General features: G+C 50.6%; 33 protein-coding genes and 18 pseudogenes across 45 annotated transcripts; 38 read left to right on the top strand and 13 right to left on the bottom strand.

The window, feature by feature from the left end:
- Positions 1-53,980: 53,980 nt before the first annotated feature.
- Positions 53,981-54,340, bottom strand: LOC134051286 (feather beta keratin-like). The gene is made up of 2 exons (XM_062504962.1): positions 54,088-54,340; positions 53,981-54,021 (listed from the first exon to the last, which is right to left on the bottom strand). Exons 1-2 carry the CDS (start codon positions 54,338-54,340, stop codon positions 53,981-53,983), a joined length of 294 nt encoding a protein of 97 aa, XP_062360946.1.
- A 3,097-nt stretch (positions 54,341-57,437) lies between these two features.
- Positions 57,438-58,234, bottom strand: LOC134051266 (feather keratin B-4-like). The gene is made up of 2 exons (XM_062504938.1): positions 57,984-58,234; positions 57,438-57,820 (listed from the first exon to the last, which is right to left on the bottom strand). Exons 1-2 carry the CDS (start codon positions 58,099-58,101, stop codon positions 57,438-57,440), a joined length of 501 nt encoding a protein of 166 aa, XP_062360922.1. The 5' UTR covers positions 58,102-58,234.
- Positions 58,235-59,818: 1,584 nt separating this feature from the next.
- Positions 59,819-60,499, top strand: LOC134051262 (feather keratin B-4-like; annotated as a pseudogene).
- Positions 60,500-63,402: 2,903 nt separating this feature from the next.
- On the bottom strand, positions 63,403-64,037 carry LOC134051253 (feather beta keratin-like; annotated as a pseudogene).
- Positions 64,038-64,658: 621 nt separating this feature from the next.
- Positions 64,659-65,941, top strand: LOC134051237 (feather beta keratin-like; annotated as a pseudogene).
- A 2,955-nt stretch (positions 65,942-68,896) lies between these two features.
- On the top strand, positions 68,897-69,292 carry LOC134051246 (feather beta keratin-like). Its single transcript, XM_062504901.1, has one exon. It carries the CDS (start codon positions 68,918-68,920, stop codon positions 69,290-69,292), a length of 375 nt encoding a protein of 124 aa, XP_062360885.1. The 5' UTR covers positions 68,897-68,917.
- Positions 69,293-72,129: 2,837 nt separating this feature from the next.
- Positions 72,130-72,810, bottom strand: LOC134051233 (feather beta keratin-like; annotated as a pseudogene).
- A 1,893-nt stretch (positions 72,811-74,703) lies between these two features.
- LOC134051227 (feather beta keratin-like) lies at positions 74,704-75,411 on the top strand. Its single transcript, XM_062504864.1, has 2 exons — positions 74,704-74,824; positions 75,017-75,411. The coding sequence occupies exons 1-2, from the start codon at positions 74,704-74,706 to the stop codon at positions 75,409-75,411; spliced, it is 516 nt and encodes a 171-aa protein (XP_062360848.1).
- Positions 75,412-78,062: 2,651 nt separating this feature from the next.
- Positions 78,063-78,813, bottom strand: LOC134058010 (feather keratin B-4-like; annotated as a pseudogene).
- Positions 78,814-81,433: 2,620 nt separating this feature from the next.
- LOC134058003 (feather keratin B-4-like) lies at positions 81,434-82,247 on the bottom strand. The gene is made up of 3 exons (XM_062515057.1): positions 82,210-82,247; positions 81,984-82,052; positions 81,434-81,791 (listed from the first exon to the last, which is right to left on the bottom strand). Exons 1-3 carry the CDS (start codon positions 82,245-82,247, stop codon positions 81,434-81,436), a joined length of 465 nt encoding a protein of 154 aa, XP_062371041.1.
- Positions 82,248-83,906: 1,659 nt separating this feature from the next.
- LOC134051220 (feather beta keratin-like) lies at positions 83,907-84,579 on the top strand (annotated as a pseudogene).
- A 2,813-nt stretch (positions 84,580-87,392) lies between these two features.
- Positions 87,393-88,068, bottom strand: LOC134051215 (feather beta keratin-like). The gene is made up of 2 exons (XM_062504838.1): positions 87,948-88,068; positions 87,393-87,760 (listed from the first exon to the last, which is right to left on the bottom strand). The coding sequence occupies exons 1-2, from the start codon at positions 88,066-88,068 to the stop codon at positions 87,393-87,395; spliced, it is 489 nt and encodes a 162-aa protein (XP_062360822.1).
- Positions 88,069-90,733: 2,665 nt separating this feature from the next.
- LOC134051210 (feather beta keratin-like) lies at positions 90,734-91,434 on the top strand (annotated as a pseudogene).
- Positions 91,435-94,168: 2,734 nt separating this feature from the next.
- Positions 94,169-94,840, bottom strand: LOC134051203 (feather beta keratin-like). Its single transcript, XM_062504813.1, has 2 exons — positions 94,720-94,840; positions 94,169-94,527 (listed from the first exon to the last, which is right to left on the bottom strand). Exons 1-2 carry the CDS (start codon positions 94,838-94,840, stop codon positions 94,169-94,171), a joined length of 480 nt encoding a protein of 159 aa, XP_062360797.1.
- Positions 94,841-95,922: 1,082 nt separating this feature from the next.
- Positions 95,923-98,776, top strand: LOC134057992 (uncharacterized). Its single transcript, XM_062515045.1, has 6 exons — positions 95,923-96,009; positions 96,226-96,229; positions 96,307-96,411; positions 97,609-97,676; positions 98,050-98,194; positions 98,382-98,776. The coding sequence occupies exons 1-6, from the start codon at positions 95,923-95,925 to the stop codon at positions 98,774-98,776; spliced, it is 804 nt and encodes a 267-aa protein (XP_062371029.1).
- Positions 98,777-101,356: 2,580 nt separating this feature from the next.
- LOC134051197 (feather beta keratin-like) lies at positions 101,357-102,026 on the bottom strand (annotated as a pseudogene).
- A 1,406-nt stretch (positions 102,027-103,432) lies between these two features.
- On the top strand, positions 103,433-104,106 carry LOC134051188 (feather beta keratin-like). Its single transcript, XM_062504788.1, has 2 exons — positions 103,433-103,557; positions 103,725-104,106. The coding sequence occupies exons 1-2, from the start codon at positions 103,433-103,435 to the stop codon at positions 104,104-104,106; spliced, it is 507 nt and encodes a 168-aa protein (XP_062360772.1).
- A 2,580-nt stretch (positions 104,107-106,686) lies between these two features.
- On the bottom strand, positions 106,687-107,380 carry LOC134051180 (feather beta keratin-like). The gene is made up of 2 exons (XM_062504774.1): positions 107,286-107,380; positions 106,687-107,101 (listed from the first exon to the last, which is right to left on the bottom strand). Exons 1-2 carry the CDS (start codon positions 107,378-107,380, stop codon positions 106,687-106,689), a joined length of 510 nt encoding a protein of 169 aa, XP_062360758.1.
- Positions 107,381-108,945: 1,565 nt separating this feature from the next.
- Positions 108,946-109,617, top strand: LOC134051171 (feather beta keratin-like). The gene is made up of 2 exons (XM_062504762.1): positions 108,946-109,066; positions 109,259-109,617. The coding sequence occupies exons 1-2, from the start codon at positions 108,946-108,948 to the stop codon at positions 109,615-109,617; spliced, it is 480 nt and encodes a 159-aa protein (XP_062360746.1).
- Positions 109,618-112,350: 2,733 nt separating this feature from the next.
- Positions 112,351-112,956, top strand: LOC134057982 (feather beta keratin-like). The gene is made up of 2 exons (XM_062515034.1): positions 112,351-112,460; positions 112,617-112,956. The coding sequence occupies exons 1-2, from the start codon at positions 112,351-112,353 to the stop codon at positions 112,954-112,956; spliced, it is 450 nt and encodes a 149-aa protein (XP_062371018.1).
- A 2,262-nt stretch (positions 112,957-115,218) lies between these two features.
- LOC134051168 (feather beta keratin-like) lies at positions 115,219-115,566 on the top strand. Its single transcript, XM_062504749.1, has one exon. The coding sequence runs from the start codon at positions 115,240-115,242 to the stop codon at positions 115,564-115,566; it is 327 nt and encodes a 108-aa protein (XP_062360733.1). The 5' UTR covers positions 115,219-115,239.
- Positions 115,567-117,996: 2,430 nt separating this feature from the next.
- Positions 117,997-118,941, top strand: LOC134051159 (feather beta keratin-like; annotated as a pseudogene).
- A 2,266-nt stretch (positions 118,942-121,207) lies between these two features.
- On the top strand, positions 121,208-121,903 carry LOC134051148 (feather beta keratin-like). Of its 2 annotated transcripts, none has more exons than XM_062504721.1 (2): positions 121,208-121,328; positions 121,521-121,903. In XM_062504721.1, the coding sequence occupies exons 1-2, from the start codon at positions 121,208-121,210 to the stop codon at positions 121,901-121,903; spliced, it is 504 nt and encodes a 167-aa protein (XP_062360705.1). The 2 variants fall into 2 exon arrangements, with proteins under 2 accessions (XP_062360705.1, XP_062360715.1); XM_062504731.1 differs by having other exon boundaries at positions 121,256-121,305; positions 121,513-121,903.
- A 2,420-nt stretch (positions 121,904-124,323) lies between these two features.
- Positions 124,324-124,977, top strand: LOC134051142 (feather beta keratin-like; annotated as a pseudogene).
- Positions 124,978-127,987: 3,010 nt separating this feature from the next.
- On the top strand, positions 127,988-128,305 carry LOC134051134 (feather beta keratin-like). The gene has a single exon (XM_062504695.1). The coding sequence runs from the start codon at positions 127,988-127,990 to the stop codon at positions 128,303-128,305; it is 318 nt and encodes a 105-aa protein (XP_062360679.1).
- Positions 128,306-131,315: 3,010 nt separating this feature from the next.
- Positions 131,316-131,633, top strand: LOC134051126 (feather beta keratin-like). The gene has a single exon (XM_062504684.1). It carries the CDS (start codon positions 131,316-131,318, stop codon positions 131,631-131,633), a length of 318 nt encoding a protein of 105 aa, XP_062360668.1.
- Positions 131,634-134,643: 3,010 nt separating this feature from the next.
- On the top strand, positions 134,644-134,961 carry LOC134051118 (feather beta keratin-like). The gene has a single exon (XM_062504673.1). It carries the CDS (start codon positions 134,644-134,646, stop codon positions 134,959-134,961), a length of 318 nt encoding a protein of 105 aa, XP_062360657.1.
- Positions 134,962-137,971: 3,010 nt separating this feature from the next.
- On the top strand, positions 137,972-138,289 carry LOC134051108 (feather beta keratin-like). Its single transcript, XM_062504661.1, has one exon. It carries the CDS (start codon positions 137,972-137,974, stop codon positions 138,287-138,289), a length of 318 nt encoding a protein of 105 aa, XP_062360645.1.
- Positions 138,290-141,299: 3,010 nt separating this feature from the next.
- Positions 141,300-141,617, top strand: LOC134051103 (feather beta keratin-like). Its single transcript, XM_062504648.1, has one exon. It carries the CDS (start codon positions 141,300-141,302, stop codon positions 141,615-141,617), a length of 318 nt encoding a protein of 105 aa, XP_062360632.1.
- Positions 141,618-144,627: 3,010 nt separating this feature from the next.
- Positions 144,628-144,945, top strand: LOC134051097 (feather beta keratin-like). Its single transcript, XM_062504634.1, has one exon. It carries the CDS (start codon positions 144,628-144,630, stop codon positions 144,943-144,945), a length of 318 nt encoding a protein of 105 aa, XP_062360618.1.
- Positions 144,946-147,955: 3,010 nt separating this feature from the next.
- Positions 147,956-148,273, top strand: LOC134051092 (feather beta keratin-like). The gene has a single exon (XM_062504621.1). It carries the CDS (start codon positions 147,956-147,958, stop codon positions 148,271-148,273), a length of 318 nt encoding a protein of 105 aa, XP_062360605.1.
- A 3,010-nt stretch (positions 148,274-151,283) lies between these two features.
- LOC134051084 (feather beta keratin-like) lies at positions 151,284-151,601 on the top strand. The gene has a single exon (XM_062504609.1). The coding sequence runs from the start codon at positions 151,284-151,286 to the stop codon at positions 151,599-151,601; it is 318 nt and encodes a 105-aa protein (XP_062360593.1).
- A 3,010-nt stretch (positions 151,602-154,611) lies between these two features.
- Positions 154,612-154,929, top strand: LOC134051078 (feather beta keratin-like). The gene has a single exon (XM_062504597.1). The coding sequence runs from the start codon at positions 154,612-154,614 to the stop codon at positions 154,927-154,929; it is 318 nt and encodes a 105-aa protein (XP_062360581.1).
- Positions 154,930-157,649: 2,720 nt separating this feature from the next.
- On the top strand, positions 157,650-157,976 carry LOC134051070 (feather beta keratin-like). Its single transcript, XM_062504583.1, has one exon. The coding sequence runs from the start codon at positions 157,650-157,652 to the stop codon at positions 157,974-157,976; it is 327 nt and encodes a 108-aa protein (XP_062360567.1).
- A 2,776-nt stretch (positions 157,977-160,752) lies between these two features.
- On the top strand, positions 160,753-161,088 carry LOC134051061 (feather beta keratin-like). Its single transcript, XM_062504571.1, has one exon. It carries the CDS (start codon positions 160,774-160,776, stop codon positions 161,086-161,088), a length of 315 nt encoding a protein of 104 aa, XP_062360555.1. The 5' UTR covers positions 160,753-160,773.
- Positions 161,089-163,617: 2,529 nt separating this feature from the next.
- LOC134051051 (feather beta keratin-like) lies at positions 163,618-164,268 on the top strand (annotated as a pseudogene).
- Positions 164,269-166,797: 2,529 nt separating this feature from the next.
- LOC134051045 (feather beta keratin-like) lies at positions 166,798-167,448 on the top strand (annotated as a pseudogene).
- Positions 167,449-169,977: 2,529 nt separating this feature from the next.
- LOC134051036 (feather beta keratin-like) lies at positions 169,978-170,628 on the top strand (annotated as a pseudogene).
- Positions 170,629-173,156: 2,528 nt separating this feature from the next.
- LOC134051028 (feather beta keratin-like) lies at positions 173,157-173,807 on the top strand (annotated as a pseudogene).
- A 2,529-nt stretch (positions 173,808-176,336) lies between these two features.
- LOC134051019 (feather beta keratin-like) lies at positions 176,337-176,987 on the top strand (annotated as a pseudogene).
- Positions 176,988-179,515: 2,528 nt separating this feature from the next.
- On the top strand, positions 179,516-180,166 carry LOC134051010 (feather beta keratin-like; annotated as a pseudogene).
- A 2,528-nt stretch (positions 180,167-182,694) lies between these two features.
- Positions 182,695-183,345, top strand: LOC134051002 (feather beta keratin-like; annotated as a pseudogene).
- Positions 183,346-185,873: 2,528 nt separating this feature from the next.
- LOC134050997 (feather beta keratin-like) lies at positions 185,874-186,524 on the top strand (annotated as a pseudogene).
- Positions 186,525-189,053: 2,529 nt separating this feature from the next.
- Positions 189,054-189,698, top strand: LOC134057972 (feather beta keratin-like). The gene is made up of 2 exons (XM_062515022.1): positions 189,054-189,151; positions 189,359-189,698. The coding sequence occupies exons 1-2, from the start codon at positions 189,054-189,056 to the stop codon at positions 189,696-189,698; spliced, it is 438 nt and encodes a 145-aa protein (XP_062371006.1).
- Positions 189,699-195,101: 5,403 nt separating this feature from the next.
- Positions 195,102-198,718, top strand: GFUS (GDP-L-fucose synthase). Its single transcript, XM_062504469.1, has 10 exons — positions 195,102-195,241; positions 196,088-196,202; positions 196,408-196,536; positions 196,615-196,688; positions 196,879-197,012; positions 197,134-197,198; positions 197,372-197,438; positions 197,510-197,589; positions 197,720-197,819; positions 198,316-198,718. The coding sequence occupies exons 1-10, from the start codon at positions 195,102-195,104 to the stop codon at positions 198,369-198,371; spliced, it is 960 nt and encodes a 319-aa protein (XP_062360453.1). The 3' UTR covers positions 198,372-198,718.
- Positions 198,719-202,574: 3,856 nt separating this feature from the next.
- PYCR3 (pyrroline-5-carboxylate reductase 3) lies at positions 202,575-205,829 on the top strand. 3 transcript variants are annotated; one of them, XM_062504457.1, is made up of 6 exons: positions 202,575-202,660; positions 203,638-203,702; positions 203,963-204,142; positions 204,977-205,129; positions 205,218-205,310; positions 205,559-205,829. In XM_062504457.1, exons 1-6 carry the CDS (start codon positions 202,579-202,581, stop codon positions 205,739-205,741), a joined length of 756 nt encoding a protein of 251 aa, XP_062360441.1. In that variant the 5' UTR covers positions 202,575-202,578; the 3' UTR covers positions 205,742-205,829. The 3 variants fall into 3 exon arrangements, with proteins under 3 accessions (XP_062360441.1, XP_062360431.1, XP_062360422.1); XM_062504447.1 differs by having other exon boundaries at positions 204,917-205,129; XM_062504438.1 differs by lacking the exons at positions 204,977-205,129; positions 205,218-205,310; positions 205,559-205,829 and having other exon boundaries at positions 203,963-204,943.
- Positions 205,830-208,154: 2,325 nt separating this feature from the next.
- On the bottom strand, positions 208,155-209,921 carry TIGD5 (tigger transposable element derived 5). Its single transcript, XM_062515011.1, has one exon. It carries the CDS (start codon positions 209,919-209,921, stop codon positions 208,155-208,157), a length of 1,767 nt encoding a protein of 588 aa, XP_062370995.1.
- Positions 209,922-210,672: 751 nt separating this feature from the next.
- Positions 210,673-225,742, top strand: EEF1D (eukaryotic translation elongation factor 1 delta). 9 transcript variants are annotated; one of them, XM_062492339.1, is made up of 10 exons: positions 213,238-213,407; positions 214,915-216,071; positions 217,751-217,874; positions 219,605-219,676; positions 222,734-222,805; positions 223,927-224,023; positions 224,115-224,218; positions 224,513-224,749; positions 225,334-225,528; positions 225,642-225,742. In XM_062492339.1, exons 2-10 carry the CDS (start codon positions 214,915-214,917, stop codon positions 225,678-225,680), a joined length of 2,097 nt encoding a protein of 698 aa, XP_062348323.1. In that variant the 5' UTR covers positions 213,238-213,407; the 3' UTR covers positions 225,681-225,742. The 9 variants fall into 9 exon arrangements, with proteins under 9 accessions (XP_062348352.1, XP_062348361.1, XP_062348323.1 ...); XM_062492357.1 differs by lacking the exons at positions 213,238-213,407; positions 222,734-222,805 and having other exon boundaries at positions 214,557-215,601; positions 215,641-216,071; positions 219,608-219,676; XM_062492314.1 differs by lacking the exon at positions 213,238-213,407 and having other exon boundaries at positions 214,557-216,071; positions 222,737-222,805.
- An 8,748-nt stretch (positions 225,743-234,490) lies between these two features.
- NAPRT (nicotinate phosphoribosyltransferase) lies at positions 234,491-241,008 on the top strand. Its single transcript, XM_062492294.1, has 13 exons — positions 234,491-234,677; positions 235,662-235,789; positions 236,332-236,414; positions 236,887-237,017; positions 237,095-237,210; positions 237,827-238,020; positions 238,169-238,309; positions 238,461-238,545; positions 238,674-238,754; positions 239,610-239,712; positions 239,790-239,947; positions 240,133-240,240; positions 240,351-241,008. Exons 1-13 carry the CDS (start codon positions 234,491-234,493, stop codon positions 240,408-240,410), a joined length of 1,575 nt encoding a protein of 524 aa, XP_062348278.1. The 3' UTR covers positions 240,411-241,008.
- Positions 241,009-241,134: 126 nt separating this feature from the next.
- LOC134043659 (ubiquitin carboxyl-terminal hydrolase CYLD-like) lies at positions 241,135-253,210 on the bottom strand. Of its 2 annotated transcripts, XR_009933177.1 has the most exons (15): positions 251,024-253,210; positions 250,657-250,941; positions 250,381-250,450; positions 249,521-249,741; positions 248,808-248,961; positions 248,325-248,460; positions 247,587-247,697; positions 247,099-247,190; positions 246,311-246,377; positions 245,149-245,281; positions 244,816-244,924; positions 244,555-244,673; positions 243,714-243,933; positions 242,372-242,974; positions 241,135-241,696 (listed from the first exon to the last, which is right to left on the bottom strand). XR_009933177.1 is itself a non-coding variant. In XM_062492278.1 (14 exons), exons 1-14 carry the CDS (start codon positions 251,477-251,479, stop codon positions 242,790-242,792), a joined length of 2,358 nt encoding a protein of 785 aa, XP_062348262.1. In that variant the 5' UTR covers positions 251,480-253,210; the 3' UTR covers positions 241,137-242,789. The 2 variants fall into 2 exon arrangements, 1 of the variants encoding a protein (XP_062348262.1); XM_062492278.1 differs by having other exon boundaries at positions 241,137-242,974.
- A 1,949-nt stretch (positions 253,211-255,159) lies between these two features.
- On the bottom strand, positions 255,160-272,633 carry LOC134043655 (1-phosphatidylinositol 4,5-bisphosphate phosphodiesterase gamma-1-like). Its single transcript, XM_062492265.1, has 32 exons — positions 272,414-272,633; positions 266,548-266,697; positions 266,353-266,446; positions 266,192-266,239; positions 265,397-265,481; positions 265,186-265,266; positions 265,060-265,094; positions 264,602-264,674; positions 264,416-264,517; positions 264,215-264,333; positions 264,050-264,135; positions 263,742-263,862; positions 263,483-263,651; positions 263,165-263,284; positions 262,879-262,986; positions 262,596-262,783; positions 262,206-262,406; positions 261,965-262,084; positions 261,538-261,721; positions 261,190-261,267; positions 259,878-259,981; positions 259,577-259,673; positions 258,557-258,623; positions 258,110-258,273; positions 257,898-257,994; positions 257,569-257,793; positions 256,860-257,008; positions 256,544-256,658; positions 256,265-256,426; positions 255,576-255,664; positions 255,292-255,476; positions 255,160-255,211 (listed from the first exon to the last, which is right to left on the bottom strand). The coding sequence occupies exons 1-32, from the start codon at positions 272,631-272,633 to the stop codon at positions 255,160-255,162; spliced, it is 3,888 nt and encodes a 1,295-aa protein (XP_062348249.1).
- Positions 272,634-274,788: the final 2,155 nt, after the last annotated feature.

Raw genomic sequence — 274,788 nt, 5'->3', positions numbered from 1 at the left:
GATCCATCTGGGAGAGGCTCTCCCCCACTCCAAATTATCCAGTGGCTGGGATGACATTCCTGGAATGATCTGGAGGCACCATGTGGGCCGGAGCTTCGGCTCTGTACCAGAGCCATCCCCAGAGCCTGGTCCTGGATCCTCCTCATGGAATCCGGGAGAGATCCCAGCAATCCAGCTTTTCCATAACCTGGTTTTTGGGATCTCTGCTATCCAAAGTTATCCATATGTGGTTCTGTTATCTCCAGCAGGGAAAAAAGCAGGAAAAATCCATAGGGCTCCCAGATTGTCCAGCTCATGGAAGCTGGACCTGTCACACTCCTCCCGTGCTGTGGTCTTCATTCCCATTTTTTTCAAGGGTTTTGTAGGTAGGAATCCCATTTGGAGGATTTAGAGCTGTTCCTGTGCTGTCTCCAGCCTGGAGAAATTTGGCTTCTCCCCCACATTCCTCCTCCCTTCTCTGGTGGTGCCAGGTGAGCCAATGGGAAAATTGGGGAAACTCAGGAACAATGTCCAGTGAATGTGGGAGGTGGAATAAAGCCATTCCCTGTGTCCTGTCCCTCCATCCCTTGTCCCAAGTCCCTCTCCAGATCTCCTGGAGCCCTTTCAGGCACTGGAAGGTGCTCTGAGGTTTCCCTGGATCCTTCCTTTCTCCTGGTTGGACATTCCCAGCTCTTCCAGCCTCTCTCCAACACTTGGAACATCTCCACAGCCTCCTCTGGATCTGCTCCAACATCTCCACATCCTTCTACTGCTGGACGCCAGAGCTGGATGCAGAATTTCAGGTGGGATCTCACTTGAGCAGGTCAGAGAGGCAGAATTCCCCCCCTTTCCTGCTTCCCCGCTGTGGGATGAGCCCAGGAGATCAGGAATTTCTGGGATGTGAGTGCACACAGACAGGGCGTGTCCCATTTTTCACCCACTAACACCCAAAATTCCTTCTGCTTGAAATTGCTCTCCATCCCTTCATCCCCTAGCCTGGATCCAGGAAGGAAAGGAACTGCTCCTCCAGCACCAGGAGGACGTTTCCATATTCTGCTCCATCCTTGTTCCAGAGAGAGTTTGGGATCCTGAAATCCCTTTTTTCTTTTTTTTTTTCTTTTTTTTTTTTTTTACCAAATAGGAATTTTCCAGCTGTGCAGAGGCAACAACAGAATATTCCAGAGTTGAAGGGATCGTCTGGAGAGCAGCAGAAGGAGAGGCCCAGGTGTTCCACTCCCCTTAAACCTCCTGCATCCATCACATCCCAAAATCCAAGGAATTGGCTGCAGCCATCTTGGGGGTTCCTGGGAGCCACTCCCTCAATCCCAGCTGTTGATCCTATTCATGGAGATTTTGTGCCCATCCCATTCCATTAGCTCAATGGGGCCCATCAAACATTTAATGCTTAACAGCTCCAAGGATCTGAACCTTCTGGAGGACTCCGACTGGGAATAAGTGAGGAAACTCGCCATTAAATCCTGTTTTTCCAGGGTTTGGAAGTGGGCTGGGCACAATCAACAGCTCCATGCTGGTTCCAGAACTATATCCATGGCTCAGGGCTTTTGTTCCTGTTCCTCCTCCTCCTCCCCCAAAATTCCAGGAGAGCCATGCAGGAATCAAAGAGCCATGTTCGTTAATTCGGGATTAAACACAAAAGAAATGGGGAATAAAAAAGATCACAGAGGCTTCCAACCTCCTGGATTTTCCATTCATCCTGAGCTATTCCAGGCTCTGCCTGCTGCTGGGCACCCTCAGAGAAAAGCATTCCCAGAGTAAAATTCGATGGTTCCGTCGGTGCCGCCCCGAAAATTGCCGCAGTGGCTGCTCTGGGCCTGGAGTGGCAGCGGCTCCTCCTTCCCTGTGGCAGCTCCTGGAGTAATTCCTTGCTCCTGCTGGGAGCCCAAGAAAAGCTTTTTGGGTTTTTTCTTTTCGGGGGGGGGGGGGGTAATATCCACATTTTTTCCATAGAGGGATCGGCATCAGCTCGTGTAGAACTGCGTTGGTGGTAAGTGGAATAATATCCCAAAAAACCTCTCAAGTCTCAATTCCATGTTACAAAAGGAAAGAAAACACTTCTGGAATTTAAAAATTGAGGTTTGGACCCTAGAACCTGAGGGTTTGATCCCGAACTTGAGGGTTTGATCCCAAAATCTGAGGTTTCCATCCTAAATCTGAGATTTTGATCCTAAACCTGAGTTTTCAATCCCAAACCTGAGGTTTTAATCCCAAACTGGAGGTTTGGATGCTAAACCCGAGGTTTTGATCCTAAATCTTAAGATTTGATCCCAAACCTGAGGTTTTAATCCTAAACTTGAGGTTTGGATCCTAAACATAAGTTTTCAATCCCCAACCTGAGGTTTTAATCCCAAACTGGAGGTTTTGATCCCAAACTTGAAAATTTGATCCCAAACTTGAGGTTTTGATCCTAAACCTGAACTTTGATCCAGTAAAAAGGCCCCAAACCAACGTCACCATCTTCCTTGGTGGGCCCTGATTTGTTCCAGCAAGGCCCCTGATAAGCAGGGCCCTGTGGCAGGACTCGTTATCAGCTCTTAATTGATAACGACTTTTAATTACCTAAATCCGCTTAATAACTCATTTTCCTCAAACGAACCAGATTGATGGCTCCGATAGTGCCCATTCCGCTCGGATTCCTGGCTTTTCACCCACTTCTCCGGGATATCCCACAACTTCCAGCGGCAGGAACGTGCAGGAACACGCGGCACTCCTCCAATCTTCCAAAAACCCTTCCCAACATTCCCAGATTGACAACCAAATGGGAGGAGTGATCCTGAGGATTTTTTTTTTGTTTGTTTGTTTGCTTTTTTTGTTTTTTGTTTTGGCTCAGGAAAAGGAGCTGAACAAGCTGTGGATGAATTTCTGCTTCTTTTGTTTTTTTTCTGGGGATAGACAGAGTGGCTGCACTCCATCCTCAGATCCGTCTGGGAAATGCTCCGGTGTTTTTATCGGGATTTTGGCACACATGGAGTAGAGGTCGACCAGCTCCCCCTTCCCTCCATCTGACAGACAGTTTGGGCAGCTGCCAGAGCATCCATTCCTGCTTTTCCTGAGTCATTCCCAAGCTCCTCCTGCACATCCCTTCCCAGTTTTTCCTCAGGTTGCATCCCAGGGGATGCACACCCAAGATTGATCCGACATCAATCCACTTTTCCTCTGTCGTTGGAATGACAAGAAAACAAGCTGGAGAATCAAATTGGAAACTTCACAGATTGGTTAAATTCCCGTATTTTATCAGAAGAATCCCAAACATCAAGGGCTGTGCCATGTGAGTCAGCCTGGAATTCCCACCTGGAAGCTGGACCTAAAACGACTTTAAAAGTTCCTAAAGAGATCCTGCATCATCCTGAGTTGATTTTTCTGGATATCAGGCAGGGAATAAAGGATGTTAAGCAAGGAAAAATCCTGGACAAATAAAGAAATAGGAAAAAAGGAATTATGGAATGAAGACATGAGGAATTGCACAGTGGAGAAGGGAACTAGGCTGGCAGCTCCATTTCCTAAGGATTTTCCCAGCAAAAATCCTGAACTTTGACACTCTTGAGTCACAGATTTCTCCTGTGGCACCTTTCCCTGCAGGACTTTTCCAGGCTTTGGCAAAGAATGCCTAGAAAATGCACACCCCTTCCTTGTTTCCCCACATTTAATGGATACTTCCCAGATTTTTTTTTTTTCCCAGTCAGAACCATCATTTTCTGTAATATTTGTGAAATCTGCAGCCAGGAGGTGAAATTCATGGGATCATGGAACAGTTTGGACTGGAAGAGACCTTGGAAGACAGATGATCCCATCCCATCCCATCCTTTTCCATGGCAGCAACGCCTTCCACTATCCCAAGTTGCTCCAAGCTCCGTCCAACCTGGCCTTGGACAATTCCAGGGATGGGGCCGCCACAGCTTCCCTGGGAATTCCATTCCAGGGCCTCACCACCCTCACGGGGAAGAATTCCTTCTCAATACCTAAATTCCCTCTGCCAGTTTAAACCATTCTCTGTGTCCTGTCCCTCCATCCCTTTTCCAAAATCCTTTTCCAAGTCTCCTGGAGCCCCTTGAGTGGAACCCTCCCAGGGAACAATTCCCAAAGCCTTTGGATCATGGGAATTCACATCCCTGGTACACTTCCAGCTCTCCCAGTGCTGTTAAATTCCTAATTTTCTACAGCTCCATTAGGCAACCACATGCAAATCACTTCCCTTTTCACTCTGCTTTCCATGGTTCAGCATTCCAGGAAAAATCTGGGAATGTGCCGAAGACCGGAGCACTTCTGTGTCAAGCCCAGGCATGGAATAAATCCTCCCAAATTAATTCTAAGTGCCCAGGGAATGACACTCTGGGCACCTGAGCAACTCCAGGGTGTGTTTGGAATTAATTATCATAAATCCTGGATATTTATTAGTTGAGTCAGTCAGGGAAATGCTTGGAAAGCAGAGCGGGGGGAGGGAGGGGTGTGATCCTGATCCCATTTTACTCAATCCCGTTTCACCTGTGGCTGCAACAGGGATGGAAAACATTTTAGAGGAGGAAAGGGGGGAATTCTGCTCCTCTGCTGGAATTCCCACCTGGAATTCTATATCCAGCTCCAGGGTCTAGCAGCAGAAGGATGTGGAGATGTTGGAGCAGATCCAGAAGAGGCCATGGAGATGCTTCAAAGGTTGGAGAGAGGCTGGAAGAGCTGGGAATGTCCAACCAGGAGAAAGGAAGGATCCAGGGAAACCTCAGAGCTCCTTCCAGTGCTTGTTAAAGGGGATCCAGGAGAGCTGGAGAGGGACTTGGGATAAGGGAACGGCCTCCCAGTGGAAAAGTGGAGATTTAGGTGGGATATTGTGAAGAAATTCGTGGCTGTGAAGGTGGTGAAAAGAGCTGGGATGGAATTCCCAGAGAAGCTGTGGCTGTCCCTGGATCCCTGGAAGTGCCCAAAGCCAGGTTGTGCAGGACTTGGAGCCCAGATGGGAACACTGGGATCATTTATTCCTGTGGTCCCAAGGCTGATCCCGTGATCTCCCTCTACAGCGAGAACAGGCGGAATCCTTGGTGCAACTTCCAGGAACCAATTCCTGGGGATTTTTCCTCCTCATTACGGTCGTTAGTGCCACACTAATGACCTCAGAGCAGACCTATTAAGGGATTCCAAATATTTGAGGCTGTTCAACAGCTCTTCCCATTACCATATATTCCCGGATAATTTAATTGTGTCCGGACACAGCCCTGCTCCAGAGGATCCTGAGGGGTGGACAAGACAACCTCCAACAGTCCCTTCCAACCTCAGCAACTCCTCGATTCCATGGGATTCTGTGCTTTCCACCAATTCCTACAGCCCTGGAGGATCCCGGGGAACTTTTCCCTGTTGGAATGTGAAGCCAATTCATTACCAAACACTTCCAACAATCCCAGACCTTCCCAGCACTGGTGTCTCTCCATTTTTGCCACATCCCTTAGGACACGTCCAACCTCCTCTGCCCTAAACTTGGATAAGGCTGGAGATAGGCTGGAATTTCCACACAGAAAGCAGGATAAGACCAATGGGAATGACCATCCCCAGAGGTGTTTATGGAAATACCCTGGAATAGGAATGACCCATCTCCGGAGGTGTTCTTGGAAATAGCCTGGAATGGGAATGACCATCTCTGGAGGTGTTTATGGAAAGACTCTGGAATGGGAATCATCATCCCTGGAGATGGAACTAGGTACCGTGGTGGGGTTGGGTCACAACTGGACTCGATGATCCTAGAAGTCTTTTTCAACCTCCCTGATTCCACAATTCAATAAATAAACTCAAGTCCAAGTGGTCTAGGCTCCGAACCTGGTGGTCTAGGCTCTGAACCTGAAACCTGAGGTTTGGAACCCAAATCTTAGGTTTTGATCCTAAACCTGAGGTGTGGATCCCAAACCTGAGGTTTTGATCCTGAAATCTGAAGTTTTAACCCTAAACCCGAGGTTTTGATCCTAAACCTGAAGTTCTTACCCCAAATCTGAGGTTTCAATACCAAACCTGTGGTTTTCCTCCTGAAATCTTAGGAGTTCAAGGAGATGTTGGAGCCAAATTTGGATCTAGGATGGGGAAACAGGAAGTGGAGGGAGGACACGGTGGTGACACCAAGGACATCTTGTGTCCCCTGTCCCCTTCAATGGCTCCCCACTGGCTCTGTAGACAACACAGGAGGAAAAACTGGGATAATCAGATCCCTGAGGAAAACAGGGAGCAGCTGCCAGGGAAATTAGTATTTCTTAAAAAAAAAAGAAAAAACCCAAAACAAACCCAAAAACAGGATCTCAGGTGCCATGAGCCACAAACTCATCTCTTATTCTGACCTTTAGGAGAGCATAGGATTTGGGAAGTCCCTGGATTGGCTTTAAGGCAAGAACAGAAATATCTGCAGCTTTTCCTAGGAAAAGATTTCTTTCCTTTCAGAAGTTGCTAATGGAAAGCTCGGGAAAAAAGGGAATTCTATTCCCAGCCCAGCACAGAGAAGAATTCCTTCCCAATATTCCAAATATCCCTCTCCTCTGGCAGTGGGAAAGCATTCCCTGTGTCCTGTCCCTACATCCCTTGTTCCCAGTCCCTCTCCAGTTCTCCTGGAGCCCCTTTAGGCCCTGGAAGGAGCTCTGAGGTTTCCCCAGATCCTTCCCTTTTCCATGTGAACATTCACACCTTCCCAGCCTGTTTTCCTCTCCTTTATTTATATTTTCCAACCATCCAACACATTTTTTTTCCTCAGAAAAAGCCAAGGTTGTTGGGACAATCACCAGGGTCTTTCCATTTGCCCTTTTTAGGGCAAATCAGCTTTTATTAAGATTTTCTGTTTTCTTTTTCCTACAGTTGCCCCACTCCCACAAAACCTTGGATCTTTTGAGGTCCCAACCTGTCCCAGTCTATGATTTCTTTTCTGTAAATTATCCAACTTTAAAAAAAAATCACCTAAACTTGATCCTCTGCCCCCATTTTCCAAAATCCCACCCAAATCTCCCCTTTCGCAGTGGGAAGCCATTCCCGGTGCCCTGTCCCTCCACCCTTTGTCCAAAGTCTCCCTCCAGCTCTCCCAGCTACAAATCATCCCAAATTTGCCACTCCAATGAAATCAACAACCACAATTCCCGGGGGAACCACAGACCTAAATTCCTTTGGCAAACCCAGCTCCCACAGAAAGTCGCACCCAGCTCCTGAAATTTGATTTGTTTGGTTGTTTTTCCCTTTGTTTGTTTGTTTTTAAAGTAGGAGGATGGGGGATACCCTTCCCTTCCCAAGTCTCTGTGGTCTTTTCCATCTCCCAGGCCTGGCTCATCCAGCAGCTCCTGAACTCCCACTGGGAATTAGAGGCGGAGGCAGCATTTTCCTGGCTCCTCAACCTCCCCCGTGGGGCTAATTAATATTCCTTAAGCACCACACCCCTAATTACAACAGACAAAAAAGTGCTTTGGTCTCCGAAGTTCTCCCGACTCCGGATTTTCCCGGCGAATTTACATCCCGCAGAACACCCATTAACTCCACGTTTTTAATTACGGCATCAAAACCTTCTTGATTAGAGCACAAAAAAAAAGATGTCGACTCTCAAATTAAGAGCACAAAAAACCTCCCCCCTCAGCTCATTCCCCTGATCCCAGCTCACCAGGAAAACATTCCCAATCCCAAGCAAAGCATTCCAGATGGTGACACACACACCATGGAAGAGTTTGGAGACGGGATGAGAGTTCCCCTCATTAGCATAAATTAGGATAGAGCAGGATAATTTTTTTTCCGGGATAATTCCATACAGATCATGGCCCTTGACCGCATCCGCCGGGGTGGGAACAGAGCCTTCAGTGCTTCTCCGAACCCTTTTCTATCCTCACTCCGCATGGAAAAGGACTTGGATAAAGCTGTCCCCCTGCCAGGGAGTGTTTTGTTCCAAATAATCTTAACCATTCCCAAAATCCATCAGTCCTGGGTGTATTTGGGAGTTGACTGTCTGAGGGTTTAATGGGAAGAATTAAATACGAAGGAATATTTGACATTCTCCTGCCTCACTTTTAAGCACAAATTCCCCTGAACCGTGATCTGTATCAAAACACCAGGGGGAAAAAACCCAAAAACATGGAAAATGGATAACCAGCAACAAAAACAGCAGGAAAATTGCGCTCTGCAGGAATTTCAGGATGGAGGAGAGGCTCGGTCCAGGAGCTGACAAAAGTGCCCCACTTGCCCAGGAAAAGGGACTCCAGTGGATGTACCTCCTTCCGTCATTCCTGCTCTCCCTGAGGCCGATTCCAGCTTCAAAGAGGGAAGTTTGGGAATTGCAGCCTGCAGGGTGGCACCGAGGAGCTTTTGGGGCAGCACAAAGCTGGGGAAGACAGCTTTGAGTGGGGAAATTAGAGAGGAAATTCTTCCTTAGGAGAGTAGGAAAGGCCCTGGAATGGGATTCCCAGGGAATTCATCCCTGGAAGTGTCTAAGCCAGCTTGGATGAGGCTTGGAGCAACCAGGGATTTTGGAAGGTTGGAATTGGCATGGGGGTGGAATTTCATGAGCTTTAAACCCCCTTCCAACCCAAACCACTCAACAATTCCACCTTTTATTACACAAGTTTTCTCCCCCCAAACTGTCACCGAGCCAAGGGAAGCGGGAGAAAATCCCAAAACCTGCCAAAAACAATCGTGCCGAACCCTCTCCCCGGTGCCACCCAGCCCGACGCCCACCTCCTTGCATGGAGAGATCCCACCACTCCTTCATCTGCCATCTCCCACCATCCCTCGGGGCTCCTCAGGATACACCGAGGCCACCTTCTCCCTCTTCTCTCCGTTGATGTTGCATCCACCCCGAAGGATCCAATTTGGGGGGTGATTCCCAAATCCGAGAGCGAGCCTCCACAAGCCTTTCCCGAGGAGACGGAGTCTCCAGAGGGCCTGGCAGAGAGCCCTCCCCTCCGGAGCCGTGTGGGTGATGGCGCTGCCCTCCCCGATCCAGCCTCCCCCGGGATTTTGCAACAGAAAGGAACCACAGAAGAGTTTTTTTTCCAGTCTATTTCAGAAGAGTTTAATTATCTGGGAGATGGGAAACAAGAGGTTGCTCTTTTTTTTTTGGTGGTGTTGTTTGGGGTTTTCTTGTTTTGTTCCCAGTTTTCCCTCCCCGCCCTGCCCCCAAGAAGGTTTCTGATTTTCCCACTTCAGTGCTGCTCCAAGAACCTGAATTGGGTCATTACAACCAGGAGGGGACCCCATGAGTTATTCCCAAATCCTGATGTTTAAGACAAGACCAGCCTCGGATCCACCTTTCTTTAGGAAAAAAAATAATGTAAAAAAAAAAAAAAAAAACCCAAAAGTTTGACCTTGCTTTAGTTCTGAACTCGCAGTTGCAGCCAATGGCTTGGGAACATGATGGAGAAAAGGCTCCAAAAATAAAAAAAAAAATGGAAAAAAAAGACTTGACACGAGCAGAGGTTCCCCTGCCAAGCCACAAGGTGAACTCCAAGCAAGGTAAAATCCCGTTTTCTCCAGGAAAAAGCAGTTTGGAAAAGACCTGGAAAGTCTCAGAGCTGTGGAGAAATCAAGATCAAAGCTGAGATCCGAATCCTAAATATTTAATAGCTCAGGCAAGGAATCTAGAAATGACACTGTGTAATCCATTTTTAATGCTCAGAATTCTTCTTCCTGATGTTTCTTTTGCCTAAAAAATTTTTGGAGCGACAATTTATCCGGAGTGGTTTAATACAAAATTAAAATTATGGCAGGGGAGGGATTGCGAGTTTAAGGATTCTCTCTGCTGGAAGGAGCCGTGTCATAAATGAATTTTTTTCCTGAAAGAGGCTTTTTTTTTAATTCCTTCAAGGCAGAGAAATTCCAGGGAGTCAATACCGGCCTGGATTAGACATGAGATTTATGGATTTACACTTAAAAAAAAAGGGAAGATTCCATGGAGACAGAAGGAAAATGTGTTTGATGAGGATGGGGAGGTGCTGGAATGGAATTCCCAGGGAAGCTGTGGCTGGCCCTGGATCCCAGGAAGTGTCCAAGGCCAGGTTGGACGGGGCTTGGAGCAACCCTGGGTTAGTGGAAAGCATTGCTGCCCATGGAAAAGGGTGGAACTGGATTGGTTTTGAGGTCCATTCTGACCTAAATCATCCATGATTATCCATGCACAATTCCAGATGGTACTTCTGGAAGCAGCTATTTATTAATCCAGTTCTCCTGAGCCTTAAGTTTGCTCACAGAACCATAGAATGGTTTGGGTGGGAAGGAACCTTCAAGATCCTCTTGGTCCCAAGGGCAGGGACATCTTCTCCTATCCCAGGGTTGCTCCAAGCCCTGTCCAACCTGGCCTTGGACACTTCCAGGGATGGGGCAGCCACAGATTCTCTGGGAATTCCATTCCAGGGCCTCACCACCCTCACAGGAAAAAATTCCTTCCCAGTATCCCACCCAAATCTCCCCTTTCCCAGTGGGAAGTTATTCCCTGTGTCCTGACCCTCCATCCCTTGTCCCAAGTCCCTCTCCAGCTTTCCTGGAGTCCCTCCAGGCACTGGAAAGAGCTCCAAGGTTTCCCTGTATCCTTTCCTTCTCCAGGGTGGACATTCCTAACCTCATCTGACAGAGGTGGTGGCACCACACTGATATCCCATATCCTGGAGATTCCATGTCCAGACATTCCTTCCTTGCTGTATTTCTGGCAAAAAAAAAAAAAAAAATAAATCCAAGAGCAGAAGCACAACCATTCCAGCTTTTCCTCTGGGAACAGCTTGCGGTGGCGTTTTCCACAGCTTAAAATGCCTGGAGGGATCTCTGTCCCATTTTATGCAGGCCCAATTCCCCACTCTTTCCTTCTTTCAGGCAATGTCCCAATCATGCAGCTTTCTGCCCCATGGGAAAAACTCAGAAACGCACCACTTGTTTTCCTGGATTTCACCAATATTTATTTTAATCTGGCCCTGATTAACTGGAATGATTTTACTATCTCTGAAATTCCAGTCTTGGAGCAACACTTGCAATCACTTTTGTGCTTCCAGTTGTCTTCAACTCCTCAAAAAAACCTTGGAAAAAAGTCACTCTGAATAATGTCTCTGTTTCCCAAACCATCCAACTGGGAAAAGTCTGACCTACTTGGCAGGAGCATGGAGAGCCTGTGCTCTTCTCTTTGTTTTTTTTTTTTTAATTTTATTTCTTTTTAATGATTTAAGAGAATCCAAACGGGAGGCGCTGGAGAGGCGGGAATTCCGCAAAGTCATTAAGAGACCACCAGAGTGTTTGGAAGTCCCTTACCCGCATTTTTCCCCTGTAATCCAAATTCCCTCCATCGATTTGTCAAAACAGGGAACTTTACGCAGGGTTTTGACAGCTCCCAAACTGAGGTTTGGGGATGAAGAGAGGAATCCCGAGGAAGGGGCAACCGGCAGGAAAATCAGGATGGAAATTTATCAGGAAACACAAAAAATAGATGGGGAAAAATTAAAATGAGTGGCCTAAAATGAAAGGGGAAGGAAAATACCTGGAATTTGTTCCTTTTTGGTCCTTCATAAACTACTGAGAGGAACAAGGAGGAAAAAGACTGGGAAAGGATGGGGTGGAATGGAATGGCATTCCTTCTCGTCCTGGAGAAGTGAAGGGTCCAGGGAAACTTCAGAGCCCCTTCCAGTGCCTGAAGGGGCTCCAGGAGAGCTGGAGAGGAAATTTGGACAAGGAATGGAGGGACAGGACACAGGGAATTGTTTCCCAATGCCAGAGGGCAGGGATAGATGGGATTTTGGGAAGGAATTCTTCCCTTTGAGGGGCTGCAATGGAATTCCCAGAGAATCTGTGGCTGCCTCATCCCAGAAGTGTCCAAGGCCAGTTTGGAGCAATCTGGGATAGTGGAAGTTTGGGGGCTGAAATTCCATGATCCTTCACATCCCTTCCAATCCAAATTCCATGATTCCATGATCCTATCACATCCCTCTCTTCACCCACATGGAAAAGGGGGTAGTAATGACATAACCTCATCCTGGTTATCCATAAAAATGAGATGAGGGACAATCATTAATCCTAAAAAACTCTAATACCAAGCCACAGCTTTGGGCATGCAAATAGGTCATGGACACGATGTAGCAACTCAGAATTCCCAGTGGGAACAGAGGGGGTGGGATAAACAGGAATCTGCTCTTTTCCTGGGAGAATTTGGCTCCTTGCACTCAAATCCCCCTTGAGAAGCCAAATTCCTCCAGGAAATTCATCCTGCAGCACTCAGGAGCAAAAACCAGGGAGAGATTTGGATCCTGTGGATGGAGAGCTGGGATAAAAGGCGAGGAAATTGCCAAGTGCTGATCCTGCATCTCCCGGATTGTGGAATCTTTTTGGCATCTTGAGCTTCTGGGATGATGGACAGTCCTTCAAGATGAATAACTTGAAACAGCGGCAAAGAACGCAGCAAATTTAGCAGGTTTTTGTCTGACTCCAAGTCAGCTGTCTGCAGCTAATTGCAGGGAAGTCAGGGAATTTGGGATTTGTCAGCTGGATTGAAGATGGGAGAATGTTGCTTGGGAAAATGTCTTGATTAAACTCTGCAGAAACCCTGCAAAAATCCCACAAAAAGAACAGGATCTTTGTGGGGTTTTGGGGGAATCTGGCCCAGGATTTTCGTCCTGGCCTTGGACATTTCCGGGAATGGGGCAGTCACAGATTCTCTGGGAATTCTGTTCCAGTAGAATTCCCAGTCTCACAGAGAAGAACTCCTTCCCAATATCCCAAACTCTCTCTGCCAGTTTAAACCATCCCTCCTTGTCCTATCCTTCTATCCCTTGTCCCAAGTCCCTCTCCAGCTCTCCTGGAGCCCCTTTAGGCACTGGAAGGGGCTCTGAGCTTTCCCTGGAGCCTTCTCCAGGCTGGACATTCCCAGCTCTCCCAGCCTGGCTCCAGCCCTAGGATCAACTCCATGGCCTCCTCCGGATCTGCTCCAGCATCTCCACAACCTTCTGCTGTTGGACCCCAGAGCTGGATGCAGAATTCCAGGTGGGATCTCATCAGAATGGGTCAGAGGGGTAAAATTTCCCCCCTTTCCTGCTCATTCAGTGAGATCCAAACGGTTTACTGGATGACAGCAGAGATCAGCTGGACCTTCACCTCCCCAGGACTGGATCAAACTCCGGGAATCTCAAAGCTTGGAACTGCAGAGCTGGAATGGCAACAAATCACCCTGGAGTTGAATTTCCATCAACACTCAACGCCTCGAAGTTCAGGGTCACAGTGTCAACCCACTTAAGCATAGCCTAAAATAGTTAAGCAAGAGCTGAGTCTGCACCTGAATCCTCCTGACCTTCATCCCATCCCATTAATTTCATCCCATCCCATCCATTCATTTGTACCGCTTTGAGCGTTTCATACTTGACTGCCAGGGAAGATCATTTGCTGTGTGAACACTGCTATCAAATCCCAGGCACTAAGGACGGATTTGGGGCAGGGAGATTCCAGAAACTCCCCAGTGAGGAATGTGCAGTTTCTTCCCAGAGAAGCCCACCAGAAATCATGGATTAATAGGAAAACCAACAAAACTGGGAAAAACAGGCAAACGTTTTGATGAGAGCAATGCAGGGAATGCAGAGATTCCCCCCCTTGGCAAACCTCAACTGGTGAAACGAGTTTTCCCAGTCCAACTCAGACTTGGTGGATCAAGGAAAGGGTTGGAATTGCTTCCTAAGCTTTTCTGTAATGATTTTAATGAAGGCAATAAAAATTCAGTTCAAAGACCCAACAAATATTTTTTGAAAACGAGGATTTTTCCTCAAAAGTCTGGAAATATTTTCTGCAAACCAAGCCTGTGAGTTTTCCTGATAGGTCTTGATAAATAAGTTTCCTGATAAATCCTTCTGGTGACTAAATGAGAGAGATGGAGAGGGAATTGACTTTGGAAAAGTGATAGGGCACAGGGAATGGCTTCCTCCAACAAGAAGGCAGGGATAGGTGGGATATTGGGAAGGAATTCTTCCCTGGGAGGGTGGTGAATCCCTAAATCCACATCCCTGAAAAGGATTTTGTCTGGGAACCACTTCACATCCTGTTGGAATTCAACTGCTTTAAAAAAAAAAAAAATGCTGTAACATTTACAGAGCAGAACTGGAATCAGGAGAGGTCAGAAAGTGCTTGGCCACCCAAGGGGAGATAATTTTAAATTTCCGTGACGTTACTTCAGGCCCTGGTGGCTGCTGAGCATTCCCCACAGAAGTTCAGAGGGAAAGCGGCATCTGCGGATGGCATCGCCCCCGAGGAAAACAAGCTTTTATCAACACCCACAACAGCGTCAGCGAGTGGATCTCAAGTTTTTTATTATGCAAAAAATGCATCATTCCCTGATTCCACAGGGGTTGTGCTCTCCATGGCGGAGCTTTATCCTTTCCCTGAATTTTATTTCCAGGTTAGCATTGGGAATTAAGCATATACCACAGGATAAGTGGGAAGAAGCAGAAGGATAAAGGGTTGAAAGAAATCTGGATTTGGGGGAACCCAGAGAAGCTGTGGCTATGCTACCCCTGCAAGTGTCCAAGGCCAGGTTGGACAGGGGTTTGGAGCAACCTGGGATAGTGGAAAATGTCCCTGCCTGTGGAATGGGAGTGGGATGAGATGGTCTTGAAGATCCCTTTTCAACCCAAACCTTTCCATGGCTTTTTTCTCCCTGGATTTCTGCATCTTAAGATGATTACCTTGGATGATTTAAAGAGGGGAAAAAACAGCACCAGCTTCCCATCCAGTTTTGTTTCGCAGTATTATTTAACACCGTCTCCTATGGAATAACTACAAACATCAAATTTAGAGGTGAGACAATTCCCCTCCCAATTAAAAATCCAGGAAGCAACTCAGACCCTCAGCCAGACAACGAAGCAGGAGATTTCCCAAAGACAGGACTTTTATTGGCCAAACTGGGGTCTCTTGGCTTCAGAGAGAGACGTTGACAACTAGAAAAGCAGGAAGATCTCCTTAATGGCTCTTCCAACCACAAGTTGTGGCGTCCCCTGGGTCCTGATGCTATCAGGGCTTCAAATATCCACGGGAGGGTTGTGTTATCCTGGTTTAATTCCCTGGCTTTGGTCTGGCTGGGCAATTACAGGAATTTTGCAAACACTTAATCCTTAAATGAACTCGACTCTGGGTTTAGCTTCCCGCAGAGCCCGGCGGGCGCCTCTCAAAGAGGTGATCCTTGGAGGAGCCGGTTGGATCCCATCATGCCGGGATGGAGCCAAAAGCACTCCAGGAAAAATAAACAACCTGATGCCATCAGGCCTCTGCCTGCTTAACACAATCCAAAGGCTGAGAGAATGAATGGAAGCATTGGGGTGAAACTTCACCCCCTGTGCAGGCAGTGATTATCCAAAGCTGCCAGACAGGATCCAGGTCCTGCTTCCAGCCTTCCCAAAGACACAGGGAGGGATAAAACAGCCCCATTCCATTTTCAAGAGGCTCAGGAGTTCTGAGGGCACAAACATGGCCACTTCCACTAGGCCATGCCCTTGTTTGGATGTGATAGATCCCTGGAAAGAAAGATAAACCTAGCTTTGGCTGGGAATTAATCTGCCTTGATAAGAATCAGTGTGCCAAACAGGATCCAGGACCAGCTTCCGAAAGAGTCAGGGAGGGATAAAACAGCCCCATCCCATTTTCAAGAGGCTCGGGAGTTCTGAGGACACAAACACAGCTACTTCTGCTAGGCCACGGCCTTGTTTAGATGTGATAAATCCCTGGAAAGAAAGAAAAACCCAGCTTTGGCTGGAAACTAATCTGCTTTGATAAGAATCAGCGTGGGAACTGGAAGCTCCAGTAACAACCAGTCAAAGTCTATTTATACAAGACATCCCTGCCAGGGATCCATAGGAGAACTGACACTGGGAAGTCTGCGGGGGGAAAAAAAGAAAAATCTCTGTTAATGCGCTTGTTTCAGCAAATGAAGATCTGGGGAAAAGTAGTTTCAGCAGTTTCACGAAGCTCTGTCTAGAAACTGTTGTCTCACCGGATGTTTTTATCATGGAATTATGGATTTTGGATGGTAGGAATTGTGATGGTGAGGCCAATATCCAATTATTTGGAAACGGGATGAGTTTTGCGGCCAAATCCAGGTCTCGCTCTGGGCGTCCATCCAAGGCTTTACCACGAGCTTGGGTGAACTCCAGGTGTTTTTTCATTTCCACACCCATACAGCCATGGAATCCACCCTTCCATCCCCCTTTAGTACGGAATTCTGACTGATTAGGCCTTTCCAATTAAAAGAACATTAATTCCTTCAGGTAAATTTAGAGAAGAATCACAGACAACATGATAACTACAACTAATTAATAATTTAGTTTCATTTACCCCCACTTTTTTGGGACCCTTTTTATCCAAATCCCAAGTTCTTCAGAGCAACTCCTCTATGACATCCGAGATGTGAGTGCTGAGCTCCACACCTGGAATTCCGCATCCAGTTAACACCAGCTTCCTTCCACTGCAGCTCTTTTAATGTTATGAATAAAAATCCGGGTAATTCCTGAGGCAGACAATGATATTCCAGCTTTACCGCCCACAGCTCCAGGACGATGTCATTAGGAATCCACAACACCGCCTGCCTTTTAGCCGATTATTTTATTGTTGGAGCCATATTCCTGCTCAGAGCTCAGCACGCAACAAAAAATACTCAGATGGGTTTTTCAGAGATAATTTTTTGCAGAAGCAAATCACCTCAAATTAAGATACGAAACAACATAAGGCTGAGTCACCCACTGAAGCCAGGCTGGGAAAGCTGGGAATGTCCAGCCTGGAGAAGGGAAGGATCCAGGGAGACCTCAGAGCCCCTTCCAGTGCATAAAGGGGCTCCAGGAGAGCTGGAGAAGGACTTGGGACAAAGGCATGGAAGGACAGGACACAGGGAATGGCTTCCCTCTGCCAGAGGAGAGGGATATATAAAATACTGGGAAGAAATTAATCCCTGTGAGGGTGATGAGGGGATGGGATGGAATTCTCAGAGAAACTGTGGTTGCCCAGTCCCTGGAAGTGTCCAGAGTCAGGTTGGAGCAACCTGGGATGATGGAAAGTGTCCCTGCCGATGGCAGGGGGTTGGAATGGGATGATCTCGAAGGTGTCTTCTCACCCAAACCATTCCATAACTCTGCATTAATTCCAAATGTGATGTGACACAACCCCAGCCATTGTCCCTGAACAAGTTTGGGTTCTTTTCTCCCAGAAAACAGCCCCCCAAAAAATCACTATTGACAACACGTGAAAACACCAGGGTTGGCTCTCAAAAAACAACCAATCTCCATCCGAATTTTAGGCATTTTTAAAATGATCTCTCTGCTGTCAGAAATCAATCCTAGCTCCTAATGATTCATCCCACTCTCCCATAGTGACTGCTTTGATGTTTTGTTATTCCCTAAAATCATCCACACTTTTCCTTCTGCGACACCGCAACATTTTGATCAACAAACTCATCAGAGGCGCCATCACGTGCTTTAGAAGTGCCCTCAGGTTCTAAAATAAGAATTTTATCTTCAAAACGGAGGATATATTGAAATTCCGAGATAATTTTAGGAGGCTCCAGTACCAGGTGATACAAATAAAAAGTAGTCCTTCAGATTCCTGCTAAGCACTGAGGCTTTGAAACTTCATATCCTGTTTGAGGTGTATTTTGTGAGCCTGAAAGTCCACAAAAAAATTGCATATTTGGGTCTAAATCATACCTATTGTTTTTCAAGCCCCTCACATCACTATCCCAAGGCTCCCCCTGCACTTTATTACCTGTATCCATAATTCTCCAGAGCGAGGCTCTGATGGAAAAATCGCTGTTTATTTCTCTGTTAAATTGTGAATTCATAAACAATTCCTCTGCTCCACCCTGGTGCCGTGACTGGCAAGGGAGCTGTGTGGAATTAACAGGAAATGGGGTTGGGATTCAAGAGGAAAACTCAAATAATCAAGTTAATCGAGTTTATTGTGAACTTCAAATTACCCCAGACATTCCTAAAGCACTGGCAATTTCAGAGCTGCGGCTCCAGAGGCAAAATCAGGGCTGCACCCTTCATCCTCTGCACGGAATAAAAGCTTCCCCTTCCTCACCTGCCTTTGGGATGTGTGGAAATTTAGGACAATCCCTTCCCTGGCACTGAGCAAGGATTCAAATCTCTCAGAAAAGAAAATTAAAAGGTCTCAAAATGGGGGAAAAAAAGTTGATGTGAGACTGTGAAAGCACTGTAAGACTCAAATATAGCTATTTTATTTTTGTCAATTAGGCAGTTTGAAATTTCTTTTTCTTGGGCAGTTTCTAATTTATTTATGGATTAATTAGGTAGGGATAAAATGATTAAGCAATGGTGAAAATTCTCTTCCTGAAGTTATAATGGAAAATGTGGAAGAAACCAATGAGCAGAGCCTTGAACTCTGTTCTGGCTGTTCAATATCTGAAAGCAGCATAAATTTTCTTCTTTTAAAGCAAACTTCATTTTTAAGGGCAATCTTTAATTACAATGATTTCCTTTAACCTTGACAGCTTCCCATTTTATTGGAGATTATTGGATATTAGCCAGGAGACCTCTTCATCTCACCCTCGGAAGTTACAAAGTAGTTTTTCGGACAGCGTAATAAAACTCCATTTTCAATTAAAATACAATTTTGGAAGGGGAATTGTGCACCCACACTTCCGCTCCTGCAGATCATCAGGAGCTGCCTCTCCTATAAAGGACATTCCTGTAAGGAATGGTGGGGAAAACCCCAAAATCCCAGAATGGTTTGGATCCATGGGATCATCCAGTTCCACCTCTCGCCATTTTTCCACACTTTCCACTATCCCAAATTACTCCAAGCCCTGTTCAAACTGGCCTTGGTCAATTCCAGGGATGGGGCAGTCACAGCTTCTCTGGGAATTCCACTGCAGCCCCTCACCACACAGGGGTGGTTCCTTTGCTCCAATTCCCAATATCCAACATAAACTAAATATTTTTCCAGGCCAAGCTTCTCTCCGCCTCACGTGGATCCTCAGGGTCACCTCTGGCTTGATTTATTCTGGAAACCATTAACTTAAGGATCCACGTAGGCCTCTCCAATCATTATCCACAGAAATGGAAACAAGAAATAAAATCAAAGAATTGCAAGGCAGCAATTCGAGCACAAACTGAAGAGTTCTGACACATCCAAACCATGGAATTCAGTTGTTTATTGGTGAAGATGGGAGACACCCTCCCTGGTCTGGAAGAGCTCCATAATTTTCTGGCTGTGGCAACAGCAGAGCTGTTTATAGGATTATAGAATGTTTTGGGTCAGAAGGGGCCTTCAAATCATCCAATTCCAAGGGCAGGGGCACTTTCCGCTATCCCAGGTTACTCCAAGCCCTGTCCAACCTGACTTTGGACACTTCCAGGGATTGGGACAGCCAAGGATTTTCTGGGAAAAATTTGCCAGGGTCCTCTCCCTTGTTGCAAACTCATTTCCTGCTCACTCCTGTGTCATTTCTAATTCCCAGCCTGGGAAATTTTGAGTCCCTCTGGATTCACCGAACCATCATCCTCCTGAATCCACAAACATCCCATTCCTTAGTCACCCAACTTTTCCACAACTGGAGCAGCTCCAGCCTTCCCACAGTTGTTACCATCCTCTATCCAGATAAATCCCTAATAATTCCTGTAGAAAAAGGTAATTAATCTGTGTCCAGGTTGTTTATGGCATGAACATCCAATACAAATGTGTTTCTCTGGAATCTGATTTATCTCTGTTTCAGCTCAAAACCACAATTCAACCTCAGTCCTCGGCACAAAAATCAACTCCAGAGGATTCCTCTTAGTGGATCCACACAGGAAACACTGGGAACTTCCCAAAAAAGCACAGTGGGAGAGCTCCTGCCTGGGTAGGATGAGTTGGAAAAGCTCGGGCACCCCCAAAAATTGAGTCCTGCATCCCAAAAGAGCTTTTTTTCATGGAATAAGAGAATACTTCAGACTTGCAGGCACCTCTGGAGATCATCTAATCCAACCTTCCTGCTCATGGAAGGCTCATCCAGAGCGGATGGATCAGGATTGTGTCCGGCTGGCTTCTGGACATCTCCAGGGATAGAGATTCCATGAACACTCCAAATTATCCGTGCACCTTCTACCGCTTTCTCCATGGGCGAATAACAGAAAATAATTAATACCTTGAGCTTCAAAGCATCTGGAACAATTTTTAGAGGGATCTTCAAGGAAGGAATTTAGGAGGAATGCTGGAAGGAACCATGAAATGGTTTGGTTTGGAAGAGAACTTAAAGATCAACCAGATCCAAGCCCCAGGAATTGTGGTGTTACATGGGACACCTGTAACAATTGTAGAATGATGAAACCTGGAGCAAAATTTCCTAACAGTAAACTTCCAAAATTTCCAAATTTAGGAAATTCAAATGGAGTTAGGAAAATCCAAGACAAAACGAACACCTTGGACAAATGTCACCTCAGAAATTCAACCCACAGAACATTTCCCCCCAAGTCCCCCAAAGATAAAGGAAGTCAGGACTAGATTTCCCTTTTTTTAGGGAAACCAACAGATTGAGGATATTAATTCCCTCTTCCACAGAAATCCCAACAGTTCAGAGACATCTCTTTTATCCTGCCCTGGCATTTTCAATCCTGTGAGGAGCTTCTCACCCACCAGCTCCATCAACCACCACAATCCTTCCTCATTGCCCTGGATTCCAGTCGGAACTTTGGCCCAGGAAATGAAAGGACTATTGTGAAACTCCCTGGAAACATCTGGCCGAGCACCCACTCCCTCAATGCCCGCCTTGTTCCACCCGCCACATCCCAGGATGAGCCATTCCAAGGGGGTGAGGCAATCTCAGAGAGGTTCACACTTTAAACTTTCATTTCTTCAGCTGAGACCCGGGATAAAATTTCGAGTCCTCAAGTGAGAGCAGAGCCACAAATTTTAACTTTTCCACAGACCCTCAGCCCAAATTAGTTTCTTTTTTTTTCCTCCATCCCCACTTAACCTTTCACCTGGAACAACTGAAATGTTGAGAGGATGAAGAATCAAATATTCAGGAAGGCCTTTTGTCTCCTCCCTCCCGTTGCTGATCAGTCATCACCACACTGATGATTTCAAGAGGCTGGGATGGGCTCATTTGTCCATCAGCTGGGATCTTGGGAACATCAGGGATAAAGTTACGGCTGTTGCTTGGCACCACCTCTTTATTTTGAAAGGAACTAATTCAGACCTTTGTTTAAACACAGAGGTGTCCAGGGAGAGGGAATTAAAGGAGCACACTGCTCTCTGAGTTCACCCAACACCACCAGAACCAGGTTGGAAACTCCAAATTCCTTGTGTTTTCCTTCTTGGAACTTCCCGGCTGAGCCTGAATACCCTGACGTACCGTCAGTGTGACAAATAAAAAAGGGATTCGAAGAAATTTTGTGTAGCCTTGGAACTGAATCCATGTCCAAAGCTTATATTCGGAACCAAAAAAAAAGGATTTGGGACAAATATCAGCTTCTAAGCGGCTCAAAAATCCAACCAATGCAATATTTGCCCAAAAGTCTCACCAAAATAATGGAACAAGACCCAAATCCTACTCTCCCAGCAAATGCATGATTCTCCCATGCATCTCCCATGATTCCAGGAATTTCTAGGCTGAATGCTGCATCCAGATTAAGTCACTGGCAACAGGGATAATGGAGGGAATCAGGCAATCATGCAGGAAATCAGGGACTCATGGAATATTTATGAGCTGAAAGGGACCTATGAGATCAAACCAGATCCAGACCCCAGGAATGACTGTGTTACATGGGAATTGTGTCACTTGGGACACCAGTAAAAGGAGTAAAACCTGGAGCAAATTTAGGAAATTTGTGAAGTTAGGAAAATCTCGAGACAAGATTTCGAGGCCCCATAAGGTCTGTCCCTGGCAGTAAATTTCCCCCAGAACCTGGGATATGTAGATCATTAAGTTAGGAAATCTGTCCCATGCCATGCCATGCCATGCCATGCCATGCCATGCCATGCCATGCCATGCCATGCCATGCCATGCCATGCCATGCCATCCCACAGAAATAACACCCAGTAAATTCCCAAAAATGGGGTTTAGTCCTTAAAACCAAGGGACTAAACCCAGTCTGCACTACAGAAGGGTTTAGCAAAACCAGGGATGAGATCCATAGAAGAGGTCTCCCAGTTTTTCCGAAGGATTCCTTCCTCCTTCCAACTCTGCAAGTTGAAGGTTTGACCTTGGGACAAAAAAAGCCCAGAAAAACCTCTTCCCTAGGCCAGATTTTGGCTTTAAATAATGATTATCCAAGGCTGAATTCTGATGGAAAAGGGCTGAGAGAAGGGCCCTTTGCCCAGGTGCTTCCCACTGCTGAGATCCAAGTTTTACCCACAGTCATTCCCCAAAATTCCAAATATTGTCACCAGGAGCCACCAGGGACGAAAAGAAAGTTTCCACAAATAAGGAGAATTTTGCTTTTACAACTGGAGTCATGGGAAGCATGGAATCACAATAAAGACATGGAATGATTTGGGTTGGAAGGGACCATCAAGACCATGGAATTCCACCACCCCTGCCATGGGCAGGGACACCTTCCACTATCCCAGGTTGCTCCAAGCCCCATCCAGCCTGGCTTTGGACACTTCCAGGGATGAGGCAGCCACAGTTTCTCTGGGAATTCCATTCCAGGGCCTCACAGGATGGAATTCCTTCCCATCTCTGAAGCTCTGAAACCATTCCCTGTGTCCTGCCCCATCCTCCTCAGAATAATTCGGGTTGGAAAAGCCCTCGAAGATGCCCCAGCTCCAAACACCAACCCTCAAAAGCCACCCACTCCTCATCACATTTGGGACCACAAACCAAATTCCCAAGGGTTCCTCCTGAGGCAGCAGGAGCCACGACAGCTTGGGAATGACAAATCCTGTCTTCCTCAGGGAAAAACATTCCCGTTGGCTCCTCAGGAAAACTGCCATTCTGATGACAAGAGGGCACTGTATTTTTAGAAAGCCCACAAGGACTTTTACCACTTGTTCTAAATTTTATCTTCAGCTCTAGTTCACCCAGCTGGGAGATGCTACTCCATGGAAGCACAGATCGGGTGGGATGTGGCAGAATTCCTGCTGGGTGCCACAGATTTGCAGGATTACTCACAGAGAAACACAAAGTGATTCATGTTTGCCCCTCTAGAAAAGGAATTTTTTTTTTTCTCTTTCCCGTTCCTGTGTGCCTAGGACAACGTGTCCATGGAGATCTCATGGATTAATGCTTCCTGCTCGCCAGAACTTTGGTCAAAAATGTTGGACTGGAATTCTGGGGCGGGGGAATTGGGCCTAAAAAAAGAACTGGATGCTAATTGGGAATATGTCAATCATGTTGGAAGAGCAACCTGGAGGGATTGAGCTTGTCCAGAGATGGGAATGGAGCTGGGAAAGGTCTGGAGAACCAGGAGAGCTGAGGGAGCTGGAGAGGCTCATCCTGGGGAAAAACTGGATCAAAAGGATCCCCGGGTGAATCCAGGTGCAGGTCAGGATCCCAGGAAACAAGGGACAGGATGAGAGGAAACAGCCTCAAGCTGTGCCAGAGAAGGTTTAGGTTGGATTTTAGGGAATATTACTCTTGGAAAGGGCTTTCCAGCTTGGAATTCATGAAAAACAGGGAGTTTGTGGCCTCTGGAAGGAGGGCGGGAACTCAGGACAAGGATGATGGGAGGCTGGTCAGGGAAAAAATGGGAAAAGGCGCAAATCCCAACTGGAATTAATCTGGGTTCTTGCAGCTAAAAGACAATGGAAGATGTTGCCATGGATCCATGGAAAAGGGGCAGAAGGGAATCTCCATCATTTGTGGAATGGACAGGGAAAGGGGAAAAAGGATGAGGGGGAGGCTGAGGCACTTCCTGACTTCTTTCCCTGGAAGGGAGTTCCAAGGAGCATCTGAGGGAGCTGGGAGCCTCATCCCCAGAGGAAAGGGGGAATCAGAGTTCTCCTGGAATTCCTATCCCACAAGAGGCTGAGCTCTCCTGGAATTTCCAACCCCATAAGAAATTGAGCTCTATTGGAATTCCCAATCCCACAAGAGGCTGAGCTCCTGGAATTCCAAACCCCACAAGAGGCTGAGCTCTCCGGGAATTCTGAACCCCACAAGAGCAGCCCCAATCCCAGGAATGGAGGGTGCTGACATTTTTCCAGTGCTTTGAGCCTTCCGGGGAAAACACCCACCTCTGTCCCAGTCCTCACAACATTCGTTTGTTCCCTGGCAATATTTCGGTTCCCGTGACATCATCCCATGGCTCGTACATCACAGGGAAAGAAAGGAGGAGTAATAAAAGGAATATTCATCTCTAAAGGTTGACAGGGCAGGAAAACCCACTCGCCTGGTAGATTCCGGGAAAGCGTAGGAAGGGCAGTGAAAATGTTAAAGTTGACATTCATGGATTTCCCGCCAGGAGCCCATTCCCTCTACAACAATAATATCTTGTCACACCGCTTTCTAAAATTCTCTGACTGCTCCCTGAAGTTATTCCGGGCAAAGGTGGGAATTTTAGTTCAGTAAAACATGATTTGCTTCACCTGCACCAAAAAAAAATCAACACAACAAACCATGGCTTGAAAGAATCAAAATGAAATATTTAGGATGCGTTAAGGTAAAAGGCCACGGATGGTGACTCCACCAGGCTCCATGACCCCTTCTTCCAGTCATCACTTGGGAGGGATGGATTTGTAAATAAATTCTTAGAAAGAGCCACAAAACTGTGTTACAAAAGCCATATTACAAAACATTCCCCCAGAAAACCAGAGACTGTAGCATGGCCCAGTCCACAGGCAGGATACCACGACTTTGCTCATTCCGAGAGATTATTGTTAAACCCTTCTTAATTAGGGCTTTACTCTGCTAATTCCATCTAATAAAATTAAAGTTTCAGTTTGGTCCTGGACCTCATCAAAAGCAGGTTGGGGGAAGTTGTTTCCATCCCTGGAAAATGCAGACACAGCTTCTGGACCTATGGGTTGGGAATGCCAGGACAAGGGGGCTTTAAACGGGCAGAGAGTGGGTTTATATGGTATATTGGGAAGGAATTCCAACTTGTGAGGGTGATGAAGCACTGGAATGGAATTCCAAGAAAAACTGTGACTGCTCCTGCATCCCTGGAAGTGTCCAAGGCCAGACTGGACTAGGCTTGGAGCAACCTGGGATAGTGGAAGGTGTCCCTGCCCATGGAAAAGGGTGGAACTGGGTGGGCTTTAAGGTCCATTCTGACCCAAACCATTCCATCATTCTACGATTCCATGACTTGCTCATCCTGGTTGCTCATTAGCTGCTCCAGAGCTAACGAAGCAACACAACTCATCAAACCCCGTGCATACAAAATCCACCAAGCATGGAGTGCAATTCCCAATCCATCAGGAGCCAGCCATGAGCCCTCACTCCACCAGACTTTTAGGACACAGCTGCCATGTCTCCGGCAGCAGGGAAAAGCCAGGGATGACTAAAGCTGCTGCAGAGTGATTTTAACGATCTCCGAGTAATCCATTAAAGCACCACCTTAGGACAGCTCCTTCCTTTCGGGGCCACCTGGAATCCTGGAGCTCCAGGAAAAGCTTAGGCAACCCAGACCAGTATTCCTGTCCTGGGTTTCCAACCAAATCTTTGTTTGTTTGCTCACCTTAAATATGTAAAACCCTGTGCTGACCTTTCCAGCTGAAAGGAAGAGCTCTGTGCTGTGAATAGTTGGAATTTATGACCTTGGAAGTCTTTTCCAACCAAAATAATTCCATGCTCAGCAAGAACAGCAGCAATATTTTGGTAAAGAGGAAGTCTGGCATTGTTATCCCTCAGCAGGAGATGTCACTTGGATTCTCCTCCCTCCACTAATTAGAATTCCTATAAATTAAAATTAAATTAGAATTAAATTAAATTCCTTCAAAATGGTACCAAGTTCAACAGGACCCTTCAGTGAAATGCTGATGTCACAATTTAAAATGGAATCATGGAACACTGTGGGTTGGAAAAGACCTTCAAGATCAACTCGTTCCAACCTCACTCCACTAACCCAGGTTGCTCCAAGCCCCTTCCAACCTGGCCTTGGATAATTCCAGGGACTGAGGGGCAGCCACAGCTTCTCTGGGAATTCCATTCCAACCCCTCACCACTCTCAGGGGGTGGAATTCCTTCCCAATATCCCAAATTTCTTCTATAAGTTTATCCTTCCTGATATCCCAAATAGTTCAAACCATTTCCCTTCTCCTGCCACTCCAGACCCTTTTCCAAAGATTTCGGTCAAATCAAACTTCTCATGGGAAACAAAGGAAACAAATCCATCGGCCACATCCTTCCCCTCCAGGATCCCGCTGTCAGCATCCCGTTACTCCTGGGGGGCTGCACCCGACCCCAGGGAGGGAGCCCAAGTCCCTCCACTCTGGAAAAGTCTCTGGAGTGATGGCTCTGCATAAACCAAATCCCACGGCCATGGAATTCACCTTTCTGGAGAAAAGCTGCCCAGACAAAGGGGTTGGGAGAGCCAGGGGATGAAACCAGGTGGTCTTTAGGCTCCCTTCCCAACTCAAACCATTCCATAAGGATTTAGGAGTGCGACTCTTTCAGCGGTAATTATCCAGGTTTCTTCCTGGGCCTCCTTTGGCCTGTGCACACCAGGACGTTCCATGCCTGTCTCTTCTCCCAGGTTTTTCTATTGCCTGGGAAGATTGCTCAAGAACCAGGAGAGGAGTCATGTACAGAGGACTGAAATTATATTTTCCCACTCCTAAAATCCTGTGTTACTCAAGAGGACTTCGTGACTAGTGGCTGAATTCCTGTGGCACCTGCTCCCAGGTGGGACAACAACAACATCCCCAATTTCCCAGCTGGACACGGACACCTCTCAGAGAAGCCAAGCAAACAGAAATTAAGATTTTAGATGAATTTAGAAACTATTCAGGGTTGTGTGAACATCAGGAGAGTCAGGAAAACAAATTCACCAACAAGGAAAAAATAATCACCCCCAAAAACATGCTCTCCAGTCCTCTAGTCCTGAACGAGTCTTGTTCTCCAGCTTGATTCCTTAAGGTTGGATTTGCAACAGGCCAAGGGGAACGGAGAGGGAGCGATGTGTTAAACGATGGGATTAAAACATTAGCACTCAAAGATTCGGGCTGTGGAGACACAGTGGAATAAATGGGGTTGGATTCTATTCCCAGCGTGTGCAGCAAACAGGAAAATAAAAATCAGAGCATCACAGAAAAGGTTGTGGTAGAGCAAATGATTTTTACAGCATTAAACACCACGGTGCAGACCAGGCAAATCCACTTTTGTTACAGAACCGTGGAATGGTTTGGGTTGAAATGGATCTTAAAGCTCATCTCATTCCTCCCTGCTGCCACAAGCAGGGACATCTCCTATCCCAGGTTGCTCCAAACCCTGTCCAACCTGGCCTTGGATAATTCCAGGGATCCAGGGGCAGCAACAGATTCTCTGGGAATTCCATCCCAGCCCCTCACCACCCTCCCAGGGAACTATTCCTTCCCAATATCCCATCTCTCCCTGCCCTCTGGCAGTGGGAAGCCATTCTCTCCATCCCTTGTCCCAAATCCCTCACCAGCTCTCCTGGAGCCCCTTTAGGCACTGGAAGGGGCTCTGAGCTTTCCCTGGAGCCTTCCCCAGGCTGGACATTCTCAGCTCTCCCAGCCTGGCTCCAGAGCAGAGGGGCTTCAGCCCTTGGAGCAGCTCTGTGGCCTCCTCTGGACTTGCTCCAGGATTTCCACACCCCTCCAGTGCTGGACACCACAGAATTGGACACCAGCTGAGAGGACAATGCTGGGATCCCATTTCCTGTAATTCTCTAAATCAGGGGGATTCTGCCCAAGCAGAAGGTCCCAAACCCTTGGAATCTGCATTTCCAGGGAAAAACTACCCCAGCTCCATGGCCTGGCAGCAGCAGCCACTGGGTACCCAGACCAGAGGACACTGGTGGCCATCTCCCACCACTCCAAGCCAGCAGGAAGCTTCCTGACTGCTGCCATCCCAAAGGAAGAGAGAAGATGCTGGGATTATGCCAAAGCCAACCACACACGGTTGCTTGGAAACCTTTGAAAACTACATTGAAAATTCAGATTTCTATGAAGAGCAGCATGAAGGGGGAAACACGCCCAAGTTGTGCTTTAAATCTGCCTTTTCCCAGAGCCAACGGCGCTGTCACCGCTGTGTTCCTGCTTTCCAAAAATCCTGCAAAGCTCTGCAGGTCACCTTTGGGCCTGAAGGCTTCAAGGTTTTCACAAGTTCAGGCAACAAAGAGGGACCTGCCCCCAGCAGCGAATCTTTCCGGAGAATCAAAAATCACCCAGTGCAACAATATTTCCATAAAACAGGGAAAAGAAAGACAGAAGGGAAACGTGGAGAAGGAAAAGAATGGAATTCCTGTCGCACAGTGCCACCCTGGCATCTAATCAGGGAGCCAGATGAAGGCAGCAATCTGTCTCCCTAAAATATGCATTTTTTATTTTTTTTTATTTTTTTTTCTTTCAGTGCTGCAGAACCGTGTTGGAAGACGCTCGTTAAGAGGCTGCGCCAGGAACGTCCCTCTGCAATCACGAGGGACGGAACAAGTGATTCCATCATTAGCAGTGCTTAATTGCCAGGAGCCAGAGTGCTCCTCAGCATCCACTGTGGGGCTCGGGAGGGACCTAAGGACCAGGAGGATAAAAACAAGTTTTGGTTCTGAGTTTAAATCCTGCTGTGACTGTACTGGGGGAGGGCTGGCTCAGGGTTGGCACAGAGCAGGCACCGCACGTGGCTTGTGGGGGCCATGGAACACCAGGAGGTTTTGGGATCACAGGCACGAGGCCCTTCTAGCCCACCCCAGACTGTTCTTCGGGTTGTCTTCTACAACAGGCTCTTCCTTCCACACTGGACCGTTCCTCACCCTCAACATGGGATCCGTGCCCACCTTCCACACGGGACTCTTCCTCATCCTCAACATGGGATCTGTCCCTGCCTTCCACATGGGATTGTTCCTCCACTTCCACATAAAATCCATCCTCACCTTCCACACAGCATTGTCCCTCACCCTCAACATGGGATCCGTCCTCACCTTCCACATGGGATTGTTCCTCACTTTCCCCACTGAACCTTTCCTGACCTCAGACACCAAACCCTTTCTCACCTCACACACCCAACTCTTTTTCTCCTTCCACACCAGACTCTTTCTCACCTTCCTCACTGAATCATTCCTCAGTTTCCCACACTGAATTGCTCCTCATCTTTTATACTGCACCAGTCCCCACCTTCCACAATGACCATTCCCAACCTTCCACACCAGATCCTTCCTCACCTTCCAGAATGATCATTACCAACCATCTGCATCAGATTATTCCTCACCTTCCACAATGACCATTCCCAATCTTCCACACCAGACTATTCCTCACTTTCCAGACCCTTCCCCACCTTCTACAATGACCAGTCTCAACCTTCCACACCAGACTGTTCCTCACTTTCCACATCTGATCATTCCTCACCTTCCACACTAGACCCTTCCTCACTTTCCAGAATGATCATTCCCAACCTTCCACGCAGGACTAACCCTTCCTCACCTTCCAGAATGATCGTTCCCAACCTTCCACGCAGGACTAACCCTTCCTCACCTTCCAGAATGATCGTTCCCAACCTTCCACGCAGGACTAACCCTTCCTCACCTTCCCACCCAACCCTTTCCCCATAGACTCCAAAAATACCTCACAGAGCAATCCATGGCAGGGCGGGACAACGTTGCCCATCAACACTACAGATGCAAACAGGGAATTCATCGTCAGATTCTGTTCAAGAATTCCGGGTTAAATTCCTCCCATTTGAGGCTCGAATCAACTCCACACCAACCTACACCAGACTTTGTTCCCTGACACATCAAAATTCCTCCTCCCACTCCACGCTGTTTAGTTTGGCTTCCCAGCCAGCCCATTGGCTGCACGGATCACATTCCTGTTGCCATTGGAAGGAAATATGCCTTATCCTTAATAAAACTTGAATACAAAGAGCTGAATGACCTGGCTGCTCCAGACTTCTTCCCTCAAAATGGAGGGATTGTGTTGTATTTTTCCTCGAGGAAAATTGGATGGACATTCATGGATTGGAGTCACTTCCCCAACAGCTGGGGAAATGGATACTCATCCAAGATTCATAATGGGATCTTTATGATCCCAACCCAAACCATTCCATGATTCCATGAACTGCAGCTGAGACAGAGCCCTCCAATCCGCACTCTGAGGGATCCTCATCCAGTAGAGACAGCGCCTCAAACCACCTGCGAAACTCCCAAGTTCTTCCCAAGGATTCCCATCGAAGACCAATGGAAGATTTTATCATTTCTTCCCAATCTGACACAACCAGGACCTTTTTTTTTTTTGTTCCAGCAGAAGGAAGATCACGGGATATCCTTGGCACAGGTTCTGTTTTCCCCATGTTTTTCCCGAATCCCACACCCCAAATTTTTCCTCCAGCCTCTTGTTCACAGCTGCCAAAAACCTCCACGCTAAAATTGCCAGGAATTAATGCAGGTTGTTGGGGTTTTTTTTTGTTGTTTGTTTTGGTTTGGGTTTTTTTTCCCATGGATTAACAGCTACCAGTAGTATCCCAGCATGAGGGTTAATTCCCACCAGGATACAGCAGAGCTGGATCAACAATCCAGCACCTGAAAGACACAGCAAGGTACCAGCAGCACAAAGGAGATGCAAATAAATTTGCATATCCCAGCATCAAAGACTCCACAAGATCCAGGAGTATGAAAACATCTTTTCCCTGCAAGATATTGAAGGAATGGCAGCGTGAGCGATGGGAGTGGGAGGACAGGAGAATGGAGAAAAAAAAAAAACAACAAAAAAAAAACCAGCAAAAAAGTGTGACTGTAGCAGGAGCTCGACAGTTGGAGAAATTCCAAGGGAATAGCAGAGCTTGGGCATGAGGAAAACAGTTAGGAAGATGCTGATGGGATGTTGGAGCCAGGTGGGGGTTGAGATCTGCTCCCAGGGACCAAGGATGAGAGGAAATGGCCTCAAGCTGTGCCAGGGGAGGTTTAGGCTGGATATTGGGAATATTCAGGCTGTCCAATCCTGGCACAGAAGTGGATTCCCCATCCCTGAAGGGATTCAACATCCCTGTGGATGTGGAACTTGGGGACATGGCCAGTGGTGGTCTTGCCAGTGCTGAAGGAATGGTTGGACTCCTCGAGCACAGAACTCTTTCACAATCGCAACAATTCCATCATTCTAAGAGATATATTAAGGCACCTGAAATGAGACAATTACAACAGGGAATGACCAAAAAACAATGGGAGGAGGAGGAAACTCAAAGGTTGATCCCAGGACAGAGGTCCAGGCACAGAAAAATGAGGAGCAACTCCGTGAAACACCTGTGGATAGAGTTTGCACATTCCTGCAGCTCCACTGGACTCCAGGAGCTCCGTGAAAAGCAGCCAGAAGGGATATTTTTGTGCTTCTGCAGCTTTCCGACAGAATTCCGAGTCTCTCCTCGCGGGCATGAAGGAGCTTCTGCTGGAGCCGTGAAGGAAGATGCAGAAGGTGAGAAAAAAGCGAGCAAGGAGAAATGGAGCAGAAGGAAAATGTGAGAAATAAAGGTAGGAGGAGGCAAATTTTCCAGCAAATCCCACAAAGCTTCTTAATAAATTTCTCAGACCTTCCCGGCCTGTTAAAAAGTCTGGGAGAGCTGGGAAAATCTGGATTTAGTGGCCGTATATTCCACAGGTAGCAGAAAAACCAAGGTGTGAGTAGAACGCTGTGGTTGAAGCCCTTGGAAGGGGAAAGATGAGAAGAAAAAAAAACTTCCTAAATCCCCCAAAAATAAGTCAGAACGAGGTCTTCAGGAGATGGAGCCCAGGAATGATGAGGAGTTGAAAACTGAATAATTCCATTGCAGGCCTTACCACCCTCACAGCCAGAAATTCCTTCCCACTATCCCATCTCTCCCTGCCCTCTGGCAGTGGGAGACATTCCCTGTGTCCTGTCCCTCCATTCCTTGTCCCAAAGACCATCTCCAGCTCTCCTGGAGAGCCTTTAGGCACTGGAAGTGGCTCTGAGGTCTCCCAGGATCCTTCTCTTCTCCAGGCTGGACATTCCCAGCTCTCCCAGCCTCACTCCAGTCCCTAGAGCATCTCCTGGATTTGCTCCAACAGTTCCAAGACTGTCTTAAACAAACAGCAAAGGAAAGAAGGAAGAGAAGGTGACTGACAAAGGCAGGCATGACAAATAAGATTTTGTCTGATCCTGTTCAAATCAGGTGCCATGGAAGTCATCATGGAGCTGTCAGGATGATTAATTCCTATTTTCCCACCACCACCAGAGCAGGGAATGATTGCTGGGCTGGCAAGTGGGAAAGCCAAAGGAAGAGGAGCTGGGTGCGTGTGGGAGAGAAGCACTCCGGAGGCAGCTGGGATGAGGAGCTGACTCAAAACTTTGGGATTTGTGGTTGGAGCTACAGACGGGAGCTGAAAACGTAGGAGAAACTGTTGTGGGATAATCAGGCTGTAAAACAAGGGAATACCTGTGGCACCAGTCGAGTCAGGAGCTCCACTTTGCATAAGGAATATTTAAATGAGGATTTTCCCAGTCTTGAGGGCTCAAAGCAGAGTTTTAAACCAGTTTGGGGAGCTTTAAGTGCCGGGAACTCAGTTCTCCCAAGGAAGAATATTTTGGAACTGAAGTCAGGGTGGTCTTGGGTGCTCATAAAGAGGATCCTTAAAACATTCTTAGGAATTCTGACAGTGCTGGGGTTACTCTACAGCAAAAAGCCCATTTCCATCACCCACACTCCATCCAAAATGCAATTATTCCCTGTTTTAAAGCCAATAATTTGATTTTAAGAGTAAAAATTATTTCTTCCCCATATTCCCAAGCTTTTCCAACTCCTAGCACACCAAAACAAAGGGTGAGAATCATGGAAAGATTCTCAAAGACACAGATTCAAAATCATGGAATAACCTGAGCTTTCCCACAAGGACTGTCGAGTCCTGCATGGGACAGTCCCCAGAACCCCACCTCAAGACCCATTTCCGAAGGTTTCTTGGACCAGGAGGCCAAACTCCACCTCTCTGGAGAACAAAAACAGGAGATAAACCACCACGGAATGGGAAGAGTTTCATCCAGCCCACCCATCACCTACATCTTGAAAGCTCTGGAGCTGTGGACTGGAAGAACAGGGAATTATTGTCAGGGAAATGATTCAATTTTTTGTATCATTGTTTTTTGAATGACAACGTCGGGCATGGTCTACCTGCCATGGCAATTTCGGCATAATAACAAGAACTTGTAGCAATTAGGATCTGCTTTTATTATGCAGGAAGAACAAATGACCCAAATCCCAACTCCCACACCCTCTCCAAAAGGGTGAGGTGACCAAATCCTCCTCCCAAACCTGCTTCCCTTTGAATTCCAGCCTTCCCAGCCCTCTGACAGTTCACAGCAGCCTCCTTTTCCAATAATAGGTGCCTGGAACAAAGCAGCTGAAAGGTTTGATTATCCCAGCGATGCCTTCTGTGAGCAAATCAGGCTCCTGGCCCCATGGGAGAGCAAAAAATTTCCCTTCTTATCTGTGTCACCCTCGCGACGGAGCTGCCGAGGGAAAATAGGGCAGAGGAAACGCAGGGTTCCCTTTGAAAGACCATAGGAAAAGCAGGTAACCAGGTTAAAGGGATGCAACGTCATGGAATTTTTACGGATGACAGGGGAATTTGGCGGATTTAATGCGACTCCCGAGGGTATGAGCTGGATGTGGCTGAGTCACAGAGGGGGGCTTTTCATGGAGAGAGTCAAAGAACCCAAAATGCTTCCTGTGGTTAAACGAAGTTTGCTCTCCTGGAGAAGCTGCTCAAACCAGCGGGTCCTGTGTGCCCAAAGCCTTTAATCCCACCCTCAAAGAGGTTTGGGAGCTCATCCTGAAATGACAAAGCCAAGCAGGGCCCTTGAACTGGAGCAGCAAGGCCGGGAGATAAGGCAGGAATCAGCCAGACCTGCAATTTGCTTGCTGATTAAACCCCTGGAGTGGCAGGAAAATTAGGGAAATCATCCCCCAGACACTTGAAGGAACCACTGGCTGCTGGCTGCCTCCCGGGATAAACGATCTCATCCCAACATTTGGGTGATGGAAGTGATTGTTTGGGCATGGATGAGACATTGCTGGAGCCTCCAAAACTTGCTCGGCCTGTCTGGTGTGGGGACAGATTTTGGGCAACACGGGCGACTTATCCCAGTGAGCTCGGGAGGAACATTTCCCACCACAAATCATCCAAAAAGTGGTTTGTCCCAAAGTCTTAGCCATTTGGGATGTTCTCCAAACACACTGAGTGTCCATGGAGAAGGTCCATAGCCAAGTGGACCTTGGCCACACAGTGGCCACAGTTCTGAGGTGTTGGAGAGGGAGCTGATCTCATTATCCAGCAGAATTCTCCTTCCAAAGTGATGCCAGCAGGACAAAATTCTGTAATGGTTGGAGTTGGAAAGGACCTTCAAGACCATCCAGTTCCAAGTCCCTGCCTTGGACAATTTCCACTATCCCAGGGTGCTCCATGCCTTGTCCAACTCCCTGCCATGGACAATTCCAGGGATTCAAGGGCAGCCACAGCTGCTCTGGGAATTCCATTCCAGCCCCTCACCACTCTCACAGGGAAGAACTCCTGTCCAATACCCCATCTAACCCTGCCCTCTGGCAGTGGGAAGCCATTCCCTGTGTCCTGTCCCTCCATCCCTTGTCCCCAGTCCCTCTCCAGCTCTCCTGGAGCCCCTTTAGGCACTGGAAGGGGCTCTGAGCTCACCCTGGATCCTTGTTTTCTCCAGGCTGGACATTCCCAGCTCTCTCAGCCTGTTCCAATATGATCCCATGTTTTGAGGGAAAGGAAAATCTGCCCCAACCCTCAAGGCCTTCCCAATTGAGACCCTTTAAACCCAAACATTTGAGCAGAAGCTCCTCAGGAACCACCCAATATCCCTGGCTCAGAAATTGAGGCAAAGATTCTTGGATGGCGCAGCATTCCAAGCCCAAAGAGACAGATCCCAGGAGTCCAACTCTGCAAAAAAGACCTCTTTCAACTGCCTGGGGAACAAATTTCCAGGGAGGAACAGGAATTTCCAGACATTGCCACGCTCTGAGGGCATTTCCAACCCCCAAGCAATGCCTTTGTTGGGTTCTTCACCCAACGGTGCCCACCCGGCTCAATTCCGCCTGTCCAGACATGTATTACTCGGAGCAACGTCGGAGCCAGAGGGAATCTCATCTGCCAATCTCAAAATCAATGACCCGTGCTCTTGGAAGCTACGGTTGAAAAGTGCAGCTAAAAACAAGGGAAGATGATGACGAGAGCAGGAAAATTCCTTAAACGTCAAGATTTGGGGCTTGTTTTGGGGTTTTTTTAGCACGTTTATAATTTACTCTCCCCAGGCTGACAAATGCTGCTTGCACCCAGGCGAGGGTGAGACAGAAATTTAGGATAAAAAAGCTCTGATTTGAGGTGGGGAAGGAGGAGGCATCTCCTAAATCAGGGTCCCAATGAGATCCGCCCACTCCTCCCTTTTTTTTCCTTTGAAATGCGACAAAATAAATCCTTGCTGGCTTTAAATAGAAATCAAATTAACCATGAACAGCCAAAGCAACTCTGTGATGGTCCAGCCATCGCTGGCTGTGCTCAGAAATCTTTTTATAAAACCTTTTCTTCCCTCCTTGCTCAATGAATAAATTGAAGCAACAAATCAATACTGAGAGAGCTCTAAAACCCAAATCTTATTCTGGCTGCATTAGAAATGTTCTTGGAGTGTTGCTCGTGAAGGGTTGAATATTTTCAATTATTCTTCCTCCTCCTCCAGCTGACAGAAGAGTTCCTGACTCAGGATGTGGGAAAAAACCCAAATCTGCTCCGAATATTTTTGCCCTTTGGAGCAGTTTAAGGCCATTTTAGGGATAAAAGGAAATTTGTCAAGGGGATTTTCTCCAAGTATGGAGCTCCTGCTATGGTCATACTTTTTGTCCTCTTTTTGTTGTCCTCCCGTTCTCCTGCCCTCCCACTCCCACTGCTCCCACTGCCATTCCTTCGGTATCTCCCAGGGAAAAGATGGGATAAAAAACATTTACAGGCAAATTTTGTTGAAGGCTCATTCATGGAGAAGGATCCCAAAAAAATCTGTTTTGGGGCATCCTCAGACCATGTCTGTGAGATCACATCCTGCCTGTTCCCTTGTCCCTCAGAAATTTGGGATAAATGACAGAACCTCTCCCAGTCCTGAGCCTTCCCTTGGAATTCTCAGTTCTATGAAGGAGCTGAAGCTTGAGGTACAAGATTCGCAAATCACAGAATAGCTTTTTTGGTGATTTGACCCTTGTTCCAAGGTTTCTCCTGTTCCTGCTCCAGCAATTCCTGCTGTGAATTTTCCTGATTAAAAAATGGGATTTCTATGCATTTATCTGACTACAGAAAATATTACTCACTATTTCAGATGCTCCAAGCAAGACTCTTCCTTAAAAAGCCTATCTGGTCCACTCTAATTCCCACAATTTAAGACAAATCCATAAACTCATTTATTCCTGCCCTTCCTACCCCAAATACCTCAAAGACCTCCCTAATTCCACGACTTTCCAGAAACAACAATTCCTAAAAAAACCCACGGAGGTGACACCAAATCTCCCTTCATTCCATTGGGATTTAAGTTTTGCTGGAATATTTTCCCATTCTCCATAAACAGGGATTTAGGAACTGAAGTGCTGCCTGTGTTTTCCTCACAACCATTCCAAACTTCCCTGCTTTTTCCCGAGCCTGCACTTCATTCCCGATCACAGTCAATGGGCCCCCACGTCCCTCTCCGTGCACACAACTTTCACATGTAGCCCGGAGCATCCTTGGTCTCCTTCACATCCATTTTTCTTCTCCCGAGTTTCTGTCCCTTTGGATTAATTCCACACTTACTGGGCTCCCCCCACCCCCATGTTTCTGCTCCAAGGTTGGAGCTGGGTGGGGATTAGGATTTTCTCCCAAGGGAATGAGGGACAGGACAAGAGCAAGTGGCCTCAAGTGGCATCAGGAGAGGTTTAGACAGGATATTTTTGGGAGAATTCGTCCTGGAAAGGGCTGCCCAGGAGGGATCCAAAATGCCTGTGGATATGGCCTTGGAAGTGCTGGGACTCAACCTTAAAGCTCCTTTCCAATCTAAACAATTCCACATTTCTACTTTTCACCCACATAAATCCCAAGTAATTTATTCCTCATTCCCCTCTTATACTTTCCTTCCCAGTCCCTGTTTTTTGACAGAGTTTTCCAGGTTTTTTGTAGATTCCTTGGATATTTGTGCCTTTCCACCCTGCTTAAGTCAAAATTCAATGGAGCTTTAAGTTTTTCCATTCATGTTTCACAAAATCATGGAATGGGTTGGGTTGGAAGGGATTGGATCAAAGCCCATTCAGTTCCAACCACCTTCCACTGTCCCAGGTTGCTCCAAGGCTCGTTCAACCTGGCCTTGGACACTTCCAGGGATCCAAGGGCAGCCACAGCTTCTCCGGCAATTCCATCCCAGCCCCTCAAAGTGAAGAATTCCTTCCCAATATTCCACCAAATCCATAGGAAGCCATTCCCTGTGTCTTGTCCCTCCATCCTTTATCTCAAGTCTTTCTCCAGCTCTCCTGGAGCCCCTTTAGGCAATGGAAGAAGCTCCAAGATCTCCTCAGAGGATTCCTGAAGCCGAAATGATTTCTGCCACCCAGGAAAATCTGACATGAATCAGGAAAAGAGAAACAAAACTCCTGAATCAGGGAATGTGGGTGGAGGAAGATCCATGAGTCACCAATAACCTTTAATTGCTTCCACGGGCAGGTCTGTACTCTCTGAAATGCCCTTTTCCAGGTTCTCTGGGAAAAAACCAACCACAGGAAAACTCTTCACAGTATTAAAATACACAATACACCACCCCAGGCTCTCAGTTTCCAAAATTTAGGAGTTTCCCATATTCCACTGGAGGGAAAGGGAACAAAGAATGGAGCTGGAATTCCCAGCTTTGCAGTGGGATTTGATGCAAGGTGGGACAACTCTTAAGCTGAGTCTATTTATCGCTAAAAAAACCTCATTTTCTCCAGGATTCCCAGAGCCGCTCCTGGTGTTCCAGACCTTTCCCTAAATCCATTCTCATCCCTGGACACGCTCCGGCCCCTCAAGGTCCTTCTTGTCATGAAGGCTCCAAATCCCATCCTGAGATTTTAGGTCCCTCAGCACAGCAGGAATGTCACTTCTATGATCCAGGTATCCCCATAAAATTATCCCCCCAAAAAAATCCACTTTTTCCATAGTTGAAAGCATTAAGGGAAGATATTGGCACATGCCACGAGCATCCCGATTTTTCTATGAGCCCTAATGCCCAAAGGACGGGCACCTCAGAATTCCAAAGGCCATTGACCCCTCTGTGGGCTGATAAGGCACTTAATGAGCTGATAAGGCTGAGGCAATGCCCGAGGAGGAACACATGGAATGAAGCAAATCCAACCTGTGGTTTAAAAGTCTGGATTAGGATTTTCCTATGCGGAAAAGCATCGGGATCTGCTGCCAAACCGGCTCCTCCTGCACACTCAGCTTGGCTTCTCCCAAGGGATTGTGTTTTAATTTCCTGTTTGGAGCTTCCCAAAAAAAAACACTGGGGTGACTACAGAGATGATAAATTCAGACCTGTTTTCCTCCTTGTGTTATTCCCATGGATTTTCCCACAAGAAAACTTTCCCAAACTTGTTCTGTGCTCCAAGCATTGCGATGAGGGTTCTGAGCAGCTGGAATGGAATTCCCAGAAAATTCTATGGCTGCCCCATCCCTGGAAGTATCCAGGCTGGATGGGGCTTGGAGCAACCTGGGATAATGGAAGGTGTCCCTGCCCATGGAAGGGGGCTGGGAATTATTTTTAAGGTCCCTTTCCAACCCAACCCATTCTTTGACCTTATTCCCACTTCCATCCTGACAAAAATCCTTTTCTGTGCTCTTCCCAGCTGAGGAAAAAAGGAAGAATTGTTCAGGTGAGCTGGAGTGTGACAGAAGAGGAATTATTCTAGACTCATTTACTGGGGTTTGGAGAGTTCTGGGCACAGGATTTTCCTGAAGAAAAAAAAAAATCAAGCAAAAAGCTCAGGAACTTCCTGTTAAAACAGAAAATTCCCAAACAGAAAATGTGTTCTTTGGATCACTTTGGATTTTTATTTATTTATTTATTTTTGTGGGGAGCAGCACCCACTTCCAAACAGAAAATCCCTGGCATGGAACCAATATGGATTCTTCAAGGTGACACTCAGGAGATGCCACAGAGGCAGGAGAAGAAGGGGGAAAAGAAAAAGGCTCCTAAAAGGATGGATTTGTTTGGATTTTTTTCCCTCCTTGCAGGTCTGACCGATCCAACAGAGTCTCCCGGAAATGGCATGGAAAGTGGCAGTAGGGAAGGGAACAGTCTCTACTCCTTGGGAGAGGCAGAGGTTGCAATGAAAATCAATTCAATGTGGAATTAATGGAAAATAAAGAGGCTTTTCCGTGTTTTTGTTGCCCAACTGCTCCATTTAATCCAGAAACAATTAATTAGAGACACACCAATCCTGAGGGAAGCCACTCCTGTCCTGGCACCACCACCACAGGAATCAGCAATCCAAGACCTCCAGCCCAGCAGGATTCCTGATCCATTTAGACATGATTTAAGGAAGGAATTTATTACAGCGAGGATGGTTAGGGGCTGGAATGGAATTCCCAGAGAATTCCATGGCTGCCCCATCACTGGAAGTGTCCAAGGCCAGGCTGGACAGGGTTTGGAGCAATCTGGGATAAGGGAAGGTGTCCCTGCTCATGGCAGGAGTTGGAATGAGATGATTTTTAATCCAACCCATTCCATGACTCCATTATTAAGAAGAATTCCTGCCTCATGGACAATTCCAAGTACAGCAGCCTCAGCCAACAACCTCTGACCCAAATCCTATAATTTTTTTTCTGGGAAGTGGAAGAAAATTCCCTCCCACCTCACCCAGAACCTGATAAAGTGGTCAGAGATCTGTGACCACAAATCCCTCAGTTCCTTTTCTTCCAAAAGGAATTTTTCCTCTTTTCCTAATTATTTTTTCCCCTTTTACTAATTATTTCCAAATATTCCCGACTACATTAAATCTTGCTGAGGATTTTTGTTCTGTTCTTATTTTCTTTCTTTTTTTTTTTTTTTCCCCAAGCAGCCTAACTGGGAAAGGGCTCCACGGGATTCCTCCTTTCATTGTCTTAGAGAGGACATGGATCCATGGATGTACCCCTTGGATTAAACGGAACAAAGAACCTTAGGAAGCATCCAGAAATCCAAGTCCAGGTGCAAAAATGGATCCAGAAAACCCCTAAGAGGCAGCTTAATCCCTAAAAAAATTGAGAATGCATCCATAGATCCACCACATCTTCGTGTCCATGCTTGGGGCAGTTTGGGGTGCATCCTTGAATGTGAGGAACTTAAAAACAGACACTGAAAAGCTGAAAAATAACCCTGGAATAGGGAAAAGAAGGAGGGCGGGCTCTTCAAGGAGCAGCATTTTCCCTTCCAAGCCCACCTGGAGTGCAGAATCTAGGGACAGCTTCTTTTGGAGCCTTTGAAAGGATTTAGAGTCCAAAGAGGTCCCAAAAATGCTGGGAAAGGGTTCCACACTGGAAAAATGCATGGAATGACAGGGTAACGGGGAATGGAGGCAAGAGAGCAGGTTAATGGGGATATGGGGAAGAAATTCCTCTCTGGGAGCATGGTGGAATGGAATGGAATTCCCAGAGAAGCTGTGGCTGCCCCATCCCTGGAAGTGTCCAAAGCCAGGGTGGGGCAACCTGGGATAGTGGAAATTATCCCTTCCCATGACAAGGAGGTAGAATTGGGTGATCTTCACATCCTCATCCAACCCAAACCATTCCATGATTCCATGACTGGAGTGGTCCCAACACCCCAGATTGACAGCGGGTTGAAATTCCAAAGCAACTGAAATTCCCGCATTGTCCATCCTCCTCTTCCAGACAGGAAACGACCCCATTTCCATCCCATAATTGCACCCTTCCATGCTTTTCCATGACCTCTCCCAGCCGGCTGTGAAGTGTATGAGGAAGATCAATTTTTTTTAAAAATCGTAATTCTGTGGTGGTGCTTCCCAAAGTAATGTTTTTCCAACAGCTTTCCCGAACGTGCAGAACCATTGGAAGTTGTTTCCATACCAGCACGGAGGGCACAGAGCAGAGAGGAAAGATCAATAAAAATGCAACGAGGCAGACAGGGAAATGTCAGCACCTCGGGAAGAGCGGGCCAGAATCTGCCAGAATCCAGCCCTGGCGCTAATGGATCAGGCACGTAGGTTTTCCGTAGGGAAAATGCTGTACGGAAGGAGCTGTGCGTCATTCCAGGGATTTTTCCTTGGTTTTGGGGGGTAAAGAGTTAAGGGACAGTGTGGGTGAAGGCAGTCATGGTCCAGGAGATGAAATCCCAGGAAAACAGAAAGAGGGTTGGGGGTGTTCACCTGGAGAAGGGAAGGAAACTTTGGAGATGTTTCCAGCGCCTGAAGAGCTCCAGGAGAGCTGGAGAGGGACTTAGGATGTGGGATGGAGGGACAGGACACAGGGAATGGCTTCCCACTGCCAGAGGGTAGGGTTATAAGGGCTATTAGAAAGGAATTCTTCCCTGTGAGAGTGGTGAGGGGCTGGAATGGAATTCCCAGAGCAGCTGTGGCTGCCCCTGAATCCCTGGAATTGTCCAAGGCCAGGCTGGACACAGCTTGGATCCCCCGGGATCTTGGGAGCTGTCCCAGCCCATGGGAAGGTCCCTTCCTACCCAAAGCATTCCAAGAGCTCTGCTCCAACCCAGAACCCCAAACTCCCAATCTCCATTCCAGCCAGGAACAAAACCTCCCAGGATCCCACTATCAGGAAAATCCAACAGAGAAAATTTTCTCCCCCTCAGAGTCCATTTCAGGCCTCATTTGCTCCAAGTTTTACGAGACCTTCCTCAACAATCAGAAGTTTCCACGTCTTTCCCAGTGGGAACAGCAGTTCCTGGTTTTGGAATGACCCCACTGGGTGACTCCACTGCCTCTTCCCACTTCTTCCCATTTATTGTTGGGAAAGACTTGAAAAAAGCTGGAAATAAGATTCATTTTCTTCTTGGGAATGTGGAGATTGGGATATCCAGCTTCCTGAAAGTCAGTAATGCTTTTAGCTCCCTAAAAAGCTGGGATTGGTGGGTTTATTCCCTAAAAATCAGGATGACGGAGCCAGATGTGGGAATGTTTAAGGGGCAGGAGCAGGAGGAAGGAAATGAACCCAATCCCCGGATCTGTGAAGGTCAAGGAAAGAACAAGGGATGAAGAATTTGACACAGGAGGCACCTCCCATTGGAACAGCACAATATGATGCTTTCAGAAGCGGGAAAATCAAAGGAAAAAAACCAAAACCAAACAGGATTCGGGGATCCCTAGGAGCAATTTCAGGGATAACGACAAATTCCCAAGGGCACTGGGAGGTCTGGAGTGCTCCACTTCTTCCCCTGAGCACCTGGAGCACATTTATCCCTGAAACACTTCTTGGTGGCTGGAATTAAAAATAGCCAGCCTGGATGAGTTAGAAAGCGGGGTAGAAAAAAAACCTAAATTCCAGCCGGAATGTTTATTTTTGGGAAAAGCCAGAGGAGGAAGAGGAAAGGTCGGGGTTCAATGCGTTATTTAGAGCATGTAAGGAAATAATCACTGGAGCAAAAATACAGGAGGGAGAGGATGGAGGAAGCGCAAGGAATGATAATTTAAAGAATTTTTTTTTTGAAAGAAGAGGTCACTGGAACAACTTAGAATCACCTTAATCAAATCTTAATCATGAAACAAAATTCCCACTGATGTTTATCACCTGGAGCAAACATTCCTGAAGAAAAACCTCCATAAAACAGTGACAACAGCCACAGCACAGCCCTAAAAATCCCAGATCCGATGATTTGGGATCCCTCCCCTAAAACCAGGCTCCTCCACAGCTCTGTTCCACCAGCAAGGAATGTGTGGTTTTATGGGATTTGACATCAATTTGGCTCTGGAATCTGCCTGAATTCCCAGCTGTATTTTGTGGTTTGGATTTGGGATTTTTTTAGAGGTTTTTGAGGTTGTCTTTTATTGGTTTCATTATTTGGTTGGGGTTCTTGTGGTGTCTGTTCCCAAATTCCCAGAGGTGGGACTCCAAAATCCACAATTTCTCAGGAAAGGAACAACGGCACCACAAAACTTTGGTTTCCTGGGAATGGTTTGAGGAGCTCCAGAAAGCCTGGAACTTCGGGATCAAGGTCTAAGTAGGTCACCATCAAATCCAGGTAAAGAACTGTGGATTCATCCAAATTTTCTGGGAAATGGAGGGGGGGAGGAGGGGGGAAGGCTTTAAAGGAGCACGAAGTTGAGGGAATTTCTTCCTTGAGAACATCAGGATTATCCATAGGGAGGACCTATGGGATGCATCAGGGATTCTCCAACTTCCCAGAAGGGATTTGGTGGCCCACAGGACAAGATTTTCATGGAATGGATTCCACACATTCCCAGGTGTGATGTCCAACCAACCAAGACACACACAATATTCCATGTATTTTTCAGAAGCCTGAAATTCAATGAAACACCGGTTTTGTTTGTTTGTTTTTAAGTTATTGTGGATCATTTGGGATGATCCAGCAATATAAAGGCCTGGAGACCCTTCAAAGATTGGACATTCCATGAAAACTACTCGGGGCTGTATTTGGGGTAAAAAGCAGCTCCTTGTCCCAACAAAACAGCAGCACCAATGAATAAAAGCCCCAAAAATCAGGATAAAACTGACCGATGATAAAGGACATCAGGAAACAACCTGAGTCAGGATTTGGAAAGCCTTCAGGAGCCTGCCTTTCCTTCTAACCTTTTAGGATTGAACTCCATGATTTTAAGGGGGTTTTCCCAGCCTAAACAATGCCATAAATCCCTGACCCCTCTTTGCTCCCATCACTCCAAGCAGCCAACCCCAGGGCACAGCAGGACATTCCCCAAAATCCCTTTGAACCCAACTCCAGACCCTCTGGAAAAGAGCAGCCCAAGGACATCTGGCTCACAGACAGCCCAGACCTTGGACTGTCTGGATTTGCAGCAGGAAAAATCCAAGAACTGCAGATTTGGGTGGGAAAAGCAAAGACTTCCCTGGAAAATGAGGCCCTCCGCACAGGCCTTTCCTCCCAAAGGAAGCACTGAAATGCTCTTTCCCAAAGGGATTAATGTTGGGATTATCCTGAAAATCCATTTCTGGTTCTGGCACGACGAGTTGTACCGCTGCCAGTGACACAAAATTCCAGTTTTTGGAGTTAAGTCCACCGAAATTCAGGCTTTTTTAAAGGCCTAGAATTGCTCATGGTCATCAACCCCAAGATCCCACACTCCAACTCCAGGCCAGGTTGGATGGGGATTGAAGAAGCTTGGGATCATGGAAAATTGAAAGTGGGGTTTAAGGCCTCTTCCAACCCAAACTATTCCAGAATTCTGTAATTCAGGATATTCCATGAAAACCCCTTCGGAGGAAGGGGATGCTTCAAGCTCTCCCTCCTCCACCCATCCCGAGGGATGGGGAAGGAATACAAACCTCAATCTCCCCCCAAATCCACATGGAGTAACACTCGGAAAACTCCAAAACCCCACACAAAATCCCACCAATAATCCGAGATTCCACATTCCTGCACAAATTCGTACCCGCAATCAAATCCACTCTGGCAGCACCAAACCAGGTTCCCCAAATTTCGCAACCCCATCAAATCCAATTTTGGGATTGACGAGCATCCATCCGGGATAAAATATTCCATGGGGGAAGGAACCCAACCGACCTCAATCCCTGGATGGACATGAAGGCAATGAGGGAAGCGCCACATCCCAATTCCAGCCCTGTCTGAGACACCTGCTGCTCCCAGGCCCCCAACCGCTCTCTCCAGACATCCCAAATCCATCCATTTTCTACGGAAAACATGGTTTTTTTGTTGTTTTTGGTTTTTTTCCCCCCTCTTAATCCCACCCAGCTGTGTGTGCCAGGTGAGGCTCTGGAGCCGTGGAGCAGCTGCGGATTTCTCCGTAGAGGTCACTCGAGGGGTTGATTAAAGTGGGAATGAATAAGAGGATAAATAAAAAACTCGACGAATTGCTTGATATGCAACAAAATAAATAAATTACGGAATAAATAAATGAGAAAAATAAATAAATAAAGGAATAAATAAATAAATGAGTGAATAAATAAATGAGGGAATAAATAAATAACTCCACTCCCATCCTGCAGTTTCCGCAGACGGACGGGAACGCAAGGAATGGGGCGAAACGGAACAGGGAAGAGGGGGGGAAAAAGCCCGAACCGGCATCTCAGTCGTCCGCGTGAAATAAATAAATCCCGAACAACTCTGTCCCTCCACCTTTCCAAAAACAGCGGATTTGGTCCTCCAGATCCCCGCTCCAAATTCCGGCGCTGCGCATCCCGCTGCAGCCCCCCCCCCCCCCCCATCATCTCCCCTCCTCCTCCTCTCCATCCCACCCGGCTCCATCCCTGCCCGCTCCCCTTTCCCGACGCATCCCCGCATCCACACCCACTCCCACGCCTCCCTGGGCCCCCCCTCCCCGCCGGGAGCTGCCCTCCCCCCCCTCGCCCTGCCACACCTTACACCTCCATGAAAACACCTCCTGCATCCCACGGGATCACGGGATCCATCCCGGGCATCACCGACCTTCCTCCCCCCCCCCCACCGCCCGATCCCGAGTGGAGCACCCGAGGGGAGTGGGATGGGGTTGGATCCAGTTTTTCCATCACCTTTCTGAGGGAGGAGGGTGGGATTTTACACCCCCCACCATCCTGCGGAGGGTGGGATCCAGCCCTTCCAAACCCCTTCCACGGGGACCGCGATGCGATCTAGCCCCTCCAAACCCTCCCAAAAAGGGAAGCAGGGTGGGTTTTGACCCCTCCGGACGGAGCAGGGTGACATCCAGCCTTTCCAAACCCATCTCAGGAGAGGCAGGGTGGGATTTAACCTCTTCATAGGGAGCAGGATGGGATCCAGCCCCTCCAAACACCCCCCCCCCCCCCCCCCCCCCCCGAGAAGAGAAGCAGGGTGGGATTGAACCCCTTCAGCAGCACCTCCGTGAAACCCCTCAGGGAGAACTGGGTGGGATCCAGCCGCTCCACAGGGACCAGGATGGGATCCAGCCCTTCCAAACCCCTCCAAAAACGGAAGCAGGGTAAGATTTGCCCCCTCTGGAGGGAGCGGGATGGGATCCAGCCCCTCCAAATCTCTCTCAGGAGGGGGAGGGTGGGATCCAGCCCCTCCATAAACGAGGGAACAGGGATCCAGCACCAACCATGGGCAGCAGGATAGGATCCAGCCCCTCCATAAAACCCCCTGTGAGGAGCAGGGTGAGATCCAGTCCCTCCGGGGGTATCCAGGTGTGATCCAGCCCCTCCATAACCCTTTCCAAAGGGAGCAGGGTGGGATCCAGCCCCTCTACTGGGAGCAGGATGGGATCCAATTCCCCCCCACCTCTCCCAATTCTCCCCGAAATCCAGGGTGGGGTTGAGCTCCATCCCCTTTTTCCATCCCTTTCCTGCAGCCACAGGGAACCAGGTGGGCGCATCCAGCCCCCCCCCCCCTCCCCTCCATGCACCAAAATCTGGGAGGGGGGTTTGGAATTCTCCAGCCAAACCAACACCTGGATGCAGCGCAGCTGGGAATGCGCCCCCACCCCAACCCCCACAATCAAAGTGGAGCCCCCAAAACGGAGCCAGAGAAGGAGGGAAACCGCCCCCTTGCCAAAAGGGGGCCGAAACCCCCCAAAGTGGTGATGGGGAAGGGTAAAGACCCCCCAAGGGCACCTCAAAGAGGAGGGGGCATCCCCATAAGCGCCTTATGGAGAGGAGGGGGATGCAAGAAAGGGTGCCTAAAGGAGGTTTGGGGAGGGTTTGGACCAGGAGGCGCAGCCCCCCCCGACCATCCCACCACCCCCCTTCCCCAAATCCCCCCTCCCCTTCCCCGCCGCGATGCCGCTTCTCACCTCTCCGCCATGATCCCCGGCGGCTCTACCGCTCGCCGCCGCCGGTCCCGGCCCAGGTTCGGGCTCCCATGGCCCCCCCCCCCGTGACCGACCCCGAGCCCCCCTCCCCGGCCCCTCCTCGCTCCGTGCCCGCCGCGGCCGCTCCCGCTCCCGGCGCGCTCCGAGCGCGGCGGCCCCGCCGCGTCCCCGTCACCAGCGACAACGGCGGCGCGGCCAATGGCGGCAGCGCTGGGGGGCGGGGACGAGCCGGGGACACGCCCCTTTCTGCGGCGAGACCACGCCCTTATTCAAATGAGGGGGGGAAATGAGACCCGACCCCCCTTCCCCCGCCCCGTGGGATGATGGGAAGGGTAGGAGGACGGCTTTTGGGCGGAGTGCGCGTGCGTTCTGGGAAGTACGGTAGCGCGGCTCGCGTGACGGGGCGTGGAGCGTGGTGCGCGTGCGCACTGCGAATTACGGTAATCAGGGGGATGCGGCGCACTTTTGTAATTACGGTCGTTCCGTGATGCACATGCGCACTTGGAATTACGGTAGTCATGTTTGATGCGCATATGAAAATACTGTAGTTATGTTTGATGCGCACTCGGAAGTGCGGTAGATATGTTGGATGCGCATTAGGAAATAGGATAGTTTTGTTGTGATGCGCACCTTGAATTACGGTAGCTGAGGCGCGCAAGGGCATTTGTGAGTACCGTAATTGTGATGACCATTGGGAAATACGGTACTTTCGCGCACTCGCGCGTTTAGAACCAGCGTAGTTCTGGCATTGTGCGCTTTTGGAATTACGGTAGCTGTGATGCGCATGCACGCTGGAAAACACGGGATGGGCGTGATACGCACTTGGAAATACGGTAGTCATGGTACACAGTAGCGTTTGGAAACGGCAGTCATGCTGCGCATGTGCATTAGGAAACACGGATTTGTAATGACGGCGCTCGAGCTGTGATGCGCGTTTGTAATTACGGTAGCTCTGCTCGGATGTGCATTTAGAATTACGGTAGTTGTGGTGCTCATGCGTATTTGAAAATGCGGCAGGTGAGGATGCGTATTTGGAATTACGGTATCGTGATGCGCCGCGCTTTTGGATCTAGGGTAGTTGAGGCGCGCATGCGCATTTATAAATTCGGTGCTCAGGATGCCCTTAGGAACTACGACACTTGGTGTGCGCATGCGCTCTTGAAAGCACGGTAATAGGGTGCACATTGGCCATTACGGTACTTAAGATGCGCATGCGCACCTCGAAGTACGGTAATGATGCGTATTACTGTGGTTGTGATGCGCGTGCGCATCTGAAATTACGGTAACAGCGATGCGCATCTAGAAAAACATTTCTTTCAGTGCGCATGCGTGCGGTGAAATTACGGTACCGGTGCGATGCGCACACTAAAATCCGGTATTAATTTTGCACATGCGCATTTGAAATAACGGCGGTGGTAGCGCGCATGCGCGCTGGAAATTACGATACCGGTGTGATGCGCATTTAGGAAAATGTCGGGTACCCGCAGCGCGCACACGCATTTGTAAATACGGTAATTTACGGTAATCCCTCGGGTTTCGCCCCACGGTGGCCCCTGAGTCTCCCCCCGCGGCATCTGTGACACCCCCCGTGTGTCCCCCAGCACCCCAAAATACCCCCTGTATCCTGTGGAACCTATGCCGCCTCCCCCCCCATCCACATCCATGTTCCCATTCCCTCCCGGGGGTTTTTGGAATGGGGATGGAGTCCCCAAACTGGGAGGTTCCAACCAACCCCTCTGTGCCCCCCCCCCCAGCGCTGACCTGCCTGTTCAGCCTGGGGGTCCCTGCTGAAATTTGTCCGCTCCAAACTTTTCCGTCGATCCCACCACCTCTTCCCGCTGTTCCATCAGATTTTCCTTCACTGTGATGTCCATCAACACCCCCTCCACCCCCAAAACACCCCGAGGATGAACCCCAAAATATTTTTGGGAGGATAAAGGACAGCTGATGACAACTGAGTTGAGGACACCACGAGACCTTCGGAGCAGCTTTCACCCCCGTGGCCAAAACTTCGGGAATTCAGTTTGTCAGGAGGGGACAAGTTCGGTCACGGTGCGAAACCAACCACAGAACCCTTTTATTCCCTTTCCAGCCTCAGCATAATCCCTGACTTGCAATTTTTCCAGGAATTTGGCCGGCTGTCTCAGCAGGATCGGCGGCTCCGCCGTGCCCGGGGCTCCGGGTGCTGCTCCCATGTTCTTTTTTTCCACGGCTGCGAGAGCTCCCTCACGTCCAACCCGTGTGTTTTTTTGTTTTTTTTTTTTTTTGTTTTTTTTTTTTTTTTTTTTGGGGGGGGGGGGGCGGGGGGCGGAGAGCAGAAAGACCCAAAACCGGTCAGGTTTTCTCCTCTGAGCTCCTTTGGGACGTGCGTGGAGGGGGATGGAGGCTGGAAATGGGTGAGTCAGTAAAATTTTGGGTTTTTTCCTGGGCTTTTTCCTCCTGCTCCTGTTGGTCTTTAGACTTAATTTTGAAACATTTAGTTTTGGCTGGTTGTTTTCTTGGCGTTTTTGTTTCTTTTTTCTTTGTTTCTTTTTTTTTTTTTTTCAATGTAACCTGATTTGTACAGAATAAAAGATCAGCTCTGCCCTTTACTCTAAGCATCCTCATCCAAGAAAGACCATTCCATCACCAAATCACGGAATGGTTTGGGTTGGAATGGAATTTAATTGAGTTCCACCCCCCTGCCATGGGCAGGGACAGTTCCCACTCCCCCTGGTTGCTCCAATCCCTGTCCAACCTGGCCTTGGCCACTTCCAGGGGGGAATCAGGATGTCTCTGTGGGATGTGATGCAGCACTTGGGGACGTGGTCAAGGTCCCTCTCAACCCAAAACCATTCCATGATTCTATTCCTGGACATGGCCTCTCTTTGGAGGCTTTTCAGGGAAGCTCCAAGCAAATTTCTCTGACTTTTAAATGTTGATTAAACACGAGATGCCAACAACTTAAGCCCGTGAATTCCTGCTGTCTCTGTCACCATGGAAACATGAGACTGTTGTCTTTTAATATTTTTTAAGTTATATAAAGGCTTGGAACAACTCTGAACCCCCCCCCCCCCCACCCCCCCCCACCCCAAACGATTAAACAAGAGGAAGAGTGGAAAAAAGAAATCCATTTTCCATCGAGAAAAAGTGGAAATGGATGATCTTGAAAGTCTCTCCCAACCTGAACTAGTCCATGGTTCTTGTTTGCTGCACACGCTGGGAATAGAATCCAACCCCATTTATTCCACTGTGTCTCCACAGCCCGAATCTGTGAGTGCTAATGTTTTAATCCCATCGTTTAACACATCGCTCCCTCTCCGTTCCCCTTGGCCTGTTGCAAATCCAACCTTAAGGAATCAAGCTGGAGAACAAGACTCGTTCAGGACTAGAGGACTGGAGAGCATGTTTTTGGGGGTGATTATTTTTTCCTTGTTGGTGAATTTGTTTTCCCGACTCTCCTGATGTTCACACAACCCTGAATAGTTTCTAAATTCATCTAAAATCTTAATTTCTGTTTGCTTGGCTTCTCTGAGAGGTGTCCGTGTCCAGCTGGGAAATTGGGGATGTTGTTGTTGTCCCACCTGGGGGGGGAATTCCTGCCACAGGAATTCAGCCACTAGTCACAAAGTCCTCTTGAGTAACACAGGATTTTAGGAGTGGGAAAATATAATTTCAGTCCTCTGTACATGACTCCTCTCCTGGTTCTTGAGCAATCTTCCCAGGCAATAGAAAAACCTGGGAGGAGAGACAGGCATGGAACGTCCTGGTGTGCACAGGCCAAAGGAGGCCCAGGAAGAAACCTGGATAATTACCGCTGAAAGAGTCGCACTCCTAAATCCTTATGGAATGGTTTGAGTTGGGAAGGGAGCCTAAAGACCACCTGGTTTCATCCCCTGGCTCTCCCAACCCCTTTGTCCGGGCAGCTTTTCTCCAGAAAGGTGAATTCCATGGCCGTGGGATTTGGTTTATGCAGAGCCATCACTCCAGAGACTTTTCCAGAGTGGAGGGACTTGGGCTCCCTCCCTGGGGTCGGGTGCAGCCCCCCAGGAGTAACGGGATGCTGACAGCGGGATCCTGGAGGGGAAGGATGTGGCCAATGGATTTGTTTCCTTTGTTTCCCATGAGAAGTTTGATTTGACCGAAATCTTTGGAAAAGGGTCTGGAGTGATAGAATGTGGGGAATGGCTTTAAATTAACAGAGGGAATTTGGGATATTGGGAAGGAATTCCACCCCCTGAGAGTGGTGAGGGGTTGGAATGGAATTCTCAGGGAAGCTGTGGCTCTCCCTGGATTGATCCGTAGAAGTTTTCCAAGGTCAGCTGGGACAAGGCTTGGAACAAACTGGGATAGTGGAATGTGTCCCTGTCCATGGGAGAATGCTGGAATTAAAGATCTTGAATGTCCCTTCCCAAACAATTCCACAATTCCATGACCTCTGGAATTGCCCCAAATTTTCCATTGGGGTGAGAATGGGGAGGACAGGACATGCCAACACCCAAAATTGGTGGTCCAGGGACCCTGTGGATGGTGTATACTGACATGGATTTCGTGCAGAACGGAGGGGTCTGTGGCACGCAACAGAGTTGCTTTGGAAAATTTCAGAATTTCTTTTTGTTATTGACACTTTTAGCGGCATTTTGCCTTTGTAGCCTTGTCCCTCCCCCTCTGTCACAATTTATGTTTTGTGTTTCTTTGCCATTTCCCCTCTCTTTCTGTTAAAACTGGTGCTTTTCCCTTTCCCCTCTATTTTTGCTCACTTGTTGCTCAATCTTAATAATTTCTTTAGGCAGGGCTTTCTAACCAGGTGTTTTCTCATCTATTTTTTGGCAACCTTTCTCCCCCAGAAGGCCTTTGCTGGGTGGTTTGGTTTTGGCATTTATTCTAATTTATTCTGGTGGGGTTTTATGGATTTACTTAAAGCAGGAGGTTTGGGGATTTTTTTCTTTTTTTAGCTTCAGGGGTTTATTTTTCCTTCCCCATCCGCTTGTGGGGGTGTGTTGATGGATTTATCGATTGCAGCTGGTTCTGAGGGTGGGGGATTATTATTATAAAGTGGAAAATCAGGGGCCCTGATTCCACAGGGTATGGAAAAGCTGAACAGCACCTCCACACCAAAGTGTTATGAAGTTAATTGTTTAGGTTGATTAAACTCTCACTGTCAAAGGCACTGACAAAAGCTGGTTTCATATAAATTACATTTTATTATATTTTATCAGTATAAAGTTTGATGGGAAGGTCCCCTTCACTAATTAAAATCATATCTTAGAATAATTGTGGTTGGGAAAGACCTCCAAGTTCACCAGCTCACTGCGTGGATGAAACATAAAAGTGAACATCAAATCAGAATTAATCTGGAATTATTTGTGTGGATAATGAAGGTTTAAGAAATCTTAGTGGCATTTTTTCATGGGGTTATCACTGGTTTATCGTTGTTTTATCACCGGCTCTTCATTCTTATCAATGAAGTGGTTAATTAGGATTTACCGTAATTAGAAGAGGGACTGAGCCATAGCTTCCAGGTGGCAAAATTGGTTTTATTTCTTACCGCAAGGGACTGAAATCTTGGAATCAGCTTTACAGTATTTTAAGCTAACAAACTAAGAATGGGGACGTGTCTCTTTTTCTACAAGGATTTTTAAGGATAAACTGTTTAATTAAATGACACAAATGATTTTTACTTTTTACCTAGTAACTAACCACTTCATGGCTTCCAATGCAGACTTTTTTATCCAATTACACAAAATCACCCAAACCTATGAAGAAGAAGGTAAAGAAGAAAGAGGAAGACTAGTCTTTGCCCTAAAAAACTATTTTGCTTTGTATATATTACTATATTCTAAAACCTTAAATTCTAAGTTTTCCAACATGTGGTATTGCACACTTCTATTCAAACTACACACCCATAATCTCAGTTCTATTATTCAATTTTGGGAGCCTTCTCCACGGCCTCAGGTCAAATGCAGCGTTCTCCTGGGGGTCAGTGCCTGTCAGCACACAATGTCTAAAATTCTCAGTGACCAGGGTTCCAACAGGAAAGTGATGGTCCCTGTGGAAAAGGGACCAGAGCCCATTTGGTGGGTGCCTTATGGGTTATGGAATGGGCACACCAAAGTCAGTGCTGAATCCATGGAAAGGAATAACACATTTCCCCCACTTCTTTTCTCTCCTCTTCCTATCCCCTCTGCCTGAAGCATCCTTTTCCACTTTTCCTTATGGATCATGAGTGGTGTTGGGGAAGGAGGATGGCCAAGGCTGTTCTGATAGCAGCAGATTTCATCAGAACCCCATGTGGATGAGCACAACTGTACCAAAGTCTTGATCTAGGCAAGGGAAGGGCTTGTGCTATGTTCTGAAAGGAAAAACTACACCAGTAGTCATTTGGGATGAAATATTTCCCTGGATAAGTCTTGGTACCCTAAAGGGTCATGTCTCTGTTGGGATGAGTGGTTTGGCCAAACTGGAAAGAGGGTGAACACCAAACCCAAGGCCTGCTGGAACTGATCGACAATTGACACCTGGATTCAGGCCATGAGAGGTGGAAAAAGTCTTGCGAGAAGAAATAATAAGAATAAGGAGTCATCTGAGAGTATGTTGCAGGAAAACTTTATTAAGGCAAAAAAAAAGTTAAAAGTATGAGAATGAAATAAAATGGAGCTGGTCCAAGGTGCAGCACAGATCCTTTGCTTGCAATGGTTTGGTCAGAACAGCAAGGCCTTCCTGTCCCACAGAGAGTGCAGCTCAGCAGAGGTGCCCAATGGTCTCTGGCTTGGGAGAAGGGGTTTGTCCAGAGGGGAATGCACAGAGCTGAGGAGGTGATGAAGAGTATGGAGTGGGAGAAGAGCAGGAAGCAGATGGGCCATGTTTGCAGGCAGCCCAGGCTGGCCCCTTGGCTACTGCCTTGCTTGGTGCCCTGAGAGCAGGAGCTGGAAGAGCTGAGCGTGATGGAGAGTCTTGGCTCAGAGAGGTGACCTCAATGCCTAGGTTGTGTTCCAGGGAGTGGGTGGTTGATGTCAGGAGTGGTGCTGAGGGTTCTTAGCAGTTGTAGCGGCCCCTTCTGCCATAGCAGCCCAGGCCTCCCAGCCCGTAGCCACAGCCCAGCCCATAGCCAAATCCACGGCCATAGCCAAAGCCACCAAAACCACCAAAGCCACCAAATCCCCCAGAGATGGGCTGTCCCTGCACACTGAGTTCAGTGCCCACGGCAGCCGAGGAGGTGGATCCAACAGCGGTGTTCTGTGGGAAGGAGGTCATGATGGGTCCTGGCAGGGTCACCAGCACGGGAGAAGGCTGGATAACAACACGGGAATCCTGGCATTGCAGGGCACAGGGCTCGTTGCAGCTGTTGGCCAGCGGGGTGGGTCCGCAGGGACGGCAGATGTCGTAGCAGGCCATGGATGTGGTGTGGAGAGTCCCTGGAAGAGAGGGGGGTGAGGCAGGGCAGGGGTGAGGGGGTGTGATGGGTGATGATAGAGGAGGGTGAGGGAGTGTGGAGGCTGTTGTGGGTCTGTGTGGAGGGGTGAGGGCTGCTGAGTCTGGGGCTGATCATGCTGGAAGAGAGCGGTTCAGGGTTGCAGGAGCAGGAGGGTCAGGGATTTGAGACTCACCTTGTCAGCTGGAGAGGAGGAGAAGGCGTGAGGAGAAGTGTGTGAGGGAGAGAGGTTCTGGGCTGGCTTTTATGCTGGTCTTGTTGGGGTGGGACAGAATTGTCCCATGGCCTTGGGGCATTTTTTAGGCAACAGCTCTTTCGTGACTGGTGAGTCATGAGTTGGGGAGTGTTTTCCCTCCAATAATTGTGCAGTTTCGTGTTCTGGTCTTGATGCTGTTTCCATCTGGCCCTGGCGGCAGCTGTAATAATTTGGTATTTGTGTGGATGTGGTTGTTCAGTGTGTTTCAGGGAGGGCTAATAAACATCCAGAGACCTGGAGAACTACAATGTCATCAGGGAGGTCATTTTCTGACGCCTGTGTGGTGTGGTTTTTGGGTGCTGTGTGAAGACTGGGACTCTGTTCCATGCCTCTGGATGTCCATCAGTCATTGTGTTGCATCCAGGAATGCTGAGGGAGCTGCTGATGTCCTGGGGAAGTCACTCTGCAATAATTTGGCAAGGTCCTAGTACCTGGGTGTTCTTTGTGATGGATAAAAGAGAGCTCATGGCCTTGCATTTTGAATGGGATTGAGAGAAAATCTGGAAAACGAGAGTGTGGTTGAGCTGAACATGTTCCAATGTTATGTTCCATTTGTATTTCTCAAATTTGCATGACACCGTTCTCTGTCATTTAAAGTGCATTCCTTGACCTGGTTAAGAAATCCAGTAAACAAACAACAAACTAGTGCCCAATCCCTTTTTGCTGGGGCTGTGACCTCAATTCCCTTATTCCGCATTCAAGCCGTAAGGTTTCATAACTTGTGTTCTATAAATGTTTAGCATTGTGTTCCTTTGAGCAAAACCCAATAATTACTAACGGACAGTCAGTATGATTCTCTTCCCTCCCCTCTCATGGTTCAGGTGTGTCTTTGTAAATTCTGTGATTCCACGTCCTTCTCTTGAGGCCACTTCCATCTGACCTTGGTGGCTGCTTTTAATTCTTTTAATTGCAAATAATAGCAACCAATTTCTGCTGTTGGTGGTTCATGTCAGGGCAGGCTGAAGACGTGACCAAAACTTTGGACAGTTGGGGTGTCATCATTTAAGTCATCCTATGGCACTCGTGTGCTGTGGTTTGTGGGTGTGTGGTAGAGAGTTGCCCCCAGTTTCCCTCAGCCCTGTCAGGCTGGTCTGAGCTTTGTAGCTGTTCCAAGTATCTGGTTTTACCCCTTCCATCACATTCCCTCCTTCTTCACATTTCCCCAGTCTGGCAAACTCTGGCATTAAACCTTGTCTTTCCTGTTGGTCATGCTCTTTGGGTTTCTTGGTGCCCCTCTTGATTTAAAGGTTTTGATATCCAGGGCATTTTGGGTCCTGACTTGTGCTGAGGTTTGAGGTCACTTCTCTAGGCAATATCTGTCAGGATGAGGATTGGGTGGTTGCACAATGTTCTTGGAGGCGAGCATTACATGGTCCTCAACAACCTAGGCAAATCCACGTTGTGTTGATGCCCAGCGTGGTGGCCTGAGAAGGGTCTGAAGGGCCAGGTCCAGAGGCTTGTACACAGTGTCCCAAAGTCCAAATGGCAGCAAGTCCACAGCTGTAGCCCAGGATTTGAATCCTTTTGGCCAACACTGTAAACTTCAGTGGTCATGGACATCTGCTGGAGCTCAGCAAGGGCAGCTGCCAAGTGCTATTTGTTGGGGGTAGTCATCCCAGATGGGATAAAATGTCGAAGGTGTCAGTTGGAGTAATTGTTTTCTTTTCTGAAAAAGCCTTTGCGGTTGTGATTGAGAAGAGATGGTCCAGGATGTGTCCCTGTGCGATGGTGAGGGCCTCAAATATCTAGGGTAGGATCTGGAAAAATGTTACAACTTAGCGGGGAGAGGTGACTTCTGCTGTCTGTTTAGCACTGGTGAGGTCACATATGAGGGGTTGTGGGCAGTCCTGGCTACCCCAGTGTGAAAATGAAGTCGATTTAGTGAATCAAGACCAATTCAGGGCCAGCAGTTTCTAAAGGAGGGTCTTTCCTAGAGGAGAGACAGAGAGAGCTGGAACTCCCAGGGGACAAGGATGGACAAAGGGGTGTCATCAATGAGTGTAGATCTCTGATGGCAGAGGATGAAGATGAGGGAACCTGCCTGTTCTCAGCAGCGCACACATGCAGGGCAAGAGGCCTTGGGCACAAGGGAAAAGAGGTGGAATTCTGCAGGAGAAGAAAGCAAGAATTTTTCAGTGAGGTAGGTGACAAAGGGGAGGAGATGGTGGAGACAGCTGGGAGATCAAAACATGAACTGTCCATGGTACTGGAAACTCTGCTCTTGTTGGTCTTGCTTGAGTAGAAGGGAAGGGAAAGGAAGGAAGCACTTGCACTGCAGAATTCCTGCCCAAGTGGAAAGTTTTATGACTGTTTATTCAGAGGGCTTGAGAGTCCTGCTGGGAAGAGAGTTTGTCAAGTGTGTGCTGGCAGAGAGAGAGTTTCCCAGAGCCATGAGCAGTAGAGCAGGGATATGTCAAAGCCTTTGATATAGCAGGTGTTAGGCTTGTGAAATATTTTGGAAAGTTCATCCTTTCTCTGCTTCCTATGCAGGTCTTGTTTGTTACTGGTGGTGACATAATTCCTAGGGAAAAGTGTTGAGCCCCTTTTCCTTTCACCAATGTCCTGTTGAACACTGGCATTGTGCTGGATGAGGATGTGAGACCACTGAAACTGAAAAAGGAAAAAGGAGGCATCACAGGCTTTGATGAAGAACAACTTTATTGAGGCAAAAGAATGAAAAGACAGGAGAATAAAGCAGAAGGGATCTGGTGTGAGGTGCAAACAGGGTGGCCATCAACTGAGCAGCTTTGCTTGCAGGAGCTGTTCCCAGAGCAGTGAGCTGCTGGTATCAGGGCCAAGGCCCCTTAGCAGTTGTAGCCACCCCTTCTGCCATAGCAGCCCAGGCCTCCCAGCCCATAGCCACCGCCCAGCCCATAACCAAATCCACGGCCATAGCCAAAGCCACCAAATCCACCAAAGCCACCAAATCCCCCAGAGATGGGCTGTCCCTGCACACTGAGTTCAGTGCCCACGGCAGCTGAGGAAGTGGATCCAACAGCGGTGTTCTGCGGGAAGGAGGTCATGATGGGTCCTGGCAGGGTCACCAGCACGGGAGAAGGCTGGATAACAACACGGGAATCCTGGCATTGCAGGGCACAGGGCTCGTTGCAGCTGTTGGCCAGCGGGGTGGGTCCGCAGGGTCGGCAGATGTCGTAGCAGGCCATGAGTGTGGTGTGGAGGGTCCCTGGAAGAGAGGGGTGTGAGGCATGGCAGAGTGAGGGAGTGTGGAGGCTGTAGTGGGGCTGTGGGGAGGGTTGAGGGTTGCTGAGTCTGGGGCTGATCATGCTGGAAGAGAGGGGTCAGGGGTTGCAGGAGCAGGAGCCTCCTGCAGCAGGGGGCTGAGGCTCACCTTGTCGGCCGGTGCAGGAGTAGAAGGTGTGAGAAGTTTGTGAGGGAGAGAGGTTCTGGGCTGGCTTTTATGCTGGTCTTGTTGGGGTGGGACAGCCTTGTGTCATGGCCTTGGGGCATTTTTAGGCAGCTGATGAATCCTGAAGTGGGCTGTGTTTTCCTTTCTGAAGTTCTGCATTTTCATGTCCTTCCCTTGAGGCAGTGTCCATCTGACCTTGGCGGCACCTCTTAATTGCCAGAATTAGAGACCCGTATGTGGTTGTTGAGGGCGCGTGTCAGGGCACGTAGAACATTCATCCAAAGGTGAGGAGAACTCGGGTGTCATCTGAGGTCGTTCCATGGCGTATTGAGAACATGTCCCATTTGCATTCCTGCCTCCTGCCTTAAAGAACTCACAGCTCTCTCAGCTTCTCCCCAATTTTAGGAAACCCCAGACCAAAACCCTCTGGGCCCTCCCATTCAGATCCTTCTCAGGCCACCACACTGGACACCTGGGCTTGCCTGGGTTGTTGAGGACCATGCAATACTTGCCTCCAAAAACCCTGGGCAACTTCCAAATCCTCCTTCTGACAATCAGACATTGTTCAGAGAAGTGATTTCACTCCTCAACACTTAAGTAAAGATCCAAAAGACCCTGAATATCAAATCCTTACAGACAAGAGGGAACACCAAGACACCCTCAGGGCACAACCAGTGGTAAAGGTGATGTCTCCAGTCAAGCTTTGACTGGAAAATTGCATGGAGAGAGGGATTGCGGTGGAAAGGGCAACATTGGACACTTGGAACAGCTGCGAAGCCCAGACCAGCTTGTCAGGGCTGAGAGAGGCTCGGGGCAACTCTTCACAACACGCCCACAAGCCATGGCACGCCAGCACCGCAGGGTGGCCTCAGTAATGACTCCTCAGTTCATCAAAGCTTTGGCCAAGTCTTCATCCTGCACCCACAACACCAGAATCTGGTCTCTAAAATGCAGGCTTAAAGTCTGCCACCGAGGTGAGACAGGCACAGCCTCAAGAGAAGGAGGTGGAATCTCAGAATCCCGAAAAGAAATGCCCAAATAATGGCAGGGAAGGAAAGACGAGGTTGTTGACCATGCATTAGTAATTAATGGCTATATGCGAAGAGGAACATAATACTAGAGACTCAATGGATATAAATTATGAAACCTTACAGTTTGAATGCAGAATAAGTGAATTGACGTCATGGAGTAGCCCAAGAACAAAGAGATGGGCCCCATTTGCTGTTTATTTCTTAGATTTCTGAGTGAAGTCAAGGAAGCTATTTTAAATGAGAGATTACGTTATTGTGTAAATTTAGGAAATCCAAATGGACCATAACAAGTTCACCCTGAGTAGCCTCGTGTTTCCCAGAACCTCTCCCTTGATTCCATTCAAAACGCAAGGACACGAGCTCTCTTTCAACCATCAAGAAGAGCTCGCAGGCACCAGGATCTCACAAAGTTATTGCAGAGTAACCTCCCCAGGACATCAGCAGCTCCCTCAGCACTCCTGGGTGCAACACAATGACTGATGGACATCCAGCGGAGCAGAAGAGAGTCCCAGTCTTCATAGGGCACCCACAAACCACAGCTCATGAGTGCCAAAGAATGACATCACTGATGACACTGCAAATTTGCAGGGCTCTGATCTTATTCAACCCTCCCTGACAAACATTGAGCAATCAAATCCTCCCGAATAACAACTCATGAAAGCTGCTGCCAAGGTCAGATGGACATGGCCTCAGGAGCTGGACTTGGAATTACAGAACTATATGAAGGAAAACACTCCCCACCTCATGACTCACCAGGCTCAGCCATGCAAATGCTCCTGCCTGCAAAATGCCTCAAGGCCATGGCACAAGGCTGTCCCACCCATCCAGGACCAGCATAAAAGCCAGCCCAGAACCTCTCTCCCTCACACACATCTCCTGGATCTTTCTCCTACTGACAACAAGGTGAGTCTCAAATCCCTGACCTTCCTGCTCCTGCAACCCTGACCCCTCTCTTCCAGCATCCTCAGCCCCAGCCTCAGCAGCCCTCACCCCTCCCCACAGCCCCACAACAACCTCCTCACTCCTTCACCCTCCTGCATCACCACCCCTCCCACCCCCTCAGCTCTGCCTTGCCTCATCCCCCTCTCTTCCAGGGACCCTCCACACCACACCCATGGCCTGCTACGACATCTGCCGTCCCTGCGGACCCACCCCGCTGGCCAACAGCTGCAATGAGCCCTGTGCCCTGCAATGCCAGGACTCCCGTGTTGTTATCCAGCCTTCTCCCGTGCTGGTGACCCTTCCAGGACCCATCATGACTTCCTTCCCCCAGAACACCGCTGTTGGATCCACCTCCTCGGCTGCCGTGGGCACTGAACTCAGTGTGCAAGGACAGCCCATCTCTGGGGGATTTGGTGGCTTTGGTGGATTTGGTGGCTTTGGCTATGGCCTTGGCTATGGCCGTGGGTTTGGCTATGGGCTGGGAGGCCTGGGCTGCTATGGCAGAAGGGGTGGCTACAACTGCTAAGGACCCTCAGCACCACTCCTGACATCAACCACCCACCCCCCGGAACACACCCTAGGCATTACGGACACCTGTCTGGGCTAAGACACCCCTCTCAAACAGCTTCAGTGCTTCCAGCTCTTGCTCTCGGGGCACCAAGCAAGGCAGTAGCAAAGGGGCCAGCTCTGCAAACATGGCTCATCTGCCTCCTCCTCTTCTCCCACTCTGTGCTCTGCACTGCCCTTTCAGCTCTGTCCAATCCCCTCTGGAAAAACCCCTTCTCCCAGGCCAGAGACCATCAGGCACCTCTTCTGGGCTGCTATCAGTGCAGGATAGGAAGGCCTTGATGCTCTGGCCAAATCTCCTCAGAGGAAGGGGATTTGGCTGGTGTTCGCCCTACTTGCACCTCAGACCAGCTCTGGTGCATTGGCTGCTTCTGAGTTTTCACTCTTCTACCTCAATAAAGTTTTCCTGCATTGCAACCTCAGATGACTCCTTCTTCTTTCTTCTCCCAGATTTCTTCCAGTCTCACTCAGGATTAAGCCAGGGTTTTAGCAGCCACTGGAGTGGGTGCAAAAATGTACCAAGGCCACTTTTATGTATTATTTCTGCAGTTCTGCTACTCACTGCCACACTTCGCTCTTCCAGTGCATTATCACACGAACCCTTCAGCTATTGATATACAAATCTGGATACACTAATGCATGTCTAGCCTTACCTCTGGCACAAGCCCCTCATGGGTGGTATGTTTATTTTTTCTGGATGCCAGTTGCTCCTGCCCATCATCGTCTTCCAGATCTATCTCCAGCTTTGGCTGAGCAGATCCATATCTTCCTTGTTTTCAGGTCCCAGAGCTGAACACCCATCTCCAGTCTCACCAGGGTGGAGCAGAGGAGCAGGATCCCCCCCTCACCTGCTGCCCACACTGTGGGGATGAGCCCAGGGCACAGGGGGGGTTTCTGTTTGGCACATTCACATGGCAGGACATGTCCAATTCTTCATCCACCAACACCCCAAGTGCTCTTTCTCGAGCTCAATCCCCTCATTAGCCAGCTTTTATCCTGCATATTTCGGATTGCTCCAGTCCACTTGCAGCAGATGCTTCACCTCTGCTCTGCTCTGATGATATTGGAGAACTGTGTTAATCTCTGGGTTACTGGGAACAAGGAAGACAAGTCTCTGCTGGAGAAGATTATGGGTATGGCCTTGAGGATGATCAGGGGCTGAAGGCTTGGGACAGCCATTACCCATGACATTGGAACATTTTTCAGGCTAGCTGCTCTTGCCTGGCACAGCCTGGTGAGTCGTGAGGTTGGGAACATTTTGCTTCCCACAGCTCTTAAATTCCATGTTCTGCTGTTGAGGCTCTTGAGGCTATGCCCATTTTACCTTGGTGACAGCTTTGACGAGCTTTTATTCATTCCAGCACTGGTGGATGATGGAAGAGGTGCAAGTATCCTGTACCTGGACTTGTGGTAGTCCTTTGTTCCTGTGCCAGACAACATCCTTGTCCCTAACCTGGAGAGATGTGCATGTTGGTTGGACTGTTTGGTGTGTAAGGAATGGACAGGATGGTCTCATTCAAAGAGTTGTGATCAATGGCTCCATGTCCCTTTGTGAAGAATGGGGATGAATGGACCATTGAAGACTCACATTTGGATTATTATAATATTGCATCATTGTCAGAAATCTGGGTGCTGGGATTTAGTGGGATGATCAGCAAAAACAGGGAGCACTCCAAGCTGAGTAGTGCAGTTGATTGTCTGGAGGGAAGGGATGGCATCCAGATAGTCTGGAACAGGTTGGAGATGTGGGATATTGTCAGTTTCATGAAGCTGAATGTGTCCAATTGCAAGGTCTTGCATCCTGTTTGGAGCAATGCCAAACATGGCTGTGGACTGGACGATGAGTGGAATGAGAGCAGCCCAGAGGAGAAAGATTTAGGGTGCTGGTGAATGAGGAACTGGACATGCCCTGCCACATGAATGAGCTGACCAGAAACTCCCCATGTCCTGGGCTTTTGCCCATGGCATGGGCAGAAGGTGAAGGGGAGAATTCTGCCCCTCTGCTCTGCTCAGGGTAGACTGGAGTTGTGTGTTCAACTCTGGGACCTGAAAATAAGGGAGACATGAAGCAGCTTGAGCAGATCTTTAAATGGGCCTAGAATATGAGGGGGTCTGGAGAAAATTATGTCCAACCAAAATGAACACAGTGCCTATGGGGTGCTTGGGGCAGAACCAAGGATAGACCTACATTAGTGTACCCAGGCCTGTGATGAAGCAACTGATGTTCTTCTCTGTGATGCACGCAAAGCGTGCCAGTGTGTCCTGGTGGGTAGTGGAACTGCAGAACCAATTCCAATAAAAGTGTTGGTGCAATTTGCACCCTCCACAAATGGCTTGTGGACACATGGATTTGTGTCAAACGTGGTTGGCACACCTTTGTCAGAAGGAAGTTGAAGGAGACATCTCATGTTGCAAGGTAAGAGAATTTTATTCAGGCAAAAGAACAGGGAGAGGTCAGGACCAGCCAGTGCAAGGCAGTTGGTCTGAGGTGCACGTAGGGCAAACATCAGCCGAGGTCCTTTGCTTGCAGGTCGTTTGGCCAGAGCACCAAGGCCTTCCTGCGCCACAGTGGGAGCAGCTCAGCAGAGGTACCTGATGGTCTCTGGTTTGGGAGGAGGGGTTTGCAGCAGACGGGATTGGACAGATCCAAAGAGGTGATGCACAGCAGAAAATGAAGGAGGAGAAGGCAGATGGGCCATGTTTGCAAAGCTGGCCCCTGGGCTACTGCCTTGCTTGGAGACCTGAGAGAAGGAGCTGGAATTGCTGAGCGTGTTTGAGGGCCTTGGCCCAAAGAGGCATCCTCAATGCCTGAGATGTGTTCAGGGAGTGGGTGGTTGATGTCAGGAGTGGTGCTGAGGGTCCTTAGCAGTTGTAGCCACCCCTTCTGCCATAGCAGCCCAGGCCTCCCAACCCATAGCCAAATCCAAGGCCATAGCCACCAAATCCACCAAAGCCACCAAATCCACCAGAGATGGGCTGTCCCTGCACACTGAGTTCAGTGCCCACGGCAGCCGAGGAGGTGGATCCAACAGCGGTGTTCTGGGGGAAGGAGGTCATGATGGGTCCTGGCAGGGTGACCAGCACGGGGGAAGGGTTGATGATGACGCGGGAGTCCTGGCATTGCAGGGCACAGGGCTCGTTGCAGCTGTTGGCCAGCGGGGTGGGTCCGCAGGGACGGCAGATGTCGTAGCAGGCCATGAGTGTGGTGTGGAGGGTCCCTGGAAGAGAGGGGGATGAGGCAGGGCAGGGGTGAGGGGGTGGAGGCTGTTGAGGGTGCTGTGGGGAGGGGTGAGGGTTGCTGAGGCTGGGGCTGAGTGTGCTGGAAGAGAGGGGTCAGGGTTGCAGGAGCAGGAGGGTCAGGGTTTTCAGACTCACCTTGTTGTCAGCTGAAGCAGGAGGAGAAGATGTCAGAAGTGTGTGAGGGAGAGAGGCTCTGGGCTGGTTTTTATGCTGGTCCTGGATGGGTGGGACAGCCTTGTCCCATGGCCTTGGGGCATTTTTCAGGCAGCATCACTTGGCCTTGCCCAGCCCAGTGAGTCATGAGGTGGGGAGTATTTTCTTTCCTCCTACTCTTCGACTCTTTGAGTCCATGTCCTTCACTTGAGGCTATTTTCATTTAAAGTTGGCGGCACCACTTAATGGATAGAATTAGTGACCATTATCTTATTGGTGATAGAACATGTCAGGACATGTAAATGATTCAACCTAAGCTTCGGCGAACTGGGAAGTCATCTCTGAAGTCATTCTGTGGCATATTGACAGTATGCCAAGGTCAAATAGACAGAGTCTCAAGAGAAGGACATGGAATAGTAAAATTCCAAAAAGATCCCCACCATGACACAGGAGAGGAGCTCAGTGACCCTCTAGTAATTGCTGGCTTTTCCTAACAGAAACACAGGATTATAGGGTAAAAGTTATGAAACCTGATGGCTTGAATGCCGAATGCGGAAACTGGCATCACAGACCAGTTCCAGAAAGAAATGGATTGGATCAGGTTTGTTCTTCGTTATTAGATTTCTGAATGAGGTATACAAATACACTTTAAATGACAGTGTATGCTGTGGTATAAATTTGAGTAAACCAAAGAAACCAGAATGCTGGAACAAGTACAGCCTAAACAGACTCTCATTTTCCAGATCTGCTTTTTTTGATCACATTTAAGACCCAAGGCCATGAGCTCTCTTTCATCCAAGCACTGAGATGTTTAAAAGTTATTGCGAAGTTACCTCCTCAGGACATAAGCAGCTCCATCAGCATTCCTGGGTGGCACAAAATGACTGATGGACATCCAGCGGCACAGAAAAGAGTCTCATTCGTCACAAGGCACACACAAACCACAGCACACAAGTGCCAGAAAATTAACTCAGTGATGATATTGCACCTTCCCTGTGCTCTGGTTGTTTATTCATTCCTCCCTGACACACATTGAACAATAAAATCTTCCCAAATATGAACTCATGAAAGATGCTGCCAAAGTCAGATGAAACCAGCCTCAAGAGCATGATATGGAATTGCAGAACTACATGAATGAAAACCAGTCCCCACCTCATTACCTCATGCCAGACTGGGCCAGGCAAGAGCTGCTGCTGGCTGAAAAATGCCCCAAGGCCATGGGCAAAGGCTGTCCCGCCTCACCTGGACCAGCATAAAAGCCAGACCCAGAGCCTGTATCTCTCACACTTCTCTTGATACCTTCTCGTCCGGCTGACAACAAGGTGAGCCTCAAATCCCTGACCCTCCTGCTCCTGCACCCCTGACCCCTCTCTTCCAGCATCCTCAGCCCCAGTCTCAGCAGCCCTCACCACTTCCCACGGCCCCACAACAGCCTCCACTCTCCCTCACCCTCCTGCATCATCGCCCCTTACACTCCTACAGCCCAGCCCTGCCTCATCCCCCTCTCTTCCAGGGACCCTCCACACCACACCCATGGCCTGCTACGACATCTGCCGTCCCTGCGGACCCACCCCGCTGGCCAACAGCTGCAACGAGCCCTGTGCCCTGCAATGCCAGGACTCCCGCGTCATCATCAACCCTTCCCCCGTGCTGGTCACCCTGCCAGGACCCATCATGACCTCCTTCCCCCAGAACACCGCTGTTGGATCCACCTCCTCGGCTGCTGTGGGCACTGAACTCAGTGTGCAGGGACAGCCCATCTCTGGTGGATTTGGTGGTTTTGGTGGTTTTGGTGGTTATGGCCTTGGCTATGGCCGTGGATTTGGCTATGGGCTGGGCTATGGCTATGGGCTGGGAGGCCTGGGCTGCTATGGCAGAAGGGGTGGCTACAACTGCTAAGGACCCTCAGCACCACTCCTGACACCAACCACCATCTCAGGGCTCTGGCAACAGCTCCTGCAAGCAAATCACCTCAGCTGATGATCATCCTACTCACACCTCAGCACAGATTATTTCCAATTCTTTCTCCTGACTTTTCAGTTTTCCACATCAATAAAGTTTTCCTGCATCAGTTCTGAGACGCCTCCTTATTTGATCTCACATCCTCACCCAGCACATTCCAGAGCTCTACAGGTCTTTGTGGATACCTGGAAGAGGGCAGCAACACTTTTCTTTACCTACATCTCAAAACCACTAATAAGTGTTTTGGCTCAGGAAGCACAGTAGGGGTCATTTTGCCAAACATGTAGCACACCCTGCTACTGCTATGCCAAAGGCTTTGGCACAACAGTTGTCTCCTTGGCACAAAAATGGACAAGTCCCACCATGCTGGTGCATGCCTGACAAACTTTCTTCCTGGCCAGGACTCTTGAAGCCTTCCAGCAAAGAGAGAAACAACATCAGCCACTTGGGCAGGAGCTCTGCAGTGCAAGTGCTTCAACTGCCCCTCTCAAGCAAAGCCAACAGGAGCAGAATTTCTAGCACCTTGGACAGTTCAGATTTGGATCTCACGAGACAGCTACTTCCCCAGCTCTTCCAATCTCTGATCACCCTCCTGATAAAATATTATTTGTTTCTTTGCCCATTTAGTCCCACCTCTTTTCACCTGTGCTCTTGCTTTCTTGCCCTGCACTTCTTAGAACAGCCAGGCTCCCTTGTCTTCATTCCCCACTTTCAGGGATTTTCCGTACACTGGTGGCACCCCCCTGTCCCTTCTTGTCCCTTGGGTGTCCCAGCTCTCTCAGTTTCTCATCTAGGAATCATTTTTTGGGCCTGCTTGTATCTGAGCTGGTCTCACTGGGGAGCCCAGAACTGCTCTCAGCACCTCAGATGGGACCTCACCAGTTCTGAAGAAACATCAACAATCACCTTCCACTACCTCATTCCTATACTTTTCCAGATCCTGCCCTGGAACCTTGGGGTCCCTTTTCCCACAGGGATGCTTTTCCTGCTCCATTTCTTCTCACCCACAACCACAAAGGCATTCTGGAAAAGAAAACAATTGTTCCGACCGATACCCACAGATTCTTTCCTACCTGGGATAACTTCCCCCCAACAAATAGCACTTGGCAGCTGTCCTTGCTGAGCTCCAGCAGGTGTCCATGACCACTCAGGTTTTCAGTGTTGACCCAGTGGATCCAACTCTTAGGCTACAGCACTGGGGACTTGCTGCAATATGGATTTTGGGACACTGACCACAATCCTCTGGGCCCAGCTCTTCAGACCTTTCTCAGGCTACCACACTGGGCACTGACACCACCTGTGCTTGCCTGGGTTGTTGAGGATTATGCAATGCTGTCCTCCAACAACCCAGGGCAACCTTCAAATCCTCATTCAGATAATCACAAGTGGCCTCAGCTCTTTGCACTCAGCCCCAGTAAAGATCCCAAAGGCCCCAGATACCAAAAGCTTAAAGACAAGAGGGCCACCAAGACACCTACAGAGCACAGTCAACAGGAAAGACCAAGTCTAGTGTCAGGCTTAGCCAGGTGGGATCAAGGTGGGAAGGCATGGAATGTGAGGGAAGGGGCAACAGCTGGTCACACAGTAAATCCCAGAGCGGCTTGTTTGGGCTGGGAGGGAACGGAGCCCATCTTCATAACACACCCACAAACCACAGCTCATCAGTGCCACTGGGTGACCTTGCAGATGACAGCTGCACCTCCTTGAAGTTTTGGTTGTTTATTCAGTCCGCCCTAACACTCACCTTCAGAGCAAACCCTCCCAAATGCCACTAACTCCCAAATACCAACAACTCATACTTAAAAGCTGCCCTCAAGGTCAGAAGGACAGGGCCTCAAGAGAAGGACATGGTATCATGGAATTCCACAAAGACACACCCACATCATGACAGAGAGGGAAAGGGGAGCACGCTGACCATAAGGTAGCAATTACTGGGTTTTGCTCACAGGAACACAATATTACAATTTACAGGATATAAATCATTATGAAACGTGATGGGCTGAATGCGGAATAAGGGAATTGACACCATGAACCAGCCTGGGAACAAAGGAATCGGGCCAGTTTGTTGTTTGTTATTGGATTTCTGAATGAGGTCAAGGAATACACTTTACATATAAGAGTCTGTTGAAATTAAAATTTGAGAAATCCAGCTAGACAATAAAAATGGAACAGGTTCAGCCTGAACAGCCTCTCATTTACCAGATCTTGTGATCCCATTCAAGACACAAGGCCAAGAGCTCTCTTTCAACCATCAGGAAGAGCTTCCAAGCACTGCAATCTTCCCAAGCTGTTACTTCAGAGCGACCTCCTCAGGACATCAGCAGCTCCCTCAGCATTCCTGGGTGCAATAAAATGACTGATGGACATCCAGGGGCACAGAACACAATCCAGGTCTTCACAAGGTACCCACAAACTACAGCACACAAGTGCCATGGAATGACGCGTGCCCTGGAATGATGACACTGCAAATTTCCAGGGCTCTGGTTGTTTATTCATTCCTTCCTGACACACATCTGACAATCAAATTCTTCCAAATACCAGCTCCCATGATAATTGATGCCAAGATTAGATGGACATGGCCTCAAGGGCAGGACAAGGAATTGCAGAATTGCATCACAAAGGAAAACACACCCCAACTCAAGCCTCATGCCTCACCAGGTAAGAGGCGCTGCCTCCAAAATTCCCCAAGGCCATGGGACAAGGCTGTCCCGCCTCTCCCAGACCAGCATAAAAAACCGGCCCAAAGCCTCTGTCCCTCACAAACTTCTCCGCACACCTTCTACGCCTGTTCCTGCCCACAAAAAGGTGAGCCTCAATCCCCTGACCCTCCTGCACCCCTGACCCCTCTCTTCCAGCATCCTCAGCTCCAGACTCAGCAGCCCTCATCCCTCCCCACAGTCCCAGAACAGCCTCCACTCTCCCTCACCCTCCTGCATCACCACTCCTCACACTCCTACAACCCAGCCCTCAACCCAGCCCTGCTTCATCCCCCTCTCTTCCAGGGACCCTCCACACCACACCTATGGCCTGCTACGACATCTGCCGTCCCTGCGGACCCACCCCACTGGCCAACAGCTGCAACGAGCCCTGTGCCCTGCAATGCCAGGATTCCCGTGTTATCATCGACCCTTCCCCTGTGCTGGTCACCCTGCCAGGACCCATCATGACCTCCTTCCCACAGAACACTGCTGTTGGATCCACCTCTTCAGCTGCTGTGGGCACTGAACTCAGTGTGCAGGGACAGCCCATCTCTGGTGGATTTGGTGGCTTTGGTGGTTTTGGTGGATTTGGTGGCTATGGCCTTGGCTATGGCCGTGGATTTGGCTATGGGCTGGGCTATGGCTATGGGCTGGGCGGTCTGGGCTGCTATGGCAGAAGGGGTGGCTACAACTGCTAAGAACCCTCAGCACCACTGCTGACATCAACCACTCACTCCCTGGAACATACTGCAGGCATTGAGGTCACCTCTCTGAGCCAAGGCTCTCCAACATGCTCAGCTCTTCCAGCTCCTTCTCTCAGGGCACCCAGCAAGGCAGTAGCCAAGGGACCAGCCTGGGCTGCCTGCAAACATGGCCCATCTGCCTCCTTGTCTTCTGCTCTGAACTCTGCATCCCCCCCTTTGGCTTGGTCCAATCCCGTCTGCTGCAAACCCCTTCTTCCAAATCAGAGATCACTGGGCACCTCTGCTAAGCTGCTGTCTTTGTCCATCAGGAAGGCCTTGATGCTCTGGCCAAACCTCCAAGCAATGCTACTCAGCTGATGGTCACCCTGCTCACAAACCAGCCACTTCCCTGCTTCACAACCCTGTTCCCTTCCACTGGTTGCTCCTGAGTTTTCACTGCTATTCCTCAATAAATTTTTTTTGCAATAAAACCTCACGTGGGTCATTCTTTCTTCTCCCAGGACTCTTCCAGTCACACTCAGTGCTAAGGCAAGTTCATGCAGGCAATTGGTGTGGGTGATAAAATGCACCAAGGCCTGTCTTAGGAAGAATTACTGAAGTTCCACTACCCTCAGCACTCTTTGGTCTTCCATTGCACCACACAAACCCTTCACTTGCTTGAAATCAGACCTGAATAAACTAGTGGAGGTTTGCCTGCCTCTCACACAAGCTCCTCATGGTTTCTGTGTTCACTTTTGGCTCCAGCCCTTCATGATCTCCCAGGCTTATCTCCAAGTCTGCTTGAGGAGGTTCTTGTCTTCCTTCTCATGAATGGCCCAACATGGAAGGTCATGAGTTGGGGATTCCTTGCCTTCCCCCTCATCTGCAGTGTCACGTACCGCTCTTGGGGCTGTATACATCTGACCTTGGTGGTGGCTTTTAAGTGCAAGTTTTAAAGAACATATTCTGGTATTTATGGCTCATGTCAGGGTGGGCTGATGACATGACCAAAGTTTTCAAGAAGTGGGGTGTAATCACTGAGGTCACCCCATGGTACTTCTGTGCCGTGGTTTGTAGGTGTATGGGGAAGAGTTTCCCCCACTCTCTGGCAGGCTGGTCTGCATTTTGCAGCTGTACCAAGTAGGAGGCGTTGTACCTTCAACCATGTTCCCTCCCTCCATCCTTTTCACCCAGCTGGCAATGGCTGACATTGGACCATCTTTTTCCCATTGGTTGTGCTTTGTGTGTGTCTCAGTGACCATCTTGCTTTTACTGTTTTCATATCCAGGGTTTTTTTGGTCATTTCTCATGCTAAGGTCTGAGGTCACTTCTCTGAGCAATTTCTGGTTGTCAGAAAGAAGATTTGGAGGTTGCCCTGGGTTGTTGGAGGACAGCATTGCATAATCCTTCACAACAACCTAAGCAAGCGCAGATTGTGTCAGTGCCCAATGTGGTAGCCTGAGAAAGGTCTGAAGAGCTGGGCCCAGAGGATTGTACTCAGTGTCCCAAGGCCCAGATGGCAGCAAGTCCCCAGTGCTGTAGCCTAAGAGTTGGATCCACTGGGCCAACACTGAAAACCTGAGTGGTCATGGACACCTGCTGGAGCTCAGCAAGGACAGCTGCCAAGTGCTATTTGTTGGGGGGAAGTTATCCCAGGTAGGAAAGAATCTGTGGGTATCGGTCGGAACAATTGTTTTCTTTTCCAGAATGCCTTTGTGGTTGTGAGTGAGAAAAAATGGAGCAGGAGGTGTCCCTGTATGGGAAAAGGGACCCCAAGTGCCCAGACAAGAAGTGGGGAAATTGTTGTGGTGAGGTAGAGGGAGGTGAAAGCTGTCTCCTGAAAGCTGTCTCCTGAAAGGTGGTGACGCACCATGTGAGGTTTTATGAGCAGTCCTGGGCTCTCCAGTGTGAAAATGAAGTCTAATGAATCCAAGTAATTTCTGGGCCAGCAATGTTCTAAAGGGGCTCGGGGAACTTCCCTAGAGGACAGGCTGAGAGAGCTGGGACTCCCTAGAGATCAGGATGGACAGGGGGGTGTCACCAGTGTGTGAAAAATCCCTGATGGTGAGGAATGAGGATAAGGGAGCCTGGCTGTTATCATCTGTGCACATGTGTAGGGCAAGATAGCAAGCACAAAAGAGGTGGAATTCCACGGACAAAGAAGACGAAAACATTTCATTGTGAGGGGGTGACACAGAGTGAAAGAAGTGGTAGAGTCTCAATCTTGGCAGGTCCAAATCTGAACTGTCCAAGGTGCTAGAAATTCTGCTCCTGCTGGCCTTGCTTGAGAGGGGCAGTTGAAGCACTTGCACTGCAGAGCTCCTGCCCAAGTGGCTGATGTTGTTTCTCTCTTTGCTGGAAGGCTTCAAGAGTCCTGGCCAGGAAGAAAGTTTGTCAGGCATGCACCAGCATGGTGGGACTTGTCCATTTTTGTGCCAAGGAGACAACTGTTGTGCCAAAGCCTTTGGCATAGCAGTAGCAGGGTGTGCTACATGTTTGGCAAAATGACCCCTACTGTGCTTCCTGAGCCAAAACACTTATTAGTGGTTTTGAGATGTAGGTAAAGAAAAGTGTTGCTGCCCTCTTCCAGGTATCCACAAAGACCTGTAGAGCTCTAGAATATGCTGGGTGAGGGTGCAAGACCATGGGAATACAACAAAATAAGGAGGCATCTCAGAACTGATGCAGGAAAACTTTATTGATGTGAAAAAATGAAAAGTCGGGAGAAAGAATTGGAAATAATCTGTGCTGAGGTGCGAATAGGATGACCATCAGCTGAGGTGATTTGCTTGCAGGAGCTGTTGCCAGAGCCCTGAGATGGTGGTTGGTGTCAGGAGTGGTGCTGAGGGTCCTTAGCAGTTGTAGCCACCCCTTCTGCCATAGCAGCCCAGGCCTCCCAGCCCATAGCCAAATCCACGGCCATAGCCCAGCCCATAGCCAAATCCACCAAATCCACCAAAACCACCAAATCCACCAGAGATGGGCTGTCCCTGCACACTGAGTTCAGTGCCCACGGCAGCCGAGGAGGTGGATCCAACAGCGGTGTTCTGGGGGAAGGAGGTCATGATGGGGCCTGGCAGGGTCACCAGCACAGGGGAAGGGTTGATGATGACGCGGGAGTCCTGGCATTGCAGGGCACAGGGCTCGTTGCAGCTGTTGGCCAGCGGGGTGGGTCCGCAGGGACGGCAGATGTCGTAGCAGGCCATAGGTGTGGTGTGGAGGGTCCCTGGAAGAGAGGGGTGTGAAGCAGGGCAGGGCTGAGGGGATTTGAGGGGTGGTGATGCAGGAGGGTGAGGGAGAGTGGAGGCTGTTGTGGGACTGTGGGGAGTGGTGAGGGCTGCTGAGGTTGGGGCTGAGGATGCTGGAAGAGAGGGGTCTGGGGTGCAGGAGGGTCAGGGGTTTGAATCTCACCTTGTTGCAGGCAGGAACAGGAGAAGATGTGAAGAGAAGTTTGTGAGGGACAGAGGCTCTGGGCCGGCTTTTATGCTGGTCCTGGATGGGCGGGACAGCCTTGTGCCATGGCCTTGGGGCATTTTGGAGGCAGCGTCTCTTGCCTGGCCCAGACTGGCGAGTCATGAGGTGGGGAGTGTTTTTATTTATTCATTTCTTGAATTTCATATCCTGCTCTTGAGGCTGTGTCCATCTGACCTTGAAGGCAGCTTTAGAGTGAGAGCTGTTATTTGGGAGGATGTGATTGTTCAGTGTTTGTCAGGGAGGAATGAATAAACAACCAGAGCCTTGGAAATTTGCAGTGTCATCAGTGAGGTTATTTTGTGGCAGTCATGTGCTGTGGTTTGTGGGTTCCTTCTGTCGAATGGGACTGTTTTCTGTGCTGCTGGATGTTCATCAGTCATTGTATTACACCCAGGAATGCTGAGAGAGCTGCTGATATCCTGGGGAGGTCACTCTGCAATAACGTGGAAAGGTCCCAGTGCTTGGATGCTTTCTGCTGGCTGAAATAAAGCTCATGGCCCTTGTGTCTTCAATGGGATCAAGGGAGATTATCTGGCAAAGCAGAGGCTGTTCAGGCTGAACTTGTTCCATTTTTCAGGCCTATTTAGCTTTCTGTAATCTACACGACAACATATACTGTCATTTACAGCATATTCCTTGACCTCATTCATGAATCTTATAAACAAACAACAAGCCTATGTTTGCCCAGGCTGGTCTGTGACGTCAATTCTCTTATTCCCCATTCAAGCCACAGGGTTTCATAATATAACCTCTAAGTCTTAATATTTTGTTAGCAAAAGCTAGTTGTTACTAATAGATGATCAGTGAGCTCCTTCTCCCTCCCATGTCATGATGCTGGCATTCCTTTGTGGAATTCTACCATTCCATGCCATTTTCTTGAAGGTCTTGTCCCCCTGACTTTGATGGCAATATTTAAATGCAAGTACTGGAGGTTAAAGGAAGGTGTTGATGGCCTTGTCAGGGCAAGCAGAAGGCATGACCAAATCTTTGGAGGGGTTAGGTGTCATCAGTGAGGTCACCCCAGGGCACTCGTGCTCTCTGGTTTGTAGTGCATTGTGAAGATGGGCCCCAAATCATCACGTCTCTGTCAGGCTGTTCTGGGCCTTGCAGGAATGCTGCTTGTGAGGGTCTGCTCCTTTCATCTCATTGTTGCCATCCCCACCATGTTGCCATCTCTCCAGGTGTTTTTATAAACCAGACCTTTCCCATTGCAGATGGGAAAGCAATCCCTGCAATATAGGGAGCCTTCCTATGCTACCCTAAGTCTTGTGTTGGTTCGTCCCTAGGGCTCATCTCATCTGGGCCCAGTAAGGTCACACTGTGGGGTCAGAGTGCTGGGCTCAGGCTGACACAGAAAGAAAAAGTGGCAAAGGATAAGTAGAACAAGATATGTGAAGAGTACAATTCCTCATGCATTGATTAATCCACCCTTTGGCCATGCACCCTTTGCTGCAAAAACTGCCAGCAATTACCAGGACAGGATTAGGATAAGAAATACAAGTGGGCTGAGGGCAGTGTCCATTCTTTCGCCCACCACTGATGGGACTTCACGGTGGAACAAAGACATGGACATGGTTGATCAAGAGCAACTCAGGGAGACCATGACACTGACAGGACCGGAGCATCCATAAAAGGACAAGGAACAAGGGACCAGGAATTTTGGTCAGACATGAGACAAGAAAGCAAATGGGATATATGTTTTATGTGCCATGGCAAGAGCTCAATGTTGACTTTCCAGTTCTCAAAAACTATAATTGAATCTTCTATGTGTCCTGACACATCACACCACCAGCATGACATTGGCCACCGATTCTCCCAACCAGGAGGTTCTACCAAGGTCACATGAACACAGCCTCAAGAAAAGGACATGGAATTGCAGAGCTGAAGGAAGGAAAACCTTCCACACACAGTGACTCACCAGGCTGGGCCAGGCAAGTGATGCTGCCTAAAAAATGCCCCAAGGCCATGGGACAAGGCTGTCCCACCCATCCAGGACCAGCATAAAAGCCGGCCCAGAGCCTCTCTCCCTCACACACTTGTCCTCACATCTTCTCCTCCTGCTCCAGCTGACAACAAGGTGAGCCTCAATCCCCTGACCCTCATGCCCCTCCAGCCCTGGCGCCTTTCTTCCAGCTTGCTCAGCCCCAGCCTCAGCAGCCCTCACCACTCCCCACAGCCCCACAACAGCCTCCACACTCCCTCACCCTCCTGCATCACCACCCCTCGCAACCCCACAGCCCTGCCCTGCCTCATCCCCCTCTCTTCCAGGGACCCTCCACACCACACCCATGGCCTGCTACGACATCTGCCGTCCCTGTGGACCCACCCCGCTGGCCAACAGCTGCAACGAGCCCTGTGCCCTGCAATGCCAGGATTCCCGCGTCATCATCAACCCTTCCCCCGTGCTGGTGACCCTTCCAGGACCCATCATGACCTCCTTCCCCCAGAACACCGCTGTTGGATCCACCTCCTCGGCTGCCGTGGGCACTGAACTCAGTGTGCAGGGACAGCCCATCTCTGGTGGATTTGGTGGTTTTGGTGGTTTTGGTGGCTTTGGCTATGGTCTGGGCTATGGCAGTGGATTTGGCTACGGGCTGGGCGGTGGCTATGGGCTGGGAGGCCTGGGCTGCTATGGCAGAAGGGGTGGCTACAACTGCTAAGGACCCTCAGCACCACTCCTGACACCAACCACCCACTCCCTGTAACACACCCCACGCACTCAGGATGCCTCTTTGGGCCAAGGCTCTCAATCACGCTCAGCACTTCCAGCTCCTGCTCTCAGGGCACCAAGCAAGGCAGTAGCCAAGGGGCTGCCTTCAAACATGGCCCATCTGCCTCCTCCTCTTCTCCTGCTCAATGCTCCTCCTCCTTTCAGCTGTGTCCAGCTCCCTCTGCTGCAAGCCTCCCAATCCAGGGGCCACTGTGCACCTATGCTGGGCTGTTGTCACTGTGGGGCAGGAAGGCCTTGATGCTCTGGCCAAACCTACTACAATCAAAGGACCTTGGCTGATGGTCACCCTGATTGTACCTCAGCCCAATTTCCTTCCACTTCCTGCTCCTGCTTTTCCACTGTTTTGTCTCAATAAATTTTTTCTTGCATCAGCATTTCAGATATCTGTTTTCTGAATGTACTCCTGATAAAATGGGTGGGAAATGTCTTTCCCTATAACTGCACCACAGAAGAGTGGGAATCCAGAGTCCAGGTGTCTTCAGGAGAAGTTTAGGTTGGACATTAACGAAGCTTTCTTCATGGAGTGGGTGGTCATTCCTGTCACAGACTGCACAGCATAGTGGTGGAGTCATCAACTCTGCAGGGATTTAATATCCCTGTAGATGTGTCACTTGGGCACCTGAGTTAGTGGTGGCCTTGGTAGTCCAGAGGGAATAATTAGAGTTTTATTTTATTTCAATTTACATGTTTTGCAACAAGAATGTTTCTATGATGTGATAATTTAGTGGTGGATTTTGTAGTCCTGTATTAACAGTGGTACTCAGTGTCAAGAGGCTTTTCCAGATGAACGGATTCCATGGGTTTTTGTGGCACCTGTGCAAAGGAGCAGAGGCCAAAAGGCAGTGGCAGCAGAGGGAGGGGTGAGCTTTGGGGTCTTGAGCTGTGCCAAGTGCTGATGAATGAGGCCACTTCTCTTGGAGGATTTCCCTTGAGGAAATGGTGTTTGAGCTGTGTGTCTGCTCTGTGCCAGTGACTCAGCCTGGGCATGAGGAGAGAGCTATGGCTGCTGTTGGACACAACCCTTTTGTGAAGCCTTTGAGACTCCTTCCCATTCCACACTCCCAGAGCATCTGAATAAGTCTGGGCTCCCTGAGAGTGCAGTGAGTGGCCTGAGAGTGGCTGTGGCCCAGAGGCTGGGGATCAGTGGCCCAAAAATCAAATTGAAGCAAGTCTCAAGGGAAATAGGTCAAGAGTTGTTTCCATTAAGCCAACCCTTTTCAACATTCTCAACAATGACATGTGCAGTGGGTCTGTTGTCCCCTCAGCAAATTGGCAGCTGATGGAGTGTCTGAGGCACCACTTGGTTGTGCCACCAGTCAGAGAGACCTGGAGACTGAAGGTTTTAGGAATCTCCTGAAGTTCAAGCTAGGGAAACACGAAGTTCTGCCTCTGTGCAAGAACAGCAGTGGGCCCCAGGTCATGCTGGGGCCTGAGAGGCTGGAAAGGAGCTTTGCTGAGCAGGACTCTGAGGTGCTAGTGGAGAACAAAGGGACCACAAAATCTCAATACTTTCTTTCCTGGAAAAGCCATACCAATATCCAAGATATAATTCAGGCAATTCTTAAAATGAAGTCAGGAGAAGTGGCCTTTCTCTCTTTAGAATACTGGTGGGGGCCCACGTGGGGTGGTGTGGGCACTTCTGGGCTGTCCAGGGAAAGAAGCAAAAGGGCTTAGTGAAACAAGACCAGGTCAGGTCAACCAAGGTACTGAAAGGACAGGAGAATCTTTCCTAGAGGGCAGAGAGAGCTGGGACTCCCAGGAGACAAGGCTGGACAGAAGAGTGTCATCAGTGTCCTCAGATCCCTGATGGCAGGGAATACAGTGGAGGGAGCCCAGCTGTTCTCAGCAGCACACACACGTGAAGGAAAAGGGAGAAGGGCAGAAGAGAAAACAGTTGGAATTCCGTAGGCAAAGAGGGCAAGAATTTTTCTGTTCGAGAGTGGTCACAGAGTGGAAAAAACAGATGGGAGAATTAAAACTGAGCTGGCCATGGTGCTGGAAATGCTGCCCTTCCTGTCTTTGCTCGAACAGAGGGAAATTAAGCACTTGCATTCCAGAGTTCGTGCACAGCTGGATGATGTTGTTCCTTCTGTTTGCTGGGTGGATTCAAGAGTCCTGGTGGGGAAGAGATTTTGTCAAGTGTGTGCTGGCACAGAGAGACTCTGCCAGAGCCATAAGCAAGAGAGCATGGGTGTGTCAAAATCTTTGAGGCAGTGGGTTCTAGGTTTGTGTCATGTTCTGGAAGGTGTGCCCTCATCCCATGCTTCCAGTGCCTGTCTTCCATGTCAATGTTGGTGACATGTTTGCTAAGATAGGTATTCTTCTTTTCCAGCCACACCAATGGCCGATCTGGCATTTTGTGGGGTGAGGATGTGAAACCACTGGAATTCAAAAAGGCAGAGGAAGCATCGCAGGCTTTGATGAAGAACAACTTTATTGAGGCAAAAGAATGAAGAGACAAGAGAATAAAGTAGAAGGGATCTGGTGTGAGGTGCAAACAGGGTGGCCATCAACTGAGCAGCTTTGCTTGCAGGAGCTGTTCCCAGAGCAGTGAGCTGCTGGTATCAGGGCCAAGGCCCCTTAGCAGTTGTAGCCACCCCTTCTGCCATAGCAGCCCAGGCCTCCCAGCCCATAACCAAATCCACGGCCATAGCCCAGCCCGTAGCCAAATCCACCAAAACCACCAAATCCACCAAATCCACCAGAGATGGGCTGTCCCTGCACACTGAGTTCAGTGCCCACGGCAGCCGAGGAGGTGGATCCAACAGCGGTGTTCTGGGGGAAGGAGGTCATGATGGGTCCTGGAAGGGTCACCAGCACAGGGGAAGGGTTGATGATGACGCGGGAGTCCTGGCATTGCAGGGCGCAGGGCTCGTTGCAGCTGTTGGCCAGCGGGGTGGGTCCACAGGGACGGCAGATGTCGTAGCAGGCCATAGGTGTGGTGTGGAGGGTCCCTGGAAGAGAGGGGGGTTTGAGGCAGGGCTGGGTTGAGGGCTGGGTTGTAGGATGTGAGGAGCGGTGATGCAGGAGGGTGAGGGTATGTGGAGGTTGTTGTGGGGATGTGGGGAGGGATGAGGGCTGCTAAGACTGGGGCTGAGGATGCTGGAAGAGAGGAGTTGGATGTGCAGGAGCAGGAGGGTCAGGGGATTGAGGCTCACCTTGTTGTCAGCTGGAGCAGGAGGAGAAGGTGTGAGGTGAAGTGTGTGAGGGAGAGAGGCTCTGGGCTGGCTTTTATGCTGGTCCTGGATGGGCGGGACAGCCTTGTCCCATGGCCTTGGTGCTGAGTCATGAGGTGGGGAGTGTTTTTCTTCATGCAATTCTGCAGTTCCATGCCCTTCTCTTGATGTTGTGTCCATCTGACGTTGGCGGCAGCTTTAATAATTTGGTATTTGGGTGGATTTGATTGTTCAGTGTGTGTGTCACAGTGAAATGAATAAACACCCAGAGCGTTGGAGATTTGCAATGTCTTCAGTGAGTTCATTTTGTGGCACTCATATGTTGTGGTTTGCGGGTGTCCTGTGAAGACTGGGACTCTTTTCTGTGCCACTGGATATCCATCAGTCATTGTGTTGCATTCAGGAATGCTGAGGGAGCTTCTGCTATTGTCCTGGGGAGGTCACTCTGCAATAACTTGGTGAGATCCTGGTGCCTGGGAGCACCTCCTGATGTATGAAAAAGATCTCATGGCCTTGTGTCTTTAAAATGAGAGACTATTCAGGATGAACTTTTCCCAGTGTTAAGGCCCATTTGGATTTCTCAAATTTACATAACAATATACTCTGCCATTTAAAATGTGTTTCTTGACATTGTTAAGAAATCCAATAAAGTAACAACAAATTGGGCTTGATCCTTTTTATCCAGGCTGCCTGTGACATCAATTAACTAATCCACATTCAATCCACAAGTTTCAGAACTTATAACCTGCAATTGTTAACATTTTGTTCCTGTAAGCAAATTACCAATAATTACTCAAGGACAATCCGTGAGCTACACTTGTTTTCCTGACAAGGTGGCTGCAGCTCTCTGTGGAATTGTGCAATTCCATATCCTGCTCTTGAGGCCCTGTCTATCTGTGATGGCAATTTTTAATTGTGAGTACTAAGAGATCAAAATTTTCTGTTAGTGTTTCATGTCAGGGAGGGCTGAAGACAGGACCCAATCTTTGGAGACATGGGGTGTCATCACTGTGGTCACCCCATGGCTCTCCTGTGCCATCTGTGGGTGCCTTCTGAAAAATTACCCCAGTTTCTCACAGTTCTGATCAGTTGGTCTAGGGTGTGCAGCTTTGCCAATGAGGAGGGGTTGCACCTTCTATTTCCTTCTGTCCCTCCATGTATTTTTGCCAGTTGGCAAAACCTGACATCAGACCTCACCTTTTAGTTTGGACATGCTCAGTGGGTGCTTGGGTGACACTAAACTCAAAGGTTTTGATATTTTGTGTCTTTGCTTGGCCTGAGTGCAAAGAGGTGAGGTCACTTGTGATTGTCTGAATGAGGATTTGGAGGTTACCCAGGGTTCTTGGAGGTGAGTATTGCCTGATCCTCAACAACCCAGGCAAGTTCTGGTTGCGTCAGTGCCCAGCGTAGTGGACTGAGAAGGATCTAAAAAAGTGGACCCAGAGGCTTGTGGTCATTGTCCCAAAATCCAGATGGCAGCAAGTGCTGTAGCCCAGGAGTTGGATCAAGTCCCCCATTGGATCCACTGGGGCAGCACTGAAAACCTGACAGGTTCTGGACATTTGCTGGACTTCAGCAAGGGCAGCTGCCAAGTGCTTTTTCTTGGGAGGAATCATTCCAAGGCGTCACTTGGAACAATTTTTTTTCTCTGAAAAGGCCTTTGTGGTTCTAGGTTAGAAAGAATAGGGCAGGAGGTGTTCCTATATCATTGTGGGAAAAGGGACCCCAAGTCTTTAGGTCCAGACTGGGGAGAAGTGTTGTGATGAGTCAGGGGGAGGTGACTCTTGGTGTCTTCTGAGAACTGGTGATGTCCCATGTGAGGTGTTGTGGGCAGTTCTGGGCTCCCCAGCGTGAAAATGAAGTCAATTTAGTGAACCACAACCAGTTCAGAACCACCAAGAATCCAGAAGGGTTGGTGAATTATTCCTGGATGAGAAACTGAGAGAGCTGGGACTCCCTGGGTATGAGGGTGGACAGGAGGGTGTAATCAGTGTGTCCAAATCTCTGATGGCAGAAGATGAAGTCGAGCGAGCCCCACTGTTCTCAGCAGTGCACACATGCAGGACAAGAGGGCAATAGCAAAAGGGGAAACAAATGGAATGCAATTGCTAAAGACCACAAGAATCTTTCATAGTAGGGGCAGCCACAGTGGAAGTGTTGGAGTGTCTGTCCTGGGAGAAATGACACTGAACTGTCCATTGTGCTGGAAGTTCTGCTCCCGTTTATCTTGCTTGAGTAGAGGACTCAAAGCACTTACACTCCATATTTCCTGCCAAGTGGATGATTTTGTGACTTTGTTTGCTGGGAGGGTTCAAGAGTCCTGGTGAGAAGGGAGTTTGTCAAGTGTGCACTTACATGGAAATATTTTAGCAGTGCTGTACCCTGAAGAGCATTAATGATTCCAAGGCTTTGGTGTATAAGGTGATGGGTTTGTGTCATGTTCTGGAAGGTGTGCCCTCCTGTGCTTCCTATGCTTTTATAAGTTGTTTCAACATATTTGCGAAGAAAGCTGCTGTTGCACAAACCCCAATGACCTGTTGAGGCACATAATGTGCTTGGTAAGGATGTGAGACTGATGAAACTAGAGAATAATAGGAGGCGTCTCAGTTTTTGGTGCAGGCAAACTTTATTGAAACACAAAAATGAAGAGACAGGAGGAAGAAGAAGAAGGGATCCCATGTAAGGTGAAAGTAGGACAGGCACCAGCAAAGGAGCTTTGCTTGTGGGAGCTGTTGCCAGAGGTGTGAGCTGGTGGAGGAGGGGTGCTGAGGGTCCTCAGCAGTTGTAGCCACCCCTTCTGCCATAGCAGCCCAGACCATAGCCAAATCCACGGCCATAGCCAAAGCCACCAAATCCACCAAATCCACCAGAGATGGGCTGTCCCTGCACACTGAGTTCAGTGCCCACGGCAGCCGAGGAGGTGGATCCAACAGCGGTGTTCTGGGGGAAGGAGGTCATGATGGGTCCTGGAAGGGTCACCAGCACAGGGGAAGGGTTGATGATGACGCGGGAGTCCTGGCATTGCAGGGCACAGGGCTCGTTGCAGCTGTTGGCCAGCGGGGTGGGTCCGCAGGGACGGCAGATGTTGTAGCAGGCCATGGGTGTGGTGTGGAGGGTCCCTGGAAGAGAGGGGTGTGAGGCAGGGCAGGACTGTGGGGGTTTGAGGGATGATGATGCAGGAGGGTGAAGGAGTGTGGAGGTTGTTGTGGGGCTGTGGGGAGTGGTGAGGGCTGCTGAGGCTGGGGCTGAGCAAGCTGGAAGAAAGGCGCCAGGGCTGGAGGGGCATGAGGGTCAGGGGATTGAGGCTCACCTTGTTGTCAGCTGGAGCAGATGGAGAAGGCGTGAGGAGAAGTGTGTGAGGGTGAGAGGCTCTGGGCTGGCTTTTATGCTGGTCCTGGATGGGTGGGACAGCCTTGTCCCATGGCCTTGGGGCATTTTTTAGGCAGCAGCTCTTGGCTGGCACAAGCTGGAGAGTCATGAGTTGTGGGAGTGCTTTCCTTCCTGCAATTCTGCAATTCCTTGCTCTTCCCTTGAGGCAGTGTCCATCTGACCTTGGCAGAACATCTAAATTGGAAGAAGTGGTGACCATTATCTTGTTGTTTATGGCTGTGTCAGCACATGTAGAATACTCAGCTGAACCTCAGGGTAATTTGGGTGCTCTCAGTGAGATCATACCATGGCATACTGACAGCATTTTCCATTTGCATTCTTGTCTCCTGCCTGAAAGAACTCCCAGTTTTCTCAGCCTGTTCTCATTGTGAGGATACCCCAATCCTGTCAATGTCCCTGCACTGCTTGCAGTCAACCATGTCCACATCCTTGTTCCACCAGTGAGCCCTACTAGTGGTGGGGACAAGGACAGTCTACTCCTTCAGCCTTCCTAAATCTCAGGCACACAGGTTTCAAGGGTGGGGAATGCTCCACATATGTGTTGTTCTTACCCTACACCATTTTTCCTTTCCCTGGGTCAGTCACAGTTCAGCTCTGTGACCCCACAGCGTGATCTTGCTGGGCCCAGTCTAGATGAGTGCTAGAGATTAATCAACTCAAGACTTTGGGGATCATGGGAGGCCTTTGTAAATCACAGGGATGACTTTCCTATCTCCAGCAGGAAAGTCTAGGAGTATAGGTTCTGAATGTTGGCAACATGGTGGGGATGGAGAGAACATAATGGAAAGGCCAGATCCTCACAAGTACTGCTCCTGCAAAGCCAGACAATCCTGACAGAGCTGTGATGGTTTGCAGCCCCAGTTCACAATGCACCCAAAAAACAGGACACATCAGTGCCATGGGGTGACCTCACTGATGACACCCCATCTCTCCAAGGCTTTGGACAAGTCTTCAGCCCTCCATGACACATGCCAAGACCAGCCCTTAACCTCTATGACACTTAAAATCTGCCACAAAGGTCAGATGGACATTGCCCCAAAAGAAGGACATGGAGCTGCAGAATTCCACAAAGGAAAGCCAACAACATGATAGAGGAGGGAAGGGGACTGCGCTGACAAACCATTAGCAATTACTATATTTTTCTAGTAGGAACAAATTCTTAGGACTAAAAGGATATGAGATATGAAACCGTATGACTTGAATGCATAATAAAGGCATGGACATCACAGACCAGCCTGGGAAAAAAAATGGATAAAGCAGGGTTAGGTCTTCGTTTAATGGCTTTCTTAATGATGTCAAGGAATACACTTTAAATGACAGAGTACAATTTCATGTAAAGATGAGAAATCCAAATAGACCATGATATCAGAACGAGTTCAACTGGACCACCATCTACTTTCCCAGATGCTCTGTCTTGATCCCATTCAAGACACAAAGCCTCTTGCACCCATAGGAACACTCCTATGCACTTCAACATTTCCAAGAGTCAACTTCCCAGGACATAAGCAGGTCCCTCAGCATTCCTGGGTGCAACACAATGACTGATGGACATCCAGCGGCACAGAAAAGAGTCCCAGTCTTCACAAGGCACCCACAAAACACAGCACACGACTGCCACAAAATTACCTCACTGATGATATCGCAACGCTGCTGGGACTGGTTGTTTATTCAGCCCTCTCTGACACACATCAAATGATCAAATCCTCCCAATTACCAACTCTCATGTTAAAGCTGCTGCCAAGGTCAGATGGACACAGCATCGAGAAATAGTCATGACACCACAGAGTTGAAGGAAGGAAAACACTCCCCACACAATGACTCACCAGGCTGGGCCAGGCAAGAGCTGCTGCCTTGAAAAATGCCCCAAGGCCATGGGACAAGGCTGTCCCACCCACCCAGGACCAGCATAAAAGCTGGCCCGGGAGCCTCTCTCCCTCACACACTTCTTCTCACATCTTCTCCTCCTGCTCCAGCTGACAAAAAGGTAAGCTTCAAACCCCTGACCCTCCTGCACCCCTGACCCCTCTCTTCCAGCATCCTCAGCCCCAGCCTCAGCAGCCCTCACCCCTCCCCACAGTCCCAGAACAGCCTCCACTCTCCCTCACCCTCCTGCATCACCACTCCTCACACTCCTACAACCCAGCCCTCAACCCAGCCCTGCCTCATCCCCCTCTCTTCCAGGGACCCTCCACACCACACCCATGGCCTGCTACGACATCTGCCGTCCCTGTGGACCCACCCCGCTGGCCAACAGCTGCAACGAGCCCTGTGCCCTGCAATGCCAGGATTCCCGCGTCATCATCAACCCTTCCCCTGTGCTGGTGACCCTGCCAGGCCCCATCATGACTTCCTTCCCCCAGAACACTGCTGTGGGATCCACCTCTTCAGCTGCTGTGGGCACTGAACTCAGTGTGCAGGGACAGCCCATCTCTGGTGGATTTGGTGGCTATGGCCTTGGCTATGGCCGTGGATTTGGCTATGGGCTGGGAGGCCTGGGCTGCTATGGCAGAAGGAGTGGCTACAACTGCTGAGGACCCTCAGCACCATTCCTGACAGCAGCCACCCCCTCCCTGGAACACAAGCCCTGGCATTGTGGATGACTCTCTGAGCCGAGGCTCTCAAACAGCTTCAGTGCTTCCAGCTCCTGCTCGCAGGGCACCAAGCAAGGCAGTAGCCATGGGGTCAGCCTGTGCTGCCTGCAAACATGGCCCACCTGCCTCCTTCTCTTCCTCCACTCCCTTTCAGCTCTGTACATTCCCACCTGCTGCAAACCTCTTTCCCCAAGACAGAGAACATCAGGAATGTTCACCATCAGGTTACTTCTTCTGAGAATCAGGACGCCATTGATTCTCTTGCCAAATTTCCTGGAAGCAAAGGACCTTGGCTGTTGGTCACTCTACTTGCACCTCAGACCATTTCCCTTCCTCTTGCCACTCATGACCTCTCACTGTTCTTTCAGCTCAATAAAATTTTCTTGCATTGCAGCATTCTGATGTCTCCTTTTCCTTCAGTAGCACACACTGGCACACTTTGCTCTTCCACTGTGTCCCACAAACCCTTGACATGCTTGATCCCAGGCATGGATACACTAAGAGAGATTTATCCCTGCCTCTGACACCAGGCCTTCCTAAACCATGTTTTCACATTGGCTACACAGCTGTTGCTCCAGTCCTTCCTTATATCGTTAGGTCATATACAGATCCACACGAACAGCTCCTTACCCTTGAGGCCCCAGACCTGAGCACAGAACTCCAGTCTCACCAGAGTAGAGCAGAGGAGAGGGTAAGAATTCCCTCCTCACCTGCTCCCCCCACTCTGGCAATGAGCCCACGGCATGGACAGTTTCTGTTTGGTATGTTCATATGGCCGGGACATATCCAATTCTTCATCTACCAACACCTCAAGTCCCTCTCCTCAGGGATACTCTTTATCGACTCATTTCCCATCCAATATCCATTACTGAGATTGCTCCAATTCAGATTTAGGATCTTGTACTTGGTCCTGTTGACCTTCATGACAATCATGCCACCCAATCTCCACAGCCTGTCCAGAACCCTCTAGATGCCATCCCTTCCCTCCAGAAAATCAACCACACCACTCACCTTGATGTCATTCCCAGTCTTGCTGAGGAGACACTCAGTTCCACTGTCTCTATGCCTGACAAATATGGGAAGACATAATAGTCCCAATATGAGCCTCTTTAGGTCACCTCTCATCCCTGTTCTTCTCACAGACATGGAGCCATTGACCTCAGCTCTCTGAGCGAGACCATCCCACCCTTTCCCACACCACAGTTGATGTTCCACCTATCAACTCCACATCTCTCCGGGACAGTGATACAGATGTTTTTTGGCACAGGAAGAAATGCTTTGCACAAGTCTATGTATATGATATCAGTTGCTCTTCCATCATTCACCAGTGTTGGAGCATCATTAAACTTTTCAGGAGGAATTTGCCCTTCATGATGAAAATGGGAGCAGCAGCAGGGGAGGGGTGAGCCAAGCTTTTGGGGTCTTGAGATGTGGTAAGTGCCCAGAGCTGAGGCCACTTCTCTTGGAGGATTTCCCTTCAGGAAGTGGTGCTTGGCTAAGCTCTGTGTCTGCTTTGTGCCAATGACTCACCCTAGGCATGAGGAGAGAGCTGTGGCTGCTGTTGGACACAATCCTTGTGTAAAGCCTTTTAGACTCCTTCCCATTCTACACTCTTGGAGCAGCTGAGTAAGTCCAGGTTGCCTGAGAGTGCAGTGAGTGGCCTGAGAGTGGCTGAGGGGTTGAGGCCAGAGGCTTCTGATCAGTGACCCAAAATGGAGGTGAATCTCCAGTACTGCAGCCCAGGAGTTGGATCCATGCAGACAACTCTGTTCAACATCCTGAATAATGATCTGGGCAGTGGGAATGTTGTCCCCTCAGATATGTAGCAATCTCAGTAATGGATATTGGATAAGTGATGGGTTGATTGAGAGCATGCCCAAGGAGAAGGATTCGGTGTGATGGTGGTTGAAAAATTGGACAAGTCCAGGCCATGTGCACTCACAAACCAAAACCCCTCCATGTCCTGGGCTCATCACCACAAAGTAGGTAGCAGGTGAGTAGGTGATTCTGACCCTCTGCTCTGCCATTCAGAGACTTGAGTTTCTTCAACTCTGAGCACCTGAGGATACAGAAGATATGGACCTGCCGAAGCAGAGGTGAATATGGGAAGACGATGAAGATCTGGAGCAACTGGTGTGCAGCCAAAGTGAAAACAAGATCCATACACAGCTTGTACCAGAGGCAGGGATAGACCTGTATTAGTGTATCCAGGCCTGGAATTAAGCAAGTGAAGAGTTTATGGGATACAATGAAAAACCAAAGTGTGCCAATATGTACCCATGAAGGAAAGAGAGACATCTGAGGCTGCATTGAAAGACCATTTTATTGAGCTAAAAGAACAATGGAAAGTCATGAGCAGCCACTGGCAGAGAGCGGTCTGAGTGGCAAGTAGGGCGACCGTCAGCTGAGCTCCATTGCATGCAGGCAGTTTGGCCAGAGCATAACGGACTTCTGGATCTGCAGGGGGAGAAGCCCAATGGTTGAGGTGCCCAATGGTCTCTGACTTGGGAGAAGGGGTTTGCAGTAGAGGAGACCACACATAGACCAAGGGGGGATGCAGAGCAGAGAATGGGGGAAAAGGAGGAGGAAGATGGTCCATGACTGTAGGGCTGGCGCCTTGGCTGCTGCCTCCTGACAGCAGGATCTGGAAGTGCTGAGCATGTCTGAGAGCTTTGGCAGAGAGAGGCAACCTCAATGCCTGGGGTGTGTTCCAGGGAGTGGGTGGTTGATGTCAGGAGTGGTGCTGAGGGTCCTCAGCAGTTGTAGCCACTCCTTCTGCCATAGCAGCCCAGGCCTCCCAGCCCATAGCCAAATCCACGGCCATAGCCAAGGCCATAGCCAAAGCCACCAAATCCACCAAATCCACCAGAGATGGGCTGTCCCTGCACACTGAGTTCAGTGCCCACGGCAGCCGAGGAGGTGGATCCAACAGCGGTGTTCTGGGGGAAGGAAGTCATGATGGGGCCTGGCAGGGTGACCAGCACAGGGGAAGGGTTGATGATGACGCGGGAGTCCTGGCATTGCAGGGCGCAGGGCTCGTTGCAGCTGTTGGCCAGCGGGGTGGGTCCACAGGGACGGCAGATGTCGTAGCAGGCCATGGGTGTGGTGTGGAGGGTCCCTGGAAGAGAGGGGTGTGAGGCAGGGCAGGACTGTGGGGGTGTGAGGGGCAGTGATGCAGGTAGGTGATGGAGACTGGAGGCTGTTGTGGGGCTGTGGGGAGGTGAGGGCTGCTGAGGCTGGGGTTGAGTGTGCTGGAAGAGAGGGGTCAGGGGTGCAGGAGCAGGAGGGTCAGGGATTTGAATCTTACCTTTTTGTCAGCTGGAGCAGGAGAAGATGTGAGGAGAAGTGTGTGAGGGAGAGAGGCTCTGGTCCAGCTTTTATGCTGGTCCTGGGTGGGTGGGACAGCCTTGTGCCATGGCCTTGGGGCATTTTGCAGTCAGCAGCAGTTCTTGGCTGGCCTGGCCTGGTGAGTCATATTGTGGGGAGTGTTTTCCTTCATGTAATTCTGCAGTCGTATCCTGCTCTTGTGGCTATGACCATCTGACCTTGGAGGTACCTTTAAACTGAGTGTTGGTCTTTAGGTGGCTTTGATTGTTAGATATGTTTCATGGAGGGGTGAGCAAACAACGAAACCCAGAAGAGTTGTGATGCCATCAATGCGGCCATTTTGTGGCACTGATGTAATCTGGTCTGTGCCTTCTTCTTGGGGACTGGGACTCTTTTGTTGTGCCCCTATGTCTTGGAGATACTTCATGATATTTCTGTCCCCAGTTGTCTGTTCTGTTGGTGTAAAATATTAAGTTCTGCAGCTTTAAAACTGGTTTGAAAAGTACAGAAAAAGAAATTAAGTGCAAAATTTGTTATCAACAACTGCACTTGCTCCCCCACATGCTTCACACAAACTGTAATGTCTTCAGTTAACAGCTAAAAGGAGCTCTCCTTTGCTTTTGGTTAGTTTTTCTAGCTCACTGAGACAAAGAAGCTCCCTAGACTGCATTTTTTTTCCCTTTTTCTTAAAATTGTTCAAACCTACTCTAGAATAAAAACCTGAAAGAGCACCAGGAGTTCACACCTGTGGCCTACCAGGCCTGGCCTTGGCTGAGGCATTTTCCAGCACCAAAAAAACTAGTAACAAACTGAGTGAGCCTGGCTGAAACCCACAAAAAAACCTCTTCTGAACTTGTCATCTCTTCTGAGCAGCGAAATGTTTTGCTGTTTGGTATTGTTCATTTTTGTACTAAGAAGTGCTTTACTTGTTAAATAAACAGGTTTTTTCCCACTTCTCTCAAGCAAAAATATTTTCCCAAACCAGTTGGGAGAGGGACGGCTTAAATCGGTTTCCTAAAAAAAACCCCATTCAAAAGTTTCCTCCCAAATTTACCCGAAACCAAAACACCCTGGATATCCATCAGTCATTGTGTTGCACCCAGGAATGCTGAGGGAGCTGCTGGTGTCCTGAGGAGGTCACTTTGCAATAACTTGGAAAAGTCTCAGTGCCTGGGAACTTTTCCTGAAGGATGAAAGAGGGCTCTTGCCCTTGTGTCTTGAATGGCATTGAGGGATGATCTTGGAAAGCAGAAGCTGTTCAGGCTGAACTTGTTCCAATGTTGTAGTCCATTTAGTCGTCTAAAATTTACCCAAAAAGCTACTCTATCATTTAAAGTGTATTTCTTGATGTCATTTAGAAATCCAAAACACAACACCAAACCTAGGCCCATCCCTTTTTTCCCAACCTGGTGTGTGATGTCAATTCATTTATTCCGCATTCAAGCCAAAACATTTCATAACTTCTATCCTGTCAGTAATATTGTGCTCCTATTTGCAAAATGAGTAATTACTAATGGTGCTGGCATTCCTTTGTGGAATTTTGCAATTCCTTGTCCTTCTCTTGAGGCCGTGTCCATCTGACCTTGGTGGCAACTTTTAAGTGTGAGTATTAGAGGTTAAATGCTGGTATGATGGTTTATGTCAGGATGGGTTGAAGGCATGACTAAAGCTTTGTGGAGAGGGGGTATCATCAGTGATGTCAGCCTGTGGAACTGATGTGCTATGTTTTGTGTTTTAGAGCGTTTAGGCTGCTCTAAGCTTTGCAGGTGTTCTGGGGGTGAGTGTCTGCCCCTTTGACCACGTTCTTGCCTCCCTACCTTGGCTACGTCTCTCCAGGCTTATCTATATTCCTGGCCTTTGCCATTGGAAATGGGAAAGTAATCCGTATGTCTTAGGGAGGTGTCCTAAGCTCCTCACAGTCTCATAATGCTCACCTCAGCCAGGCCCAGCAAGGTCAAACTGTGGGGTCACAGTGCTGGGCTGTGACTGACACACAGAAAGGAAACCTCGTGGAGGATAAGGGTAAGAAGAAGCATAAGGGGAACAATTATTTATTCACTGATTAGTTAACTCTTCAAACCCATGTGTCTGCAGTTTAGAGATAAGGAAATCCTGTGGGACTGTGTTAAAGCCCTGATAGAAGTCCAGGCACATGACACTGGTTGCCATTCCCTTGTCAATAAGAGCATTAGAGCAGAGAAAGACCTAGTGATCCTGGTGGAGGATAAATCAATCATGAGGTGGCCATGTACCCTCTGATGTAAAAATCTCCAGCAATTACCAGGAGAGGATTATGAAAAGCATAACAGGGAAAGCATTACAAGGAGGAAATCCACTGTCTTGTTATGAATTACTGCTGGGGCTGCAGAGTGCAACAAGGACATGGACATGGCTGACGAAGAGCAGTGCCAGGAGACCATGACACTGATAAGACTGGAGCACCCTAAAAACAAGGAGAAGTTGGCAGAACTGGGCTTCTTTCAGGCAGAAGAAAAGAAGGGAAATGGGAAATTAGGTCATTATTCCATGGCAGATCCTCGTTGATGACACATCAATCATCTTCAAAATTGTTTGAATCTTCTACATGTCCTGAAAGTCACCAACATCAAGATAATGGTCACTAATTCTTGCAAATAAAAGCTGCCACCAAGGTCGCATACACACAGACTCAAGGTCAGGACATGGAATTGCAGAATTGCAAGAGAAAAATCACTCCTCACACAATGACTCACCAGGCCGGGACAGCAAAGAGCTGTTGCCTGGAAAAATGCCCCAAGGCCATGGGACAAGGCTGTCCCGCCCATCCAGGACCAGCATAAAAACCGGTCCAGAGCCTCTCACCCTCACACACTTCTCCTCACGCCTTCTCCATCTGCTCCTGCTGACAACAAGGTGAGTCTCAAGCCCTGTACCTCCTGCTGCTGCACCCCTGGCCCCTCTCTTCTTGCATGATCAGCCCCAGCCTCAGCAGCCCTCACCCCTCCCCACAGACCCACAACAGCCTCCACACTCCCTCAACCTCCTGCATCATCACCCATCACACCCCCACAGCTCTGCCTCACACCCCCCTCTCTTCCAGGGACCCTCCACACCACACCCATGGCCTGCTACGACATCTGCCGTCCCTGCGGACCCACCCCGCTGGCCAACAGCTGCAATGAGCCCTGTGCCCTGCAATGCCAGGACTCCCGCGTCATCATCAACCCTTCCCCTGTGCTGGTGACCCTGCCAGGACCCATCATGACCTCCTTCCCCCAGAACACCGCTGTTGGATCCACCTCCTCGGCTGCTGTGGGCACTGAACTCAGTGTGCAGGGACAGCCCATCTCTGGTGGATTTGGTGGCTTTGGTGGCTTTGGTGGATTTGGTGGCTTTGGCTATGGCCGTGGATTTGGCTATGGGCTGGGCTGTGGGTATGGGCTTGGCGGTCTGGGCTGCTATGGCAGAAGGGGTGGCTACAACTGCTGAGGACCCTCAGCACCACTTCTGACATCAACCACCTACTCCTTGGAGCACATCTCAGCCATTGAGGAATCCTCTGTCGGCCAAGGCTCTCAATCATGCTCAGCACTTCCAGCTCCTACTCTCCTGGCAGTAACCAAGCAACCACCCCCCGCTGCCTGTAAACATGGCCCATCTGCCCCTTCCTCCTCTCCCACTCTGCGCTCTGCATCGCCCCTTCAGCTCTGTCTAGTCCCTTCTGCTGCAAACCCCTTCTCACAAACCCGTGACAATTGGACACCTCCACCACTGGGCTGCTCCAGTTGTGGAGCAGGAAATCCTTAACGCTCTGGCCAAATCACCTGAAAGCAAATAGGCCTCAGCTGATGGTCACCCTACTTGTACCTCAGCCTGACCTCTTCCAGTTGCTGCTCATGATTTTCACTTATCTTTATGCCTCAATAAAATTGTCATTCATTGCAGCCTCAGATGTCTATTTTTCCTTCATGGGCACACATTGGCACACTTTGGTTTTTCATTGTATCCCACAAACTCTTCACTTGCTTAATTCCAGGCCTGGATACACTAATGCAGATCTACCCCTGCCTCTGGTACAAGCTCTGTATAGATCTTGTTTTCACTTTGGCTGCACACCAGTTGCTCCAGACCCTCATCATCATCCTTGAGCATCAACAGCTCTGATTGAGCATGTCCATGTCTTCCAAATACATATTTCCAGTCTCAGAAGAGTAGAGGGACAGAATTCCCCTTTCACCTGCTGCCCATGCTGTGGAGATGAGCCCAGGGTGCAGGGGCTTTCTGGTCTGTGAGTGTTCATGGCCACGGCATGTTCAGTTCTAGATCCACCAACATTCCAAGTCCTTCTCCTCTGGGCTGCTCTAGTCCCCCTCATTGCTCAGTCTGTGGTCTTTTGGCATTGCTCCAAACTAAGTGCAGGACCTTGCATTTGGCCATGTTCAGCTTCATGAGGCCGACAATATCCCACATCTCCAATTGTTTCAGCCCCTCTGGATGCCATACCTTCCCCCCAGACAAACAACTGCACTACCCAGCTTGTAATGGTCTCTGATTTTGCTGGACATCCCACTCAGTCCCACTGACCATGTCCCTGACAAAGATGGGAAATAATATTGGAGCTTCTGCCTGTCACCAGTCATCCCCTTTTTCCACATAGATGGAGCAAGTGACCACAACAGTTTGACTAAGACTGTCCTCTTTGAATTAGACCATCCCATCCATTCATTATCCACCACATGGTCCAACCACAAATCTACATCTTTCCAGACTGAATACACAGATGCCTTCTGGTACAGGAACAAATGCACAAGTCCAGGTACATGATATTGTTCCCTCTCCCCTCATCCAACAAGCCTGGAACCAATACCACCTCATTAAAAGATGTCACCAAGGTCAGACAGACACGGCCCCAGTAGCTGGACATGATACTGGAGAGCTGAGGAAAGCAAAACACTCCCCACCTTATGATTTGCCAGAGATATTGCCTGAAAAAATGCCCCAATGTCAAGGGCCAATGGCTGTCCTAAACCTTCAACACCAGATCATCCTCAAGGCCATACTATTGATCTTCTCCAGCAGGGTCTTCCTTATTCTCAGTAACCCAGAGATAAACACAGTTCTGTAGTATGAGCAGACATGAGCAGAGGGGCAGGATCTTCCTCACTTGGATTGGAGGAATCCCAAACATGCAGGATACAGGCTGGGTGATGAGGGATTGATAGCAGCCTCAAGGAGGAGGACTTGGGGAATAGGATGAAGAATTAGATGTGCCCCAGCCATGTACACTCACTGACCAGAAACCCCACTGTGCACTGGGCTCATCACTTCAGTGAGGGCAGCACAAGAGAGTGGGGGAATTTCACCCTCTGCTCTCCTGTACTAATACCAGAGGTCTGTGTTGAACTCTGAGCCCCCAAAGACAAGGAATACATGGACCTGCTTATTCAGATCTGTAGATGGGACTGGAAGATGATGAGGGACAGGAGTAACAGCAAAGGGAGCACACCACCTGGAAGATGATGAGGGGCTTGTGCCAGAGGCAGGGACAGATCTACATTAACATATCCAAACCTGTGATTCAGGAGCTGAAGGTCTGATGGAACGCACTGGAAGAGCAAAATGTGCCAGTGGGCAGTAGAACTGGGGAAGTAACATATAAAAGAGGTCTTGGAGCACTTTTTTCACCCACCCCAGTTGTCTCTACAATCCTGGCATAGCACTGAGCATGGACTGGAAGAGTCTCAGGAGAATAAAGAAGGAGGACACATCTGAAGGCATGATGCAGGAAAATTTTATTGAGGTAGAACAGTGAAAATTCATGAGTAGCCAGGGCAAGGGAGATGGTCTGAGGTGCAAGTAGAGCGACCATCAGCCAAGGTGCTTTGCATGCAGGAGGTTGGGCCAGACATTCTTTCTGCCTTACAGAGGGAGCAGCTCTGCTGAGGTGCCCAAGAGTCAAAAGCTTGGGAAAAGAGGATGGTCCAGAGGAAACTGGACAGAGTGGAAGGGGATATGCAGCACAGGGAGCAGGAGAAGAGGAGAAATAGAGATGGGCCATGTTTGCAGGCAGCCCGGGTTGGCCCCTTGGCTAATGCCTTACTTGGTGCCCTAAGAGCAACAACAGGAAGTGTTGAGCACATTGGAGGGCCTTGGAGGTGACCTCAATGCCTGGAGTGTGTTCCAGGGAGTGAATGGTTGATGTCAGGAGTGGTGCTGAGGGTCCTTAGCAGTTGTAGCCACCCCTTCTGCCATAGCAGCCCAGGCCTCCCAGCCCATAGCCAAATCCACGGCCATAGCCAAGGCCATAGCCAAAGCCACCAAATCCACCAGAGATGGGCTGTCCTTGCACACTGAGTTCAGTGCCCACGGCAGCCGAGGAGGTGGATCCAACAGCGGTGTTCTGGGGGAAGGAGGTCATGATGGGGCCTGGCAGGGTCACCAGCACAGGGGAAGGGTTGATGATGACGTGGGAGTCCTGGCATTGCAGGGCACAGGGCTCGTTGCAGCTGTTGGCCAGCGGGGTGGGTCCGCAGGGACGGCAGATGTCCTGGCAGGCCATGGGTGTGGTGTGGAGGGTCCCTGGAAGAGAGGGGGATGAGGCAGCTCAGGACTGTGGGGGTGTTAGGGCTGGTGATGCAGGAGGTTGAGGGAGTGTGGAGGCTGTTGTGGGGCTGTGGGGAGGGGTGAGGGCTGCTGAGGCTGGGGCTGAGCATGCTGGAAGAGAAGAGTCAGGGGTGCAGGAGCAGGAAGGTCAGGGATTTGAATCTTACCTTGTTGTCAGCAGGAGCAGGAGGACAAGGTGTGAGGAGAAGTGTGTGAGGGAGAGAGTCTCTGGGCCGGTTTTTATGCTGGTCCTGGATGGGCGGGACAACCTTGTGCCATGGCCTTGGGGCATTTTTCAAGGCAGAAGCTCTTGCCTGGCCCAGCCTGGTGAGTCATTGTGTGGGGAGTATTTTCCTTCCCACAACTCTGCAGTGTCACGTTCAGATCTTCAGGCTGGTTTAATCTGACCTTGGTGGCAGCTATGGAGATAGTATTTGGGATTATTTGATTGTTTGATGTGTGTCAGGGAGAGCTGAATAAACAACCGGGGCCCAGCAGAATTGCAAAGATATCAATGTGGTCATTTTGTGGCACTCGTGTGCTGTGGTTTGTCGGTGCCTTGTGAAGACTGGGACTCTTTTCCGTGCTGCTAATGTCCATCACACATTGTGTTGCATCCAGGAATGCTGACGGAGCTTCTGATGTCCTGGTCACTGAACAGTATCTTGGAAGGGCTCTGGTGACTGGAAGCAGTTCCTGATTTATGGAGTTCATGCCCTTGTGTCTTATATGTGAGGAAGAGTGTGAATCTGAAAAACAGGAGTCTGTTTTTAGGCTGAACTTGTTCCATTGCTATGGTCCATTTGAATTTCTCACATTTAGTTGACCATGTACTCTGTCAGTTAAAATGTATTTCTTGTATTCCATCCTATAAACAACAACAAACCAGGCTTGATAGTTTTTTTCCAAACTCATCTTTGTCAACAATTCACTTTTTCCGCATTCAAGCCACAAGGTATCATAACTTATAATAATAAGTCTTAATGTTCTGTTTCTGTTAGTAAAACCCAATAATTAGTAATGGACAGCCATCAAGCTCCTCTTTCCTTCTTTGCCATGGTTTGGTTATTCCTTTGTGGAATTGTGCAATTTCATGTTCTCCTCCTGAGGCTGTCTCCACCTGACCTTGGTGGTAAGTGTTAGTTCCAAGAATCAGAGACCAAGGCGTTGTTGTTGATGGTGTGTGCCAGGACACGCCAGGGTAGAGGATTCAAGCAAAGATTACAAGATTGAGGTGTCATCAGTGAGGTCATTTCATGACATATTGACAACATGTCCCATTTGCATTCCTGCTGCCTTTCTGAAATAATTCCCAGCCCTCTCAGCTTCTCCTCTTCTTAAGGATACTCCAGACCCATCAGTGTCATGGTGGCCATGCACTGCTCTTGTTCAATTAATATCCACGTCCATGAGGCCTCACATGTGGTAGGGAACAGGATGTTCAACTCCCTCAACCTGCTTGTATTTCTCTTCCTAATCCTATCCTGGTAATTGCTGGAGCTTTTTGCCATGAAGGGTACATGGTGACCTCAAGATCTATTTATGCTCCATCTGGAACAGATGATCCTTACCTGATAGATCACTTTGGTTGCCAATGGAGGGGACACTGGTGTCATCCTGAATTTCTGTCAGGGCTTTAGCACAGTCCCACATAACATCTTTATCTCTAAACTGCAGACAGGTGGGTTTCAAAGTTGAACTAATTAATGGATGAGGAACAGCCAGAGAGTGATGGTCAATGACTCTGTGTACAAGTAGAAGCTGATGACGAGGCCTTCAGGACTCTAGCTTGGACTGGTGCTCTTGAATACCTTTATCAGGACATGAGGAGTGAGATCGAGACTACCTTCAGCATGTTTGCAGGTACCAGGAAGCTGAGCAATGCACTTGACACAAGAACAATGAGAGATCCCATCAGGAGGGGACACCGGGAATGCTGAGAACATAAGAACCTCTGGTGGTTCAACAACTCCAAGTTCAAGGTCGTGCACCTGGGTTTGGACAGTCCCAGACATGAGAACAATTTGGGAGAGTAAATCATTAAGAGCAGTTCTACAGAGAAAGACCTGAGAGTTCCAGTGGACCAGAATCTTGACAGGAAAGAGCAATGTGAATTTTCAGCCCAAAACACCAACCATACCCTGGACTGTATAGAAAGAAGTGTAGCCAGCAGGAATGGCTGAAGGTCACTTGGAGACATGAGAATCCCATTATTGTCGTGGCAGAGACCAAATGGATCAAGTGACGGCCATGCATCCTTGCGGCAAAAGAAATTCTTGAGAAGGATTTCTAGCAGATTGACACTTCCTGTCTCCTCAGAGATAAGAATATCTTGTTTGGGGTGATGTGTTAGGCTTTATATTAGAAGAAAGACATGAATTTAATGAAGCAAGAACAGTGCAAGAACAGCAAGAGGTTGAGGGGACTGAATAATCCTTGTTGTGATTAGGAATGGGAGATATGCAAGGTTTATTTTTGTGAGAAGGGAAGAATGGACAAAAAAGATGTTGTCAGTGTTCCATGGCATGACCTCACTCATAACACCCCAATTCTTGTTGGCTTTTTTATCATCTTCTATGTGCTTGACACAAAACAATTATACCAAGCATTTGGCCTCTACTCCTCAAAATTAAAAACTGCCATGAAGGTCAGATGGACACAGCCTCTAGGGAAGGACACAGAATCACAGAATTCCACAAAGACATGCTGGCACCATGACAGAGGAGGAAATAGGATCACAATAACCATCCAGTAGCAATTAGTGTTTTTTCCTAGCAGGAACATAATATTGCATCTGACAGGATGCAAGTTATGAAACCATATCGCTTGAATAAGTAAATTCATGTCAGAGACCAGCCTGGGCAAAACATGATTAAACATCATTACTTACCTGTTTATTTGATTTCTTAAAGAGAAAATAAATAAATAAATAAATAAATAAATAAATAGGTGAAGAAATATACTTTAAATGATAGGCTATGCATTTCCAAGGAAAGGTGAGAAATCCAAATGGATCACAGCATTAAAACAAGTTTAACCTAACCAGGCTCTAATTTCCAGATCCTCTATCTTACTACACAAGAATTAAGGGCATGGGGTCTCTTGCATCCACCAGGAAGATCTCCCAGGCACTGGGACCTTGCCAAGCGATTGCGGAGTGGTATACCAAGGACATCAGCAGAACGCTCATCATTCCAGGGTGCAACACAATGACTGATGGGCATCCAGTGGCACAGAAGAGACTCCCAGTCTTCACAAGGCACCCACAAAATACAGGATGTGTGTCACAAAATCACCTCCCTGATGACATCACGACTCTGCTGGGCTCTAGTTCTTTATTCAGCCCTACCTAACACACATCAAAGAGTGAAATCCTCCCAAACAACAATGCAAAAAACTGGCAGCCAAGGTCAGATGGGCCTGGCATCAAGAGCAGGCAGTGGAATGGCAGTACTACATGAAAGAAAACACTCCACAACACATGACTCCCCAACGCCACAGAGGAAAGAGCTGTTGCCTGGAAAAATCCCTCAGGGCCATGGCACAAGGCTGTCTCACCCATCAAAGACCAGCATAAAAGACAGCCCAGAGCCTCTCTCCCTCACACACTTCTACTCAAGCCTTCTCCTCCTGCTCCTGCCCAAAACAAGGTGACCCTCAAATCCCTGACCCTCCTGCTCCTGCACCCCCAAACCCTCTCTTCCAGCATGCTCAGACTCAGCAGCCCGCACCCCACACCACAGTCCCACAACAACCTCCAAATACCATCACCCTCCTGCATCACCACCCCTAGCAACCCCACAGCCCTGCCCTGCCTCATCCCCCCTCTCTTCCAGGGACTCTCGACACCACACCCATGGCCTGCCAGGACATCTGCCGTCCCTGCGGACCCACCCCGCTGGCCAACAGCTGCAACGAGCCCTGTGCCCTGCAATGCCAGGACTCCCGCGTCATCATCAACCCTTCCCCTGTGCTGGTCACCCTGCCAGGACCCATCATGACTTCCTTCCCCCAGAACACCGCTGTTGGATCCACCTCCTCGGCTGCCGTGGGCACTGAACTCAGTGTGCAAGGACAGCCCATTTCTGGGGGATTTGGTGGCTTTGGTGGATTTGGTGGCTTTGGCTATGGCCTTGGCTATGGCCGTGGATTTGGCTATGGGCTGGGTTGTGGCTATGGGCTGGGAGGCCTGGGCTGCTATGGCAGAAGGGGGGGCTACAACTGCTAAGAAAACTAAGCACAATTCCAGACACGATGCTCCTGCTGTTGGGCTGGAAGTCAATGGTGATCTCGCAAAACTCCTCCAAGTCATGATCCGCCACTGATGATCACCCCAGTTCCACTACAGCCTGGGTACCTTCCGTTTGCTACTTCTTGTCTTTTACTCTCCTACCTCAATAAAGTATTCCTGCATCACATCTCAAGATGACTCCTTCCTCTTTGTGATCCAAGACTATTCCAGTCTGACTTAGCACTAAGCCAGGGTTCCAGAGTCCACTGGGTTGTTTGAAAAAGTGCTCCAAGAGCTCTTCTCAGATTTATTTCCCCATTTGGCTATCATCTGTTACACTGTGCTGTTCCAGTGCATCCCACAAATCCTTCAGCTTTTGCATCACAGACCTGGATGCAGTAAGGCAGAGCTATCCCTGCCTCTGGCACAGTCTCTCTGGGTAGTGTATTTGATTTTGCTGGATACTAGTGGCTACTGTCCCTCTTCAACTTCTAGGCCCATCTAGAGATCTGAAGAAGCAAGTCCATGTTTTCCTTGTCTTTGCGGGCTCAGACTTCAACACAGAACTCTGGTTATAGTACTGGAGAGCAGAGGGTGAGATTCCCTCACTCTCTTGTGCTGCCCACGCTGTGGGGATGAGCCCAGGGCACAGGGGATTTTCAGGTCAGTGAGTGCACATGGCCAGAGCACATCCAATTCTTCATCCAACCCCCCAGTTCCTCCTTGAGGCCGCTCTCAATCCCCTCACCACCCAGCCGGTGTCCTGCATGTTTGGGACTGCTCCAATCCAGGAACAGCAGATTCTGCCCACTGCTCCTCTCTGGTGATGTTGGAGAACTCTGTTGATCTGTGGGTTACTGGGCATGAGGACACAAAACTCTGCTGTAGAAGATCAAGAATATGGCCTTGAGGATGATTTGTTACATCAGCCATCACCCATGTCATTGGGATATATTCCAGGCTGAAGCTTTTGCATGGCACTGGCTGGTGAGTCATGATGTTGGGATTGTGTTGCTTCCACAGCTGCAATGCCATATCCTCCTCTTGAGGCCGTGCTCTTCTTACTTTCTGGACAGCTTAGATGAGTGGGAATTGGTTCCAGCATAGGTGGGGGAGGGAAGGTGGACAAAGGTCCTCTACCATGAATGGTGCACAACATTTGTTCCTGTGCCAGAAAACAGCCTTGTCTCTGAGCTGGAGAGATGTGCAGTTGATGGTTGGACCTCTGGCTGGATAAGGAATGGGCAGGATGATTTCACTCAAAAGTTGTGCTCAATGGCTCCATGTCCTTGTGTGGAGAACAGGGATGAGTGGTGACCCAAAGAGACTCACGGTGCCCCCGTTATCAGTTCCCATCTTTGTCAGGGACATGGAGAGTACAATTGTGTGTCCCCTCAGCAAGAATGTGAATAATAGTAAGGTGAGTGGTGTGGTTGATTGTCTGGAGGGAAGGGATGGCATCCAGAGGGTTTTGGACAGGCTGTGGAGATGAGCTGGTGTGAAGCTCATGAAGGTCAACAGGGCCAAGGGGAAGGTCCTGCACCTGGATTGGATCCATCTCAGGAATGGATGTTGGATGGGCAATGAGGTAATTAGGTACATCCCTGACCTCGGATAAAGACTCGGGGTATTGTTGGATGAAGGATTGGACATGTCCTGGCCAAGTGAATGAGAAGAGCAAAAATCCCCCATGTCCTGGGGCTATCCTCACAGAGTGGGCAGCTCTGCTGCACTCTGATGAGATGAGGCTTGTGTGTTCCACTCTGAGGATACAAAAAAAGGAAGACATGGGCCTGCACGAGAACATCTGCATATGATCTTACGAGATGATGAGGGTCTGAATAAACTGGTGTGCAGCCAAACTGAGCACACCACCTAGGAGATGCTTGTATCCAAGGCACAGATATACATGCAGTAGTGTATCCAGGTGTGTTCTGTTCAAGTAACTGAAAACTTGCTGTGATGCACAGGAAGAAAAAATGTGTACCACTTGATAGTGGAATTGGGGAAATAATTCCTAAAAGAGGTCTTGAAGCACTTCTTCAACATACCAAATCGTAAGAACAACCTTGACTTAGTCTCACAGAGTCTAGGGAGAAGGAATTAGCAGGAGTCTTCAGAGATGGTAATGCAGAAAAACTTTATTGAGGTAGAACAGCAAAAACTGAACAGCAGCCAGGAGATGGGAGCTGGTCTGGGGTGCCAGCAAGGCAACCATCAGTCAAGGTCATATGCTTGTAGGTGGTTTGGCCAGAGCATCAAGGCCTTCCTGCCCCACAGTGCGAGCAGCTCAGCAGAGGTGTCCAATGGTCTATGGCCTTGGAGACGGGGTTTTCAAGAAGGGACCTAACAGACCTGAAGGGGGATTGCAGGGCACAGAGTGGGAGAAGAGGAGGAGGAGGCAGATGGGCCATGCCACACGGCTGGCACCTTGGCTACTGCCTTGCTTGATGCCCTGCGAGCAGGAGAAGCAGGAAGAGACAATTTGAGAGGCATTTGGCCAACAGAGGCATCCTCAATGCCTGTGGTTTGTTCCAGGCAGTGGGTGGCTGGTGTCAGGAATGGTGCTGAGGGTTCTTAGCAGTTGTAGCCACCCCTTCTGCCATAGCAGCCCAGGCCTCCCAGCCCATAGCCAAATCCACGGCCATAGCCAAGGCCATAGCCAAATCCACCAAATCCACCAGAGATGGGCTGTCCCTGCACACTGAGTTCAGTGCCCACAGCAGCCGAGGAGGTGGATCCAACAGCGGTGTTCTGGGGGAAGGAGGTCATGATGGGGCCTGGCAGGGTCACCAGCACAGGGGAAGGGTTGATGATGACGCGGGAGTCCTGGCATTGCAGGGCACAGGGCTCGTTGCAGCTGTTGGCCAGCGGGGTGGGTCCGCAGGGACGGCAGATGTCCTGGCAGGCCATGGATGTGGTGTGGAGGGTCCCTGGAAGAGAAGGTGATGAGGCAGGGCTGTGGAGTGTGGGCATGTGAGGGTTGATGATGCAGGAGGTTGAGGGTATGTGGAAGCTGAAGTGGGGCTGTGGGAAGGGGTTAGGGCTGCTGAGGCAGGGGCTGTGAGTAACGGAAGAGAGCAGTCAGGTGTGCAGGAGCAGGAGGGTCAGGGATTTGAGACTCACCTTGTTGTCAACAGGAGCAGAAGGAGAAGGCGTGAGAAGTGTGTGAGGGAGAGAGGCTCTGGTCCGGCTTTTATGCTGGTCGTGGAGGGGTGGGACAACCTTGTCCATGGCCTTAGGGCATTTGGAGGCAGCAGTTCTTGGCAAGCCCAGCCTCCTCAGTGCTTATGTGGCTCACCTTTTCATTCCTAATATTCTGTGATTCCATGCCCTCTCCTTGAGTGTCACCTTGGCGGCAGCCTTTAAATGGGGCCAATGCTGGCCAATGGCTTAGTATTGTTTTGTCTCAGGAATGTAGAAGATGAAAACAAAGCCCACAGGAATCTGGGTGTTTTCTCCTGTCTTCAGCTGATCTCCCGACATTCCTGCTGGCCACACCTGTTTTTATGCAAACCAGGATATGGTTGTTTTTCTAGGCTGAAAATTCACATTGCTGTCTCCTGTCAAAGTTTTGGTCCCCCAGAATCAGCAAATCCTTCCATATGGAATTGCTCACCAGGAATTCCTCTTCCAAGCAATTCTCATGTTTGGGATTGCCCCAGTGCAGATGGACGACCTTGAACTTGGAGTTATTGACCCACCAGAGGTTCATATGTTCTCAGCATTCCCAGCGTCCCCTTCTGATGGGATCTCTCACTGTGTGTCAAGTGCACTGCTCAGTTTCCTGGCACCTGCAGACATGCTGAGGGTGGTCTTGATCTCACTCCTCATGTCCTTGATAAAGGTACTCAAAATCACCGGTCCAAGACAGAGGCTGGAAGGCCTCATCATCAGCCTCCATGTGTACATGGAGCTTTGACCATCACTCTCTGACTGATCCTCATCCATTCATTTGTCCACGCATCTAACTCAAATGTCTGCAGTTTAGAGACCAAGGGTGTCCTGTGGGACTGTGCTAGAGCCCTAACAGAAATCCAGGCACACGACATCAGATGCCGCTGCTTTGGCAATGAAATCATTTGAGAAGGGAAGCTCCTTGTAGTCCTGCTGGAAGTTAAATGGATTGTGCGGGGGACATGTGTTCTTGGGAATAAAAAGCTCCAGCAGTTACCAGGATACATAACATAGAAGAAGAAATCCAAGCAGTCTGAGGGAGTTGACCCTCTTGTCCCATAACAGTGTAGGGGATCCAGAGTGGAACAAGGACATAGATATCATTGTCCAAGAGAGTTCAGGGAGACCAGGATGTGGACAGGATGGGGGTATCCACAAAACGAGGAGACGCATAAAGTGCTGGGAGTTTCTTGAGACAGGAGGGAAGAATGTAAATGGGATGTGTTGTGCATATGGCATTGACCTCACTGATGACTCCCCAGTTCTCCTTAGGTTTGCTTGAATTTTCTACATGCCTTGATAGATGTCATCAAATAAAACCACAGCGCTCTCTAATTCTGGCAGTTATCATGAGCCACCAAGGTCAGAAAGACACGATCAGATGAGGAAGATGTGACACTGCAGAACATCAGCAAAGAAAAGATTCCCACAATATGACTCACCAAGCTGGGACAGCAAAGAGCTGCTGACTGCAAAATGCCCCAAGGCCATGGGACAAGGCTGTCCCACCCATCCAGGACCTGCATAAAAGCCGGACCAGAGCCTCTCTCCCTCACACACTTCACCTCACGCCTTCTCCTTCTGCTCCTGTTGACAACAAGGTGAGTCTCAAATCCCTGACCCTCCTGCTCCTGCACACCTGACTGCTCTCTTCCGTTACTCACAGCCCCTGCCTCAGCAGCCCTAACCCCTTCCCACAGCCCCACTTCAGCTTCCACATACCCTCAACCTCCTGCATCATCAACCCTCACATGCCCACACTCCACAGCCCTGCCTCATCCCCTTCTCTTCCAGGGACCCTCCACACCACACCCATGGCGTGCTACGACATCTGCCGTCCCTGCGGACCCACCCCGCTGGCCAACAGCTGCAACGAGCCCTGTGCCCTGCAATGCCAGGACTCCCGCGTCATCATCAACCCTTCCCCTGTGCTGGTGACCCTGCCAGGCCCCATCATGACTTCCTTCCCCCAGAACACCGCTGTTGGATCCACCTCCTCGGCTGCTGTGGGCACTGAACTCAGTGTGCAGGGACAGCCCATCTCTGGTGGATTTGGTGGCTTTGGCTATGGCCTTGGCTATGGCCGTGGATTTGGCTATGGGCTGGGAGGCCTGGGCTGCTATGGCAGAAGGGGTGGCTACAACTGCTAAGAACCCTCAGCACCATTCCTGACACCAGCCACCCACTGCCTGGAACAAACCACAGGCATTGAGGATGCCTCTGTTGGCCAAATGCCTCTCAAATTGTCTCTTCCTGCTTCTCCTGCTCGCAGGGCATCAAGCAAGGCAGTAGCCAAGGTGCCAGCCATGTGGCATGGCCCATCTGCCTCCTCCTCCTCTTCTCCCACTCTGTGCCCTGCAATCCCCCTTCAGGTCTGTTAGGTCCCTTCTTGAAAACCCCGTCTCCAAGGCCATAGACCATTGGACACCTCTGCTGAGCTGCTCGCACTGTGGGGCAGGAAGGCCTTGATGCTCTGGCCAAACCACCTACAAGCATATGACCTTGACTGATGGTTGCCTTGCTGGCACCCCAGACCAGCTCCCATCTCCTGGCTGCTGTTCAGTTTTTGCTGTTCTACCTCAATAAAGTTTTTCTGCATTACCATCTCTGAAGACTCCTGCTAATTCCTTCTCCCTAGACTCTGTGAGACTAAGTCAAGGTTGTTCTTACGATTTGGTATGTTGAAGAAGTGCTTCAAGACCTCTTTTAGGAATTATTTCCCCAATTCCACTATCAAGTGGTACACATTTTTTCTTCCTGTGCATCACAGCAAGTTTTCAGTTACTTGAACAGAACACACCTGGATACACTACTGCATGTATATCTGTGCCTTGGATACAAGCATCTCCTAGGTGGTGTGCTCAGTTTGGCTGCACACCAGTTTATTCAGACCCTCATCATCTCGTAAGATCATATGCAGATGTTCTCGTGCAGGCCCATGTCTTCCTTTTTTTGTATCCTCAGAGTGGAACACACAAGCCTCATCTCATCAGAGTGCAGCAGAGCTGCCCACTCTGTGAGGATAGCCCCAGGACATGGGGGATTTTTGCTCTTCTCATTCACTTGGCCAGGACATGTCCAATCCTTCATCCAACAATACCCCGAGTCTTTATCCGAGGTCAGGGATGTACCTAATTACCTCATTGCCCATCCAACATCCATTCCTGAGATGGATCCAATCCAGGTGCAGGACCTTCCCCTTGGCCCTGTTGACCTTCATGAGCTTCACACCAGCTCATCTCCACAGCCTGTCCAAAACCCTCTGGATGCCATCCCTTCCCTCCAGACAATCAACCACACCACTCACCTTACTATTATTCACATTCTTGCTGAGGGGACACACAATTGTACTCTCCATGTCCCTGACAAAGATGGGAACTGATAACGGGGGCACCGTGAGTCTCTTTGGGTCACCACTCATCCCTGTTCTCCACACAAGGACATGGAGCCATTGAGCACAACTTTTGAGTGAAATCATCCTGCCCATTCCTTATCCAGCCAGAGGTCCAACCATCAACTGCACATCTCTCCAGCTCAGAGACAAGGCTGTTTTCTGGCACAGGAACAAATGTTGTGCACCATTCATGGTAGAGGACCTTTGTCCACCTTCCCTCCCCCACCTATGCTGGAACCAATTCCCACTCATCTAAGCTGTCCAGAAAGTAAGAAGAGCACGGCCTCAAGAGGAGGATATGGCATTGCAGCTGTGGAAGCAACACAATCCCAACATCATGACTCACCAGCCAGTGCCATGCAAAAGCTTCAGCCTGGAATATATCCCAATGACATGGGTGATGGCTGATGTAACAAATCATCCTCAAGGCCATATTCTTGATCTTCTACAGCAGAGTTTTGTGTCCTCATGCCCAGTAACCCACAGATCAACAGAGTTCTCCAACATCACCAGAGAGGAGCAGTGGGCAGAATCTGCTGTTCCTGGATTGGAGCAGTCCCAAACATGCAGGACACCGGCTGGGTGGTGAGGGGATTGAGAGCGGCCTCAAGGAGGAACTGGGGGGTTGGATGAAGAATTGGATGTGCTCTGGCCATGTGCACTCACTGACCTGAAAATCCCCTGTGCCCTGGACTCATCCCCACAGCGTGGGCAGCACAAGAGAGTGAGGGAATCTCACCCTCTGCTCTCCAGTACTATAACCAGAGTTCTGTGTTGAAGTCTGAGCCCGCAAAGACAAGGAAAACATGGACTTGCTTCTTCAGATCTCTAGATGGGCCTAGAAGTTGAAGAGGGACAGTAGCCACTAGTATCCAGCAAAATCAAATACACTACCCAGAGAGACTGTGCCAGAGGCAGGGATAGCTCTGCCTTACTGCATCCAGGTCTGTGATGCAAAAGCTGAAGGATTTGTGGGATGCACTGGAACAGCATAGTGTAACAGATGATAGCCAAATGGGGAAATAAATCTGAGAAGAGCTCTTGGAGCACTTTTTCAAACAACCCAGTGGACTCTGGAACCCTGGCTTAGTGCTAAGTCAGACTGGAATAGTCTTGGATCACAAAGAGGAAGGAGTCATCTTGAGATGTGATGCAGGAATACTTTATTGAGGTAGGAGAGTAAAAGACAAGAAGTAGCAAACGGAAGGTACCCAGGCTGTAGTGGAACTGGGGTGATCATCAGTGGCGGATCATGACTTGGAGGAGTTTTGCGAGATCACCATTGACTTCCAGCCCAACAGCAGGAGCATCGTGTCTGGAATTGTGCTTAGTTTTCTTAGCAGTTGTAGCCCCCCCTTCTGCCATAGCAGCCCAGGCCTCCCAGCCCATAGCCACAACCCAGCCCATAGCCAAATCCACGGCCATAGCCAAGGCCATAGCCAAAACCACCAAATCCACCAAATCCACCAGAGATGGGCTGTCCCTGCACACTGAGTTCAGTGCCCACAGCAGCCGAGGAGGTGGATCCAACAGCGGTGTTCTGGGGGAAGGAGGTCATGATGGGTCCTGGCAGGGTCACCAGCACAGGGGAAGGGTTGATGATGACGCGGGAGTCCTGGCATTGCAGGGCACAGGGCTCGTTGCAGCTGTTGGCCAGCGGGGTGGGTCCGCAGGGACGGCAGATGTCCTGGCAGGCCATGGGTGTGGTGTCGAGAGTCCCTGGAAGAGAGGGGGGATGAGGCAGGGCAGGGCTGTGGGGTTGCTAGGGGTGGTGATGCAGGAGGGTGATGGTATTTGGAGGTTGTTGTGGGTCTGTGGGGAGGAGGGACGGCTGCTGAGGCTGGGGCTGAGCATGCTGGAAGAGAGGGGTAAGGGTTGCAGAAGCAGGAGAGAAAGAATTTTTAGGCTGACCTTGATAGCAGGAGTAGAAGGAGCGGTGTGAGAAGTGTGTGGGGGTGCGAGGCTGTGGGTTGTCTTTTATGCTGGTCCTGGATGGGTGTGACGGCCTTATTCCCATGGCCTTGGGGCATTTTGGAGTCAGTTGTTGCTGGCTCATTCTGCTGTGTCATGATACAGGCAATGTTTTTCTTCATACAGTTCTGCAATTTCATATCCCTCTCTTGTGTCCATGTCCATATTACCTTGGTGGTAACTTTGAATCATGAGTTGGTATTTGGTAGGATTTCATTATTTAATGTATGTATGGAAGTGACGAATAAGCAACGAGACACCTGTAGAACTACCATGTCATCAGTGAGATCATTTTCTGCAGTGGTCTATGGGTGACTTGCCAAGACTGTGACTCTGTTTTGTGCCCCTGGATGTTCATCAGTCATTGTGTTGCTTCCAAGAATGCTGAGGGTGCTGCTGATGTCCTTGGGAGGTTTCTCTGCAACAGCCTTGGAAAGGTCATAGTGCCTGAGAGCTGTTCCTGTTAGAGGAAACAGAGCCCCTCCCTTTTGTGTCTTCAGTGGTATCACGAAAGAAGATCTGGAAAACAAGAGGCAGTTCAGCACTGAAGCTGTTACAGTCTACTTGTATTTTGAAATTTACATGACAATATACTCTGTCATTATAAATATATCCCTTGACCTCATTCAGAAATCCAATAAAAAATGAACGCGGCCTGATCCCTTTTTTCCCAGGCTGGTCTGTGACATCAGTTCCTTTTTTCTACATTCAAGCCACAAGTTTTCATAACCTATAATTAGAAATTCTTAATGTGTTGTTCCTGTGAGCAAAACCAAATAATTACTAACGGACAGCCAACAAGCTCCTTTCCTTCTCCATCATGGAGCAGTTGTTCCTCTGTGGAATTGTGCAATTTCATGTTCTGCTCCTGAGGCCATCTCCATCTGACCTTGGTGGTAGGTTTTCGTTGCAAGAATTAGAGACTAAGGTGTTGTTGCTTGTGCGTGTCACGACTCATAGTAGATTCAGCCACAGGTTAGGAGATTTGGGGTGTCATCACTGAGGTAGTTCCATGACATGTTGACAATATGTCCTATTTGCATTCTTGCCTCCTGCCTGGAAGAAATTCCAGCTTACTCTGCTTCTCCTCATCCTAAGGATACTCCACTCTTACCAATGTCATGGTCTTCCTGCACTGCTCTTGGTTATCCATGTCCATGTCCTTGTTCCACTGTGGAGCCCCAACAGTGATGTGGAACAGGAGGATCAACTCCCCCAGTCTGCTTGTATTTCTTCTCCTAATCTTGTCTGGGTAACTGCTGGAGTTTTCACAGCCAAGGGTACATGGACACCTCATGATCCATTTATGAAATTTTAGCCCTGTACATGCACCATATCCCAGGCTTCAGGGAAGTAGGTTTGGCCAGAAGGAATGGTTGGGGTTTAACTGAAGACATGAGACAACATCCAAGTTCCTGTAGGCTTTGTTCACATTTTCTACATTCAAGATAAAATCAACACCAATCCAGTGTCCTCTATTTCTCCCAACTGAAATCTGTAGCCAAGGCCAAATGGAGACAGACTCAAGGTCAGGACACAGAATTGCAGAACATCAGGAAGAAAAACACTCCCCACACAATGACTCACTGGGCTGGGCAAGGCCAAGAGAACTGCTGCCTCCAAAATGCCCCAAGGCCATGGGACAAAGCAGTCCTGCCCATCCAGGACCAGCATAAAAGCTGGTCCAGAGCCTCTCTCCCTCACACACTTCTCCTCACACCTTGTCCTCCTGCTCCTGCTGACAACAAGGTAAGATTCAAATCCCTGACCTTCCTGCTCCTGCACCTCTGACCCCTCTCTTCCAGCATCCTCAACCCCAGCCTCAGCAGCCCTCACCACTCCCCACAGCCCCACAACAACCTCCACACTCCCTCACCCTCCTGCATCACCACCCCTCACAACCCCACAGCCCTGCCCTGCCTCATCCCCCTCTCTTCCAGGGACCCTCCACACCACACCCATGGCCTGCTATGACATCTGCCGTCCCTGCGGACCCACCCCGCTGGCCAACAGCTGCAACGAGCCCTGCGCCCTGCAATGCCAGGACTCCCGCGTCATCATCAACCCTTCCCCCGTGCTGGTGACCCTTCCAGGACCCATCATGACCTCCTTCCCCCAGAACACCGCTGTTGGATCCACCTCCTCGGCTGCCGTGGGCACTGAACTCAGTGTGCAGGGACAGCCCATCTCTGGTGGATTTGGTGGCTTTGGCTATGGATTTGGCTATGGGCTGGGTTGTGGCTATGGGCTGGGAGGCCTGGGCTGCTATGGCAGAAGGGGTGGCTACAACTGCTAAGAACCCACACCACTCTTTGACACCCCTGGCTTGGGGCTCTGGTAACAGCTTCTGAAAGACAATCTCCTTGTTTGATGGTCCCTGTACTTGCACCTTACACTGTATTCCTTCCACTTTTTTCTCCTGCCTCTTCATTCTTTTGCCTCAATAAAGTTCTCCTGCATCAAAACCTAAGGTGCCTCCTGTTCTTTTTTGATTTCAGTGGTTTTACATCCTCACCTAGTACATTCCACAGCTCAACAGGACATTGGGGTACATGGAATACAGCAACAACACCTTTCCTCTCAAATATGTAAAAACAACTAAGTCTGGCATAGGAAGCACAGGAGGGGACACTTTCCAGAATATGTCACACACACCTTAGCTGAGACACCAAACCCTGGACACATCAATACTCTCCTGGGTACAGCTCTGGTAAAGTCTTTCCATGGCAGCACACACTTGACAAACTCTTTTCCCAGCAGGTCTCTTGAACCCTTCCAGCAAACCAAGGAACAACATGAAACACTTGGGCAGGAAACCTGGAGTGCAACTGCCCTGCTCAAGAGAGAGCAGAGTTTGCAGCACCATGGACAGTTAACATTTGGCTCTCTCAGGACAGACTCCACCACCTCTTTTACTCTCTGACCAGTCTTACAATGAAAGGTTCTTGCCTTTTTTCCCATGGAATTCTATCTGTTTTCACTTCTGCCCTTGCCCTCTTGTCCTGCATGTTTGCACCGTGTTGAACAGCCAGGGTCCTTCCCTTCATTCCCTGCCATCAGGAATTTGCACACACTGCTGACATCCCCCCACCCATCCTTGTCCACTGTGAGTCCCAGCTTTCTCAGCCTATCCTCTAGGAATGATTCTACAAGCCCTTTGGAGTCTTGTTGTCCTGAACTCGTCTGGATTCACAAGTCTACTTCCTTTTCACACTGGGGAGCTCCAAACTACCCACAATACCTCACAGAGGACCTCACCAGTGCTGAGCAGACAGCTCACTTCTCCCTGCTTGGTCATACACTTTTCCTAACTAGGATACTTGGAGTTCCTTTTACCACACATGGACACCTCCTGCTCTATTTCTTCTCAGCCACAACCACAAAAAAAAAAAAAAAAAAAAAAAAAGCTTTTTTCAGAGATGAAAACAATTGTTGCAACAGATACCTAGGGATGCCTTCTTACCTGGAATGACTCCTCCCAACAAACAGCCCTTGGCAGAACTCCATTCTGCCGTTACTGAATCCCATCAGATGTCCAGCACCTGTGGGATTTTCTTGTTGGCCCAGTGAGTGGACCCAGCTCCTGGGCTGCAGCACTGGGGACTTGCTGCCATCTGGACTTTGGGACACTGACCACAAGCCTCTGGGTCCATCTCTTCAGACCTTTCTCAGGCTACCACACTGAGCACTGACACAACCTGGATTTGCCTGGGTTGTTTTTGAGGATCATGCAATACTTGCCTCCAACAATCCTGGGTGACCTCCAAACTGTCTTTCTGACAATCACAAGAGGTCTCATGTTTTGGCACACAGCCCATGTAAAATCCAAAAGACCCCAGATATCAAAAGCTTAAAGGCAAGAGGGCCACCAAGACACCCACAGAGCACAGTCCACAGGAAAGATGAAATCTAGTGCCAGGCTTATCCAGCTGGGATCAAGGTGGGGAGCAATGAAATGTGAGGGAAGGGGCAACACCTCCACCAGAGCTGCAAACCTCCGAACAGCCTGACAGATGTGTCAGGGATTGGGCCCCCTCTTCAAAACACATCCACAAACTACAGCACATGGATTTCATGCAGAGAACTCACTGATGTAACCCCACTGCTCTAAAGCTTTGGTTGTTTATTCTGCCCTCCCTGACATAAACCTTCCATGCAAATCCTGCCAAATACCCACACACACTTAAAAGCAGCTGCCAAGGTGGGGAGGAAAAAGAGTTAAGAGCAGGACATGGAATCATAGAATTCCATAAATAAATACACACATCATGACTGAAAAGGAAAGAGGGGCTTGCTGAGAATCAGTTAGCAATTTTTTTTCTCACAGGAACAAAATATAAAGACTTAGGAATTATATCTTGTGCCTTGAATGTGAATAATTGAAGTCATATCGCAGAACAAACTGAGGAAAAAGGGTATATGAAGAGGTTTATTGTCTGCTTTTTGGCCTCTGAATGAGGTCAAGAAATACACTTTAATTAGCTGAGTACATTGTCAGGTAAAGTTGGGAAATCCAAATGGACCGGAAAAATGGAACAAGTTCAGCCTGAACAGCCTCGCATTTTCCACATGCTGTCCCTTCATCCCATTGAAGACACAAGAGGAAGAGCCTCCTTTAATCCATCAGAAACTGTTCCTAGGCAATGGGGCCTTTCCAAGGTCTTGCAGTGAACTCCCTAGGACATCAGCAGCTTCCTCAGCATTCCTGGGTGCAATACAATGCCTGATGGACATCCAGGGGCACAGAATAGGGCCCAGTCATCAGAAAGAATGCACAAAGCACAGCACATGAGTGCCAGAGAATGGCCTCAGTGATGACATTGCAAATCTCCTGGACATTGGTTGCTTATTCAGCCCTCCCTACCACACACAGAACAACCAAATTCTCCCAAAAACCAAATCTGCTTTTAAAGCTGCCACCAACATGAAATGGACACAACTTCAATGGAAGGACACAGAAGTGCAGATCTGAATAAAGGAAAACACTCCCCACCTCAGAACTCATCAGGCAAGAGCTGCTACTTGCAAAATGCCCCAAGGCCATGGGACAAGGCTGAACCACCTCCCCCATACCAGCATAAAAGCCAGCCCAGAGCATCTCTCCCTCACACACTTCACCTCACGCCTTCTCCTCCTGCTCCAGCTGACAACAAGGTGAGTCTCAAAACCCTGACCCTCCTGTTCCTGCGGCCCTGGACCCTCTCTTCCATCATGCTCAGCCCCAGCCTCAGCAATCCCTACCGCTCCACAGAGCCCCACAACCCTCCACACTCCCTTGGTCTGTCCTGTCACACCTTCTTCTCTTCCAGGGACCCTCCACACCACACCCATGGCCTGCTATGACATCTGCCGTCCCTGCGGACCCACCCCGCTGGCCAACAGCTGCAATGAGCCCTGTGCCCTGCAATGTCAGGATTCCCGCGTCATCATCAACCCTTCCCCTGTGCTGGTGACCCTGCCCGGACCCATCATGACCTCCTTCCCCCAGAACACCGCAGTTGGATCCTCCTCCTCGGCTGCCGTTGGTAGTGAGCTCAATGCCCAGGGACAGCCCATCTCTGGTGGATTTGGCTTTGGCCTTGGCTATGGCTATGGGCTGGGCTGCTATGGTAGAAGGGGTGGCTACAACTGCTAAAGGCCCTCTGCACGACCAGCTTAAGGCTCTGGCAAGAGCTCGTTTAAGCAAAGCTCCTTAGCTGATTCTTGCCTTACTTGCACTTCGCACTCGATCCCTTCAAGTTCTTCCTCCTGCTTTTTAATTCTTTTGCCTCAATAAAATTTTGTTGCATCATGCCTGACATGTCTCCTAATCTTTTTAAATTCCAATGGTCTCGCATCCTCACCTCACACAGTGCAGACGGGGCAATAAGGGGAATGGAAAAGGGGTACAGCACATTTTTAATCAAATATGCCACCACCATCAACAGCTAAGACTGGCAAAGGAATCAAGGGATTGTGAGGACCTTCTAGAACATGGCACAGGCCCATCACCTGCTACACCAAAGGCATTTGACACACTAATGCTCTCCTGCTCATGGCTCTGAAAAAGCCACTACTTGACAAACTTGACAAACTCTCTTCCCCACCTGGATCCTCAAACCCTCCCAGGAAACAGTCACAAAAGCATATATTTTGGGACAAACTCTGGAGTACAAAAGCTTCATTCCCTTCTGCTCAAGGAAGACCAACAAGAGCAGGAATTCCAGGACCATGGGCACTTCCAGTTTTGGAACTGCCAGGACAGAGACTCCATCACCTCTTCCATTCTGTGACCACACTCACACCAAAAATTGCTGTTCTTCCTTGCTCAGGGAATTACATGTTTCCACTTGTGTCCTTGCCCTATTATCCTTCACATGTGCACTGCTGAGGATGGCTGGGAGCCCTCATCTTCATTTCCTCCCATCAGGGATTTGCACACATGGATAACATACTCCTGTCCATCCTTGGCTCCTGGGAGTGACAGCTCTCTCAGTCTCTCATCTGTCAAAGATCTCCCACCCCCGTTAGAATTTTGTTTGCCATGACCAAGTTTTGTTTCACTAAGTCCATGGGCATCTTTCACTGGGGAGACCAGAACTGCCCAAAGCGCACCACAGGGGACCCCTTTAGTGCTCCAAAGAGAGGATGGGCTATGTCTCCCAATTTCTTGGCCGGAATTGTCTGAAATCTATCTGGGACACGGATGACGTCTTTTCAACTAAAACTTCATTGCGATCTTGTGGTGTCTTTGTTCTCCACCAGCCCTACAGGATCATGCTAGAGCGAAGCTGCTTTCCAGACTCTCAGCCCACAGCATGACCCAGGGTCAGGTGCTATTTCTGTCCAGATGTAGAACTTCTCATTTCCCACTCTTGAAATTCAGAAAATTCTTTTTAACTGTCAGTGTCCAGGTCTCTCTGCCTGGTGGCACAACCAAGTGGCGCCTCAGCCACTCCATTATCTGCCAACTTGCTGAGGAGGCAGCTCTCTCACTGCCCATGAACAATGGAAGAGTCCCAGCACTCACATCCAGCACAGATGCAAAGCCTAGACCAGCCTGACAGACCCGGGATAGTTTGGAACTCCACATCACACCCACAAGCCCATAACTATGAGTTCCATAGGGTGACCTCTCTGATGATCCCCAGACTCTCCAAAATATTCCTCACATCTTCAATCCTCTTTGATACACACCATCAACAGCCACTTTTGGTCTCAAAGACACTTTGAAAGAAGAATGACTATGATGGAAGGTGCAGCTCATCACGCACAACACAGCTGAAAGGGCCAGAGCAGCCTGACAAGGCTGTGATGGAATCTGGCCCCTCTTCAGACCACACCCACAAACTTAACCAGAAAAGTACCATAAAATTATCTGACTGATGACATCCACATTTTTCTTAGACTTGTGTTGCATATTCTGGTTTCTCTGACACGTATCTTCCGTGTCAGTCCTCCGAAATAACAACTCTCAATTTAAAGATGCCACCAAGGTCAGATGGACATGGATTCAAGAGCAGGACATGGAATTGCAGAGTTGTAGGAAGAAAAACAATCCCCACACAATGACTCACCAGCTTTGATCAGGCAAAACCTGCTGGCCCCAAAATGCCCCAAGGCCATGGGACAAGGATGTCCCACTTCTCCAGGTCCCGCCCCTCCAGGTCCAGCATATAAGGTGACCCAGTGCCTCCCTCCCTCACGCTTCTCCTCACGCCTTCTCTTCCACTGCTCAAAACCAGGTGAGCCTCAACCCCCTGACCCTACTTTTCCTGCCCCTTGGCCCTTCTCTTCCAGCATGCTCAGCCCCAGCCTCAGCAGCCCTCACTCATCCCCACTGCCCCACAACAGCCTCCACACTCCTTCTCCCCTTGCACACCCAAGCCCCTGCCTTCCTTGATCCTCCTCTCTTCCAGGGACTCTCCACACCACACCCATGGCCTGCTACGACATCTGCCGTCCCTGCGGACCCACCCCGCTGGCCAACAGCTGCAACGAGCCCTGCGCCCTGCAATGCCAGAACTCCCGCGTCATCATCGACCCTTCCCCTGTGCTGGTCACCCTTCCAGGACCCATCATGACCTCCTTCCCCCAGAACACCGCTGTTGGATCCACCTCCTCGGCTGCCGTTGGCACTGAACTCAATGCCCAGGGACAGCCCATCTCTGGTGGATTTGGCTTCGGCCTTGGCTACGGGCTGGGCTATGGCTATGGGCTGGGAGGCCTGGGCTGCTACAGCAGAAGGGGTGGCTACAACTGCTAAAGGCCCTCCTCACCTCCAGGTCAGGGCTCTGGTAAGAGCTCCTGCTAGAAAAGCAACTCGACTAATGCTTGCCTGACTTGTACTTCACACTGGATTGCTTCAACTTCTTCCTCCTGCCTTTTATTTCTTTTGCCTCAGTAAAGATCGGTTGCAGCACGCCTCACATGTCTCCTTGTCTCTGTAAATTCCAATGGTCTCGCATCCTCACCTCACACAGTGCCAGATGGGGCATTGGGGTCAATGGAAAAGCACACGACACCTATCGTATCAAATATGTCACCACCACTAACAGCCAAGACAGGCACAGGAAGCAAGGGATTGGCAGGACCTTCTAGAACATGGCCCAAGCCCATCACCTGCTACACCAAAGGCTTTTGACACATTAATGATCTCTTGAGCACAGCTCTGCTAGAGTGTCTCCATGGCAGCACACACTTGACAAACTCTCTTCCCCTCAGGACTCCTGAACCTTCTCAGCACTGTCACACAATCATCCACTTGGGATGGTGGGAACTCTGGGCTGCAAGTGCTTCATTCCTCTCTGCTCAAGAAAGACTAACAAGTGAAGGATTTCCATAGCCATGGACACTTCAGGTTTGGCTCTCCCAGGACAGACTCCACCACCACTTCTGCTCTCTATCCACCCTCATATTGAACAATTCTTCCCTTCTTTGGCAATGGAATTCCATCTGTTTTCACTTGCGTCCTTGCCCTCTTTTCCTGCATGCTTGCACTATTGTGAATAAATGGACTCCCTCGACTTCATTCCCTGCCATTAGAGATTTTCATACATTGATGAAATCCCACTGTCCATCCTTGTCTCCTGGGAGTCCCAGCTCTCCCAGCCTCTCCTCTATGAAAGATTCTCCAGCCCTTTTAGCATCTTGGTTGTCCTGCATTTTCATGAATTAAATTTCCCTAGTAGGAAACTAATCTTGCACTGGGGAAATTGAAGTCCATTCCCTCTTCTCAATGGCTTGGTGAAGGGGAGACAAGACTGGTGTTGAAAAAATTTCCATTCTGACAATTCCAGAGAGCAATAAACTTCAATCCTCAGAGAGCAATAATCAATCCTATTCTGAAAATTGAACATCCCTGGTTCCTTCATCTTCTCCTCACCTGTCTTCTACTTATCCTTCAGCAGTTTTCCTTTCCATGGGTCAGTCAGAGCCCAGCAACCCCACAGCATGATCATGCTGGGCTCAGCTGAGATGACTGCCACGGATCAACCAGCACTGGACTTCATGCAGTTTGGGAAACCTTCATAAATCTCAAGAATTGCTTTCCCATCTCCATCGAGAAAGGCCTGGCATATAGACTGGGCAGGAGAGATTGAGCCAAGGTAGGCAGGGAAGGAATGCACTGGAAGGAGCAGCCCTCCGTCCCAGAACACTTGCAAAGCCCAGACCAGCCTGACATGGCTGGGAGGGAATGGTGCCCCTCTTCAAAACACACAAAAAAAACACAGCACACCAGTATCACAGGGTGACATCGGTGATGACACCCCACCTCTCCCAAGCTTTGGTAACATCGTCATCCTACATGCACCATCAACACCAGTCTTTAGCCTCTAATAATTGCATTTAAAAGCTGCCACCAAGGTCAGATGGACTCCAATGTCACATGGACACAGACTCAAGAGAAGGAACGGAATCGCAGAATTCCAAAAACGAACACCTGCACCATGACAGGGAAAGAAATATGATGTTGTTGATCAGAGCTATTAATTATTGGGTTTTGCAAACAGGAGTACAATGTTAAGCCTTAAGGAATACAAGATATGAAACCATATGACATTAATGTGGAATAAGACAACTGATGTCACAGACCTGCCCAGACACCCATTTCTTGTTTGTTTAATTGGTTTCTTAATGAGATCAAGGAATAAAATTTAAATGACAGAGTATGTTATCGTGTACAGTTGAGAATTCCAAAAGGATCATAACATTGGAACAAGTTCAGCCTGAACAGCCTCTCCTTTTCCACATGCTTTCTCTTCATCCCATTCAAGACACAAGGCTCTCTTTGATCCATCAGGCACTTCCAGGCACTGTGATCTTTCCAAGCTATTATGCAGAGACCTCCGAAGGACATCAGCAGCTTCCTTGGCATTCCTGAGTGCAACACAGTGACTGATGGGCATACAGCGGCACAGAAGAGGTGCCCAGTTTTCAGAAGGCACCCACAAACCGCAGCACATGACTGATGCAAAATGACCTCACTTATGACATTGCAAATCTCCAGGGCTCTAGTTGCTTATTCAGCCCTGTCTTACACACATTTAATAATGAAATCCACCCAAACACCAACTCCCAATTGAAAAGTGCCACCAATGTCAGATGAACACGGACTCAAGAGCTGGACATGTGGGAAGAAAACCACTACCCATGAGTCACCAGGCTGGGCCAGCAAGAACTGCAGCCTTGAAAAATGCCCCAAGGTCATGGGACAACGCTGAACCACCTCCCCAGGACCACCATAAAAGCCGGCCCAGAGACTCTCTCCCTCACACACTTCTCCTCACACCTCCTGCTGTTCCTGCTGACCACAAGGTGAGCCTCAAAACTGTGACCCTCCTGCTCCTGCACCCCTGGCACCTCTCTTCCAACATGCTCAGCCCCAGCCTCAGCAACCCTCACCCCTCCCCGCAGCCCCAAAAAAAACAGCCTCCACACTCCCTCACCCTCCTGCATCATCCTCCCTCACAGCTCAACAGCTCTGACCTGCCTCACCCATGGCCTGCTACAACCTCTGCCGTCCCTGCGGACCCACCCCACTGGCCAACAGCTGCAACGAGCCCTGCGCCCTGCAATGTCAGGACTCCCGCGTCATCATTAACCCTTCCCCCGTGCTGGTCACCCTGCCAGGACCCATCATGACCTTCTTCCCCCGGAACACCGTCATCGGATCCACCTCCTTGGCTGCCATTGGCAGTGAACTCAATGCCCAGGGACAGCCCATCTCTGGTGGATTTGGTGGCTTTGGCCGTGGATTTGGCTGTGGGCTGGGAGGCCTGGGCTGCTATGGCAGAAGAGGTGACTTCAGCTGCTAAGGACCCTCAGCTCCACTCCTGACACCACCAGCTCACTGCTCTAGCAAAAGCTCCTGCAAGGAAATCATCTCAGCTGATGGTCACCCTACTTCTACCTCAGACCACATCTTTTCAAATACTTTCTCCTGTTTTTTTTTTTTTTGACTCAGTGAAGATTTCCTGCATCAAAGCCGACGTGTCTTCAATCTTTCTGAATTCCAAAGCTCTCACTTCCTCACCCAACACGGTGCCAGGAATAAACCAACCACTGCAGTGAATGGAAAAAGGTCTCAACACCTTCCTTACAAAGTACTTCACCACCAGTAACAATCAACACTGACATGGGAAGCAGGGATAGAGAGATGACACAAGCCCATCACCTACTACACCAAAAGCTTTGACACCAACAAATCTCTCTTGCTCATGGCTTTCCCCACATCTCCCTGTGCCAGTACATACCTGACAAACTCTCTTTCCAGCATGACTCCCTAACCCTCCCCCCAAAAACAGGAACAACATCATCCAATTAGGCAGGAACTCTAGAGTGCAATTGCATCATGCCCTTTTGCTTGATCATAGTCAGCAACAGACAGATTTTCTGGACCTTGGACACTTCAGTCTTGGATCTCCCAGGACACATACTCCACCACCTTTTATTCTGGGACAAACCTCACACTGAAAATGGCTTGTCTGTTTTGCCCAGAGAATTCCAGCTCTTTTCATTTGTACCCTTGCCCTCTTGTCCTGCACATGTACACTGATGAGAACAGCTGGGTTCTCTCAACTTCATTCTCTGCCACCAGGAATTTGCACACACTCATGACACCCCCCTCTCCAGCCCCATCTCCATGGAGTCCCAGTTCTCACAGACTCTCCTCTGGGAAAAAGCCTCCAGACCCTTCAGAATCTTTTGGGCCCTGAACTGGTGTCAATTCACTAAATCTACTTCATTTACACATTGGAAGCTTAGAGCTACTTGAAATATTGCACATGAGAACCTTACCAGTGCTCAGGAGACACCAAGAGTCACCTCCCTCTGCCTCATCACAGCACTTGTTCCAATCCTGACCTGAAGACTTGGGGTCCCTTTCCCCACAATGGTACAGGCACTCTTCCTGATCTAGTTTTTCTCACCCAGAAACACAAGGGTGATTTCTCAGAATAAAGCAATTCTTACATTTGGTACCCATACTTTCCTTCCTACCTGGGATGACTCCTCGCAACAAAGAGCCCTTGGCAGATGCCCTTGCTGAGCTTCAGCGCCAGATTTTCAGTGTTAGACCAACGGATCCAACCCCTAGACTATACAGGTGTTGCTGCCATCTGGACTTTGGGACACTGACAACAAGCCTCCTGTTCTAGCCCTTTAGACCTTTCTCAGGCCACCACACTGGGAACTGACACAATCTGGACTTGTCTGGTTGTCAAGGATCATGAAATGCTCACCTACAATAACACAGGGCAACCTCCAAATCCTCTTTCTGACAACCACAAGTGGCTTCAGCCATTTGCACTCAGCCCAAGCTGACACTTAAATCACCCTGGATATCAAAAGCTTAAAAGCAAGCGTGACACAAAGATATTCACAGAGCAGAGTGAACGGGAAAAGTCAGGTCTGGTGTCAGGCTTAGCTAGGTGGGATCAAGTTGGAGAGCTATACAATGTGAGGGAAGGGGCAACAGCTGTACACACCTGCAAATCCCAGAGCAGCCTGACAGGGCTGAAAGGGAGTGGAACTCCTCTTCACAACACACCCACAAACCCAAGAAACAAGTGCCACAGGGTTATCTCACTGATGACACCACACATATCCTACATTCTGGTTGTTTATTGGGCCCGGCCTAACACCAATCCTCCATGCAAACCCTCTAAAATAGAAACTTTGCTTAAAAGCTGCCATCAAAGTTAGAAGGACAAGGCCTCAAGAGAATGACATGGAATCACAGTATTTTGTGATGAAATGTCCATACCATGACAGAGAAAGAAAGAGAATCAGGCTAACCATCAGGTAGTAAATATTGCTTTTTGCTATTGTATTGCGACTTAAGGGATATAAGATATGACACCTAACAGTTTGAATGTGGAATAAGTGAACTGAAGTCAGACCAGCCATCAAAAAAAAGAGATTGGATGCCGTTCATTTTTCGTTGTTTTTTTTTTTTTTTGTAATTTCTTAATGATGTTAAGCAATATGCTTAAAATGAAAGAGTTCATTCCCATGTAATTTTCTGAAACCCAAACGGACCACAAAAATGAAACAATCCATCCTGACCACTACCTGGTTTTCCAGTTTTTCTGTTGACCTCTGTGAAGACACAAAGGGATGAGCCCAATCTTCACAAAGTACCAACAAACCACAGCACACGAACGTCACAAAATGACCTCACTGATGATATTTCACTTTTCCTGGGCACTGGCTGTTTATTCAGCCCTCCCTGAGACACACTGAACAATCAAAACCTCCCAATGACCAGCTCATTAAAGCTGCCGCCAAGGTCAGATGGACAGGGATGCAAGAACTGGACATGGAATTGGAGAGTTGTGGGAAGAAAAACACTCCCCACATCATGACTCACCAGGCTGGGCCAAAAAAGGACTTTGGCCTGAAAAATGCCCCAAGCCGTTGGGACACAGCTGTCCCGCCCATGCAGGACCAACATAAAAACCAGCCCAGTGCTGCTGTCCCTCACACACTTCTCCTGTCACCTACTCCTGCTCCTGCTGACAACAAGGTGAGCCTCAAATCCCTGACCCTCCTGATCCTCCACCCCTGACCCCTCTCCTCCAGCATGCTCAGCCCCAGCCTCAAGAGACCTCACCCCATCCCCAACAGCCCCAAAACAGCCTCCAAATTCCCTCACCCTCCTGCATTATCACCCCTCAAATCCCCACAGCCCTGCCCTGCCTCATCCCCCCTCTCTTCCAGGGACCCTCCACACCACACCCATGGCCTGCTACGACATCTGCCGTCCCTGCGGACCCACCCCGCTGGCCAACAGCTGCAACGAGCCCTGTGCCCTGCAATGCCAGGACTCCCGCGTCATCATCAACCCTTCCCCCGTGCTGGTCACCCTGCCAGGACCCATCATGACCTCCTTCCCCCAGAACACCGCCGTAGGATCCACCTCCTCAGCTGCTGTTGGCGCTGAACTCAATGCCCAGGGACAGCCCATCTCTGGTGGATTTGGCTTTGGTGGATTTGGTGGCTTTGGTGGATTTGGCTATGGCCTTGGCTATGGCCGTGGATTTGGCTATGGGTTGGGAGGCCTGGGCTGCTATGGCAGAAGGGGTGGCTACAACTGCTAAGAGCCATCAGCACCACTCCTGACACCATCAGCTTGGTGCTGTTGAAACAGCTTCTGCAAGCAAAGCAGTTCAGCTGATGGTTGCCTACTTTCCCCTCACACCTCCCCACTTCTTTCACCTGCCTTGTAATTCTTTTGCCTCAATAAACTTTCCCTGAAATATAGCCTCAGACTTGTCTTCCTCCTTTGTTCTACTTGCTCTTGCCAGTTCACCTAGCACAAAGTCAGGGGTCAACAGCCCATTGGTGTTTGTGGAAAAGGGGCCACAACACCTTTCCTGGCATGTCTGTCAGGAAACATCCACTGGGCATCCAGAATGCAGCACAAGTCTTTTCCTTATTCTAAAACCTTGGACACACCAATGCACTTGTGCCCATATCCCCAGTATACCTTCTCCATAGCAGCACATATTTGTCCAACTACTCCCCTCCGGGGGCTCTCTGAACATCCCATCACTGGAATCTGGGAGTGCACAAGGAAACTGGGGAAATCCATCATTTCAAGCTAACCTGGTCCCTCAACTGCTCCTCAAAGAAATAGTTCTGTAGATTCTTTAACATCCTTGTTCTTCTTTGGATATCCTCAAGCACCTCAATGTCTTGATGTGTGGGGCCTGAAAGTGAACTCAGATCCAGGGTGTGGCCTCACCAATACCCAGTACAGCAGGACAGTCACTGCCAGGGTCCTGCTGGCCCCACTAGAGGTAATACAAGCCAGGATGCCACTGGCTTTCGTGGCCACCTGGGAACACATTGGATCATGTTCAGCTACTGTCAACCAGCACCCGCAGACCCTTTTCCCTTGGAAGCTTTCTAGTTATTCCTTCCCAAACCTGGATGGGTAAGTCTTTACTAAATTCCAAGTAAAAATCATCCACAGCCTTTCCTCATCTACTAAGGAGGTCACACGGACATCTCAGGTGATGAGGTTGGTCAAGCAGGACCTGACTTTGCTAAAGCCACGCTGTCTGGGCCTGATGACCTGGTGGTCCTGCAGGGGCCATTAAATACTCTCAAGATTATCTCCTCCAGCAGCTTCTGCAGCACTGAGCTCAGACTGACAGGCCTGGAGCTGCCCAAACCCTTTTGGCCCTTCTTCTAGGCAAGAGTCCCATTTTCAAGCCTCCATCAACTGGGACTTCCCCAGTTAGCCAGGACTTCTGGCAAAAGATAGCAAGTGGCTTGGGAGCACTTTCACCAGCTCTTTCAGAGCCCTTGGATAGATTCCCCCACAAAAGTCTGTCACTGACTATCCTCACTGGATTATGAGGGATTGAATTTTGCTCCCTGGTGAGGAACTTGCTCCCTTGGCAGGATGCTGTGCCCATCCCAGGAAGCAGAATCACAGCAAAGGGAATCATTAGTGCTCAAGGAACCTTTTGAAGGTGACCAAACACTAAATGTAGAATGGTTTTTCTTGTTCCAAACCCCTGTAGTGGACAAAGACACCTTCCACTATCTCAGGTTGCTTGAAGCCCTGGCCAGTCTGGCCTTGATAATTACCAGGGTTGGGGCAGGCACAGCTTCTCTGGGCAACATGTGCCAGGGCCTCATCACCCACACATGGAAGAACTTCTTCCCAATATCCCATCTAACCCTGCCTTCTGGCAGTGAGAAGACATTTCCCCTTGTTACATCACTCTTTCTTTGTGTAGGAGATCATGGAATTCAACCCAATCTGCTCAAGGAAGGACAGCTCAACAAGGCAGCCCATGACCACGTCAACTCAAGGTTCAGTAACTTGAGGGCATTTCCACTTGTCCCATCACTTCCTAAAAGGGAGAAAAGAGAAACAACAGTCTCACAAAATAACTCTTTCTTAGACAGCTGCAGAAAGGGAGATGATCTCTCCTTTGGCTGCCTTGTCTGCATCTCAAAGTCTGCGGTTCATAAAACCACTACTCAAAATCTTGTTCTTCAGATCACTCAGCAGCTGTTCCTAGGATGTGTCACACCACGGAAGAACCATCGTAACACCAGGGTGTCAAAGCTGGAGCAGAACCAATAAGAAAGGCCAGTCCAAAAGACAGGTCTGGTGACTAGGTGGTGATGTGAGGAGGAATGACCATGATGGAAGGTTGAGCTCCTCACACATGGCACAGCTGCAAAGACCAGACCACCCTGACAGGGCTGTAATGGAATGGGGTCCTTTTACACAACACACCCACAAACCAAACCACACAAGAGCAATAGGGCGGGGACTCTGATGACACCTCCAAGCTATTGTTGTCTATTCTGCATTCTCTTACATACATCTTAAATGAAAATCCTCCCAAAATAAAAATTGTCACTTTAAAGATGCCGCCAAGGTCACATAAACATGGTCTCAAGAGCAGGACATGGCACTGCTGCATTGTGGGAAGGAAACCACTCCCTATCTCATGACTCAAGGCAGGGCCAGCCAAGAGCGGCTGCCTGAAAAATGTCCCAAGGCCATGGGACAAGGCCAGCCCACTTTCCCAGGACCAGCATAAAAGCCGGCCCAGAGCAGCTCTCCCTCACACACTTGTCCTGACACCGTCTCCTCGGGTGCTGACAACAAGGTAAGCCTCAAAAACCTGCTCCTCCCCCCTTCCCCCCGACCCCCTCTTCCAGAATGCTCAGCCCCAGCCTCAGCAGCCGTCAAACCTCCCATAAACCCTAGAACAGCCTCAACACACCCATGCCTCCCTTACCCTCCTGTATCACCAGCCCTAACACACAACAGCCGTGCCCTGCCTCACACCCCTCTCTTCCAGGGACCCTCCGCACCACAACCATGGCCTGCTGCCAACCCTGCGGACCCACCCCGCTGGCCAACAGCTGCAACGAGCCCTGTGCCCTGCAATGCCAGGACTCCCGCGTCATCATCAACCCTTCCCCCGTGCTGGTCACCCTGCCAGGACCCATCATGACCTCCTTCCCCCAGAACACCGTCGTCGGATCCACCTCCTCGGCTGCCGTTGGCACTGAACTCAATGCCCAGGGACAGCCCATCTCTGGTGGATTTGGCTTCGGCCTTGGCTACGGGCTGGGCTATGGCTATGGGCTGGGAGGCCTGGGCTGCTACGGCAGAAGGGGTGGCTACAACTGCTAAGGGACCTCACTACCGTTCCTGGCAGGGAATTTGACACTATGGCAACACCTCCTGCAAGCCAAGCACCTTAGCTGACGGCTGCCCTGCTTCCACCTCCCTTAATGCCTTCCACTTCTTTCTTTTGTCTTTTCAATCTTCTGCCTCAATAAAGTTCTGTTGCATCCAAGTCTGAGATGACTCTGCTTCTTTTTGCATTCCAGTGCTCTCACACCCTCACCCAGCACATTTCTAGGAAGGAACAGGCCGTTAGGGTGGATGGGAATGGGCACAAAACCTTTCTTAGCAAATAGGTCACCACCAGGAACCAGCAAGTCTCATGTAGGAATCAGGGACCTTGCAGACACCTTCTAAAACGTGACACAAGCCCATTCCCTACTACACCCAAGGATTTGACTCCGTTCTCTCCTGGGCCTAAAACCGGAGGCGCCGTTCCATGCCAGCACACACGTGACAAAATCTCTTCCCAGCAGGACTCTTGAACCTTCACCGCCAACACAGCAGCATCATCCATTTTGGCACAAACTCTGGAGTGCTAATGCTTCCACCCCACTGCTCAGAGTCGGCAACAGCCAAATTTCCAGCACAACGACCAGTTACATTTGGCATATCCCAAGACAAAGACTCCATCTCCTCTTCTATTCTCTGACCAATGTCACAAAGAAAAGTTCCTTCCCTCCTTTGCCCATACAACTTCACCCCTTTTCATTTGCACCCTTCCATCTTTTCCATCACTGCTGAGAGCAGCCAGGCTCCCTGGACTTCACTCCCTGCCATCAGGGATTTACACACACTCAGGACACCCCCATCCATCCTTGTCTCCTGGGAATCCCAGCTCTCTCAGGCTCTCCTCTAGGAAAGCTTCTCCAGCCCTTTCTCCATCTTGATGGCCCTCCACTGGTTTTCATGGAGTCTCACTGCCCCCGTCGTCGCTGAGGATCTTGAACAGACTCGGCCTCATGGGTATAACTCTTGACATACTTCCCTTGAGACTTTACTCCATCTGGACTTCATGCCACTCATCCCCAGCCTCTGCGTCCCTGCTCTCAGCCACTCTCGGGCCACTCACTGCACTCTCAGGCAACCTGGGCTTCTTTGCGTGCTCTGGCAGTGTAGAATCGGGAGGACCCTCAGAGGCATCACAAAAGGATGGAGATCAACAGCAGCCACAGCTCCCTCCACATGCCCAGGCTGAGCCACTAACACAGAGCACACACACACAGAGCTCAAACACCATTTGTCCAAGGAAATCCACTAAGACAAGCAGCCACATCCATCGGCATTTGCCACAACTCAAGACCGCAAAGTCCCTGGCTCTCTTTCTACCCTGCTGCCGCTCCACTTTGGCCTCTGCTCCCTTGCACAGCTGCCACCAACACTCCTGGAATTTGTTCACATGGGAAACACCTTTGACATTTGGTCCACATGGAAACCAAGCAATGCCAAGGCTACCAATCTTTAAAAATTTCATTTATTAAAGACCAAAACGAAAAATATCAAGTCCAACCCTTCCCCACGGCATTGGCCAGGCTACCACTAGGCCTCTTACCAAACGACACGGCTCTGCAACATCTAAATCTCTCCTCCTGCCGTGCTGACCGCACCTCCGTCCTGGCCAGTCATTGCCAGAAATTAAACGGACTTTCCTCTAGGAATTTTACCTAACTGCAAACTGAACCTCCCCTGCGGCCACTTGACTCCATTCCCTCTTCTCCTGTGGATGGCTAAAAGGAAGACAAGACTAATACCAATTGATTTCCATTCAGGTAACTCCAGAGGGGAACAAGGTCATGCTTTTTCTGAAAATTGAACAACCCCCACTTCCTTCACCTGCTCCTTATTTGTCTGGTTCTCCTTATCCTTCACCAGTTTTCCATTTCTTGTATAAGAGCCCAGCTCTGTGACCCTTCAGTGTGAAATTCCTGGGCCTGGGTAAGATGAGCGCTATGGATGAGCAAACACAAGACTGTGGTGAGCACGGTGAGCACAGGCATCCCTTTCCTGTCTCCAACATGAAAATCCAGGCATATACAGAGGCTTGGAGAGTTGGAGGCAAGGACAGCAGGGAGACAATGGAATGGAAGAGTCCAGGTGCTCACAGCTAAACAGAGGCAAAGCCCAGACCAGCCTGACACACCTGGGATAATTGGGGACCCATCTTCACATCACACCCACAAACCCAAAAACAGGACTTCTGCTGGCTGACCTCATTGATGACATCCCAGCTCTTCAAAGTATTAGACATCTCTCAGTCCTCTTTGAAAGGTGCCATCAACACCAGACTTCGGCCTCAAATACTCACACTTTAAAGCGGGAATGACTGTGATCAAAGGGGCAGCTCCGCACTCATGGCAAAACTGCAAAGCCCAGAGCAGCCTGACACTGCTGGGAAGAAATGGGGCTGCTTGTCACAGCACACCCACCAACTAAACCGCACCAGTAGCACAAAATGACCTCACAGATGACACGCATATTTCTCCTAGGCTTTTGCTGCATATTCTGGCTTTTCTGACACACATCTTCCATGCCAATCCTCCCAAATACCGACACGCGCTTTAAAGCTGCCGCCAAGGACAGATGGACATGGTCTCAAGAGCAGGACGTGACACGGCGCAGTGGTGCGAAGGAAAGCACTTCTCTCCTGTTGACTCACTAGGCTGTGTCAGGTGACAGGTGCAGCTCACACAATGCCCCAAGGCCATGGGACCAAAGCAATCCCACCCCTCTGGGAGCAGAATAAAAGCCGGCCCAGAGCTTCTCTCCCGCACATTCTTCTCTTCACACCTTCTGTTCCAGCGCTGACAACAAGGTAAGCCTCAAAACCCTGACCCTCCTGCACCCGCACCCCTGACCCCTCTCTTCCAGCATGCTCAGCCTCAGCAGCCCTCACCCCTCCCCACAGCCCCACAACAGCCTCCACACTCCCTCATCCTCCTGCATCACCAGCCCTAACACACAACAGCCGTGCCCTGCCTCACACCCCTCTCTTCCAGGGACCCTCCGCACCACAACCATGGCCTGCTGCCAACCCTGCGGACCCACCCCGCTGGCCAACAGCTGCAACGAGCCCTGTGCCCTGCAATGCCAGGACTCCCGCGTCATCATCAACCCTTCCCCCGTGCTGGTCACCCTGCCAGGACCCATCATGACCTCCTTCCCCCAGAACACCGTCGTCGGATCCACCTCCTCGGCTGCCGTTGGCACTGAACTCAATGCCCAGGGACAGCCCATCTCTGGTGGATTTGGCTTCGGCCTTGGCTACGGGCTGGGCTATGGCTATGGGCTGGGAGGCCTGGGCTGCTACGGCAGAAGGGGTGGCTACAACTGCTAAGGGACCTCACTACCGTTCCTGGCAGGGAATTTGACACTATGGCAACACCTCCTGCAAGCCAAGCACCTTAGCTGACGGCTGCCCTGCTTCCACCTCCCTTAATGCCTTCCACTTCTTTCTTTTGTCTTTTCAATCTTCTGCCTCAATAAAGTTCTGTTGCATCCAAGTCTGAGATGACTCTGCTTCTTTTTGCATTCCAGTGCTCTCACACCCTCACCCAGCACATTTCTAGGAAGGAACAGGCCGTTAGGGTGGATGGGAATGGGCACAAAACCTTTCTTAGCAAATAGGTCACCACCAGGAACCAGCAAGTCTCATGTAGGAATCAGGGACCTTGCAGACACCTTCTAAAACGTGACACAAGCCCATTCCCTACTACACCCAAGGATTTGACTCCGTTCTCTCCTGGGCCTAAAACCGGAGGCGCCGTTCCATGCCAGCACACACGTGACAAAATCTCTTCCCAGCAGGACTCTTGAACCTTCACCGCCAACACAGCAGCATCATCCATTTTGGCACAAACTCCGGAGTGCTAATGCTTCCACCCCACTGCTCAGAGTCAGCAACAGCCAAATTTCCAGCACAACGACCAGTTACATTTGGCATATCCCAAGACAAAGACTCCATCTCCTCTTCTATTCTCTGACCAATGTCACAAAGAAAAGTTCCTTCCCTCCTTTGCCCATACAACTTCACCCCTTTTCATTTGCACCCTTCCATCTTTTCCATCACTGCTGAGAGCAGCCAGGCTCCCTGGACTTCACTCCCTGCCATCAGGGATTTACACACACTCAGGACACCCCCATCCATCCTAGTCTCCTGGGAATCCCAGCTCTCTCAGGCTCTCCTCTAGGAAAGCTTCTCCAGCCCTTTCTCCATCTTGATGGCCCTCCACTGGTTTTCATTGAGTCTCACTGCCCCCGTCGTCGCTGAGGATCTTGAACAGGCTTGGCCTCATGGGTATAACTCTTGACATACTTCCCTTGAGACTTTACTCCACCTGGACTTCATGCCACTCATCCCCAGCCTCTGCGTCCCTGCTCTCAGCCACTCTCGGGCCACTCACTGCACTCTCAGGCAACCTGGGCTTCTTCGCGTGCTCTGGCAGTGTAGAATCGGGAGGACCCTCAGAGGCATCACAAAAGGATGGAGATCAACAGCAGCCACAGCTCCCTCCACATGCCCAGGCTGAGCCACTAACACAGAGCACACACACACAGAGCTCAAACACCATTTGTCCAAGGAAATCCACCAAGACAAGCGGCCACATCCATCGGCATTTGCCACAACTCAAGACCGCAAAGTCCCTGGCTCTCTTTCTACCCTGCTGCCACTCCACTTTGGCCTCTGCTCCCTTGCACAGCTGCCACCAACACTCCTGGAATTTGTTCACATGGGAAACACCTTTGACATTTGGTCCACATGGAAACCAAGCAATGCCAAGGCTACCAATCTTTAAAAATTTCATTTATTAAAGACCAAAACGAAAAATATCAAGTCCAACCCTTCCCCACGGCATTGGCCAGGCTACCACTAGGCCTCTTACCAAACGACACGGCTCTGCAACATCTAAATCCCTCCTCCTGCCGTGCTGACCGCACCTCCGTCCTGGCCAGTCATTGCCAGAAATTAAACGGACTTTCCTCTAGGAATTTTACCTAACTGCAAACTGAACCTCCCCTGCGGCCACTTGACTCCATTCCCTCTTCTCCTGTGGATGGCTAAAAGGAAGACAAGACTAATACCAATTGATTTCCATTCAGGTAACTCCAGAGGGGAACAAGGTCATGCTTTTTCTGAAAATTGAACAACCCCCACTTCCTTCACCTGCTCCTTATTTGTCTGGTTCTCCTTATCCTTCACCAGTTTTCCATTTCTTGTATAAGAGCCCAGCTCTGTGACCCTTCAGTGTGAAGTTCCTGGGCCTGGGTAAGATGAGCGCTATGGATGAGCAAACACAAGACTGTGGTGAGCACGGTGAGCACAGGCATCCCTTTCCTGTCTCCAACATGAAAATCCAGGCATATACAGAGGCTTGGAGAGTTGGAGGCAAGGACAGCAGGGAGACAATGGAATGGAAGAGTCCAGGTGCTCACAGCTAAACAGAGGCAAAGCCCAGACCAGCCTGACACACCTGGGATAATTGGGGACCCATCTTCACATCACACCCACAAACCCAAAAACAGGACTTCTGCTGGCTGACCTCATTGATGACATCCCAGCTCTTCAAAGTATTAGACATCTCTCAGTCCTCTTTGAAAGGTGCCATCAACACCAGACTTCGGCCTCAAATACTCACACTTTAAAGCGGGAATGACTGTGATCAAAGGGGCAGCTCCGCACTCATGGCAAAACTGCAAAGCCCAGAGCAGCCTGACACTGCTGGGAAGAAATGGGGCTGCTTGTCACAGCACACCCACCAACTAAACCGCACCAGTAGCACAAAATGACCTCACAGATGACACGCATATTTCTCCTAGGCTTTTGCTGCATATTCTGGCTTTTCTGACACACATCTTCCATGCCAATCCTCCCAAATACCGACACGCGCTTTAAAGCTGCCGCCAAGGACAGATGGACATGGTCTCAAGAGCAGGACGTGACACGGCGCAGTGGTGCGAAGGAAAGCACTTCTCTCCTGTTGACTCACTAGGCTGTGTCAGGTGACAGGTGCAGCTCACACAATGCCCCAAGGCCATGGGACCAAAGCAATCCCACCCCTCTGGGAGCAGAATAAAAGCCGGCCCAGAGCTTCTCTCCCGCACATTCTTCTCTTCACACCTTCTGTTCCAGCGCTGACAACAAGGTAAGCCTCAAAACCCTGACCCTCCTGCACCCGCACCCCTGACCCCTCTCTTCCAGCATGCTCAGCCTCAGCAGCCCTCACCCCTCCCCACAGCCCCACAACAGCCTCCACACTCCCTCATCCTCCTGCATCACCAGCCCTAACACACAACAGCCGTGCCCTGCCTCACACCCCTCTCTTCCAGGGACCCTCCGCACCACAACCATGGCCTGCTGCCAACCCTGCGGACCCACCCCGCTGGCCAACAGCTGCAACGAGCCCTGTGCCCTGCAATGCCAGGACTCCCGCGTCATCATCAACCCTTCCCCCGTGCTGGTCACCCTGCCAGGACCCATCATGACCTCCTTCCCCCAGAACACCGTCGTCGGATCCACCTCCTCGGCTGCCGTTGGCACTGAACTCAATGCCCAGGGACAGCCCATCTCTGGTGGATTTGGCTTCGGCCTTGGCTACGGGCTGGGCTATGGCTATGGGCTGGGAGGCCTGGGCTGCTACGGCAGAAGGGGTGGCTACAACTGCTAAGGGACCTCACTACCGTTCCTGGCAGGGAATTTGACACTATGGCAACACCTCCTGCAAGCCAAGCACCTTAGCTGACGGCTGCCCTGCTTCCACCTCCCTTAATGCCTTCCACTTCTTTCTTTTGTCTTTTCAATCTTCTGCCTCAATAAAGTTCTGTTGCATCCAAGTCTGAGATGACTCTGCTTCTTTTTGCATTCCAGTGCTCTCACACCCTCACCCAGCACATTTCTAGGAAGGAACAGGCCGTTAGGGTGGATGGGAATGGGCACAAAACCTTTCTTAGCAAATAGGTCACCACCAGGAACCAGCAAGTCTCATGTAGGAATCGGGGACCTTGCAGACACCTTCTAAAACGTGACACAAGCCCATTCCCTACTACACCCAAGGATTTGACTCCGTTCTCTCCTGGGCCTAAAACCGGAGGCGCCGTTCCATGCCAGCACACACGTGACAAAATCTCTTCCCAGCAGGACTCTTGAACCTTCACCGCCAACACAGCAGCACCATCCATTTTGGCACAAACTCCGGAGTGCTAATGCTTCCACCCCACTGCTCAGAGTCAGCAACAGCCAAATTTCCAGCACAACGACCAGTTACATTTGGCATATCCCAAGACAAAGACTCCATCTCCTCTTCTATTCTCTGACCAATGTCACAAAGAAAAGTTCCTTCCCTCCTTTGCCCATACAACTTCACCCCTTTTCATTTGCACCCTTCCATCTTTTCCATCACTGCTGAGAGCAGCCAGGCTCCCTGGACTTCACTCCCTGCCATCAGGGATTTACACACACTCATGACACCCCCATCCATCCTTGTCTCCTGGGAATCCCAGCTCTCTCAGGCTCTCCTCTAGGAAAGCTTCTCCAGCCCTTTCTCCATCTTGATGGCCCTCCACTGGTTTTCATTGAGTCTCACTGCCCCCGTCGTCACTGAGGATCTTGAACAGCCGTGGCCTCATGGGTATAACTCTTGACATACTTCCCTTGAGACTTTACTCCATCTGGACTTCATGCCACTCATCCCCAGCCTCTGCGTCCCTGCTCTCAGCCACTCTCGGGCCACTCACTGCACTCTCAGGCAACCTGGGCTTCTTCGCGTGCTCTGGCAGTGTAGAATCGGGAGGACCCTCAGAGGCATCACAAAAGGATGGAGATCAACAGCAGCCACAGCTCCCTCCACATGCCCAGGCTGAGCCACTAACACAGAGCACACACACACAGAGCTCAAACACCATTTGTCCAAGGAAATCCACCAAGACAAGCGGCCACATCCATCGGCATTTGCCACAGCTCAAGACCGCAAAGTCCCTGGCTCTCTTTCTACCCTGCTGCCACTCCACTTTGGCCTCTGCTCCCTTGCACAGCTGCCACCAACACTCCTGGAATTTGTTCACATGGGAAACACCTTTGACATTTGGTCCACATGGAAACCAAGCAATGCCAAGGCTACCAATCTTTAAAAATTTCATTTATTAAAGACCAAAACGAAAAATATCAAGTCCAACCCTTCCCCACGGCATTGGCCAGGCTACCACTAGGCCTCTTACCAAACGACACGGCTCTGCAACATCTAAATCCCTCCTCCTGCCGTGCTGACCGCACCTCCGTCCTGGCCAGTCATTGCCAGAAATTAAACGGACTTTCCTCTAGGAATTTTACCTAACTGCAAACTGAACCTCCCCTGCGGCCACTTGACTCCATTCCCTCTTCTCCTGTGGATGGCTAAAAGGAAGACAAGACTAATACCAATTGATTTCCATTCAGGTAACTCCAGAGGGGAACAAGGTCATGCTTTTTCTGAAAATTGAACAACCCCCACTTCCTTCACCTGCTCCTTATTTGTCTGGTTCTCCTTATCCTTCACCAGTTTTCCATTTCTTGTATAAGAGCCCAGCTCTGTGACCCTTCAGTGTGAAATTCCTGGGCCTGGGTAAGATGAGCGCTATGGATGAGCAAACACAAGACTGTGGTGAGCACGGTGAGCACAGGCATCCCTTTCCTGTCTCCAACATGAAAATCCAGGCATATACAGAGGCTTGGAGAGTTGGAGGCAAGGACAGCAGGGAGACAATGGAATGGAAGAGTCCAGGTGCTCACAGCTAAACAGAGGCAAAGCCCAGACCAGCCTGACACACCTGGGATAATTGGGGACCCATCTTCACATCACACCCACAAACCCAAAAACAGGACTTCTGCTGGCTGACCTCATTGATGACATCCCAGCTCTTCAAAGTATTAGACATCTCTCAGTCCTCTTTGAAAGGTGCCATCAACACCAGACTTCGGCCTCAAATACTCACACTTTAAAGCGGGAATGACTGTGATCAAAGGGGCAGCTCCGCACTCATGGCAAAACTGCAAAGCCCAGAGCAGCCTGACACTGCTGGGAAGAAATGGGGCTGCTTGTCACAGCACACCCACCAACTAAACCGCACCAGTAGCACAAAATGACCTCACAGATGACACGCATATTTCTCCTAGGCTTTTGCTGCATATTCTGGCTTTTCTGACACACATCTTCCATGCCAATCCTCCCAAATACCGACACGCGCTTTAAAGCTGCCGCCAAGGACAGATGGACATGGTCTCAAGAGCAGGACGTGACACGGCGCAGTGGTGCGAAGGAAAGCACTTCTCTCCTGTTGACTCACTAGGCTGTGTCAGGTGACAGGTGCAGCTCACACAATGCCCCAAGGCCATGGGACCAAAGCAATCCCACCCCTCTGGGAGCAGAATAAAAGCCGGCCCAGAGCTTCTCTCCCGCACATTCTTCTCTTCACACCTTCTGTTCCAGCGCTGACAACAAGGTAAGCCTCAAAACCCTGACCCTCCTGCACCCGCACCCCTGACCCCTCTCTTCCAGCATGCTCAGCCTCAGCAGCCCTCACCCCTCCCCACAGCCCCACAACAGCCTCCACACTCCCTCATCCTCCTGCATCACCAGCCCTAACACACAACAGCCGTGCCCTGCCTCACACCCCTCTCTTCCAGGGACCCTCCGCACCACAACCATGGCCTGCTGCCAACCCTGCGGACCCACCCCGCTGGCCAACAGCTGCAACGAGCCCTGTGCCCTGCAATGCCAGGACTCCCGCGTCATCATCAACCCTTCCCCCGTGCTGGTCACCCTGCCAGGACCCATCATGACCTCCTTCCCCCAGAACACCGTCGTCGGATCCACCTCCTCGGCTGCCGTTGGCACTGAACTCAATGCCCAGGGACAGCCCATCTCTGGTGGATTTGGCTTCGGCCTTGGCTACGGGCTGGGCTATGGCTATGGGCTGGGAGGCCTGGGCTGCTACGGCAGAAGGGGTGGCTACAACTGCTAAGGGACCTCACTACCGTTCCTGGCAGGGAATTTGACACTATGGCAACACCTCCTGCAAGCCAAGCACCTTAGCTGACGGCTGCCCTGCTTCCACCTCCCTTAATGCCTTCCACTTCTTTCTTTTGTCTTTTCAATCTTCTGCCTCAATAAAGTTCTGTTGCATCCAAGTCTGAGATGACTCTGCTTCTTTTTGCATTCCAGTGCTCTCACACCCTCACCCAGCACATTTCTAGGAAGGAACAGGCCGTTAGGGTGGATGGGAATGGGCACAAAACCTTTCTTAGCAAATAGGTCACCACCAGGAACCAGCAAGTCTCATGTAGGAATCGGGGACCTTGCAGACACCTTCTAAAACGTGACACAAGCCCATTCCCTACTACACCCAAGGATTTGACTCCGTTCTCTCCTGGGCCTAAAACCGGAGGCGCCGTTCCATGCCAGCACACACGTGACAAAATCTCTTCCCAGCAGGACTCTTGAACCTTCACCGCCAACACAGCAGCACCATCCATTTTGGCACAAACTCCGGAGTGCTAATGCTTCCACCCCACTGCTCAGAGTCAGCAACAGCCAAATTTCCAGCACAACGACCAGTTACATTTGGCATATCCCAAGACAAAGACTCCATCTCCTCTTCTATTCTCTGACCAATGTCACAAAGAAAAGTTCCTTCCCTCCTTTGCCCATACAACTTCACCCCTTTTCATTTGCACCCTTCCATCTTTTCCATCACTGCTGAGAGCAGCCAGGCTCCCTGGACTTCACTCCCTGCCATCAGGGATTTACACACACTCATGACACCCCCATCCATCCTTGTCTCCTGGGAATCCCAGCTCTCTCAGGCTCTCCTCTAGGAAAGCTTCTCCAGCCCTTTCTCCATCTTGATGGCCCTCCACTGGTTTTCATTGAGTCTCACTGCCCCCGTCGTCACTGAGGATCTTGAACAGCCGTGGCCTCATGGGTATAACTCTTGACATACTTCCCTTGAGACTTTACTCCATCTGGACTTCATGCCACTCATCCCCAGCCTCTGCGTCCCTGCTCTCAGCCACTCTCGGGCCACTCACTGCACTCTCAGGCAACCTGGGCTTCTTCGCGTGCTCTGGCAGTGTAGAATCGGGAGGACCCTCAGAGGCATCACAAAAGGATGGAGATCAACAGCAGCCACAGCTCCCTCCACATGCCCAGGCTGAGCCACTAACACAGAGCACACACACACAGAGCTCAAACACCATTTGTCCAAGGAAATCCACCAAGACAAGCGGCCACATCCATCGGCATTTGCCACAGCTCAAGACCGCAAAGTCCCTGGCTCTCTTTCTACCCTGCTGCCACTCCACTTTGGCCTCTGCTCCCTTGCACAGCTGCCACCAACACTCCTGGAATTTGTTCACATGGGAAACACCTTTGACATTTGGTCCACATGGAAACCAAGCAATGCCAAGGCTACCAATCTTTAAAAATTTCATTTATTAAAGACCAAAACGAAAAATATCAAGTCCAACCCTTCCCCACGGCATTGGCCAGGCTACCACTAGGCCTCTTACCAAACGACACGGCTCTGCAACATCTAAATCCCTCCTCCTGCCGTGCTGACCGCACCTCCGTCCTGGCCAGTCATTGCCAGAAATTAAACGGACTTTCCTCTAGGAATTTTACCTAACTGCAAACTGAACCTCCCCTGCGGCCACTTGACTCCATTCCCTCTTCTCCTGTGGATGGCTAAAAGGAAGACAAGACTAATACCAATTGATTTCCATTCAGGTAACTCCAGAGGGGAACAAGGTCATGCTTTTTCTGAAAATTGAACAACCCCCACTTCCTTCACCTGCTCCTTATTTGTCTGGTTCTCCTTATCCTTCACCAGTTTTCCATTTCTTGTATAAGAGCCCAGCTCTGTGACCCTTCAGTGTGAAATTCCTGGGCCTGGGTAAGATGAGCGCTATGGATGAGCAAACACAAGACTGTGGTGAGCACGGTGAGCACAGGCATCCCTTTCCTGTCTCCAACATGAAAATCCAGGCATATACAGAGGCTTGGAGAGTTGGAGGCAAGGACAGCAGGGAGACAATGGAATGGAAGAGTCCAGGTGCTCACAGCTAAACAGAGGCAAAGCCCAGACCAGCCTGACACACCTGGGATAATTGGGGACCCATCTTCACATCACACCCACAAACCCAAAAACAGGACTTCTGCTGGCTGACCTCATTGATGACATCCCAGCTCTTCAAAGTATTAGACATCTCTCAGTCCTCTTTGAAAGGTGCCATCAACACCAGACTTCGGCCTCAAATACTCACACTTTAAAGCGGGAATGACTGTGATCAAAGGGGCAGCTCCGCACTCATGGCAAAACTGCAAAGCCCAGAGCAGCCTGACACTGCTGGGAAGAAATGGGGCTGCTTGTCACAGCACACCCACCAACTAAACCGCACCAGTAGCACAAAATGACCTCACAGATGACACGCATATTTCTCCTAGGCTTTTGCTGCATATTCTGGCTTTTCTGACACACATCTTCCATGCCAATCCTCCCAAATACCGACACGCGCTTTAAAGCTGCCGCCAAGGACAGATGGACATGGTCTCAAGAGCAGGACGTGACACGGCGCAGTGGTGCGAAGGAAAGCACTTCTCTCCTGTTGACTCACTAGGCTGTGTCAGGTGACAGGTGCAGCTCACACAATGCCCCAAGGCCATGGGACCAAAGCAATCCCACCCCTCTGGGAGCAGAATAAAAGCCGGCCCAGAGCTTCTCTCCCGCACATTCTTCTCTTCACACCTTCTGTTCCAGCGCTGACAACAAGGTAAGCCTCAAAACCCTGACCCTCCTGCACCCGCACCCCTGACCCCTCTCTTCCAGCATGCTCAGCCTCAGCAGCCCTCACCCCTCCCCACAGCCCCACAACAGCCTCCACACTCCCTCATCCTCCTGCATCACCAGCCCTAACACACAACAGCCGTGCCCTGCCTCACACCCCTCTCTTCCAGGGACCCTCCGCACCACAACCATGGCCTGCTGCCAACCCTGCGGACCCACCCCGCTGGCCAACAGCTGCAACGAGCCCTGTGCCCTGCAATGCCAGGACTCCCGCGTCATCATCAACCCTTCCCCCGTGCTGGTCACCCTGCCAGGACCCATCATGACCTCCTTCCCCCAGAACACCGTCGTCGGATCCACCTCCTCGGCTGCCGTTGGCACTGAACTCAATGCCCAGGGACAGCCCATCTCTGGTGGATTTGGCTTCGGCCTTGGCTACGGGCTGGGCTATGGCTATGGGCTGGGAGGCCTGGGCTGCTACGGCAGAAGGGGTGGCTACAACTGCTAAGGGACCTCACTACCGTTCCTGGCAGGGAATTTGACACTATGGCAACACCTCCTGCAAGCCAAGCACCTTAGCTGACGGCTGCCCTGCTTCCACCTCCCTTAATGCCTTCCACTTCTTTCTTTTGTCTTTTCAATCTTCTGCCTCAATAAAGTTCTGTTGCATCCAAGTCTGAGATGACTCTGCTTCTTTTTGCATTCCAGTGCTCTCACACCCTCACCCAGCACATTTCTAGGAAGGAACAGGCCGTTAGGGTGGATGGGAATGGGCACAAAACCTTTCTTAGCAAATAGGTCACCACCAGGAACCAGCAAGTCTCATGTAGGAATCGGGGACCTTGCAGACACCTTCTAAAACGTGACACAAGCCCATTCCCTACTACACCCAAGGATTTGACTCCGTTCTCTCCTGGGCCTAAAACCGGAGGCGCCGTTCCATGCCAGCACACACGTGACAAAATCTCTTCCCAGCAGGACTCTTGAACCTTCACCGCCAACACAGCAGCATCATCCATTTTGGCACAAACTCCGGAGTGCTAATGCTTCCACCCCACTGCTCAGAGTCAGCAACAGCCAAATTTCCAGCACAACGACCAGTTACATTTGGCATATCCCAAGACAAAGACTCCATCTCCTCTTCTATTCTCTGACCAATGTCACAAAGAAAAGTTCCTTCCCTCCTTTGCCCATACAACTTCACCCCTTTTCATTTGCACCCTTCCATCTTTTCCATCACTGCTGAGAGCAGCCAGGCTCCCTGGACTTCACTCCCTGCCATCAGGGATTTACACACACTCATGACACCCCCATCCATCCTTGTCTCCTGGGAATCCCAGCTCTCTCAGGCTCTCCTCTAGGAAAGCTTCTCCAGCCCTTTCTCCATCTTGATGGCCCTCCACTGGTTTTCATTGAGTCTCACTGCCCCCGTCGTCGCTGAGGATCTTGAACAGCCATGGCCTCATGGGTATAACTCCTGACATACTTCCCTTGAGACTTTACTCCATCTGGACTTCATGCCACTCATCCCCAGCCTCTGCGTCCCTGCTCTCAGCCACTCTCGGGCCACTCACTGCACTCTCAGGCAACCTGGGCTTCTTCGCGTGCTCTGGCAGTGTAGAATCGGGAGGACCCTCAGAGGCATCACAAAAGGATGGAGATCAACAGCAGCCACAGCTCCCTCCACATGCCCAGGCTGAGCCACTAACACAGAGCACACACACCCAGAGCTCAAACACCATTTGTCCAAGGAAATCCACCAAGACAAGCGGCCACATCCATCGGCATTTGCCACAGCTCAAGACCGCAAAGTCCCTGGCTCTCTTTCTACCCTGCTGCCACTCCACTTTGGCCTCTGCTCCCTTGCACAGCTGCCACCAACACTCCTGGAATTTGTTCACATGGGAAACACCTTTGACATTTGGTCCACATGGAAACCAAGCAATGCCAAGGCTACCAATCTTTAAAAATTTCATTTATTAAAGACCAAAACGAAAAATATCAAGTCCAACCCTTCCCCACGGCATTGGCCAGGCTACCACTAGGCCTCTTACCAAACGACACGGCTCTGCAACATCTAAATCCCTCCTCCTGCCGTGCTGACCGCACCTCCGTCCTGGCCAGTCATTGCCAGAAATTAAACGGACTTTCCTCTAGGAATTTTACCTAACTGCAAACTGAACCTCCCCTGCGGCCACTTGACTCCATTCCCTCTTCTCCTGTGGATGGCTAAAAGGAAGACAAGACTAATACCAATTGATTTCCATTCAGGTAACTCCAGAGGGGAACAAGGTCATGCTTTTTCTGAAAATTGAACAACCCCCACTTCCTTCACCTGCTCCTTATTTGTCTGGTTCTCCTTATCCTTCACCAGTTTTCCATTTCTTGTATAAGAGCCCAGCTCTGTGACCCTTCAGTGTGAAGTTCCTGGGCCTGGGTAAGATGAGCGCTATGGATGAGCAAACACAAGACTGTGGTGAGCACGGTGAGCACAGGCATCCCTTTCCTGTCTCCAACATGAAAATCCAGGCATATACAGAGGCTTGGAGAGTTGGAGGCAAGGATAGCAGGGAGACAATGGAATGGAAGAGTCCAGGTGCTCACAGCTAAACAGAGGCAAAGCCCAGACCAGCCTGACACACCTGGGATAATTGGGGACCCATCTTCACATCACACCCACAAACCCAAAAACAGGACTTCTGCTGGCTGACCTCATTGATGACATCCCAGCTCTTCAAAGTATTAGACATCTCTCAGTCCTCTTTGAAAGGTGCCATCAACACCAGACTTCGGCCTCAAATACTCACACTTTAAAGCGGGAATGACTGGGATCAAAGGGGCAGCTCCGCACTCATGGCAAAACTGCAAAGCCCAGAGCAGCCTGACACTGCTGGGAAGAAATGGGGCTGCTTGTCACAGCACACCCACCAACTAAACCGCACCAGTAGCACAAAATGACCTCACAGATGACACGCATATTTCTCCTAGGCTTTTGCTGCATATTCTGGCTTTTCTGACACACATCTTCCATGCCAATCCTCCCAAATACCGACACGCGCTTTAAAGCTGCCGCCAAGGACAGATGGACATGGTCTCAAGAGCAGGACGTGACACGGTGCAGTGGTGCGAAGGAAAGCACTTCTCTCCTGTTGACTCACTAGGCTGTGTCAGGTGACAGGTGCAGCTCACACAATGCCCCAAGGCCATGGGACCAAAGCAATCCCACCCCTCTGGGAGCAGAATAAAAGCCGGCCCAGAGCTTCTCTCCCGCACATTCTTCTCTTCACACCTTCTGTTCCAGCGCTGACAACAAGGTAAGCCTCAAAACCCTGACCCTCCTGCACCCGCACCCCTGACCCCTCTCTTCCAGCATGCTCAGCCTCAGCAGCCCTCACCCCTCCCCACAGCCCCACAACAGCCTCCACACTCCCTCATCCTCCTGCATCACCAGCCCTAACACACAACAGCCGTGCCCTGCCTCACACCCCTCTCTTCCAGGGACCCTCCGCACCACAACCATGGCCTGCTGCCAACCCTGCGGACCCACCCCGCTGGCCAACAGCTGCAACGAGCCCTGTGCCCTGCAATGCCAGGACTCCCGCGTCATCATCAACCCTTCCCCCGTGCTGGTCACCCTGCCAGGACCCATCATGACCTCCTTCCCCCAGAACACCGTCGTCGGATCCACCTCCTCGGCTGCCGTTGGCACTGAACTCAATGCCCAGGGACAGCCCATCTCTGGTGGATTTGGCTTCGGCCTTGGCTACGGGCTGGGCTATGGCTATGGGCTGGGAGGCCTGGGCTGCTACGGCAGAAGGGGTGGCTACAACTGCTAAGGGACCTCACTACCGTTCCTGGCAGGGAATTTGACACTATGGCAACACCTCCTGCAAGCCAAGCACCTTAGCTGACGGCTGCCCTGCTTCCACCTCCCTTAATGCCTTCCACTTCTTTCTTTTGTCTTTTCAATCTTCTGCCTCAATAAAGTTCTGTTGCATCCAAGTCTGAGATGACTCTGCTTCTTTTTGCATTCCAGTGCTCTCACACCCTCACCCAGCACATTTCTAGGAAGGAACAGGCCGTTAGGGTGGATGGGAATGGGCACAAAACCTTTCTTAGCAAATAGGTCACCACCAGGAACCAGCAAGTCTCATGTAGGAATCAGGGACCTTGCAGACACCTTCTAAAACGTGACACAAGCCCATTCCCTACTACACCCAAGGATTTGACTCCGTTCTCTCCTGGGCCTAAAACCGGAGGCGCCGTTCCATGCCAGCACACACGTGACAAAATCTCTTCCCAGCAGGACTCTTGAACCTTCACCGCCAACACAGCAGCATCATCCATTTTGGCACAAACTCCGGAGTGCTAATGCTTCCACCCCACTGCTCAGAGTCAGCAACAGCCAAATTTCCAGCACAACGACCAGTTACATTTGGCATATCCCAAGACAAAGACTCCATCTCCTCTTCTATTCTCTGACCAATGTCACAAAGAAAAGTTCCTTCCCTCCTTTGCCCATACAACTTCACCCCTTTTCATTTGCACCCTTCCATCTTTTCCATCACTGCTGAGAGCAGCCAGGCTCCCTGGACTTCACTCCCTACCATCAGGGATTTACACACACTCATGACACCCCCCTCCATCCTTGTCTCCTGGGAATCCCAGCTCTCTCAGGCTCTCCTCTAGGAAAGCTTCTCCAGCCCTTTCTCCATCTTGATGGCCCTCCACTGGTTTTCATGGAGTCTCACTGCCCCCGTCGTCGCTGAGGATCTTGAACAGACTCGGCCTCATGGGTATAACTCTTGACATACTTCCCTTGAGACTTTACTCCATCTGGACTTCATGCCACTCATCCCCAGCCTCTGCGTCCCTGCTCTCAGCCACTCTCGGGCCACTCACTGCACTCTCAGGCAACCTGGGCTTCTTCGCGTGCTCTGGCAGTGTAGAATCGGGAGGACCCTCAGAGGCATCACAAAAGGATGGAGATCAACAGCAGCCACAGCTCCCTCCACATGCCCAGGCTGAGCCACTAACACAGAGCACACACACACAGAGCTCAAACACCATTTGTCCAAGGAAATCCACTAAGACAAGCAGCCACATCCATCGGCATTTGCCACAACTCAAGACCGCAAAGTCCCTGGCTCTCTTTCTACCCTGCTGCCACTCCACTTTGGCCTCTGCTCCCTTGCACAGCTGCCACCAACACTCCTGGAATTTGTTCACATGGGAAACACCTTTGACATTTGGTCCACATGGAAACCAAGCAATGCCAAGGCTACCAATCTTTAAAAATTTCATTTATTAAAGACCAAAACGAAAAATATCAAGTCCAACCCTTCCCCACGGCATTGGCCAGGCTACCACTAGGCCTCTTACCAAACGACACGGCTCTGCAACATCTAAATCCCTCCTCCTGCCGTGCTGACCGCACCTCCGTCCTGGCCAGTCATTGCCAGAAATTAAACGGACTTTCCTCTAGGAATTTTACCTAACTGCAAACTGAACCTCCCCTGCGGCCACTTGACTCCATTCCCTCTTCTCCTGTGGATGGCTAAAAGGAAGACAAGACTAATACCAATTGATTTCCATTCAGGTAACTCCAGAGGGGAACAAGGTCATGCTTTTTCTGAAAATTGAACAACCCCCACTTCCTTCACCTGCTCCTTATTTGTCTGGTTCTCCTTATCCTTCACCAGTTTTCCATTTCTTGTATAAGAGCCCAGCTCTGTGACCCTTCAGTGTGAAATTCCTGGGCCTGGGTAAGATGAGCGCTATGGATGAGCAAACACAAGACTGTGGTGAGCACGGTGAGCACAGGCATCCCTTTCCTGTCTCCAACATGAAAATCCAGGCATATACAGAGGCTTGGAGAGTTGGAGGCAAGGACAGCAGGGAGACAATGGAATGGAAGAGTCCAGGTGCTCACAGCTAAACAGAGGCAAAGCCCAGACCAGCCTGACACACCTGGGATAATTGGGGACCCATCTTCACATCACACCCACAAACCCAAAAACAGGACTTCTGCTGGCTGACCTCATTGATGACATCCCAGCTCTTCAAAGTATTAGACATCTCTCAGTCCTCTTTGAAAGGTGCCATCAACACCAGACTTCGGCCTCAAATACTCACACTTTAAAGCGGGAATGACTGTGATCAAAGGGGCAGCTCCGCACTCATGGCAAAACTGCAAAGCCCAGAGCAGCCTGACACTGCTGGGAAGAAATGGGGCTGCTTGTCACAGCACACCCACCAACTAAACCGCACCAGTAGCACAAAATGACCTCACAGATGACACGCATATTTCTCCTAGGCTTTTGCTGCATATTCTGGCTTTTCTGACACACATCTTCCATGCCAATCCTCCCAAATACCGACACGCGCTTTAAAGCTGCCGCCAAGGACAGATGGACATGGTCTCAAGAGCAGGACGTGACACGGCGCAGTGGTGCGAAGGAAAGCACTTCTCTCCTGTTGACTCACTAGGCTGTGTCAGGTGACAGGTGCAGCTCACACAATGCCCCAAGGCCATGGGACCAAAGCAATCCCACCCCTCTGGGAGCAGAATAAAAGCCGGCCCAGAGCTTCTCTCCCGCACATTCTTCTCTTCACACCTTCTGTTCCAGCGCTGACAACAAGGTAAGCCTCAAAACCCTGACCCTCCTGCACCCGCACCCCTGACCCCTCTCTTCCAGCATGCTCAGCCTCAGCAGCCCTCACCCCTCCCCACAGCCCCACAACAGCCTCCACACTCCCTCATCCTCCTGCATCACCAGCCCTAACACACAACAGCCGTGCCCTGCCTCACACCCCTCTCTTCCAGGGACCCTCCGCACCACAACCATGGCCTGCTGCCAACCCTGCGGACCCACCCCGCTGGCCAACAGCTGCAACGAGCCCTGTGCCCTGCAATGCCAGGACTCCCGCGTCATCATCAACCCTTCCCCCGTGCTGGTCACCCTGCCAGGACCCATCATGACCTCCTTCCCCCAGAACACCGTCGTCGGATCCACCTCCTCGGCTGCCGTTGGCACTGAACTCAATGCCCAGGGACAGCCCATCTCTGGTGGATTTGGCTTCGGCCTTGGCTACGGGCTGGGCTATGGCTATGGGCTGGGAGGCCTGGGCTGCTACGGCAGAAGGGGTGGCTACAACTGCTAAGGGACCTCACTACCGTTCCTGGCAGGGAATTTGACACTATGGCAACACCTCCTGCAAGCCAAGCACCTTAGCTGACGGCTGCCCTGCTTCCACCTCCCTTAATGCCTTCCACTTCTTTCTTTTGTCTTTTCAATCTTCTGCCTCAATAAAGTTCTGTTGCATCCAAGTCTGAGATGACTCTGCTTCTTTTTGCATTCCAGTGCTCTCACACCCTCACCCAGCACATTTCTAGGAAGGAACAGGCCGTTAGGGTGGATGGGAATGGGCACAAAACCTTTCTTAGCAAATAGGTCACCACTAGGAACCAGCAAGTCTCATGTAGGAATCAGGGACCTTGCAGACACCTTCTAAAACGTGACACAAGCCCATTCCCTACTACACCCAAGGATTTGACTCCGTTCTCTCCTGGGCCTAAAACCGGAGGCGCCGTTCCATGCCAGCACACACGTGACAAAATCTCTTCCCAGCAGGACTCTTGAACCTTCACCGCCAACACAGCAGCATCATCCATTTTGGCACAAACTCCGGAGTGCTAATGCTTCCACCCCACTGCTCAGAGTCAGCAACAGCCAAATTTCCAGCACAACGACCAGTTACATTTGGCATATCCCAAGACAAAGACTCCATCTCCTCTTCTATTCTCTGACCAATGTCACAAAGAAAAGTTCCTTCCCTCCTTTGCCCATACAACTTCACCCCTTTTCATTTGCACCCTTCCATCTTTTCCATCACTGCTGAGAGCAGCCAGGCTCCCTGGACTTCACTCCCTGCCATCAGGGATTTACACACACTCAGAACACCCCCATCCATCCTAGTCTCCTGGGAATCCCAGCTCTCTCAGGCTCTCCTCTAGGAAAGCTTCTCCAGCCCTTTCTCCATCTTGATGGCCCTCCACTGGTTTTCATGGAGTCTCACTGCCCCCGTCGTCGCTGAGGATCTTGAACAGACTCGGCCTCATGGGTATAACTCTTGACATACTTCCCTTGAGACTTTACTCCACCTGGACTTCATGCCACTCATCCCCAGCCTCTGCGTCCCTGCTCTCAGCCACTCTCGGGCCACTCACTGCACTCTCAGGCAACCTGGGCTTCTTCACGTGCTCTGGCAGTGTAGAATCGGGAGGACCCTCAGAGGCATCACAAAAGGATGGAGATCAACAGCAGCCACAGCTCCCTCCACATGCCCAGGCTGAGCCACTAACACAGAGCACACACACACAGAGCTCAAACACCATTTGTCCAAGGAAATCCACCAAGACAAGCGGCCACATCCATCGGCATTTGCCACAACTCAAGACCGCAAAGTCCCTGGCTCTCTTTCTACCCTGCTGCCGCTCCACTTTGGCCTCTGCTCCCTTGCACAGCTGCCACCAACACTCCTGGAATTTGTTCACATGGGAAACACCTTTGACATTTGGTCCACATGGAAACCAAGCAATGCCAAGGCTACCAATCTTTAAAAATTTCATTTATTAAAGACCAAAACGAAAAATATCAAGTCCAACCCTTCCCCACGGCATTGGCCAGGCTACCACTAGGCCTCTTACCAAACGACACGGCTCTGCAACATCTAAATCCCTCCTCCTGCCGTGCTGACCGCACCTCCGTCCTGGCCAGTCATTGCCAGAAATTAAACGGACTTTCCTCTAGGAATTTTACCTAACTGCAAACTGAACCTCCCCTGCGGCCACTTGACTCCATTCCCTCTTCTCCTGTGGATGGCTAAAAGGAAGACAAGACTAATACCAATTGATTTCCATTCAGGTAACTCCAGAGGGGAACAAGGTCAAGCTTTTTCTGAAAATTGAACAACCCCCACTTCCTTCACCTGCTCCTTATTTGTCTGGTTCTCCTTATCCTTCACCAGTTTTCCATTTCTTGTATAAGAGCCCAGCTCTGTGACCCTTCAGTGTGAAATTCCTGGGCCTGGGTAAGATGAGCGCTATGGATGAGCAAACACAAGACTGTGGTGAGCACGGTGAGCACAGGCATCCCTTTCCTGTCTCCAACATGAAAATCCAGGCATATACAGAGGCTTGGAGAGTTGGAGGCAAGGACAGCAGGGAGACAGTGGAATGGAAGAGTCCAGGTGCTCACAGCTAAACAGAGGCAAAGCCCAGACCAGCCTGACACACCTGGGATAATTGGGGACCCATCTTCACATCACACCCACAAACCCAAAAACAGGACTTCTGCTGGCTGACCTCATTGATGACATCCCAGCTCTTCAAAGTATTAGACATCTCTCAGTCCTCTTTGAAAGGTGCCATCAACACCAGACTTCGGCCTCAAATACTCACACTTTAAAGCGGGAATGACTGGGATCAAAGGGGCAGCTCCGCACTCATGGCAAAACTGCAAAGCCCAGAGCAGCCTGACACTGCTGGGAAGAAATGGGGCTGCTTGTCACAGCACACCCACCAACTAAACCGCACCAGTAGCACAAAATGACCTCACAGATGACACGCATATTTCTCCTAGGCTTTTGCTGCATATTCTGGCTTTTCAGACACACATCTTCCATGCCAATCCTCCCAAATACCGACACGCGCTTTAAAGCTGCCGCCAAGGACAGATGGACATGGTCTCAAGAGCAGGACGTGACACGGCGCAGTGGTGCGAAGGAAAGCACTTCTCTCCTGTTGACTCACTAGGCTGTGTCAGGTGACAGGTGCAGCTCACACAATGCCCCAAGGCCATGGGACCAAAGCAATCCCACCCCTCTGGGAGCAGAATAAAAGCCGGCCCAGAGCTTCTCTCCCGCACATTCTTCTCTTCACACCTTCTGTTCCAGCGCTGACAACAAGGTAAGCCTCAAAACCCTGACCCTCCTGCACCCGCACCCCTGACCCCTCTCTTCCAGCATGCTCAGCCTCAGCAGCCCTCACCCCTCCCCACAGCCCCACAACAGCCTCCACACTCCCTCATCCTCCTGCATCACCAGCCCTAACACACAACAGCCGTGCCCTGCCTCACACCCCTCTCTTCCAGGGACCCTCCGCACCACAACCATGGCCTGCTGCCAACCCTGCGGACCCACCCCGCTGGCCAACAGCTGCAACGAGCCCTGTGCCCTGCAATGCCAGGACTCCCGCGTCATCATCAACCCTTCCCCCGTGCTGGTCACCCTGCCAGGACCCATCATGACCTCCTTCCCCCAGAACACCGTCGTCGGATCCACCTCCTCGGCTGCCGTTGGCACTGAACTCAATGCCCAGGGACAGCCCATCTCTGGTGGATTTGGCTTCGGCCTTGGCTACGGGCTGGGCTATGGCTATGGGCTGGGAGGCCTGGGCTGCTACGGCAGAAGGGGTGGCTACAACTGCTAAGGGACCTCACTACCGTTCCTGGCAGGGAATTTGACACTATGGCAACACCTCCTGCAAGCCAAGCACCTTAGCTGACGGCTGCCCTGCTTCCACCTCCCTTAATGCCTTCCACTTCTTTCTTTTGTCTTTTCAATCTTCTGCCTCAATAAAGTTCTGTTGCATCCAAGTCTGAGATGACTCTGCTTCTTTTTGCATTCCAGTGCTCTCACACCCTCACCCAGCACATTTCTAGGAAGGAACAGGCCGTTAGGGTGGATGGGAATGGGCACAAAACCTTTCTTAGCAAATAGGTCACCACTAGGAACCAGCAAGTCTCATGTAGGAATCAGGGACCTTGCAGACACCTTCTAAAACGTGACACAAGCCCATTCCCTACTACACCCAAGGATTTGACTCCGTTCTCTCCTGGGCCTAAAACCGGAGGCGCCGTTCCATGCCAGCACACACGTGACAAAATCTCTTCCCAGCAGGACTCTTGAACCTTCACCGCCAACACAGCAGCATCATCCATTTTGGCACAAACTCCGGAGTGCTAATGCTTCCACCCCACTGCTCAGAGTCAGCAACAGCCAAATTTCCAGCACAACGACCAGTTACATTTGGCATATCCCAAGACAAAGACTCCATCTCCTCTTCTATTCTCTGACCAATGTCACAAAGAAAAGTTCCTTCCCTCCTTTGCCCATACAACTTCACCCCTTTTCATTTGCACCCTTCCATCTTTTCCATCACTGCTGAGAGCAGCCAGGCTCCCTGGACTTCACTCCCTACCATCAGGGATTTAAACACACTCATGACACCCCCCTCCATCCTTGTCTCCTGGGAATCCCAGCTCTCTCAGGCTCTCCTCTAGGAAAGCTTCTCCAGCCCTTTCTCCATCTTGATGGCCCTCCACTGGTTTTCATTGAGTCTCACTGCCCCCGTCGTCACTGAGGATCTTGAACAGGCTTGACCTCATGGGTATAACTCCTGACATACTTCCCTTGAGACTTTACTCCACCTGGACTTCATGCCACTCATCCCCAGCCTCTGCGTCCCTGCTCTCAGCCACTCTCGGGCCACTCACTGCACTCTCAGGCAACCTGGGCTTCTTCACATGCTCTGGCAGTGAAGAATTGGGAGGACCCTCAGAGGCATCACAAAAGGATGGAGATCAACAGCAGCCACAGCTCCCTCCACATGCCCAGGCTGAGCCACTAACACAGAGCACACACACCCAGAGCTCAAACACCATTTGTCCAAGGAAATCCACCAAGACAAGCGGCCACATCCATCGGCATTTGCCACAACTCAAGACCGCAAAGTCCCTGGCTCTCTTTCTACCCTGCTGCCACTCCACTTTGGCCTCTGCTCCCTTGCACAGCTGCCACCAACACTCCTGGAATTTGTTCACATGGGAAACACCTTTGACATTTGGTCCACATGGAAACCAAGCAATGCCAAGGCTACCAATCTTTAAAAATTTCATTTATTAAAGACCAAAACGAAAAATATCAAGTCCAACCCTTCCCCACGGCATTGGCCAGGCTACCACTAGGCCTCTTACCAAACGACACGGCTCTGCAACATCTAAATCCCTCCTCCTGCCGTGCTGACCGCACCTCCGTCCTGGCCAGTCATTGCCAGAAATTAAACGGACTTTCCTCTAGGAATTTTACCTAACTGCAAACTGAACCTCCCCTGCGGCCACTTGACTCCATTCCCTCTTCTCCTGTGGATGGCTAAAAGGAAGACAAGACTAATACCAATTGATTTCCATTCAGGTAACTCCAGAGGGGAACAAGGTCATGCTTTTTCTGAAAATTGAACAACCCCCACTTCCTTCACCTGCTCCTTATTTGTCTGGTTCTCCTTATCCTTCACCAGTTTTCCATTTCTTGTATAAGAGCCCAGCTCTGTGACCCTTCAGTGTGAAATTCCTGGGCCTGGGTAAGATGAGCGCTATGGATGAGCAAACACAAGACTGTGGTGAGCACGGTGAGCACAGGCATCCCTTTCCTGTCTCCAACATGAAAATCCAGGCATATACAGAGGCTTGGAGAGTTGGAGGCAAGGACAGCAGGGAGACAATGGAATGGAAGAGTCCAGGTGCTCACAGCTAAACAGAGGCAAAGCCCAGACCAGCCTGACACACCTGGGATAATTGGGGACCCATCTTCACATCACACCCACAAACCCAAAAACAGGACTTCTGCTGGCTGACCTCATTGATGACATCCCAGCTCTTCAAAGTATTAGACATCTCTCAGTCCTCTTTGAAAGGTGCCATCAACACCAGACTTCGGCCTCAAATACTCACACTTTAAAGCGGGAATGACTGGGATCAAAGGGGCAGCTCCGCACTCATGGCAAAACTGCAAAGCCCAGAGCAGCCTGACACTGCTGGGAAGAAATGGGGCTGCTTGTCACAGCACACCCACCAACTAAACCGCACCAGTAGCACAAAATGACCTCACAGATGACACGCGTATTTCTCCTAGGCTTTTGCTGCATATTCTGGCTTTTCTGACACACATCTTCCATGCCAATCCTCCCAAATACCGACACGCGCTTTAAAGCTGCCGCCAAGGACAGATGGACATGGTCTCAAGAGCAGGACGTGACACGGTGCAGTGGTGCGAAGGAAAGCACTTCTCTCCTGTTGACTCACTAGGCTGTGTCAGGTGACAGGTGCAGCTCACACAATGCCCCAAGGCCATGGGACCAAAGCAATCCCACCCCTCTGGGAGCAGAATAAAAGCCGGCCCAGAGCTTCTCTCCCGCACATTCTTCTCTTCACACCTTCTGTTCCAGCGCTGACAACAAGGTAAGCCTCAAAACCCTGACCCTCCTGCACCCGCACCCCTGACCCCTCTCTTCCAGCATGCTCAGCCTCAGCAGCCCTCACCCCTCCCCACAGCCCCACAACAGCCTCCACACTCCCTCATCCTCCTGCATCACCAGCCCTAACACACAACAGCCGTGCCCTGCCTCACACCCCTCTCTTCCAGGGACCCTCCGCACCACAACCATGGCCTGCTGCCAACCCTGCGGACCCACCCCGCTGGCCAACAGCTGCAACGAGCCCTGTGCCCTGCAATGCCAGGACTCCCGCGTCATCATCAACCCTTCCCCCGTGCTGGTCACCCTGCCAGGACCCATCATGACCTCCTTCCCCCAGAACACCGTCGTCGGATCCACCTCCTCGGCTGCCGTTGGCACTGAACTCAATGCCCAGGGACAGCCCATCTCTGGTGGATTTGGCTTCGGCCTTGGCTACGGGCTGGGCTATGGCTATGGGCTGGGAGGCCTGGGCTGCTACGGCAGAAGGGGTGGCTACAACTGCTAAGGGACCTCACTACCGTTCCTGGCAGGGAATTTGACACTATGGCAACACCTCCTGCAAGCCAAGCACCTTAGCTGACGGCTGCCCTGCTTCCACCTCCCTTAATGCCTTCCACTTCTTTCTTTTGTCTTTTCAATCTTCTGCCTCAATAAAGTTCTGTTGCATCCAAGTCTGAGATGACTCTGCTTCTTTTTGCATTCCAGTGCTCTCACACCCTCACCCAGCACATTTCTAGGAAGGAACAGGCCGTTAGGGTGGATGGGAATGGGCACAAAACCTTTCTTAGCAAATAGGTCACCACCAGGAACCAGCAAGTCTCATGTAGGAATCGGGGACCTTGCAGACACCTTCTAAAACGTGACACAAGCCCATTCCCTACTACACCCAAGGATTTGACTCCGTTCTCTCCTGGGCCTAAAACCGGAGGCGCCGTTCCATGCCAGCACACACGTGACAAAATCTCTTCCCAGCAGGACTCTTGAACCTTCACCGCCAACACAGCAGCATCATCCATTTTGGCACAAACTCCGGAGTGCTAATGCTTCCACCCCACTGCTCAGAGTCAGCAACAGCCAAATTTCCAGCACAACGACCAGTTACATTTGGCATATCCCAAGACAAAGACTCCATCTCCTCTTCTATTCTCTGACCAATGTCACAAAGAAAAGTTCCTTCCCTCCTTTGCCCATACAACTTCACCCCTTTTCATTTGCACCCTTCCATCTTTTCCATCACTGCTGAGAGCAGCCAGGCTCCCTGGACTTCACTCCCTGCCATCAGGGATTTACACACACTCATGACACCCCCATCCATCCTTGTCTCCTGGGAATCCCAGCTCTCTCAGGCTCTCCTCTAGGAAAGCTTCTCCAGCCCTTTCTCCATCTTGATGGCCCTCCACTGGTTTTCATTGAGTCTCACTGCCCCCGTCGTCACTGAGGATCTTGAACAGGCTCGGCCTCATGGGTATAACTCTTGACATACTTCCCTTGAGACTTTACTCCACCTGGACTTCATGCCACTCATCCCCAGCCTCTGCGTCCCTGCTCTCAGCCACTCTCGGGCCACTCACTGCACTCTCAGGCAACCTGGGCTTCTTCGCGTGCTCTGGCAGTGTAGAATCGGGAGGACCCTCAGAGGCATCACAAAAGGATGGAGATCAACAGCAGCCACAGCTCCCTCCACATGCCCAGGCTGAGCCACTAACACAGAGCACACACACCCAGAGCTCAAACACCATTTGTCCAAGGAAATCCACCAAGACAAGCGGCCACATCCATCGGCATTTGCCACAGCTCAAGACCGCAAAGTCCCTGGCTCTCTTTCTACCCTGCTGCCACTCCACTTTGGCCTCTGCTCCCTTGCACAGCTGCCACCAACACTCCTGGAATTTGTTCACATGGGAAACACCTTTGACATTTGGTCCACATGGAAACCAAGCAATGCCAAGGCTACCAATCTTTAAAAATTTCATTTATTAAAGACCAAAACGAAAAATATCAAGTCCAACCCTTCCCCACGGCATTGGCCAGGCTACCACTAGGCCTCTTACCAAACGACACGGCTCTGCAACATCTAAATCCCTCCTCCTGCCGTGCTGACCGCACCTCCGTCCTGGCCAGTCATTGCCAGAAATTAAACGGACTTTCCTCTAGGAATTTTACCTAACTGCAAACTGAACCTCCCCTGCGGCCACTTGACTCCATTCCCTCTTCTCCTGTGGATGGCTAAAAGGAAGACAAGACTAATACCAATTGATTTCCATTCAGGTAACTCCAGAGGGGAACAAGGTCAAGCTTTTTCTGAAAATTGAACAACCCCCACTTCCTTCACCTGCTCCTTATTTGTCTGGTTCTCCTTATCCTTCACCAGTTTTCCATTTCTTGTATAAGAGCCCAGCTCTGTGACCCTTCAGTGTGAAATTCCTGGGCCTGGGTAAGATGAGCGCTATGGATGAGCAAACACAAGACTGTGGTGAGCACGGTGAGCACAGGCATCCCTTTCCTGTCTCCAACATGAAAATCCAGGCATATACAGAGGCTTGGAGAGTTGGAGGCAAGGACAGCAGGGAGACAATGGAATGGAAGAGTCCAGGTGCTCACAGCTAAACAGAGGCAAAGCCCAGACCAGCCTGACACACCTGGGATAATTGGGGACCCATCTTCACATCACACCCACAAACCCAAAAACAGGACTTCTGCTGGCTGACCTCATTGATGACATCCCAGCTCTTCAAAGTATTAGACATCTCTCAGTCCTCTTTGAAAGGTGCCATCAACACCAGACTTCGGCCTCAAATACTCACACTTTAAAGCGGGAATGACTGGGATCAAAGGGGCAGCTCCGCACTCATGGCAAAACTGCAAAGCCCAGAGCAGCCTGACACTGCTGGGAAGAAATGGGGCTGCTTGTCACAGCACACCCACCAACTAAACCGCACCAGTAGCACAAAATGACCTCACAGATGACACGCATATTTCTCCTAGGCTTTTGCTGCATATTCTGGCTTTTCTGACACACATCTTCCATGCCAATCCTCCCAAATACCGACACGCGCTTTAAAGCTGCCGCCAAGGACAAATGGACATGGTCTCAAGAGCAGGACGTGACACGGCGCAGTGGTGCGAAGGAAAGCACTTCTCTCCTGTTGACTCACTAGGCTGTGTCAGGTGACAGGTGCAGCTCACACAATGCCCCAAGGCCATGGGACCAAAGCAATCCCACCCCTCTGGGAGCAGAATAAAAGCCGGCCCAGAGCTTCTCTCCCGCACATTCTTCTCTTCACACCTTCTGTTCCAGCGCTGACAACAAGGTAAGCCTCAAAACCCTGACCCTCCTGCACCCGCACCCCTGACCCCTCTCTTCCAGCATGCTCAGCCTCAGCAGCCCTCACCCCTCCCCACAGCCCCACAACAGCCTCCACACTCCCTCATCCTCCTGCATCACCAGCCCTAACACACAACAGCCGTGCCCTGCCTCACACCCCTCTCTTCCAGGGACCCTCCGCACCACAACCATGGCCTGCTGCCAACCCTGCGGACCCACCCCGCTGGCCAACAGCTGCAACGAGCCCTGTGCCCTGCAATGCCAGGACTCCCGCGTCATCATCAACCCTTCCCCCGTGCTGGTCACCCTGCCAGGACCCATCATGACCTCCTTCCCCCAGAACACCGTCGTCGGATCCACCTCCTCGGCTGCCGTTGGCACTGAACTCAATGCCCAGGGACAGCCCATCTCTGGTGGATTTGGCTTCGGCCTTGGCTACGGGCTGGGCTATGGCTATGGGCTGGGAGGCCTGGGCTGCTACGGCAGAAGGGGTGGCTACAACTGCTAAGGGACCTCACTACCGTTCCTGGCAGGGAATTTGACACTATGGCAACACCTCCTGCAAGCCAAGCACCTTAGCTGACGGCTGCCCTGCTTCCACCTCCCTTAATGCCTTCCACTTCTTTCTTTTGTCTTTTCAATCTTCTGCCTCAATAAAGTTCTGTTGCATCCAAGTCTGAGATGACTCTGCTTCTTTTTGCATTCCAGTGCTCTCACACCCTCACCCAGCACATTTCTAGGAAGGAACAGGCCGTTAGGGTGGATGGGAATGGGCACAAAACCTTTCTTAGCAAATAGGTCACCACCAGGAACCAGCAAGTCTCATGTAGGAATCGGGGACCTTGCAGACACCTTCTAAAACGTGACACAAGCCCATTCCCTACTACACCCAAGGATTTGACTCCGTTCTCTCCTGGGCCTAAAACCGGAGGCGCCGTTCCATGCCAGCACACACGTGACAAAATCTCTTCCCAGCAGGACTCTTGAACCTTCACCGCCAACACAGCAGCATCATCCATTTTGGCACAAACTCCGGAGTGCTAATGCTTCCACCCCACTGCTCAGAGTCAGCAACAGCCAAATTTCCAGCACAACGACCAGTTACATTTGGCATATCCCAAGACAAAGACTCCATCTCCTCTTCTATTCTCTGACCAATGTCACAAAGAAAAGTTCCTTCCCTCCTTTGCCCATACAACTTCACCCCTTTTCATTTGCACCCTTCCATCTTTTCCATCACTGCTGAGAGCAGCCAGGCTCCCTGGACTTCACTCCCTGCCATCAGGGATTTACACACACTCATGACACCCCCATCCATCCTTGTCTCCTGGGAATCCCAGCTCTCTCAGGCTCTCCTCTAGGAAAGCTTCTCCAGCCCTTTCTCCATCTTGATGGCCCTCCACTGGTTTTCATTGAGTCTCACTGCCCCCGTCGTCGCTGAGGATCTTGAACAGGCTTGGCCTCATGGGTATAACTCTTGACATACTTCCCTTGAGACTTTACTCCATCTGGACTTCATGCCACTCATCCCCAGCCTCTGCATCCCTGCTCTCAGCCACTCTCGGGCCACTCACTACACTCTCAGGCAACCTGGGCTTCTTCACATGCTCTGGCAGTGTAGAATCGGGAGGACCCTCAGAGGCATCACAAAAGGATGGAGATCAACAGCAGCCACAGCTCCCTCCACATGCCCAGGCTGAGCCACTAACACAGAGCACACACACCCAGAGCTCAAACACCATTTGTCCAAGGAAATCCACCAAGACAAGCGGCCACATCCATCGGCATTTGCCACAACTCAAGGCCCCCAAATCCTGACTTTCCTCTTACCTGCTGCTGCTCCCATCTACCCTGCCCTCCCTTACCCAGGTGCCCCCATCACCCATGGAATCCATTCAGCTGGAAATGGCTCATGACATTCAGTCAAACTGTCAACCAAGTCTGTTAATGACACTTTTCTTAGAAACATTTCACTCGTAGAAGATCTAAATGCAAAATGACATCAAGTTCAACCATTCCTCCTCCACTTCCAAGGGCACCATGAAACATCCCCAAAGTTCAAATCTCCATGGCTTCTAAATTCCTACAGCAATGGTCACTACAGCACTCTCCTGGCCAGCCACTGACAGGGCTTGTAAATTTTACTTGTGAAGCAATTTTCCCTAAATCCAAACTCAGCCTCCTCTGGGGCAACTTGACTCCATTTCCTCTTCTGTGGCTGGGTAAAAGTGAGACAAGACTAGTGTCAAATTATTTCCATTCTGGTAATTCTAGAGGGCAGAAAGTTAACATTATTCTGAAAATTGAACATCCCCTCTTCCTTCACCTGCTCCTCATTCATCCTGTTCTCCTTATCCCTCACCACATTCCTTCTGTATGAGCCCAGCTCTGTGACCCCACAGTGACCCCTCTTCCTGGTCCCAAGTAAGATGAGCACTATGGATGAATCAGCACAAGACTTTGGGGAGCATGGGATTCCCCCCTAAATGACAGAAATCACTGTTCAATGTCCAAGAGGAAAGGAAAGGCATAGAGACATGCCTGGAGACATGGAGCCAAGATGGGGAGGGAGAGAAAATGAGAGATCTGTCACTCTGAGTACACCAGCAAATCCCAGACCATCCTAACAGAGCTGGGATGGAATGGGGCCTGACTTCACTACACAGCACACAAAACACAGCATATAGAGAGTTAATGGGTGACACCTCACTGTCCAAAACTTTGGTCATGTTGTCAGGCCTCCCTGAAAAACAACATCATCACCAAACTCTGGTCTTTATTATGCATATTTAAATGACACCGCCTAGGTCAGATGGACACGGCCTCAAGAGAAGAACATTTAATTGCAGGAATATGGGAAGAAAACTTTCCCAACTCATGACTCACCAGGTAGGGCCAACAAAGAGCTGCTGCCTGAAAAATGCCCCAAGGCCATGGCACAAGGCTGTCCAACCCATCCAGGACCAGCATAAAAGCTGGGCCGAGAGCCTCTCACTCTGACACACTTCTCATGCCTTCTACTCCTGCTGACAACAAGGTGAGTCTCAAGCCCCTGCACCCCTCCATTCCAGCATGCTCAGCCCCAGCCTCAGCAGCCCTCAACCCTCCCCACAGACCCACAACAACCTCCACACTCCCTCACCCTCCTGCATCACTGCCTTTCACCCCCCCACAGCCCTGCCCTGCCTCACATCCCTCTCTCCTCCAGGGACCCTTCGCACCACAACCATGGCCTGCTACGACATCTGCCGTCCCTGCAGTCCCACCCCACTGGCCAACAGCTGCAACGAGCCCTGTGCCCTGCAATGCCAGAACTCCCGCGTCATCATCAACCCTTCCCCCGTGCTGGTCACCCTGCCAGGACCCATCATGACCTCCTTCCCCCAGAACACCGTCGTCGGATCCACCTCCTCGGCTGCCGTTGGCACTGCACTCAATGCCCAGGGACAGCCCATCTCTGGTGGATTTGGCTTCAGCCTTGGCTACGGGCTGGGCTATGGCTATGGGCTGGGAGGCCTGGGCTGCTACGGCAGAAGGGGTGGCTACAACTGCTAATGGCCTTCATCACTACCCCTGACATCACCAGCTCAGGGTTCTGGCAAGAGCTCCTACATGCAAAGCACCTTAGTTGATGGTTGCTCTACTTTCACCTGACACTGGATCCCTTCAAGTGTTCTCCCTTGTCTTTTAATTCCTTTGCAGCCATAAATTTTTTCCCACATGAAAGCTTTGCAAGCCTCCTCTTCTTTTTGACTTCCAAAGCTCCCACACCCCCACACAGTACTGTGCTATAGGGTTGATGGGAAAGGGGCACTATACCTTTCTAAAGCAGGCACCCATAAGTAGCAACCAAGAGTGGCACAGGAACCAGGGTTGAAGGGTGACCTTCCAGAACATGTCAAAAATACATCACCTGACATACCAAAGGCTTTGAAGCACCAGTGCTCTCCTATTCATTGCTCTGGGGAAGTCTCTCCATTCCAGCATCCCCTTCACAGTATCTTCTCCCATCAGAGCTCTCAAACCATACAAACAATCACAGTATCGTTCACTCTCAGAGAAACTCAGGATGTGCTGCAAGCGCTTCCATCCCCTCTGCTCAAGTAAGGCTGCCCAGAGGAGGATTTCCAGAACCATGGACAGTTTGGACAGTTCATGTTTTGATCTCATTGGACAGAGTGACTCCTGGACTTCTTCCACTCTGTGACCACCCTCACGCTAAAAAAAGGCTTGTCTGCTCTGCCCATGGAATTCTGTCTGTTTTCACTTGTGCCATTGCCGACTTCTCCTTCACAAGTGCAGCACTGAGAACAGGTGTGATCCCTCAGCTTTATTCCCTGCCATCAGGGATTTACACACACTGGTAACAACACCCTGTCCAGCCTTGTCTCCTGGAAGTCTCACTCTCTCAGTCCTCTGTGGAAAATCCTCTAGCCCTTTAAATATCTTGGTAGCCCTGAACTGGCCTTGTTTCACTAAGTCTGTCAGCCTCCTCTCCTGGGGAGCTCAGAACTGCTCACATCATTTTTGAGGATGTTGCACAGTGCTGGCCTCATGGATATGACTCATAAGCTACTTTGCTGGAGGTTTGATTCCAGCTTGACTTTGGATCACAAGGTTCCAGGTCATGTTGTTTAAATATTATATAAATATAGCAGTCTGCATCACTGACCCTTTACACCACCTGTACATCCTTGCATAGTCGCAGATGATGTGGTAGGAGATAGTGCCAAAGACACTACTAAGAGGTAGAGGTAAACACCAGCCATGGCTCCCTCATCATCCACTGGAAGAGGTTTTTTTTTTTTCTGTAGGTAACACAGAGCTAACTAAGACATGATTTTGCCCTCCATAATTAACTCGAGTTGCTCCTCATCACCTTCTATGACCCACACTTGGAAATGCTTTGCAGGGGAAAAAAATGTCCCATCCTTGTATGAAGGAACAAGGTCACTGGAAAGCCATGGACAAGGTAGGAGGGAATAAACGCACTGGAAGGGGTAGGTCCTAATGCCTGGCACAGCCACAAAGCCCAGACCAGCCTGACGGGGCTGTAAAGGAATGGGGTCCCTCTCTCAAATACAACCACAAATCAAAGCACATCAGTCTAATGGGTTGACCTCATGATGACATCCCAATTTTCACAGGCTTTTGTGGTTTATTCTGGTTTCTCTGACACACACCTTCCAAGCAAATCCTCCCAAATACCAACTCTCACTTTAAAGCTGCTGCCAAGGGTCAGATGGACATGGTCACAAGAGCAGGATATGGAACTGTGGAGTTGCAGGAAGGAAAACTGTCCCCAGCTCATGACTTGCCAGTCTGAGTCAGGAATAACTGATGTTACAGTTTTCATTCCGATACCTTGGGAGAGTAAAAAGATCAACTCTTCTGTTCTGAAAATTGAATGTACTCAGATCCTTCAACTGCTCTTCACACATTGCCTTCTTATCCTTCACAAGTTTTCCTTTCTGTGCGTCACACAGAGTCCAGCAATGGCTCCCCACAATAGGACCTAGCTGGGGCCACCTGAAATGAGAGCAATGGATGAACAAAACACATGACATTGGACATCACAACAGGTGTCCCCAAACCATAGGGATTGCATTCCCATCTCAGGCAGGAAAGGCCTGGCAGAAAGACAGGCTTAGGAAGTTGGCAACAGGATGCACAGGGAGACAATGTGATAGAAGGGGACACACCTTACCCCCAGAAGAGCACCAAAGTCCAGAGGAGCCTGACATGACTATGGAGGAAAGAGGACCCTCTCCACAAGACACCCACAGACTACAGCAGAACACGGCCATGGGGGGACCTCACTCAAGACACGCCACCTCTCCAAAGCTGTGGTCACATCTTCAGGACACCCTGACAAACACTATCAACACAAAATTTGGTCTGTCATTCTTGCATTTAAAAGCTGCCACCAAGGTCACAGCCTCAAGAGCAGGACATGACACGACAGACGTGTATGAATCAAAACAATCCCCACCTCATGATTCACCAAGCCTGCAAAATGCCCCAAGGCCATGGCACAAGGCAGTCCCGCCCATCCAGGACAAGCATAAAAGACAGACCAAATGCTCTCTCCCACACACACTTCCCCAGCCACCTTCTGCACCTCTTCCTGCTGACAATAAGGTGAGTCAAAAATCCCTGCACATCCAGCCCCTGCACCCCTGAATCCTCTCCACAAGGAGACTCAGCACCAGCCTCAGCAGCCGTCACCCCTCCCCACAGACCCACAACAACCTCCAAATTCCCTCACCCTCCTGCATCATCATCCCTCAAACCCTCACAGCCCTGCCCTGCCTCACACCCCTCTCTTCCAGGGACCCTCCACAACACACCCATGGCCTGCTACGACATCTGCCGTCCCTGCGGACCCACCCCGCTGGCCAACAGCTGCAACGAGCCCTGCGCCCTGCAATGCCAGAATTCCCGCGTCATCATCGACCCTTCCCCTGTGCTGGTGACCCTGCCAGGACCCATCATGACCTCCTTCCCCCAGAACACCGTCGTCGGATCCACCTCCTCAGCTGCTGTTGGCACTGAACTCAATGCCCAGGGACAGCCCATCTCTGGTGGATTTGGTGGCTTTGGTGGCTTTGGCTATGGGCTGGGAGGCCTGGGCTGCTATGGCAGAAGGGGTGGCTACATCTGCTAAGGACCCTCAGCTCCAATCCCAACATCACCAGCTCAGGGCTTTGGCAAGAACTCCTGCAACCTAATCACCGTGGCTGATGATCGCCCTACTTTCACCTCACACCTGATTCCTTCAGCTTCTTCTACCTCAGAATTCTTTCTCTTCAATAAATTTTTCTTGTATCAGAACCTGAGTTGCTTCCTCTTCTTTTTGGATTCCAATGGTCTCACATCCTCACCCTGTGTAACGCACTACATAACCTTTACGGTGGATGGAAAAGGAGCAAAGAATATTTCTTAGCAAATGTGTCCCCACCATTAATAACCAACACTGACACAGGAAAGAGAGGAGAGGGGGCACCATCCAGAACATGACACAAGCCCATCACCTGATACACCAATGGCTTTGACACATCAATTCTCTCCTGGGCACTGCCCTGACAAAGTCACTCTATGACAGTACACACTCCTGAAAAACACTGACTCCTTCCAGCAACATTCCTGAATTCTCCCAGGAAACAGAGGAACAAGAGCATCATCCACTTGGGCAGGAACTCTGCAGAGCAAGGGCTTCCATCCCCTCTGCTCAAGCAGGCCCAGCAGGAGCAGGATTTCCATGACTATGGCCAATTCAGTTTTGGATCTCCAAGAAGAGGGACCTCGTTTTCTGTCGCACTCTGTGACCATTCACACACACTGAAAAAAACTTGTGTTCTTTGCCCATGGAATTCGCACTGTTTTCACTCGGGGACATGCCCCCTTTTCCTTCACATGAGCAATGCTGATAAAAGCTGCACTCCGGCACACTCCTGACACCTCGCATCCAGCCTTGTCTCCTCAGAGTCCCGGCTGTCTCAGTCTCTCCTTGAGCAAAGGTCCACCACACCATTAAATGTCTGGTGGAATTCAATTGGTCTTCATTCACTGTCCAACAAGTGCTTCCTCAGCTGTGGAGGCCAGAACTGTCCACACCACTCCACATGGGACCTCACCAATGCTCTAAATACAAGAAGGGCCATCTCTCTGAGATAGGTGGCAACAATTTAATGAAATCAGTTTTGGACACTGGTGATGACATCCTTTGAAGCAAAGCTCCACTGCTACCTTCTGGTCTCTTTGTTCCCCACCAGCACCACAGGGTCCTGATCAGAAAAGCCACTTTCCAGACTCTCAGGCAACACACCACAATGTGGGGCCAAGTGCTATTCCTGTCCACATGCACAATTTCACATTTCCCTTGCTTCATTGACTGGGGGAATCCTTTAACCCCCTTAGGCTCCAGGTCTCTCACTCAGACTGGTGGAACAGCCAAGTGCTACCTCAGCCACTCCATCATCTGACAACTTGCTGAAGGAGCAACTCTCCCACTGCTGAGATGGAATGGAAGAGTCCATCCAGGTGCTCACACCTGGCACAGACGCACAGCCCAGACCAGCCTGCCTGACCTGGAATGGTCTGGGGACACTCTTCACACCACACCTACAAAAACAGGACTTCCACAGGCTGTCCTCAGTGATGACACCCCACCTCTCCAAATCTGGGTCACGTATTCAGTCCTCTTTGACAGGCACCATCAACAGCAAGCTTTGGTCTCCAACACTCACATTTAAGGGAAAGAATGACCGTGATGGAAGGGGCAGGCCGTCATTCACAGCACAGCTGCAAAGGCCAGAGCAGCCTGAGATGGCTGTGATGGAATCTGACCACTCTTCACAGCACACCCACAAAGTAAACCACACAACTACCACAGAATTACCTCACTGATGACACCCATGTTTATCCTCGGCTTTTGGTGATCCCTGACACACGTCTTCCATGCAAATCCTCCCTAAAACCAACTCTCACTTAAAAGCTGCCGCTACGGTCAGATGGACACGGCCTCAAGAGCAGGACAGGACACTAAAGGATTGTGGGCAGGAAAACACTCCATCATAATTTGGAGAGATGTGTCAGATAAAACTGATCTGATTTCCATTCAGATTCCTCTAGAGAGTAACAAGGTCAATAGTATTTTTCTGAAAATTGAATGTCCTCAGTTCCTTTAAAGGCTCCTCACATGTCTTCTTCTCCTTTTCCTTCATCAGCTCTAGATGAATCAACACAAGACCTTGTGAATATAGGAGGCATCCCTGTAGCACAGGAATTGCTTTCCCATCTCCAGTGGGAAACCATGGGATACAGGGACATTTAGAAATTTCACAACATGATAGGGAGGCACAAAATGTGATGGAAGGGAACACCAGTCACCCCCAGAAATGCTGCAAAGCCCAAACGAGCCTCATGTGACAGTGGCAGAAAGAGGGGCCACTTCACCATCCACCCACCCACAAAACCACTGCACACAGCGGCCAAAATGATGACATTCCACCTGCCCAAAGCTCTGGTCTCAGCTTCAACCCTCCCAGATAAACAACATCAACAGCAACCTTTGGTCTCTAATTCTTGCTTTTAAAAGCTGCCACCAAGGTCACAGCCTCAAGAGCAGGACATGACACTGCAGAGCTGTGGGAAGCAAAACATTCCCCAGCTCAGGACTCACCAAGCCTGCAAAATGCCCCAAGGCCATGGCACAAGGCTGTCCCGCCCATCCAGGACCAGCATAAAAGCCAGACCAGAGCCTCTCACCCTCACACACTTCTCCTCACGCCTTCTCCATCTGCTCCTGCTGACAACAAGGTGAGTCGAAAGTCCCTGACCCTCCTGATCCTCCACCCCTGACCCCTCTCTTCCTGCATGATCAGCCCCAGCCTCAGCAGCCCTCAACCCTCCCCACAGACCCTCAACAGCCTCCACACTCCCTCACCCTCCTGCATCATCATCCCTCAAACCCTCACAGCCCTGCCCTGCCTCACACCCCTCTCTTCCAGGGACCCTCCACAACACACCCATGGCCTGCTACGACATCTGCCGTCCCTGCGGACCCACCCCGCTGGCCAACAGCTGCAACGAGCCCTGCGCCCTGCAATGCCAGAACTCCCGCGTCATCATCGACCCTTCCCCCGTGCTGGTCACCCTGCCAGGACCCATCATGACCTCCTTCCCCCAGAACACCGTCGTCGGATCCACCTCCTCAGCTGCTGTTGGCACTGAACTCAATGCCCAGGGACAGCCCATCTCTGGTGGATTTGGTGGCTTTGGTGGCTTTGGCTATGGGCTGGGAGGCCTGGGCTGCTACGGCAGAAGGGGTGGCTACATCTGCTAAGGACCCTCAGCTCCAATCCCAACATCACCAGCTCAGGGCTTTGGCAAGAACTCCTGCAACCTAATCACCGTGGCTGATGATCGCCCTACTTTCACCTCACACCTGATTCCTTCAGCTTCTTCCACCTCAGAATTCTTTCTCTTCAATAAATTTTTCTTGTATCAGAACCTGAGTTGCTTCCTCTTCTTTTTGGATTCCAATGGTCTCACATCCTCACCCTGTGTAACGCACTGCATAACCTTTATGGTGGATGGAAAAGGAGCAAAGAATATTTCTTAGCAAATGTGTCCCCACCATTAATAACCAACACTGACACAGGAAAGAGAGGAGAGGGGGCACCATCCAGAACATGACACAAGCCCATCACCTGATACACCAATGGCTTTGACACATCAATTCTCTCCTGGGCACTGCCCTGACAAAGTCACTCTATGACAGTACACACTCCTGAAAAACACTGACTCCTTCCAGCAACATTCCTGAATTCTCCCAGGAAACAGAGGAACAAGAGCATCATCCACTTGGGCAGGAACTCTGCAGAGCAAGGGCTTCCATCCCCTCTGCTCAAGCAGGCCCAGCAGGAGCAGGATTTCCATGACTATGGCCAATTCAGTTTTGGATCTCCAAGAAGAGGGACCTCGTTTTCTGTCGCACTCTGTGACCATTCACACACACTGAAAAAACCTTGTGTTCTTTGCCCATGGAATTCGCACTGTTTTCACTCGGGGACATGCCCCCTTTTCCTTCACATGAGCAATGCTGATAAAAGCTGCACTCCGGCACACTCCTGACACCTCGCATCCAGCCTTGTCTCCTCAGAGTCCCGGCTGTCTCAGTCTCTCCTCGAGCAAAGGTCCACCACACCATTAAATGTCTGGTGGAATTCAATTGGTCTTCATTCACTGTCCAACAAGTGCTTCCTCAGCTGTGGAGGCCAGAACTGTCCACACCACTCCACATGGGACCTCACCAATGCTCTAAATACAAGAAGGGCCATCTCTCCGAGATAGGTGGCAACAATTTAATGAAATCAGTTTTGGACACTGGTGATGACATCCTTTGAAGCAAAGCTCCACTGCTACCTTCTGGTCTCTTTGTTCCCCACCAGCACCACAGGGTCCTGATCAGAAAAGCCACTTTCCAGACTCTCAGGCAACACACCACAATGTGGGGCCAAGTGCTATTCCTGTCCACATGCACAATTTCACATGTCCCTTGCTTCATTGACTGGGGGAATCCTTTAACCCCCTTAGGCTCCAGGTCTCTCACTCAGACTGGTGGAACAGCCAAGTGCTACCTCAGCCACTCCATCATCTGACAACTTGCTGAAGGAGCAACTCTCCCACTGCTGAGATGGAATGGAAGAGTCCATCCAGGTGCTCACACCTGGCACAGACGCACAGCCCAGACCAGCCTGCCTGACCTGGAATGGTCTGGGGACACTCTTCACACCACACTTACAAAAACAGGACTTCCACAGGCTGTCCTCAATGATGACACCCCACCTCTCCAAATCTGGGTCACGTATTCAGTCCTCTTTGACAGGCACCATCAACAGCAAGCTTTGGTCTCCAACACTCACATTTAAGGGAAAGAATGACCGTGATGGAAGGGGCAGGCCGTCATTCACAGCACAGCTGCAAAGGCCAGAGCAGCCTGAGATGGCTGTGATGGAATCTGACCACTCTTCACAGCACACCCACAAAGTAAACCACACAACTACCACAGAATTACCTCACTGATGACACCCATGTTTATCCTCGGCTTTTGGTGATCCCTGACACACGTCTTCCATGCAAATCCTCCCTAAAACCAACTCTCACTTAAAAGCTGCCGCTACGGTCAGATGGACACGGCCTCAAGAGCAGGACAGGACACTAAAGGATTGTGGGCAGGAAAACACTCCATCATAATTTGGAGAGATGTGTCAGATAAAACTGATCTGATTTCCATTCAGATTCCTCGAGAGAGTAACAAGGTCAATAGTATTTTTCTGAAAATTGAATGTCCTCAGTTCCTTTAAAGGCTCCTCACATGTCTTCTTCTCCTTTTCCTTCATCAGCTCTAGATGAATCAACACAAGACCTTGTGGATATAGGAGGCATCCCTGTAGCACAGGAGTTGCTTTCCCATCTCCAGTGGGAAACCATGGGATACAGGGACATTTAGAAATTTCACAACATGATAGGGAGGCACAAAATGTGATGGAAGGGAACACCAGTCACCCCCAGAAATGCTGCAAAGCCCAAACGAGCCTCATGTGACAGTGGCAGAAAGAGGGGCCACTTCACCATCCACCCACCCACAAAACCACTGCACACAGCGGCCAAAATGATGACATTCCACCTGCCCAAAGCTCTGGTCTCAGCTTCAACCCTCCCAGATAAACAACATCAACAGCAACCTTTGGTCTCTAATTCTTGCTTTTAAAAGCTGCCACCAAGGTCACAGCCTCAAGAGCAGGACATGACACTGCAGAGCTGTGGGAAGCAAAACATTCCCCAGCTCAGGACTCACCAAGCCTGCAAAATGCCCCAAGGCCATGGCACAAGGCTGTCCCGCCCATCCAGGACCAGCATAAAAGCCAGACCAGAGCCTCTCACCCTCACACACTTCTCCTCACGCCTTCTCCATCTGCTCCTGCTGACAACAAGGTGAGTCGAAAGTCCCTGACCCTCCTGATCCTCCACCCCTGACCCCTCTCTTCCTGCATGATCAGCCCCAGCCTCAGCAGCCCTCAACCCTCCCCACAGACCCTCAACAGCCTCCACACTCCCTCACCCTCCTGCATCATCATCCCTCAAACCCTCACAGCCCTGCCCTGCCTCACACCCCTCTCTTCCAGGGACCCTCCACAACACACCCATGGCCTGCTACGACATCTGCCGTCCCTGCGGACCCACCCCGCTGGCCAACAGCTGCAACGAGCCCTGCGCCCTGCAATGCCAGAACTCCCGCGTCATCATCGACCCTTCCCCCGTGCTGGTCACCCTGCCAGGACCCATCATGACCTCCTTCCCCCAGAACACCGTCGTCGGATCCACCTCCTCAGCTGCTGTTGGCACTGAACTCAATGCCCAGGGACAGCCCATCTCTGGTGGATTTGGTGGCTTTGGTGGCTTTGGCTATGGGCTGGGAGGCCTGGGCTGCTATGGCAGAAGGGGTGGCTACATCTGCTAAGGACCCTCAGCTCCAATCCCAACATCACCAGCTCAGGGCTTTGGCAAGAACTCCTGCAACCTAATCACCGTGGCTGATGATCGCCCTACTTTCACCTCACACCTGATTCCTTCAGCTTCTTCCACCTCAGAATTCTTTCTCTTCAATAAATTTTTCTTGTATCAGAACCTGAGTTGCTTCCTCTTCTTTTTGGATTCCAATGGTCTCACATCCTCACCCTGTGTAACGCACTGCATAACCTTTATGGTGGATGGAAAAGGAGCAAAGAATATTTCTTAGCAAATGTGTCCCCACCATTAATAACCAACACTGACACAGGAAAGAGAGGAGAGGGGGCACCATCCAGAACATGACACAAGCCCATCACCTGATACACCAATGGCTTTGACACATCAATTCTCTCCTGGGCACTGCCCTGACAAAGTCACTCTATGACAGTACACACTCCTGAAAAACACTGACTCCTTCCAGCAACATTCCTGAATTCTCCCAGGAAACAGAGGAACAAGAGCATCATCCACTTGGGCAGGAACTCTGCAGAGCAAGGGCTTCCATCCCCTCTGCTCAAGCAGGCCCAGCAGGAGCAGGATTTCCATGACTATGGCCAATTCAGTTTTGGATCTCCAAGAAGAGGGACCTCGTTTTCTGTCGCACTCTGTGACCATTCACACACACTGAAAAAACCTTGTGTTCTTTGCCCATGGAATTCACACTGTTTTCACTCGGGGACATGCCCCCTTTTCCTTCACATGAGCAATGCTGATAAAAGCTGCACTCCGGCACACTCCTGACACCTCGCATCCAGCCTTGTCTCCTCAGAGTCCCGGCTGTCTCAGTCTCTCCTCGAGCAAAGGTCCACCACACCATTAAATGTCTGGTGGAATTCAATTGGTCTTCATTCACTGTCCAACAAGTGCTTCCTCAGCTGTGGAGGCCAGAACTGTCCACACCACTCCACATGGGACCTCACCAATGCTCTAAATACAAGAAGGGCCATCTCTCCGAGATAGGTGGCAACAATTTAATGAAATCAGTTTTGGACACTGGTGATGACATCCTTTGAAGCAAAGCTCCACTGCAACCTTCTGGTCTCTTTGTTCCCCACCAGCACCACAGGGTCCTGATCAGAAAAGCCACTTTCCAGACTCTCAGGCAACACACCACAATGTGGGGCCAAGTGCTATTCCTGTCCACATGCACAATTTCACATTTCCCTTGCTTCATTGACTGGGGGAATCCTTTAACCCCCTTAGGCTCCAGGTCTCTCACTCAGACTGGTGGAACAGCCAAGTGCTACCTCAGCCACTCCATCATCTGACAACTTGCTGAAGGAGCAACTCTCCCACTGCTGAGATGGAATGGAAGAGTCCATCCAGGTGCTCACACCTGGCACAGACGCACAGCCCAGACCAGCCTGCCTGACCTGGAATGGTCTGGGGACACTCTTCACACCACACCTACAAAAACAGGACTTCCACAGGCTGTCCTCAGTGATGACACCCCACCTCTCCAAATCTGGGTCACGTATTCAGTCCTCTTTGACAGGCACCATCAACAGCAAGCTTTGGTCTCCAACACTCACATTTAAGGGAAAGAATGACCGTGATGGAAGGGGCAGGCCGTCATTCACAGCACAGCTGCAAAGGCCAGAGCAGCCTGAGATGGCTGTGATGGAATCTGACCACTCTTCACAGCACACCCACAAAGTAAACCACACAACTACCACAGAATTACCTCACTGATGACACCCATGTTTATCCTCGGCTTTTGGTGATCCCTGACACACGTCTTCCATGCAAATCCTCCCTAAAACCAACTCTCACTTAAAAGCTGCCGCTACGGTCAGATGGACACGGCCTCAAGAGCAGGACAGGACACTAAAGGATTGTGGGCAGGAAAACACTCCATCATAATTTGGAGAGATGTGTCAGATAAAACTGATCTGATTTCCATTCAGATTCCTCTAGAGAGTAACAAGGTCAATAGTATTTTTCTGAAAATTGAATGTCCTCAGTTCCTTTAAAGGCTCCTCACATGTCTTCTTCTCCTTTTCCTTCATCAGCTCTAGATGAATCAACACAAGACCTTGTGGATATAGGAGGCATCCCTGTAGCACAGGAGTTGCTTTCCCATCTCCAGTGGGAAACCATGGGATACAGGGACATTTAGAAATTTCACAACATGATAGGGAGGCACAAAATGTGATGGAAGGGAACACCAGTCACCCCCAGAAATGCTGCAAAGCCCAAACGAGCCTCATGTGACAGTGGCAGAAAGAGGGGCCACTTCACCATCCACCCACCCACAAAACCACTGCACACAGCGGCCAAAATGATGACATTCCACCTGCCCAAAGCTCTGGTCTCAGCTTCAACCCTCCCAGATAAACAACATCAACAGCAACCTTTGGTCTCTAATTCTTGCTTTTAAAAGCTGCCACCAAGGTCACAGCCTCAAGAGCAGGACATGACACTGCAGAGCTGTGGGAAGCAAAACATTCCCCAGCTCAGGACTCACCAAGCCTGCAAAATGCCCCAAGGCCATGGCACAAGGCTGTCCCACCCACCCAGGACCAGCATAAAAGCCAGACCAGAGCCTCTCACCCTCACACACTTCTCCTCACGCCTTCTCCATCTGCTCCTGCTGACAACAAGGTGAGTCTCAAGCCCCTGACCCTCCTGATCCTCCACCCCTGACCCCTCTCTTCCTGCATGATCAGCCCCAGCCTCAGCAGCCCTCAACCCTCCCCACAGACCCTCAACAGCCTCCACACTCCCTCACCCTCCTGCATCATCATCCCTCAAACCCTCACAGCCCTGCCCTGCCTCACACCCCTCTCTTCCAGGGACCCTCCACAACACACCCATGGCCTGCTACGACATCTGCCAACCCTGCGGACCCACCCCGCTGGCCAACAGCTGCAACGAGCCCTGCGCCCTGCAATGCCAGAATTCCCGCGTCATCATCGACCCTTCCCCCGTGCTGGTCACCCTGCCAGGACCCATCATGACCTCCTTCCCCCAGAACACCGTCGTTGGATCCACCTCCTCAGCTGCTGTTGGCACTGAACTCAATGCCCAGGGACAGCCCATCTCTGGTGGATTTGGTGGCTTTGGTGGCTTTGGCTATGGGCTGGGAGGCCTGGGCTGCTACGGCAGAAGGGGTGGCTACATCTGCTAAGGACCCTCAGCTCCAATCCCAACATCACCAGCTCAGGGCTTTGGCAAGAACTCCTGCAACCTAATCACCGTGGCTGATGATCGCCCTACTTTCACCTCACACCTGATTCCTTCAGCTTCTTCCACCTCAGAATTCTTTCTCTTCAATAAATTTTTCTTGTATCAGAACCTGAGTTGCTTCCTCTTCTTTTTGGATTCCAATGGTCTCACATCCTCACCCTGTGTAACGCACTGCATAACCTTTATGGTGGATGGAAAAGGAGCAAAGAATATTTCTTAGCAAATGTGTCCCCACCATTAATAACCAACACTGACACAGGAAAGAGAGGAGAGGGGGCACCATCCAGAACATGACACAAGCCCATCACCTGATACACCAATGGCTTTGACACATCAATTCTCTCCTGGGCACTGCCCTGACAAAGTCACTCTATGACAGTACACACTCCTGAAAAACACTGACTCCTTCCAGCAACATTCCTGAATTCTCCCAGGAAACAGAGGAACAAGAGCATCATCCACTTGGGCAGGAACTCTGCAGAGCAAGGGCTTCCATCCCCTCTGCTCAAGCAGGCCCAGCAGGAGCAGGATTTCCATGACTATGGCCAATTCAGTTTTGGATCTCCAAGAAGAGGGACCTCGTTTTCTGTCACACTCTGTGACCATTCACACACACTGAAAAAACCTTGTGTTCTTTGCCCATGGAATTCACACTGTTTTCACTCGGGGACATGCCCCCTTTTCCTTCACATGAGCAATGCTGATAAAAGCTGCACTCCGGCACACTCCTGACACCTCGCATCCAGCCTTGTCTCCTCAGAGTCCCGGCTGTCTCAGTCTCTCCTCGAGCAAAGGTCCACCACACCATTAAATGTCTGGTGGAATTCAATTGGTCTTCATTCACTGTCCAACAAGTGCTTCCTCAGCTGTGGAGGCCAGAACTGTCCACACCACTCCACATGGGACCTCACCAATGCTCTAAATACAAGAAGGGCCATCTCTCCGAGATAGGTGGCAACAATTTAATGAAATCAGTTTTGGACACTGGTGATGACATCCTTTGAAGCAAAGCTCCACTGCAACCTTCTGGTCTCTTTGTTCCCCACCAGCACCACAGGGTCCTGATCAGAAAAGCCACTTTCCAGACTCTCAGGCAACACACCACAATGTGGGGCCAAGTGCTATTCCTGTCCACATGCACAATTTCACATTTCCCTTGCTTCATTGACTGGGGAATCCTTTAACCCCCTTAGGCTCCAGGTCTCTCACTCAGACTGGTGGAACAGCCAAGTGCTACCTCAGCCACTCCATCATCTGACAACTTGCTGAAGGAGCAACTCTCCCACTGCTGAGATGGAATGGAAGAGTCCATCCAGGTGCTCACACCTGGCACAGACGCACAGCCCAGACCAGCCTGCCTGACCTGGAATGGTCTGGGGACACTCTTCACACCACACCTACAAAAACAGGACTTCCACAGGCTGTCCTCAGTGATGACACCCCACCTCTCCAAATCTGGGTCACGTATTCAGTCCTCTTTGACAGGCACCATCAACAGCAAGCTTTGGTCTCCAACACTCACATTTAAGGGAAAGAATGACCGTGATGGAAGGGGCAGGCCGTCATTCACAGCACAGCTGCAAAGGCCAGAGCAGCCTGAGATGGCTGTGATGGAATCTGACCACTCTTCACAGCACACCCACAAAGTAAACCACACAACTACCACAGAATTACCTCACTGATGACACCCATGTTTATCCTCGGCTTTTGGTGATCCCTGACACACGTCTTCCATGCAAATCCTCCCTAAAACCAACTCTCACTTAAAAGCTGCCGCTACGGTCAGATGGACACGGCCTCAAGAGCAGGACAGGACACTAAAGGATTGTGGGCAGGAAAACACTCCATCATAATTTGGAGAGATGTGTCAGATAAAACTGATCTGATTTCCATTCAGATTCCTCTAGAGAGTAACAAGGTCAATAGTATTTTTCTGAAAATTGAATGTCCTCAGTTCCTTTAAAGGCTCCTCACATGTCTTCTTCTCCTTTTCCTTCATCAGCTCTAGATGAATCAACACAAGACCTTGTGGATATAGGAGGCATCCCTGTAGCACAGGAGTTGCTTTCCCATCTCCAGTGGGAAACCATGGGATACAGGGACATTTAGAAATTTCACAACATGATAGGGAGGCACAAAATGTGATGGAAGGGAACACCAGTCACCCCCAGAAATGCTGCAAAGCCCAAACGAGCCTCATGTGACAGTGGCAGAAAGAGGGGCCACTTCACCATCCACCCACCCACAAAACCACTGCACACAGCGGCCAAAATGATGACATTCCACCTGCCCAAAGCTCTGGTCTCAGCTTCAACCCTCCCAGATAAACAACATCAACAGCAACCTTTGGTCTCTAATTCTTGCTTTTAAAAGCTGCCACCAAGGTCACAGCCTCAAGAGCAGGACATGACACTGCAGAGCTGTGGGAAGCAAAACATTCCCCAGCTCAGGACTCACCAAGCCTGCAAAATGCCCCAAGGCCATGGCACAAGGCTGTCCCACCCACCCAGGACCAGCATAAAAGCCAGACCAGAGCCTCTCACCCTCACACACTTCTCCTCACGCCTTCTCCATCTGCTCCTGCTGACAACAAGGTGAGTCTCAAGCCCCTGACCCTCCTGATCCTCCACCCCTGACCCCTCTCTTCCTGCATGATCAGCCCCAGCCTCAGCAGCCCTCAACCCTCCCCACAGACCCTCAACAGCCTCCACACTCCCTCACCCTCCTGCATCATCATCCCTCAAACCCTCACAGCCCTGCCCTGCCTCACACCCCTCTCTTCCAGGGACCCTCCACAACACACCCATGGCCTGCTACGACATCTGCCGTCCCTGCGGACCCACCCCGCTGGCCAACAGCTGCAACGAGCCCTGCGCCCTGCAATGCCAGAACTCCCGCGTCATCATCGACCCTTCCCCCGTGCTGGTCACCCTGCCAGGACCCATCATGACCTCCTTCCCCCAGAACACCGTCGTCGGATCCACCTCCTCAGCTGCTGTTGGCACTGAACTCAATGCCCAGGGACAGCCCATCTCTGGTGGATTTGGTGGCTTTGGTGGCTTTGGCTATGGGCTGGGAGGCCTGGGCTGCTACGGCAGAAGGGGTGGCTACATCTGCTAAGGACCCTCAGCTCCAATCCCAACATCACCAGCTCAGGGCTTTGGCAAGAACTCCTGCAACCTAATCACCGTGGCTGATGATCGCCCTACTTTCACCTCACACCTGATTCCTTCAGCTTCTTCCACCTCAGAATTCTTTCTCTTCAATAAATTTTTCTTGTATCAGAACCTGAGTTGCTTCCTCTTCTTTTTGGATTCCAATGGTCTCACATCCTCACCCTGTGTAACGCACTGCATAACCTTTATGGTGGATGGAAAAGGAGCAAAGAATATTTCTTAGCAAATGTGTCCCCACCATTAATAACCAACACTGACACAGGAAAGAGAGGAGAGGGGGCACCATCCAGAACATGACACAAGCCCATCACCTGATACACCAATGGCTTTGACACATCAATTCTCTCCTGGGCACTGCCCTGACAAAGTCACTCTATGACAGTACACACTCCTGAAAAACACTGACTCCTTCCAGCAACATTCCTGAATTCTCCCAGGAAACAGAGGAACAAGAGCATCATCCACTTGGGCAGGAACTCTGCAGAGCAAGGGCTTCCATCCCCTCTGCTCAAGCAGGCCCAGCAGGAGCAGGATTTCCATGACTATGGCCAATTCAGTTTTGGATCTCCAAGAAGAGGGACCTCGTTTTCTGTCGCACTCTGTGACCATTCACACACACTGAAAAAACCTTGTGTTCTTTGCCCATGGAATTTGCACTGTTTTCACTCGGGGACATGCCCCCTTTTCCTTCACATGAGCAATGCTGATAAAAGCTGCACTCCGGCACACTCCTGACACCTCGCATCCAGCCTTGTCTCCTCAGAGTCCCGGCTGTCTCAGTCTCTCCTCGAGCAAAGGTCCACCACACCATTAAATGTCTGGTGGAATTCAATTGGTCTTCATTCACTGTCCAACAAGTGCTTCCTCAGCTGTGGAGGCCAGAACTGTCCACACCACTCCACATGGGACCTCACCAATGCTCTAAATACAAGAAGGGCCATCTCTCCGAGATAGGTGGCAACAATTTAATGAAATCAGTTTTGGACACTGGTGATGACATCCTTTGAAGCAAAGCTCCACTGCAACCTTCTGGTCTCTTTGTTCCCCACCAGCACCACAGGGTCCTGATCAGAAAAGCCACTTTCCAGACTCTCAGGCAACACACCACAATGTGGGGCCAAGTGCTATTCCTGTCCACATGCACAATTTCACATTTCCCTTGCTTCATTGACTGGGGGAATCCTTTAACCCCCTTAGGCTCCAGGTCTCTCACTCAGACTGGTGGAACAGCCAAGTGCTACCTCAGCCACTCCATCATCTGACAACTTGCTGAAGGAGCAACTCTCCCACTGCTGAGATGGAATGGAAGAGTCCATCCAGGTGCTCACACCTGGCACAGACGCACAGCCCAGACCAGCCTGCCTGACCTGGAATGGTCTGGGGACACTCTTCACACCACACCTACAAAAACAGGACTTCCACAGGCTGTCCTCAGTGATGACACCCCACCTCTCCAAATCTGGGTCACGTATTCAGTCCTCTTTGACAGGCACCATCAACAGCAAGCTTTGGTCTCCAACACTCACATTTAAGGGAAAGAATGACCGTGATGGAAGGGGCAGGCCGTCATTCACAGCACAGCTGCAAAGGCCAGAGCAGCCTGAGATGGCTGTGATGGAATCTGACCACTCTTCACAGCACACCCACAAAGTAAACCACACAACTACCACAGAATTACCTCACTGATGACACCCATGTTTATCCTCGGCTTTTGGTGATCCCTGACACACGTCTTCCATGCAAATCCTCCCTAAAACCAACTCTCACTTAAAAGCTGCCGCTACGGTCAGATGGACACGGCCTCAAGAGCAGGACAGGACACTAAAGGATTGTGGGCAGGAAAACACTCCATCATAATTTGGAGAGATGTGTCAGATAAAACTGATCTGATTTCCATTCAGATTCCTCTAGAGAGTAACAAGGTCAATAGTATTTTTCTGAAAATTGAATGTCCTCAGTTCCTTTAAAGGCTCCTCACATGTCTTCTTCTCCTTTTCCTTCATCAGCTCTAGATGAATCAACACAAGACCTTGTGGATATAGGAGGCATCCCTGTAGCACAGGAGTTGCTTTCCCATCTCCAGTGGGAAACCATGGGATACAGGGACATTTAGAAATTTCACAACATGATAGGGAGGCACAAAATGTGATGGAAGGGAACACCAGTCACCCCCAGAAATGCTGCAAAGCCCAAACGAGCCTCATGTGACAGTGGCAGAAAGAGGGGCCACTTCACCATCCACCCACCCACAAAACCACTGCACACAGCGGCCAAAATGATGACATTCCACCTGCCCAAAGCTCTGGTCTCAGCTTCAACCCTCCCAGATAAACAACATCAACAGCAACCTTTGGTCTCTAATTCTTGCTTTTAAAAGCTGCCACCAAGGTCACAGCCTCAAGAGCAGGACATGACACTGCAGAGCTGTGGGAAGCAAAACATTCCCCAGCTCAGGACTCACCAAGCCTGCAAAATGCCCCAAGGCCATGGCACAAGGCTGTCCCACCCACCCAGGACCAGCATAAAAGCCAGACCAGAGCCTCTCACCCTCACACACTTCTCCTCACGCCTTCTCCATCTGCTCCTGCTGACAACAAGGTGAGTCTCAAGCCCCTGACCCTCCTGATCCTCCACCCCTGACCCCTCTCTTCCTGCATGATCAGCCCCAGCCTCAGCAGCCCTCAACCCTCCCCACAGACCCTCAACAGCCTCCACACTCCCTCACCCTCCTGCATCATCATCCCTCAAACCCTCACAGCCCTGCCCTGCCTCACACCCCTCTCTTCCAGGGACCCTCCACAACACACCCATGGCCTGCTACGACATCTGCCAACCCTGCGGACCCACCCCGCTGGCCAACAGCTGCAACGAGCCCTGCGCCCTGCAATGCCAGAACTCCCGCGTCATCATCAACCCTTCCCCCGTGCTGGTCACCCTGCCAGGACCCATCATGACCTCCTTCCCCCAGAACACCGTCGTCGGATCCACCTCCTCAGCTGCTGTTGGCACTGAACTCAATGCCCAGGGACAGCCCATCTCTGGTGGATTTGGTGGCTTTGGTGGCTTTGGCTATGGGCTGGGAGGCCTGGGCTGCTACGGCAGAAGGGGTGGCTACATCTGCTAAGGACCCTCAGCTCCAATCCCAACATCACCAGCTCAGGGCTTTGGCAAGAACTCCTGCAACCTAATCACCGTGGCTGATGATCGCCCTACTTTCACCTCACACCTGATTCCTTCAGCTTCTTCCACCTCAGAATTCTTTCTCTTCAATAAATTTTTCTTGTATCAGAACCTGAGTTGCTTCCTCTTCTTTTTGGATTCCAATGGTCTCACATCCTCACCCTGTGTAACGCACTGCATAACCTTTATGGTGGATGGAAAAGGAGCAAAGAATATTTCTTAGCAAATGTGTCCCCACCATTAATAACCAACACTGACACAGGAAAGAGAGGAGAGGGGGCACCATCCAGAACATGACACAAGCCCATCACCTGATACACCAATGGCTTTGACACATCAATTCTCTCCTGGGCACTGCCCTGACAAAGTCACTCTATGACAGTACACACTCCTGAAAAACACTGACTCCTTCCAGCAACATTCCTGAATTCTCCCAGGAAACAGAGGAACAAGAGCATCATCCACTTGGGCAGGAACTCTGCAGAGCAAGGGCTTCCATCCCCTCTGCTCAAGCAGGCCCAGCAGGAGCAGGATTTCCATGACTATGGCCAATTCAGTTTTGGATCTCCAAGAAGAGGGACCTCGTTTTCTGTCACACTCTGTGACCATTCACACACACTGAAAAAAACTTGTGTTCTTTGCCCATGGAATTCGCACTGTTTTCACTCGGGGACATGCCCCCTTTTCCTTCACATGAGCAATGCTGATAAAAGCTGCACTCCGGCACACTCCTGACACCTCGCATCCAGCCTTGTCTCCTCAGAGTCCCGGCTGTCTCAGTCTCTCCTTGAGCAAAGGTCCACCACACCATTAAATGTCTGGTGGAATTCAATTGGTCTTCATTCACTGTCCAACAAGTGCTTCCTCAGCTGTGGAGGCCAGAACTGTCCACACCACTCCACATGGGACCTCACCAATGCTCTAAATACAAGAAGGGCCATCTCTCCGAGATAGGTGGCAACAATTTAATGAAATCAGTTTTGGACACTGGTGATGACATCCTTTGAAGCAAAGCTCCACTGCTACCTTCTGGTCTCTTTGTTCCCCACCAGCACCACAGGGTCCTGATCAGAAAAGCCACTTTCCAGACTCTCAGGCAACACACCACAATGTGGGGCCAAGTGCTATTCCTGTCCACATGCACAATTTCACATTTCCCTTGCTTCATTGACTGGGGAATCCTTTAACCCCCTTAGGCTCCAGGTCTCTCACTCAGACTGGTGGAACAGCCAAGTGCTACCTCAGCCACTCCATCATCTGACAACTTGCTGAAGGAGCAACTCTCCCACTGCTGAGATGGAATGGAAGAGTCCATCCAGGTGCTCACACCTGGCACAGACGCACAGCCCAGACCAGCCTGCCTGACCTGGAATGGTCTGGGGACACTCTTCACACCACACCTACAAAAACAGGACTTCCACAGGCTGTCCTCAGTGATGACACCCCACCTCTCCAAATCTGGGTCACGTATTCAGTCCTCTTTGACAGGCACCATCAACAGCAAGCTTTGGTCTCCAACACTCACATTTAAGGGAAAGAATGACCGTGATGGAAGGGGCAGGCCGTCATTCACAGCACAGCTGCAAAGGCCAGAGCAGCCTGAGATGGCTGTGATGGAATCTGACCACTCTTCACAGCACACCCACAAAGTAAACCACACAACTACCACAGAATTACCTCACTGATGACACCCATGTTTATCCTCGGCTTTTGGTGATCCCTGACACACGTCTTCCATGCAAATCCTCCCTAAAACCAACTCTCACTTAAAAGCTGCCGCTACGGTCAGATGGACACGGCCTCAAGAGCAGGACAGGACACTAAAGGATTGTGGGCAGGAAAACACTCCATCATAATTTGGAGAGATGTGTCAGATAAAACTGATCTGATTTCCATTCAGATTCCTCTAGAGAGTAACAAGGTCAATAGTATTTTTCTGAAAATTGAATGTCCTCAGTTCCTTTAAAGGCTCCTCACATGTCTTCTTCTCCTTTTCCTTCATCAGCTCTAGATGAATCAACACAAGACCTTGCGGATATAGGAGGCATCCCTGTAGCACAGGAGTTGCTTTCCCATCTCCAGTGGGAAACCATGGGATACAGGGACATTTAGAAATTTCACAACATGATAGGGAGGCACAAAATGTGATGGAAGGGAACACCAGTCACCCCCAGAAATGCTGCAAAGCCCAAACGAGCCTCATGTGACAGTGGCAGAAAGAGGGGCCACTTCACCATCCACCCACCCACAAAACCACTGCACACAGCGGCCAAAATGATGACATTCCACCTGCCCAAAGCTCTGGTCTCAGCTTCAACCCTCCCAGATAAACAACATCAACAGCAACCTTTGGTCTCTAATTCTTGCTTTTAAAAGCTGCCACCAAGGTCACAGCCTCAAGAGCAGGACATGACACTGCAGAGCTGTGGGAAGCAAAACATTCCCCAGCTCAGGACTCACCAAGCCTGCAAAATGCCCCAAGGCCATGGCACAAGGCTGTCCCACCCACCCAGGACCAGCATAAAAGCCAGACCAGAGCCTCTCACCCTCACACACTTCTCCTCACGCCTTCTCCATCTGCTCCTGCTGACAACAAGGTGAGTCTCAAGCCCCTGACCCTCCTGATCCTCCACCCCTGACCCCTCTCTTCCTGCATGATCAGCCCCAGCCTCAGCAGCCCTCAACCCTCCCCACAGACCCTCAACAGCCTCCACACTCCCTCACCCTCCTGCATCATCATCCCTCAAACCCTCACAGCCCTGCCCTGCCTCACACCCCTCTCTTCCAGGGACCCTCCACAACACACCCATGGCCTGCTACGACATCTGCCAACCCTGCGGACCCACCCCGCTGGCCAACAGCTGCAACGAGCCCTGCGCCCTGCAATGCCAGAACTCCCGCGTCATCATCAACCCTTCCCCCGTGCTGGTCACCCTGCCAGGACCCATCATGACCTCCTTCCCCCAGAACACCGTCGTCGGATCCACCTCCTCAGCTGCTGTTGGCACTGAACTCAATGCCCAGGGACAGCCCATCTCTGGTGGATTTGGTGGCTTTGGTGGCTTTGGCTATGGGCTGGGAGGCCTGGGCTGCTACGGCAGAAGGGGTGGCTACATCTGCTAAGGACCCTCAGCTCCAATCCCAACATCACCAGCTCAGGGCTTTGGCAAGAACTCCTGCAACCTAATCACCGTGGCTGATGATCGCCCTACTTTCACCTCACACCTGATTCCTTCAGCTTCTTCCACCTCAGAATTCTTTCTCTTCAATAAATTTTTCTTGTATCAGAACCTGAGTTGCTTCCTCTTCTTTTTGGATTCCAATGGTCTCACATCCTCACCCTGTGTAACGCACTGCATAACCTTTATGGTGGATGGAAAAGGAGCAAAGAATATTTCTTAGCAAATGTGTCCCCACCATTAATAACCAACACTGACACAGGAAAGAGAGGAGAGGGGGCACCATCCAGAACATGACACAAGCCCATCACCTGATACACCAATGGCTTTGACACATCAATTCTCTCCTGGGCACTGCCCTGACAAAGTCACTCTATGACAGTACACACTCCTGAAAAACACTGACTCCTTCCAGCAACATTCCTGAATTCTCCCAGGAAACAGAGGAACAAGAGCATCATCCACTTGGGCAGGAACTCTGCAGAGCAAGGGCTTCCATCCCCTCTGCTCAAGCAGGCCCAGCAGGAGCAGGATTTCCATGACTATGGCCAATTCAGTTTTGGATCTCCAAGAAGAGGGACCTCGTTTTCTGTCACACTCTGTGACCATTCACACACACTGAAAAAAACTTGTGTTCTTTGCCCATGGAATTCGCACTGTTTTCACTCGGGGACATGCCCCCTTTTCCTTCACATGAGCAATGCTGATAAAAGCTGCACTCCGGCACACTCCTGACACCTCGCATCCAGCCTTGTCTCCTCAGAGTCCCGGCTGTCTCAGTCTCTCCTTGAGCAAAGGTCCACCACACCATTAAATGTCTGGTGGAATTCAATTGGTCTTCATTCACTGTCCAACAAGTGCTTCCTCAGCTGTGGAGGCCAGAACTGTCCACACCACTCCACATGGGACCTCACCAATGCTCTAAATACAAGAAGGGCCATCTCTCCGAGATAGGTGGCAACAATTTAATGAAATCAGTTTTGGACACTGGTGATGACATCCTTTGAAGCAAAGCTCCACTGCTACCTTCTGGTCTCTTTGTTCCCCACCAGCACCACAGGGTCCTGATCAGAAAAGCCACTTTCCAGACTCTCAGGCAACACACCACAATGTGGGGCCAAGTGCTATTCCTGTCCACATGCACAATTTCACATTTCCCTTGCTTCATTGACTGGGGAATCCTTTAACCCCCTTAGGCTCCAGGTCTCTCACTCAGACTGGTGGAACAGCCAAGTGCTACCTCAGCCACTCCATCATCTGACAACTTGCTGAAGGAGCAACTCTCCCACTGCTGAGATGGAATGGAAGAGTCCATCCAGGTGCTCACACCTGGCACAGACGCACAGCCCAGACCAGCCTGCCTGACCTGGAATGGTCTGGGGACACTCTTCACACCACACCTACAAAAACAGGACTTCCACAGGCTGTCCTCAATGATGACACCCCACCTCTCCAAATCTGGGTCACGTATTCAGTCCTCTTTGACAGGCACCATCAACAGCAAGCTTTGGTCTCCAACACTCACATTTAAGGGAAAGAATGACCGTGATGGAAGGGGCAGGCCGTCATTCACAGCACAGCTGCAAAGGCCAGAGCAGCCTGAGATGGCTGTGATGGAATCTGACCACTCTTCACAACACACCCACAAAGTAAACCACACAACTACCACAGAATTACCTCACTGATGACACCCATGTTTATCCTCGGCTTTTGGTGATCCCTGACACACGTCTTCCATGCAAATCCTCCCTAAAACCAACTCTCACTTAAAAGCTGCCGCTACGGTCAGATGGACACGGCCTCAAGAGCAGGACAGGACACTAAAGGATTGTGGGCAGGAAAACACTCCATCATAATTTGGAGAGATGTGTCAGATAAAACTGATCTGATTTCCATTCAGATTCCTCTAGAGAGTAACAAGGTCAATAGTATTTTTCTGAAAATTGAATGTCCTCAGTTCCTTTAAAGGCTCCTCACATGTCTTCTTCTCCTTTTCCTTCATCAGCTCTAGATGAATCAACACAAGACCTTGTGGATATAGGAGGCATCCCTGTAGCACAGGAGTTGCTTTCCCATCTCCAGTGGGAAACCATGGGATACAGGGACATTTAGAAATTTCACAACATGATAGGGAGGCACAAAATGTGATGGAAGGGAACACCAGTCACCCCCAGAAATGCTGCAAAGCCCAAACGAGCCTCATGTGACAGTGGCAGAAAGAGGGGCCACTTCACCATCCACCCACCCACAAAACCACTGCACACAGCGGCCAAAATGATGACATTCCACCTGCCCAAAGCTCTGGTCTCAGCTTCAACCCTCCCAGATAAACAACATCAACAGCAACCTTTGGTCTCTAATTCTTGCTTTTAAAAGCTGCCACCAAGGTCACAGCCTCAAGAGCAGGACATGACACTGCAGAGCTGTGGGAAGCAAAACATTCCCCAGCTCAGGACTCACCAAGCCTGCAAAATGCCCCAAGGCCATGGCACAAGGCTGTCCCACCCACCCAGGACCAGCATAAAAGCCAGACCAGAGCCTCTCACCCTCACACACTTCTCCTCACGCCTTCTCCATCTGCTCCTGCTGACAACAAGGTGAGTCTCAAGCCCCTGACCCTCCTGATCCTCCACCCCTGACCCCTCTCTTCCTGCATGATCAGCCCCAGCCTCAGCAGCCCTCAACCCTCCCCACAGACCCTCAACAGCCTCCACACTCCCTCACCCTCCTGCATCATCATCCCTCAAACCCTCACAGCCCTGCCCTGCCTCACACCCCTCTCTTCCAGGGACCCTCCACAACACACCCATGGCCTGCTACGACATCTGCCGTCCCTGCGGACCCACCCCGCTGGCCAACAGCTGCAACGAGCCCTGCGCCCTGCAATGCCAGAACTCCCGCGTCATCATCGACCCTTCCCCCGTGCTGGTCACCCTGCCAGGACCCATCATGACCTCCTTCCCCCAGAACACCGTCGTCGGATCCACCTCCTCAGCTGCTGTTGGCACTGAACTCAATGCCCAGGGACAGCCCATCTCTGGTGGATTTGGTGGCTTTGGTGGCTTTGGCTATGGGCTGGGAGGCCTGGGCTGCTACGGCAGAAGGGGTGGCTACATCTGCTAAGGACCCTCAGCTCCAATCCCAACATCACCAGCTCAGGGCTTTGGCAAGAACTCCTGCAACCTAATCACCGTGGCTGATGATCGCCCTACTTTCACCTCACACCTGATTCCTTCAGCTTCTTCCACCTCAGAATTCTTTCTCTTCAATAAATTTTTCTTGTATCAGAACCTGAGTTGCTTCCTCTTCTTTTTGGATTCCAATGGTCTCACATCCTCACCCTGTGTAACGCACTGCATAACCTTTATGGTGGATGGAAAAGGAGCAAAGAATATTTCTTAGCAAATGTGTCCCCACCATTAATAACCAACACTGACACAGGAAAGAGAGGAGAGGGGGCACCATCCAGAACATGACACAAGCCCATCACCTGATACACCAATGGCTTTGACACATCAATTCTCTCCTGGGCACTGCCCTGACAAAGTCACTCTATGACAGTACACACTCCTGAAAAACACTGACTCCTTCCAGCAACATTCCTGAATTCTCCCAGGAAACAGAGGAACAAGAGCATCATCCACTTGGGCAGGAACTCTGCAGAGCAAGGGCTTCCATCCCCTCTGCTCAAGCAGGCCCAGCAGGAGCAGGATTTCCATGACTATGGCCAATTCAGTTTTGGATCTCCAAGAAGAGGGACCTCGTTTTCTGTCACACTCTGTGACCATTCACACACACTGAAAAAAACTTGTGTTCTTTGCCCATGGAATTCGCACTGTTTTCACTCGGGGACATGCCCCCTTTTCCTTCACATGAGCAATGCTGATAAAAGCTGCACTCCGGCACACTCCTGACACCTCGCATCCAGCCTTGTCTCCTCAGAGTCCCGGCTGTCTCAGTCTCTCCTTGAGCAAAGGTCCACCACACCATTAAATGTCTGGTGGAATTCAATTGGTCTTCATTCACTGTCCAACAAGTGCTTCCTCAGCTGTGGAGGCCAGAACTGTCCACACCACTCCACATGGGACCTCACCAATGCTCTAAATACAAGAAGGGCCATCTCTCCGAGATAGGTGGCAACAATTTAATGAAATCAGTTTTGGACACTGGTGATGACATCCTTTGAAGCAAAGCTCCACTGCAACCTTCTGGTCTCTTTGTTCCCCACCAGCACCACAGGGTCCTGATCAGAAAAGCCACTTTCCAGACTCTCAGGCAACACACCACAATGTGGGGCCAAGTGCTATTCCTGTCCACATGCACAATTTCACATTTCCCTTGCTTCATTGACTGGGGAATCCTTTAACCCCCTTAGGCTCCAGGTCTCTCACTCAGACTGGTGGAACAGCCAAGTGCTACCTCAGCCACTCCATCATCTGACAACTTGCTGAAGGAGCAACTCTCCCACTGCTGAGATGGAATGGAAGAGTCCATCCAGGTGCTCACACCTGGCACAGACGCACAGCCCAGACCAGCCTGCCTGACCTGGAATGGTCTGGGGACACTCTTCACACCACACCTACAAAAACAGGACTTCCACAGGCTGTCCTCAATGATGACACCCCACCTCTCCAAATCTGGGTCACGTATTCAGTCCTCTTTGACAGGCACCATCAACAGCAAGCTTTGGTCTCCAACACTCACATTTAAGGGAAAGAATGACCGTGATGGAAGGGGCAGGCCGTCATTCACAGCACAGCTGCAAAGGCCAGAGCAGCCTGAGATGGCTGTGATGGAATCTGACCACTCTTCACAACACACCCACAAAGTAAACCACACAACTACCACAGAATTACCTCACTGATGACACCCATGTTTATCCTCGGCTTTTGGTGATCCCTGACACACGTCTTCCATGCAAATCCTCCCTAAAACCAACTCTCACTTAAAAGCTGCCGCTACGGTCAGATGGACACGGCCTCAAGAGCAGGACAGGACACTAAAGGATTGTGGGCAGGAAAACACTCCATCATAATTTGGAGAGATGTGTCAGATAAAACTGTTCTGATTTCCATTCAGATTCCTCTAGAGAGTAACAAGGTCAATAGTATTTTTCTGAAAATTGAATGTCCTCAGTTCCTTTAAAGGCTCCTCACATGTCTTCTTCTCCTTTTCCTTCATCAGCTCTAGATGAATCAACACAAGACCTTGTGGATATAGGAGGCATCCCTGTAGCACAGGAGTTGCTTTCCCATCTCCAGTGGGAAACCATGGGATACAGGGACATTTAGAAATTTCACAACATGATAGGGAGGCACAAAATGTGATGGAAGGGAACACCAGTCACCCCCAGAAATGCTGCAAAGCCCAAACGAGCCTCATGTGACAGTGGCAGAAAGAGGGGCCACTTCACCATCCACCCACCCACAAAACCACTGCACACAGCGGCCAAAATGATGACATTCCACCTGCCCAAAGCTCTGGTCTCAGCTTCAACCCTCCCAGATAAACAACATCAACAGCAACCTTTGGTCTCTAATTCTTGCTTTTAAAAGCTGCCACCAAGGTCACAGCCTCAAGAGCAGGACATGACACTGCAGAGCTGTGGGAAGCAAAACATTCCCCAGCTCAGGACTCACCAAGCCTGCAAAATGCCCCAAGGCCATGGCACAAGGCTGTCCCGCCCATCCAGGACCAGCATAAAAGCCAGACCAGAGCCTCTCACCCTCACACACTTCTCCTCACGCCTTCTCCATCTGCTCCTGCTGACAACAAGGTGAGTCTCAAGCCCCTGACCCTCCTGATCCTCCACCCCTGACCCCTCTCTTCCTGCATGATCAGCCCCAGCCTCAGCAGCCCTCAACCCTCCCCACAGACCCTCAACAGCCTCCACACTCCCTCACCCTCCTGCATCATCATCCCTCAAACCCTCACAGCCCTGCCCTGCCTCACACCCCTCTCTTCCAGGGACCCTCCACAACACACCCATGGCCTGCTACGACATCTGCCGTCCCTGCGGACCCACCCCGCTGGCCAACAGCTGCAACGAGCCCTGCGCCCTGCAATGCCAGAACTCCCGCGTCATCATCGACCCTTCCCCCGTGCTGGTCACCCTGCCAGGACCCATCATGACCTCCTTCCCCCAGAACACCGTCGTCGGATCCACCTCCTCAGCTGCTGTTGGCACTGAACTCAATGCCCAGGGACAGCCCATCTCTGGTGGATTTGGTGGCTTTGGTGGCTTTGGCTATGGGCTGGGAGGCCTGGGCTGCTATGGCAGAAGGGGTGGCTACATCTGCTAAGGACCCTCAGCTCCAATCCCAACATCACCAGCTCAGGGCTTTGGCAAGAACTCCTGCAACCTAATCACCGTGGCTGATGATCGCCCTACTTTCACCTCACACCTGATTCCTTCAGCTTCTTCCACCTCAGAATTCTTTCTCTTCAATAAATTTTTCTTGTATCAGAACCTGAGTTGCTTCCTCTTCTTTTTGGATTCCAATGGTCTCACATCCTCACCCTGTGTAACGCACTGCATAACCTTTATGGTGGATGGAAAAGGAGCAAAGAATATTTCTTAGCAAATGTGTCCCCACCATTAATAACCAACACTGACACAGGAAAGAGAGGAGAGGGGGCACCATCCAGAACATGACACAAGCCCATCACCTGATACACCAATGGCTTTGACACATCAATTCTCTCCTGGGCACTGCCCTGACAAAGTCACTCTATGACAGTACACACTCCTGAAAAACACTGACTCCTTCCAGCAACATTCCTGAATTCTCCCAGGAAACAGAGGAACAAGAGCATCATCCACTTGGGCAGGAACTCTGCAGAGCAAGGGCTTCCATCCCCTCTGCTCAAGCAGGCCCAGCAGGAGCAGGATTTCCATGACTATGGCCAATTCAGTTTTGGATCTCCAAGAAGAGGGACCTCGTTTTCTGTCGCACTCTGTGACCATTCACACACACTGAAAAAACCTTGTGTTCTTTGCCCATGGAATTTGCACTGTTTTCACTCGGGGACATGCCCCCTTTTCCTTCACATGAGCAATGCTGATAAAAGCTGCACTCCGGCACACTCCTGACACCTCGCATCCAGCCTTGTCTCCTCAGAGTCCCGGCTGTCTCAGTCTCTCCTCGAGCAAAGGTCCACCACACCATTAAATGTCTGGTGGAATTCAATTGGTCTTCATTCACTGTCCAACAAGTGCTTCCTCAGCTGTGGAGGCCAGAACTGTCCACACCACTCCACATGGGACCTCACCAATGCTCTAAATACAAGAAGGGCCATCTCTCCGAGATAGGTGGCAACAATTTAATGAAATCAGTTTTGGACACTGGTGATGACATCCTTTGAAGCAAAGCTCCACTGCTACCTTCTGGTCTCTTTGTTCCCCACCAGCACCACAGGGTCCTGATCAGAAAAGCCACTTTCCAGACTCTCAGGCAACACACCACAATGTGGGGCCAAGTGCTATTCCTGTCCACATGCACAATTTCACATTTCCCTTGCTTCATTGACTGGGGGAATCCTTTAACCCCCTTAGGCTCCAGGTCTCTCACTCAGACTGGTGGAACAGCCAAGTGCTACCTCAGCCACTCCATCATCTGACAACTTGCTGAAGGAGCAACTCTCCCACTGCTGAGATGGAATGGAAGAGTCCATCCAGGTGCTCACACCTGGCACAGACGCACAGCCCAGACCAGCCTGCCTGACCTGGAATGGTCTGGGGACACTCTTCACACCACACCTACAAAAACAGGACTTCCACAGGCTGTCCTCAGTGATGACACCCCACCTCTCCAAATCTGGGTCACGTATTCAGTCCTCTTTGACAGGCACCATCAACAGCAAGCTTTGGTCTCCAACACTCACATTTAAGGGAAAGAATGACCGTGATGGAAGGGGCAGGCCGTCATTCACAGCACAGCTGCAAAGGCCAGAGCAGCCTGAGATGGCTGTGATGGAATCTGACCACTCTTCACAACACACCCACAAAGTAAACCACACAACTACCACAGAATTACCTCACTGATGACACCCATGTTTATCCTCGGCTTTTGGTGATCCCTGACACACGTCTTCCATGCAAATCCTCCCTAAAACCAACTCTCACTTAAAAGCTGCCGCTACGGTCAGATGGACACGGCCTCAAGAGCAGGACAGGACACTAAAGGATTGTGGGCAGGAAAACACTCCATCATAATTTGGAGAGATGTGTCAGATAAAACTGATCTGATTTCCATTCAGATTCCTCTAGAGAGTAACAAGGTCAATAGTATTTTTCTGAAAATTGAATGTCCTCAGTTCCTTTAAAGGCTCCTCACATGTCTTCTTCTCCTTTTCCTTCATCAGCTCTAGATGAATCAACACAAGACCTTGCGGATATAGGAGGCATCCCTGTAGCACAGGAGTTGCTTTCCCATCTCCAGTGGGAAACCATGGGATACAGGGACATTTAGAAATTTCACAACATGATAGGGAGGCACAAAATGTGATGGAAGGGAACACCAGTCACCCCCAGAAATGCTGCAAAGCCCAAACGAGCCTCATGTGACAGTGGCAGAAAGAGGGGCCACTTCACCATCCACCCACCCACAAAACCACTGCACACAGCGGCCAAAATGATGACATTCCACCTGCCCAAAGCTCTGGTCTCAGCTTCAACCCTCCCAGATAAACAACATCAACAGCAACCTTTGGTCTCTAATTCTTGCTTTTAAAAGCTGCCACCAAGGTCACAGCCTCAAGAGCAGGACATGACACTGCAGAGCTGTGGGAAGCAAAATATTCCCCAGCTCAGGACTCACCAAGCCTGCAAAATGCCCCAAGGCCATGGCACAAGGCTGTCCCGCCCATCCAGGACCAGCATAAAAGCCAGACCAGAGCCTCTCACCCTCACACACTTCTCCTCACGCCTTCTCCATCTGCTCCTGCTGACAACAAGGTGAGTCTCAAGCCCCTGACCCTCCTGATCCTCCACCCCTGACCCCTCTCTTCCTGCATGATCAGCCCCAGCCTCAGCAGCCCTCAACCCTCCCCACAGACCCTCAACAGCCTCCACACTCCCTCACCCTCCTGTATCATCATCCCTCAAACCCTCACAGCCCTGCCCTGCCTCACACCCCTCTCTTCCAGGGACCCTCCACACCACACCCATGGCCTGCTACGACATCTGCCGTCCCTGCGGACCCACCCCGCTGGCCAACAGCTGCAACGAGCCCTGTGCCCTGCAATGCCAGAACTCCCGCGTCATCATCGACCCTTCCCCCGTGCTGGTCACCCTGCCAGGACCCATCATGACCTCCTTCCCCCAGAACACCGTCGTCGGATCCACCTCCTCAGCTGCTGTTGGCACTGAACTCAATGCCCAGGGACAGCCCATCTCCAGCGGATTTGGCTTCGGCCTTGGCTATAGTCTGGGAGGCCTGGGCTGCTATGGCAGAAGGGGTGGCTACATTTGCTAATGACCCTTGTCTCCACTCCTAACACCACCATGTGGCGTTCTGACAAGAGCTCCTACAAGCAAAGCACCTCATGTACTTGCTGCTCATGTTGGATCCCTTCCACGTTCTCCTCCTGTCTGTTCACTCTTTTGCCTCAATAAAGTTTTTCTGGAGGAAAGCCTCAGATGCCTCCTTTTCTTATATTAGATTTCTTGCAGGTATAGCTGGCACATATACTTTGCTCCCAGCCTAAATAGCTGCAGTCTCTGTAACACCATCTTCACTTTCACAGGGTTGCCAGGGCCCCTCCACAGAGGTTCTCATTTCCTTGTCCCATCTTTCTGCAAGGACCTTGACTTGCCAGGGTTTCCAGGTAATCTCATCCTTTTCTGGGAGTTCCTCAGCTGACCCAGGTGATGGTCATTGTTGCATTGTCCATCTGTCTCGATGGTCCCCATTCCAACTCCCTGGGAATCTCCAGGCCCAGATCTCACCTTGTTATGAGGTCTTCCACTGACCCCTGACGGAGATCCCCCTTTCCCTCCTCACTGCAGGGTCCCATTAAGTGGGTGTCCAGGCCACCCTCCTCCCTCTTCAGGGTCCCAGAATCATCCGTACTGCTGACCCCAAGCCACTAACCCTCTGCTCTGATGTCACACAACATGTCACATTATGATTTGACTCCCACCAAGTCACTGTGGATTCCTGAGGCACAGCATAGAGTCTTGGGAACAGGGTGCAGGAACAAGCCTGTGACCCTGCTGATAAGACTGTGTCCCTTGTGCCACCTTCCTGCCTCTTTACCTCTCAATTTCAACATTCCAACATGGATTTTGGGGTCATAAATGTCTTCGGTCTCCCCAAATTGCTTCTCAACAGTGACATTCACTCTTTCTTCTCCTTTGATGTGTTTTTTGTTTGTTTGGTTGGTTTTGGTGGGGTTTTTTGTGGTTTTTTTGTTTGTTTTTGTTTCGTTTTGGTTTTTTTTTGTTTTGTTTTTTTTTGTTTTTTTTTGCTGTACAAAGGCTCCCAGCAAGCAGGTGAGCTCTGGGCTGACACACGTGTTCAAAGTCCCAGGGCTATTGACAGTACTAAAATATTCATCAAAAGCAAATTAAAAAAACATCTCTGGAGCAGCTGGAGCCCAGAGAGCTGGAGAACTCCATGCACAGCTGGATTTGGATTTGGTTAAAAGAGGAAGAGTTTGCTGAGGAACAAAACCCTTCCCTAAAACCAAACAAAACTAAACAGCCCCTGCATCTGAGCTGGGAAAGGAGAGAGGGAATAGGTTTGGAACTGTTTGGCCTTTTTATTTCTTTATTTAGTGTAAATAGTGTATTTCCCCTGGTTGGCCTTGAGGCACGAACTTCAGCTCATCTTAAAGCAAAGTCTAACCCATAAAGAGGCAAATTTAAGTAATCTGTGCTCTTATACTCATTCACCTTGGAGTTCATCCAGCTTGACATCAACACTTGGACTGAAACAAGAGCAGGATTCTGCCTTCCCAAGGTCCTGGGACATGCCCAAGCAGCCAGGCCCAGCGGGATGTCTGCCTCATCCCAAACCTGCGCCAGAGACGCTCTTTTTGGGCACAGTCAGCTCACTTGGGTTCCAGGGAACACTGGGAGGAGGCTCAGACCCACATCCACAGAGCCCTGTGCCCACATTCCTCTCTCCCATCCACCCCAGGAAATCCAGGCCCCTTGGGTTTCCCCCTGCTCAGTTCTCTGCACTCCATCCCAGGAGACCCCAAGCAGGTGAGATAGGCTGGAAGAGGTGGTATCTCTTCCAGTTTCTCTCCCAATGGGATTCACATCCACCTAGCCAAGATCCCACTCCCAGAATAACCCCAAACCCCATCATGGAGCAGTGGCAGGTTCATCTCCCTCTTCCAGAGGACTGGACTCAACAACACCAAATCCAAAATGATGGTGGAAAGGACATTCCTGTGTGGCAGCTGCTCCAAATCCCATGAACACGGTTTCTTGGAATATCTATGGTCATCACCCCCATCTCCATTCCAGTTTTCCCTCTCTGTGTTTTTGGATAACTCCCACAGGCAAAGGGCTGCACATTGTGGGGAGCAACCCCCAGTCCCTATGGAAATTGGCACAGGCTATCCTGTGGGACAAGGCCTGGAAAGGGGTCACTGCTAGTGTGCCGGTCTCTAAAAAAGAGCTGCAAAGCTGGAATTTTAGTGTGGAAGAGATGCTTAGAGCTGTCTCACCTGTGCTCCTGGAGCTTGGCTGCAGCCGTAAAGCATCATCCTCAGACAGCTTCCACCCGGGAATCTCATACCCATCTGCTCCACTTTCCTACGAGGCATGGGGAGGGCAGAGCAGGGAGGGGGGCTGAATCCAAAACCGGGCCTGTTCCAGAAAAATAGGTCACCCTACAAGGAAGCTTCATTATGGAAACAACACCTCACACGAAGCAGCGGTTTTCTGACAGGATCTGGCCAAGCCACCCAAGCTTTATCCTGCCGGCTGGAAGGTCCTGGGATGTCCTCTGGATCATGTCACGCAGACGCCCTGCCCAGATGAGCTAATGGGTCTGCTCTGGGCTTTGATCCTCAAATCCCAAGGCCTTGTTAGATAACATCAGAAGCCTGGGTGATATTTCATTAACAAACAAGTCCATCCCATGTGGTCGCCGCAACTTTATCCCTTTCCCCTGTGATCTTCCCTCATGCTTCAACATTTCTTTGGTAATTAGCCCCAGAATTAGCATATTTAAACTTCAAAATTACTACATTTAATGCAACACCGTGGTTATTCAAGTGCTGTCACAGCAGCTCTTGGCTGCACCAGCTCCCAGCTATTCCTTGGCCGAAACACGGGTTTATCCCTAATTAGTCTCCCAAAACTCGCAGGAGGCAGCAGGAAGATCTTATCCTCCCACCAGCACATGGAAAATCTTCCTTAGCTTTTTTCCCCCCATCCCTGGGAGTGTTCAAGGCCACATTGGAGCAATGGTCTAGTGGAAGGTGTCCCTACCCATGGCAGGGGGTTGGGATTCAGATGATTTTTATTTATGGGATTGATTTCATTCCAACCCGAACCCTTTTATTCCATAATTTTGCCATGAAGTGAGGTAGAAGCATGGACGCAGCTGGAGCTGACTCATCCCAACATCAACGTGAGGTTTCTTCTTGCCAAACCTCAGTGTGTGATGGAGGATGCCAGACAGACATGAAATTAGCTGGCATGGAGAAGGAGCTTTGTGGGTGAGATCAGCCAGGGAATCCTGTAAAACATGAGGTAGGAACAACACCGAGACTCCTGGAAGTGGGATTTTGAAGAGGGGAAAGGCCTGGAAGGGCTGGGCATATGCTGGGACTCAGCCAGCTGGGAGAGGGGATGGGCACTTCCAGGGGACACAGGCACAAGGTGACATTTTTTAATATAAAAATTAATCCCCCCTCAACTCCCAGCAAGGAGATCCCCAAGGATTCAGCCTTCCCTGAGACTTTCCCAAAGGAAAAAGGCACATTTCCAGGTCTCACCCAGGAGAAAAGGAATGAAAAACTGATATTCTATTGTTGCTTGACACTGGGGCTGTCCAGCTCTTTGACAGAAGGAATGTGGGAATTCCTGGCTGCGTCTTCCTTAATTCCACTTTCAAAATTTTAATTTAGAGCAAAGCCCTGCCTTTGCCTCGCAAAAATCGCGAAGGAAAAGCCAGCTGGAAGTGGGGGTGGAAGGGGTGCCTTCGAAACCATCCCCCACCTTCAGGAAAGCTCTGCTCATTTTTAATCTCGGCTTAAGTGCATTAAAAGTGATTAAAACGTTTTACATCAAAATCCCTTTTGATGAGCCCGTAAGCGGGGGGAAGGAGGGGGGACCAGGGAACCCCTAAAAACCCCTACACCCCCCTTCCCCTTTCCTTTCCCCTGCACCCCTTCCCGGCACATGCATCCCCTTCCTATCCATCCTTCTCTGTCCCTGCACCTCCATTGCCTTTTACCCCCTTTTCCTTCCCCCCTTCCTTTCCCTGCACCTCCTTCCCTCCCCCTGCACCTCATTTCCCCACCCGCACCCCCTTCTCTTCCCCTGCACTTCCTCCTTCCTTGCACCCCCTTCCCTTACCCCTCTTCCCAAAATCCACCCCCTGCTCTCTCTCCCGGGCATGGACTACATTTCCCGACGAGCCAAGCGGCAGCGCCCGGTGACGGCCGCGGAAGAAGCCGAGTGTTGCCGAAACCTTACCGGGCCGAGACGAAATGAGTCGAGCGAAGCCGAACTCAGCCGAGCTCCTAACGAGCTGACCCGAGTGACTCCAAATCCAGTCGAGCAGTCAGCGAACCGAGCCTAACCGAACCTAACCGAACCCCCACGAAGCACCAAGCCGAGCAGACCCGAGCACAGCCGAATCTAGCCGAGTCCCGCCGAGCATAGCCGAACATAGCCGAGCCCCCACCGACCCTACACGAACCCGCACCGAGCCGAGCGCAGCCGAAGTCAACCGAGCGGATCCGAGTGCACCCGAGTGGCCCCGACTCAAGCCGAGGGTGAGACGCGCCCCTCACCCCATTAAGGGACATTTGGGGTGACAGGAGCCCCCCAGGCCGGTGCGGAGGAGGAGCGGGGCGTCTCCAAAGTGGGGGGACAGGACGGTGGGGACGATAGGGGTGCGGGGGTTGGGAGGTTGTGGGTTGGGAGGAAAGACGCGCTGTGGGACGGGAGGGGGTGCGTGGAGATGGGGGTGCAGGAGTGGGATTTGGGGTGCAGGAGTGGGATTTGGGGTGTAGGGGAGGTAGGGAGGTTAGGACTTGGTTCAGAGCTGAGATTTGGGGTGCAGTGCTGGAGTTTCAGAGACGGGGGAGACGTGGGATGCAATCATGGGTGCAGACCCGGGATTTGGGGTGCGGGGGACGTTTAAGTTGCAAACACAAGGCTTGGGGTGCAGGGGGAACTTCGGGGTTCAGGGGAAGATCGGGGGTGCAGACCTCGGGTGTTGAGAGATATTTGGGGTACAGAAGGAGATATGATGTGCAGGGGGAGATTTGGGGTGCAGACACAAGACTCGGGGTTCAGGAGTAGATCTGGCATGCAGCCCTGAGGTGCAGGGGGAGATTTGGGGTGTGGGAGGCGATTTGGGGGTGCAGGAGGAGATTTGGGGCACACACCTGGGGGAGCAGGTGCCCTTCCCTTTCCAAAGGCCGGGTAGTGCCACGTGGCAGGTCTGGCCCTAGCCCAGGTGGCCTCCAGCTGAGGAGTCCCAGCCCTGTCACAGCCAAACACGCCCCTTTTTCCACTCCCCTTTTTGCCAGAAACACAGACATTTCCCCCCAAAAAACCCAACCCCACCTACGTGGGATGTGGGTGATGCTCATGGGTGCCCACACCAGGGTGGCCCATCCTGAGGTGCGTCCCGAGGCGATCCCAGCTTGTCCCCCCGGCTCCTTCCTGCAGGATTTTGGCCATGACAGAGGTGACCAAACGCATCCTGGTGACAGGTGGCACTGGCTTGGTGGGCAGAGCCATCGAGAAGGTGGTAGCCGATGGAGAGGGGCAGCCGGATGAGGAGTGGATCTTCGTGTCCTCCCGAGATGCCGACTTGACGTGAGTTGGGATTTTTCCTTGGAAATCCAAGAATTTGCTCTATGAACTCCAAAAAATTTCCCCATCCCAGGATTTGATTTTTCTTTGGAAACACCTCAATATGCTCTGGTGACCTAAAATTTCCCATCTCAGGATTGTGTTTTCCATTGGAAATGCCTCAATTTGCTCTGTTGACCCTACCAAATCCAAAATGTTCACTTTCCACTATTTGATTTTTCTTTGGAAACAGCCCAATCTGCTCTGTTGGCCCCGACAAACCCCAAAATTTCACATCCCAGAATTTGTCTTTTCCTCAAAAAGACCCTCCACTCTGCTCTGTTGACCTCACTGAACCCCAGATTTTCCTATCCCAGGATTGGATTTTTTCTTGGAATCACCCCAGTCTGCTTTGGTGACCCCAGAATTTCCTATTCCTGGATTTGGGTCTTCCTTTGAAGCACCCAGTCTGCTCTGTTGACCCCACTGAATCCCCGAATTTCCCATCTCAGGATGGGGTTTTTCCTCAGACACACCACAATGTGCTCTGTTGACCCCACTGAACCCCATATTTTCCTATTCCAGGATTTGATTTTTCATTGAAAACAACTCTCTGGTCTGTTGTCCCTGACAAACCCCAAAATATCACATCCCAGTATTGGGATTTTCCTTGGAAACACCCCATTCTGCTCTGTTGACCTCGCCCAATCCCAAATTTTCCCATCCCAAGACTGGGTTTTTCCTTAGAATCTCCCCAGCCTACCCCCACTGAAGAACACAAACATTTCCTCTCCTAGGAATGGGTTTTTCCTCAGAAACACCTCAATTTGCTCTGCTGACCCCACTGAATCCCAAAATTTCCCACTCCAGGAGCAGCTCTGAGACTAAAGCCCTGTTTGAGAGGCACAAGCCCACCCATGTCATCCACCTGGCCGCCATGGTTGGAGGCCTCTTCAAAAACATCCGCTCCAACCTGGATTTTTGGGTGAGCACCTATGGAATTGGCACTGTTGGGATCCCTGTGGGTGCTGTGCTCCCTAAATTGGGATATGGGTACACAGGGATGTGGTTTACTCTGCTCCCAGAGCCAAACCAGAGCTCTAGTGGTTTCTGGAGTTACTGATGAGTTGTTGATGAAGGGATGTGGGGATCCCCGACCCCACGATCCTGATAAACGTCCCCATTCCCAGAGGACAAACATCCACATCAATGACAACGTCCTGCACTCGGCCCATGAGTCAGGAGTGCAGAAGGTGGTCTCCTGCCTCTCCACCTGCATCTTCCCAGACAAGACCACCTATCCTATCGATGAGACCATGGTGAGAATCCCCATTCCCACACAAAATCCAGGGAAAAGTCTGTTCCCTTGCTTAATGTATCCACTCTGATATTCCCAGATCCACAATGGGCCACCTCACAGCTCCAACTTTGGCTACTCCTATGCCAAGAGGATGATTGACATCCAAAATAGGTGAGTTGGGGACATGGGAGCACCCACTGATTTCCAAAGGGAATCCAGTGGGATTTCCAGGTAGAAGCTGGAGAGATACCTGGGCTCAGCAGGTGCAGGTGCTGCTGGCTGGGGTTTTTTGGGGGCACATCAGTGCTGGAGGGCAGGGACTTGACAGCCCACCCACCATCCCTTCCCTGCTCTCATCCAGGGGTTATTCGGAGCAGCACGGCCGACGTTTCACCGCTGTCATTCCCACCAATGTCTTCGGGCCACACGACAACTTCAACATCGAGGACGGCCACGTCCTGCCAGGGCTCATCCACAAGGTCTACCTGGCCAAACGTGAGGGTGGCAGGACTTCCAGGGATCTTTTGGGGGAGAAATGAGGGGTTTTTCTTTCCCCACATGCTCTGTGGGAGTGAGTGAAGGTGGCTGTGGTGTTCATGGCTCCTTTCTCCTGCAGAGTCTGGCTCTGCTCTGACCGTCTGGGGAACAGGCAAGCCCAGGAGACAGTTCATCTATTCCCTGGTAGGTGTGGCCTTGGGAAGCAGGGAATGGGGCTGGAGGATCCATTGGCGGGACCCCAGAGGGGTCTGAACCCCCCTGGCTTGTCCTGGGCCATCCCCAGGATTGTGTCCCCTTGGGATGGGAGTGCTGGGGGACATCAGTGACCCCTCCAGGAGCTGTGTAATCTTCCACAGGACTTGGCCCGGCTTTTCCTTTGGGTCCTGCGGGAATATGATGAGGTGGAACCAATCATTTTGTCAGGTAAGCTCTGGCTGCCCCCACCCCAAAGTCCCCTCTCCATGAGGGAACAGCCACAATCCTTCCCTTCACAGTGGGAGAAGAAGATGAAGTCTCCATCCAGGAGGCAGCAGAGGCCATTGCAGAGGCCATGGAATTCAGAGGAGAGCTCATTGTATCCTTCACAAAAGGCTAAACCCCTCTTCCCACCAGCTCCCCTGGGAGATTTTGTGATCCAGAGGATCCTTCCCACCAAAGGAGCAAAAGCAGGACCTGTTTTTCCTCCTTAATCCTTCCCATTCCAGTTTGACACCACCAAGTCCGACGGACAGTTCAAGAAGACAGCCAGCAATGCCAAGCTCCGGCGGTACCTGCCCGGATTCCAGTTCACACCTTTCAGGAAAGGTGAGATGGGGAAGTCTCCAGGAGACACCGGGGGTCCTACCCTGTGCCATCAGCCTTGGTGGCATCAAGGTGGCCCATCCTTTCCAATGGGGTATGAGGGTGCTGAAACATGGGTATGGGTTGCTCAGGGAGGTGGTGGTTTCTCCATCCCTGGAAATATCCAAGGTCAGGTCGGATGGGGCATGGAGCAACCTCATCTCTTGGGAGGTATCTCCTTGGACTGAAAAAGTCCATTCCAACCCAACCTATCCCATGAATAAATGACCAAAACCCATTGCTAGTCCCCAAACACATCCTGTGATTCTTTGACCAAAATCCATTTCCCAGTTCCTAAACCCATCCTGTGATTCTTTGACCAAAATCCATTTCCCAGTTCCCATACCTATCCTGTGATTCTTTGAGCAAAATCAATACCCAGTTCCAAAACCCATCCCATGATTCTCTGACCAAAATCCATTCCCCATCCCCAAACCCATCACATCTTCTCCTTCCCCAGCTGTGAAGGAAACCTGTGCCTGGTTCAATGCCAACTATGCCAATGCCAGGAAGTGACAGCAGCAGGACCGGCATCACCCGGCACTGGGATCATCCTCTTCAACTCAGGGTTGTCCTTTGCTGGGGCAGAGGACGGGGCTGGGGGGGTGACAGTGACATTTCCAAAGCAAAAATAGGAGCCTGGGGAGCAGCTCCCACATTCCTGTTCCACTGCTGGGAGCAGCGCAGGACACCCAGGGCAGGGGGGAGGAAAGTTGGGACATCCCAAAAAGATCCCAAATCAAGTGGTAGGAGCCAGGTGGAGCCATCACAGTGGCTGTGTCCTAGAGGGTGGTGGCTCTGAGCTGTTAATGTGCTACACTAATTACCTGCAATTAGGCATAATAAAGGGAAGGCAATCAGGATTTCAGGGCATGGAAATGGTAGTAGGGAATTTGCTGCTGCTCTTGGCACATAGGGATTATCCCACAGCCCCTCCCCATCTCAGGATAGGAATGGGAAAGAGCTGTACATGTGGCATTTATTAAAATATATGCAAATAGCCTAAAACTGGTGGGATAATGAAGATCTGCCCTGTATACACATCCAGTGGCATCTTTAGGGTCCATGTTCTCCACCAGGATCTGGAATAGTCATAAAAAGGGTTAAAACCCCTCATGGAGAGGGTAGAAGGTCAAAAATGGGGGGATGAATCTGTGGCCAAACTACTGCTGGTGGTGTGGATGTGGCAGAATTCCTGCCCAGGAATGGCTTTCTTCCGGCACCGTTGTCCAGCCTTGGTGACCCCCTGGCACGGGGACCTACAGAGGAGACAGAGACACCCGTCAGCACCCCAGGAAGCCACCAGCAGGAGGGTCGCCCCCTGAGGTGACACCAAGCCATGGAGAAGGGACATTCTGGGTGGTTGGTGCTCACATGTTGGCCCTTGGGCTGCAGGGTTTGGGCTCCAAGAGCTTCCCAGCATCCATGACTGGCTCCAGTGTCACCTAATTTGGGAAAAAGGAGGTTCATGGGGATGTCCCTTGTCCCCTGGGGTGCCTTGGCCATCCTTCAGCACACCCTCTTTCACCCCAAATTCCTCCCTGTATGTCATGTCCCCAGCCCTGTCTTTTTCCCAATGGGTTATCCCACACCCTGAGATGCCACCATGGTGAGGACACCCCAACCTTAGAAGATCTGACCCTCAGGGAGACCCAGCTGGCCCCCAAGAGCAGGTTTTGGGGGACACTACTGACATGGGGACATCCCACCCAGCACCTTACCCCACATGGGCTCGGTGTTGTCCTCCGGCCACCAGGGTTGGGTGACATGCACCCTGCAAATCCAGGAATGTCCTTGGCCACCTCTTGAGGCTGCTCCAGGTATGAGGGCTCTGCAAAAACATGGCAGGGGTGGAGATAACCTCCCATGCTCCTGTCCCCACGTGGAGGAGGGGGAAAACTCTGGAGTGGTAGCGCATGCTCTGACAGAGCTTGGGGACACTCTGGGATGATACACATGTCCCAGCACAAGATGGGGACATGTTGGGGCTTTGGATCTGTGTCCTACACCCACCACATCTCCCACCTCGCAGGCAGCTCATCTCCATCCTGTCCAGCTCCTCTTGCAGCAGGTCCATATTGCATTCCCTGTGTGGGAAGAAGGAAAACCAGAATTCCATCACCTTAATGGCTTCTGTGTCACCACCACAATGGAGACCGGCACCTCTCCAGCCTCTCCACACCCTTCTCTGAGCAGATGTAGGTCAGGGAGTTGGGAAGAGGCACCCAAAAGCCATAAGAAAGCCATCAGGATGTGTCACGTCCTTTCCTGGAAACTTCTGCCAGATGGCTCCAGGATGGGGCACCCAGGGATGTGACACTGAGCAGAAAGAGGACATAGAGTTGGGATGAGATGTCCAAAAGCCATAGGAATGCCATCAGGATGTGTCCCCTCCTTTCCTGGAGACCTCTGCCAAATGGCTCCAGGATGGGAAATCCAGGATGAGGCACCAAGGATGAGACACCCAGGACAGACCATCTGAGCAGAAATGGGGCAAGGAGCTGGGATGAGGTTCACAAAAGCCATAGGGAAGCCACCAAGATGTGTCTTGTCCCTTCCTGAGACTTTCTGCGAGATAGCTCCATGGTGGAAAATCCAGGGTGGGACACCAAGGATGGGAACTAGCAGCTCCCAAGGGCTCCATGCCACCTTCTCAACCATTTCCTACCTCTCTGGAGTCGAGGTGAGCCGGTACCGGGGCTTTTCCCGGGAAACCACTGGCTGGATCCTTCGGGCACCACAGCAGGTGGATGCCACCAGCCAATGCCCTGTGGGAAAATGAGGGTGAAAGAGGACAGAGCCCCCCTACAGGGTGCTGTGTCCCCAACCAGTTGTCCCCACACTCATCCCCACCTGTCACAGCAAGGACCAGGAGAGCAGAGATGGCTGGGATGCTGAGGGTGCTGGAAGCGAGGAGGAGGAGGAGAAGGATGGCCTGGAATGATGCTGGCACCAGTAGGAAAACCAAGAGCATGAAGTATGAGCTGTGTGGGATGCAGGAGGAGATGGCACTTTGGCTCTGACCTGTGGGATGGTGAAGAAGAGCGTGGTGTTGGCATCCACCAGCTCCCATTGATCCTCCAGCACCCATTCCAGCTCACCATCCAGGTCAGGGATGGCTTTGAGGTGCTCCAGGTGCTTTTCCAGCTGGCTTTGTGCATCTTCCAAGGCTGTCAGCATCAGCTCCAGGTTCTGGTTGACCCTCTGCAGCTTCTCCATCACCTCCTGAAGGACTAGGATGTTCTCTGTAAATGGAAAAGATGGGTATAGCAGTGGGATGAGCCAGGGAAGATGCACTCTGTTGTGAAAAAAGCTGGGAATGGGATTTGCCGTGTTCCCACCTGGCTGGGGATGAACATTCTGAGCTCTTTCTTGCTCCTGATGGAGGTTGGATGGGATAACCTGGTGTCCTCCCCGGAGCTCTGCAGCCCCACGGCTGCTCACATTCTCTGTGGGAAGAGAAAAGAGGTTGGATCAGTCTCAAAGTGGGACATAGGAATGCTGCAGCATCCCAACCCTGGCTCATACCCATCTGGTGTGCGATGTCCTGTACAAGCTGGGCCATGGGGGTTTCATCCAGCACCAGCCGCGTCCAGGTTTCCCAGAGCTCCTCCTGAGGTGTAAATTTAGGGGGTGATGATGGGGGAATGCTGTTTTTCCCCATGGACACCCCAAAACGAGCCCTTGGCACCCCTGGGTGCTCCCTGCACAAGATGGGGGAAAGACAGAGGAAGGGGTTTGGGGATGTAAAATATGGAAAAAGGTGTGAATTCACCCCAAAATTTGGCCTTCACCCACCAAAAAGCATCCCTTCACCAAGCAAAGAGGCTGCCCAGGATGGGGATCCCAGAATCCAAATTTCCCAGCTGGGGAGAAAGCCAGCCACTGGACAGTGACAGGAGTCCAGGTGTGACATCTCCCAGGATGTGGCTTCATCCCAGAACTGGCTGTCACCCGGGGTTGTTTTGAGGGGAATTTGTGTGGGGAACCCCAGCTCTGGGGAGGGAGGGGTCCCCACCTTCTTTGGGGGGGCTGCAAGGCTCAGCCACCCCAAAAACGAGGCAGTAGCACAGAGGAGCAGCACAGCCCAGGAGCTCTGGAGCAGCATGATGAGAATGGAGGGAGTCCTGTGGGGAAAAGGGGGTGGGGAAAAGCCCCCCCATGCTCATGGACAAATTACAAGACTCCCCCTCCCCAAATTTTGGGAACCCACCCCACTAAGGGAACCTCCCATAGTCCCAAGGATGCCAGTGGGTGAGAATACTGTGAGAAGAAGAGGGTGAGGAGTAGGAAGCAGCTCCCACCCCCAGGGTCAAATTAGGGGACATCCCCTCAGAGAGAACCCCCCACGAACTCTGGATGCCAGCAGGTGGGGGGAGGAGAGCGGGGAGCACCTGCCACATCTACAGGCAACTTTGGGGACCTCCCCTACGCCAAATTTAGTCCCGACACCCCTGGTAGGTTCCCCCCCCCCGTGGCCCCAGGGCTGCCGGTCTCCGCTGAGCGCTGCGGGGAAGATTTGGGAACAGTCGGGAACTCCCTCCAGGATCCCCACGCGTGGACCTGCGCGAGCCACGAGGCGCTGGCGCCGGCGCAGTTTCCCTTCCGTACCCCTTTTACCCCGCCTCTTAAAGGCAGTAAGACCAATAGGAGAACGGGGTGTGGCTGCGCACGACCAATCAGCGCTGGGGGAGTGGCTCTGGGGGCGTGGCATCGCGTAGAAATGGAGGCGTCCGAGCTCTGGGTCGGGTTCGTGGGCGCGGGGCGCATGGCCGGGGGACTTGTCCGGGGGCTGCTGCAGGCAGGTGCGGGATGGGGGGGGGGGCGACCGGAAGGCCCGTGACACACGGGCAGGGGAGGGGACATGGAGACAGTTCTGGTCTGGCGCCTTCCCGGCGTCCTGTGGCGCGAGGAAGCTTGGGGGACATGGGGACAGCGCTGTCTGGACGCTCCTTGCGCTCCCTTTCCTGTTATCCAGTGGGGGGACATGGGGACAGTCGTGTCTTGACCCGTTTCCAAAGTCTCCGCCCGCCCCAGGGTCCCTGTCTTCCAATGCAGAGACGTGGGGAAAACCCTGTCCTGCCTGTTCCCAAGGTCTCAGCCCTTCCCCAGGTCCCTGTGCTCCATTGGAGGGACATGGGGACATCCCTGCCTTGGCCTATTCCCAAGGTCCCAGCCCTTCCCCAGATTCCTGTCCTGCGCTGGAGGGACATGGGGACATCCCATTTTTTCTGCTCTTCCCTGGTGTCCCTATCCCACAGATTAGTGTGGGGTTGGGGGACAGCCCTGTCCTATCCCAGTCCCCCAGGACCCCTGTTCCCCAGGTCAGTGTGGGGACATGGGGACAGCCGTTTTCTGCACCCCTCCCCAGTGTTCCTGCTCTCCCCAGGGTCCCTGCCCCCCAGGTCAGTGTGGGGACATTGGGACAGCCCTGTCCTGCCTCTTTCCCTGACATCCCTGTCCCACGGATAGTGAGGGAACGGCCCTGTCCCTGATCCCCGTGTATCCCAGATTGTCCCTGTCCCATAGCACAGTGTGGGGACAGCCCTGCCCATCATGGGCACCTCCATTGTCACTGCACCCTGACACAAGAGGGTACCTGTGCGTGCTGCACCAGAAGGATCTATCCCCTGCCCCCTTTGCTCCATGTCCAACTGTGGGATCATGCTGGGACTGGAGCAGTCACATCCTAGTGGAAGTTGGGGTGTCTGGGTTGTGCCGGGGTGTCCCCCCAACCCTGGGGCCACTCTGACCACTCACCCTGTTCCCTGTGTCCCTCAAGGGAAGGTTCCAGCCAGCAACATCCTAGCCAGCGCTCCCTCGGACAAAAACCTGGAGGCTTGGAGGGTGAGTGGGTCCATGGGGCTGGGAGATGTTGGGATATCCCTCACAGTGGGGTCAGAGCACCCTTTGCCCCCACACTGGGGTATGGCTCATCCTGTCCCAGTCTGGGTGAGATCCAGGCAGAGCCTCGGCGGCTTTGTGACCACAGCAGGTCCCCAAGCTATGCCTCTGCCTGTGGACGTGCCATTACTGTGGGGGTGCTGATTTTGGGATGCTGTTTTTGGGGGTGCTGGGCTGTGATCCCTCTCCTTGTCCCCGGGCAGGAGTTGGGCTGCCGGACCACGCATTGCAACCTGGAAGTGGTGCACAGGAGCACCCTGGTCTTCCTGGCCACCAAACCCCACATCCTGCCGGGTGTCCTGGAGGAGATCCGTCCTGCTGTGGGGTCCCACCACATCGTTGTGTCACTAGTGGCTGGCATCACCATCCAGACACTGCAGCGGGTGAGACTCCTCCTTTTCTCCTCTCCTGCTCCTCCTTTTCTCCTTCTCCTCCTCCTCTTCCACCTCCTCCTCGTTCTCTCCTCCTTTTTCCTTGTCCTCCTTCTCCTCCCCATCTTCTTCTTCTCCTCTTCCCCCTCTTCTACTTTGTCCTCCTTCTCTCCTTCTCTTTCCTGGTCCTCCTTCTCTTTCCTTGTCCTCCTCTCCTTCTCTTCCACTTCCTCATCATTCTCTCCTCCTTCTTCCTTTTCCTCATCCTCATTCTCCTCTTCCTCCTTCTTCACCTCTCCTTCTTCTCTTCCTCCTTCTTCACCTCTCCTTCTTCTCTTCCTCCTTCTTCACCTCTCCTTCTTCTCTTCCTCCTTCTTCACCTCTCCTTCTTCTCTTCCTCCTTCTTCACCTCTCCTTCTTCTCTTCCTCCTTCTTCACCTCTCCTTCTTCTCTTCCTCCTTCTTCACCTCTCCTTCTTCTCTTCCTCCTTCTTCACCTCTCCTTCTTCTCTTCCTCCTTCTTCACCTCTCCTTCTTCTCTTCCTCCTTCTTCACCTCTCATTCTCCTCTTCTTCCTTTCCTCCTCCTCTTCTTCTTCCTCCATTTGCACCCAGGCCCATGCAGGACACACCACTGTGGCATTGTCCCTGCTTGGCTGCACCTCCAGCCCCCTCCCTGTGCTCCTTGCTTCTCCACCAGCTGATGGGTGACACCCACTGGTGTCTCGGATCACCCTTGGGCACTTCCCAGGGCTGGCACCCCTCCTCCCATCCCCATCTTTTCCCAGCTCCTCCCGCCCTGGACCAAAGTTCTGCGGATCATGCCCAACCTGCCCTGCGTGGTGCAGGCAGGGGCCATGGTCTTCTCCCGGGGCAACAACGCGGGTGATGAGGAAGCCACACTCCTTAAGAGTCTCCTGTCCTCCTGTGGGCTCTGCGAGGAGGTCCCCGAATCCTACATTGACATCCACACGGGGCTCAGCGGCAGCGGCGTGGCCTACGTAAGCCAGCGGGACAGGGGACACTATCCTGGGATTTGGGGTGCCCTCCTGCCTCGAGGTTCACCCCTGGGTGCTCCTCTCTTCCCAGGTGTACCTGTTTGCCGAGGCGCTGGCCGAGGGTGCAGTGAAGATGGGAATGCCGGGTGCCTTGGCCAGCAGGATCGCGGCACAGACGCTGCTGGTGAGTCCTTGGCACACACCGGCATTGCTTCCCTTCCCTCCTGCCCTTGAGCTCCACAACATCCATTGGGATGAGGTGCTGGATGCCACTCTGCCTCAGTTTCTCTTTTTGGAAGCCAAAATGAGGTCACCAGAAGGGCAAAGAGCATGGGGGTGGGATGGTCCCTTGCCATGGGGGTGTTGGGATGGTGATGCCATCCAACCACAGAGAGGGGCATTTGGGAAATCTCATCTTCTTGGTGTCCGTAGGGTGCAGCCAAGATGCTGCTGGAGACAGGGGAGCACCCGGCAAAGCTGCGGGGGGACGTTTGCACTCCCGGGGGCACCACGATCTACGCCCTGCACCAGCTGGAGAAGGGAGCGCTCCGGGCCACTGTCATGGATGCTGTAGAGGCGGCTACCAACCGGGCATGTGACATGGCCAAGGACTAGTGGATGAGCCCCTTCTGGGACAGGAGGGGTGATGGGGACCAAAGGGAGCTCCTCTGAGGAGTAGGGAGATCCTGGCATCTTCAGGAGAACCTGGATGGGGGTGGGAAGTGGTGGGGACATGTGTTACCTCTGCAGGGCTGGAACCAAATAAATGTGGCCAGAGCAATGGAGGTGTGGCTTTTTGTGGTCCCTGAGGAGCTGTGGAAGCCATCACGGGGTCACTTCCATGGGGAGGTGACATCCATGGTTTCCAGGGATGGAGCTGGTCCCATGCTGGCTCCGCGCTCACTGGGGAATGGTGGTGGCACCAAGGTCACCAAGGATGACACTGGTGTGGGATGTGCAGCACTGAGGAAGAGACTTTTGGGCATGGGGTGATCCCAATTTAACTCTGCTGGGGTTGGGAGAATGGCTGCATCCCTATGGTCAGAGCCATATCCATGAGGATGCTGGCCACATTCCAGAACTATGGACAAGAGCTCAAACAGGCAAAAATCTCCACAACAATCCCCCCCTGGCACCAGGGAATGGGATGGAAGCCAGATCTGCTCCCAGCTCCAGGAATATTGAGGAGGTAGAAACTCAAATTTGCTTATCAGGAGAGGATCCAACCCTTTTCCATGTCCTAATTATGCTCCATTTGCCTCCTGGCACCTGCACAGATGCAATTAGCAATGATTTGGGAACTGCTTTGAAGATGAAAAGGTTTTTTTTTCTGGGCAAAACATCACTGGTGGGAACATCTAGTTGCTGAGCCCTGACTTTGGATAAGGGCTTAGAGTACCAGGACAAGGGGAAATGGCTTCCCACAGCCAGAGGACAGGGTTAGATGGGATATTGGGAAGGAATTCCTCCCTGGGAGGGTGGTGAGGAGCTGGAATGGAAATCCCAGAGAAGCTGGGATTGGCTTCTCCATCCCTGGAAGTGTCCAAGGCCAGGTTGGACTGAACTTGGAGCAACCTGGGACAGTGGAAACTGTCCTTGACCACAGCAGACAGGTGGAATTTGATGGCCTTGCAGGTCCCTTCCAGCCTAAAGCATTCTATAATTTTATATTCTCACCCCCCCAAACCAGTTCAAAGACCTCCAGCCCAGCACCTTCTGCTGATCTTTGCAACATTTTTGTCATAGAACTGAAGCCTCCTGTCATTCACAAACTCCTGTTTTAAATGAGCCATGGCCCAAGCTCAAAAATCTTTTTGTGGGGCATTTTTGGTGCAAAAGATGATAAACAGAAACATGATTTTACACAATTTTACCCCATTGGTATGGAGAAGGCCACACTGAGAGGACAGAACCCCATGAAGGTCTCCCTGGTGCCACCCCAAATCCCTCTGGGACAGCTCCATGTGACAGTTCACAGATGACAACCTCCACGTGGGAATAAAAATCCATTTAATTTCCATAAACTCTGAGCGAGGAGATAAAGATCTGACAAGTAAAAACCCCCACCCACCCGCTGACACCGGCAAGGCAGCAACAAGTTGTTAGTTTAATTTCCCTCTTCCAATATTTCAGCTAAACACCCTAAAATTTCAACCAAATCAGGTCAGCAGCCACTAAATTCCTATCAAATGCCTCCAGTATTCCAAAGCAGTGCCAGAAGCCGTCCCTGCTTCAACCTCAACTCACCCAGATGTGTCCTTCAGCCCCGGCCACCCCACAAACCCTGTGAGGAACACCTCAACCCCCAATCCCTGAAGCCTTCAGCTCCAGGAGGATGCTCAGGTGATGGTACCTGGTTCAGCAGGTCTCTGTGGTCCAGGTCTTCCCAGCTGTGATGGGAATGGTGGAGGTGACTCTTTCTCCTGGATGCCACCCAAGTGTCCCTTTCCCAATCCAGTGCCTGAAGGAAGTTGTCTTAGACCAGCCCCAAACCATCCCGGTTTAACAGGATTCTGTTTTGGCAGCGGGAAGGGCATCACCAGCCTCTTCCAAGATGGAATAATTCCCCTGCAGCACCTCAGGAGTGGCCTCTGTCCAGCTGGCTGTGCCCCCTCAGCCCTGCTCTGGGATTTGGGGAGTTTTCAGTGTAACATGCCCCATTATCTCAGGGATGCTGAGCAGGTCCTTCCCTCACCCCTTCTCTCCATGGAATTGGGGGAACTGGGCAATTTGAGGGGGAGTATCCACCCCCTTTCTGGCAGTGCCAGAGACCAACGGCCACAAGGGATGTAAAAAATAGCACCTCCTAAATATATTTAGGTAAGGAACAACCCTGGAATTCGAGTTGTTGCACAAAAATCCCCTAAATTGTGACCCACAGGCATCTGGGCTTCCTGATCCCCAAGGAGTCATGGTCACAGGGGTGAATGGCACCTCCACTGTCATCGCCCTAGGACAACTGGGGTGTCCCCAGCTCTGTGGCCAACCAGGGGTGGTTGGTAGCCAAAAGGTGAGTGTTGCCCCTCCCCTAGGATTGGGGGCTGCGGCCGCGGTGCAGCCGCTGCGCCATGGAGATGAGGGAGCGGAGCTGCACCAGCTTCAGCGGCCCCACTTCCCGGGGGTCCTGTCCCTCCAGCCAGCGCAGCGCCGTCTCCAGACCCTGGATGGCTTCCCGAGCTGTGGGCAGCAAAGGATCTCCTCCTTCTCCACCCCTTTTGCCACCAGCTGCTTCTTCCTCCTCATCCTCCTCAGCCCCGCAGCCCTCAGTGCCTTCCTCCTCAATGTACTCCTCGCCATCATCATCCTCCTCCACACCCGGAGCTGCATCATCCAAGTGCAACCAGTCGGACACTTCCTCAGGAGCCAAGCGCTTGAAGGCCAAGGCGGCCAGGTGGGTCAGGTCGCTGAAGATCTTGCTGTCCCCTCCGCCTTCCTCCCCTCCTGGGGTGTCCCCATGCTCTTCCTCGCCGGGCTGTGGCTCAAAGGCAGCACGCAGCCCCAGCAGCCAGCACTTCTCGATGGATCCGGGCGGGATGAGATCCCAGGAGAGGCCAGCCAGGTACAACATGTCCTTGAGGAGGAAGGACCTCACGAAGTCTGCAGGACTGCCAGGGCCACCACAGGACACAGCCAAGCGCAGCAATTCCCGTTTGTAGAACTGCTTGAAGGCTGACACCACCCCTTGCTCCAGCGGCGCAGGGATTCGGCCTCCTGCTCCTGCCAAGCCGCTCCCGGAAGGACCCTTGGAGAGGAAGAGCGCGCGGATGGACCCATCTGGTGTCTGGAGTGGTGGGGAATCCTCAGCTCCTGATCCAGAGCGGGATGGAGTGGAGCTGAGCAGCAGCACGGCTTTCTGCTGCAGGCAGCTCCGCCGCAGGTACCGTTTGACCCCCGGCACAAAGTCCTCAAAGAACCAAGCCTGTAGAAGCGCTGGCGCCAGCCGGGCCTCAGGGCTGTAGCGGTAGCAAGCTGGGAATTTCTCCTGGTTGTGATGCCGGAGGCTGGCGGGATCACGGAGACCCCCAACCACCAAGGGCTTGAGTTTGTGGGAGCCGGTCAAGTTGGCGGCCAGCAGCACTGTGACGCGCTCGCTGCGGGCCGGACGCCTTGCCGTGATTCCAGCACCAGGAAGCAGCTTCCAGAAGAGCCTGGTGATGTTGGCATTGTAGATCTGCTCATCCCCGTAGCCGCCGGCATCGGGCAAGATCTCGGAGCGGGTGGCCGGAGCACGTTCAGGCTCGGCGGAGATGCCACCCTCACCATAGATGCGTTGACTGGAGATGCCGTGGCGCTTCTGCCAGCGCCAGAACCAGCCATGGCTTGCCTTGAAGGTGCATTCAGGCCCGTAGATCTGCCGGGCGAAGGCTTCAGCCTGCGCCTGGATGAGGGGCCCGGAGAGCGGCACGCCGTGCTGGCGAAGGGCGAGGAACCAGGCGTAGACAGCACGGTCAATCTCCTCCTCGTTGGCCAAGCGCATCTTCTTGCGCTGGGTGCCCACCTCACCGCCGAGCTGCTCCAGAAACCAGCGGAGCTTCGCCTCATCCTTCAGCCATCCCCGGAGTGTGCCCCCCGGCACCCCGAAGGCCCGGCACACTGACGCCTGGCGCTCGCCCTTCTTCACCCTTTCGATGGCCTGGAGCTTGTCCTTGATGGAGTAGGCGCGGCGAAGCGACATCTTCACCGACACCCCCCCGGGTGATGCGCTGCTGCCTCCGCCTCCACCTCCACCTCCTCCTCCTCCTGCCCTCCGCCCTCCCGCCATTCCCCCGCCCTCCTCCGGCTCCCCCGCGGGCATGGAGGAACCCCCTCATCCATGGGAATGGGGGGCGCGTTATAACCGGGGAGGAATGCGGGGATGGGGTGGGGGGGGGCGCAGCGGCGCCTTTGTCTCAGCTCCGGTCCCCCGCATGCGCGCGCCCCACCACAGCCAGTAAATTGCGCCGCTTCCCCCCCTTTTCCTCGCCAACTTGGATTCTTCTTCCTATCTCCACCAGCAGCTGTGGGTTGTACCACTCTGAGAAAAGGGGGGAGTCACCCCGCTGCCCCCTCTTTCACGTCGCTTTCCCCTTTGAGCTGTTCCACTTCGCTTTCACGGGAGGGAGAAGAGGTGCGCGGAGGGAGCCAACGCGCCTCACGCACAGCGTGTGGTTTCCTCCTCCCTCTAACTCCCCCCGTAAAATACAGGGAATCAGCCCGGAGAAGGCAAGGAAGTAGCGTGGGGGAAGCAGCGAGGCGACGCATCCCTCTTTTCGTATAGTGGTACAACCCACGGCTGCCAGTGGAGGTACGAGGACGAATCCAACTTCGCAAAGAAAAGGGGGATCAGCGTGTCCTAATAGTTACGGGAGGGTGGTTCGTGCATCCCGCTTCCACTCCCCCGTGATATTCCATATGTCTCTTTTAGTGTGGGGGGGGCACTGTGAGTGCTACACATTGTCTCGCCACAGCGCATCCCCTATGCCACCCCCCGCGCCCCACGTGTGGTACGCGCCTCCCCCATAACCCTCCGCGCGGCGCGCGCGGTCCTCCTCTACCCGGCGGCGGCCGAAGGGAGCGGAGGGCCCTTGAGAGGTCAGCGCTGCCTGTGAGTCCCGGTTTCCAGCCACTTGCAGCCCCTAGGAGTCTTTGTATCCCCACTTAGGGTCCTTTATACCTCTCCCTGAGCCTTGGTAGTGGGAGTTTCGGGCGTCTCCAGAGCGTCCTTTATCCCTCCAGGGCGGGAGGTGGGGGGGCCCCTCATGATATTTGGGAAGAAAGTGCTCAGGGGGCCCTTCAAGGTGTATAAGGTTCCTTTATCATCTCAGAATCATCAAGAAGGAGGTTGTGGTCACCCCTTTTATTTTCTTTAGGGCACTGATCCTGTGGAAAGAGGGGTTTGGGGGTCCCCTCATTGGGAATAGGGCTCCTTCCCTCACAGTGGTGGGTAGAGGGGGTTTTTGGAGGTCTCTCCTGTTAAATCCTCAGAAATGGGGAATGTGGGGAGGTTTTCCCATTGTCTTTAGGGTCCATTCCATTCCCCCAGAGTCCCCAGGGAGAGGGTTTGGGGTGCTCTTGGTTTTTGGGGTAGCTTTTCCATATGTAGAATCCTGGGGAATGCTGGGGTGATCCCCCTTTCTGTTCCTTTTGCCTTAGTAGGTCTGGAAAGGGGGTCATGACAGTAGCACTCCTGAAGGAAGGGATTTGGGGATCCCCTTGTTTCTTGGGATTACTTTCCCCACTTAAAATCCCAGGGAATATTGTGGTGACACTTCCCACTCTCAGTGTTTTAGGTTCCTTTTCCCTTAAAAGTTCTGGGAATGGGCATGTGGAAGCCCCCTCCATATTCCTAGTGGGGTCTCTCCTCCTCTCATACCCCCCAAAAAAAGAGAATGTGGGAATCCCTTTCCCCTTGCCAGGCACAGGGGAGGGGGGATTTTTAGGATTCTCCATGTTTTGGTGGTCCTTTTCCTTTCCCAGGATTTTGGAATTCTCTTACAGGTAAAGGATGGGTGGGGGGGGGGGTCTCCCTAAATCTTTGTGGTTTTTCACAGACTGTGGGGACATATTCCCTGTTTTTTGGGAATATTCCTGATGTGTTAAAGCCTCACTTCTATAACTGTGGTTTGGGTGAGGGGAGAGAAAGGGATCAGTGTTATTCCTGTCCTGGTAGGTAAGTGAATTTAGGGATCCCATACGTACCCAGCTGTTCCAGGTGCCTTGAGGATCTGCTCCTTGCCCCATTCGTGGGAATTTTTGTCCAGTCACTTGCTGCAAAGGGAAACTGGAGCTGCTGCTGTGTCCTGGCACAGAGCAGCTGATCCATCCCATTTCCCAACCCCCTTGGCTGCCTTTCCAAACTTATGCTGGAGCTGGGAAACCTGAGAAATCAGCTCTAGGTGCACCTGGGCTCTGCTTATCTCACCTGTCCCTCTATCCTTGTGCTGTTGTTCCCAGATTTCTGTCACCTTGATGGGGTTTGTCTCCTCCCTGTTTTTTTTCATCCCAGGAGGGAGGGATCCATTTCCAAGCTATTTTGGGAACAGGCAGAGCCTGCTGTTGTGCTCCACGGGGTTTTTTGAGGGATTACATCCCTAACTAAACTTGCTGAGGCTGCTGCATCGGCGTTCCCAGAAATCCCATATGGATTTGTTCTGTCGCATCCAGGTCACTGATAATTTGGAATTGATTGGGATCCTGATGATCACAATCCACAGGAATGAGAAATTCCCTTTTGCCAATCTGTTTTGCTGTAATTCTTTCCTTTTCCAGGTGTATCCAATTTCTCCCTGGCCTTCAGTTAGGATTTTTTCCTCACCTGATCTGTTCATTCCTGACTCTTTTTTCCACTATTTCTCCTGAAGGATACACATTCTCAGCCGTTCCCTACTGCTGATTTCCTATATCCATGATTATCTCATGAGGAATTTTCAGCTTGGAGAAGAAAATTGTGTTTGTAGGTGATCAAGGATGGGAATTGTGGTGTTTTCATGGAATGGAGAGCTTTGTCTCATAGCAAAGGTGATGATAAAGGTCTGAATTAGGGAAGAGCAAATTTTAGAGAATGAAACCAGCAGAACAGCTAGTTTAAAATTAATAAAATATTAGATACAGTGTTAATATTTTTATTTCCCTGATGGTTCTTGAACTCATCCTGAGTTTCTGGGCTGTGCCTTTTCCCAGTGGAGAAGATCCCCAATGCCAGCATGTGGTTTTTAATCCTAAAACTTTGTGTTTGAGGAAGTAAAAATGGCAGTTTTGGATGGAAAATGTTGAAAGGTGATGGTTTGTGTGATTAAAGTTCCTTTTTCCCAGGTTCTTCCAGGAAAATTGATGGACACAGAAGAAAAATGACATTTTTCCCCAATTTTTCCTTGTTTAGAAGCTTTATTTCTTTGGAAATATGGGTTTGGCTGCTTATGGAAGCAAAAAAGTGCTGCAGGAATGTTTGGAATCACCCAAAAATTGGGATCCTGAATTCAATCAACACATGCCAGGATTGGGATAGCAGGATTGGAAATTTTCAGGCTGCCTGGATGGGAAAATCCTTTTGTATAGCATCACAATGATGTTCCTTTCCTTGTTATTAAAATTAAAATAAACTTGTTTTCTGTGGGGTTGGTTCACAAACTTCATGGAGTTCTGGAAGGTTCATCAGCTCCAAACTTAATTTACAATGTTAATTAATCCATTATTTATTAATTAAATTATTTGGCTGAGGAGCTGCTGGATCCACAGAAACTGGAAATTTTTCTCTAATTTTATCCTGTTGGTTTTTTTTAATGCTGTCCTAGGAGCAAAAAAAGTAAGTATCTTCTAATGGTTGTGTCTTTTTTGGGGAATTCTGGAGAATCCAGGAATGTCAGCATTGGTGGGATGTTTATTAGACAAATTACTGTAGCGTTTTCTTGGAAGTAATTAATTTTAAAGAGTTCAGGTCTGTCACTTGGAGGAAATCTTGGAGATCCTTGTTATGGAATTCTTTTGGAATTCCTACTCCATAATTCACCTCATCCATGAGGGCTGCATTTCAAGGGCTTGGAGCTGCTTAAAAACTGGAGTAAAATCACTTAAAGTAGATTAAATAATGAGGAAATTTTTTTTTAAATTTAATTTTTAAAAAATTCAAATTTAAAATGTTTTAAAAAATAGGAGGTTTTTTGGTGCAAAATTCTGCAAATTATTTACTCATTATTATTTATTTACTATAATAAATTTATTTCTGTGTAAAGGTCCTAACAAGAATTCATTGCTCCACAAAATAAAAGAGAAAAACATAAAATGAATTTTAAAAACCTTTAATTTTGAATTTGTCTTTGAATTCTGTATTGAAAACTCAATTCTAAAGCATTTTTAGCTGAATCAAAGTTTACCAACTCCAGAAAAAAAAAGAAAAAAAATCTCCTTTTGCCATTCCTAGTAATTTGTCTAATTTGAATTGAATTAACATTTTAAACTCTGTAAATTTAAATGTTTAAAGGCAAAAGAGTAATTTATTAATATATGAATTTAAGTGGAAATATGCAAGACCCGAAAAAAGCGCATATGTGTAAATTTTAAATTAAATTTTAAATTCAATAAGTTTTAAACTAAAATTGTAATTACAAGCAGTGAATTTTAAATTTAGAATTGAAATTTAAAATTAAATTGGAAGCTGAAATTAAGCCTAGGACTTGAGGCTTCCAAGATCTTCCAGGAATTCTTGGAATTACAAATCTTCGAGGTTTATAATCTGTCTGAGAATTTGGCAGACTGCCACAGGTCAATTTCAATTAATTAATTATTGAATGAATAAAAAGATTTCCAGCTCTTGGACAAATTTAGTTTGTCAATAACTTGAATTTTATCTCAAAATTAAATCCCAGTTTTTCAGCTGCCTTTTAGTAGGAAAACCCAACCAGGAGTAAACAACAACCTCCAAAAACTCGAAAATTTGGGCCAGTTTTCCCAAAATTTTGCCTCATTGAAAATAAGTAACAAATAATTAATGACTAAGCCACTAACTGGGAATAATGTCCTGTAATTCCTGAGGATTTAAACAAAATCATGTGGGTCTTTTTTTTTTCCTGCCTATTTAAAATTTCAAATAATGGGGGTAATTCTTGGCAGGAATATTTTAGGAGGAATGTGGTTCCAGCCACATTGCATTCCTTGGAGTACAAACTTATCCCAAAAGGGAGAAATAAAGGGAATATTTACACTTTTTCCTGGGAATGTTAATGGATAAAAAAAACATCTCCTGCATACCCTTGCTTTGCTGCCACTACATTTGTTGTGCTTATCTCTCCATGCTGCCCATTTTTTTCGGGAAGATGAGGACACGGAAAAATCCCTGCTCCGTGGACAAGGTTTGTCTGGAAAAGCACCGGAACGACGAGATCGAGCAGGAAGAACCGGACCGGGAAGCACCAGAGCCCGAGGCCATCAACGGGATCTGCCACGAGGATTCCATCGAGGGGGAATTCAAAGGGGACCCGAAAAAAACCAGGAATGGCAAAAAACAACGGAAACGGAAGCGTTCCCCGAAACCCAAAGCTCAGGATTCCAAGCTGGAGGCGATCCTGGAGGGAATGTTGGCGGAACATGTGTGGTTTGACAAGCCCCTCTATGACCGCGCCGAGAGTGCCTACAGGAAAAAATTAGCGGATTCACAGAGTTGGGAATTGCCTGAGACTGGAAAAATGGCTCAGGAATCTCCTGCCGTGGCCAGGTCAAAATCCAGCCATGAAGTTCCCAAGGCAAGGATGCTCCCAGTGTGTTCCCACGGGAGCCTGGCTGCCTGTCACCACGTTGTCCAGGGGATTTGGATCAACAAGTTTGACTTCGATAAGGCCGAGAGGGCGTTCATGGAAAAATCCCAGTTTTTCCTTCCTCCCAACGTCCTGGCCATCCCATCTGTGTGGGCGAATTCCAGGCTGGGAACACCGGATGAGGGCTACAGCACAGCCTTGCCCACTCCTGCCACACCAGGCTTGGCTCCCGATATTCCCAACTCTCCTGTGGCCTCCATTCCCAGTTTGCCCAGCTCTGACCAACAGACGGTCAATGGGAAGCCACAGATTTCCAATTGGGAAGTTCTGGCATCTGAGGTGTGGCTGGAAAAGCCTCTCTATGATGATGCTGAAAAGAATTTTTATGAGAAGATGTTGGACGGGCACCCCTCGGATAAAACCCAACGGCGGCCACGTGGCTGCCCGGAAGCATCCAAGAATCACAACCATGGGAAGCAAATGGGAATTGCCACCAGCAACCATCAGTTTCCTGATATTCCCAAGGAAAATCCCACCTGCTTTTTCCTGCACAAGGACAGCGAATCTGTGTGGCTGAATAAGGTGACTTATGACAGGGCCGAATCCCGATACTTTGCCCTGGAAGCGGCCAGAGCAGCGGAGAAAACAGGGATCCAGGAATCTGCTGCTGGAAATCCCTCCCATCCAGCTGCTCCGAGCATTCCTGCACCGGAAATGAAGTAGGAGAAGTTTCTCTGGGGGTAACACCCATGCAAAAAAAAAAAAAAAAAAAAAAAAAGGCCGGGTCAGGATTGAGCCCGAAGGAATTTGCATGTGGAAAAGACTGGGTGGACTTGGAGATGATCCTGGTGGGCAGGGAGCAGGGGGGGAAAAGCCTTCAAGGAATTCCCCTTCTGAGGAATTCTGGTGGATAAAGGCTGTGTTTGTGTGGAGCTAGAGGTTGAATGTTGAAAGGCAGGGCTGGGAAGTGAGCTCAGTATTCTTTATTTTTGCATGGATACAGCACCATCCTCCTTTCCATCTTCTCATTCCATATAAAAATCAGCATCATAACCAGGATCCAGCTTGAAGAAGCTTTGGAAATGTCTGGAATGCAATGGAGGGAATCACTCTGGTTGGAGCATGTGCTATAGTTTGGTTTTTTGAAGGAATTTATATCCAGTCTGTTAATTTTTGAAATGCCCTTGGATCCTCTCCAAAGGCTTGGATGTTTGCAGAGCTAAGGTAGAGATGGATACTCCTGGAAAAACAAGACTCTTGGAGCATGCATCTTTATTTCTGACACTTTAGATCCATGAGTTTTTTGGAAAGCTTTTGGGATTTTTGTGTCAAGGGATTTAGGGGTCAAATACCTTTCACCTGGTCCTCTTGGGGATCACATCCTCTTTAGTTCATCATAACTGGATATTTGGGAAAATCCATGTGTCTTTATAAAAATATGGGGTAAATTTGTCTGTATTTGGAATTTTCTGTGAATGATCCTGGTAGGAATTCCAGCAGGTACTGGAGATTTGCATATGGAGAGTGGTTTTGCTGCAGCTCCTGTGTCTGGTGGCCTCTGGTCTCTTCCAAGTAGGTAGAGGAGATAACATGGGATGTGATTCCAGGAAAATCACTCTGGCTTCCATGGAAATGTTTTATGGAAAACTCTGGGATTTGGGATGATGAGGAGAGGCTTTGTGGAGCCTGCTCCAGTTGTGGTTTTCTTGCGCTGCTCTCCACCTCCTCAAACTTCTCCTGGCTTTGTCCCTGTCCCTTGCTGGAATTCAGGGCACTTTCTCTTTTCCTCTTTTTTGAGGGCTTTGTTTCACTTCAAATTAAGAGTTTAACCCACCTTTGGAAGCTGCTCCATAAAAATCTCTCATTGGCCAGCAGGATTTGGGGTGTTTTGTGCTGTTTTTCCATGTAGTGCCAGGTCTGCCCCTTCCCAGGTATTGATTTTTAGTAAAGATTTCCCAGAGAGCTTATGGATGCCTGATCCCTTGAAGTATCCAGTGAAAAGTTGCCCGAGCCTTGGAGCAACCTGGGATAGTGGAAAGTGTCCCATGACAGGGACTAAATGATCTTCATGCTTTTTCCAACTCAATCCATGATTTCAATTCCCTTTTTATTCTCCTACACAAGACATTTTCCTTAGCACAAACTTGAAAATCCTGGGGTTTTAGGGTTTTTTTGTGGAATACAGTCTGGATCAGCTGATTCATCCCATCCCCACTCCATGCCCAGGTCAGGCAGGTGGGTGATTAATCTGTCCTGCTTTTTTAAGAGGATCCTGGATGCTTAAATCCCCAGCCAAGCCGAGCTTGCAGGCACAGAAACTGCTCCTGAGGAGCTGTTAACCTTCAATCCTTGCAGGAATTCACTTTTTGTGGATGTTTTTCCCTCCTCCTTTTCCCAGGAAAATGGCTGTGGATTACTTCCTGCACGACAAGATCTGGTTTGACAAGTACAAATACGACGACGCCGAGCGAAGGTTCTACGAGCAGATGAACGGCCCCATGGGTGCCCCCTCCCGCCAGCAGGTAATTCCCAATCCCAGGAATTCCAGAGTAAGTCAAAGGACATGATCCACCTGGATTTTTGTGGGATTTCTGCTCTTGGTGCTGTTGTTTTTTTTTTTTCCCCAAGTCTCCATGGAGCTCTCCAAGATGTTTATGACCCATTTTGGTTTTTATTTTCCCCCCACTGTTTTCTGTGGAATCTGATGGATTTGATCCCAGGGGAACTGGGAGATTAGGTGCCCTTCTAACAGGTGAACCAGTCCCAGCTTCCAGCATTTACTGTTAACTTTTCCAGGCTGCTGGGATCTGTAGGAGCACAGTTTGAGCTGGAAGTCCCCAAATCCCTAATTTTATTGGCAAAGAACATCCCTGTCCCCCCTTCTTCCAGGGAAAATGCTGCTTTGCTTCCATTTTGGAGCAGTCCTTTTGGATATTCCAAAGCAATACAAACCTAAAGTTTGAACGGAGGTACCACAGCTCCAACAATTTTTTTTTTTTTTTTTTTTTTTGGGGGGGGGTGAGGGGTGGGCAGGGCAGGGATTTTTTTTTTTATCACCTTCTTTGCACTCCTGGAAGTATTCCAGATGTTCCAGTGGAAGATTCTGGTACTGGTGAGTTGGGGAGGGGAAGGTGGAGGGGGTAAGCATGATCATGCTGAGCTGAAATATTTCCAGCTTCAATATTATCCCAAATTTATTCCTGTTCCAAGGTCCAGAGCTTTTCTAATCTCTTCCTGCTCCTAACTGCTTGTGCCTTTGGAATGCTGAGTGTTCAGTGCCTCTTTCCAAGTGTTTAGTGGGAAGCTTTTTGCTGAAATTAAAACTTCTAGGCACATTCCAGCTATTCCTGCTGTCCATCCCAGCTTAGGTGCTGGCACAGCACCTGAGATAGGGAATAAAAAACAGTTGGGAGCTCTGGATGAATGGTGGAAATAGGTTTAGGAGTGAAAACCTCTTGGAACAGTTCAACTCTTTCAAGGCACATCAGGAGCTTCCAGTGAAGGAATTTGGCCTGGGAGAAGTGGTTTGAAGGATGTTTGGAGATCCTGCAGCAATTTATCAGCCACTTCCCCGATGGAAAAATATCCTTAAAACCTCCTTGGAAGCAGCAGGAAGTGGGGCCCTCCTGGATGTGTCCAGGCTGTTTCTCCTTTATTTTCTGTTTAACTCAGGATTTGGGGGGGGGTGTGGGAAATTGCACATCTCGGATCTTGCTGGTGGGGGGGTTGCAGTCTAGGAAAGGCAAGGAGTGAATGGATCATGGAATTTCCTGGTAGGGAATCTTGAAATCCAGGCTAAGGCATGGCAGCAGGAGCATAGGGAAAAAATTCCTGGTGTTCTGGGTCCCACCTCTCTGGATAGAGCAGAGTCAGGGTTGTCACTTCCTGCCTGAGCTCAGGTAATAGGGAAGAAATCCTGCCAGAGGCTGGGTTTTAAAGGAGTTGTGGAGTCACTCCAACTCTCTGGCAGCTTCCCAAACTTTTCAGGGTAATCATAGGGAATTTAAAAGCTCTTTGACTGGATGATCCTTCTGGACATGTGACCAGGGATTGCCCGATTTAGCCCCAATCCTTATGGCAAAAATCACTGAATCATGGAAAGGACAATTCCCAATTCTCCCTCGCTCCTCTTTCCTTTCATTGTTTCGTTTTTTTTTTTTTTTTTAACTTCCCTGATGAATTTTTTTTCCCTCCATGTTTTAATATTTTTTTTTTTAAAAGAAACTCTTGGTTCTTTCTGCACTGTTTGCAGGAGAACGGAGCCAGCACGATCCTCCGCGACATTGCCAGAGCCAGGGAGAATATCCAGAAATCGCTGGCCGGAGTGAGTACCCAAGCTCTCACCAGCTGGCTGCCTGCATCCCATTTTTTTTTTTTTTTTAACAATGGAATTCTAATCCCATAGATCATTTGGCTTCTTGGCTGGAAATTAGAGGAGAAGACCAAGGTGTGCAGCGCCGTGTGCTACCAGCGCTGCTTGCCCGCAGCACTGCCAAAACTGGATTTGGGTTAAAAGAAAAAGAAAAGAATTCCCTTAATTGGGCTTTTCCATCCCTTTTTTTTTTTTTTTTTTTTTTTTTTTTTTTTTTCCCCCTTGGTGGGATGTTCCCATGGGTCTTAACTAACAGGTTCCAATTCGCTGAGTGTGTGGCTCTTTCTTGGGATACACTGGGCTGCAACCTTCTCTTCCCTGTTGCGCTTCCAGTTTAGGGGATGTGCAAAAAAAAACGAAAAAACAAACAAACCCAAACAAAACCAAACAAAATATGTTTTCCATTTGTTGAATCCAGGGAATTCAGCTTGGCTACGTGCTCTGAAGCTGGAGCATCCTGGAGAAGTTCAGGAATGTACTTTATGGAGGTGTTTTTGTGCTGAGTGCAGGCAAAAGCATTAAAAAAAATCTTAATTTTTTGTAAAAGGAAGTTAAAATACTAATGAGTGTTTTTGTGGGAAAGGAAAATCCATGGAATACAGCCCAGGTGTCTTGATTTCCTGCCTCTGCAGTGGGACTCCCAAAGGAATCCATCCATTATTTGGCCTCATAATTCCCTCTTGGAATGTTTAGCACTCTCAGTTTCTATCTTTTATCAGTCAGGTATCAGGGAACAAGGAATTCCCCCTTTCCCAAGGGGAATATTCCATATTCTTCCTTACATGAGCAGAAAGGAGCCAGGTATTTGGGATGAAATATAAGGAATCAGGATTTCAGCTGAAGGAAAAATTTTCATATTAAAAAAAAAAAAGGGATAAAGGAGGCCCCCATCCCAAACAGGGTCAACCTTTGGGAAGACCTTTTAGAATTGGGCACCTGGTGCTACTCATCCTCATTTTCGAGTGTTTTTCCGAAGATGAGGAATTTCTTTCCTGACCCCTGTTAAAGAGCTTTTTTTGGGAAAGAATCCCACAAGTTTGGATCATCCAGGTGCTGTAACAGGGAACTGGTAAAGCAACAGCCCAAAACCAGGACAGGAATTTGGCGACATAAATTGCTTGGAGTTGTTTTTGGGGATTAGTGCTGGATGTAAAAAATTCCTTTGCTGGGTAATTTTTGTTTCTGGGAAAGGGCTTGGATCTTCCGCATGGCTGAAAAATAGTTGGAATATCCCTTAAAGATCATCACAAATCTTGGATAAGTAGGCTGGACTTTAGAACATTCCTAAACTTCTTCCTTGCATTCCCAAACCCCGAATTTACACTGTGTAATCCAGAGAAAAGTGGGAAGAACAAAAAATCCCAGGATTCTTGTCTTTCCTTCCTCCAGAGTTACTGTCAGGGTTCTTAAGATGTGGCAAGGCAAGAGTTGGCTGTGAAAAGATGGGAAAATGGGAGTTGTAGTGCCTTTCTGATGGGAATTTCAGGCTGAGATCGTGTCATAAAATGTAGGAGTGAAGACTTGGAACATGATGAGAGTCTGGAGTTCCTTGATTATGAGGAAAAGCAGGAATTGGAACAGGAAATTCCACCTAAACACAAGGAAAAATTTTATTGTCTCTGTCTATTATTGAAAAATGTATTTTAGGGATTCTAACTTCAGGGAATAACAGATGTTTATATCCCAAGTCATTCAGCCAAAGTCCTGTTTTGTACCCTTCATAAATCCCAGGGATTTGATTTGTTTGGATAATTAATTTTTGCACAATTCCAGCTTTCCCAAACACTTCAGCTATCCAGAATATTTGATGTAGGCTACAGCTTTAAGGTGGTTTCAGCACAAAAATTATGCCTTAAAAATAAAGGATTTGAGGGCTTTATGCAAGAGTGCAGAGGAAGGGAGGGAAGTGATGCTGTGGAACTCCCCACCTTTGGAATTTTTGAATTCTTACCCCTGATAAAATTCACAGATGCTTGTGTGAAGCTGGAAGTTGGAAGAGGGAATGTTTTTTTTCTGTGCTATAATGGAGGTGTGGAGTCCACATTCCCAAAGCCTGGAGCATCCTCTTCTCAGGGAAGATTCCACAGTCTTATAAAGGCAATTTTTCCATAATTTTTGAAGATTTGGCATGTGATTGTGCCTCTTGCATTGTTTTATGGGTTCCAGCTACAATCTCTTGATTGCTTCAGCTTGGGACAGGTATCCCTCATTCTTCCCATGCTCTTCCCTCTTTTTATTGTTTTAGGAATTATAATTGACAGGGAAGAGAAATCTTCTCTCCCTGTGCTGGCACTGTTGGGGCACGTCCAATCCTGGGATCAGTTTTGGGCCCTCCTGACAAGAGGGACATTGAAGGGCTGGAATGTTTCCTGGGAAGGGAATGGATTGGGAAGGGTCTGGAGCACCAAGAGCAGCTGTGGGAGCTGGGAGGGCTCAGTCTGGGGGGGGGGAAGAGGTTCAAGGGGAACCTTCTCAGTTCAACAAATCCCTGATGGGATTCCCAAGTGGGAATCAGGATCTACTCCCAGGGAATGAGCGATAGGATGAGAGAAAACCACCAGAGTGGAAATTTAGCTGGAATACTAGGAAATGTCCTCATGGAAAGGGCTGTCCAGCCCTGGCACGGAGGTAGAGTCCCCATCCCTGGAGGGATTTTACATCCCTGTGGATGTGGCACTTGGGGATGCTCTCAGTGGTGGCCTTGAGGCAACTGTTGGACTCCATGGGCTCAGAGGGATTTGCCCACCTCTGTAATTCCATGATTTTTGTTCTTGGAGCAGCAGGGCGAGCATGGTGTGATGAGCCCACAGCACTGCATGAGCTCCCTGCAGACACCAAGGTGTTTGTGGAGAAGATCCCAGAATTCCTGGTGGAATGTTTGTGTGCAGTGCAAGGCTATTTCCCACCGCTCCATAACTTCCCCTTGCATGCTGCTCTTCCCTGCACTTGAGCTCCCTCTGGAATGGCAAAACCTTTTCCCATCTTCCCAAACTTTTTCCCATCCTGCAGCAGCAGAAGACTCCTGCTCGGAGCAAGGAAGCTCCTTGTGCCCGTCCCAAGAAACAGTCGGGACGCTCCACTGTAAGTGAGGCGTGCAGGGATGGAACCTGTGGAAAAATGGGAGAGGATTTGGTGGGATGAGGATGGAGCAAGTTCTCTTTCCTCAGGGTTTGTCCTTTGGCACTGGGATAAACCTGGATAATGGGATCTGACTGCAGGGAGTTGTCCCAGCTCCGTGTTCAGGGATCTGCACTCGCCTTCCTGAGCCTGAATCCACAGCTGAGGCAGCAGAGATGGAATTTTTTTTCCTGCCCCTTTGATATTTCCCAACCTCATCCCTGGAAGTGTCCAAGGCCAGGCTGGACAGGGCTTTGGAGCAGCCTGGGATAGTGGGATGTGTTGGTCTGGATGATCCTTGAAATCCCTTCCAACCCAAATCTGTTCCATGATTCAGACCTTTCCTTGTGCCTCCTATTCTTCATCTTATCCCTGCTTTTCCCTCTTTCCATCTTACCTGACTGCTGAGATTCCACATTGGAATGAAAGAGAATAAATTATTCTCTCTTCACCTAGAAATGACAATTCAAGGGCAAATCCTGTTATTTTCTTTCCCTTTGCTGCCTGGAATTGATGGATAAGGAACCACCTTAACATTAAAAAAAAACAAAGCTTTTTTTTTTTTTGCTGTCAAAAAATCCATTTGAAACAAGAGTTGGAATAATTATTCCCTTAGGATGTGTTAAAGCAGATTGTAATTGTTAGGAGAAGAGTTAAAGGCTGGGCTGGGGAAGGTGGGAGTGTAGAATTCCTTTCCAGCTTTCCCAGTGTTACCTTAGGCAGGTCATTCCTGTCCCTCAGTGGGTTGGGAGGGGAGACCAAGGGACTCCCAAGATTAAGGGGCTTGGTGTGAAATTTTGTATAAATTTTATGTGGTTTTAGTGGCATTTTGGGATCTGAGAGTGGGAAAAGTGATTTTTATCCTTTGCTCCTTGGCGCCAGCTGCAATTCCTTGGGATTTAGTCTGTGCTTCATTTTATAGAACTGCTCCATTAGTTTCTATCCTAATTTAGAGAAAATACCCTTGGTTTTAGTTCAGCTCCTGAACTTCCTCCCCTCCCTGAAGACATGACTCTGCTTTGCTTCATGAATTTTTCAGGAGAAGGGCAAACAATTCCATTTCATCCTGGTTTTCCTTATTGCAGAGTGCAAGCACAACCTCCTCTGGAGCTGCTGGTGACCAGAATGAGCTCCTGTCCCGAATTTCCCACCTGGAAGTGGAAAACCAGAACCTCCGCAGTGGTGAGTGAGAGAATTCCTTCTCCTGGTTGGTGACCTGACATACGACTGGGAATTTAAGGTAATTTTTCCTATTTTTCCCTCCTTTTTCCAGTTGTTGCAGACCTCCAGATGGCCATTTTCAAGCTGGAAAGCCGCCTGAATGCTCTGGAGAAATCTTCAACTTCCCACCAGCCCTCACCTGTTCCTCCAACCCAGGTGAGCCTTGGAAAAATGCTGTAATTTTTCTCTAGGAATTATAACCAAAGATCCATGTGGATCTATATGGATTGATATGGATCTATATGGATTGATATGGATCTATATGGATTTTTATGGCTTTATCAAAATGTCCTGTTTTGATAAATCCATATAAATCCCACAGCATGAGGGTTGGTTCAGTGTCTCTGAGCAGTGGAGATTCCCATTCCTGAGCTTTTTTTTGGCTGCTCTGCTCCAACTCCTGGTTAATCTTTTCCCTTTCTTCCCTAAAAAACCTCGGATCTGATGAAGAAAGTGGAACCGTTCAGCGTTCCCTCCAAAAAAGTGGAGCTCCCAGCCAAGAAAGCTGAGCCAGCTGCTGCCGAGGAGGATGATGATGATGACATTGACCTTTTTGGGAGCGATGATGAGGAGGAAGACCAGGAAGCTGCCAAAGTCCGGGAAGAGCGGCTCCGGCAGTACGCGGAGAAGAAGGCCAAGAAGCCAGGACTCATCGCCAAGTCTTCCATCCTGCTGGATGTGAAGCCAGTGAGTGAAGGCTTTTGGAATTTGGGAGCTCAGGGAGTGAGGCTGGGAATCCTCTCTCATCCAAGTGGACAGTGGTGACACCTGTGGAATTCCAAGCAAGGGCTCAGAATTGGCTCGGTGCGAGGTGGGATCTGTTGTTGTAGAAGCCTGGAATGGGTTTGGGTGGATGGGACCTTAAATCTCATCTCATTCCATAGGCAGGGACACTTTCTGCTATCCCAAGTTGTTCCAGCCTGGCCTTGGACACTTCCAGGGATGGGGCAGCCACAGATTCACTGAGAATTCCATTCCAGAGCTTCACCAACCTCCCAGGGGGGAATTTCTTCCCAATATCCCATCTAATCTCACCCTATTCCAGTTTAAAACCATTCCCCCTTTTCCTCTCCCTCCATCCTTGTCCAAAGTCCCTCTTCAGCTCTCTTGGATCTCCTTGATGCACTGGAAGTGGCTCCAAGGTCTTCTGTAGCCTTCCTCAGCCAATAAAGGGCACTTTGGATCCGTTGTGACATTCCCAGAGGTGTCACCTTGGATGCGCCTTGGAGCTGCTGGAAAACACTAAAACCTCCCAATTCCCACTTTTCCAGTGGGATGACGAGACTGACATGGCCAAGATGGAGGAGTGCGTGCGGTCCATCCACATGGACGGTCTGGTGTGGGGCGCCTCCAAACTGGTCCCAGTTGGATACGGAATCAAGAAACTCCAAATCCAGTGCGTGGTGGAGGACGAGAAAGTCGGGACAGACATCCTGGAGGAGGAGATCACCAAGTTTGAGGACTATGTAAGTCTTGGAATGGGATGTGGGAAGGGCCTGGAACCCATGGGAAGGAGGTTAACTTAGGGTTTGTTTTCCTGGGAACTTCCTGGATGACTCCAGCTTTTGTCCCCTTACAGGTGCAGAGCGTGGATATTGCTGCTTTTAACAAGATTTAGAAGGATAAACTGTATCCCCGTCCTCAAACCTGGAACTAATAAAGATGAACATTGGGAGTGCACCTTGGGTCCTGGGATTTTCCCTTGTGTGCAGCCTCTCCAAGGGGAATTTGGGGGGAGATTTTGGGGTATTTGATCAACCTGGGCTAGTGGGAAGGTGTCCCTGTCCATTGCAGGGGATTGGAATGAGAGATATTTAAAGTTTCTTCCAACCTAATCCATTCCTTGATTTCCCCATCCTTCATGGAAGGAAAGGTCTCAATTTTGGGGCTGGAATGATAGTCTCACAGTTTTTCCAGTCACCTTTCTCAAGGTTTGGAGACCCCAGCCACTCTCCACAAAATACCAGGATGAATAACCAGGAAGCCTCCAGCCATTGCTGATTTGGAATAGATTTCATCCCTCTTTTCCCACTGACTCCCTGGCCAGGTCACTTGAGTTGAGTGTGGCTGGAGTAGAGCACAGGTGACATTCCTGAGTGTGTCCTGGTGAGGGGACAGGTGACATTCCTGACTTTGGGAACACGAGGTCTGTCCCGGTGCCAGAGTCCAAGGTCTGAGGCCACCAAGGGACACGGACTTGTGCTGCAAGGCTCTCCCTTGTCCTGGTGGGGCCTGTCACTGGATATGTGACAGGTGTCCCTTGCAGGGTCCTGCCACCCTCAGAGCAGTGCTGGGAGTGCCACTTGGCCCCTGTGCTGCCATCCCGAGTCTCTGCTGGTCCAGTTGCTGCCATGCGTGCCCTCTGTGTCCCATTTCTGTCATGGCACCACCCCTGTGTCGCCTGTGTGTGCTTCTATCCCCAGTGTCCTGCGTCCCTCATGGGACACCATCACTGTCCCGTGTGTGCCACCATCCCTGTGCCCAGTGTCCTGCATCTGTCGCCATGCCAGTGTCACCCATGTGTCACCATTCTTGTCCCATGTGCCCTCTGTGCTGCCATTCCTGTCCCCGTTGTCCGCCTTGTCCTACTGTCCCTGTATCCTCCCTCTGCTGCTATCCTGGTGTACCCCTTGAGCTGCCATCCCTGCGCCACATGTCCACTGCGTGCTGCCACCCCACGTGTCCAGCTGTGTCGCCAACCCTGTCCCATGTCCTGTTTGTGCTGCCATCCCTGTGTCCCTACCCCCACATCCCCTTTGTGCTGCCATCCCCGAGTCCCTCTTGTGCTGCCAACCCTGTGTCCCCCGTTGCAGAGGAGTTCAGCGAGGGAAGAATGCAGTCAATCAGTGTGATTGGCAGAGCATTGTTCACTTTATTAAAGCTAGCGTTAGCACTTACACCTTTTTGCCTACTTGCTCAATACACTTGGCGTATGCTTATTGGTTCTTCTTGCGTGTTTCTCTTACATGATTGGCTTTAGCAAGCGTGAGAAAGTTTCTCAGTCGTGTCTTTGTACAGATTTCTAACCGCTACTCCCTTCTTCATAATCTGATATTGTAAAACTTCTGCCTCATGCACATACTGACTTTGCCCTGTCTACGTGCCTTTCAGCACTTCTCCTCCGACCACAGGGTCTCGGTTGAGCCATGTCCGAGTTCTAACCAACCATTAACAATTCCCCCTTTTTGGTTTTGTGCAATAAAAGCGCGATTTGTAACTGATTCCGCTATCTTGCACATACCGAGTTGTACACATTGTAAGATACATGGAATAAACAAAAGGCAGACTATCACAACTATAGCTATAATATAAAGTGTTGTAACAAGAGGTTAACCATGGTCCTAAATTCAGTGATTTCAACCAATCCGTTAATCCCAATCCTGAGTTTTGTTGTAACCTGTTAGTGAGTTGCTGCAGTTTTGTCAACTGTGCGTGTATGGAAACAGAATGATCAGACAGATTCATACAATGCATGCCCTCAAATTCTTCACAACCATGCCCTTGAGCCAATAGCAAAAAGTCTATGGCTGCATGATTTTGCATGGTGGCATGACGTACCGAGCCTGCATCTGTCAATAGCTGTGAGAGGGCTAGTGAGGTGGCGTTGGTCTGTTTTGCCAGCCAGCAGCCCAACTTGTTGAGTTGTGCCAAGGCGCCTGCCCTTGCCATCCCTGGAGCCAAAAAGGATGCTGCTATTATTTGTTCTGGGGACCAAAATTGGACATTATCTTTAAAATTTTGATCAAAGGTATGTGCCAGTCGCTTAGAGCTGTCAATATGCCTGCAAGATCATAGATGTGTTGGGTGTATGTAGGGTGAGCCTTCCCAAGGTACAGGGACCCCATCTCAATTGTGACGGTATTCCTGCCCATGCCCTCTCTCCACATATGAGAAATGTAGCCGGCGACAATTGTATGGGGTTATTTGTTGAAACAGATAGGTTGCCAATTGTATAATTGCACCATGGAGAGGCATTTCTGTATATTGAGAGGGATAAATTAACCAAAACAGTGTGATTGGTGGCACTATTTTGCAACCTCCAACTATTATAATTAAAATACAAACATACATCAGCCTGGACTGATCCCAACAACTCTAGTTCCTGGGGTTCCAATGATGCTACTCCCAGGTAAGGAATCCACTGATCCCAGCTGTCTACCGTTGTCTGCAGATCACTGGTATTGCAAGTGGGGACTCCTGCGGGACATGGCCATTTTTCAAGAGGCAACCCAACCAGGCATGTGGAGAAGGGTTACCCAGAGAGGACAATGACAAGCAAAAGGCATCTTGCCCTGTTTTGTTGGCTAATGTTACCCATATGTTGGTTTTTGGCTGAGCCGGGAGCCATGAGTGTACACTAAATATGCATGTTAGGAAGCCCAGCCCTAAACTGAGGCCGCTGGTGCCTCCGCACTGTGTCATTCCAGTCTTGTTTAAAGACAGTAAGGTGTCGTGATATGTTAATGCCTTTAGCACAGAGGAAACATATGACTATTGTACCTTGGTACCACTCAATCCTTTGTGTGGCCTGTAATAACAGCCAGCAGACCAGCAGTCGGTACCTGTTATCATGGTTATCAAAGATAAGTCCAGCAGCCCCTAAGGAGCGCTCCACCGTTTCCTCTTGCATGGCTCTGTTCCAAGATGGTTGATGGATTACTCACCTACATATTGCACACACAGATTCCCACAGCTGTGATTGATGTACCCACACCCAGTTCGAACACTTGCCGCACCTTATAAGGACCCAAGCTTTGTCCCCACAACCCCTGTCACAACTCCAGCACCGCTTCCTAGCAAGACTGATGTGGTTACAAACATTCTCTGGCTCTCCAAGGGCAAGAGTCTCTAGTTGCCTTAAATTTGTCCAGCTAATTTTCTTTTTTAATAAGTCCTGGAGGTGCAGCACAAAGAGGCTGAACAGCGAGAAAGTCTCAACTTTTCTCGTACTTCATGTGTCTCCAGTGGAGCGATCTGTAGCCAACATTGTCTGGGAGGAGACATCATCTGTCACTGGCTGGATCCATTTGCTTGGTACCCAGAGGGGTCTTACCAGCCCTCTCGTTTCCCTCGCCAAGTCCTCAGACCACTTATGACTGCGGATATGCAATATGGCAAGAGGAGTGGTTTATATCTGGACAGCTTGCCATAATTGTCTTAACAGTTCCAAAAGTCTAGGATTTTTTACATCCCGTATCAGCGTGTCTTCAATCCTGAGTACGACGCCTACCACATATAGAGAGTCAGTGACAATGTTCATACTGTCATGGGGCCATTTAAGAATGGCCCAAAGAACCGCCCTTAACTCCAATGTTTGCAGTGAATCTAGGGGTTCTGCAGCCAGTATTTCGTGTTTCCGTTGTCCCTTTTCCAGCCAGACAGCCACAGCCCGTCTCGATTTCTTGCCTGTATCGGTATACACAGTGATAGCATTTTGTAATGGTCGCTTGACCACTTTCGGTTGTGGTACCCACTCGTGAAGATGCATCCATTGTAAGATGGGGCTTTTTGAACTTTTTAGCTGAATAGTTTGAGCCGCTTCCAATAGGCTATCTTGTAGTTCCGAGGAGTGGTATAGATACCACGATAAACCCTCAGATTTCATTGGTAAATATATAGTCCCAGGTTCCTTGCCCATTGTTTGAAGGCATCGAATTCGGCCTTTCTTAATTGAAGCGGCAAGATTGGTGACCTGGCTCTGCACGGTCGTACGGGGCTGTATTGCTGTAAAAAGCCACTCCAATACCACAGGCCTCTCAGCGGCATCTATTTGTGTAAGGGCGGCGACAAAATGAGTCCTCCCTGCCAAAATGGTTGCGTCCACTGGTATGTCAGGAAACATACGTGAAATAACACGCATGGTGATGGCATCTGCTAAGCGTTGAAGCATAAGCTTTTGCTCAGCTGATAGTTCTATTGGTGCTGCCGGATCTGTACCTTTTAACAAGGGGTGAAGGCCCTCTAGGTCATCATTAGAAAATCCCACTATTGGCCGAAGCCACTGGAGGTCACCCAATAAACACTGTGCGTCAGGCAAGGTAGATACTTGTGTCCGAAGCTCCAGCTTCTGTGGTCGAATTGTTGCTTCAGATATCTGCCAGCCTAAGTATTGCCAGGGGGACGTATGTTGGATTTTCTCTGGGGCCACCACCAGTCCATGCTGTGCCAAGGTGGTGATAATTTCTTCTTCCTGTTGCGAAGTGAAAGGATGCTCTTGTGCGAACAGGATGTCATCCATATAATGATAGATCACAGTCTGACCCCAAGCCCGGCGAAGCAGCTGTAATGCTGTCACCACAAAAAGCTGGCAAAGGGTTGGAGAGTTTCTCATTCCTTGAGGCAGCACCACCCATTCATAACACTGTGCAATAGCCTCTCTATTAATCGCTGGTAATGTAAAGGCAAAGCGTTGCGTATCCTGCTGATGTAAAGCAATAGTAAAAAACCAGTCCTTTAAAGTCCACTATCAGTATTGACCATTTTTGTGGGATCATAGCCGGATTGGGAAGTCCAGGTTTTAAAGCTCCCATAGGTTGCATTTGGGCATTTACAGCAGGGAGATCGTGAAGCAGTCTATATTTGCCAGATTTCTTCTTTATAACAAAAATAGGTGTATTCCACGGGCTTGTAGACAGTCGCACATGTCCTTGCTGTAGTTGTTCATTGATCAAGACATGGGCTTGTCGGAGGCTTTCCCTTTTTATTGGCCACTGCTCCACCCAGATAGGGGTGTCTGTTAACCATGTTGGCTGGATTGGGAAAGCCCAAGTAGTGGCTGCTGTTAAAAAGGGCCATTGGCCATATGCAGCGTCAAACCCATCTGGGAAAGGACATCTCGGCCAATTAACGCCTGTACTCCAATTGGTAGGTCCATTACTGTCACTAATGCAGAGACAGTGACTTGTTCAATGGTGATACAGGAGCATGACTCCTCTGGACTCTACCCGCTCCTCCGACCCCCTCTACCACCTCTGCCTGGCTTTGCATGGGCCAATTGGGTGGTCAGTGGTGTCGGGATATAATTGTAATGTCTGCGCCCGTATCCAATAGTACTCTGAGGTGCCTCCTATCCTGCCCTTGTTGAAGGGTAGCCTTGACAAGTAGACGTTGATCCATGTACTGGTTTGAACAGCAAAACCAGTGAGACTTCAAGTCAGTAATACAATTTTTAATAGGGAAGAGGAAAAAAAAGAGTAAAAAACAAAATACATGCAATAATAAAAATAAAACCACTGACAGAGTCAGAATACAACCTGATACCCTGTCAGTCAGGATGCTGGTGCAGTTTTCCTCCAAAGGGTCCAGCGATGATGTGGATAAGAACCTGGTTCTTCCTCTGGAATCCAGTGGAAAAAGGCTGCCTTTGGCATTCTAAACCTCAGTTTTTATCTAGGTAGGAAAGGCTTGGCTCGTCCTCCTGGCTGGAGCATCTCCCCATGGGATGATGTAATCTTATCAATTATACAGTAGGACTCAATGGCCCATTAACAGAAGATACTTCCCACAGAGATAAGAATGATCACCCTTATCAGTTATGGCCCATCAACAGAAGACATTTCCCACAGAGATAAGGATGATCACCCTTCTCAGATGGTAATAGAATATGTATGTTGTATTGTAAACCAGGACAATCCATTTTAAGAGTGAGTAACGCCAGGCCTCCCATTGACCCGAACCCACCAGTTCCTCGCAAAGGACCGCTGGCTTCCTGCACAAGTTGTTGCGGGACCAGCTGGACAATGCAGCTTCCTGTGGGAATACTCATGGGTGGAAACCGTGTATGAGCCATGACCATTATTTCGCCCGTATAGTCCGCATCTATGACCCCCGGTTCAACAGAGTCCTTTCAGGGTTGCAGAAGATCGTCCCAATAAGAGGGCTCCATAAGCCTGTCCATTAATGACCAGGGGACCCTGAGCTCTGGTGGGGATCTTAACTGGCTTACTGTCCTTCAATACAATATCTATTCAATATCAATATCTTCCAGCTCCAAGCCGAGGCTGCCTCTTGTTGCTGGATGTAAGCTGCTGGCGGGAAGGAGGGTGAGTTGGCCTGAGGCACCCGGGAAGTCTGGGCCGCTGTTGGTGTCTTTGCACCGTGTCCCTTCGCGCTCTTGGCCCCGTTTCCCGACTTGTGTCTACAGGCATCCATCGAGTGATTGTCGAGCTGGCAGTTTTGGCACCACACTTGACCCGCATGGCAGTCCTTTCGGATGTGTCCAGATTGTCCACACCGAAAACATTTTACAGAGGACCGGGGCTTGGCTCCACGATTTTCGGTCGCCCTTAATGGCGCTAGCACGGCAGCAGCAAAGGCTTGGTTTTGGAACTGCCCTTCTTTCAGTGTCACTGCGAGGTTATTAACTGCTTCTACCAACATAGCTTGTGTGTCTTGTGGGATATTACTCATTCGCTCTAACAATTCTACTATCTCCCAAGTGCCAGGGAGGGTAGCTATAACTGACTTCATTTTTGAATTGCTATTCTGTGTCACGCACTCTTTCAGCAATGCTCCTTACATATAAAGGGGGATCCCTGCTCTGTCAATTGCAGCTGTGACCCGGTCAATAAAGATGGCAAGCAACTCCTGCATTCCTTGTTTAAGGCTCACGTATGATGGCATAGCCCCTCGTTCGGGTCTCATTCTCTCAAATGCAATTCTAGCCAACCGCATTGCCTCCTTTATTTTGTCAGGTCCCAGCTGCAATTGCATTTCGGGTGTGGCAAATTGACCAAATCCCATCAGTTGTTCCATTGTGACCCCCTGGAGTGGATCCCCTTGTCCTCTCTGCACGCCGATTCTTGGCAAAGAGCTTGCCAATGAGCCTGCCACATGATATGTGACTGTGACATAATCATTTTGAAAATGTTTTTTATATCTTCCTGGAGTACCAATCCCGATATATAGTTAAGCACTTGTTTAGTTGGTTCCCCAAGCATTCCTGATGAATTTACCGTATTTCACAACTGCATAAGCAATTTCCAATCTAATGGTGTTATATTTGCTTGTAACCCACTGCCTGCAAGAGGCATATAGGTGACTGGGAATGATTGTTCTCCAGCCCTTGATTCCTGCCATGTAGATACCAAGTCCCTTTCTCCCGCTGCTAGGGCCTCCCCCATAATCTTTTGCCACTCTGCCCCTAATCTTATTGCGAGTACCCGAATCATTATCATCCGGGTGACACCACGCAACCCCCTCTTCCAAGGTGGATTCATCCTCCGGAGGCAATTTTTCCCCTGGAGATGGCCACGGTGGGGCAGAGGGAGAAGCTCTGGTCTCTGATTTTGGCAGTGTTATTATTGTGTTCGTAATGCGTGCCTGAGGAAAATTCTCCTTTCTTATGGCAATTTTTTTCTGTGTCAGCAGGTAGGCTTCGCCCTTCTAGATGTGCCGAAGCAACAGCCGCAATCCTCTTTTCTGCTTTATATGCTTTCAAGCAATTTATTATGGCCTGCCAGGGATGAGAAAACTTTTTTGCTAATTTATCCTCCTCAATAACTGCCCGATACAGGAAATCTCCCAAGTCCCTCCAAGCCTCAAACTTAAACACTTCTTCTGGGTCCTTAAAAAACCCTTTTTCCTTTGCGTAGTCTAGCAATTGCGTTAATTCATTTTTTAAGGCAATATCTGTCAATTTTAGCTTTTCAAGAAAGCACTCAAATCACAAGCCGCCTGCCTATCCATATTATCCCACTAAGTACTATATCAAGAAGGGCCAGTCCCTTATAGCCCAGCTTGGTGCGCGCGCATGCAGCCTTGTGTAGACTAAGTCGGGACAGCGAGCTCTCCTCTATAGGGTCAGCCCAGGCACGGAGCCACTGCGTATGCACGCATACAGTGGTCTTCAGCCCTCCGAGCGCTGCCTCTCGGTGCTTGCCCACTCGCTTACCTCCTACGGTGGGTTGATCGAAGGTCCCTGTTCGGGCGCCACTTTGCGGAGGAGTTCAGCGAGGGAAGAACGCAATCAATCAATATGATTGGCAGAGCATTGTTCACTTTATTAAAGCTAGCGTTAGCACTTACACCTTTTTGCCTACTTGCTCAATACACTTGGCATATGCTTATTGGTTCTTCTTGCGTGTTTCCCTTACATGATTGGCTTTAGCAAGCGTGAGATAGTTTCTCAGTCGTGTCTTTGTACAGATTTCTAACCGCTACTCCCTTCTTCATATCCTGATATTGTGTAATTTCTGCCTCAAGCACATGCTGACTTTGCCCTGTCTATGTGCCTTTCAGCACTTCTCCGACCACAGGGCCTCGGTCGAGTCATGTCCGAGTTCTGCTAACCAACCATCAACACCCCGTGTTCCCGGCGTCGCCATCCCCGCGTCCCCCCACCCCGTGCTTCCGCATCCCTCCTATTTCCATGTTCCTCCCCCGTCCCTCCCCGTGTCCCCTCCCTTGTGCCCGTGTCCCCGCCCCGCTATGGCGCCGCTGGCGGACCTGTACCAGGTGTCCATGGCCTACGGGCACTGGCGAGCCGGGCGACACCGCGCCCCGGCCGCCGCCGAGCTCTTCTTCCGCCGCCCGCCTTTCCGCGGCTCCTTCGCCCTCGGGGCCGGCCTGGCCGAGGGGCTGCGGGGGCTCCGAGCCTTCCGCTTCTCTGCTGCCGGTGCGTGGCGACAGCGGGGGACAAGGGGGGGAACAAGGGTGGCAGAGACAGGAATGTATAGGGAGGAGTGGTGGGCGAGGGGACCGTCCGTCCCAGTGGGACTTGGAGGGATAGGGGAGCAGCTCCAGGGAGGACAGGATGAGGAAGGGATGGGAGAAGCGTTGTGGGAAGGGGTGAAGGGAGAGGGGAACAACTCAAGGGGACAGCGGGGACAGGAGGGGACCGGAGGGAGGATGAGGAAGGGACGGGAGAAGTGCTGTGGGGACGGTGGTGGGAGAGGGGGAAGGGAACCTTCCCAGGGAGACTTTGGAACAACTGCAGGGGACAGGAGGGGACATGGTAGAGGGTGAGGAAGGGACAGCGGGTAGCGGTGGGAGGGACGAAGGGGAAAGGATAATTTCCCCCGGGGGAGGATGGGGAAAAAACTCAAGGAGACTTGTAAGGGATGGGACAGTATCCAGGGGTGTCTGGGGGTGTTTCAGGGGGATTTAAGGGGGACAGAGACATCTCTCAGAGTGATCTGGGGATGGGAACCCCCCCAGGGGCAGTGGGGGAGGACAGGGGAATCCCTCAGGAGGACTTGAGGGGTCAGGGACGTCTCAGAGGGACGTGGGGGACTGGGGACCTGCGGTGGGGGAGAGGGACAACATTTGAGGGGGACTTGGGGGACAGTGCAGCCAACCTTGGGGATGACTTCAGGGTATCAGGACAACTTATACAGGGACAGAGACATCTCTCAGACTTTGGGGACAGCAAGACCCTTCAGGGGACACAGGGCAGGGGTGGACACAAAGAGCCCTCAGGGAAACTTGGGGGACACTGGGACACCCTCCAGAGGTGTCCCTCAGAGGGAACTTGGTCCAATTCCCCCGTCTCGTTCCGTGCTGGGGGTGTTGTCACCCACCTGTCCATGGGAGGCTCAGTGCCCTCCCCCCACCTCCCCCTCTGTCCCTTGTCCCTGGTGTCACCGCGCTGTCCCCGCAGATGTCGCGTACCTGCGCTCTGTCCTGCCCAGCACCACAGACGATGCCTTCTTTGACTACCTGGCCACCCTCGACGCCTCCGAGGTGACCGTCACCGCCATTCCTGAGGGCTCCGTCGTCTTTCCCAAGGTGGGACCTCCCTTCATCTTCTTTCCTGACTATCACACCTCTCCCAGCTCCCAGACCTCCTCTTTTCCTTGAACATGGGATTCCCTGGAACTCCAGTCCTGGTTTTCCCAGCACCCCCCCTTTTCCCTGACCCTGGGAGCCCATGGATATCCATTCTCACCTTCACAACCCCCAATTCCCCCCCTTCCCTCAACACCATGGATCTCTTGAACCCCCATCCTGGCCATCCTGGGTGTCCCCACTCTATGTCTCTCCTTTTCCTTCACACTGGGACCCCCTGGAACCTCTTTCCTGGGTGCAGGAACAATCTGGACCCTCATTCCAGGGCAATAGGATCCCCCTGCACCCCCTTCCCTGGCACTGGGATCCTCTTTTAGCCCCTTTTCCTTCATCAGCATCCCCCTGCAACCCCTTTCCTGACCATCCCACCTTGCCCAGGCCTTCCCTTTTCCTTCACTCTGGGATCCCCTGGACCCCCATTCCTGCCTTTCCCAGCTCCTCCCAGCTCCAGAGGGACTGGGATGTCACCACTGTTCCCACAGGTGCCGTTCCTGCAGGTGAAGGGGCCTCTCCTGGTGGTGCAGCTGCTGGAGACCACCTTACTGTGCCTGGTCAACTATGCCAGGTATTTTGGGATGGGGATAATCCCAAAGCCCATGGAAGATGGAGAAGGGCAGGGAAGGGAGCGCAGCACCCCCCAGTCCAGAGGGAGATGTGAGGTCAGGGACACCGCAGTCCTGTGGGTACCAGGACCCCACAAGTCCCCTGCTGGAATTTAACTGTTAGAATTTCTACCAGTTGAATTTAACTACTGGAGGGTGTCCCAATGTCCCTCACAAGTTTTCCTAAAGGCTTTCCATGTCCAGCTCACCCTGTGGTCCCCTGAAAGATCTCCCTGTCCCCCAGATTCTCCTGAGAGATGAACAGGTCACCCTTAGGATGTCCCTGTCCCCTAAGGTCTCGTTGGTCAATTCCACCACATCCCTGTCCACCAAGTCCCATGGTGATCCCTGCCTCATCCAACCAGGGAGCATCCTGGAGCCCCTTCTCCTTGGCTGTGCTGGCTCTGGGTGACCTGTCCCATTTTGTCCCCGCAGCCTGGTGGCCACCAACGCTGCCAGATTCCGTCTCCTTGCCGGCCCAGACATGAAGCTGATGGAGATGGGGCTGCGCCGCGCACAGGGGCCGGATGGAGCCCTGTCAGCATCCAAATATTCCTACATTGGGGGTGAGTCCCGCCCAGTGGCGCCCAGTGCCACCGCGGCCCTGCCGTCACCTGCGTGTCCCCCCCGTCCCTCCTCGCAGGCTTCGACTGCACCAGCAACATCCTGGCAGGAAAACTCTACGGAATTCCCGTGCGTGGAACCATCGCCCACTCCTTCGTCATGTCCTTCCGGTGCCTGGAGGAGGTGCAGCCACGGGTGAGCGGTGCCTGGGATGGGAATGGGAATGGGAATGGGATTGGGATGGGATGGGATGGGATGGGATGGGATGGGATGGGATGGGATGGGAATGAGGATGATTGGATGGGGTGGGATGAGGATAGGGATGGGAGTGCTGGTGAGGGTAGGATGGGGATGGGATGGGATAGGGATCTTGTGGGGGTGGGGATGTAGAGGGGGATAGGAAGGGAGATGCAAATGGGTTGGGATGGAATAGGGCTGGGAATTGGATGGGGTAGGGATTGAATGGGGTTGGGGATGGGATGTAGATGAAGACAGGATATGGGTGTGATTAGGATGGGGATAGGGATGGGCAGAGGGAAGTGGGATGGGTATGGGGTTTGCATGGAGTTAGGGATGGAAGGAGATGGAATGGAGATGGGATAGGAATGTAGTGGGGATGGGGCTAAGGTGGGATGGGAATGAGTATGTGGAGGGGGTGGGGAATGGGATGTGGGATAAGATAGGGATGGGATGGGAATGCAGACAGGGATTAGACTGGGATGGATGGGGAATGGAACACTCCACCTGTTCCTACGCTCCTGGCACTTTGGATAATGCCACAGGCTGTACAAATCCCATGTTCCTCTGGCAGGACCTGCCACCTCAGGCTGGAGGAGATCCCGTGGATCTTGCAGACCTGGCCGTGTCCTGGCTGCAGCGGGTTTGTGACCTGCTCCAGACTCCCCCTGGCAAGGCCAACCAGGGCGAGCTGGCCGCCTTCGTGTCCTATGCTGTCACCTTCCCCTGTGACTTCCAGGGATTGCTGGACACCTATTGTGTCAGGAGGTGAGGACCATGCCACCGTGGATGGATGTCCCTGCTCATTGGTGGCCTTGAAGTAGGAGTGTTGGCTGGCACAGGGCTTGGAAACGCTGCTGGATCTACCCTGTATCCACGTCCCACCTGTCATTAATGCTTTTCTTGCCCATGCCAGGAGTGGTTTGCCCAATTTCTGTGCTGTGGCCTTGGCACTGCACCAGCTGGGATACCAGGCCATTGGAGTGCGCCTGGACAGCGGGGACCTGGCTCAGCAATCCAAGGAAATCCGGGGAGTGTTCCGAGCCTGCGGAGCTCAGTGAGTCCAACACCAGCTCTGGGATGGATGTCACTGATCCCTGCCATCCTCACCTACACCCAGGTCTTCATTCTGCCAGGACTTGGGAGCCCTAATGGCTCTGGGTGGTGCAGGTGGATCCATGTATCCTCCCAAATCCTGCTCCTTCCAGCTTCCAGGTGCCCTGGTTTGGGACCATCCCCATCGCTGTCAGCAACGACATCAGCGAGCAGAGCCTGGAGGAGTTCAGGAGGGAGGTGAAGAACCTGCTGGCAGGGCTGGGATGTCACCTTGGTGCTGCTGGAGGGCTGGGATGTCACCTGTGGTGTCCCTGGTGTTGGCAGGACTGGGATGTTGATGGTCTCTGTCTTCTCTGCTGCCTCAGGGGAGCGAGATCGACATGATTGGCATTGGGACCAACCTGGTGACGTGTCCCCTGCAGCCATCACTGGGCTGTGTCTACAAGGTACAGCCTGAATCCCAAATATCCCAGTCCTTGCTGAGCCACTTCCAGGTGGTCCATGCCTGCTTCATGACCATCCAGCCCCACTGGAGTCACAGAATCACGAAAGAATTTGCCTTGGAAGGGATTTTTGAAGGCCCTCCACCGCCATAGGCAGAGCCACCTTCCACTATCCCAGGTTGCTCCAAGCCCTGTCCAACCTGGCCTTGGACACTTTCAGGGATGGGGCAGACACAGATTCTCTGGGAATTACATTTCAGTCCCTTACCACCCTCACAGGGAGGAATTTTTTTCCCAATATCCCATCTAATCCTGCCCTCTGGCAGTAGGAAGCCATTCCCCCTTATCCTATCAATCCATCCCTTGTCCAAAGTCCCTCTCCAGCTCTCCTGGAGCCACTTCAGGCACTCTGGGAGAGTGGAGTGAGACATTCTCCATGCTGGGCATTGCCAGCTCTCCCATCCTGGCTCCAGAGCAGAGGGGCTTTACCCTTGGAGCATCTCTGTGATCTCCTCTGGAATTGCTCCAGAAGCTCCATGTCCTTCTTCTGATGTTGGACCCCAGGGCTGGAACAGGTCTGCAGGTGGGGCTCTCACCTGAGCAGGGCCAAGGGGCACAATTCCATCCTCTCCTGCTGCCCACATTGTGAGATCAGCCCAGGATATAGGGAAGTTCTGGATGCCAATGTTAGGTCATGGTCAGTTCTTTGCCCACTGGAAGCTCCAAGTTCTCCACAGACAGGAGGAGGCAGAATGTCCAACTTTGCAGTGGTCCCAGTTGGGTTTTTGTCTTTTTTCATCTGCTTCACATCAGTGGCCTCCCCAGAGGGGTCACAGGTTCCCTTCCCTTCTCCCACAGCTGGTGGAGGTCAATGGCTCCCCATGCCTGAAGCTCACAGAGGATGAGGAGAAGATGACAATCCCAGGGATGAAGGCGATCTATCGGCTCTATGATGCTGCTGGTGAGTGTGGAGACCCTTCCCAGAGTCCTGGGGGAATCTCCTGCTCTGTAACTCTTTCCCTGATGCCTTCCTGGAAGGTCACCCCTTCATGGATCTCATGGCCCTGGAAGAGGAGCCATCGCCTTGTGCAGGGCAGGAGGTGGGAATCCGTGTCCTGGGGCGGCTTGAGGAGACCACCAAGGTCATTCCCACCACTGTGAAGCCTCTCCATCGCACCTACTTCAGGGATGGACAGGTCAGGGCTGGTCCCATCTCCTGGGAGGTCTCCTCTTCCACACTGGGGGATGGATCAAAGGGGGTGGTGACTTCTGAGATGTGCCAACAACTCTGGTGCCAACCCAGTCACGGTGGCTTGTTGGGATTGATGCTGGGTGGTGGCTTCCCCCATGGATCTTCCCACATGGATCTCCATCCCTGTAGGTGTGTGAGCCCCTGCCCAGCCTGCCCGAGGTGAGGACCCACGCCCAGGTGTCCCTCAACCTGCTCAGCCCCGCTCACCGCCGGCTCCATGAGCCACAGCCCTACCCAGTACGTCCAACACTTCCCACCAGCACACACCTGGGAATGCCACTGGATTTGGTGGCCTGAGCAAAGCCACCACGGAGCTGCTCCCTGACCCCTCTTGTTCCCATTCCCAGGTGGCTGTGACGGAACGGCTGCACCAGCTCTTCCTGAAGCTGCGTCAGGGCAGCCACTGAGGAAGGCCCTGCTCATCCCCAGCTCCTGCTCTGTGCTTTTTTTGGGAAGCCCAGGTGCCTCGTTAGAAATTAACAACTCTAATTTAGACCTTTCCACTGCCTGGTGTTAACCCGAGGAACCTGCAGAAACTGGGAGAGCGCCCTGGGGTCCCAGTAGGGAAGCTGGGAACACAGGAATGGGGAAGGCAGAGCTGTCCCTGCATCCCCTGGAAGTCACAGTCCTGTGCCCAGCTTGGTGGCCCTGCCAGTCTTGTGCCTTATCTTGGTGGCCCTGCCAGCCCTGTGCCCATCCTGAAGCTCCTTGGTGGCACTAGAACAAAGCGTGGAGTGCCACCAACAGGGTGACATGGGACACTCATGGGATACCCATGGCAGACACTCTTTGCCTTGGCAATTCTGAGCTTCATCTCTGTGGCCACATTCCAACTCTTTCCATTCTGGCCGAATTCCCTGGGATGTGGAGGCCAGCTCCAGGTTGATCCCAGCTCCAGGTTGGCACCTGCACTGTCTCACCCCTGCTCCCACAGGAAGAGTGGCTCTAACCCTCACTGAGCTTCACACTAAGCAAAAATTGTAAAATAAAGGCCTTTTCCCACCATGGCTCTGATCCTTATTCCAGTGAAAAACCCTTTGGAGCTCCATTGGGAATGGGAAGGTAAGAGGGAAATCCCCAGGGATCAAACTTGTGGCTTCCCTGCCCACCCTTCTCTCCATAATTTGGATCTTGGCAGAAATTATAGGGAAGAAAATAATTAAGAGCTTAACAAAGCATGGCCTGATGGTCCCAGGTGTCTGGGTATTCCAACACTATTGTATCCCATTTTGAGTCAGAAAAAAACCTCCAGGAAATCCAGGATAAGTTTGCTATAAATTAGTTTTTTTTTTTTTTTTTAAGCAAAGCACCAAAGATAATGAGTCCATTGTACCTCAGTAGAGATGTTCCTGAGTTTTTGGGAGAGGAAGAAAGAAGAACAAGGAGAGTGACCTGTGCCAGCACATGTCACCCTCATGAATAAGATGCAATTCCTGATGTTTAGGAACCATTTTGGTGGGCAGAGAAGCTCCTGGGTGTCTTTGCACTTTCTCCTCAGGTATTTCTGGATATTGAGGAGATTTCCTGAGCCTTTTTTTATTCTCCAGGCTGGGTAATTCCAGCTCCCTCAGCCTCTCGTCATAGGAGATGCTCCAGTCCCTTCATAATCTCAGTGGTTTTTCCTTGGATTTTGTCTCTCTTGTACTGGGGAGCTCCAAACTGGACCCAGTATTCCAGGTGTGACCTATCAGAGCTGAGCAGAGGGAAAGAATCCCTCCAGGACCTGCTGGCAGCACTTGGAATGCCAGAAAGATCCCAAGCCCTCCAGGATCAATCCAAAGCTCCAGGCTTTGTTAAAATTACTCCACTCTGCATTAGAGATGGGGGGGAAAGAGCAGGAATGGGGTTAAACCTGCACATCTGGGATTCCTGGATGCTTGAGGTTTTTGTGGAATTTGGGCATCCCACTGACACCAGTATGACTTCCCACTTCATAGCAGAGAGCCCCCAAATTAAAGAATTCATTTAACTTAAGGAACACCAGTTCCCACCCAAACCCTAAACCTTCCTGCAGAAAATCCCAGAGTGCTTTTTCGTTTCATTTTTGCCCTTGGAATTCTGGTATTTGACCCCAGAACTTGGAAGCAGATGCAATGATGAGACAGAAAGTGCTAAAAGTGAGCTTGGAACAGTGAATCCTGTGCAGATTTTGCCAAAAAGAGGAAGTAGCAAGAGCCCGGATGTTGCTCCTCTGCTCCCATCCTCCTTCCAGTTTGGTTCTTGGAAAGACACCTATTTTTAAAGCATAGCTTCAGCTCAGAATAGCCATGATTGGAAATAAGGAGTGGTGGGTGAAAGTGCCAGTTAGTGCTGGATAAGGTAAGTGCAGGGAATTGAGGGACTCGGGTGAGGAAAAATCGATCCTGACCTGATTTTCCTCACTCCACAAATCCAGTGAGGATGTTTTAGAAAAGGTTGTGATTTCCTGGTAAACCTGTAGATAATTCCTTGTGTTTTGATTTCTGCTGGTCCCCAGCTTTGGAGGGAAGGGCTGGCAGGGGAACAAGGATATGGGGATGCTCCAGCTGCAGAGTACCTGGAGACAGAGAATTGTGGAATGTGGGGAATGAGAATTAATTTGAGCATGAATAATTCCAACTCCAGCTGTGCCCAAGGACCAACTACCACTGGATAAAGCCAGGACTGAACACACCCAGCCTGACTTGGATAACTTAACACCAAGAGAGGTGAGAAGAGGCAGCTCAAAGCATCCAAACTCAGCTGCTTCCACCTTCTGGGATGATCCAATTCCTGATGTTGCTCCATGACATTGGTCCAGGATGGTGTCACTTGTAAAGTGCCATTTTCCTGCTCTGGTACAGGTACATGTAGGCATCACAAAAGAGGCGTTTGGCCACCCCATCCATGTCCCGAGGCTGCTCCAGGGCCAGCACGGCCAAGGGCAAGTCCAGGTATTTGGCAACTTCTGGGCACAGCATCACCGTGGGAATGTTGAAGCCGTTTTCACCACCTAAGGTGGAAAGGAGGAGGAAAAGTTCCCAAACCAGATCCCAAAGGGATGGGTCCCTAGAGCTCCAGCAGATCCCAGCACACTCAGGAGTCATGCAGAGCCTCAGCTGGGAGATGTGGAAGCCAAAAGCACTGGAAGAGGCTGGATAAGGGGAGACCATTCAACCTAAATGAGTTCCAGGAGAGCTGGAGAAGGATTTTGGACAAGATATGAAGGGACAGGACACAGGGAATGGCTTCCCACTGCCAGAGGGCAGGGTTAGATGGGATATTGGGAAGGAATTCTTTCTTGTGAGGGTGGTGAGGAGCTGGATTGGAATTCCCAGAGGAGTTGTGGCTGCCCTATCCCTGGAAGCATCCAAGGCCAGCTTGAAAGGGGCTTGGAGCAGCCTGGGATAGTGGAAGTTGTCCCTGCCCATGGCAGGGGTTGGAACTGGATGAGTTTTAAGGTCCCTTCCAACCCAAACTATTCCATGATTCTGCGATAAAAGCACAGTGGGGAAGGACAGGAAAACAATCTGTGCCCACAAGCTGAGCCAGCAGGGATGGGATCCCAAATCCTTTGTTTGACCAAAACCAAAAGCTGGAAGCACCTGGAAAAACTCCCACCTGGCTTGGCTTGGCCCCTGTGGAATCTAATTAAATGAAAGCCAAACACAGAAAAATCCCAAATAGGGGAACTTGAGAGGAAAAGGTGGACTGAGCAGCCCCTGGCAGCTTCCCACATCCCATTCCCTCACCGTGCCGGTCAGCCATGCTGTCGAAGAACATCCAGTGCTCATTCCCAGGGCCGTATTTCACAAAGGACACATAGTGACTGGTCTCGATGCAGAGCACTGCAAACAGCTCCAGCTTCTCCCGTGGGACCTGCTGGCAGCCCCGGGCGCTCCAGCTCTGGAATTCCTCTGGAATGTGCAGCCTCCTGGGTTTGTGTGCTTTGCGGAGGCGATGGGAGTGAACCTGAGGAGAGAGGACAGGGTGGCATTGGCAGAACTGGCCCTGGCCTGCCAGGAAGAGGGGAAAGAGGTCAGATTCCAAATTTATTCCGTGCTGATGTGATTCTCACATTCCCTGCTTGCCTGGGAATGGCATTGTGGGAACAGCCTGGCAAGCAGGGAGCTGAAATGAGAGCTTGTCACCATCCAAGAGCAGAAACTGTGGGAATGCTCATGGAGAGGCAGCAGGGAAGGATCAGCAGTCAGTTCCTGCAGGATTACATATTATTTATGGACACAGGTTGTTCAGGGAAGCTGTGGATATCCCATCCCTGGAATTGTCCAAGGCCAGGTAGGGCAGAGCTTGGAGCAACCTGGAACAGTGAGCAGCACCCAGGGGCTAGAACTGGGATGAGCTTCAAGATCCTTTCCAATCCAAGTTTTTCTATGATTCCATTATTATTTAGGGTCTGTATAAGCAGAGGGTTCACAACCTCTGGCTCCTGGTAGGAATGACCCTCAGGAAAGGGCTGCTTCATGCCCAACTTGAGCATCTGTAGGGACAGCCAGGGGGATGTGGGGATTTTGGGAGGGTTCATCCTGCTGACAGCTTCCCAGGTGGATTTTGGGAATAGCCATGGAATACCTGTCTGGAGCAGGAGCTGCAGAACTGCTTCAGGCCCGTGGCTGAGAACACCTTGTCCTTGAAACACTCTGAGCATTCCAAAGTGGCAACATCTCCACACAGGCAGCATTCCCTGGGACCTGCCAAGGAAACGGAGCTGAGGAGTGTCTCCTCGAGATCCCACCTAAAATCCAGCTTGTCCAGCCAAAACTGGGACTCAAGGAAGAAGAATCCCAAGACAGCCCAGAGTTGGTTGCTCACAGCCCATTGTCCATCACTCACTGTCCAGCAGCAGATCTGTTATATCCAGCTCCAGGGAGGGAATGATTTTGCTGAACATTTTATATTCCTTCCCAAAACGTGGCATTTGTATAATGAAGCAAGATGGGATCTGGGAAAAAAAAAAAAAAAAGGGAAGGAGTCACTCTGCCAGAAGAGCCAAATCCCAGAGATTTTTCTCTAAATTTGCTGTCACTATTCACAGGGGGAAACAGAGAAAGCAGAGGCCTTTTCCTAAGTCATGCCTGGATTCAGTGTTGGATATAAAACATTCAAGGCCTCACAGGTATTTTGGGAAGCAAAGAAAGCAGGTAAGCAGAAGGAAACTGGACTCACCTCCACCAGCTTCAGATCTGAGGACAGGAAGGAGCGTTCTACCAACTGCTGCACATCAGGAACCACCAAATCCTCCTGTTTATCCATAAATATCTGGTAGCAGTAACATTCCTGCTCCTTCTGGCCTCCTGACCTGCAAGGAGAGGTCATGGGATTTGGGATGTGGTGACACAAAATTGGAGTTTCCCAAAGTTTGTCCTGGGAGAGCTCCTGGGCTCAAAGCACTGAGGGTGGTTTGGTGCAACACAAAGCACTTTTTCCACCCAAAAATAACGAGTTTATGCCAGGGAAGCAGGAGATAAGGAGGAATTTTGGCCTCATTATCCCTTTTGGAGCAGCACATCCTATAAACAAAATTCCATTTCTCCTTGATACAAATCTAAAAGATAATTTAGTATATAAATTGAGAAACGGATGCTTTGATGAAGGATGAATTAAAAAATGCATCCAAAAAAGCCAAACTCAAGGTGAGTTGTGTGCAGATCTCCCACAATCCCTAAAGAAAGAAGGGAAAGGATTTCCTTTGGATGACCCCATGCAGGGGAGCTGAAGCACAGAGTCCTCTTTGTGCTCAGCCTTTCCCAGCACTCCACAAACCATGGCTTGAGCGGCGGCTCCACAAAGGAGCACAGAAATCCAACAATTCCCTTTCTGTGCTCACAAACAGCACAGTTATTTTTGGCTTCCTCCAGCCTCTCATCCTCTTTGTAGAGTCCCCAAAAAACCGGGACTGCATCCATGGGCTGACTGTTTTGAGAGGCTGTGGGAGCTGAGCCAGCTTGGCAGCCTGGACACATCCCAAATTTATCCAAAGGCTGTTGGCTACTGCTGGATCTGCCCTAGAGTCGGACATCACCCTTCTCAAACCCCTTCTGGCTCTCCCTGAGGATGGCACAAGGTTTTTATCCCGATTTTCTAAGGGCAGCACCCTCCAGGGAGAGCTCAGAAGTGTCTTTGTCTGGATGGGAAGATCACAACAAGCAGGATCAGAGTCTGTTCGTAAGGAAAAGCAGAAGGAGCTGCACAAAACTCAGAGCTGTGATTCCAGAAGTCTTTTGTGGAGAGGGACAAGTGACCTCCCCTACCCACCCCCAGGGATTCTGAAGTGGAAAATTAATGAGCCTGGCCTTGGAAATTGTATCCCTCAGCTGCAGAAACTTACTGGAGTTTCAATAGTGGCTCAATTCCCAGGATCTGCTGCATTATGAGATTGAGGAACTCCTCAGGATCTGAAAAGTGAGAGGAAAGGATGGATCAGACCATACCAGGAACTGCCTTGTTCCACTGCATCCCAGAGCTGTCAGATAAACATAAGCCAGTGTTCCAGGGACCTGGAATTTCCTTGTCAGGTGGAACAACTGGGACAAAGGCTGAGAGCACTTGGTTAAGGCAAAAATCCCAAAGGGAAGAAGGAAAATGCCAAGCAGCCTTCAGAGACTGCACTTCCATGGAGTTCCAGGATGGTTTGGGTGGGAAAGAACCTTCAAGATCATGGAATTACAGCCATTGCCATGGGCAGGAACACCCTGTACTATCCCAGGCTGCTCCAAGCCTCATCCAACCTGGCCTTGGACAATTCCAAGGATGGTGCAGTCATAGCTTCTCTAGGAATTCCATCCCAGCCCCTCACCACCCTCACAGGGAGGAATTCATTCCCAATATCCCATCTAACCCTGCCCTCTGGCAGTGGGAAGCCATTCCCTGTGTCCTGTCCCCCCATCCCTTATCCCAAGTCCTTCTCCAGCTCTCCTGAAGCCCCTTTAGGCACTGGAAGGGGCTCTGAGCTTTAAAAGCTGAAAGAATTTTACAAGTGAATTTTTACATCAATTAACATCAGCACCTAATTAAAGCACATTCCTGAGAGAAGCACAGAGGGCAGTTGCCAGCTGACACCTGGATGAAGCAAAACACAAGGAAGCAGCTGGGGAAAGGCCCTAGGGAGCTCCTTACCTTTCTCAGCATTGGTAAAGCTGGAGCACTGGCCTTTGTCCGTGAGCTGCTCCCGGAGGTGCATCACACTGCTGGCCCTGACAAAGCCAGTCCTGGGAACAACAACCAGCTGCAGGTGAGGGAAATCATGGAATGGCTGAGCTTGGAAAGGATCTTAAACTCCATTCAGTTCAACCCCCTGCCATGGGCAGGGAATCCACCAACACCACCAGATTGGCTCCAAGCCCCTTCCAACCTGGCCTGGGACACTTCCAGGGATGGAGCAGCCGCAGCTTCTCTGGGAATTCCATTCCAGACCCTCACCACCCTCACACAGAAAATTCCTTCCCAATATCCCATCTCAATCCATGCTCTGTTCATTTAAAACCATTCCTCCTTGTCCTGAACACCTCTGGATGTGGCTGCCAGGTTCCCCTCAGTGCCAAGCTTAGGGCAGCAGGGAAGGAATGAAGGCAAATGGGACAACTTCCAGCATTCCCTACACTCACCTTCGGAGGGGATTGACAATCTCATCCCTCAGAATTCCCTGGACATTCCTGTCACACAGTGGGAAGGGCATGAAGAGCATGGAGTCCAGCACAGAGGTACAGGAGAAGAGACTGTGGGAAGAGTGGGATGGGTTTGAGTTTGAGGGCTTGGAAGCAACAGCTAGAACCAAAATGTGGTGGCTGGTGATAGTCAATGGCTTTGATGCCCAACAATCCATACATGGAATTACAGGGAGGTGAGGGAAGCACATCGGTACAGTGAGGCACATCTGGAAAAATGAACACTGGGAGAAAACAAGGGAACAGCTCAGGGAGAAGGAAATTCCTACTTTGCAGCCAAAACTACTCAGGGAAGGGTAGCACTGAGTCTTTTCCTCTCCAAGCAGGGAAGTTTGGACCTCCTGGGTGGGTTCCTTGGAATGATTCCAGCCAGAACTTCCAGGGACAGAGTCAGCACAATCCAAATCCACAAAGCTATGAGCTCTCAGCACCCTGAATGACAGACACAGCGAAACAAGGGGTCTTCAGGGCTGAAAAAACTGCTGGATTTGGGAAGGAGATTAAAAAGCAGCCTGCAGGTTGCATCTCCACATAGTGACATCCTGCTCTACACCAGGGGAATGGCTGGAATAAACTTCCAGCCAACTTGGAAATCGAGGGAAGTGCTGCAATTTGGGGCTTTGCTCGATTAAAAAGCCATTCATTTAAGGAGCCTGCACCACCCAAGCAGGTCCTTACCTAAAGAGAGCTGCATCCATGTAGCAGGAATTACAATGACCTTGGATGCCCTTCATCCGCCCTTGGAGAACACGGACTGCTGCCTCATTCCTGAGTGGAGGAAAACTCTCTGGGCCCTCTGGAAGAACTTCTTGTCCTGTAAGAAAAGGAATTCCCTTCACCTTCTCATCTGGGTCAACTCTGCCCTTCCTTGATGTCTCAGAAGTCTGAGGTGAGTCTACAACTCTCAGACTTGAAGTGGCTTCTCAATCTAGCTTCTCATAAATCACAATCTTTCAGACTTGTGGGATATTCCCTAAGGAATCATTTAGGTTGGAAAAGACCTCTAGGATTGAGTGTAGCTGTTAATCCAGCCAAAGATGTCATGTGGGATAAACACCAAAAAACAACACTCGAAGAAAGGGATGAAACACTGCCCAAGGGGTTTTTCCACATCCTTCTCCCATCACAGCCCTGTTTTTTCCTGCTTCCCAGAGGACTCACTGTAATCCCTGAGGGATAGATCAGAGTTGGGAAAGCTCTGGAAGCGCATATCGGGCTGGCAGGAATTCAGCCTCACGAAGAGGCCTCGCTTTGGGGCACAGTGGAAGTAGGACTTGCCCAGCCAGTCTCCAGCTGTGACCCCCTTGTCTTCATCCTGGGAAAACAGCACCAGAATCAAGCCTGAGAGCAGGATTTATGGAATTATGGCTGGAAAAGAGATGTGAGATTGAGTCTAGCTATGCAACGCTGCTGAGGCCACCACTAGATCGTGTCCCCAAGTGCCACATCCACAGGGATGGGGACCTCACCCCTGCCATGGGCAGCTGTGCTAGGGCTGGACAACACCATCCATTAAGGAATTTTCCTAGTATCCAACCCAAACACCCATTGAGGCACTTTGAGGCTGTTTCCTCTTGTTCTGTCCCTTGTTCCCTGGGAGCAGAGCCCAATTCCCGCCTTGTCCCACCCTCCTGTTAGGGAACTGTAGGGATCCAGAAGGTTCTCATTTAGCCTCCTTTCCTTCAGGATGCTTCCCTCCTCCTCCTCCTCCTCCTGGGATTCCTTCCTCCCAGTTGCTTCCTGGTGCTCCAGACCCTTCCCAGCTCCATTCCAGCTCCTCAATATCCTGTACCTGGGGATCCCAAAATTCCACCCTCCATATTCAGCCACTGCCACCAGCACTCCAAGATCCCTTCCCAGCTTTCCAGCCTCACCAGTTCAATTCCAGCCATTTTGTCCTTGATTTGGGGCAGGTAGCCCACCCAGCGGATGATTCCTGAAACTTGATTCCCTTTGTCCAAGGTAATCTGGACCATGGAATTCACTTCCAGGGGTGAATTCCCACCTTCTCCCTCCTCACTGCCCTCGCTGATCTCTTGTTTCATCGGGTTTGGTTTTCCAAAGCCCATGTCGGAGTCAAACGTTGGGAAAAAACCTGATGGGCAACACAGAACATCAAGAGATGTGGGAATTTGATCCTCTGATCTAATTCCAGGTCTATTTTGAAAATTCCAGGCTACATGTACAAGCAGGAAGCTGAGCGCCAGGGACACAAGGTGTAATTCCCAGTGTGTCCAAGCTGGTCTGACAGGATGAGAGGGAATGATCCTGCTCCTTGTTTCCCTGCTCAAAGCTTCACATTCCAGCCTCTCGCTGGACCTGGAGTTAATCCAGTCCTTCCCAGACTACTGCAATGGCAGCAGGGGGGTTATTTCCTAATTTTTCTACTAATTCCTTGCATTATCCAACAATTCTCACCATTGCTGCTGGCACCTGAGTCTTTCCCACCAGGATGAAGCGCCTGCTCCATCTTTTCCAGCTAAATTACAGACTTTATAACCAGTGGTGTCTCTTCCCTGAGGGAATTCTCTGCTACCATCAAACTATCTTTCCTGGCAAATGGGACTCAGCTTTAGCTTTGTGTGGAACTTGAGATATTTCCATAAATCCCAGTCCATTAAGACAACTTGTAGGTTTTATTGCAATTTCAGCTCCTCAGTACCCTGCAGATAGGGAATAAATTTCAAGTTCACCCAGAATGGGATCAGGAGAGACACATCCAAAGACTACCTACTTTGCAAGCTCTCTTTCACAACAGAATCCATGGGGATTTCCCTGAAAATGTCAGTTGTTCCTTCTTCTTCCTGAAAGGAGTAAAAAAACCATCAGCTAGGGAAAAATCCAGCAGCTAAACACTGGAACATGAAGGACTTTTTTAAACAAGCCTGGAAAGTTTTCACAGAACCTCACATCCCTTTTGGATATTTCTTCTACTTCACTTTTACGTCCAACCATAATGTGTTTTTTTTCTTTAAAATCCCAAAAAAACCCATGGAAAAGCTGCTCTTACCGGGCAAACTTTCACGAACCATTGGTTCCCTTCCCTGTAGACTGCCATGGCAATTCCTTTGGTGGGGATCTCATCCACATAGAAGCTGACAGCATCGCCAACTTTCACAGGAACCACCTCCTCCGTGTCCTGTTTTCCCAGCTTCTGCTTCCCATAATCGTTGCCTGACATGGTATTAAACTGGATTTTGCTGAAGGGCAGGAAGATCCCACAGTTCCTCCTGCACCTGAAATACTCGGTGCCGTGGTAGGATCCATCGCATCTCCCTCTGTTTTCCCCCTCTCCCTGAAAACACACCAGGAAGGGATGTCACACACAGAAATTTCATGGAAAAATGAGGAATTCCCTGGCTTTGGGCATCCCTTACCTGCAGTTCCACCCCAAAAAACACCGGAGTCAGCACAGCCAAACTGGGCTTGTAGATGCTCCCAATGTAGCGCACAATTCCCGGGAAAAATTCCCGCTCCACTTCCACCATCACGTTTTGACCCAGTACGGCTCGGAGAGCTCCTTCCAGGCTCACCCTTTCCAGGAAAAAATCCAAGCGCTCACTGTGGCTCCCAATGGCCAGGAGGAATCCAGCGGCTTCCTGGCGCACAGGCTGCAGGATTTCCAGGTTGATGGTGACCGTGGAGCTGTCGTCCAGCATGATGACCTTCAGGAAGCAAGCTGGAGGCCCATCCTCAGAAAAATTCCTCAGGTAGCTCCTCTCGCTGCAGAAGCACAAGTTCCCAGCTTGGAAGTACTTGTTTCCATAGGCACAGTCCTCCGTCAGGATGTAGAAGCAATTCCCGTCCGCTGTTGGAGGCGGGTGGTTGGACATGGCAGATTCCCCTGGGTTGGGAGAGTCACAGCAATGTAGATTTGTGAGTGTTGGTGCAGAATTCCCAAAGAATCTGGGGTTGGAAGAGGTTTTGGATCTAACCTGGTGCTCAAAGCCTCGCCCAGCTGAGTTTGAGCGTCTCCCAAAACCTCCCTGCTCCTTTTTCCCAGGTGTTTAATCACCCTCGTGGTGATTCAAAATTCCATCTAACCTGGTTTCCCACATTCCTGCTCATCCCTGCTCCCCCACTGTGTTTTCCATGGGAAAAGTCCTGCTCTGCCTTCTCCACTAAACCCTCCCAGAATGAGGTTGTACAGAAAAAAAAAAATTAAAAAAAACAAACAAACAAACAAACCATGGAATGGTTTGGGTTGGGAGGAACCTTAAAGATCATCTCATTCCATGGGCAGGGACACCTTCCCCCATCCCAGGTTGCTCCAAGCTCCATCCAACCACACCTGGAATAATTCCAGGGATGGAGAGGCTGCTCCAGCCTGTCCAACCTGTTCCAACACCATCCAACCTCATTAAATTTCACATTTTCTTTCCTTAAGTGATGTAAAAGACCAATCCCGCCTTTTAAAATTCCTTGGAAAAGGGATTCCCGCTCTGGTGCTGCAGCTCCTCGGTGTTGCTACAGCTCATGACTATTCAAAAATATGCAAATCACCTCATGAGGTACTTGAGATCTCCAGCTTTCCTAGCAAATATTTAATTATTTATTATATGATTTATATTGAAGGAAACGCAAGTGTTAGGAAGCGGGAATATATTTAATTGCTTATTCTTTAGTTAAATTCTGACCATGAAAATTATTGTAGTTAAAATTCCAGTAGTTTAATTCGACTGGCAGAATTCCAGTTAAATTCCAGTAGTTACATTCTAATGTTTAAATTCCAGCAGTAATTGAAATCCAGTCATTAAATTCCCTTTTTTACTCCTCCCTATCTCTCATTCAGTGATTCCATGGAAAATCAGGATCCAAATTTTTTTGTTTCAACATGAAGAAAAAGTGAAAAAAATAAAACAAAATTAAAAGCAAACTCTTCACTAAAAGCCAAAAACATATTGAGTCTTCTAATGAAATTCCTAGTAATAAACTATTTAATTATTCAAAACCAAGGATAAACTGTTTTTCTCATAAAAATAACCAAGACTAAATTTTCCTTATCAAGCCCATTCTCCTAATGAAAGCTCCAGAATAAACCACTTCCCTCATCAAAACCACAAAAATAAACCATTTTCCTCATAAGAAGCAAAAATAAACACCTTTATATCATAAAACCCACAAGACTAAACAATTTTTCTCATTAAAAAGCAAGAATAAACCATTTTATTCTGCAAACCCCAAGATTAAACCATTTTCCTCATCAAACCCCTCCAAAAATAAGTAATTTTCCTCATCAAAAACACACAAATAAACCATTTTCTTCCTCAAGAGGCAAAAATGATCTTTTTTCTTCCTCAAGAAAAACGCAAAAATAAACTGTTTTCCTCATCGAAAACTACGAATAAATCCTGTTCCTCATTTTCAAAAAACCAAAAGTGATTTGTTTTCCTAATCAAAACCCCGGAACAGACTATTTTCTCTCACCAAAACACCCAGAGAATAAACAATTTTATTCGCCAACAAGAATAAACAGCTTTTCTCATGAAAATAAACACGAATAAACGAATTTCCTCACCAAAACCCTCAAATAAACCATTTTCCTCGCGGGAACACAGCACTAAACCCTTATCCTCATCAAACTCAGGTGTAACTCGGGTATTTAAACCAGAATATTCACAATTTCCTCCGATTTATTGGAATAAATTCCCGTTCCCAACGCTCTGAGCGGGATTTAGGCTCGACCCCTCCCCCTACCCCTCACCGTCTCCGCCGCCGCTCCGGCCCAGGAACTTCCGCATCCGGGCGCTCGCGCGGCCCGGCAGCCAATGGGGAGCTGCGGGGAGAGGAGAGCGACCAATAGAAGTGAGGGGGAGGGAGCGAAGGGGGCGTGGTTAAGCAGCAGACCCCGCCCCCTACAGGCAGGGCTGAGGGGAAGGCGGGAGCTGCGTGAGGGGCGGCGGACAGGGGGTGTTTCCATGGTCCCAAATCCCTGGGGATTCGCGTGTGTTTCCACGGTCCCAAAGCCCTGTGGATCCTGGGGTGTGTGTCCCCATGGACTGAAATCCCTATCGATTCATGCGTGTCCTAATGGACCCAAATCCCTATGGATTCGCATGTGTTTCCATGGGCCAAAACCCGATGGTCTATATGTGTGTTCCCATGGACCCAAGTCCTTACGGTTCTGTGAATTTGTGTCCCCATGGACCCATGCCCCTATGGATCTGTGTGTGTGTCCCCATGGACCCAAATCCCAGTGGATTCACATGTGTTTCCATGGACCCAAATCCTTACGGATTCATGTGTGTGTCCCCACGGCATGGCCCTGTGATCCTGCATCCCCACAGTTGTGTGTCCCTCTGTCTCCATGACCTCATGTCCCCACGGCCCTGTCACCCCTGTGTCCCCTTGTATCCATTGTCCTTGCACTCCCGTGCCCTGTGTTCCTCTTTCTTGTGTCCTTCCTGGGTGGCCCTGCCTGCCACAGCACACCCCAAGGTGTGCTCCCACTGCTGCTGGGACAAGAGTGACACACTGAATCTGGGATTACCAAGTAGCCACCTCCCAGGGGTTATCAGCCACTCTGGGGACATTGAAGTGGCAGGAGAGTAGGGAGGGGACACCAGGTCACGGCAGCTGGGTATAAATATTGGCTAAATAGATTTATTTTCATACAAAGAATACACAGGTCCCCCCTTCTGGGACACCCCGACCCCGGGGGACACCCCAAGATGTTCCCAGCCACTTCCAGGCTGGCCACCACATCAGTTGGCTTTGCTGGCAGGATCTGTCCCCATTTTCAGAGTTTGGTGACAACTCTGGGGACACCCCTGTCCCCTCTGGGGCCACCTTGCTGCCTGCATTAACCATGTGCCTACTCAGAGCACGCTGTCACAGGCCCCTCTGCCTTGGGGGACAGCCCCAGACTTGGTCCCTTGCTCCCTTGGTCCCATGCTGGGACATCTCCAGACATTTTGGGGTCCCCCTTGTGCCCTAATACTGTGGCTGGTACAGACACCCCCTCCCCCCACGCCATATGTACAGGCTGGATAAAAGAAGAAAATACAGATATTTATAGCGGGGGGAGCAAAATACCCCCCTAGCCCCCCCGAAAGTGTCCCCTGTGTTCCCATCCTGGTGCCTCACCACCAGCGAGTCCTGACACCTGTACCCAGGATTGAGGTGGCTGGTCCTGCCCCATCCTGGGCCAGCTGGGCCCCTGTGCCTCAGTTTTCCCATCAGTCATGGGGCTGCCATGGGATGGCGGGACATTGAGAACACTGGGTAAGGAAGAGCCACTGTGGCCACCTCGTGGGGACAAGGGTGTGGCCACGAGCCCCAGGAAACATGGGGTGAAGCTGGAGGCACCTGGAATTGAAACCAGAGCATCCCACCTCCCGCCTCACCCCTGTCACAGGCACAGCTATCCAAGGTCCCCTTTCATCCCCGAATTTGTCACGCTGCTGTCACCCAGCCCTGGGTGTGGTGGGAGGTCTGGATGTGGCCACCCCACTTCCCTTTGTGGCAGGAGAGGAGGTGGCTGGGGGAGCTCCTCAGCTCGACTCTCTCCAGCTCAGCTGCGTTTGGTGACCATCTGCCGGTCCCTCTTCTTCTTCTCCATCAGCCTGGTGGGGAGCAGGGTGGTGGCCTTAGGGACCCTCCCCCAGGAGGGACTTCCCAAAACCACAGGGAGAGGACAACTCACTTGCGGTTGCGGACTTCAGTGAGCTCCATGAGCCGCTCCTGGGCTGCCCGGAGCTCATCCAGGCGCTGCTGGTAGCGGGAATCGCAGCCATTGGTGCGCTCGTAGCTGGAAACCTGGCTGGAAAGCTCACTGGCACGGTCCCGGAGCTGCTGGATGGATGAGTAGAGGTTCTCCTCGTCTTCCTCCTGCTCCAAAACAAGTGTGTAAGGCTGGTGGGGTAAGCAGACACCCCAAAGAGTTGGTTCCCCTTGTTCCAGCTTTCCCAAGCCGCCTGGGCCACCTGCCTTGGCATTGATGATTTCGATGTGGATGAGGAGGGAGGCGAGCTCCAGGTCCTCGGTGTAGCTGTTCTTCAATGGCACCGACCGATAGCCTGGACACAACATCACAACATGAGCTCAGCACCACAGCAGGATCTGAGCCCCTCACCATGGCCAGGACTTCAGGGAGATGATGATTATAAGGGGTTTACACTAGAAGACCTTTCCAGTCCAAACCCTTCTGTGACTCCATGACTTAATGATGGAGATCATGATGATGATGATGACAATGTAGGGGAGTTGGACTCAATGACTTTTAGAGGTCCCTTTCAACCCAAACCCATCTATGATTCCATGATCTATGATGGAGATGATGTACATGAAGATTGAAGGGGATTTGGACTAGATGACCTTTAAAAACCCCTTCCTACCCAAACCCTTCTATGAATCCATGACTCAGTGATGGAGATCACGATGATGACAATTGCAGGAGGGTTGCACTAGAAGATCTTTAAAGGTCCCTTCCAACCCAAATCCTTTTATAACTCCATGACTTAATGATAGAGATCATCATGATAATGATGGAGATAATGATGACTGCAGGGGGGTTGGACAAGATGGCATTTAAAGGACCCATCCAACCCAAACTGTTCTGTGATTCCATGACAACGATGGAGACGGTGATGATGATGATGATGATGGAAAGACCATACCTGTTTTGAGGCCCTTGACAGGGAAGGTGGCTTGTGCCAAGAAGTTTGGGTCACTGAACATGTCCTCCTCGTACACCACGAAGCGGAGGAAGGCGAACTCGGGGTTGTTGATGTCGAAGACGAACTGCTTGAAGAGCCAGACGGGGTTGAAGCCATTGTCAGCTGTGAGAGAGAGAACAAAACCCAGCCCCATCACCCCCATGTCCTCTCAAAAGGACTACAGAGGGCAGAGTCAGGGTTGTCCCTAAGGGTGAGGAAGTCATGCGTGTGGTCCCTCACCTACAACATCTGTTTTGTTCTTGCTGTTGTCATACTCGGAGCCGCAAACCTCCACCTCCACAAAGGGGCACACGATGCTCCTCCCATTCTTGGGCAGGTGCCGGGCACCGAGGATCTGTGGGAAAAAGGGGAGGAAGATGAGGGTGAGGTCTGGCCACATTGGATGAAGAAGAACCCTGAAGAGTAACAAGTTCCATCGAACAAATATGTAGCTGGAACAAGCAAAAAACACCCCTGGTTGACCCAAAAATAAGGAAGGAGTCCCCATCTTGATGGAAACCACCTCAAGGAGGTCTTGCTGTTCTTGCACACTTGCCTGCAGCTGGACTGTGATGGGCTCCACAATCTTCAGGCTGTTCTTGTCGAAGGGGTCGAAGGTCTCGTCCCTCATGATGTCAGGCTGCAGGACGTAGCCGCTGCGACCACCGAGCATGAAGAGCGCCTGGTTCAGCTGCATTGGTTTGTCTATGGCCGTGGGGACAGGGCACATCTGAGTGTGGGGCTCAGGGACCTCCCCAGGGTGCTTGAACAGAAGGTTCTACCCTGCAAACCCAACTAAGAACCCCCAGCTGTTGTTGGAGGAGGGATGCAGCTGAGTTTTTAATGAATCACCCAAGGATTACATGGAGATATCCCCATCAGTATGAGAACAAAGACTGGAAAGCATCCAAACCACCCCTGTCCACACCAGGATAAGGACAAAGGTTGGAGAGATCTTTCAAACCACCCCCTGCATCTCCATCAGGATGAGACAAAGGTAGGTGAGCATCCAAACCACCTCCTCCATCCCTATCAGGATGAGGACAAAGCTTGGAAAGATCATCCAAACCACTTCCTATGTTCCCATCAGGATGAGGAAAAGGTTGAAGATCATCCAAACCACTCATGTCCCCATGAGGATGGAGACAAAGGTTGGAGAGATTACCCAAACCATCTCCAACAGGAGAACCCAGGGCAGAACAACTGGGAATTTTGACACAACCTTCAGGGACGAGCCCAACAACAATCCCAGGAGCAGAACTTACCGGGCGTCTGGAAGTTGAGGGCTACGAGTTGGCTCCCACAGATCCACATGGGTAGTGGGTCATAGTTGGAGGAGTCCAGGCGCTGTCCTTTGGGATAGATGCGGCTCAGCTGGCGGCGGTTGTACTGCAGGAACTTCTTGCCCTTGCTGCGGTTGGCGTATTTCTCCGCCTTGGTCTCCGGGAAGGAGGACATGTCCCGGTAACATGCCTTGTCTGTCCCAATCTCTGCAAGCACCAAGTGCCCATCAGGAAAGGAATGAGATCTGGATGGTTCTTCCCACCTGTCTCTTCCCACGCTCATCCCTTTATCCCACTTCTCCAGGACTTACTGTCCTCGTCAAATGGCACCGGCCGGCAGTACACGACCAGCTCCGAGAGCTCCAGGGCGATCTTCTTCCTCCGCTCCATGATCTTCCCCTCTTGCATCTGCACCAGGAAAAACAGGAGCTGCAGGTCTCCTCCCAGACTCTTCTTTTGGATATATTAGGAACAATCTCCATGAGAAAGGGACCATCAAGCCCCATCCTCTGCATCCCCTCACCCTGGCGTCGGCGTTCTGCGTGGCCTCCCGGATCTTGGCCACCCACTCGCTGAGTTCCTCCTGCGTGTCTGCGGCCACGTCCAGTGACTGGGCTGCGTGGGACATCTGCTGGGAATGGATGGTGAAGACAAATGGTTTGGAGCTCCTCCCGTCTTTGGAGATAACTATAAGGACATCAGAGGGGGGCTTTACTTGAAGACATTCCCAACGGATGGCTCTGTGGAGCAAACGAAACCTCAGCGGTCCCGCTCCCGGGCCCCCACCAGCCCCTCCTGGCACCCCACCATCCATCAGGTTCCTCCTGTGAGGATCCCATTTTTTTCAATCTGTGGCTTCAGGTTTCCATGCTGAAATACACCCTTGGAATCAAGGGAAAATGTCCCCTGAATCATCTGGACATCCCAATTCTTCCATATTCCCCCTAAATCCGTAAGTAGGGACACTTACCGACGTGGCATGATGGGACATCGATGAAGCCCTTCAGGAAGTTCCCCAAGGGGCTGTTTTCTGATGACTGCAAGAGAGGAAGGAAGAGGTAATATGGGGGAGGCCTGTGGGTTACAGGCAGACACCATCCAGCCCCCTGAGTTGGACAAATCTGAGGAAAAGAAGGGAAAAAAAACACCCAGGAGCATCACCCCAAGATCTGGGTTGGAGCAGGACCAGGAGCATCTCCCAGCCCCTGAATAAGGGCTTGGGCTGGTACAGGGCTGGGAGCATCCCCCAGATTCTGGAAAAAGGTCTGAGTTGGACCAGGACCAAGAGCATTCTCTGACTCTGTGGGATCATGAACATTGCCCAGATTCTCGGTAAGGGTCTGGGCTGGAGCAAGGCTGGGAGCATCTTCCAGTTTCCAGGAAAGGATCCAAACTGGAGTGTGGCCAAGATTATCACCCAGCCTCCAGAGAGAGATGAGGGCTGGAGCAGGACTGGGAGCATCCTCCAGCTTCTAATAAATTGTCCAAGTGGGAGCGGGGCTAAGCCTCCACTCCATCAGCCTCCAGCTAAGAATCTGGACTGAAGCAGGAGCACAAGCATCTCCCAGCCTCAGGGCAAGAGTCTGGGCTGGAGCAGGACCAAGAGAAATCATCAGCCTCTGGATAAGGATCTGTGCTTGTACAAAACTTGGAATATCCTGCAGCTTCCAGGAAAGGGTCCAAGCTGAAGTGGGGCTGGGAGCATCCCACAGCCTCTGGATAAAGATATGGGCTGGAACAGGACCAGGAGCATTTCCCAACTTCCAGAAATAGGTCCAAGTTGGAGTAGGGACAGGAATGTTCCCCAGCCTCAGGATACGGGTCTGGGCTGGATCAGGAATATGAGCATCTTCCAGCCTCTGGATAAAGATCCACACTGGAGTATGATTGTGTGCATCTCCCAGCCTCAGGATAAGGGTCTGGACTTGGTCAAGGCTCCTGGGAGCCTCCAGTGTCCTTGCTCCCAGGGTCCCAGAGAGGTGGCACTCACAGCCTCATCCTGCTCCTGTGCCTGGCTGCCAACAATCTCCTCCACGTAGTTGGCCGGGAACCAGAGCTGCTTCTTGCCCCCGTAGTCCCCCCGCCACCTGCAAGGGGTGAGAGGATCAAGGCGAGCGGACAAATTTCGGGGAGGGGGGAACAGGGGTGTCCCTGCTGCATGCGGTGCTGGGGGGTGGTTGGAGAAGGGGTAGGGGGACAGAGAAGGAGGCTGAGTTAAAACCCGATATGGGAATACCCGGGGTGTCCCCTCCATCTCCTGCCCACAGTGACACCCAAGTGACCGCCCTCACCAGCCGCCGTCCTGTTTGTCCACGTTGTGGATGATGGCCTGCTTGCAGAATGACAGCTCATCCTCCCGTTGTGCCTTGTAGTCATACAGAGCCTTCACCGTGCACTGGGGACACCGGCAAGAGGGACATGTGTGTCACCACCCAGCACCTGGCACTCCACTCAGCCCAGCCCCTCGAGCACCCATAGCAGAGCGTGGGGGCTCCTGACTCCAAATCATGGCATCACAGAATGTTAAGGGGTTGGAATAGACCTTAAAGGTCATCACATTCCAACCTATCCCACCATGGGCAGAGACACCTTCCACTAGACCAGGTAGATCCAAGCTACATCCAAACTAGCCTTGGGCATCCACAACTTCTCTATTCCAGGGTTTCACCACCCTCACAGTAAACAATTTCATCCTAATATCTAACCTGAATTTCCTCCACTTTGTGTCCATTACTTCTTGACCTATCTGCAGTTCCTGACAAAAACTCCCTCTCCAGCTTCCAAACTGCTCACAGTAGTGGGACGGGTTACAGGGAACAGGAGGGCTGGAGGTGCCTCTGGTCCTGCAGGATCACCACATTCAGAGCAGATTAGACTTCTTTTTTGGGACCCCCAATGGTTTCTCTTGGTGTGCTGAAGGGTTAATCCTCTGATATTACAACATTCCCAGGAAAAAACCCCTCTGGGTTAAGTTTTCCTGTGTGTGGTTTTAACTTGCTGCAAAGGGACCATTAAGGCACCAGCAGTGCTGGACCATGGGATTGTAGGATCCAGGAAAGGAACCTTAGGGCTACAATCCAGCCTCTGGTAGGGTCAACTCCAAGATATGTCCAGTTCAAGGATGGAAACTAGGTCAGCTCCAAGATCCACCTTATCCCAAAAGCCTCCAAGAGTGGAGATTGGGTCAATTCCAGGAACAACCAAGTCCCATAAACCTCTGAGGACGGAGACTACACCACCTGGGAACTGACCCTAGACCTGCTTTTTAGGGGTTCCCCAGTGCAAAGGGATTTCTCTGCTGTTGGGGCAAACTTCAGCCAGGTCCCTGCTCCAGCCTGAGGTCTTTCCAGCCCTGTCCCCCACTACACTGTGACAGTACTGTCACTGGAGTTCAGACTGTCCCCAAGTGATGATGACATGGACTGGGTCCAGCCCCAGCATCACTTGAGGGTCAAAAAACCAGACCACAACATCACCACTTCTCCACTCAGCAGTGATGGGAAGTGTGATGGATCTGGGGAGGGACCATCCAGGAACCCCAGCATTCAAACTACCAAATCCCAGCACCCACCACCTCCCAAGGATACCAGCTCAGCCCCTTACCCTGGCCATTGGCATCTTGTTGGCCTCTACGTAGAAGTGGGGGGTCCGCACCTCATACAGGGCTCCATAATCCAGTTCCTGCAAGAAGAAATACCTGAGGGGGTCACCTGGATGTGGGCAGGGGCTATGAGGGAACGAGAAGAGGTTGAGTGGGATTTAATATCCCCTTGCAACTTGTTGGAAAAGGGAATAATGGTGGAGTTTTAATGCTGGGTGATGAATGTGGAATGAGCTTGGCTGGTTCTGGCTGGGCTCCAACCAAAATTCTGGAATATGGTGGAACTGAGGACGGAGCTTGGTTTCCCATGACACAGAACCCCCAGCATCCCCATCACTGGGAAAACTTACAGTGGTGCCCATCTTCTCCAGGGTCTCCTCGTTGATGGGGTAGCGCAGCTTCATCTTGCGGTACAGCGGGTGCTTCTCGTAGTAGCTGATGAGGTCCACGAGGCTCTCAAACTCGGCCGAGCTGCCCAGCATGAAGAGCCGCCCTTCCTGCTGGATGCGGCAGTGCTTGATCTTCCCCTCCGCCCTGGGGCCAGGAGAGATGGGAATGGGGTGGGTAAGGGGTGGCTGGATCCTGTCTCCATGATGGGGATGAGTGGGAGGTGATGCTTGGGGATGCCACTGAGGTGACGACTCTGAGAACATCACCACAGAGAAGGTTTCTCCTTCATGGCACTGTCACATGTCACCCACAACAAAACCCTGATACCTAGCTCAGGGTAACAACAGACAGTCCTCAGCTTGGCCAAGCCCAACTGGCCATGCTCACCGGAAGGAGATGGCGTAAGAGTTGGGTTCGCTGCGCTTCCGCACCAGGAATGCTCCATCCCGCGGGACCCGCATCAGCATGTGCTCGGCCTGGAGACGCGTCAAGCTGGCATGGTACCACCTGGCCATGGAGAATAATGGAGATGGGAGGGGCTGGCATCAGCATCTCCACACCCTGCTGGAGCTGGACGAAGCTGGTGGACCCATAGGATCAAGGGGATGGGGATTGCAAGGATCCTCACTCTTTGCTCTCGTGGGCGTTGGGTTGGGGGACGGGGTCGGTGAGGCGCATCTCAAACTCATTGCAGCGCAGCGGCACCTCCCGGTAGTGGCAGATGAGGCTGTAGAGGCTGTCGAAGACCAGGTTGTCCGTCAGGTAGAACTTGGTGGCCCCAGCCTCCTGCCTTGAGTGGATCCGGCAGTGCTGCACCCGGCTGGACCTCCTGCCGTAGGGACGGAAGAAAGTCAAGCCAATCTGGGTCCACATCTCCACCATCCTACACTTTGGGGTTTACGAGCTGCACAAAAAAGTGACATTTCCCCCAAAAAAGCCACTGCAGCCACCAAACCAGGCACTGACTGAAGTGTCACCCAGGGAGGGTGGGATCCTGCCTCCTTGCTGGAGTTCCTACCAGAAGGAAAGGGTGTAGTCGCCCACGAAGGTCTCGCTCTCGCGCACCAGGAAGGTGCCGTCCTTGCCACCCGTCTCGGTGCAGTACTCATGCAGCAGCTTCTCCGCAATCTGTCGCCCATCACGGCCACCCCCGAGCTTGCCGTGGAACCACTTCTCCGTGAAGTGCAGCTCATTGTTGTTGAACTCCTGCAAGTTCATCCCAAAGTGGGCATTGCCACCCTGTCACCCTTCCCCATGGAGTTGTCACCTCACCCTGTGGATGTGTCTTGTCCCTCACACACCTCCTTCTGCTCCACCTCCTCTTCATCCTCGTTGAACTGGTAGCGGGATGTCTCCTCTGAGTAGTAAATCTTGTTGCTTGTCAGGACAAAATAATGAGGGCTCCAGGTCTGGGAAGGAGGAAGAGCATTGGTGGGGTGAGGAAGAGGATGGTACAGAGGGACAGAGCTTTGGGATGGGGTTTTTAATCCCTTCCTGCCCCCTCACTGCATTTCAGTGGTCTAGGAGAGCCCATCCAAAACCCCAATGTCTGACAGATGCCACTCAGCCCCTGAGGGCCTCCCTTACGTGGTCGATGGGGTCTTCAAGGTAGAGAATTCCATTCTTGATGGAGTTGCTGATGTCGTTCTCTGAGTAGCTGGCGGTTGACACCTCCTCATACAGGTTCCCTTCCACCAGTTTCTTGTGCTGGAGGACACCCAGGGAGAGGAGCTCAATGATACCCATGGTGTCCCTGTCACACCAAGCTCCCAGCCCTCAGGATCAACCTCCCACAGGTCCCTTCCCACCACCCCTTGTTCCCCTTGACCATCTCTTGGTGTAGAACCCAACACAATCAGTGTCCCTCCTGCAAAGAGGGATTTTGGGGTTTTTCCTGCTTCACACCTTGATTAGGATTTTTTTCTTGAGTTGGGTGGGTGAGGGCAACTCATCAGCATTGATGTCCACTGGCTTGGTGAGGAGCATGTCCCCAAAAACCTTCTTGAAGTGGGAAGCCATGTTCCTCTGCTGGACGATGCTGCAGTGGTCTTCGATGGAGAGGATGATGGGGAACCTGCAGCAAACAGGTGGGAATAATGGCCTCAGATGAAGGCGAGGGAGAAATTCCCAAAATTCCGTGATTGTTAGGGGAGCAGGGGCTTACTCAGAGGTGACAAATGCGTGATCCTTGATGGTGTGCAGCACATCCAGGAATTTGATCTTGGAGGTGAGCGTGTGGCCGTGGTAGATGATGGGGAGATCGTCCGGGCCATCCCAGCAATCCACTGAGAAAGGAAACACCTTGGTTAATTCATGTTTGCCACCAACTGCGTGCTGGGAACCATTTTTTGGAGCACCCAAATAGCAGGGAAAGACCCTCTGCCCCTGTGCCATGGGATGGGGGCAGGGAATGGTCTGTTTGATGAGATATGAGGGGCTCCAGCATTCCCGTGAAAGGCTGGTGGGACTCACACTCGATGCAGCGGCAGCCCATCCGCAGGCACCGGGCGTACGCTTCCAGGGAGGACTCACTGGAGAACTGGTCTCCTGTCAGATACCTGCAGAGGAGAGAGACACAAGGATGACGGGATGCTCATGCATGTCCCTGAGGACACCCATGCAAGGAAAATTCCTTACGTGTTGTGGGATGAGGAGATCCAGTATTGGGACAAAGGGTGGTTCATCTCCTCGGGCACCACGCGCTCATACTTAGCATCCATCACCATGTTTTCCTTGGAGAAGAGGTATGTGAGGAACTTGGGGGGGAGAAGCAGAGACGTCAGAACCTGATGGTGCCAGGGAAGATCCCTGTGGGGACAACTGTGTGGGGCCACCCACCTCATCCAGCTGGAAGGAGGGATCTGATGCTTCAGTGGAGCTCTCCTTGAGGTAGGAGCACATGTAGTCCCGCACCACGCCCACGTCACTGGCCCAGGATTCCTGGGATACAAACATGACTGCTGTTAGGCAGGGAGTATTCCATGAGGGCTCCTTAGGGCTGCAGAGTTCTCAGGGAAGCCCCACCTTCTGGTCATGCAGCAGAAACTTCTGGAAGTCGTAGAGGGACACTTGGCACAGCTCAGGGCGGTCCACATTCCTGGGACAAGGAGCAGGAGAAGGAATTGGGCTAGACCCCATGGGAAAGTCAAGACCACTGGGGCCCACCTGCAGCTCAGTCTCCCCATGACCCCCATTCCCACCAGTCCCTCCACCCTGTGACTGGGAGAGGCCGGCACTAGCTGGAATGTGCAGCATTGTCTGAGGATACTGGGAGGGCAGGGTGATGCATCCCTACATCCCTGGCAGCCATCCCATCTCTCATCCCTGCTCCCATCCCTTCTGCACCCATATTCCTATCCCTTCTCCCATCCCTGCTCCCATCCCAATTCCCACTCCCTGCTCTGCCCCACAGCCTGGCTGCATTTCCCACTCTATGGATCCAACTCTTGGAGTATTGATTGGGATGGGAACTGGTAACTCACCGCAAGGGGAAGGAAAGCTCCAGCTGCTCAATGACCTGGAGGGCAGAGAAGGGGTCCAGACTTAGCTGGAGGGGGACACATCCCACCAGGATGGAGACATCTGGGAGGCCAAACCATGGATCTTACCGACTTCTGGGCATCAAACATCAGGTTTTTGTAGAACTGGATGAAGTGGGAGAAAGTCATCTCATTCCTGGCTTCCACTTCCTGTGGGAGATGGGGCTGGATGAGAATGGGGCCACCTGATCAGAACCAGGGACACCACGGTGGCCCCAGCCCATGTGGAGCAGGTTAAAGAACATCTCCCTCATAGCTGGGGTGTCCAGAGGATCCTTACCACGAGTTTATCCCGCAGGAATCTCATATTGGGAACACGGTAGTTGACCTGTGGCAGCATTGCCTTCAGGTCCTTCACTGTGATGCTGCCGGAGGGAAAACTGGAGTCAGGGTACTGCCAGGACTTTGGATGAACCTCAGCTCCCTACACCAAGGGTCCCACTCTAAATCTTGGTGCCTGGCATGGGAATTGCACCCTCCTGGACTGTGGATCCCTGCTGTGACACAAACTCAGGGAAATTGTGGATGCCTCATCCTGGAAAATGTCCAAGGCCAGGCTGGGTGGGGCTTGGAGCAACCTGGTCTAGTGGAAGATGGAACTAGATTATTTTTCATGTCCTTTCTAACCCAAACCATTCCATGATTCCATGCTTTTGAGATTAATTGCATGGCGTCTGCCATGAGTGTGAGCAAAGGGGCAAGGAGAGGAAGTGCATCCAAGAACCAACTGGGCACTATTAAGACATCATCCTACTTGAAGGGGACACCCATTCCTGTAATAATTTAAGTCCAAATTCACTTGGTATTGGGGTTTTCCTGTCCTGGGAAGATAATTATGGGCTGCATTAATGGGCTGGCCCCTCTGGCAGAGGTGAAAATGCAGCATTGAGGATGGGTCCCAGTGGTCCTCACAGTCACACAAATCTATGATTTTTGGTGCCTTCAAGCTTCCAAAAAACCCTGGTGTTCCCTTGTCCCACAAACTTCATCCCCAGCCTGGCTCAACGTCCAGATTTGGGATACAACAGGGGGAATATAGTCCTGTCCAGCTGAACCCACCATGCTGGTGGCTCACCTGCCTTCTCTTGCCCGGTCCATCCCATCAAACTGCTTCCGTAGCCACCTGGGAAGGAAAGGATGGACAGACAGTGCTCAATCCCAAAGAGGACCATGCCCAGGGCAGGTTTTCTTCCCAAGAAAGGGACCAGGAAATGGGATTTGCCGGTCCTTCCTCACCTCTCGATCTGCAGTGGGGTCTGGGCTCTCTGGGTGTCAGCCACCAGCCAGTTGAGCCCCGTTATCCATAAGTTGATGTCCTCCTCGCAGAAAGCTGTTGGAGGAAGAGGAAGGTGATGAAGTTGGGATGGCAATGATGGGAAGGGGGTGGGACGCCACGGATGGACACAGGGAATGGGGAGGGACCCAACGCACCAGCCACGCTGAGTGTCCGCAGCCTGAAGTCCATCCCGTAGAGGATGATGAAGCACATGGTGAAGTCCAGCTTGCGAGCATCCTCGGGGTAGCGCTCGAAATCCCGGGAATTCTTCCCCAGGCGGATCTCCTTGATCTCCCGAATGTCGACTGTGGGGAGAGAGGAACATGAAACTGTCCCCTGCCACCACAGCCTCATGTGAGTCGCTCAGGGAAGTGGGAATTCCAGGAGAGTATGTGTCCTCTTGGAGAACCTTGTTCCCAGGATGGGATACCCTCAGGAATGTGGGATGGAATTATGGGTGCTGTGGCCACGTGTCTTTGAGGGAGACATGTCCCCAGTGTCCTCCAGTGATGTGTGATGGCACCATGGGTATGGCATGTCCTTCAGGGAACTGTGTTCCCAGGATGGGATGGCACTAGGGTGTCATGGCCTTGTGTCCTCCAGGGATCCATGTCCCAGGATGTTCCCAGGATGGGGTCCCTGCAGTGCTGCTACAGTTGTGTGAGTGGACTAGGATGACATAGCCACGTGTCTTCCAGGGATCCATGTCCCAGAATGTCCCCAGGATGGGGTGTCCCTGCAGTGCTGCTGCAGCTGAGTGACACCACCATGGATGCCATCGTCACACGGATCTGTGGCCCAGGACGTCCCCAGGATGAAGTCCCTGCAGTGCTGCTGCAGCTGAGTAACAGCATCATGGATGCCATGGAAAAGTCATCGTCCCAAGGACAGGGTGTCCCTGCAGCCCTGTTTCCATGTGCTTGATGGCCCCCAAACTTTTGTGTCCTCCAGGAACTCATGTCCCCAGGATGTGGCATCCCAAAAGCACTGCCCACTCTTTTCCCAGCTTTGTGGCTTCCATGCATCCTCCAGGCTCATCCCACCCCATCCCAACCAGCAAATCTCAAGCCACATTGTCCTCCCCAAACCAGACCCTGTACTGGGATAGGCTGAGCTCATGTTTTCCTTGGAGAACTCTTCCCAAAAGTGGCAATTTGGAGCCTGGGCAGCTGGGACCACAGGGCGTTGCTTTCCTGCTGCTCTGCTCCCTCATTATCCCGCTAAATAAAGCTCCAACAGCAGCAGCAGGGCCGGGTTTCCGGACCACGCTCTTCCTCACTGCTACTCCACCAAGGGAGATTTCCAATTTTCCCAGTGGACACATCCCACCGGGAGCAAGAATAATAACATAATATTAGGAACAACACACAGAATTGTTCTTGATCCCACAACCATCACCCCCTGGGCAGGTTTGTCCTCTGGGAACAGCCGGAAAGGGCTTTGTGTGACCCAGGGTGGCCGGACCACCTCACCAGGGGTATTGTCCTGCCGAGGAAATGGGTCATTTCCCGGAGAATTTCCAGCCCGGCTGCATTTCCGATGTGGTGGTGGGGAAAGCTGCAGACATGCCTTGGTGGAAACCCTCGGCCGAATCCAAAAGGGGGGATCCAAAGGGGAAAGAAAAGCTGAATGCAGGGAGGAATAAGGGATGGGGGAGGAATTGGGCTGATTAAGCAAGAAAAGAGGGGAAGAATAGTTTTTCTTGGCGGAAAAGCTCCAGAAAACAGTGGAGGCTTTATCCAGCCTTCTTTTGCTGCATGACTGCAAGCCAAATTTCATGGATCAGGATGGGATTTTAGCACAAGTGACACACAGGAGCTCTGCATCCCAGCACGAGCTTTGTTTTGGGACAAGATCTCAGGGAATGAAACACCATTGTCTCTGCATGACTCCCGTGACTTGGAGCAAACCCTCTCCCATAAAAACAGGCAGGTTTTGGGGCAAAAAATGGGTTTATAGGTTAAAAAGCAGTCACTCTACCCCAAACCCACCCATCCACAGGGTGGCAAGGAGGGGTGAGAAGCCAGTGACTACTATCAGGGCTTTGCTATCAAGTTGCAGTGCTGTCATTCCCTGGATTTAACTTCTCCAGGACCTGGCCCTGCACCTGAACTCTGGGACCTGCTCCTAATTCTAGGATAGTTTGCATTGGAAGGGACAAAAGCTCATCTTATTCTGACCCCTGCCATGGGCAGTGACACCTTCCACTATCCCAGGTTACTCCAAGCCCTGTCCAACCTGGCCTTGGACAATTCCAGGGATGGAGCAGCCATAGCTTCTCTGGGAAACCTGTGCCAGGGCCTCACCATCCTCCCAAAGAAGAATTCCTTCCCAATATCCCATCTAACCCTACCCTCTGGCAGTGGGAAGCCATTCCTTGTGTCCTGTCACTCCATCCTTTGTCCTAAATCCCCCTCTGGCTCTCCTGGAGCCCCTTTAGGCACTGGAATGGTCTCTGAGTTCTCCCTGGATCCTTCCCTTCTCCAGGCTGGCCATTCCCAGCTCTCACAGCCTGGCTCCAGAGCAGAGGGGCTCCATCCCTTGGAGCATCTCTGTGGCCTCCTCCGGAACTGCTCCAGCAGCTCCACATCCTTCTGCTGTTGGACCGCAGAGCTGGAGGCAACTCTGCAGGTGGGATCTCACATAAACAGTGAAGAGGAGCAGAATTCCCATTTTCCTGCTGCCCACACTGTACTACAAACCCAGGATACCAGGAATTTCTGGACTGCCAGCAGCAGTTTTTGATTCACCAACACCCCAAAATCCTCCCCAGGGCAAATGGCCTATTCCCATGGAAAACCAGGGGAAGAGGGAGCGGCGCGGGGCTGCACAATAAACCCGAGCAGCAGCTTCCTGGAAACCACATCTGCAACGGATTTGCCTCGATCCTGTCAGAACTCTGTCTCCAAACTCCTCCCCGCATTGTCTCCATTGTCCCGGGCGAATAAAACACTCTGGAAGTCAGTTCCAGCTGCGAAAATCCCTTTTCTTTTCTAATGCAAAGCGAGCAGAGTGGTGCAAAAAAAAAAAAAAATTGAATGGTGGAGAGATGATGGAGGAGAAGTGGGATTTTAGGGATGCTGAGAGCCTGGGAGATTTTTTTCAGGCATTAGGAGAGAAGCAAAGGGATTGTCCTGGAAATTCCTCCTGGCCTGGGCACCTCGGTCATCCCTTTCTGCAGGATGTGGCAGCTCAGACCCTCCTGGACAGGGGAAATTAGGAGAAATCTTGCCGGGATCCTGTGATGCAGCTTAAAACCTGGAACAAATTATTTCCTCCTTGTACAGTGGTGATAAACCCCAACTGGATTTTCTCCTCCCAAAAAAGTCCTAATTCAAATCATTTGCCATTAACAAGGCTGGAGGTGTCGTTGAACCACCTCTCCAAAATCATCTTGGATTTTTCATGCTGCCTTCAACCCTCTTTCCTTTCTTGTAAAGATTCTTTTTTGGGGGGCTGTTTTCCACCAAATTCCTTGCACTGGGAGCAGGGTCTGCTGAGGGCGATGAGCTGGAAGCCCTCCAGGATGACGTTAATTTTGGAGGCAATGCTCCAGGAGATCCCAGGCATGGACACATGGACACGTGTCCAGAGGCTGCTTAACAAAGCGTGTAATTATCCTGGGGGTCCAGGGGAGAGCCAGGATCTGTGTCCTGGCCCTGACAGCCCCTAACAGAGACATCAGCATTTCCCACTAATCCCTCTCCAAGTGGGATGCCAGATTAAAAGGGGGGAATTTTAAATGGTCCCGGCAGGCGTGAGGTCTGGGAGATCCCAATACTTCCATAAAATCACGGAGAGTGGAAAGAGAGGGATGGACCAGCGGGTGAGGATGCTCCAGCCCAGCACCAGGATGGGGATTTCTCCCACTCCAGATGAGGAAAAGTGAATGGTGGGATGGGATGGCAGGACTGAACACTTCCAGAAGGATTTTCCTCCTTTTATTAATCTTTCTGGATGACCTTGGAGGATGCCTACTCATTGCTATGGGGGAGATTGGGCTGTTGTATGGGAAAAGACAGATCCTAAAGTTCAAGAGGAGAAACTGAGGCACAGCATCATGAACAACCTGAGATCCTAACCTGGCAGCGCTCAGCACTTCCAGAAAAAACAAGGAGCTGGAAATGCGTTATTTCCATGACTGGATAACAAGCTCTTCTCCATGAGGACCTAAAATACCTCTCCAAAACTGGGTGCCCTTCCTCCCAGCACCTCCTGCTCCCACAAATCTGCTCCTATATCCAGAAGTTCCAGACAAGCATGGGTCCTGTTCACATCTCAGCTCTGAGTGCCATCCTCCTTTTCCTGGCTCAAAGCTGGAATTCTGCCTCAGGATCAGCCCCTCCAAATAGGAGCTGAATCTTCCTAGGGATTTTGCAAGATCTTGCACAGAATCAGCAGTGGGTGGTAATTTTTTTTTTTTTTGGGGGGGGGGGGGGTGGGGGGTCATTGGTGATTTTGGAGGAGCCTCTCTAGGAAAAAAGCACCTCCGAAACCTCCAGGGTGGGTTTTGCCATCACCCAGGTGAGGTGATGTCCCAAAACTGAGCTCCTTCCCGGCACAGGGATGTGGGATGAGGTGATGGTGTAGCTCCATGGCACCCCAATCCTAGGCTCCATACATTGGATTTTTTTTAGCTCAATTAAAGCTTTGAGGTAACAAGCACCAAGACATGGAGCCACAACAATTCCCAGTGTTGGGAGAACATCCCAACAACCTCCTAACTACCAGTGAATCCATATGTAAGGGTGATTTTTATGGATTCTCCAGTGGGGTTTTGGGGCTAAAAGTACCATCAACAGGAAAAGTAATGGCAATTCCTTTTTGTCCCCACCAGGAAGGATATAAATCCCTACGGACTAAACAGAAGCAGCTTGATCCCATAGAACAACTTCCAAGGTGGGATGGAGGAGGCGAGGGTTGCTCAGGCCAGCAGCTCCTGCTTTTATGGGAATCACCCCATGGCTAGGCACCCTGACAAGGTAGGACATTCCATAGGGGCCAATATCCCACTGTAGGTAGGACATTCCATAGGAGTTAATATCCCACTGTGGTAGGACATCCACCTGTCGCCAGGAATTCCACAACCAGTCACCCCAACATGGTAGAACAATCCGCCACACCCAGGCACCCCACAAACAGTCACCCCACCACTATAAGACATCCCACCAATCCCAACCACCCTATAACTAGTCACCCCACCATAGAAGGACATCCCACCACATCCAAGAACCCCACAGACAGGCACCCCACTACAGTGGAACTGCCTGACAAGGCCACAAACCTCACAAGCAATCTCCCCATGGTAGGACATCCCAATACAACCAGGAATCCCACAACTAGTTACCCCCCCCCCCACTGTAGGACACCCCAGCACAGTCAGGGACCCTACAAACACCCCATCATAGCTGGGAAACCCAGCACACTCAGAAACCCCCCAGCCAGACACCCCACCACTGTAGCACATCCCACAAAAACCAGGCACCCCACAAACAATCACCTCACCTCTGTAGCACATCCCACAAAAAACAGGCATCCCACAACTAATTACCCCACCAATGTAGGACATCCCACAAAAACCCAGGCACCCCAACATATCCAGGCACCCCAACACATCCAGGCACCCAACAATCAGTCTCCCCACTACAGCAGAACATCCCAACACATCCCAGCCCCCCACAACTACTTAACTCACTGTGGCAGGACACCCCAAAACACCCCAGAACAGTCACCCCAGTACAGCTCAGCATTCCACCAGCACATCCTCACCACTGTGCCACTGATGCTCCCCTGTCCACCCCCAGTCCTCCTTGTCCCCCAAATCCTCCCTGTTCTCCCAATACTCACTGTCCCCCCCCCGATACTCACTGTCCTCCCCAGTCTTCCCTGTTCCCCCCAGTCCTCCCTGTCCCCCCCGATCCTCCCTGTCCCCCCAATCCTCCCTGTCCCCCCTGATCCTCTCTGTCCCCCACGATACTCACTGTCTCCCCCCCGATCCTCCCTGTCCCTCCCGATACTCACTGTCCCCCTCCACCTTCTCGGGCGTCCGGCTCCAGATGATCTGGCGAGTCTCCAGCTTCACCTGGAAGGTCCTTCTCTCCGGCCTCTGCGACTTCTTCTGGTAGAACAAGGTGAGGACGGTGCCCATCTCCAGGCAGCGCAGGATCCTGCCCATGTCCCCCGGCTCCATCCTGGAGTCCTCCAAGAAGCCATTGACGCTGTTGAGCCTGGCCATGGACATCTTCACTGCTGGGCCATCGCCCGGTGGAGCCGCACAGCCGGGAGTGTCTCATGCAGGAGAGGAACCAAAGGGATGAAAGCTTTCCCTGGGGATTTTCTGGGATCGCCCCGGGCGTGGGTTTCCTCTGCGGAGGAGAGGAGCACGGCCAGGACACGCAGCCGGGATTGGCGACAGAGGGGAGGAAAAGGCCGGGCTGGAGGTACCGTGACCTTCGTGTCACCAAGGCTGGATCCGGCCCTAGCGCTGGGAAAAGATGGACAACGCCGGCCTTGCTCGCGGTTGAGTTGTTTTTTTTTTTTTTTTTTTCTGGATGTGGGGAGGGAAAATCCAGCTCTCCCCCTCCACCAAAAAAAAAAAAAAAAAGCAAAAAAAAAATAAGCGAAGTCACCACCAAAAGTGACGGTGGCAGCGTTGAGGTGGCAAAAATCCTCCCCCTTTCCCCCCCCTCCCCTCCGGCCTCAGGGCCGAGCGGGGCCGGGATTGGGAATTGGGTGTGGAGAGGTGTTTTGGGAAGCCTTGGGGAGCAGCGGGATGGCGGTGGGAAGGGATGTGGGATGCGGGGTTGGGGTGGGTGGGGAGGTGGGATTGGGATCGGGGGAGGAAAGGGGGAGGGGATGAGGGGGTTCCCACCGTCCGCCCGCCCGCCGCCCCCCTTTTTTTTTTCCTGCTGCTCCTTAATTTCGGGCTGATGAAATGGACGCCCGGAGGAAACTGCAATCACACATGGCCGGAAAGAGATCAGAAAGGAATTTAAAAAAAAAAAAAAAAAAAAGGGATCTTGGAGAAAGGAAAATGCGAGCGGGGGGGGGGGAGGGGGGGGTTTGTCCATGGAAAAGACGGTTGAGGGTGACATCTAGAGGAATTCCAGATGGGAATCGCATTTTGGGGGTGGGAGGGGGGGGTATCCCAGCGGCTGGGGGCGCACCCTGAGATGAGGATGGCTGGGTGGAAAGGTGGAAGTTTTTTAGGGAAAAAAAAGGGCTTAAAGGAAAGCAGCTGTCGTGGGTTTATTTCCTGGCTGTCCCTGCTGTGACGCTGAGCTGGGAATGAAGCTCCAGGAGTGACCGGGATTGGAATCACTTCTGTCATGAGTTTTGTCCAGCCTCGACTCGATGGGAAGAGGATGGGGTGGGGATGGGAAGTGCAGTGTGGGGAAATTACATAGGGAGAGATGTGAGAGGGCAGCAGGGCAAGGGGATTGGTGTCACAGCCCCTGCAGAGTCCCTTTGATGGATTCTAAGTGGGAAAAGACCTGCTGGTGCTCTGGGAATTGTGCAGGGATTTGTGGGAGGCAGAGGGTGAGGAAGGATCAGAAGCATGTAGGTTGGCAGGGGATTCTTTCCTGGCTCCATGCTTTGGGAGTTTGGACCACGAGGGAATTTTGTGGAGCTGGGCTCTCCTGGGGAATATTTGGGATCCCAGTGATGGATGCTACAGGAGTGCCAGTGATGGACACTCAAGAACTTGGGGATCCCAGTGATGGAAGTTCAGGAATTCAGAGCTCCATATCCCATGCTCATCCCACAGTGTGGGCAGGAGAAGAAGAGGGAATTCTGCCCCTCTGCCCCGCTCAGGTGAGACCCCACCTGTAGAGTTGCCTCCAGCTCTGCGGTCCAACAGCAGAAGGATGTGGAACTGCTGGAGCAATTCCAGAGGAGGCCGCGGTGATGCTCTAGGGGATGGAGCCCCTCTGCTCTGAAGCCAGGCTGTGAGAGCTGGGAATGTGCAGACTGGAGAAGAGAAGGCTCCAGTGAGACTTTGGAGCCCCTTCCAGTTCCTGAAGGGGGTCCAGGAGAGCTTGAGAGGGACTTTAGATAAGGGATGGAGGGACAGGACACACGGAATGGCTTCCCACTGCCAGAGGGCAGAGTTAAGTGGGATATTGGGAAGGAATTCTTCTTTGGAAGGGTAGTGCAGGGCTGGAATGGAATTCCCAGAGAAGCTGTGGCTCCCCCATCAGTGAAGTGTCCAAGAAGTGTCCAAGGCCAGGCTGGACAGGGCTTGGAGTAATCTGGGATAGTGGAAGGTCAGCAGGGGGGTGGAACTGGATGCCCTTCAAAAATCCTTTCCAAACCAAATTGTTTTGTGATTCTTTGACTCCAGTGGGGCTGGATGGCCATGGAGCAGGTTTGCACCACCTGGTAGTGGCTTAGTG

Source organism: Cinclus cinclus, chromosome 1 (genome assembly GCF_963662255.1).
Source record: "Cinclus cinclus chromosome 1, bCinCin1.1, whole genome shotgun sequence".
NCBI lineage: Eukaryota > Metazoa > Chordata > Aves > Passeriformes > Cinclidae > Cinclus > Cinclus cinclus.
Note: the sequence above shows the minus strand (reverse complement) of the source record. Positions and strands in the feature narration are given on the sequence as shown.

Bases quoted from the DNA above. Each gene is read 5' to 3' on its own strand.
- TIGD5 (XM_062515011.1), bottom strand. From the start codon at position 209,921: ATGCCCGCGGGGGAGCCGGAGGAGGGCGGGGGAATGGCGGGAGGGCGG.
- LOC134051203 (XM_062504813.1), bottom strand. From the start codon at position 94,840: ATGCCCCAAGGCCATGGCACAAGGTTGTCCCGCCCATCCAGGACCAGC. The intron at 94,528-94,719 runs CAAGGTAAGATT...CCCCCTCTCTTC, and splicing joins CCTCCTGCTCCTGCTGACAA to CAGGGACCCTCCACACCACA.
- LOC134051070 (XM_062504583.1), top strand. From the start codon at position 157,650: ATGGCCTGCTACGACATCTGCCGTCCCTGCAGTCCCACCCCACTGGCC.
- LOC134051227 (XM_062504864.1), top strand. From the start codon at position 74,704: ATGCCCCAAGGCCATGGGACAAGGCTGTCCCACCCATCCAGGACCAGC. The intron at 74,825-75,016 runs CAAGGTGAGCCT...CCCCCTCTCTTC, and splicing joins CCTCCTGCTCCAGCTGACAA to CAGGGACCCTCCACACCACA.
- LOC134051188 (XM_062504788.1), top strand. From the start codon at position 103,433: ATGCCCCAAGGCCATGGGACAAGGCTGTCCCACCCATCCAGGACCTGC. The intron at 103,558-103,724 runs GTGAGTCTCAAA...CACACTCCACAG, and splicing joins CTGCTCCTGTTGACAACAAG to CCCTGCCTCATCCCCTTCTC.
- LOC134051168 (XM_062504749.1), top strand. From the start codon at position 115,240: ATGGCCTGCTACGACATCTGCCGTCCCTGCGGACCCACCCCGCTGGCC.
- LOC134051180 (XM_062504774.1), bottom strand. From the start codon at position 107,380: ATGCCCCAAGGCCATGGGAATAAGGCCGTCACACCCATCCAGGACCAG. The intron at 107,102-107,285 runs GCTCCTTCTACT...GCAACCCCACAG, and splicing joins CCCCACACACTTCTCACACC to CCCTGCCCTGCCTCATCCCC.
- LOC134051148 (XM_062504721.1), top strand. From the start codon at position 121,208: ATGCCCCAAGCCGTTGGGACACAGCTGTCCCGCCCATGCAGGACCAAC. The intron at 121,329-121,520 runs GGTGAGCCTCAA...CCCCCTCTCTTC, and splicing joins CCTGCTCCTGCTGACAACAA to CAGGGACCCTCCACACCACA.
- LOC134051103 (XM_062504648.1), top strand. From the start codon at position 141,300: ATGGCCTGCTGCCAACCCTGCGGACCCACCCCGCTGGCCAACAGCTGC.
- LOC134051118 (XM_062504673.1), top strand. From the start codon at position 134,644: ATGGCCTGCTGCCAACCCTGCGGACCCACCCCGCTGGCCAACAGCTGC.
- NAPRT (XM_062492294.1), top strand. From the start codon at position 234,491: ATGGCGCCGCTGGCGGACCTGTACCAGGTGTCCATGGCCTACGGGCAC. The intron at 236,415-236,886 runs GTATTTTGGGAT...TTGTCCCCGCAG, and splicing joins TGCCTGGTCAACTATGCCAG to CCTGGTGGCCACCAACGCTG. The intron at 239,948-240,132 runs GTCAGGGCTGGT...CCATCCCTGTAG, and splicing joins CCTACTTCAGGGATGGACAG to GTGTGTGAGCCCCTGCCCAG.
- LOC134058003 (XM_062515057.1), bottom strand. From the start codon at position 82,247: ATGGTCACCACTTCTTCCAATTTAGATGTTCTGCCAAG. The intron at 82,053-82,209 runs GTCAGATGGACA...CCACCCATCCAG, and splicing joins AATTTAGATGTTCTGCCAAG to GACCAGCATAAAAGCCAGCC. The intron at 81,792-81,983 runs CCAGCTGACAAC...CCCTGCCTCACA, and splicing joins TCACGCCTTCTCCATCTGCT to CCCCTCTCTTCCAGGGACCC.
- GFUS (XM_062504469.1), top strand. From the start codon at position 195,102: ATGACAGAGGTGACCAAACGCATCCTGGTGACAGGTGGCACTGGCTTG. The intron at 195,242-196,087 runs GTGAGTTGGGAT...TTCCCACTCCAG, and splicing joins TCCCGAGATGCCGACTTGAC to GAGCAGCTCTGAGACTAAAG. The intron at 197,199-197,371 runs GTAGGTGTGGCC...AATCTTCCACAG, and splicing joins GACAGTTCATCTATTCCCTG to GACTTGGCCCGGCTTTTCCT.
- LOC134051286 (XM_062504962.1), bottom strand. From the start codon at position 54,340: ATGGCCTGCTACGACATCTGCCGTCCCTGCGGACCCACCCCGCTGGCC. The intron at 54,022-54,087 runs GTTTTGGTGGCT...ACGGGCTGGGAG, and splicing joins GGGATTTGGTGGCTTTGGTG to GCCTGGGCTGCTATGGCAGA.
- LOC134051126 (XM_062504684.1), top strand. From the start codon at position 131,316: ATGGCCTGCTGCCAACCCTGCGGACCCACCCCGCTGGCCAACAGCTGC.
- PYCR3 (XM_062504438.1), top strand. From the start codon at position 202,579: ATGGAGGCGTCCGAGCTCTGGGTCGGGTTCGTGGGCGCGGGGCGCATG. The intron at 202,661-203,637 runs GTGCGGGATGGG...GTGTCCCTCAAG, and splicing joins CCGGGGGCTGCTGCAGGCAG to GGAAGGTTCCAGCCAGCAAC. The intron at 203,703-203,962 runs GTGAGTGGGTCC...GTCCCCGGGCAG, and splicing joins AAAACCTGGAGGCTTGGAGG to GAGTTGGGCTGCCGGACCAC.
- LOC134051061 (XM_062504571.1), top strand. From the start codon at position 160,774: ATGGCCTGCTACGACATCTGCCGTCCCTGCGGACCCACCCCGCTGGCC.
- LOC134051266 (XM_062504938.1), bottom strand. From the start codon at position 58,101: ATGCCCCAAGGCCATGACACAAGGCTGTCCCACCCCAACAAGACCAGC. The intron at 57,821-57,983 runs GGTGAGCCTCAG...ACCCCTCTCTTC, and splicing joins ACTCCTGCACCGGCCGACAA to CAGGGACCCTCCACACCACA.
- LOC134057992 (XM_062515045.1), top strand. From the start codon at position 95,923: ATGCACTGCTCTTGTTCAATTAATATCCACGTCCATGAGGCCTCACAT. The intron at 96,412-97,608 runs GTACCAGGAAGC...TCTAATTTCCAG, and splicing joins TACCTTCAGCATGTTTGCAG to ATCCTCTATCTTACTACACA. The intron at 98,195-98,381 runs CAAGGTGACCCT...CCCCCTCTCTTC, and splicing joins CCTCCTGCTCCTGCCCAAAA to CAGGGACTCTCGACACCACA.
- LOC134051084 (XM_062504609.1), top strand. From the start codon at position 151,284: ATGGCCTGCTGCCAACCCTGCGGACCCACCCCGCTGGCCAACAGCTGC.
- LOC134057982 (XM_062515034.1), top strand. From the start codon at position 112,351: ATGCCCCAAGGCCATGGGACAAGGCTGAACCACCTCCCCCATACCAGC. The intron at 112,461-112,616 runs CCAGCTGACAAC...TCCTGTCACACC, and splicing joins TCACGCCTTCTCCTCCTGCT to TTCTTCTCTTCCAGGGACCC.
- EEF1D (XM_062492306.1), top strand. From the start codon at position 214,816: ATGTTAATGGATAAAAAAAACATCTCCTGCATACCCTTGCTTTGCTGC. The intron at 222,806-223,926 runs GTAAGTGAGGCG...TCCTTATTGCAG, and splicing joins AACAGTCGGGACGCTCCACT to AGTGCAAGCACAACCTCCTC. The intron at 225,529-225,641 runs GTAAGTCTTGGA...GTCCCCTTACAG, and splicing joins TCACCAAGTTTGAGGACTAT to GTGCAGAGCGTGGATATTGC.
- LOC134051134 (XM_062504695.1), top strand. From the start codon at position 127,988: ATGGCCTGCTGCCAACCCTGCGGACCCACCCCGCTGGCCAACAGCTGC.
- LOC134051092 (XM_062504621.1), top strand. From the start codon at position 147,956: ATGGCCTGCTGCCAACCCTGCGGACCCACCCCGCTGGCCAACAGCTGC.
- LOC134051078 (XM_062504597.1), top strand. From the start codon at position 154,612: ATGGCCTGCTGCCAACCCTGCGGACCCACCCCGCTGGCCAACAGCTGC.
- LOC134051215 (XM_062504838.1), bottom strand. From the start codon at position 88,068: ATGCCCCAAGGCCATGGCACAAGGCTGTCCCACCCACCCAGGACCAGC. The intron at 87,761-87,947 runs GGTAAGATTCAA...ACCCCTCTCTTC, and splicing joins CCTGCTCCAGCTGACAAAAA to CAGGGACCCTCCACACCACA.
- LOC134051097 (XM_062504634.1), top strand. From the start codon at position 144,628: ATGGCCTGCTGCCAACCCTGCGGACCCACCCCGCTGGCCAACAGCTGC.
- LOC134051171 (XM_062504762.1), top strand. From the start codon at position 108,946: ATGCCCCAAGGCCATGGGACAAAGCAGTCCTGCCCATCCAGGACCAGC. The intron at 109,067-109,258 runs CAAGGTAAGATT...CCCCCTCTCTTC, and splicing joins CCTCCTGCTCCTGCTGACAA to CAGGGACCCTCCACACCACA.
- LOC134057972 (XM_062515022.1), top strand. From the start codon at position 189,054: ATGCCCCAAGGCCATGGCACAAGGCTGTCCCGCCCATCCAGGACCAGC. The intron at 189,152-189,358 runs TCTCCATCTGCT...TGCCTCACACCC, and splicing joins ACACACTTCTCCTCACGCCT to CTCTCTTCCAGGGACCCTCC.
- LOC134043655 (XM_062492265.1), bottom strand. From the start codon at position 272,633: ATGTCCATGGCCAGGCTCAACAGCGTCAATGGCTTCTTGGAGGACTCC. The intron at 266,240-266,352 runs GTGAGGAAGGAC...TTTCCTTCCCAG, and splicing joins ACCCCACTGCAGATCGAGAG to GTGGCTACGGAAGCAGTTTG. The intron at 259,982-261,189 runs GTAAGGGGCTGA...CGGTGTCCCCAG, and splicing joins ACAAGATGCCAATGGCCAGG to TGCACGGTGAAGGCTCTGTA.
- LOC134043659 (XM_062492278.1), bottom strand. From the start codon at position 251,479: ATGTCCAACCACCCGCCTCCAACAGCGGACGGGAATTGCTTCTACATC. The intron at 246,378-247,098 runs GTAAGGAGCTCC...CTCACTTTTCAG, and splicing joins CTTTACCAATGCTGAGAAAG to ATCCTGAGGAGTTCCTCAAT. The intron at 245,282-246,310 runs GTAAGTTTCTGC...CTCTCCTTGCAG, and splicing joins GAGCCACTATTGAAACTCCA to GTCAGGAGGCCAGAAGGAGC.
- LOC134051108 (XM_062504661.1), top strand. From the start codon at position 137,972: ATGGCCTGCTGCCAACCCTGCGGACCCACCCCGCTGGCCAACAGCTGC.
- LOC134051246 (XM_062504901.1), top strand. From the start codon at position 68,918: ATGGCCTGCTACGACATCTGCCGTCCCTGCGGACCCACCCCACTGGCC.